Source organism: Anas acuta, chromosome 3, assembly GCF_963932015.1.
Source record: "Anas acuta chromosome 3, bAnaAcu1.1, whole genome shotgun sequence".
Taxonomy (NCBI): Eukaryota; Metazoa; Chordata; class Aves; order Anseriformes; family Anatidae; genus Anas; species Anas acuta.
Window position 1 is genome coordinate 105010508 of NC_088981.1, and position 288358 is coordinate 105298865.

A 288358-nucleotide genomic window follows, 5' to 3' on the forward strand; every position below is an offset into this window, starting at 1 on the left:
CCATGCACATGACAAGAAGGCAATCAGGAACAGTCACTACAGATTTACAAAGGCAAATCATACCTGACCAACCTGATTGCCTTCTGTGAAGAAATGACTGACTGTGAAGATAAGGGATAACTGTTCCTGTAACTTTCACTTCAGTAAGGCATTTGTCAGTGTCTTCCACATTATCACTCAGAGCCTGAGAATGTGTGGTGGGATAAATAGTTTTCTTAACTGGACTGAAAAGTAGCTGTTAGAGTGAGCTCCAAGGACATATTAAATAGTTTGAAGTCTGAAGGTCGGTAATGAATGAGGTACCTCAGGGTTTGATATCAGTGTCAGTGCAGTTCAGTATCTTCTCCTGGAGCATTAGGCACAACACTCTTTCGGAAAATTTGTGGAGGAAGTTTTCAATACATCAGATTATATGGATTCAGACCTGGGACCTTGAGAAACATGATGACTATGCCAACAGAAGCTTTGCAAAGCTCAGGAAAGAAGAAATTCTGCATGTGAGATGGAATGAAATCGTTGACAAGTGGCATTCTTCAAGGGTTGGTATAGGTACAGTGTTGTTTAATATCTTTGCTGGTGACGTGAGCAGTGGGATTGAGCATACCCTCAGAAAGTCTGTTGATGACACCAAGCTGTGTGGTGCAATCAATGCGCTGGAGGGAAGAGATGCCATCCAGAGGGACTTTGACAGGCTTGAGGGGGGGCCTGTGTGAACCTCATGAAGTTCAACAAGTGCTAAATCCTGCACCTGGGTTGGGGCAATCCCAAGCACAACTAAAGGCTTTGTGGAAAATGGATTGAGAGTTGTCCTGAGGAGAAGGACTTGGGAAGGTTATTTGATTAGAAGCTCATCTTGAAAAGCGAGCAATGTGCACTTGCAGACCAGAAAACCAAACATATTCTGAGCTGCATGAAAAGAAGCATGACCAGTATGTCAAGGGAGGTGGTTCTCCCCCTCTAATCTGCTCTTGTGCTACCCCACCTGGAGCACTGTTCAGCTCTGGGACCGCCAGGACAACAGAGACATGGACATCTTAGAGTGAGTCCAGAGGAGGGCCTCAAAGATGATCAAGGGTCTGGAGCACCTCTCTTATGAAGGCAGGCTGAGAGAATTGGGGTTGTTCATCCTGGAGAAGAGAAGGCTCCAATGAGACCATATAACAGCCTTCCAGTACCTAAAGGGGGCCTACAAAAAGAGATGAGGAAGTACTCTTTGTCAGGGAGTGCAGTGATAGGACAAGGAGTAATGGCTTTAAACTAAAAGATGGTAGATTTAAATTAGATTTTCCCAATAAAGTATTTGTGGTGAGGAACAGGTATCCCAGAGAAATTATGGATGTCCCATCCTTGGAAGTGCTTAAAGCCAAGATGAGTCTCTGAGCAACCTGGTCTAGTGGGAAGTGTCCCTGCCCATGGCAGGGGGGGTGAAACTAGTTGATCTTTAAGGCTTCTTCCAACCCAAAGCATTCTATAATTCTATGACTCTGCTTACATCTTATTCAAATGATTTGTGTGCTCTTCTCTTCTGGGTCTTTCAGTGTAAACAGATGAACTGCTCTGTGAACAAGAGATTTAGTGATATTGAGTTCTTTAGAGAGGAAAAAACTTGTGGGTGTAGTCACAAGAGCAAGAAGCAAGTTGTAGTGATTTACAAGAATTTCACAGATTCCAAAATTTTAAGGTCAGAAATAGGAATTTAGGGAAAAAAAAAAATCATTGAAAAAAAAGATCTAGTTGGATCACAATGTAAATGTGAATCAACAGTTCCGCACCTTTGTAAGAAGTTATACAACATACTGAAAGGTAAGACACCATATTGAAATATATAGACAGCTTGCAAAAAAATCTTGTGCTCTGTTAAAGCCTCAGCTGGATTTCTTTTTTCAATTTCAAGCACTGTAGTTTATGAAGGATGAAAAATTAAAGAGAGCTCAGTAGAATAATAAGAACAACTGGGATTCTAGAAAACAAAACTGGAAAGAAAAGACTGAATGAAGATTCTTTAACCTTAAAAAAAAAAAAAAAAGAGTTTCTTCAGGTATAAGTTTCTTCAGGTACATGAAACACTGCAAGAACAAGAGAAGGAGCAACTTATTCTCCATGTTCTACTAAATAGAAGAACTGATGGATTTAAAATGCAACAAAGGTTGAGATTAGGATTAGAATATAAGAAAATGGTAACATAAGTATTGGTAGTATGGTAAGAATAGTGAAATAGCTAAAATAGATTTTCTGGGAGATTGTGGATTCTCCAAATATAGAAATCTTCCAAAATCTTCTGAGAGCTATCAGTACTCAGAGATTTTGCTCAGAAGGAGAAGATTAGGCAATTAAATTTTTAAGTGTTTCATTTTATTTTTTCCTTTGACTATATAGAAACCAATGTTATTTGACTGTACTCTACAATATACCCTATTTAAAATATTACATAGTGCAAGCATTGTATTATTCTCTGAACTCTTTTCTAATAGCTAATTATTTTGTTAGTAAAACTATAGCGTTTTATTTCTCCTTTCAGTTTGTCTGGGTTATCATTCTTCCAGCCATATTGTACTGAACGCACGTTCTGAAAGTAACTTTATCCTGGAACCATGAAAATTCCCACTATTTCACTTGCACAGAAAACCGTACAAATGATTTTGAGTCATGTGCACCAAAACCTGTATTTTGACAAGCTCATGAACGAAGGTCAATCAATCAATCAAGCCATTTAGTATGGAAGTATGAAACAAGAGGCAATTTCAGTTCATGGAAAGTATTCACTGCAGTTCCACTTCTGTCAGGATGGTTTCCTAGAACAGCTACATCTTTTTTCTTTGGCAAATACTCTGTGTACTATATATATATATATATAAATATATATATATATAACTCGCTCACCTTTTTTTTTTTTTCAAATTCAAGTTAAATTCAGTGAAAACTTTCAGTCCAAAAAATATTCAGCATTTTTGAAGTTTTTAAATATACTGTTTTGACATTAGCATTAACATCTATTCTATTATTATTATTTGAAAAAGATTAATTGTTTTCTTTCAAAGGGAAATTTCACTTCCCACTTATACAAAAAAAGTGCATGATTAATACTCCCCACTCTTTCAGGTCATAAATATTTCACTTAATATAAAATTACTTTTTTTCATAGGTTAATTTTTTTTGTTTGGGTTGTGTTTTTGTTTGTTTGTTTGTTTGTTTGTTTGTTTTGTTTAATGCCTGGTAAATTTTTGGATGTAGCACAGCTCATAAACAACAGTTCTTGACTGAGTGATTCTTGAAAGAAGTACTGGCCACATCAGGGCTTTATAGCTGCAAGCTTCATCACATCATAGACATTGGGCTATGATCTTAGCCTCAGGTGAATACCTCTGTGTTAAATGGCACAGCAATCACTGAAAGTTTATCCAGGGTTCCAGAGGGTTCAAAGGCTTATTATTTTTAGGAGTTCTCTTGTACACTACAACACAGGAGCTGCTATGGGCTGTGTTTTCACACCTGGAATTTCATCCATATTGTGCATTATTGACCACCTGAACTTGATGATGTAAAAAATAACATAATTCTTATAGCACTGTATGTGAAATGTCAGTGATGGTCTAGGGAACATGTAAGTAAAATGAAATGAATATGCAATTATATTGCTCAAATTCATTTCTGACAGTATCTCCATATCTCATGTTTGTTACATTTCACTTATGTGTTCCCTGCAGAGATGTATTAACATCACTATGTTTCATTTTAACAGTGTTACAAACCTTCCCTGAGATTGTAGCACTATTGTCTTCCGTGTCCTAAATTACCATCTCATATTGCCACCAATTTATTTATTTATTTATTTTTATTTCCTAGCAAGAAATAACAATCCCTGTATTATTTAGCACCTTGAACCCAACTCTTATTGCAAATTTGTGTCCTAGTAAGGGTCTGAAGAGTCCGCAAAAGAAAACAACTTGTAAGAATTACTGCAAACAAATAGACATGTCCTATATAACTGATATCGGGAAATATAGAAGATAAAGGGGATGAAGGAAGTATGAATATTCCCATTTACATGGGGAAGGTAAGCAGTGCAGAGATTGAGAGAGCCAATAATGGATTTAAACATCTAAAGCAGGATTTGGAGAAAATGGAGATGCTTGGGTGAAAAATTGTGATCTGAGCAGCAAAGCAACATCTGTTTCCTAAACTTGAAGGCACTTCCAGCCAAGAGAGACATATGAGTATGCCTGAAGTTTCCTGAACAGCAAAGCAACACAGCAGTATCAAGAGTGGCTCCATGTGATCCCATGCTAAATTCTGGGAAGCTCCATGGAGTAATGTGCTGTGCTCTGTAGTGCTGACCATCCAACACAGGGTGCAGCTCACAACCACACTGTTTTAAAACATTGCTGTTAAAAAAGGTGATGTTCTCAACCATCCATTTTGTAATCAGGGGTCAAATCAGAAAACATTTATCAGGAAAATAGAATCCAGAGTTTTTTTCTGTTCCATAAGAGAAAAAAAAAAAAAAAAAAAAAAAAAAAAAAAAAAAAAAGCACCTATTTTTGGGGGAAAGTTCTCATCTCTAGGCTATTTCCATTTTTATATTAAGTAGTCTTTGAACTATAGGAACAGAAATAGGAACCCAAATTTCTTTGCCTTAAGGTGAGTACTCTAATCAATTAGTTATAAGCTTCATTCATGCTTCCTTGAATTATTTTCTTAATGTCGAGGTTACAACATGATGATTGGAAAATAGCCAGATAACGTCTAGTGTGTCTAATGAGTAGATAGTCTTAAAGTAAATGACATAGATTTAAACCATTGTGGCTACATAAGGAACTGAACCCAGATTTTGCACATCTAAGATGAGTAACAGTAAGATATGATATAACGTTTGCCTCTTTGTTGTCAAAACAGAAGACTGCTTCCTGTTCTGTTGCTTTAAATAATGATTGAAAACACCAACCTAACCCTCACCGACATGGCCAGAGAAACTTAGAGAGACTTTGTAGCACAGATAAGAATAAAACAAGGAGGTACAAAAACAGTCCTGTTTCAAATCAGAAGGCTTTTTTTTTTTTTTTCTCTTCTTTACAGTATTTTTTTTCTTTAACAAAATTACATTTATTTCAGATTTCTAAAAATGAAAATAAAAATGTTTTGGTAAAGTACTTTCATACTTTGTGCAACCCATCATAAGTATATTCAAGTCATGATGCATCTTCTAAACACAAGGAAAACATTAACTCTGTATGGTTTCTGTTCCTGCTGAAGAAACAATGTGTCTAACTACAATGAGCTTTAGTCTATGCTCATCTATGCATTATAGATAAAGTAGTTGTTTAAAGTTCAGTACACTACATCTCTAAAAACTTTTGAAAATAATAGGTTTATATAGACATAATCTCAAAAATTATAAAGGTAATGGGGTTAACATGTGAATCTAATTAGGTCAGTCAGGCTTGTAGCTGTAAAAATTAGTTATATGAAGAGACACTACTTGCATTTTAGATACAAGGATAAGTATAGAGGCTGGCATTTGTACGATTCAAAATGTTTGCAAATTTTTACTGGGAATGCTTACAAGCTCAAACTTACTCAAATTCATTTTCTGTTGAGCAGAAACTTATTTTCAAAAGTATCATTGTACAGTCTCAATGGTTTTATTCAATACACCTTCACAAACAGAATGAATTCTAATTGTATAAATTTGCCATTTCTAAGCATTTATGTCTGAGTTCTTTGAATGTACATAGAGATCTCATTGATTTCAAAGGAAATAGTGTGCATGCACCTGGTAACAGACTTCTCTGTATTATAGTCAGGAGGAGGTTGGCCTGGCAGTATAATTGATATGAGTTTTGAATGACTTAGTTCTTCAAGATTGGGCTCTGTACTTGAAAAATGAAAATAGAGGCTAACTCCAAAATATATTTATATATAGCTAGCAACAATTCCCATACTAAATCTAGTTTCGTAACTCAGTCATGAGGGTTCAGCTAACATCATAAACCATGAGAGTGAAGCTCAAACAGTTTATGAATAGCAACTGTCACACAGATTGAATCTCTTCTTTGCTATTCAGTCAAGAGGTATTTGTTATTGCTTATAATGTTTAGAAAGTCATTTTTGGAATTGAGGTATTGAAAATCTCACAGATAAAAATATTTTATAAAATATTAACCAGCATAATAGAAAGACACATTGGGTGCTCATTTTATTTAAACATTTAATTTTCAGAGGAGTCCTTCAGGGCAGCAGCAGGAATATCATACATATTATTAAAAATGAGAAGAATTATAATAGAATGGACTCAGAGAACAATGACGTGATAAAGGATCCCAAAGCATATGCAGAAAATGAAAGGGCCAAGCAAACAAGCAGCCCTGTTTTAACACATACAGTCAAATTTTGAATTGCCAACAGCTTTTCAACTAGGTATATATTTATACATGTATGTATATGTATATGTATGTATATTTGTGTATATATGCACAAATGTGTGTATACTTTGTAATGTAAATTACGTTAATTTGTGTACATTTACATTAATGTAAATTACATTAATTTGTAAATGTGTGTATACTTTGTATGTAAAGTACATACACTTTGTGTATGTATACTCATGTATGTATAATAGACATCTTCATTAGTTTTACATGGGAACTGCATGAAAACTTCATGTCTTATGCTGGAGAAAACATTCTGCCTTTTCTCTTTCTAGAGCTTAGCTAACAGTTAACAAGCAAGCTGGCAAGGTTAATAGTTAATAAGGTTAACAATATGATAATTGAGTAAACAATAGGTTCTTAGATACTCCATATTTATTATGGATGTCTCATTAGGTCATTTAGGAACAGAGTTAACATCATTAATGAAGACTCATACACTGAAAAAGTCATCTGTTGTGAAGAACTACTACATTACTCCTTATGGCCAGATATTTGCCAAAAAAAAAATCAGTCTACAAAACTGATTAGGAAAGAAGTTACTGAAGTTTCTGAAGTTACAAAATGTTAGTTGAAGAAAGACATTAAAAGTTGATTTTCCACCTGACAGTGGCCCTTTCTCTTAATAGGATTGCATTAGAAGATGGTTACAAATACTTTTCTTTTTTTCTTTTTTTTTTTTCCTTTTTTTTTTTTCCCTAACAGCTTCTTTTTTGAAGCTGCACTAGTTTCTGGAGCCATTTTTCCTGCACAAAAGTTATGATGTCATTTTTATGTTAGATTTACTTTTAGGTAGAACTAGAGGAGACTATGGGAATTTTCCTTCTAAATTGCCACTACCATTATCTTATCATAGGAACAATGTAACCACCTCTAACAAAAGCCATGTCAAAAGCATATATTCATAAGGGACCAATACCTGTGACTGTTTCAGTTTAAGAGCACCAGATACAAAGCACCAACACCTTTAAAAAAAAAAAAAAAAAAAAAAAAAGATGTTTTTCATCTGGCACATATTCAACATTTCCTTCAGCAGTGCTGTAAATTTAAACTCGCCCTGTAACTACATGATTACAAGATCAGCTGTAAAAGAAGTTGAAGAAGTATGTAGCTGGGGTTAAAGCTTGCTGTCAGTTGGTGCACCTCTTATTCATGATTAAATGTAATGTGAAACTGCACTTCTATTGAAAAAAAATATATATATGTATATATATATAAATTCTCATATAATATTGAACCTACTCATACCAATATGTGATTGAATTAGCAAATTGAAGACCAATGTTACTTAACAAAAATCTTTCGAATACAGTCACCAGAAAAACAGATTTCATGGCTACAATCATTTGGTTAGGCTCACCACAAGGCTAGGCTATATTTTATTTCCTAACAGAGATAAAAAGTAAAACTCAAGATGTATCATTTATGTAAATGATACAAACTTTTAGACTGTGCTCATGAATGAAACAACAGAGTGCATATAGGTAATTTTTCTGATATGAATAAGATTTTCCCTATTTCAATGTGGTCATGTCAACTTAGAGGGTTTTCTTGTTTTATTTTATTTTTCTGTCTTTATATGAAAATGGTGGCAAATCCAAGGATTTTGGAACATTTAAAATAACATCAATAAAGAGATAAGCCTGGAAATACAAAGGTCTAGAAATGAGATTTACTGTTAATTGATCTAACTTTATGCTTGTCAATACATGATTCTAAAAAAGTTCATAAAACACATTGTCTAAAATATTATAATCCCAGGGAAGTTTTCTCTGCATATCATATTAACCAATTTAAGAGTAGCCTCTCCAACCCCAACTCCCAACAGCCTATGTATTCAGTTTCATTTTAGTGTAGAGAGACAGACATCTAAATGAAAATCTAGTCCTCCAGCTAGATTTTTCATACTCCACTGAATGAACATGATGTTACCATGAGGGCCCTCAGTGCACTGGAAACATCTACAAGCTCTTCCCCGACTTCTGAAGGCTTTGCTGCTTACATTCAAGATAGCTCTGATAAGGTGAACCTCAGATCAGATGTCTGGGAGAAATGGGAAGTTACTGATGAAACACTGAGGAGGCTCATCTGAGGCTTCAGCCCCTGACTTGGGAATTTAAGCACTAGTCTGTGCCTGGATGGGCGTGAGCTGACCTGGACCCCCACCTTGCTCTGCTCAGCAGATCACTGGTGGTGAGGACACTCTTGTCTCCCCACACTCTGCCCCCTGTTTTGTGGTTTCTTTTGACAGGCAGCTCAGCAACACAAAACCATTTGCTCAATCCCTCCTAATCCCACAAGTGGGATGGGGAAAATAAATGGAAAAGAAGGTTAAAAAATCATGGGTTGAAATAAAGACAGCTTAATAGGGAAAAAAAAAATAAAAAATAAAATATAACAATAATGATAACAATGTTAAAAGAATATACAAAGCAAGTGATGCACAATGCTCACCACTGGCTGACCAATGCCCAAATGGTCCATGAGCAGTGCCTCTGCCCCCAGCCAACTCTCTACAGTTTTACTGTTCAACATGACACCAAATGGTATAGGATATCCTTTGGCCATTTTCTCAGTTGTCCTAGCTGTGTCCCCATCAGCTCGTTGTGCACACCCAACCTCCTTGTTGTCAGGGCAGCATCAGAAGCTGAAAAGGCCTTCGCTTTGAGTAAGCACTGCTCTGCAACTAAACCATCAGTGTTGTATCAGCATTATTTTCATCCTAAATCCAAATCACAGCATCATTCCAGCTACTAGGAGGAAATTTAACTGTCACAGCTGAGACCAGGACACCCTGGAAGCAGAAGAGGACAAGGCTTCCCTGTGTGGAATCCTGTCCACAGCATCCTGTCTTCCAGAGATAAGTACATTTTAGAAAACAGTCTCCCTACCTTTCCACAAAATCTTTCCTAGAATATCCTTTACGGTTGTGTCAATTGATCCGGAAGCAGAAATTAATTTGGAGGTCTTTACAGGTTATACTTGACAAAAAAATACAATTGGCTGTGCCTTCAGAAGATGAATTAAGTGCAAATAGTTGGCTACAAAGGGCCAGGTCACAGGGCCAACGATTGGCACAATATTACTCATACTATTAAATTGGTAGCGTGGCCTCTTCAAAGGCTTTGGCAGAGGCCAGCTACTATTCTTCCATACAGTGCAGGGATTAAAATGGGTTCAGAATAATTCTTAATAGGCTTGGATTCAGCTACCCAGTTTCGGAGTTTATAGAGTTCAGCTGAGCAGATATACGGTTATAATATCCTTCATGGCCAGAGAACAGCCCCTAGCCAATTTTACTTATAAAAAAGTGGCTTTGTGAATGAAAAAATAAAAATAAAAAAAAAAATCACAAAGCTAGCAAAGTCCATAAAAGAGCAGAAAAGAGGCAAAGGGAAAATCTGTGGCCGTAGTTTTCTTCAGTAAATTTTGACATTTTATATTTCACCATTTTTGGACAAAAAATATAGAAGCTCTCCAAAATCAGGATCATAATCTCTGTAGATTTCTAAACTAGATAGCTGTAGAAAAAGTGTCATTCCTGTTATAGGACTGGAAGGACACACTTTTACCTAATTGTCCCAAAACTGAGTACTTTGGCCTTGCCTTGGTATGTGGGCAATTTGTGTGCAAAGCTATTTGCAAAAAGAGCTACTCTACCATCTACACCAGTTATGGTCCAGATCCCAGGTTTCTCAAAGTACTAACTTCTTATGTCTCTGATGCCTTAGGTATACCAAGATTGTAAAGAAGGTATAATGGGGGAAAATAATTTGAATGTATAGTTGATCTACAGCTGGAGTACATCGTTTTAGAGAGTTTCAGGTGAATAAGATCCTTCCTAGTACCTGTTATGTCAAAGTGGCTATGTACAGACCAGATGGCAATCTGAAATAGAGATGAGTTTCTGGACATCTGAGATTCAATATTACCAGAACTGCAATGGACATATTTCTGTGATCTAGAAAAATTTTATAATATATAGGCAAGTTCCCACCCTTGTCATGAATTTTTTTATCTCTGGTTATTTACAGAAACATGCATTTCCAAATTTTTTCTGTACAAATGTTCTCATTCAAATTAAGAGAGGTTTCAGCTCCATTTTTAGCAACAGAGGCCCAAGGCTCCAAAGCTTAGCTCAAGGCAAGATGATGAGAACATTTAAAAAACAAGTTTTGAAAAATAAGCTACTGGGCAGCTATTTTGTTAGATATTTGAAAAGAGTTTTCACTGTATTAAATTAAATATAAATGCAAAACTGACAAAATACCGAGGATGGAAAAAGGCACAAAAGGAAAAAATAGCAATTAAAAATGTAAGTTCATTGCTTTGGAGTAGACAAAGATAAAGCCAGTGCTGATGATATCAGGTTTCTTTGCTATGTCTAGTCTAAGGGAAAAAAAAAATAAAAATAGCTTTAATAACAATGGACTAATGGCAAGTTCCCATGTCCTAGTGCAAGATGAAGTTATGACCCTGGTTAATGAGACTGAAGCTGGTGAACACAAGTGTGAGCAGCATAACACTGCACTGCTAGTGCCATAGTCTGAGAGCAGCGAACCCTACACTAACTGCCATGCTAAATAAGCGTCCATGAACTCCCCAAACTAAAATGCCTAAAGGGGATGATAAATATATTAATCAAAATAACTCAAGCATTCCCAGTAGGCTATGACAATTCACTTCTGTGGACACTGTGTACTCCTGTTGTAACATCATTTAACATTAACAGAAGCCTTCAAACTGAGAGAATTATTTCAAGCTGTTGGTTTACATATTTTCTGTGATTTTTCTGTAGTGCCCTTTAATGACAATTTTATATAACTATGTTTATACTGGTTTTTGTTTTGTTTTATAGCATATTCTTAACACTTTGCATAATTTAAAATTGGGATTGGAGAGAAACTGAGAAAAAAAAAAATCCTTCTTGAGGGACAGAGGAAGAGCATGAAGCACTGATGAGACAGATTATACAGACGGAATTGAAATGTAATGAGAAAATGGGTGTTGAAGGTGTGCTGAATAGAGGTCATGGAGAGATGTGGATTGTACTGGATTGCAAGTGCTTCCACAAGAGATGGGATACACTCATTGAGCAGATTTGCAAAGGCATGGGAAACACAGAAAATGGTTAAAATTTGGCAGGAGCTATTCCACCTGGTTAGAAGTGCAGATCCTTCCTTAGACCCAGACTCCTTCTTTCTGCACTATGCAGGTTAATGAAGCAATCTGTTCTCCACTATTTTGCATGGAAAAGATGAAATAATGTATTGTTTGTTTAGAACTGTCTAAAAATTACTCCACATAGCCTTGATGATTGGCAAATGTGGGAAGTGTGAATTGTGTGAGCACAACCTAAGAAGATGCAGACTTTCAACAGGAAAAAAAATATATATAAACTGTTTAGAAAACAGAAACTGCTGATAAAAGATGTAACTGTGGAAAATGCCTTCAGCTTAGACTAGATTTAACAATGAAGCACATTGACTATTATAAATATATATATATATATATATAAATATCTGCTTTACAGCCTAAACTGTAAACCTATTAGAGTGTTTTCATAACTTAAAAGTTGCAATTGATGAAGGTCATGCCATAAAAGAACATATAATTTCTGACAATCATTAGAAAAGCTTCAGTTTCAGAGATTTTTAACATCTATCTGTTATGTTTAGCCCCGTGAAACTTTCAAATGCATATTTTCAGGTAGAATTCTTTTCTTCTATGTACGTTTTTCTTTCAAATTCACTTTGTAGTTCTACAGACCCCTGAATGCTGCATCTTTAACTGCTGTAAACCAGAAGTTTACAGACTCCAATGAGTCTGAGGCTGTAGCCCCAGCATTTATGAGACATGGGAAATCTTTAACCATCAACAGAATCGTGTAATTGCCACAGTGAAAAATTCATACAGTTGTGTCAGTCTTAGAATGTCATACTACAGAACAGACCTTTATTTCTTTTCCACGTGTGTTCTGATGTCTTTGCATATGTTAAAAAAAAACAATAATGAGAAAAAAAAATGTTCTTGAAAGATAGTCACATAAACGTTTGAATGATGTTTGAATGGAAAAGAAATGGCTCATTCAAAGTAAACACATGTTTAAGAAAACCAGCATTTGACCTATACAAACTTAACTATGCAAGCTGTACCATGAAAAACAGGAAATCACTATATTTATTTAAAGGTGTATGCCTCTCTATCATGAGAATAAACTGTTGGCATTACTGTTCTCAGTTAATCGAGGCCAAAGACTGGACTGCAAGTCTAAGACAGGGAGTCAGAAGTGAAGATGGATAGTATTGAGAAGCACTGTTAGCAGAAATACTTATCTCTGTATGACAAACCTATTTCCACTGTGAAGAAAGTGGTAAATCTACTTCTAGATAAAAATGGTGCTTTAATATGATTCGCATATGAATCTAATAATTACATTCGATTTTTTTTTCATGGAGCACTTTAAAATATTTAGGTTCTTATTTCTGAGAAGTTTTCATGATTAGAGCACTTGGAAGAACTAGGCTACAATCCCATCACTAACACAACCCTACAGGCAAACTGTGGTCAAATCAACTAATCATTCTCGAGCTTTGTTTACATAATGTGCAACTTTACGTGTAAAAGTGAGTATTGGCATTAACCACTATAGACAGATTTTGGATTTCATATATTTTAGGAAGGGATGGACTGCTACCTTCAGGCAGTCTGATATTTTACGTAAGGCATGCCACAGCACGTCTTCTAGTCAGTTCTGAGGACAACCCACTACTGCTGCTGCAGCCAGGTGCACAAAGACAACCACAGGTGGAGTCACCTTACCTAACACCGTCTCAGCATTTCAATATCCCGTCTAGGCGATGGCGAGACACCTCCTTAGGGCAATTCACCCCTTCCTAAACAGGCTGAGAAATAAGCGTGAGGAACAGCCCTTTGGAAACGCCAGCCTCCCTTGAGCAGGGGGGACTTAAATTACACAGGTACGACTTGAGGTGTCTAAAGTTGGGTGAGAGGAATCTGATCTCCTCCCTTGAGGGATGCGGTAAGTCTTGGACACGCGCGACCCTCCAGCAAAGCCATCTTCCTTATTATAGAAATAGATATATGTATATTTCTCCTTTGCAGCGGCGGTGGGGCACTCTCTCTGAACCCCTTCCCCTCCAACAAGGCCCTCCTCCCCCCGGTACCGAGCCTCCTCTCGGTGCCGCAGCCCCAGGGCCGGCGGCGCCCGGCCGGGCAGCGCCTCCACCGATCCCCGGTACCGGTGGTACCGGTACCGCCGCCACCGGGCGCGGCGCGGCCGCGGCCAATGAGCGGGGCCGGGGCGGGCTCGGGAGCGGCGCCGCCGGTACTTAGGCTCGCCGGAGGGGCCGGGCAGCCCATAGCCGAGCGGGGAGGAGCGGGCGGAGGAGTCGGGCGCTCAGCGGGGAGGACGGAGCTCACCTCCTCTGCGGCGCCCATGGGGACAGGACGACTTTAGAGGAGTTTTTTTTTTTTTTTTTTTCTTCGGGGGGGTGTTCTGGAGCTGGGAGACCACGGGTACGGAGGGGAGAGAGAGAGGCTCTTTGGGGGCGGGAGGTCTTATTCTTTATCTGATTATTCTTTATTTTTTTCTCGGAGAGCCAGACGCCTGCTCTTGTGCAGTACTGCTCAGCTGCGAGCAGGCTCGGGACCCTCGGGGCAGCCCCTTCCCTTGCGGAAGATCCCGGGGCAGCTCCGTTTCCCGGGCTGAGCTGGGGGGAGGCGAGGAGCTGCCTGCTACTCTCGGCAGCAGCGGGACCCGGGCCCGGTAGCTCCGGGACCGCGGGGCTCGGGCAGCACCGCCCGGAGAGCGCCGCGGAGCCGGGGCTGTGCCCTGCACCCCTAGGGCAAGAGGGAAGAATCCACACCGGGAGTTCTCCCACCCCCCCTCTGCACAGAGGGGAGGGATGGAGCGGGGGAGGGATAAGGAATCGCTGAGATCTTTTGTGTTTGTCTTGATATTTTTTTTTCTCCTTTTCCTTCCCTCCGTTTGCGCCCTCCTTCCCCTCTCTTGTTCTCTCTGTCCCTGCCCACTCCACCCTTCCTCCAGATCCGGCAATTCCTGCCCTCGCCTCGCCCTGTCATTGATGGGAAATCAACTGGATCGCATCACCCACCTGAATTACAGCGAGCTGCCGACCGGGGACCCCTCGGGGATCGAGAAAGACGAGCTGCGCGTCGGGGTGGCTTACTTCTTTTCGGATGAGGAGGAGGACCTGGACGAGCGAGGCCAGCCAGACAAGTACAGCGTGAAGGGCTCCGGCAGCCCTGGCCAGGAGACGCCTACCCACCACCTCCACCACCAGCTGGTGCTGAACGAGACCCAGTTCTCCGCTTTCCGCGGCCAGGAATGCATCTTCTCCAAGGTCAGCAGCGGCCCCCAGGCTGGGGACCTCAGCGTCTACTCGGTGTCAGCGCTGCCTGCCCTCTGCAAACCGGGGGACCTGCTGGAGCTGCTGTACCTGGGGCCGTCGGAGCATCCCCCGCCGCACTGGGCAGTGTACGTGGGCAGCGGGCAGATCATCCACCTGCACCAGGGGCAGATCCGCCAGGACAGCTTGTACGAGGCGGCCGCGGGCAACGTGGGCCGGGTGGTGAATAGCTGGTACCGTTTTCGCCCGCTGGTGGCTGAGCTGGTGGTGCAAAACGCCTGCGGGCACCTGGGCTTAAAAAGCGACGAGATCTGCTGGACTAACTCCGAGAGCTTCGCCGCCTGGTGCCGCTTCGGGAAAAGGGAGTTCAAAGCCGGGGGGGAGCTGCAGGCTGCTGCCGGCACCCAGCACCAGCAGCAATACTATCTGAAGATTCACTTGGCAGAGAACAAGGTGCACACAGTGAGGTTCCACAGCCTGGAGGATCTAATACGCGAGAAGCGCAGGATCGATGCCAGTGGCAAACTGAGGGTGATCAAAGACCTGGCTATAGTGGATGAGAAAGAATAGTGAGCAGCAGGGGGTACATGGCTATCTCTTCCTTCTCTCCTGTCCGGGGAGACCAGCCTGCCACTGAGACAGGAGGCTGCACCCTCTTTCCACGGGATGCGACTGGAAGCAAGATCCATGGCGACATTCCAAAAAACCAGCATTCTTTACACCCATAGCCAGTATTTTGTTTGGCTTTTAGTAGCATTAATGCTGAAAGAGTGCAAGAGGGAGAGGAAGAAGAGGGGGGGGAGGTGCACGAAAGCTGTTTGCAGAGTATGTGGACAAAGTCTCTACTGTCGATCGATGTTGACCATTCTAGCAACATACTAATAAAATTTCAAATTGAAATTTTTTTAATTTTTATTTCATGGCTTTAATCCATGATGAGTTTTAAACATTGGGGGCCATGGATGTGGATTTAGCTAAACAAAATTTTAGCTAACATTTGCCTTGCAGTCAACTGAAAGCATCAGTCATACTTTGCTAGCTGAAGGGGGTGGAGGGTGGGGGGCTGTAAATGCCTATTTGTTTTGTTTCTTGACACTGTTGTTTCAGCCCATAGTTGCAACCCAGATTTTGTCCCAGACAACTCTAGCAAGATCCTAATGAGGGAAAATGTTTTCATATTTCTGGTTGAAATTGATTACATTTAAAATACTTGTCGTCTTTTCTCTGCTAAATGTCATCATGATACATAAGCAAGCTGTTTAAAACTCTTCCCCTCTCCTTTATTCAGGTAAAAGTTGGTTAGCAGTTGTTTTCTTGAAATTACCTTCATTGGTTGGTGTATTTTGGAGGACAGTATACTCAGTGTTTCTCCTCAGAGATTCAGCCTCTAGGATCTCATGTTTAAGCTGTGGATTTGTATCACTGTAGTGATTCTTATTGCACCACTGCCTCGATACCTCTTCATGCACAGGTCAGCCGGATCCTACAAGAAACAAATAGGCTTGAATTCTGCATGTTGCCTCTTTCAAACAGAAACTTATCACATATTTACAATTCCACTTAAAGAAAATAGATGTAACATGGCCAAGTTCATTTTGCATTTCAAATTCCAAGCAACTAAAAATCCTATTCAGTCTAAGTTTAGAAATCCACAGCTGCATTTAAAAGATGCCTTTTAATGCGATGTGAGCAATGCGTTGATTGTATTTCAGATCCTATTCTCCCACTGTTTACTTCTTCAGTTCTGAAGTAAAAGATCAAAATATTAAATATACATAAAATCTAAAGTATACTAGGGCATTTCTAAATCTGTCCATTCTATTTTTATTACTCTTACTCTGTAAAAGTTATAATAAGCAATTTGTCTTTGCATGTTTCAGTACTGGGGGAAAAAAAAGGTTTTTTTTCCCCTTCTTCCCGTGTCAATGTCAGATGGCATAATAGAAGTAACATCCCTCTTCTGTGTATAAAATACACGCTACCCCCTATCAGTGTACTGTGTCCTGGCTCCTTTTTGTATTAAACAATGTAATTGTTGCAACAGTAATTTATTTTCTACAAAGGTTTTACCTCCCATAGTTGAAGCTGTGAAGGTGGAGTGTAGTTCACCTTAATAAAAGTGCAAGCATAAATATATGTATATATGCCTCCTTAGTGAAGGTCATCTAACAGACTATGTTTTGCTGATACATAACTCGGCAAAGTTATGCTGTAATATGCAGTGTAACTTTTATTTCCCTTCTTACTGTAAAGTATCATGGTTACTACAATACGGACTAAACATTTTATCAGAAGTGTATTGCCATCAATGTTAACCTACTGCTGAAATAACCTCAAATCACAACATACCCTTTATTAAATGTGTAATATTTTAGCTTTATATTGGTGATAATTATTGTCATAATGGTATCTCTTTTCCATAACATTAACAGTCATCATCATAATATTTATGTATTTTAATAATTTTACTGCATTACATCTACCAAATTATCTGTTACAAGTGAGTTCTCAACAGCACTTGGTGGGAGCATTGTGAGATTTCAGGAAGACACTGATGTTACAACCAAGGCACTTACAAAAAATCAAAACATAAATGGTAGGAGAAGGAAGAGTGGGCAAAAGTAACTTGTTTTAATTCCCCCTTATAAAATATATTGAAAAACTGTGGTAGGAAGAGGCAGGAAGAGGGAATAAATAACAGGATGTTCATGAAGACAGGAAGGATGAAGTGGAATCATGTTGTAAATTTTGAATTCTGAAATGCATTTTCTTGAAATAGCTCTCCAATTAATAATACAGTACTAGACAGAGGATTCTTGCAAGAATAGCATTGTATGTTCTCACTACTAGTGAGGATTTAAAACATACTGGCTTTAAACTTTTCTCTGTGCTTTCCAAATAGTCCATCTTTATTTATGTATTTTAATGATTTACTAACCTGGTTCATGAACATGGCAATTTTCCTTAGTTTACCTTGCTAGATGTGTATTTATTCAAGCTCTGTCAGAAGTCGTTGGCAATGCTCCAAATTTGTACAGATAAAGGTAACAACAAAATTAGGGCCTTAATCCTTTGCATAAGGCCTGGAAATATGTACAGTACTGGAGATATTCACAAAATATATTAACCTAAAACATACTATTGCTCTGGCTATGTTCAAGTATCAATCTGCTATTAACAGCAGAGGTGCCCATACAGATCCTTTTGGTTTTTCTTTCACTAGATTTTAGTCCTGAGTTATTGACAGCAATCTGGTCCTGATTCATAGTCCATTGAAGTTAATGGATGGTCTCTCACTGACTTCAGTGAGTTTGGATCATTTTTTATTGTTTCGGAGATGGTTAAAATTTGTGGACCTTGAGGAGAAATGAGATTTAAGAAGGTGTTTCAGAGACCAGAAGGGACAACTTTCTAAGATGGGAAACAGGAAATACTGTGGAAATAAAGGAAGAGAACAGATGAGTTCTGAAACAAGCAGCATTAATCTGAAGTAGGAGAACAGTGAAAAAGAGAGAGAAAAAAGTGTATTGAAAAAGTTGTTTGGTGCCTTGAAACAAGAAATGAAAGATGGGGGGCAGTCAGCTGCAAGCAATGCAATGATGTAAATGACTGACAGATAGAAAAGGTAATTGATTATACTCATCTTTCAGGATCAGTGACCTGAGTTAACATTTCCATTTCTATCAGTAAAGATATTGACAAATTACGTTATATCTGTGGAATCTGTTTACATTCTTCAATCTAGCTACTTCGGGTAAATATTTGCATCTAAGTAATTCATTGCTCTTGAAGTACTGTCTTTTAATGTGACTGCAGTGTTAGGTTACTTGGAAAATCCTGCTTTTGTGTGATGTTTCCAGTTTTCTGTTAGCTATTTAGGGAGCAGCTTTATAGAAAGTTTTTTGCTTGGATACTATTTTCCATGTCATTTCAAAATGCAATCTTTTGAATTGCTTTGAGGCTAACATTTTATTAAAAATTCAATTCATGTTCTCTTGAAGCATAGAGAGCCTTTGTGAAATGTTTTATTGGCATGACCAAAGTTTGCTGGATCTTGGCTGTGCATAGAGGAAGAAGACTATAATGATGGATGGCAAAATAGATTTTGCCTCCATCAGCCTTATGTTTCCAAGTTACTTTGTTTTCATTTGTTAGGTTTTTTCTTTGTGTGTGTGTGTGTTTTTGTTTTTCTCCTCTTTTGGGGAAAACATGGTATGGCAGTATAAAATTAAAAAAAAAAAAAAAAAAGGAAAACCCTTGTACTGTATTTTAGGATAATATTATGCTATTGATCCATATGATCCATATGTGGTTTTCAGATTGAAATCAGGCTGTAACAAGAAATGGCCTTCAGTCTGTGCTATAGCATACACAGTCTTAATTATCCTGCCTCATTTAATTTTAGTATCTTTCATATTCAGGTAAGTGATGTGCAAAAATCTGTCAGAGTTTATAGACCTATTTATGTGATGTGTAGAACATCTGTAACTCTAACCAACATTGGAGTTGAGAGAACACTGGATCCCACTGGAGACATGCAGCATCTTGTAAGATCAGGTACCTCAGCCACCCCACCTTTCCCCTACATCCCTGTTCCCAAACCTCGGTTTCCAGCTACAGAAGAAATAGGGGCCTATGATAGCTACAGCTACTTTTATATTATTTTCTGTGAAAGGTTTCTACTAGAGTAGAAAGAATATTCTGTCCATAATTATACTTGGCTGTGACTAAAATACTGTATGTGTTGCTACTTATATCATGTAAACGGTGTATTTTCTGCTTTATAATCCAGGAGAAAGATGAAGGTCCCAGTCTCAAAAGATTAATCCAGGAACATGTAAGGAGGTATGGTTGGGCTACCAAAATGAGGGGAGTCTCATTGCAGAATTAGGGTGTAAAGGATAATAATATATGATTAGAGTTTGATCAAAAGCTGTTGTTAATTCATGAACGTCAGTGTTTCCATGGCAAATCTGGAATTTATTTGCTTACTTTATCATTATGGAATATGAAACTTCTCTGTACTTTGAGTTCAAATATGACATGTAAAACTGCCCTATGCTCGTGGATCCTCTGACAAAATGCTAGTTTAATCTGTCAGATTTTTTTTTCAGTTTTATTGTAAAGAAAATTAATGAATAATGGGACCAGATACCTCACTGAACTGCTTGTAAATCAAAAAGAGGATGTTAGTTTAGGAAAAAGACAGTGAACTAAGAATCTTCTGTTACTTGGTGTATCAGTGGATTTACTCCCATTTTATACAGGTATAAACTACTAGTGCTATAATATTTTTTAGGAAACAAGTTGTGGTATTCTGCATTCTCTCATTGCAATGTAGTATTAACATATAAATAATAATATATATTGAATGTATTATTTTTCCATATGTTTTAATGCCACCATGCCATTGAAATTAACAGTTATTTTAACCATATTTTGCTCTGAGAAAGAACTAGAATGTGTCTGATAGTATTTATAATTGAGCAGCTAGTAATATACACTTTTATTTCTTAATTTTAAATATTTTGCATTAAGAATAAGTGTTCTCATGTGAATATATCCAGAGGAATCACAATATCCATCATATCCTTTTATACGGTGACTTTTGTTTGTTTTTTTTTGGGTCTTCTGAGAGTTTCTGATCCCGTAGATGATCCATGTATGTGAAACTGCTTACCTCCTCAAGTGTTTACAGTATCAGGATCTTTCAAGTAAAAGAAGGTCTGCCCCATTCATCTAGCACTTACTTTAGGCTAAAATTGAGGAGTAGGGCTAGCCAGCATCAGGACCTCAGCATCAACCTCACAGAGAATTCAGTTGAAAGCTTATGTACATGATCTTTACCAGAAGGGCCTTAATTTCATATTCTTACTTGTACATAGAATAATCATCTATGCAATTTGGCATTTTCCTAGATAAAGTGGGTTAATGCTTTTCAGACATTATTTTGATTTTTGCTTGTGTAACTGTGTGGGTACAAGTGTTGGACATTGATACAAGACGGAAACTTAAAGTATGGGCTTGAACCTCTGAAGTGTCAATATCTCCAGATTTTTTGACAGGAACTCAGAATTTGAAACTAATGTAGGTATAACAGAGAAGTGTGGGAGAGTTTGCAGTTAAACTTCAGACTTTTCAGGCGAGGTATGCAGAGCTAAGTTTGAAATTCTATTCTTCCTTTTTCTTCTCCAAGGTGCATTAGGGTGAATGACTGCGCACCCCTCATGCATAAAATCATTCACACTTTGGAGATCCATGTTACTGGATCTCAACAGGGTGAGTAAAATATGCAGTGTCACATCAGCCTTATGTAGCAAATATTTTGTTCTAAGTTTAAGCACTATTTGTATACAGAGTGGCGTTGGCAATCTATTTTGAAAAGTCATATTTAAGCTCATAAACGAAACAGCATAAGATACTTGTAAATGGAAAACCTCAAAGATCTTTCTTCCTAATTCCTACGCAGTAGAGGTTAGTGCTTGTTCCCAGTCTGTGTAAATCAAAGAGTAACCCTAGTTCTGGAAAATAAACATGTGGTGGACTTTGCAACTACATGAATCAATCAAGTCCCAGATTTAGTTCTAACATAACATTATCACTGCTGCGAGTAAAGAAATGGCAAACCTAAATCCAACAGCATGAGTAAATACAAAATGTTGCATTGTGACCTTCCTTCACTTTATACCAGTACTTTATACCACGGAAGGAATACTTCTCATATCTTATTCAACACAAGTAAAAATATTTGGTCTTAAAACAGATATTTTATTTCCATATGTTCCCATTGTTTCCATATGCCCTTTCAGTCAGATGAAAGCAATATAAAGAATGAGTCTAAAGCATATGCTAATTGTTTGTAAATATTTAAGCAGACATTTATATGCATATTGATATACAACTAATATATATATATACTTGTATACGCATATACATATGTAAACAGTGTGTGACTATATTATGCATACACACAAGTCTTGATTATTTTGTTAGCATTAGTAATAAATGGCAGTCGTTTTTGTATGTATATTATCTGTACAACAGGTGGATACCCAAGGCTCACTGACAGGATTTTAAGACTATTCAAATATTTGTTCTTTAGGGTATGCCATGGTCTTTTGACAGAAAGAGAAGCAAATTAAATATGTGGGTTTTGACATATTGCTACTTAATGCAGGAAAAATATCAAGGAGCTCTACATTTTACAATAATGAAGTACCCTTTTAGAATGAACTATGCTGCTACTGGCTTTGTGTGTTTATAAATAATAATAATAAAAAAAATGCTCCAGTAAAGTATCCATCCATCTTTCCATTTGGCATATTTTAATGGATAGTGCCACAAAGATTTTTTCATAATTTAAATGTTTTTTCCCTTACTGTAATATTTTGGAAGCATAACAATGAAATTAGCTGTGTTCTATTGTTCAGCCATGCTTAACTATTGTTTTATAGTTGTTCTTAAGTAAAGAGACAGCTGGCATTGATATTTCTCGACTTTTCTCATTTTATCTTACTTTGGATTGGTACATTTTATTTGAAAAGCTAAATGATGGGACTTTGAAAAGCACTAACAATTGATTTGATTCCTTCCCCATTGAACTCATGGGTGAATGTTCACCAAAGTTATTGGGGCCACAGGCAGGCTAGAGCTGACTGCTTTTAGAAACCTTACCTAATGAACACAGGGTGAAAATCAGATCTGCCAAGAACAGTTAATGCTTTGTGTGAACAAGTTTGTAGAGAATTATACTTGTGACTGCTTGAGAGATTCAATTTCATTACAAGAACTAGAATACCTCAGTTATCCCATGTCCTCACGCATTAAGTTTTTGTATGGATTTTTTTTTTTTACCTATCTGAAATTATTCCTTCTCATCAAATCACCTGTGAATGATATAAGACCCTCTTCCATGAACAAGCCCATCACTGGAAATCACTGTTCCACAGGCTGCCAGCACTGAATTCTTCTCCAGAGAATACTGTCATTTCCAGAGGCAGTGGAAGAAAAAGGATACACTCACCTACCTTGCTAAAGTATTTTAATAAAACATGTCTATTGAAAATAAATAAATAAATAAATAAATAAATACAACTATTGATGCTGAAAACAGAGCCAGTTTAACAGAACATGGAGCACCATAACATTGTTAGTAATTAAAATATCTGAATGAGCATCAACACGGTCACTTTTAAGAAACTTAAGTAGAGATGCAATCAACAGATAGCTTAATTGAATGTTGACTTGTTACTGTTTATCACAGAACTATGTAACACAACTCTGTTTATTTGCCAATATGACACAGCATTACTATATCTTTAAATTCAAACCTTGTTGCATGATATGTCTGTCTACCTGAAAGGGTTTTTGGATTAGTATTTCTAACCTGTCCTGACTTTATATCATTGATTCTTCAGCTAGATATAATCAAAGGTCATTAATATTGAAAAGTTCACTTTAATAGACCCATTGACTTATTTTAATTATGGCAATATAAAAGAGTGTCAATTGCCAGAGCCCTACAAAAAAAAGTCAGTTAATATGTGGATTCATCCTGGTAGAAATATTGCCTCAGTCCTTTTAGCTCTAGCAAAGGGCTGTAAAAGAGTTTCCTACTTTTTCATCTCTCTTTCAAGTTGAAGGAATATGGGAAAATAGATTGGCAGAAGAAAAAGGTTCTAAAAAAGTCATGCTCAGCAGAAATCTCAGGCTGTTTTTGTTTGTTTCATACAAACTATAGAGATAAACTCAAAAACACACAGATAAAACTTTCAGTTATGTTAGGAGCACCAATTATAGAAATAAGAGCCTTTAAATTTTGGCATACTAGAATCTTGCATGTATATGCTGAATATAGAGGATAATCTTTTGTTTTTCTATTTCACAGCTTGCTAGCAACTTTTTTTTTAATTCATAGGCACCCAAAGTTGAGTTCTCTGTGTGCTGATAATGTACCCCAAGAGCAATAGGAATGTCAAGTGTTTGCATAATGCAAATCACTACTGAAAGACTGTCTTTAATTTCATTCTAAAATCATTCATCTCATACATACCTTTGAGCTTTTAATGACTTTCCTAAGAATAAAGTCCCAGATAACATGAATGGAAATAAAGCTGAAACAAAAAATGTCAAAGGAAGAATTTGTTTCATATTAAGCTATGGACTGTCATATTTTTCTTATTTCCTTGAAGCAGGAATAAAATTTGTATTGATATTTAAGGAGCAGTTCTCTTTGTACGATCCATAGACCTCTTTTTCTAAATACAGTAGTGTTTTACAGAAACAAACAATGCTAAGGAAGAGGAAAATGTACTATTTTGAATTTGATAGAATTTTCGTATTGGCAGGAAAATTCTAGTCATATTCATTAACTATCTCAAATCTTAGTAGAACTAGTTTCAGTCTGAATGATTCAGAAGTACAAGATGTTTAGTTTTATGTCAGTCTTGTTCATAATTGTCAATGTTTTACAAATATTTTCATTTGTGGTGCCTCACCCTCTCCACACTTTTCTGAACACCTCCTAAACTGTTTTGTGTGGGGCTTTTGTTTGTTTGTTTGATTTAAATTAAATAAATATGTCAAACACCTGCCACCTGAGAATGAAAACCCCAGGGAGACCCCAATCAGAAACTGAATATTGAAGACAGCTTAAATGAAGCTTGGAAAATATTACTCACATATTCTAATGAGCTTACACAACTATAAAATAAATCTTGCAAAACACAATTCAATATTGTATATCGTTAAACATTTATTATGCTAGGATTATTAAACATAAAAATGTATTACATGTAAAAATGTTGCTGCTAAGCAGTTTATCTTAAAAATGAACCCACTATATGGGTTGCAAGGTAGAAGGGAATGCAAGGTACAGAGGTCAGAAAAGTACTCCTTAAATCTGATTTATGAACTAATCTACCCCTTTTTGGTGAGGTTTCCATTATCATTCAAATAAATGTCTCCATGTACATAAATGCTTGTTGAATCTCTGTTATTACTTCTCTTTCTGAGTGTGTATAAGAATGGCTGTATAATCTCAGCCAATCACAACAAAGATACTGGCATCCTTATTATCTGTTCATTGAGTGTGATCATTAACTGTTAACCAGGAAGAAGGCAGTAGATGAAACTTCATTCAGAGGAAAAATAGACCAGGGTTTCAAGTAGAAGAAATGATCTTTCTGCAAATGACATTTCATCCAGTGTACAAATGCATAAATGAAAGATGCAAATACGTGAAGGAATAGAGTTGGAATAAAGAATAATCAATTCTAGTACTTACCAGACATACAAAGTACTGTGTTGGAGATGGCACAATGGAACATGCAATCATAGAATTGTCTAGATCAGGAAAGATCTTCAAGATCATCAAGCCCAGCCATCACCCAGACCTAGAGAGTCCTTTAGTATCACATCCAGGTCTTTTAAATGCCTCTAGAGACGGGGACTCCACTAACTCCCTGGGCAGACCCTTCCAACACTTAGTTACCTTCTTTGTGAAGATAATTCTTCCTGATATACAATCTAAACCTCTCCTGGTGCAACTTGAGATTGTTTCCTCATGTCCTATCACTCACAGTGATATAATAATGGTCTTCCCAACAGGGCCTGAAGTATCATATGAGCTTTACAGAGGGTCACCAATGAAATTCTGTTTAGAAATGTCCTTGTAATTCCCATTACGTAAGTGTCATCAGGAACTGTAGGTATAAAATGTGCAATATAGTCAATCAGTCCAGCTTCTTTCTCATTCCAGCCAGTAAGTCAGCTTCATCAGGGGCCCAAATTAAACATCTCTGTGCTAATGCATGTAGCATGGGGAATAAAGATGAATAAGAGATGTGTGCACACCTGCAGAGCTGTGACCTCATTGGCATTACAGAGATATTGTGGGATGTCTCCCATGGCTGGAGAGTTGGAATGGAAGGATACATGCTCTTTAGGAAGGACAGGCATGAGGGATGAGGAGGGGTCATCGTCCTCTATGTCAATGAGCACCTGGAGTGCATGGAGCTCTACCAGGAGATGGATGAGAAGCTGACAGAGAGCTTGTGGTTAAGGATTAAAGGGAGGACAGGGACATTATAGTGAGGGTCTGCCTGTAGGCCCTCTGATCAGGAAGACCAAGCAGATGAGGCCCCCTATAGACAGACAGAAACAGCCTCATATTCCCCCTTGACATCACTGGGGACTTCAACCACCCTGATATCTGTTGGAAGGACAGCACAGAAGAGCATAGGCAATCCAGGAGGTTCCTGGAATGCACTGATGATAGCTTCCTCCTCCAAGTGAAAGAGAAGCCAATGAGGAAAGGTGCAATGCTGTTCTCACCAACAAGGAGGGGCTGGTGGGAATGTGAAGCTCAAGGGCAGCCTTGGCTGCAAAGAAATTGTGGAGTTTGGAATCCCGGAGGCAGAAAGGAAGGAGCACAGCAAGCTTGCTACTCTGGACTTCAGGAGAGCAGACTTTGGCCTCCTCAGGGATCTGCTTGGTAGAGTACCATAGGACAAAGCCCTGCGGGGAAGAGGGGCCCAAGAAGACTGCTTAATGTTCAAGGATCACCTCCTTCAAACTCAGGAGCAATGCAAACCAATGAAAAGGAAGCCAGGCATGAATTAGGAGATGGCCAAAATCGAACACAAAAAAGGAGGCCTACAGAAGGTGGAAGCAAGGACAGATATCCTGCGAGGAATACAGAGAAACTGTCCGAGCAGCTAGGGATAAAGTTAAGAAAACTAAAGCCCTATTAGAACTAAATTTGACCAGGGATTTAAAAGGCAACAAGAAAGGCTTCTATAGATAATTCAGTGATAAAAGTTTGATTAGGGAAATTGTGGGCCCCCTCCAGAAGGAAGTGAGAGATCTGGTCACCCAGGAAATAGAGAAGGCTGCAGTACTTAATGACTTTTCTGCCTCAGTTTTCATCAGCAAGAGCTCTAGCTGCATAGCCCAAGTCCCAGAAGGCAAAAGCGGGGACTGGCAGAATGAAGAAACACCCACGGTAGACGAAGATCAGCTTCAGGACCAGCTAAGGAACATAAAGGTTCATAAGTCCATGGGGCCTGATGAGATGTATCTGTTGGTCCTGAAGGAACTGGCAGCTGAAGGTGCTAAGCCTTCATCTTGGCATCTATGATGGACAGTGGCGTCACTGTCCATCATATTTGAGAAGTCGTGTCAGTCCAGTGAAATTCCCACTGACTAGAAGAGAGGAAACATAACCCACATTTTTAAAAGGGGAAAAAAGTAGGACCCAATTACAGTCTCACATCTGTGCCTTGCAATTGGCCAAGGTTTCATAGTAAATGTCTATGATTCTTATCTCTCTTAGCTAACCAAAAGAGATAAGAATCATACAATCATGGCAAGATCATGAAACAGATCCTCCTGAAAACTCTGCTAAGGCACATGAAAAATAAGGAGGTGATTGGTGACAACCAACATGGCTTCACTAAGGACAGATAGTGCCTGACAAATCAGGTGGCCTTTACAATGGAGTTACAGCATTGGTGGATAGGGGAAGACAGTTGATATCATCAACCTGGACTTGTGCAAAGCATTTGACACTGCCCCAAATTATATCCTTGTCTGTAAATTGGAGAACATGAATTTGATGGATGGATGGATTTGATGGATGACCATACGGTGGGTAAGGAATTGGCTGATGGTCACGCTCACAGAGTTCCAGTCAGAGGCTTGATATCCAAGTGGAGGTCACTAATGAGTGGTGTTCCTCAGGTGTTGGTATTGGGACTGTCATTTAAAATCTTAGTTGGTGACCTGTACAGTGAGATTGAGTGCACCCTTAGCAAGTTTGCCAATGATACCAGGCTGTGTGGTGTGGTCAACATTCTGTAGGGAAAGGATGCTATCCAAAGGGACCTGGACAGACTTGAGATGTGGGTCTTTGTGAAACCTCATGAAATTCAACAAGGCCTGCATTCAACAATGTCTTGCACATGGGTCAAGGCAATCCCAAGCACAATCTCAGTCTGGGTGGAGAGCAGCCCTGAGGAGAAGGACTTGGGGAGGTTAATTGATGAGAAGCTCATCTTGAAGAACTGGCAATGTGTGCCAGCACAAAGCCAAACGTATCCTGGGCTGCATGAAAAGAGGCATGATAGCATGTCAGGGGAGGTGATTCTCCCCCTCTACTCTGTTCTTGTGAGACCTCACCTGGAGTACTGCATTCAGCTCTGGGCCCCCCAGCACAAAGAAGACATGGAAGTATTAGAACAAGTCCAGAGGAGTGCCACAAGGATGAAGGGCTGGAGCATCTCTCTCCTGAAGACAAGCTGAGGGAGTTGGGGTTGTTCAGCCTGGAGAAGAGAAGTCTCCAGCAAGACCTTGTGGTGGCCTTCCAGTACCGAAGGAGGGTACTTCATTACCTAAAGATGCCTGTGTCTCCACTGGCTGTAGGAGGTGCCCAGAGTAGCAATGCTCTTAAGCTTCATACTATGGTTAAGTGGAGCAAAAACAGACTGAAAGGCTCTGATTCCCTCACCCATTACTTTTTTAAAAAGTTGTGCATATAGTCCAAGTTACTCATCTAAACAGTGGAAAGAGAGCCATGCTTTCAGAGGGCAGCTCATCCTATTTCAACAAATAAAATCACACATTTCAAATACCTTTATCTCCCTTTCTGTTTAGTGATTACATAGCTAGGACTAACTGAATGCTGGAGTAGCTAACAAAGGTGAGATTAACTGAGAAAAAATGTCCTGAAATAATATACTTTCTTCTCTTCCAAGAACAGCTTCATTGTTTTGTCAAAATTCGGACTAATAAAGCTCAGTTTACTGAGTTGGAGAATGCTTTGTGATCTCAAAACAATAACAGTGTTAGATAGATTGAGGATAATTGATAGACCATATCATTCAACAAATAGGCAATTACACAGAAAAGATTTCATAACTGTAAACAACGTATTAACTGGGAAAAAAAAATATTTTGGAATACGTCTGCTGAATCATTTGCCCACTTCTAATCACATACAGTGGAAAACCCGCTGCCCTCTAGTAAGTTTACAGAACTCAGTCAATTATTTTAAGAATATATCAGGAACGGATTGCCTGAGCATCTGGACATCTTACAATAAATTAAAAACAAATATTAATTACACAACTATCCATTCAGATGGCTCAGTGCACTTTAGCTGCCTTTTATTTGTCTCACAAAGGACCAGCACACTGACATGTTAGTTAATTGAATGCTTGATTGAGCAAGTAAACCTTACATTACATTTTGCAGCCTGCCAAATTTAAATTCTGGTGGCCTGCCAGAGGAATAGACTTCCAGTGTGAGAAACGCCACTGATATCTTAGAAAATGTGAATCTGATGACTCATTTTAGGAGATCTGCACCTGATTTTAACTTTTATGAGGAGAAATAGTGTGAGAGGTGATCTAATGTGAAGCTGATATCTATACCACTCAAGGTTTTGAATAGTATTAATAACATGTTAAATTTGTCTGAAAAAAAATAATAAATTATTCATAAAACTAACATTTTTTATGTCAGTTATGGTAGATTCTGCTAAAAAAAAAAATTATTTGTTGAAAATTCTCAGGTGATTGCCAAGGGTAGCCTTATAGGTATTGTACCTGCATAAAGGCAGAAAAGAATTGGATAGCTAACAGAGATTATGTTTGAAAAGATGTCTTATGTTAGTGAGGAAAATAATGAATCCTCACATAGTAATATTTATCAGCTGCATAACAGTACTAGTAAGGGCTTTAGCACTTATTGTACTCAATATTTCTATAGACGACATGACAACCTGTCAACCAGGAACTTATTCACTTGTCACCATCAAAACTCATTTAACAAGTGTTAGTTATAGTCAATACAGCAGCAAGACAGCAGGCTTTGCATTTTAGGAGAATGAAGTCTAAAAAGCCGAATGAAACCTTTTGAGACTGAGTTAGCATATTTTAAGATGGACAGCTCAGCTTATTTATTCAAAACAATAAGAAAGAAGAAAAACAAACAAACAAACAAAAAAACAAACAAACAAAAAACAAAGATTATTTGAAACTGATGCCAGAAATTGTAACAAAGCTCTGAGTAATCTCAAAATATATTCTAATGGTTCAAGCCATGATATTAAACTAATGTAAACTGAAGAAAGCTAGAGTTATGTTAGCGCTAAAGGCAAGTAGAAGGCCCAGAGATTTGATACCTTTGATAACACTGTACTTTCTCAGGTGTCTAATTGCCCTATTTTGTACATATGTTCAAAGACTTTTCTACTAACAAGATTCATGTTCAGTCTTCACAAGCAAAGGAAAAAATTAGCTGCTCTGTGGCATAATCTGTTTTCTAAAATCACCTGCAAAGTTTTAATTAAAAGAACTTCTTAAATTCACACAATCTCCTCTGCTTTTTTATTGTGAGATGTCTCTTTCACTGCAAGTCTGAAATTCATGTGATTATTGGAGCACAGTCTATGTCTTATGAGAGTACAGTGACACATGGAACAGATGTTCTGTGAAATCTGTTTACGTATGGCAGAAAAGCTTGCATTTATGGAGGATTGGACATGGTTATTCAAGTGACTCCATTCTTATGGTCCAAAATCAGTTCCCTCTACCCAGGGATTTGGCACTGAAAAGCGTAGTAAGAAGCCCATCTTTCAGGGTTTGAAACTGCCAGTTTCTATTAATGGTGACACTGAATTCATTTCTCCATTTGTGTCTCGTACTTTTGAACTAATTGCCTTCCTGTCCTCTAACTTCAAAGTTAGTGTAGCTGTTGCTTTTCTTCAAAGGAGGGATAATCTTATATGTTTTGATGGTAATGCCATTTCATATTCTGTCAGTGCAAATCTCTTTGACAAGACTGGTGACCTGCGGGTGAGTGCTCAATTCAGGCAGCAGGTGGTAGACCATTTTTTGCCTTGTTGTATACTTAGATCAGCACATTCCACTCACAGAAGTGGAGATAAAGGCCACAAACTTTCAAAGACTTAGTCTCTCTTTCAAAAATTACAAGAACTTAGCCACTTCTCTTCAGCTTCTTTCTGAAGCAGGAAAGCTGTTATTTCCTATGTACCTTGCTCTTGGTCTGACAGCTCCTATAATACTTGCAGTCCTGCATTTTCAGGCAGTTTTGGACTCCAGTGAAATGCAATGAAAACTGGTTTTGGCTACAACTTCATATATGCAACTTTATCACAGGCATGAATGGTTACAGGAATCACTTTGATGTGGATAGTAATTCCTTTCTTCATTTGTCCATGAACATTCTACTTTACCTCATCTGTCCAGTTAACCCTGCGTTAATTGTTTAGTGACAAAAGCTATCCCTAATGCAGAAACAATATAAAACTATTACAATGTCTTCAAAGGAGGGCTACAAATATAGTGAGGAGTCTAGAGGGAAAGACGAACGAAAAGTAGCTGAGGTCACTTCATTTGTTCATCCTAGATATGAGAAGACTGAGGGGAGACATCACTGCCATCTACAGATTTCTCAGTGAGTGAGAGTGCTGGGGGAAGCAATGATCTCTTCCCTCTGGTGACCAGCAGTAGGACCCAAGGGAATGGCATGAAGCTGCATTAGGGAGGGTTCAAATTACATATTAGGAAAAGGTTCTTCACCAAGAGGTTAGCCAGGCACTGGAACAAGCTCCCTAGGGAAGTGGTCATGGCACCAATTCTGCAAGAGTTCAAGAAGCATTTGGGCAATGTTCTTAGACATATGGTCTGATTTTTGGGTAGTCCTGTGTGGAGCCAGGAGTTGGATTTGGTGATCTTTGTGGGTCCTTTCCGACTCAGGATATTCTATTATTCTATGAAAATTTGTGTCACTGTGCAAGAAATCACAGAAAATTCAGAGGCATCAAATATAAGTATATTTTGCCTTCATTGTTAAAGCACCATTCTTGTAGGTTAAAGTCGTGTATTCTTGGACCTATTCCAAGTGCAATTCAATGTATATAACGAAGCAGCCATTGAGTAAAATACATGAACATCATCTGGAGCCAGGATCAGAACCCAAAACTGCCTGTAGAAGCTGGAAGAGCTTAAGCCAAAGTCCATCAAAATCAAAAGACCTCCCTTCATTCATTTCAAAGGGTTTTGAATGAGGGCCAGGTTTGCATCTGAATCTCTCTCTAGACTCAATTTGTCCATGAGTATAGTCTGTCTGCAGCTGCCAAGGCACAGAATTTGAAAGAAACTATTTAAAACAAGGAAGACATTGAAGTGGTAATGTTACACAGTTCTCTAGTACTAAAGGTGAATTTATGTAATAAAAAATTCTAGCTATCTTTTTGGAGGCTCTTTTCTTTACCTCGTTCTTTCCTTCAAATTTTAGGTCCTGGATGACAAATTTTACAATGTAACACAACAACAGGAAGCACTTGTATATCCCCATTTCACTGCTCATGTCTACTCTTACAAATTTGCTATGCTGGTATAGGCTCTGACTGACCAGATCATAAATCTCTCTATCACATACCTTTAAGTAATGTCATTTGCTATCTAGAAAGACAGATGAATAAAGGGTACCCAGATTAAAAAATTGAGATACACAACTCTTAAATGCTCTCTTTGTGAATTTCACACTTGACTGAAAATTAACTATTGAAAATAGCTGTCTCCAGCATTCCAAATCCACTTTGGTTCCTGCTTGAGGCATCCCTTATGAAATATAAAAAGCAGATGAGAGATAAAGCAGAGAATGAAATTGAAGTATCATTTACAGTAATACAATGAGCACCAGATCTTTATCTTAAGGACTGACCTCTACTCTTTTAATATTATTATTACTGGAAGAATTTACATGTATATTTATATAATATCATCTTGAAGTAAAAAGTGATAATATCTATTCTTGGAAAGATATGATAAGCTAAAATCCATTTCCTTCCTTCCTTCCTTCCTTCCTTCCTTCCTTCCTTCCTTCCTTCCTTCCTTCCTTCCTTCCTTCCTTCCTTCCTTCCTTCCTTCCTTCCTTCCTTTATTCTATTGAACTTTGTGTTGTGTTTGTTATTGTTGTTGTTGTTTTAATTGAAAAAGAGAGTTTATGTCCAATGGGAGGGGGGACAGGCAACTCAGGGAGAGTATAAGGAAGTTGCCAGCATATGAAGGCAAAACAGAAAAGCTAAAGCCTAGCTCAACCTGGGCACTATGGTAAAAGATAACAACAACAACAACAACAAAATGTTTTTGCAAATATACTGACAGTAAGAGGAGGGCCAAGGAGAATCTCAATACTTTACTGGATGCGGTGGAAAACATGAAATATGGAAATATGAAATATGGAAAAGGCTGATTCTCAATGCCTTCTTTAAATTTGTATTTAATAGTCAGACCAGTTGTCCCTGGGGTACTCAGCTTCCTGACCTAGAAGAGTGGGATGGGGAGCAGAATAAACTCCCCATGATTCAGATGGAAACATTTAGAGACCTGCTGCTCCACCTGGACTGTCACAAGTCTGTGGGGCCAGATGTGATCCATGCAGAGGGAGCTGGCAGATGTGATTGCCAAGCCACTTTCCATCAATTATCAGTGGTCATGGTCACTTGGAGAGGTCCCAGATGACTGGAGACCTGCAAATGTGACACCCATTTAGAAGAAGGGTCTTAAGGAAGATCTGGGGAACTACAGGCCTGTCAGCCTGGCTACAGTGACAGGGAATGTTATGGAACAGGTCATCTTGAATGCAGTCACACAACATGTGCAGGACAACCAGGGGATTAGGCTCAGTCAACATCATCCAAAAATGGTCCAAATCATCAATAGAGATATTAAAGAGAATGGGCCCCAAATCACTGATAAAGATATTAAAGAGGATAGGCCTCAACACCAACCCCTGGAGAACACTGCTTATACCACTCACCAGCTGGATTCCACTCCATTTGCTACAATTCTCTGGGCTTGGCCATCCAGCCAGTTTTTAACCCAGAAGTGTTTACTTGTACAAGCCATGGGCTTCCAGCTTCTCCAGGAGAATACTATGGGAGACCGTGTCAAAGTTTTTTTCCAAACTTAATGTTTCTGTGATTCTATGAACTCATTATTAATTCATTACTTATAGTGAATGCATTTTTTAGAATAAGTTTTGAATATATATATGAGAATCCAAATGCTTTAAAAATCCTCTGCACTTTGGTGAAAACACATTTTCAGTTGTAAGGAGTAGATATAAATAGTTTTATTTTCTTCTTGAACATTTTAATTTTAAAAACATTTATCATTTTTCTCTTTTTTTTTTTTTTCAGCCACACTAAACTTCTAGTGACCAAATCATTCTCTATTCATAACATCTTCTAAAAATACAATAACCTTTAAAGCTGTAAAAAGTAATGGTTTTATTTTCCTGGTGACTCTGATCACGGTATCCAAAACTAAACTAGGCCAAGTGAATGTGAAATATTATCTTCAGATGGTTCCAGATTTGTCCCATTTTCTCCATTAAATGTAAGTAAAACCAATGCCAGTTAATTGTATTTTCATTTTAGGGTAGGTAGATTTTTATACCACAACAGTAATTTACATTGGAAAGGATTGTAAAAATCCAAATAAAAATTGCTCTAGGAGTGCTAATTCCTGGACTTTCCATAAGTAAATAGAAGTTCTCATATAAAACCCTGTCTGTTGAGTTGGCTATCACAGTTAACACTGAATAGCCTCCTACTTACACCATAACAGTTTCCTTAAGATTTTGAAGACCAAATGGTAGCCATACCATCTGTTCTTTGATTCACCAGAAAACACCAAAGCAGAAGGCATCTTCGGATGTATTGTAAGTCAACTTGATCTATTCAGAGGGCCGTGAGATCTAACTGGTAAGTTTACTAGGTTTCTCAAGTTTTAAAATGCTGCAGTTATCATCTCAGCAGTCAGATTTACAACCCATGATCTAGAAAAACCTTCATCAAGACATTGTTTAGTTGCAGAAAGCTGAATTAGAACTTAATTTTTCTGAATTAGAACTTAATTTTTCAGTCCTCACACCCCGCTGTCCAAGTTCCTACCATTAGACACCTCACAATCTCTCCCCTTGGAGGTGAGAGTAACAGTACCTTTTATGCTACAACAACTTTCTTGAGGTTTTGTGATAGAAGTGGAGAAATATCTATACCAGTTCTCATGAAGAGACCAAAATTGCTGAAAGAAATAATTTAATCTGTGTGGAGCTTTCAGGACCTAAAGAACATCAGTAGAATGACCATCAGACACTATTTCCTGCCATCTTTTTACTTATTTATTTGCTTTGTGTGTGTGTGTGTGCAACTACTTAAGTTTTAGAAGGCTCTTGAGGAAAAAAATGATGATAATACGTGAGGTTGAAGTTTATCTTGACTCTTGGGTAGATTGTTCCAGACTGTATTTGAGTGTAGAACTACTGAACTTAACAATGAATGGGGGAATGTGGGAGTGAGGGGAAGACATGAATAATTACATATTTTTTGTGTGTTCCTAGGGTCCACTGCTTTTCCAGATAAATTTCAATAGATCAGAGAGTCATCTAGTGGCCAAAAAAAGGAATTTTGAATAAGTTTTCTACTCATGAGTATGACTGCCATCAACTCTCCTGTGGTTCATCTCAGACACTGCTGGAAATCAGGCATCAGTGGATGGAATTCTCATGAGGATAAAATAAGAAGGGAGATATGAAGGGCTACAAAGATGAGTAGAGGACTGAAGCACCTGTTGCATGAGAATAGGCTGAGAGAACTGGGCCTGCTTAGCCTGGAAAAGACTGAGGGGAATCTTTTATTTATATAACTCATCAATGTATATAAATATCTGAAGGGAGGGTGTGGAGAGGATGGAGCCAGTCTCTTTTCAGTTGTGTCCAGTGACAGTACCAGAGGCAATGGGCACAAACTGAAGCACAGGAGGTTCTGGCTGAATATGAGAGGGCAATTCTTTACTGTGAGGGTAACAGAGCACTAGAACATGTTGCCCAGAGAGGTTGTAGAGTCTTCTTCTCTGGAAATATTCAAAACCTGCCTGGATGCCATCGTGTGCAATGTGCTCTAGGTGATCCTGCCCTGCAGGGAGGTTGGACTAGATTGTCTTCAGAGGTCCCTTCTAACCTCAGCCATTCTGTGACTCTGTGATATAAAACCCATCCTCTGCTCCAGAAAAAAAAAAAAAAAAGCAGTGCACTCACTTATGCCAGTTTTATCAGACAGATGAAATGTGAATTTGAGCATTACTACTTCAGAAGCTTTAGAGTATTAAGAGTTAGAGTCTCAGTCTGACCACAAAGACTATGTTTTGGTAGCACCATGTGGTGGTTTTACCGTACTGGGCAGCTAAACCCCACAACCGCTCTCTCACTCCCCCTCCTTTAGATGAGGAGGGGAAGAAGTAAAGCAAAGAACAACTCACGGGTTGAGATAAGGATAATTTAATTAAAGGGAAATAATAATAACAATTAAATTAAGACTACCATGAACTAAACAATTTAACTAAGGGGAAATAAAAAGGGAAAGGGGACAGGGAGGGGAAAAAAGGAAAATAAAAAGAAGGGAGGAAAACAAACAAACAAAATAAATGAAGGCTATATGGAAGTGCAGAGGAAAGAAATTACTCTCTACTTCCCACAAATGAGCGATGATTGACCACGTCCTTGAAGCAAGGCCTCAACGCACGCAGCCGGTGTTCGAGAGGAGGACCGACATCTTCCAAACGAGAGCCCACCCCTCCCCTCTTCTTCCTGTTTCCACCTTTTATTGCTGAGTGTGACATCACATGGTATGGAATATCCCTTTGGTTGGTTTAGGTCAGCTGCCCTGGTGATGTTTCTCTCCTCATCTTTTGCCCACCCCCTAGGAGGGTTAGAGAAAGGCCTAATACTGTGCCACTGCTGCTCAGCAGTAGACAACACTGGTGTGATAACACTGCTGTTCCAGCTACAAGTACAGAGTACAGCACTGTATGGGCTGCTGCCGGGAAAGTTAACATTCCAGCCAGACCCAGTACACACCAGTAGCTTAAGCTAAATTTTATCTATCCACATAACTAAAAGATAGATAGTATTCACAGTGGAAAAGTCCCCCCAGATTTATCTTTTAAGGTTGCCTCTGTAAGTACACAAAGTAAATCAACAACAACAAAAACAGTAGGAAATGCCCTAGGTTATTAGTTTTCATGATTTATCCTACTTTATCCTCTTCCATTGATCAATGAATTGTTGAGTCTTTAAATTAAGCTTATAATTCCAAACAGCCAGATTTAATATTATTTACATTTCAATTTTGAAGTATTTTTGTCTTACTAAATCAATTCAGGTGTTCCTCTGACTCACTAATCCATCTTTTTAGAGTGACCAACACCAGAGACTATAAGAGAATACAGAGATATTTATCTTTATCTTCTCTCTAATTTTACAAAAGACACAATATTCTTTCCACAGCATTCATTATAATTAATTATAATTCTCAATAGTCTAGAGAACTTACAAATGTCCACTCCCACTTTGTTTCCCATTAAGTTCTTGTTGCAGAATTTTCCATGGTTTGATATCCTACTTCTATTGTTCATGTAAAAACATGTTTTATACTGTGACATGGCAAGAAATTCCGAATCCACTTTCAAAATATTACCAATCGTTTTCTATCCTTAGTTTTATTCACCATGCAAAGAAAGGGAAACATAGTGTAACTTTATTGTGAGGTTTTCTCTGGCTCTTTTTTGTGACTATCTTCTGAACCTTTTCATTTTAGCTGTGCTTTTCTTTGTACTTTTATATACCTGAGACAAGCTTCAAATATTCTATACTAATTTTCACCATTGTTTTGTATAGACATTATAAATGTGTCCATGCACATTATATTTTTTTACACATCTTAACATCTTTCTTGCTTTAAGAATCTTAAGTTATTAAGCAGTTCTTAAATTCTTAAGATTCTCCACTGGTTTTATTTTTCTACAGATTATGAAGAGTGCTGGCAGTCCTTCCATATTATCTGACACAAATTTCAGGCCATTTAAGGCAGATTAACTGGTATGGAGAGATAATTTATACAGTTGCTCTAAGCAAATAGTTTCAGAGTCCGATTGTCAGATGTTATTATAAAATATTGAACTCAAGAACTTGGCAAAATACAGATGAAATTCCAAATTAGATTAAAGAAAAAAAAAAATAAAAAAAATTCCTACCACGGCAATTTAAAATATTTTAGAGTAATATTTTCAGAGGAAAACAACAATTGAATGCAGGCTTTCAATTATTAAAGCTTTAAAGAAGTTGTTAGGCCTCAATCCAAATTGGATATACTATATATACTATTTTAGTGTCTGTTCTGATTTCCTCCCACATCTCTCTTCCTTCCAAAAGTCCAATCAAATGTTTGGATCACTGCTTCATTTCATAGAATCATAGAATCATTAGGGTTAGAAAAGACCTTCAAGATCAGCTGGTCTAATCATCACCCACTGTCACCAGTGGCTGACCAATGTCACCCACTAAACACCAAGCGTCCCTAAACACCAAGTCCAACTTTTTCTTAAACACCCCCAGGGACAGTGAAGCCACCACTTCCCTGGGCAACCTGTTCCAATGCCTGATTACTCTTTCTGAGAAGAAATGCCTCCTAATTTTCAACCTAAACCTCCCCTGAGTTTCAGTGGATTCACACTGGTCAACAGGCTTTTGCTTTCTTCTCTCAAAGTACTCATCCAGCGCCTAAGAGACAAAAGCAGGTTAGGCTTTGGTGCTCTGAGAGAACAAGCTGATTATGAGAAAAGTGCAGCTATCTTTTGTGCTACCATTGGGCAGGTTTTCTAAGAATGATGGAGTAAAATGCTACTTCCCTGCTCCTCTAAGTGACAAATGGTATGACTGGTGTAAAGAGGCATTCATAATGTTGCAAAGGCATTGGCAACTTTGGTGCAACCTTGGCCAAATGTGACCAAAAGAAAAAAAAAAAAAAAGAAAAAAAAAAAAGAAAATAAAAAAGAATGTTGGTGTTTTCTTTCTTTCCTTTTTTTTTTTTCTGTCATCTTGCCTTTTTTTCCCCAATAAAGTGTCATGTGGTCACATCTTTAGACACCCATGCAGGGTAACCTTCAGCAATTCCACCACCAGCAATGGATGCACAGCTCTAATTAAGTTCATTTTGCTTCATCAGACATTGGTAGAGATGTGATATCAAATAAAGAGTGGATAAGATCTCCTACTTGCTTGATTCAGCCTAGATATTGAGAAGTAGTTATGATCCACAGTGCCCTGTTTAGAGCTATGCAACAACTTTTTTATTATTTGTGGAACACCAGAAAGCCACAAGCTTTCCATGGCAGATTTCTTGAGCTCTTAGGCTTGACACACATGGGACAAATCTTGAAAATATTCCAGAAATTATACTCCACATTGTACAATGCTGGACTACTCAAAAGTCCTAGATAAATAACACATTATCCTCTTTATGGAGCATGCTGACAAAACATGTCATTTAATTTAACCTTCAAAACATCTTCGCTGTCTCTCCCTTAGATACAATTTGTGAGTTCAGCAGGGAATATCATTACTGAACAATGAGTGTTTCTCAGGAAAAGAAAAAAAAAAAAAAAAAAGCAACCTTTTCAGTTTTCTCTCACTAAAGTACCCTTGTAAATTTACTTGAACTCTGATAAGAAAAAGATAGCTGCATTCAAGAGGAGTAAGGCAATGTGAGTCACAAGGAGCATTTATTCCCTGAAAGAAAGACAGGAAAAAAAGAAAAAAAAAGAAAAAAAGAAAAAAAGAAAAAAAGAAAAAAAAAGGCACAGTTCTTTCACTCTATCATCAATAAGGGTCCAAAATATTGGTGGTGCTAGCAAGAACCTAACTTAACTAAAAAGTGCCCTAGCAAGGAAAATCTAGTCTTGCCTTAGACATGAAAATATTAACAGTTCAGAAGCAGAATCACTGTGTGATTTCACTCTAAAAATTATTTCAAAGAGAGTGCTAGTGTCAAACAGCTGGTTTGGAAAGACAAGTGGCTTACAAGTGTTTGTACAGCCTGCTCTTTTTTATTCTTTCTCCTCTTCTTCTGGATTCTCAGGGAAATAAATGCTTTGTATCCATTTGTAGCATCTAACATGTAATTACCCCTGAACTGTGAGTGGCAATTGAGTCAGGTTCTCTTAAGCACATACACAAATTATTAAATAAATAAAGAAAAGCTTATTTTTCTAAAGAGCAAACTGACAGTAGAAAAATGATGTGAAATTCAGTAATTAAGGAAGTAAATAGATGTGGAGCTACGTATTCTAAAGATTTGATGTGATCAGCAGTATCCACAATTACAGAGTTTTTCAAAAAGTACTAATGGCAGTATAAACAGTTACAGAACTGAAAGAGCTTAGTCTACAATATGCAAAATATGAAAACCTTCTCTTGTACTTTAGTAGGAGTAATGCTGTCATAAATAGGGTCTAAAAAGCTTTTAAATGAGCACTTTAGCTTCTTTACACAGCCTATACTGAACACCATTAAAATAAGACATTCCCATCTCATCATTGAATATGGTGTACAGCTCATAAAGGGAGGAGTTTCCACAGGTTTTTAAGCCATGAAATAAGAATTAGGCAGAAATATTATCAAGTGCAGAATGTTATTATTCAGCCTATGATAATATATCAGCTTCATGAATCTGGAGGAACTGGAAAATCCAGATCTTCTGCAAAGCTGTATGGCAACAGTAAGACAGCAATGACCATAGCTTCAGTATTACCAGTAATATAGCAAACACTATAACATCATAACTTTTTCCCTCATTGTCCCTCTTGACCTGCTGGAGAAGGCAGATCAAGGAGTGAGAGCCACAAATGCCTAGATCCTCAGACAGTAGCTTATACTTGCCATCGCAATGTATCTAAGTATACAGATTGCTCATTGGAAGCTCCTCAAATCCTTGTTTCAGACACGTTGAGTCTTCATTTTAGTTTCCAAGAGGATTTCTGCTTCTCATGAGACAATAACTGAACAGACATCAAGAGTCAATTTAAATATTCCAAGAATTTGAAATATCTTGAGTGAAAACTTCAGGTGGGGAATGACATCTTATTTTTTTCCTTCCGTGCATGAATTATGTCTCCAGGATTGACTCTCAATTCTATGGAGAGATGTCTGATCAACATTTCACATTAGTGTCTGTCTGGAGACTGTCACTTTGCTTTTTATTAATGTTCTGTTTCTTTTTCTATGCATTTATGAAGATTTAGTATTATTAGTGCGTGTTCAGAAAGAGTCTTTTTCTACATAGCTTACATGACAAAAATATTCAAAATTCAGTGGAAAGGAAAAGATAAAGATACAATATTTTTAAAGCGTTTGAATATATCATCATAAAATCAACAGTTTCCAGTGACAGGCAAAGCAATATGCACATTGTCTGTTTAAATTAAATGCTTGAAAGCTCTAAGGTTCCTCTGCAAACCCGTTATTTTTCTGTATGAATTGGTTCATAATTTTGGATTCCACTAATTCTGTATTTCCATGAAATGGCATATTAATCTGTGTGGAAGACTACAATATTTTGTTTGTTTGTTTGTTTGTAAAACCTGTTTAACTTGGATCTATGTCTTTTGTTTTCATTAGAAGAAGGGACAGAAATCTATCTGCAATACTTTGGAGAAGTGATGTTTATAATTGTACGTGATTCGTATTTACAGAAAAAATTTTCAAGGAATTCAATTTCTTTTTTTTGTTGTTGTTGTTTTTCAATCTTCTTCTAGAAGTGTGTAAATGACTATGTCTTGCTCTATTGATGTAACTCAGATAGGATGCTTCAGTCAGTCTTTAGCCTCAAAAGGGCTTATGGTGATGTTTTTAGAGTAAGAAAATCTGGAATATTTTAAGCAGTTAAAATGCTTTCATACTTTTTTTGCAAACACAAAACTTTTGGTCTTTGCTATACTGTGTACATTACATACATGCATTTTTCTTTCATTAGCTTTGAAGTACTTTTTGTATCAAGGGTAGTTCAGTAACTTAAAGAGAGTGATATTGCTGAGAATGTAAAAAATAAAAAATCCAGAAACCTGTGTAGACATGGTCTCTTCTCAAAGAGACTTAAAATCAAAAGTAAAGGACACCTCTGAGATTTCTTTCCCTCCAGTATTTGTGAGACTCCTTTTCATTTTATTCAAACCAGACACTAAGCAGTTACTTAATAGACAAAGAAACCAACTTTCCATAACAAAACTGTGGAGGAATAGATTCTGTGACTGTATAATGTAATCATGTACATTTCTTTTTAAAACTACGTGCTTTTGTTCTGTTGATTAGAAATAAAGATATTCCTAGCAGTGAAATTCAAACTGAAAAATTGCACAACTTACTATTCACTCAAGCTCTGAGTCAATTATTTGTCTTGTTTCTTTTTCTTCCTTTTTTTTTTTTTTTTTTTTTTTGGGGGGGGGGGGGTGGGGGTTGTATATAATGCACAAAATGTTCAAGCCCTGCTGGCAAACTTAATTCAAGTCCTTTTTTCTACTGAAAAATAATCATACATAGCTATCTCTGATACTTACCATTTTCCAGCAAAGAATAAAATTATTTGCAAACACTCTCTGCTATCTACCTCAGCTGTATACTCGTGTAGCTTTTATTAATTTGAAGCCCGTGAGATGTAATGGTCTTCACCTGCACAACTGAAATTAAATCAATTTTGATAATTATTTCCAAAAATAAGTAGGATTTAAAATGTATTTCATTCCCTTGCTGCTCTCCATTGCCTAGTCAGGAGAATAATTCAGGTATCGGAGCGTAGTTGTATACTTCTATTTCACATGTTGTAGGCAATCTGAGGCATCAGCCTTAAGCTGGCAAACACAAGAGCTATGCAGACAATCCACTCCATTTTGGAGTAAGGGCTGGAAGCAAAGTGAAAACAGCATCTCAGACAACACTGAACACTCATATTTAGGTATTATTTATTTGTTTGTTTTTATTGTTTGGAAACATAAGTGCTGAGGTACTGAGGCCTACTCCTTTGCTTACCCCTGTCACCAGAGTGGTTCCAAAGAGTGTTTATCAATATGGTGATAGGTACTTTATATATATATAAATATGTACATATATAATCTTTCTCACTCATCACAGGTGGGAAAGATCACAACCAAAAAGGAGGAACTGGTGTTTCCAGAAGTTATTCATTACACCAGAACAGATGAAAAAGATGTTCAGGATGAACAGGTTTCTTTGTTTCTCTCTGTAGAGGGAGCTTAACTGAATATTTTCAGTTAGACGCCTTATTTTACATAGCTGAATTTAAACAATGCATTGTATCCTTAGAATAAGACTTACTGGGAATCAGAGAAAAAAAAAATAATAATTTAAATGTGTCTGCCTTTTTTATCTAAAAAGCTTATCTGCCTTTTACAAAAAGATAAACTCCCATCCAAGATGAGTAAGTTATTTGAGTGTAAATGCATGAACAAAAAGTTTAGTTTGAAATGATGTAAATGAGAGCTGAATAGTCAGAGCAATTGCAACAAACTAGTGAGTTATTCACAGAGGATACAAGTGTAGCTCCCAGCTAGAGAGGGCTGTTTCTTAGCTCAGGCTGTTGCATTTAATGTTCATAGCTCTTGAGGTTGCTCTCAGTCCCTGTCATACTAACCGAGTTCAGCTGTCACAGAGATGCTTGCAAACACAAAGCAGAGAAAGTAAAACTGAGATCCTTGATGGTGCAGGAGGATAAAACTCCTTGTGTTGCTGTCCTCTGCAGTAATTTTCTGCACGAAAGACTACATGGGTTCTATGAACCCCATTTCTGTGAAATTAAAAAGAGCCCAAGGAGGAGTATCAAAGGATTCATATATCACAGCTGACAAATTACAATCCTCTTTCTTATGATGATATTTATCCTCTCTGGTAGAAAGCTACACCACATCCACCAGTGAGTGTACTGACTAGAATTAAACTGTACATAAAGTAAAACATTATTTAGATGTTTGATTTTTAGCTATGTATTTAATTTTATCTTCTGCCAGTAAATCAGAGCGTGATTGAACAGTCAATATCTATCTGTTCCTAGAAAAATAGGATAACAATTTTTTTAGGCTCCTGGGATCTAGCTGAAGGAATTATATATGTTTTGAATGTTTCTCTTAACCTCTTGTTGGAGATGAATGAAAATAATAGAGTATAGATAAAAGTATATATGAAGATAACATGAGTCTTCTGCAAGAAAAACATTGTTTGTTTGTTTATTTATTTATTTATTTATTCTACCCTGAAAGCTGCAGTTCAGGGTTATTTACCTTAGGAATCTTCCCAATAGGTCTGGTTTTTTTAGAATCATTTTGGAAGTTGTTTGTTAGTAGAGAACAAGAATAGAAAATAAATTGTTTTTTGTTTTCTGTTGTTTGTTATTTTCTTTCTTTCTTTTATGACAGAGAAACATGAAAGTGGAAATAACATATGTTTGATGTAGACACCACTCTGAGAAACAGTGTGTCTTGTAAGCCTTTCTTGATCTACTGTGTCTCTACTGTCAGCTAGGTCAGAAACCTGTTTGAGCAAGTAAGAAATGTATGTCTCTTTTGTCTTATCCATTAAGTTGTGGACACAACTGTTGAGAAACAACATCATCATCTTCAGAAAGATGGTGATTTCTCCCCTCTTCTCTTTTATTTATTGCCTCCATTGCACTAGTGTTCACAAATGGTACAAGGCCATTCTGTGATGACACAAAACATGAAGCATGAGGAACCATCCTGAGGAATTCACAGTCTCATTTCAGGCAAGACACAGACAGCTGTGTAGATAGTAGTTTGGTCAGCATTAGCCTGTAGCAGCCCTTGAATGGAGGACTGCAAGTCACTAAGAAAAGGAGGAAGATAATGTACACAGAAATCCAAAAAGGTAGCTGTAAGCGGGAAAAATGACAGTGGCAATATGCTATATTTGTTTACACACATACACACACACAAAATGTCCATGTGTCTATCTTCTGTTGTAGTTAAAAGATACATACTGTCCATACTGTCCCTGGAAATAAATATATTTAGTTTTTATTTCTTATTCTCCTTCAATCCTTTGCTTTCTCCCTCTTTCTTTTTTCCTTCTCTTTCCTTCCCTCTGTCTCCCTGTCTCTTTTATTATTTTATGTTCAGCTGCAGTTGGCTGCTGATAATTTAAATTCATTGCTTTGTGAGTGCCTTCCTATTAGAGATAAATGACACTTCAGAAATTTGTTACTTGTTCATTTAACAGCTGCCACTCCTAAGCCTCTATGTTGTAGGTATCTGGAAAAATGTCATGTTCATACTTTGTACAGTAACAGGTTTGATTTTGTGTTTAAAAAAAAATAATATATATATATATATATATATATATATAAAGAGAATTGCAGTTCTCCGTTTATGGTCATTTACCATTTACTGCCAACTTCTGGCACCAAACACTAAGTCTACTTTTGTTTTTAAGAGATGACATGATAGAAATAGCAAAACAATAAATCACAATTATAATGCTTGAGTAAACATCAGAAATGTTGATTACAACACAACAGCAGCAGCATTCTTCTTTGCAGAGACATGATAGCCATCCAAATCCAAAATTATGTTTTCACTTTTAAAATCATGTATGAACTGCAAATAAGATTATTTGGCACTTTTTAAAGAATGAGTTAAAGGGGATTAAAGAATGTTAAAGGGGATAATAGAAGATCTAGGTTTAGTGATAAATCAAAATTCAATATAAAACAAAATAAAAACATTCTGCACCTGGAGAGTATTGAAATGTCCTGACCTAAGTAAGAAGCAACTAAGCACTATAAAGGTCCTCTGGGAATCCATTTGCCCAGTATAAGGTACATACATTTGGTTACAACTACATTAAAAATCACACATACAATATTTTTAAAGATGCCCTTTTAATTTTTGACTTATGATTGCTCAGTGAGTATAGATTTGTGTTAGCTACTTTGCTTCAAATTTCTTCTCCTTTTTTTTTTGCTTCAATTTTCTTCTCCTTATTTCTCCTTTCTTCTCCTTAAATTAAACAAATTCTATTAAAAAAAAAAAAAAAGATTCAATACTATCATTTCATAGATCAAGGTTATTCTCACTGAGACCTTAAAAACACGTTATAAAATATCATTGAAAGTTTTCTAAAGTGTTTTATTTCCTGTTTCATTTATTAGCTATTCAATAACAACTTTTTATACATTTTTATTGTACACAAAAAAAAAAAGAGAGAGAAAAAAAGAAACAGAAACTGTGCTTTGATTAAATTAAGTATATCTGCAACTGTAGCTGAATCCAATATTAAGTGTCAATAACACTAATGCATAAACCTCTATGCATTCAATAATGTTCTTGAGGAGCTTGAACAAACAGAAAACTACTTTTGCTGGGAAGAACCAAAATGCTTGAACCTACTCCTACTCACACTGAATACTTAAATTACAGATTACAGTTATGCATCCCACTGAAATGCACTGAATTTAGATGCCTAAATCTGGGTCTGGAATTATTTAAAATATATATATATACACATATATAAAATTTGGAAAAATAAATGCAAAATCACAATAAATTAGAGGCACAAAGATTTTGAAATGTAACCTGCCAGTGACTTTGAATTTAATAGCAGATTTCCTCAAAATATTAAGCTTTATATATGTTTAATAAGAATCTTGTCTGTAGCAATATTCAGGGAGCAAAACTATAAAAATCACTCAATAGGCCTTTTCATAAAATAAAATACATAGACATTTTTAGATCAATATGCAGAAATTTGACTGGCTTTTTTTTATTACTAGGGGCAGACTTGAGTCACTGTAAATGAAATCTCAGTGGTAGAGCTGGATTCAGAATCAGTTAAAAAAATGAAGAAAAACAAATTTCTAGGATCATGTGGAATCACTCAAAAGTTATAAAATAGCTTAATTAAGATTAAATACTTCAGTTACCAGAGATAAGTCCTGAGGGAATGGCATGAAGCTGCATTAGGGGAGGTTCAGGCTGGATGTTAGGTAAAGGTCCTTCACCAAGAGGGTGGTCAGGCAGTGAAACAGCCTCCCCAGGGAAGTGGTCACTTCAGCAAGCTTGCTGGAGTTCAGGAAGCATTTGTAAAATGTTCTCAGATGTCTGGTTTGATTTTTGGGTAGTCCTGCATGGAATCAGGAGTGAGACCCAGTGATCCTTGTGGGTCCCTACCAACTAGGGATACTTTGTGATTCTACGGTTTTATGTAAATGTAGTAAGTAATTATTACTTGCTGGTGACTGTATTCAGTAACAAAATAAGAAAGTGACCTTTAAAAAAACGTTTGGGGGTTGATGCAGAAATAGTTGAAATGCATAAAGAGGGACATGGATAAATATGACATACAGTAAAAGAGCTCAACATCAATAACTAAATATCTTTCTTACAAAGGAAAAGTGTGCTGCACAGAGCTGATAGATTTCTGTGAACAGGTGAAATAGCACATATATATGGGTGGTCCACTCAGAGTTGCATACACAAGACTCTCACAAGCTTTTGACAGTACTCTTGTCAGAAGGCTCTTAGAAAACAGTTTCTTACATTGGTAAGAAACAAGTTTCACTTGTGGATTAGTAACTGATTAGGATAAAAACAAGGTTCAAGCCTAAAAAATACCAATAATCACAAAGGAAAGAGGTTACTGAAATCCAGACATGAGCATTGAATCAATAAAAACAATTCAGATAAGGAGAGAATAGTGAGGTGACAGTCTGCTGATGATACAGTTATTCAAGAAAGTCAAAGCTATCACTGATTGCAGAGTTACAGAAGTGAATGGGTAATAAAATATATAAGAGATTCAATGTTGACAAATGCAAAGTAGTAAGCACAGGAAAAACTGCGTATAAAATGATGAGTTCTAAATGAGCTATTATCACTCAGAGGACAGAATTTTGCAGTCATTGTAGATGTTTCTAAGGAAATGCCTACTTAACAGAAGTCGATCAGGAAACATAAAGTTAAGAAATTATTAGCAAAGAAACTGAGATCAAAACAGGAAACAAGTTTTTTTTTCCACTATGTGCAGCTGCATCTTGAACTCTGCCTACTATATTTCTTAAAGCACTAAAAAAATGTGTTTTGTTTTGTTTTCAAAAAATATAAAATAAATATATGTAACTATTTTGAAGTCTATTAAATACAGTGTTTTAGATCCAAACTCCAGTTCAGCAGCTACTTCAGACATTGCTGCTAGGAGCTAGAAAACATAGTGGAGAAGAATCAGATTTATATTCATTCATAGTTGTTTGTTTCTTTGTTTGTTTTAGCTTTGTTTTAGCTTTTGGGTCACCCACAGTGTCAAGGGAGGAAAGAGTGAGATGTTCACACTGGTGCTGATCCAAAGCACAGAAGGTAATCTTTTACAAGGAATTATGTTCATGAGTAAGCCCATTTTTCTTCTGTGACTGTACAGACAAGCTGAGAGAACCCCTGTCCTAACTAAAGTAAATAAATAAAGAATTCCAAAGTCGGGCAGTGCAGTAAAGTCCCTTTACCTTTCTTTGTATCACATCTGAATATTTTTACTTTTATATATATATATGTTATTTTATTTGATAAACCAGATTAGCCTTCTAATTCAAAAATAAATAAAATATATGACCTTATATTTCTCAGATTAGTTCACTTATGTAGTGATGAGATAAATTCCTTACACATTGAAGGGACCAATTCCTGAATTAGGTGGGAGCTACTTTATGTTAATAAGAGTAAAGCAAACTCAACAGGAGCATCTTAACAATAAATGAATTGAAGGGTGAAAACATCAGCTCATTATAACCCAGACCAAAAGGTTACCATGAGAATATTACTTCAGTTCTCCTCTAATTCAATAACTACTTTTGATGGGAATTAGACTTGGTTCCAAACACAGAATATTATTACTGGGGGATTCATTAGTTCAGTGAACTGATAAAAGCCAAGTATTTGTTGAAAGTACTTGAAAATCTTTTTAGTGCAGAAATGAGATAATCATCAGCTGGCTAATATTTATGTGAACAGCTTGCCTGATCTCAGCCAAACCAGATGATCAGGGGTTGCAAGGCACTAAAGTGTGGTCAAAAAACAAACAAACAAACAAACAAAAACAATAATAATTTCTAGCAAGTTCTGACAGAAAAAAAAAAAAATATTCTCTTCTGATAAAAGATTTGAATTAAAATGGCAAGTTTATTGTTGCTGTTCTTTGGTATTCTGTTTTTATCTCTCCATAGCTTTGATCAGTGATTCATTTGAATTCTTCTTGGATACCCTGCAGTTTTTGAGTCCTTTTTTTCTTTCTTTTTTTTTTTTTTTTTTTTTTTTTTTTAACTCTGGTTTTCTACTTAGGACCTTCCAGGACTGTCAATAACCATTTCCTGAATACCAAAGACAGTCATAATGATTTGAAAAAGAAGCTTGCTTATAAAGACCAGCTTGAACTGGAGAACAAGAATATTAGGGTCATAATCTGATAAGAAAAAAAAAAAAATAAAGATTCTGGACTGGCCAGAAAAATGAAAGCCAAACACAGAAGTTTGGTTTATGGTACAGAGGGGCTAAATAATCAGGAGAGCTTGTCACTGGCGTTGTACTGTACAACTTGGTGAGGTAAACAAAATACCCTCATTTGGGAAAATATTGTGAGTATCTAAAGGTTAGAGAAAATATTCTAGGGAATAACTGCCAGACTGTTTGGAGATAAGGTGTTTTATAACACGTGCCATTGTGGATGTGTTTGAGTAGTTGACAAAATAAATAATTATTTCTGACAGTTATTACTGCAATGAAGGGTAAAAAACAAAAGGCTGCTTTGACATTCAATATGGCATAAGGTCACATTGTAATAATTGCACCACTCAATCTGACATGATATATTATGATGAATATTTTGTACAGTCAGGGTCATCAGTGTGATGCTGTACATCTGGTCATACCTCAAAAAAGAGAGAGAGAGAGATTCCAAGGAAAGCTGCAATTAAACAAATGTTTTCCTCTATAAATTATATTTAATTTCAATTAAAAAGGGAATGTAAAATTTTGCAGCAAAGGATGAACCATAAAAATCAGTTATTTCTGTAATGTATTTTCTTCTACAGGCATTAAAATAAAAATAAAAACTTTTTTAAAAAGTGGTGTATAAAACTTTAGCTTATGCAAGGAAACACGGGCATATTGGGAATGAAACCTGGTACTAAGCAGTAGCAAAGTAGGCAACCAAACAAACAAAGCAGCTTGGGCCCGTAAACCACCATGCCCTATAAAACTAGTTCCCCACACATGCATGTGAAAGTGTGGTAGATCAGAAAGCATGCAGGTAACTGAAGAGAGTATTTCTAGTTATTGAGGTGTCTCATTAAAGAACAGCCTGAACCTTTAGGTTTCATAGAATCACCGAATGGTTGAGGTTGGAAGGGACCTCTGGAAGCAATCTGGTCTAACCTCCCTGCTCAAGCAGGGATACCTAGAGCAGGTTGCCCAAGAACATGTCTAGGCAGCTTTCAAATATCTCTCAGGAGGAGACTCCACAATCTGTCTGAGCACCCTGTGCCAGTGCTTGGTCACTTGCACAGTATAGTGCTTCCTGATGTCTAGACAATAATGCCTATTTTCCAGTTTGTGTCAGCTCTTGTCCTGGCATTAAGCTCCGCTGAAATGAGTCTGTTTCATTCCCCTTTGCTCCCTCCCTTCACAATAGATATTATAGATATATTATATTATATATTGGTAATAGATCTTACCAATAGATATTGGTAAGATCCCCTCTGAACCTCCTCTTCTCTGGGTTGAACAGTCCCAGCTCTCTCAGCCTTTCCTCCGAGGACAGATACTCCAGTCACTTAAGAAAATAAAAATAAATAAATAAATAAATAAATAAATAAATAAATAAATAAATATATATAAAATCCCTCCTTGCACCTCTCTGCCCACTGTCAGGACTTTTTATCCCTGTTCAGACTGTTCTTTAACTATAGCAGTTCTTCTCTCTTGATGTGGAAAAATTCAGTTTTACCTACACTGCTTTCAAAACTTGAGGTAGATTTTTTTGAGAAGATGGAGAAGTAGGGCCATTCTCAGGAAATGGAGCACTACTCGACCAACCCATCACTCTGGTATCCTTGGCACCTTGCTGTCATTTCATTGATTTTCACAGTGTGTGGGTTGTGCCTTCTGAGGGCAGCTCTGGCACAGCTTATCCACTTTGCATTTGCTTTGACAGCAGCTAGATGGCCAATGAGTGCAATTACAAATTAACCAATGTTTTGAAGCTAGCCACAGGATATGTTGTCCCTAGTTCAGCAGTTGTTTATCTGGGTAGAAAAGAACGTGGCTATGGCTGACTTGAATACCTTCAGTCATTTAAAAGTTAGACTTCCAGTTTAGGTCACTTAGTTTACCAATATAGCACTGCAGCTACTGACCACCTTGTAAATTCAGATCTCAATCACAATCTCAAAACACCTGTCTGAGGATATTTATTACAACTTTTCTCATAGCTTATCTCAAACTGTAGAGTTTTCCAGTTTAAGTAGTTCTATATTTTGCTGGATGAAAAGTGAATGCTGCTATGTATGTCACAGAGTTCTGTTGATAATAGGTTTGTGATTAATATATAATTTCACCTCTCATGCAAGTTGCTCTCAGATATTGTCTTTCTGTCCCAAATCCAGTAGTTTACAAGTGGTAAGACCATGATAGAGGAGTTCTTTATTAAGCTTCTTTGCAGGAGTCTGTATGCATTTTCACTATAGTTCAGATTACTGTCTGTCTTTACATTGCAAGAAATACATGAACCAAGTCTTTGAGTAAGTAATAAATTCCTTGTTCCTCACATCCAAAGGAAGACCAAAGGTTTTGAGGTTATCTACTTTCAAATGTGGCTCCTCTGTTTTAAATTTTCTTCAAAAGCAGTTCACCAGAGCTTTGGAAGAGAAATGAATAATATAGCCATGTTTAAAATTTCTTTGTATATGTTAAATTATTTTCTCACCTCCAGCTGGTCTCTTCAGGGAAATTAAGTGTTATGGGAAAAAAAAAATAAAATAAAAAAATAAAAACACGATTAATCCATTTCATCCCATTTTATCAGAATTAATCACAGTAAATTAATTTGTGCAGATTCAAAAAAAAAAAAATCAGCTAAAATAACATCAGTTAAATTATATCAATTACTTTTGTTCTGTGTTATATACTCCACATCACTTTGGCAGGAAATCTGAGAAATAGAAGGATTTGAGGAGCTAAATGACTAGAAGCTATGTTTCTACCTATATTTCTAGGTAGGTTTTGTTTCAAAGAAGAAAATCAGATTGATTTAAAAAAAAAATAGATGTGAAATGTTGTTCTGCATTTATTGCAAGTTTTTTTCAAAGAGAAAACATTTAAGAATGAAAACAATAGATGTCAGAATAGATAATACTTACAGCTTTCATACTGGGATTAATAAGTATCTTTCTGAATCTTTAGTTTGTCCAGCTGATTATATAGCTAAACTGTAGAGACATCAGGGCAAATTCTGACATCAACATTCTTCTTCAATGAGCATGGAAATCTGCATGACCTGAAGTATCTAGACTATCTGAAATATTCTGCACCTGAATGTTAGATATTTTATTGCCTAAGCAAGCACAAATATTCAGACTCCATTATAAAATATATAGGGTCAGTCCTATCCTCAGTCTTGGAATTTAAATTTGTTTTTTTGAAGTTTCAGGTGAGATTTTTACCCACGAAATGACTGTGGTGTTTGTTTGTTTTTTTGATGGTGGTGGTGGTGGTGTTTCGGTTTGGTTTGGTTTGTTGCTGTTGTTGTTTTGTGTTGTTTGGTTTTTGTTTGTTTGTTTGTTTGTTTTTCCCTAAAATTGTCACTAGAAATCTTTACTAGACTCTTACAGGTCATGTTTTTTTGTTTCTTTTTCTTTTATTAAATGTTTAAAATGTTAAAATTGGAAATATAGTAGTCAGGAACAGAAAGATGAACAGCATCCTACATCTCTAGGTCAGACTCAATGTGTTGCTAAACTGTGTTGAAAAACTTTGGTCATACCACTACAAAGATAAAATTGGATCAAATCTTCACTAGCTTAAAATAGCTTTTTTTTTCACAGTTATACAGTCTACATTCCCTTGTTTCTTTCCTTCCTAACTTCCTTTCTTTGTTTTGAGAGATTAATTTAAGTATATATATGTAGATTATGATAATGTATAATAAATACAAAAATAATGTACCTTGCAGATTAGATAGTTAATATGCCTGAGGGAAAAGATGTCATTCAGAGCAACCTAGACAGGCTGAGAGAACGGGCCTCCTGAAATTTAGCAAAGAGAAAAATGAAGTCCTGCACTTGGGAAGGAAGGTGCAATGATACAGTTAGAAATGGACTGTCTGGGGAGCAGCTCTTCTGCAAGGTAAACATGACTCAGCAGTGCACCCTAGTATCAATGAAGGTTAACAATATACTGGGCTGTCTTGACAGACCAGTGATCCTTGAATGAGTGGGGGGCTGGCGCACTGCATGAGCCAGGCTGAGAAGATGGGACTTGTTCAGTTTGGAGAAGAAAGGGCTTTGAGTGTAATTAACGACAACATGCCAATATCTATGAGGAGATCATCAAGAAGACAGAGCCACATCCTTCATAGCTGTCTATGGTGGAAGAATAGTAAATAAGGTTATAAGCAGAAACGTTAAAATTATAGTGGGGGAAAAAGATATATAGTATTTAGGAATGCAGTATGTTAGCCACTTGCCCAAATATAGTATCCATCACTTCAAAGGTAAATTTGAAAGGATTAATTTAATCAAATATTCTTGTCTGCATGCAGTGCAGATGGTGACAGATGTCTCCTAAAGATATGAGCAAGTCACCTGGAGCTCCCTTCGTAGTCAATGCAAAAAGATAGGCAATTTTAGTTATAATTCAGTATTTTTTATTTTTTTTTGAAATGAATATACAAAGTGGGCCAAATGAATCAAGTCCTAGAAATGATTATTTCTCTCCACTGATCATAAAGTGGATTTAAGGTGATTAGTTCAGCCATGGAAGTTTACATGTTGCACATCAGAAATCAGGTGTGAAGAAAGCCAGCAATTGTATCTAACTCATTTCCTCCAGAAAATCACACAAACACTCCCAGAGTGAAAAGAAAAAAAAAAAAAAAAAAAAAAAAAAAAAAAAAAAAAAAAAGGCAAAAAAAAGCACAGTCCTGAAGATGTGAACAAGAGAACTCTCCATCCTGAGAACTGAAGAATCCAGTTGTATATAAACTTTTCTTAATCTTCCTAGTAGGATAGATCAGAGTTTACATTCTGCATGGCAATTCAATATTTGATTTTAGAAGGAGGTACAAGCTGAGTAAACAAGGTAGGAAAAATAAATACCTGCTTCTTTTCACTAGGTATTTAAGAAATCAGTAGGAAATGCTAAGCATCTTCCATCCAGCCTTTGAATCTAGGCTGTCTGATCCTTTTCACAGAAAAGATACCTAGTAGAATAAGGTTGACTGTAATAAAATGATGTGTAGAAAATGTGGTCTTACTGTTCTACTGTGTCCTACTGTTTATAACACTTGCCAGGAATGAGTGAACTGCAGTTTCAGAGTATTAGTCTGAGCAGGCTTGAATTTATCACTTCTGCTTCCTAAGAAACTACTTTATTCCTTATGCCTTAGCATTTCTAGATGATACACTTTAACAAACAATATGAAGTTCAGATGTTTCACTTCAAAGGATGCAGTTGTCATAAATTTTATTTTCATCAAATTTCAGAATTGGTATGATTAAAACAAAATGGGTATCTTTAGATATTATATTTAGATATTTAGTATTTTATAATAATTTGTAAACAGGAATAAACTAATAAAAATAAACTGAAACAGTTGGAAGAACAGTAATCAAAATAGTAACTAGGTAACTGCAAACACTGTCATTGTATTCTGATCTCTATGAGTACTTTTTCTGAACTCCATATATCTTGTGCACTTACCTACATATGCTTCAGTGTTCCCACGTGAAAATGCTTATGTGATGGCTATCATATATCTTAACACTAAGAGAAGTCTCCTGGGTTTTAAATTATATAGATTTAATTCCCTCCAGGAAAAAATGTCTCTTTCTTCTTGGTTAAATATGTGATGTGATAAGCTCGTAAGGAATCCATCAGCAGCCTCCCTTTTATCAGTTTTTATCATCATATTCAGGTTCATGATGAAGTTGACAAAAATATAGATTTTCCTAGGCAGACATTTTCTTAGACCTGGACTGCCAAGAAAGGTAAGTTGTCTTTATCTGTCTTTCTGTGTATGCTTTGTGTATTTCTGCATATGCTTTGATGTCTGTAATTAAATGCCAAGGAAAACTATGGACCATTAAGGACAGAAAACATTACATGTTTATCTATATGGACAGTATAGGGAAAATATGTGATTACACTGCTGTGTTGTATGTAAGCAAAACTTGAGTTCTTAGTTATTTTAGGCAGGATTTTAGATAGCATAGTTCAATCAGTTCTTAACATTGCTGTGCCCTAGTTAAAATGCAATTTAGTATAAAATTGTAATAACAATAATCACCCCTCATGACAGTCACATGGTTTGTGTCATGTTTTTGTTCTGTGGGGTTATTTTGATTTTCTTTTTTCCTTTTTTTAAAAAAAAAAAAAAATCTTTATATTAAAGTTCTCCATCCTTGATGTTTACCAAACAAAAAATCTTTCTAGGGTGAAGTTTTAGAGTATGATTGTCCTGGGGGAAGATAAAAGTGAGAAAATACAATTTATTCATTATTGTGCCAAGAAAAGAAAAAAATAGTGACCTTTTTTGAACAGCTGTACAGTAAAGAATCACGCAGTTTGAAATATGCTATTCTGTATAGAATATGTATTGACAATTATCAGTGAATGACCTTTTCCTGACATTTTTTTTTGTCTCTTTTTTTAATAAGGAGCAAACATTGACAAATTTCATCATGAAATACACTACATATTTTTCATTAACTATATAAAGGCCTGATCCAAACCACCTGAGGGTTAACTGAGCATTTACAGCATATCTCAGTAGCCTCTCAGTCCGTCAGCTTGCTGTTACTGATGTATCAACTTGGCACTGCATCATTTTAGGAAAAGGATTTCCCTATACTGGACTGAAGTTTAATTCTACTTTGCTAACCTTCAACTTTGAAATATGAAGCAGGAATAAAATCTTATATTGTTCTAGTTAAACCATTATATTCAAAACAAGCATTAAGGTTCTTTTTGTTTGTTTGCTTGCTTGCTTGCTTTTTGAAAACCTAAAACTCTGTAATTCTTAGTCAAAATTTTGCCATTGTTTTTTGCTTTCTAAGTAAAGACAATCTGCAAAGCACAACATAATTTTATTGAAAACCATTTAATTCATTTAACCATTCAATTCATTTAATTGATGATCTTGAGGTCTCTTCCAACCTAGAAATTCTGTGATTCTCTGATTCTGTGATTCATCATTACATAGGATTTAGGCAAGATTCTCCCCACAGAAAGTATCTATTACAGAAAAAGTTTATATATATTTGTAGAATTTGATGTCAATCACACAGAATCATGGAATCATCTAGGTTGGAAGAGACCTCCAAGATCACCTAGTCCAAGCTCTGACCTAACACTAACCAGTCCTCCACTAAACCAAATCACTAAGCTCTACATCTAAACGTCTTTTAAAGACCTCCAGGGATGGTGACTCAACCACTTCCCTGGGCAGCCCATTCCAATGCCTAACAACCCTTTCAGTAAGGAAGTTTGTCCTAATATCCAACCTAAACCTCCCCTGGTACAACGTTAGCCCATTCCCCCTCATACTGTCACCAGGCACGTGGGAGAACAGACCAACCCCCACCTCGCTACAGCCTCCTTTAAGGTACCTGCAGAGAGCAATGTAATTGCTCACAGGAATATATGTTTTTTTCAGGGTGCTGGAGTTTGCACTATTATGGTCCAAAGTTGCATATAAAAAAAATCAGCCTTGCTCCTGGTTTTATATGTACCTTGTTGTCCTGATTTCAGCTGGGACAGTTAATTCCTTCTTAGTAGTTGGTATGGCGTTCTGGATTTAGGATGAGAATAATGTTGATAACACTCATGTTTTACTTGTTGCTGAGCAGAGATTACATGAAGTCAAGGCCTTTTCAGTTTCTCCTACCAGTAAGGAGGCACAAGGAGCTAGGAGGCTGGGCGTGCACAAAGAGCTGTGAAGGGACACAATGAGGACAGCTGACCCAGACTGACCAAAGGCATATTCCATACCACGTGATGTCATGCTCTGCAATAAAACTGTGAGTTTCACCAGAGGGAGCTGATGCTGCCTGGGGACTGACTGGGTTTTGTTTGGTGGATGGAGAGCAATTACATTGTGCTTGTTTTTTACATTCCTTTGCTATTGTTGTTATTGTTAATGTGTGGGGTTTTTTTTCTTTTTTCTTTTCTTTCCTTTTTCATTTTTCCCCCTTTTTTATTATTAAACTGTCCTTATCTCCACCCATGAGTTCTTTCATTTTTCTGTTCAGTTTTCTCCCCACCTCACTGGTGGAGGGAGTGTTTGAAAGGTTGTGTTTGAAAGGCTGAGCTTCCTGACAGGTTAAACCACAACACGTAACTCTTTGAACTAAGATTTTACCAGCTTTTTTCTCTTCCACCTCCCCTGTTTTTCTCATTGGAATTATCTAAAACACCGATCAAATTTGTACTTGAGATACACATTTTCTTTTCAGGTAGTATAATTTTTGGTTATCAAACACAAGTATAATGTCTCATATTATATATATATATATATATCTTTAGTAATAGTAGTAGGGTGGTTTTTTTTTTCAGATTATTTTTATAGAAGATTCCATATAATTTTCTACTATATGTTTTCTACATAGTTTTCAGTTAGGTTGCAATGGGGTTAAGAAGATGAAGAACACTGTAGAATAATAAGCTTAAAAGTGACGTTCATTTCTTGTCAAGATATGCTGCACATGCTTTCTATAAACATTATTCAATCTATTTCTTTAGCTAAAAAAATCACTTATTTTATATTAATTCAGTTAAAGATTGTAATTAACTTCTGCTGTACTTTAGTCATTACTGATCCCCTGAACTTTGTCCATTTTGTCATTTTAATTTGCAGTGAATACATTTTTCAAATCCTCCTCACACCATACTTTGCTGTGTTGCCATTGATAACTACCTTTTTGCCCTCTTACCTCTTCTATCTGCTAAAAGCAAAGCATGAGCTGAAGCAGAAGTATGTAGTCTTCGCCCTTGACCAGTAAAGTTCAAAACCAAAACGTAATATATTTTGTTTAATCTAATCAAAGAAAATCATTACTTTGAAGACATTTTCATCTTAGCCTATATGAATTGCTCTCATATCCTTATTCCAGTCATTCTTACTTAAAATTGGTAATGGTTGTGTTAATCTGCAGCTATCACATTGAAATATCACAGCAGAAACTGAAAAAATCACAGAGAAAACCGCCTGCCTTGCTGAAAACTGAAATACAGTGTTTGTCTTACTGTTAGGGACAAAATGTCCATACCTAGAATTGTAAGTAGATGGTACAGGCTTTTAGTCTGACTGCTTGTTTAAAGAACAAACTCTTCTGCAGATGATTACAGTCATTATAGGGCAGAGTAGGTGTCCAAGGAACTCAACTGTGGACTTGTGGGAAGTCAAGTTACTCATCTCCACGTGAACTTGCAATTCAAGCCAGTCTCAGTCAGATATCTTTATAACTTTATAGTTTGTCCACTGATATTGTTCCCCCACTGTTTTTTTTGTTGGTGGTGGTGGTGGTTTTCGTTTTTTTGTTTGTTTGTTTGTTTTTTGTTTTGTGTTTTTTTTTGTTTTTTTTTTTTTTTACATGTTGTTATTACTTGCACTTTACACTCTTTACACTCACCTTTCTGTCAGGTTTTCTGACACTTCCTCTGAGAGAAGATTTTTGTTACTTTCTTTTGGAGTTTTCACAATATATGTTCCAGGCTTTAGACATTAGTAGCAGAGAAACTATTACTGCATTGCTACATTTCCATGAGATTCTTGTTTCATTTGTTGTGTGAATTCATGGTGAAGAGGTACAGTCCTGTACTACCTACTAAATAGAATTATATTCACTTTTTCTATTTTTTAAAATTAGCCAATTAAGAAACAACTTTTTTAATGGACTTCTGCAATAGTATTTATGAATATTTATTAATTTATTTAACTTTCTATTCTCACAAGCAGGGGTTATAGACTAAATTAAATAAATATATATTTTTAAAAATAATTATTTAGCCCTGTACTCATCCATTCATCTTTGCTGCAAAATCACTCACATCCCAAAGCTGGCAGTGACTCACCCCCACTCCCTGCCCTTTTTTTTCCCAGCTTCTAAAACTCAATCATGACAAGGGTTTCCAAGCAAAGCTACTTAGACGAGTATTGCTAGCTTCCTTAAAAGGTCATTAACAAAGCAGATGAACAAACTGCAATGATAAACTATGCAAATAATACTTTACTACTAAAAAAAAATGCCAGAAAATGAGAGCTAAATCCTCTCCCCCCACTCTTCACCTACCAAGCATGCAAACAAGGAACAAGGTGCTTAACAGCAGTATCAATTTTATGCAGTGAAATTTTGCTTTCACTCCCACCTAACTGGTAATTTCGGGAAGATGGGAAATCAGAAGGATTATCCAGTTCACAGCACAGTATATCCAACAAATGAAACACCAAAAGATACATTTGCTGGTAACAGATCACACCGTAAAACTTGCAATATACCACTACTCAGTGATTTTGGACCTAAAACTTCATTAATCATTCATGAACCTGTGCACTGCTAAAGGGAATAACACAGTCTATAATCTTCAGGAAGTGTGTGGGGAAAAATCTCTTTTTTACTGGAGTAAATAAAAATGCCTTTAACCCCTAAATTTCATAGCTCTGCAGCTCTTTATGAGTAGTAAAATTATTTAGAGTCACAGCACTATTTGGACATGTAGTCTTAGCTCCTGTGCACTACAGATCCTTCATTTTCAACCAATTTATTTTCAGCTCAGCACAATACTGTGTCTTTGACTCACACAGATTTTCCATAAATATCTTAATCTGGAGATATTAAGAAGTGAAAAACTTATCATTTCTCTTAATGATTTGCTCCGGTGGCTACAAATGTACTCACGTCTTATCTAAATGTATCTTTAGCAATTAGTCATAGGAATATGTGCTGTCTTTTTCTATAGGATTACATGTGAATGGGGCTAGCAGCAATTAGTATATTTTCCCCATATTTAGGCATATATGATTAGACCTACAGGACAACTGAGGCACTCCATCATCCTTTCAGGTACCCAATCCAATGCAAAAATTATTTGAGATGTCTGGAGCTTCTGGCTCCATCCCTTGTCTGTTTTTCTTGCCCTCAGTTGCACACATGCTATTGAATTCTCTTTTCTCCCTGCCAAAAATAAAGCGGATTTATCTGTGTTGCTACCAGAGCCGTGCCCAGCCCATGCAAACCTAAATTAGGTATTTCTTGGGAGAGTGCTCTTTGGCCTGAGCTAAAGCCATTACAAGGAACACAAAAACAATTATTCATTACAGATAGCTGCTGTCCAGAGAGCAAACCTATACCTACTCTTTCTATAGACATAGCCCCCATTTCTATGAATAACTTCTCTAAGTGCTTATATTACATGTGGTAGATGTCCAGGGCTTTATCATTTCCATCATGTTCAAGTCCCAGTAGGACTGAAAGACTAATAGGGCTGTTCAAGATATGTGTGAAGCCTCAGCAGTTAGTCATCCTGGCAAAACAAACAGCTGTTTACATGTCTAACACCATTGTAGCATATAATCATGAAAGGCTTACCTGGAGAGCAGAATTATCTGTGTGAGTACTGAATTGGGTTTGTACCCAAACAAAAATTAGTTCCACATTATATTAAAAAAAAAAAAGTGTCTTCTCTTTCTCTCTCACATGCACAATGCACATATTACACATGCAAAGAAGCAAATTCTGTTTAGATCTCAGGGATGCAGCTATAATAGGCTTAGGGTATTACTATGGTGTGAATGGATGCTGCATACTAAAAAGAGATGAAAATAGCACTTTAAAAATTTCTGCAAGATAAAATGATATTTTCAGGAATACCTTAAATCTGCAAATTCCTCACAGAGATTTGGCTTCTGCACTTCCTTGAAATATCATATGCACCAAATATTCCAATAATAAACAGAAACCTGGTTTATGCTAGCTAGATTGTTAAATAAACCCAGACACCCAGTTTGCCAGTTAAAAAAGTGTGTTGCTGTTGTGATGTTATCCATCTGTAGTATATACCACATTGCTGTTACTACCTACAATGAGTTAGAAAGATAATTAGAGGGGGGGAAAAAACTTCATAATTTACAAGATAATCTCATTAGGTGTGTTTCATGCTTTCTTTTATATTTTTTATTTTGATCCTTTTCAGCTCATACTGATATGAGGTTATATACTGAGTCCATTACGTATGGATACAGTAGAAATGGAGAGAGGTAGAAAAGACTGTAAGAGAAAATAGAATGAGGATGAGGAGTTGGAAGGTGCAGGAAGACCCCATGAAGCCGTGAGAGTGCAAAATGTTGTGCCTGAAGAGGTCTCAGGGTCAGATAGGGGAAGGCAATGACACCAGAACATAGCAGCAGCAGTGCTAGGAGATGCATGAGGAAAGGCCCAGGATCATATCTGTGGTAAGGAGATCTGTATGTCTTGATTGCTGCCTGCCTTCCACTAGGGTCAGGCTGGGGTGTAGATGACACCCAGAGGTGGTGTTTTGCTCAGAGATGCCAGCAGACAAGGAAGCAGAGACAGAACCCAGAGATTTTTAACATCCTGGAAGTATGGGGACTATTGTCTGCAGAGCTCATGAGGAGCTCGTATACCTCACTGGAACCGCAGGTGGGGAGGAAAGCTGGGAAGGTACACGTGAGGAAACAGTACAAAGTGAAAAGCAGACAATATTATTAGAAAAAGAAAATATTTGAGAAACTTTAGCACAGATTGTTATTAATGTATTTCCACAGCATTTAAATCTCTTACTGCTAATAACTACACCTCTTTTTTATGAGACTTCTTTTGCAAAATAAGGTGGCTAGATTTCAAAGCAAATAAATGAGATAGGCTCAAGTCCTTTCCTTTCTCTATCTGCTATTCACACTTTTGAGGCACACATGCTTCCTGCGACTGAAATTTGTAGGCTTAAAAGAGATATTATTTTTTAAAGGAGGCACTGAATGAGACGTTGGATGCAAATGTGCTGACAAAGGTTTTGACACAGAAGCAATAAAGGAGCCCATTAAGTTTCTGCTTAACCTCTCTTGCTGCTCTATTGCATACACCTATGCAAAAATATAATTACCAAAGATTTTTTTCTAAAATCCTTCTAGACAGTAAAAAAATGATCCTTTTGAGAATGTTAACCAAGTGAAAATATTTGCACTTAACACTAATGTTGCAGTTTATTAAAAAGAGAAAGGCAAAATCTGATTATTTTATTTTTAATTTCAGAAGAGGGTTTTGATCTTTGTCACCATTCACATCCATTTCCCTAATTTTTTTATTTTTTTTAATGATAATTTGCATGTACTCTTTCGAGGGATAAAGCTGAAAGGTTTGCCCTCACCTAGTCACTATGTGAAATGTTAAGTTCTAATCAAAATTACAAAAGCTTCAAAACCACAAGTTTCAAAAATCAAAGATCAAGTATAGAGTAGTCATAATAAAAAAAAAAAAAAAACAAACATGATGAATTCATACATTTTATAGGTGTGTACATCTGTTACATATATAATTAATTCATGAATTATTTATGGAGAAATTAAAAACTGTTTGCAGTATTACAACAGAGAGAAAATGTGACTGAATAGGTCAAATAAATTATTAAGTGAGCATTTTTCACTTCGACTAAGTAATTAATGATGTAGGATTTAGTATAAGAAATGGATAGCTATATATTTTAGATGGTCTTGAACACTTCCCACTTCCACAACAATGTTTCTACCATGGAGCACACATTGGGATTTACAGGACTGAAAGAGATATATTTTTGCTATATCCACAGTGGAATGAAACTTGAATGTTACATAGTTGTATAAAACAAATTCAAATCTTGGTGATCTGAAGAGAATTGTCAGTGAACTAACATTCACAATTGTAATTCCAGAAATTTATCTGTATTCCTGTAATCCTGGAATTAGCCATTAACAAGTGCCTACATTTTCTGTCTGATGAATGATGATTTAGTGTCATGCTTTTGGCTGGGATAGAGTTAATTTTCTTTGTAGATGCTCACACAATGGTGTGTTTTGGGTTTTTGAAGAAAACAGCAACAATAACACACCGATGTTTTAGTTGTTGCAGAGCAGTGCTCACACAGAGCCAAGGACTTTTCTTCTCCTTGTGCTGCCCTGTCAGCGAGGGGGCTGGGTGTGCACCAGGAGCTGGGAGGGGGCACAGCCAGGATACGTGGCCCAGGGTGCGTTCAGAGTGATGGTGTTTGTCTTCCCAAGAAACCATTACATGTGAAAGCAGGGGTCACCCTGCTTTCCTGGAAGTGGCTGAACAGCTGCCTGCCAAGGGGAAGCAGCGAATGGACTCCTTGGCTTGCTTTGCTTGTGCACGTAGCTTTAGCTTTCCCTAGTAAACTGTTTTTGTCTCAACCTGTGAGTTTTTTTACCTTTCTGATTCTCTCCCCCATATCACCTGGGGAGAGTGAACGAGCAGCTGGGTGGTGCAGAGCTGCCTGCCAGGGCTTACCCACAACAGTCCTATTTTGGTGCTCAACATGGGGAATGACAGGTTTGAGATGACAACAGATTTGATTGCAGTGTGGAGTGCTAGACTAAATTTACAAAACATCTGTTACAGATGTTTAGCTGCTAATTGGCAGGCTTCATGAGGCTTGCTTGCCTTACTGTATGTTAGAGTTCAGTGCTTGTCAGTGGCTGCTTTTGTTTTCACCATTTGCTCTATGCCTTATCATCTTGCTTTGCTGTTCCTGGGAATGTTTTGACGACAGCTATGGCCATCCACCTGGCTGGCCAATTGCCAGGACATCGCTGCTGTTCCTATGCTGCTGTAATGGATAGTCTGGGACTCCAGACTGGACTCAAGTGAGAGGGACTGTGACCTGCAGATGAGTCTACCTGGGGGCATGTACACCCCAAAACATCTGTGGCCACAGGTAAGTCCATTCTGGAGCAAAGTATCCCTTGAAACATCTATAGCCACAGAGAAGTCCATGCCACAGCAGGTACACCTTGCAAAATGTCTGTGTCTGTGGATAGGTCATTCCACACTACCTCAAAGTGTCTGTGTCCATGGATAAGACCATGACACAGAAGGTGTCTGAAGGGATGGACCTCTGAAGGGTCTGTGGCCAATGGAAAAGTCCATGCCAGAGCAGATACACCTCGAAGCATCTGTGGCCATAGGTAAGTCCATCACATAGCAGGTAGACCTCTGAAGGGACTATGGCTCATGGGTAAAGCCTCACAGGAGCAGGTACACCTCTACAAGACTGTAGTCAATAGACAAGCCCAGGCTGGAGAAGGGGTGAGGGCCCACTGTTAAACCCTCTAAGCTGTTCCAAAAGGACAAGAGGTGAAGAGTGATATGATATGCCTTTAAACTGTTGCAACCCATGCATGATTTGAGTTGCATGTTACTGTAAATACTATAGCAGGAACCCCTTGCCACTAGCCCAGGGGCAAGGGGAGGAGTTCATTGCAATGTTATACCCCGTAGTCTGATCTGAAGGGACCAGGAGGTGGAGATTATACCTTTAAATTGTTGTAACCCATGATCTGAGTTGCAAGTTATAGGAAGTTCTGTAGCAGAAGCCACTCAAACCAACAGAGGATGAGCCTTATAAGAAGCAGTGAAAGTACAGCAGTGACCCAACCTGAGCTGGTTTTACCATCCAATAACTCCATGCAACACACCTCCTCTCCCATCCTGAGCAACCACCATAACAGATAGAAGTTAAGTCATGGAGTAAAAGAACTCTGACATTTTATGAACATTTTGTGGACATTTCACAGAGGTTAAACCACAACAGTTAGACACATGAAACTGTAATTCAGTATTGCTGCTGCAATAAATTATGGGTTGGTAGCCAGTAGGAGTTACTGAAGAGAACAATAGAAGATGATCTGAAATTGATGCCGCCAAGTCCTAGGTTAAACATCAATGACTACATGGTCAGAATATGACACCATACCAGCAGGTCCACACACTTCAAGGGCACAGACAAAAGAAGAGGTTTTTGTTTGCTTGTTTGTTTTTGTTTGTTTGGAGGGGGGAGGTGTTTTTTTGTTTTGTTTTGGGTTTTGTTTTGTTTTGTTTTGTTGTGGGTTTTTTTTTTTGGTCTAAAAGCTGCATAGCTGACACACTCCTACTCCAAAAGTGGGAAATACCTCAGCATGGAAGAACACATTGTATCATCTAGCATATTGTCACTTTTTTTTTTGTGACGGTTTTATCCTTTCAGTTCTGTATGAGGTGTGCCTCTAACATACACAGTAACCTGAGTCCCTCAGAAGTCATACTGCACTTACCAATTTCAGAAGACATACGTAGCCCCTCACTACAAGGACATCCAGGTGCTGGGGTGTGACAAAAGGGCAACAAAACTGGTGAAGGCTTTAGAGAACAAGTCTTATGAGGAACAGCTGAGGGAGCAGCGGTTGCTGAGCTTGGGAGAAGAGAGAAGGCTTAGGGGAAACATTAATGTACTTTACAGTTGCTTTAATGGGATTGTAGTGAGGTGGGGATTGGGCTCTTCTCATTTTCACACTTGGGGCTTGGGAGGGGAGATGGCCTCAAGTTGAACCAGGTTGGATATTAGGAGAAATGTCTTTACTGAGAGAGTTGTGCAGCATTGGAACAGGCTGCCCAGGGAAGTGGTTGAGTCACCAACCCTGGAGAACTTCAAGAAATGTATAGCTGTAGAACTTAGTAGCATGGTTTAGTGGTGGACTTTAGCACTAGGTTAAAGGTTGGACTAGGTGATCTTAGAGGTCTTTTCCAACCTGAATAGTGCTATGCTATGGGAAGCAAAAGGAAAGAAAAAGGGAAGGGAAGGGAAGGGAAGGAAAGAAAAAGGGAAGGGAAGGGAAGGGAAGGGAAGGGAAGGGAAGGGAAGGGAAGGGAAGGGAAGGGAAGGGAAGGGAAGGGAAGGGAAGGGAAGGGAAGGGAAGGGAAGGGAAGGGAAGGGAAGGGAAGGGAAGGGAAGGGAAGGGAAGGGAAGGGAAGGGAAGGGAAGGGAAGGGAAGGGGAGGGGAGGGGAGGGGAGGGGAGGGGGAAGAAACACTTAGGACAGACTATGTAATCTAACTTGGAAACAAATAAAAGTTAACTAAGGGTGAACTGAAAGATGTAGCAGCAACACAAACACACAGTGCTGAGCTATATGTAAACTAGTATACTGTGGGTGGGAGAAGAGTTAAGGTGATGTATGCATGCTGTCAGCATAATCTTCTAATTCTTTTTTCTTTTTTTTTTCTTTTTTTCTTTTTTTTTTCCACCTCCTCTGCCCTAGTCTGGTACCCAGGGTCAGTTCTTGTTCTGTTACCCAGAAGAAAAGACTGAAAAATAGAAGCATGGCAATGCTTCTACACTGCAGATAGTGTCAGACGATATGTATGGAAGAGGAGAGGAAGAATATATTTCTCAGCATGTTCTCAGCATTTTTATCAACCTTTTTCTGCTTCTTCCATGCTCCTAGCTCCCTTGGACTCTCCTTGCTCATTCCTAACACTCACTCCCTAACTAAAAGCTGTGGTCAATGTTCAAGGTCACACACAGTTCTCAATACAAGACTTAAATTTTCTGGCTAAGAATCAGATAAGTAGATGTTTCCTAAGGTTGTAAAGTCAAATAACAATTCTACCCCAATGGATGTCAGCATCTAAGCTAATTGTAATTACTGTTTTCATTATTCATAGAATATTCTTTACAGAAAGAAAAACAAACAAACAAACAAACAAACAAAAAAAAAACTAGCTTTTTCTGATGCTGTTAAGTGTACAGATTTCTGAAAGCATTCCAAGAAAAAAGAAAATAATAATTCCACAAGATGAAGGAAAGGAACTGTTCAGTACCTTGCAAAAATCTCCAATATTACCTAAGTATTTTTTCTACCATTTCTCCACACCCTCCTCTGCATTCCTGAAAAAAATAAAATAAAAATAAGATAAATATTTTAATGTTGATATTTTATTCCATTTTCACTTCTGCATTTTATGCTATTGTAATTACCAAATGTGCTAAGAGCTAGAAGAGTGAACATTCTCTATGTCTAATCCATTCTATTCAAATATGAATAATGTCAAACTGAGAAATGTTTGCTTTAATAATTTTGCAAGCCAAATCATTTTCCCAGTGTTGCCATCTCTTTAAACATCTAAACACAGATTAAATAAAACAAATGTGATACCCTAAATTCTCTTGCAAGGTGAACAAACACACTCAGTGTGCTCCAGCTGATATTTCTGTCTAGCTTATAAAACAACTGCCACCTTTTCACTGAGAAGTGTCCCATTAATTAAAAATGAACATCAGTCTGCTGCATTATGTAGACATATGTGTATTACCTAAACCTGTTCTCTGCACCACTAGCACAATTTTAACTTACTCCAGCATCCATAGAGCATTCTTCTTGCAGCTCATCACTGTGATGTTGTCAAGTAATAATAATAATAACGATTTGTTTTAGGGGGAAAAAAAAAAAAAAGAGGCAAGATAATACAGTTAGTGCATAGTGATAAAAAAGGACAACATTTCAAAGCAAGCCACAAAAGACATAGTCAAAGCAGCAGCTGCACCTCACTGGTGATGAGCCCAAGAAGAGTAAAGCACATCTGTTAGTTGCTGTTCCTTTTTTGGCAGGCTTAATACAAAGCCCTCGGTTGGTAATTTTTAAATACAGCTAAAGCTGTCAGCCTAAAAGATAATTAAATTACTGACAATGTTTTTCACTGCTGTTTTGTTTTGGGGAAAAAAAAAATAAAGCGTGGTTTTATCTGGGCACTTTCATTCTCTTTTCTCCGGAAGAGCAGGAAGAATGTAATACATATTTGCTAAATGATCGCTCAAGTAATCAGCCTGCTGAGAATTAAGACTGCTTGAGTATAAGGCATCCTGTGCTACCCAGAGTGAAGGATTAAAAGAGATGGAAGATTAGGGCCCAAAGAAGAGGGCAAAGTGAGATTGCAACTCCCTTCCCCCTGCAAGAACAATGACTTCAGTATTTGGGATAAGGGTTTGCTCTTCTCACTCTTTGCTTTAGTAGATCCATTTTAACTGTGGAGTAACCACACTTCGTAGTGGATTTTCAGTTTAGATAAATTTCCATATGAAAAACTGAGTCACACTAAGCTGGCCCAGCAGTACCTTCCCTTCTGTATTCATAATTTCAGAAAGGATTTGATTACCGTTCTTTTGAGGGATTATAAGAGAGAACAGCTACATGGGAGACCCTGAAAGCAGTGGACAGATACCCTGAGATTCATAGGTGTGACTCAACTCTACCTGCTCTTTGCTTACCAAGGTGAATGAGTCTTGTCCTTTTGAGTATTCTCAGGTCAGTGAGCATATGGGCCAGACTGCCTAATTCAGGGATTTCCTGCATGTTCAGAGAACACAGAAATGCGTAGTTAGTTCCTAGGCATTCAAAGACTAGGCACTCATGTAAGGATATACTCATACTAACAATTATAAGTAACTACGTAGGCATATTAACTCTGATAGTGCTTCAAGCCAACATGTTATGAGCAATTTAGATTCCCTACTATGTAATGTCATTTAGTCATTGGAGAGAAGTCATGACACCTAATTCATCAAATGTGGTTATATGTAGGTTAAGTAAATTAAACCATCTTGGGTGTGTTCCTGTGCTCCAGCAGCCATCATCTACATTTATAAACAGAGTATTCTTGGCAGGGTTTTAGCCTATGTCCACTAGGACTTCTTTCCAAACTACTTCCAGACACTATTCAGGATCTATCATTGGCCAGACAATGTTTGCAATGTGCAGCACAGTTGTGACCATCACAGTCCACAGTCTGAGACAGTAGAAAGTACCAAAGGGTCATGCCAATTAACATGACCAAGAGCAGGCCATCCACTGCTTAATTTACTGCTATGGATAGGCTTCACCATCAGCAGTCTGCCCAATTTAAACATTGCTTTCTCCACAAAGTATAAAGGAAGCCATTCTCAGGGGGATCTGCCTAGGAGGCAGCTGGAACCTCTCACCGCAGTTAAGCATTAAAATTATAAGAGGCGTCTAAATACATCTTTATAAGAAGAATAAAGTTTGTTTTGGCCCAAATGTTGTTGGGATTTGTTAATTTCTTTTACCTTTTGTTTTGTTTTGTTTTGTTTTTATTTCTTTTTCAGTGGAGGGGCTCATAGAGAGAAAGGATATCTGTAAATTAGAGTTAAGATTGGTTTGAATTATTTGTACGGTGGTGGTCCTGGTGCTACAATTTTATCTTGTATAGGTGAATGTCTTCAATTACATTTATGGAATTGATGTTTTCAGTTGTAGGGTCTTTTCCGTTCTTTTATTTTGGTTGGTTGGGTTGGGTTGAGTTTGGGTTTGGGTTTAATTTTGGCTGGCTGTTTGGGTTTGTTTTGCTTTGGTTTTCTTTTTATAGTTTAATCACTTGCATTTTTAATGCTATCATTTTGTTACGATTCATTAGCTGGTAATTTGACTATTTTTTAAATAATATAAACTAGAAAATAGAAATTCATACCATAGCTTGAAGACAATTTTTTTTCTGCTGCTTGTAGTTACTGTAACTCAATCTGCAATTACTCTCTTTAGGAAAAAAATACAATAAAAAATCTTACTTATTTCAAAATTAAAACCTCTGTGTAGATTATAAAATTCTGGATGACTTCAACTGTCTAATGAAACCAGAGATTAATATTTAGTGCAAATTAAAGTGCAGGATAGACTCATAATGGAGACATTGTATCCGCATATAGATGAAATGACAGGAAAAATGTTTGGGACCTTTTTCTCTTCAGGGAAAAAGCTACAAGCTGTTCACAAAATTACATGTTTTCTAGTTAGTTAAGTCAAAATAAAGTACTGTTGTCAGCTCTGGAAGAAACTAGATCACACCTGAAATTGTTTTCTTATGGATAAGTGATTGTATTTTCTTAAAAAGAGCTTTAAATATTAAACAGTAGTGCTTCAATGCTAAGGAAGTATCAGGGCTTTTTTGTGTTGAAACAGGTTTCTTCAACAAGTGAGTAACCATTCTTCACAGACTGTGATTTAAGTTAGATTTTTAAAGTGAAGCAAGTGGTAGTAACATGAACTATCTACAGAATATGTTAAGTACTCAACCAGGTGTGAATGCAATAGTATTGGAGACTACGGGCTGGCAAAATATTTCCTTATATCACCAAAACAACCTGCTCAGCTTTGGTGCCTAGCAATAAAAAGATGAAGTTTAGTGTTAGGCTTCAGAATCCTGTAGGGAACACAGTATGGAAGAAAAGAGCATGTGGTGAACCATGCATTCATGGGATAGCAGCCAAGAACTGAGACAGTATGAGCAGTTGCTGGTAAGCAGGAAGATTCATGGGGAGCAGTGCAAGCTCATGTTTGGCTTCTTGGTTAAATGATATCCAAGGTAGCATGACGGAGAAGGAGGAGCAGAGAGAAACCAAACGGTTACTGTGGCAGCTGATACAGATGGGGGTTCAGAGGCACTGCCAGAAACTGAGTGGGGCTGCCAGAGTCAGTGCAGCAATCAATGGTGGCAACACATGGCAAGCCATAGTACTCTGCTTGATGTGACCACTGCTAATGCACCAGACCCTTCAGTCTAGACTGAACTACTGTGTCAGAATGCCATCCCTTCTGTACTATGATCTGGTGACCACTTGTTATGACCTACTCTCACGAGTTGTGACCTACTTAGCAAAGTGGGACAGAAGTATCTTTGCCAGCAAGCTTGCTCAGGATCTAGGAAGGCTTTAAGTGAGGTTTATCAGATAATGGAAGCCAAAATCCAAAGCAATAAAAGAGGAAGTAAGGGGGAAGCAAAAATGGGGCATGGCAAAGAAGGAGGTTCTCAGAGTTTTCTAAATAAAGAAATAGAGAACCCAGTGACTGTTAGATGAAGAGGTCACAGATCCTGAAGGCAGTCAACTTGTACAACTTGAACTTCAGGAAAGAAGATTTTTTTTTTTTTCCTTCAGGTATCTGATAGGCAGGATCACATGCAAGACTGACCTGAGGGAGCCCAAGGAGGTGAGATATTTTTCAGTGACATTCTCCTGAAAGAACAAGAACATTCTGTTTTGATTGCAGAAAGTACAATAGGAGTAGAAAGATTCCATTTTTGTTGAGGTGGAACTACACACTGAGCTGAAATATATATATTTTTATAAAAAAAAAAAAGATATGGAAAGTGAAAGTGAGGAGTGTCCTAGAGAATCACCTGGATATGCAAGGATGGAATTAGGAATACCAAAGATTAGCTGTAGTCAAAACTGGAGATGGCTATCGAGTGCAACACAAATATGGACTGCAGTTATGTCAGCAGCAGGAGTTCTTTGCAACATCTAATTCCATTGTTTAGTTTCCAAATATTTAACGTCTACTAAATCCATTAATGATAATGTAAATTTTGTATTTCACTCAACTGATTATTTGGTTGACACTTTCTTTTGCTGGAAGTGCTAAAGACATTTAGGCTTTCAAACGTCACTCTTCAAATCATGACCTAAGTAGTTTCAGCGTTGCCATAGCTACCACAGATTTTGTATGTTCCTTCTGAAGGACTGAATAGCTCAGCCAGCTGATCCATATAGTCGAAGATCCATGTTCCATAGACTTCCCATTTCTGTTAATGCAGTAGAATAAATGGTAAATTTTGGTGACATATAGGTGTTATGGATCATTGACATTATGTTGTGTGCTCTAACTTGTTGTTCATATTGGTTCTTTAGCAGTCCAGGCATTCCATGACTAGTAGGTTATGTGAGTTGGGATTTCATAGTAATCGATTACAATTACTGTACCATGAAATTCTTTTTCATAAAACTGTTTAAGACTTGATGATTCTGTCTAAAGTTAAAAGTTGTACTGAGAGACTTGCAGAAGAAATTGCATTTGAAGAACTAGCCACTTTGAGCCAGCCAGGTCTGCTCTATTGCACCTTCTTACGGCTTTAGAATCTCATACGTTAGCATGAGTAGCTGCTGTGTGGGAGCTTGCTGGAGTGTACTATGTCAGGCTGTGCTGCGCGCTAGTAGGTGTGACACAAATAACAATCCAACCAGTAAGGAAACTATTACCTGAACAGCTTATTAATATAATTTGTAGTTTATAATATATTTGAGAAAGGTAAACTGTATGTGGATTGAGGGGTGGCCTTTCCTATTGAGATCCTAAGAGAACCTTGCACCATCTCTCTCTCTCATACCTCGTCTCCTTCCCCATGCAGAACAATCTGCTTTAAAAATGCAGATTTCCGTCTGATCAAGCATAGAACTAGTTTATAGCGTTATTGTTTCCCACTGTTTGCTCCATAAACTTAGCTTCATAAAAAAAGCCAAGACAGTTATTTAGTTCTTCTTAGGATCTCATATTAAAAAACATGAAATCTAGCATGTTCAGAAACATAGGTGGTCAGTGCTACAAAACAAAACAAACAAACAAAACAAAACAAAAACAAAGAAACAAACAAAAAACAACAACAACAACAAAAAACTCAGTCACCTATAAATATGAAAGAAAAGTTATCTATAGGTCTTTAAAGGTGAATGAAACTTACACCCATTCCAGATACAAATGAGTTGGTTGCACTGCTCCTCTACCACAGGTATAGAACTCCTCAGATTTGAATTGTTGACTTACCCTTCTGATATTGACTCCTCAGATATCTCTCTGTCACTCATTAATGTATGTGTACTGGGTCTGGTTGGAATGTTAACTTTCCCGGCAGCAGCCCATACAGTGCTGTGCTCTGCACTTGTAGCTGGAACAGTAGCGGTATCACACCAGTGTTGTGTCTACTGCTGAGCAGCAGTGGCACAGCATTGGGCCTTTCTCTAACCCTCCTAGGGGGTGGGCAAAAAGTGAGGAGAGAAACATCACCAGGGCAGCTGACCTAAACCAATCAAAGGGATATTCCATACCATGTGATGTCACACTCAGCAATAAAAGGTGGAAACAGGAAGAAGAGGGGAGGGGTGGGCTCTCGTTGGGAAAACATCAGCCCTCCTCCTGAACACCGGCTACGTGTGTTGAGGCCCTGCTGCAAGGATGTGGTCAATCATCGCTCATTTGTGGGAAGTAGCGAGTAATTTCTTTCCTCTGCACTTTCACATAGCCTTCATTTGTTTTGTTTGTTTTCCTCCCTTTTTTAAATTTTCCCTTTCCCCCTCCCTTTTCCCCTTTCCCTTTTTATTTCCCTTTAGTTAAATTGTTTAGTTCATAATAATCTTTCTTTAATTGTTATTATTATTTCCCTTTAATTAAATTATCCTTATCTCAACCCATGAGTTGTTCTTTGCTTTACTTCTCCCCCTTCTCATCTGAAGAGGGGGAGTGAGAGAGCAGTTGTGGGGTTTAGCTGCCCAGTATGGAAACCACCACAGTATGGAAAATGGAAAATAAGTTCTGACAGGCAGTTATAGAAGTCTCCTTTGTCTAACCCATCTCATTATGATTAAAACATACTAGGAATTTTTCTTTCCCCATTCCAAAAGCAGGTCATTCACATAGCAGAGTAACTTCTTACAAAGGGCTACCATTAGAATTGTCAATGATGGGATGAGTTGATTTTTGTTTCAGAGAAGACTCATACACAGGTTACAGAACTATGTGCTCAGACCCATTCTCATCCCAGCTAAGGTTAATCATGAGGTATGTAGGATTCCGTTTCCTCTGGGCAATCAGCACCATCCTTCTTCTTCATCCTTTTTAGAAAAACAATCCCGTCAATCAAGTGTTATATGCAAGTCATGCACAGTCTTTCTCACAGAAAGGGTGTTTCATTCCTTCAGAAATATGTTGTCACAGTGTTAAGATATCCTCTGTCTTTCATAACAATTCATTGCCTGTGTGAAGTATCACATGATGGTGTTTGTGATCATTGCTTAACAACTAGTTGCATGGAGAGTATTTTCAGGAATGTTTGGCTTGTCAATATAATTTCACTACCTTTTATTTCAGAACTTTTTCCCTTATGTTAGTAAAAAGAGCAAACAATTAGAAGTTCAGAACATTGTATGGTTATATACCTAATGGGAATTAAATAAATAAATAAATTATAACAATATAAACTAAAAATATTTAGTTATAAAAAGCTGGATATGCTCATTTTTGTGGTGTGTTAGGAACTTGAGATCAGCCACTGCTGCTTTTGAGCTGCATTTAGCCTCCTGGTTCAGTGTACTACTCTGATATTAGGCAGCTTCATCATTCTTTTTAAATCAACAGTGAAATATCTACCCTTTTTTTTTGTTGTTGTTGTTGTTATTACCTTCAAAATAAAAAGCAGAGATTGTTCAATTTGGATCATGTTCCAACATCATTTACATTAAACATATGCATCACAGCTTACTCAGATTTCATCTCATTCACTCCTCTCTTCAGCAGCCCGTCCAAGAGACTGATGGAAGAGCAGTGCTATTAAGTTTGTCTCCAGTTGGAAGCCTGCCTGGTTGTGTGAGAAAGAACCAGGAGCATCAGATTCCCTCACTGCTCTTCAAACGTCTGATCTCACAGACCTTTCTGCTTCAAGCCCTGGCATTTGGGATGCTTCAGGATGGACCACCACCACTGTCCATGGGACTGACGCCACAGATGTACGAACTGCCCCACAACTGGGGTTAAACTGCCTTTTTGTAGAGTTTTTTGGGATTTGAGGTTTATTATCCAAATAGCAACTAAAATAAATGTTTAATTATTAATATATATATATACATGTATATTAAAAAAGACTTAAGTCTATACTTTCTCTTCTAGGTCTTGCTATAGCACATGTTTTTTAGAGGGTGGAAACTTTGGCTAAAGCCTAAGTTTCATTTAGTATATGACGCTCAGTGCTCTGCTATTTTCCCCTCCCTGATGCATCATTTTCCTCAAGGCTTATTCTTTTTCTTTCCTATTATTTTCTTTCTGTTTCCTGCCTAATAGTCTGTCTCAGACTGCCAAATCAATTCTATTTCTTATATTACTGCCGGGAATGTATGACTAGAAGACCAAACAAAAAGCATTGACTTACACAGATTGTGTATTGGGTTTATGTGAGAAGGGTTTGGTAGCAGGGGGCTGGAGGGGTGGCCTCTGTAAGAAGAATCCAGCAGCTGCCCCATATCAGATCAGAGCCAGCTTCAGTCGGCTCCAAAAGGGACCCGAATGAGTGACACTGGTTGGGCCTCTGGGAAAGCAGAATTATGAACAGGGAAAAGTACCATGCAACAGCAGCTGTGACAGAGTGAGAATATATGCCAGAAGCAGCCCTGCAGCCCCAAAGGTCAGTGCAGAAGGAGGGCAGGAGGTGCTCCAGGCACACAGCAGAAGTTCCCCTGCAGCCTGTGGAGTCCCCAGTGGAGCAGGTGGATGTGGCCTGGAGGAGGCTGAGGCCCATGGAGAGCCCCCGCAGGAGCAGGCCCCAGGCCGGAGCTTCAACCCGTGGAGAGGAGTCCACGCAGGAGCAAGGGGTCTGGGGGGAGCTGCTGCCTGTGAGGAACCCGTGCTGGAGCAGTTTGCTCCTGGGGGATGGACCCCATGGTATGAATGGACCTATATTAGAGCAGTTCTTGAAGAGCTGCTGCCTGTGGAAAGACCCCACAGGATCAGTTCAGGAAGGACGGCATCCCGTGGAGGAGCCCCCAGTAGAGCAGGGGCAGAGAGTGGCCATGAAGTAGCAGCAGAGACAAAGCATTAGGGACTGACCGCAGCCCCCATTCCCTGTTCCCCTTTACTGCTTGGGGGGAGGAGGTAGAGAAGTATGGGTGGGGGGGGGTTGAGGGAGGGAGACTGGGAGGAAGGAGGTCTTTTTAGTTTGCTTTTAGTTCTCACTGTTCTATTCTCTTAGTAATAGGCAAAGAATTATATTAATCTCCCTCTGTTGAGTCTGTTTTGCCTGTGACAGTAACTGTTGAGTGATCTTCCCCCCCTTCCTCTGAAGAGGAGGTGTGGTAGAGAGATTGTGGTGGAGTGGTGGAGTTTAGATGCCCCCAGAATGGTAAAAACACCATAGATGGGCACTGGAAGAGGTTTTCAGGTCTCAAACTAGTTGCTAAGACACTATGCTGTGTCAGTAATATTCATCATTAAGGTTTGAATAAATGAGAAACATTTCTGTTTTCTATGTCTGATACTGTTCTTCCTAGCATTTTACTTAAGATCATCTGGCTGTCTTTTGGAAAGAAATTCTGCAATAGACAGATGCTGGATAAACTTGCTTTGTTTCCATCCCAAGAAAAGAAGGGTCAATAGGAAATGAAAACTGGCAAATAAAAGAAGCACTTTTTCCTGCTATAGGAAAAGTAAATAATTAATATAGTAAAATAAATAAATAAATAAATTACCTATTTCCTTTTCCCCCTCAACACCATATTTAATGAAGGAAGGATTTAAAGAATATGCATTCGCAGCTGATACAGTGAAAGTTTCCACCAGTACCTTAACATGATATCCCAAACTAAATCTCACAATTTAATATGGTAACAGTGAGAAAAGACATTATTAATCTCTTTCTTCAAATTTCCCTTTTGTGAACACAGAAAGCATAAAAGAGTTCTCCAAGTCCTCTGAGCAGGCATGCAAAGAAGACCAGAGTTGAATCATTACAGCAACACTTAACACTGCATCCCGCTCTACTCTGCGCTGGTGTGGCCCCACCTCGAGTACTGTGTGCAGTTCTGGGCACCACAGCATAAAAAGGACATGAAACTGTTGGAGAGTGTCCAGAGGAGGGCTACGAAGACGGTGAAAGGCCTGGAGGGGAAGACGTACGAGGAACGGCTGAGGGCACTGGGCCTGTTCAGCCTGGAGAAGAGGAGGCTGAGGGGAGACCTCATCGCAGTCTACAACTTCCTCGTAAGGGGGTGTCGAGAGGCAGGAGACCTTTTCTCCATTAACACCAGCGACAGGACCCGCGGGAACGGGGTTAAGCTGAGGCAGGGGAAATTTAGGCTTGACATCAGGAGGGGGTTCTTCACAGAGAGGGTGGTTGCACACTGGAACAGGCTCCCCAGGGAAGTGGTCACTGCACCGAGCCTGTCTGAATTTAAGAAGAGATTGGACTGTGCACTTAGTCACATGGTCTGAACTTTTGGGTAGACCTGTGCGGTGTCAAGAGTTGGACTTGATGATCCTTAAGGGTCCCTTCCAACTCAGGATATTCTATGATTCTATGATTCTATGTGTTCACATAGGATGAAAAGTAAGGAATTTAGGTGAAGACACAGAATGGAAGTTGGTTCAATAAGTTCTACAAAATTTATTTTTTTCCATCTCAAATGTTAACAAAACTTAACACTGATTTTAAATGATAATTCACTAAATGTGAAAATGAAGCATCATTAAGAAAAATATAACATCAGGCCTTGATGAGGAACTGTTGCATGTAAATTAATAGTGATAATTAGTAAATGATCAAATTCTAAGATCTCAGACACAGAAATCCTTGTAAGAAGTGATTTTTTTTTTCTACGTAACTAAGAAATTAGATTGACCTTGTCTTAAGCTTTTACAATTTCATGCTATTTCAGTATATAATTAGCTGAGAAAAAACATTAATAAGAGTCATGCTTGTAACTAATATCGGTATGTATGTGTAAAATTCCACTTATAGTCAACGAGCCCTGGGAATAATAAAGTGTTAAAAGTGAATACTTCACAACATAGCAAGATGGAGAGTTATACATCTATGTCATCTCAGAAGATTTACAAACTTTTTTTTTCTATAAATGCCATATTGATAGTTCATGTTTCCTATGGAGTACATGCTTTATTGAGAGCAATTTAAGTGAATTTGCATTGCAACCACAGAACCAACACAGAACTTAATCTCCTTTGCTGGAACTCCAGAGAAGACTTTTAGACATCTTTAATGGCAGCTTATTTCTAAAGCTACACAAGTCAGTGGGATTTAATGATACTTCTAGAAACATGAGAATGGAGATTTAATCAACCAGAACTTTAAACTATTAATATTTTTTCCCATGTAGTGGCTTGTTTTATTTTTATCCATTTTGTTTTACCCTTGTTCATAAAAATCAGGTTGGTCAAGCATGCTTTACTTTTAGTAAATCCATGCTGCCTGTCCTTAGGCACCTTCTCAATGATATGCCCCAAAATGTTTTCCAAGATGTTTTTCTCAATGTTTTTTTGAGAGATTACACTGGTATGTTGAAGCCTGCAGTTTTATGACAAATCATTTTGGTCTTCTGTGAAGATGGCTACAGTGTTTGCATTTTTTTCAGGCAGTGGGGTTCTTCCCCAGTCTTCATAGCCTTTAAAAGATGGTAGACAGTGTCTTTGCAAGGACATGGCCAGCTCTTTTATTTATTTTTGTTGTTGTTTTTGTTGTTGTTTGTTTTGTGTTTTTTTTTAAATACGCCATCAATTCCAGTAAAATTATTGGAGTATGTTTTGAGTAAATAATGTCTCCCCTGATCAGCCTATATCTCATGATTCTCTATTGAAGTTAGAAGTGCAATGGTTCAAAAATACTCTTTGTATAATGTAAAGAAAAAAATCCACAGATCATATCTGCTCTCCTGCAAGTTAAAGGATACTCAGTTTGTAAAGCTACTTTACAGTAATGAACATGCATAATATATGTCAAATTCAGTTTGGCCTAGAGAACTGTAGGTTCACCAAGAAAAAAAATATTACTTTATAAATGAGGTCAGGAAGCCCTCAAAGTTCAAACACTGATTCTTCTGCATTGTTCCTAAAGCTATGCATAGAAGCAGCCTCATAATCCAGTTGGAAATGAAAGACAGGGAGATGCAATACATAATAATTCACAGAATCTTCCTGGCCTTTTGCCATTACAAGAAGAGTTTTGTGTTGCATACAATCTACCAGCTGCCATTTATATAAACAAATATAGTTGCACACACAGATACAATCCAATAACGGCAACAAAACCTAGAATGGAATATATATGCCAATAAACAAGTAAAACTTTATAATAGATTGTTTCTAAGCGCTTTCCAAAGAAATAAGGCATATGACTTTTCCAGGCATCCAAGTAGTTTCATTTCTTTTCTTTCCTTTCCAAGCTGTTTATTAGCAGTATAAAATAACAAATAATTCCAAGGGAAGTTAATTTGATGCCTTATTTAATTCATAAATATAATTTGTATAAATGGGGATCAGAATTCCCCCATAGAAGTTATCACACCCACTGAAAAATGAAATGAAAACAATAATCTTATTAGTAATTTTTTTCAGGTGTTTCACTGTTCTTGGATTTCCCCTCAACTTTTATTATGCTCTAAAATGTCCTGAAAACACTGCATGTCTAGAAGACTTTTTTTTTTTTTTTTTTTTTTAAACACAAGCATTCTTTGCAACATCGCTGAATGTCCATTAAAATTCCTTTCTGAACTAGGGGAGTATACATGTCTAATTCCTTCTTTTCACAGTTTGGCATCTTTTTTTTCTGGAGTTCAATCAAGCTGTTGTGGTGATCAAGGTATTAAATATAGTAAATAAATCAATTTCATACATCAAAAAGCCAGTGTTCGTTTTACTTTAACAGACTTGCACCAAAAGTAAATTTACATCTTTCTTTCCCTCCAAGTTTCTAGCTATTTTGGTATATGTAGTTGTCATTTCTCAGACAGTTGAAAATACTTTTAGGCTGTTTCATGATGATATCATTACTAATATGAATTTCTAAAAGATATGTGATTATCCAGCTTCAGGCATGATCCACTGACAACTGGAGAAGTGTTTTCACCGTATAGATTCAAGTATCTGGGGTACATACAGCAGGAACATAGTCTCTTTGGGATTTTTATATAGTCAGTTGGGAGAAATTCAAAGACTGTATGAGTCTGTTGTACAAAGTAGAAGTAGAGACATTAATGAGAGGTGCAAAGCTATGTAACAGTTGGGTAGTTTTGGATTCTTCCTCTTATTGGTGCCTTTCTCATTGTTCTTGGCATAGCCTTGCACCCTAACGTCATTGTTTATGGCAGGACACAGAAGTATGTTTTCTTCTTACAGTGAAGTAGCAAGAAGAAAAAAAGAAAAGGAAACAAACATACAAACAAAAAAACACAATGCAATGTAAGTGTTAGGAACTAATGAAAGTTTTAAGTCTGATACTTCTCAAGTTAGGAAACGATATGCAGCTCTTCAAAGCTGTGATCCCAAGCATTTAATTGGTGTATACAGGAATAATCTCTAGCTTCAGGGTTCCTTAAGAAGAGCAAAGTGCTGAGAGGAAAGTATCTGATAAATCAGGATAATGTAGTTTTAAGTTCTGGTATCTCATTACCTGTCACGGCTCCTAGATTCAAGCCAAAGCCTGGGGAATTTAAAGATATCAGATCTCAAAACTAATCCTGTTTTCCTGTCTTCATTCTGTGTCAGAAAGTGCTGTTTTTTGCTGTTGCTATTGCAGTAAGAAAATTAAATAGTTTTTTTCCTTCCTGCTGCTGATAAGTTGGGGCCTATGGAGTGTACTAGAGGGTGCACTGGCTCGCAGTCTTTTGTAGAAACTATGGTGAATAGAAAAGTATGTGAATGCAACAAAGTTATTTCTGTATTAGCATATTAACACTATACCTGCAGAGGCAACAGAGCTTTACAGTTTATTTCTGTGGGTCTTCCTGTGGGCCAGACAGTGGAAGCTGAGTGCCTGTGTGCCTCTTGTGCTTCTGAATATCTTTAGCTAAGTTGCTTTCCATTCAAAAGCTATGTATTCCATTTTTGGTCACCTCTGTCAGTATTGCTTGTTTTGTTCAATCACTTATCTTGGGCAATTTTCTGCCACCAAGATGAATGCTGTGTTGATTCATTTCCCTGTCTCAGGCCCTCATGGAGAAGGTACTCAAAGATGTCGACTTGTTTTTCTTTTTGTTATCCTTCCCTTTCCTTCTTTTTCTCTCCCTGTTCACAGTGACATGGTCATCAGCTCTTCTACTATATTTGTTTAATTAGAGTCACAGTATTCTACATTTCTACTGTAGTTGTTTATTAACAAATCTCTCTGTCTACTTCACAGATGAAAAGCATGTATTTAAAGTCTTACTGACTTATATTTTTCTCTCCCTTACATGTTTTTTTCTTATAAGTGTGAAAAATCCTCTCCTTCCAATAAACTCATATGTCTGGCTAAACTCAAATGTCAGACTGATTTAATTCACAATCCCAGTTAAAGCCCTAATTAATTAATGCTAACATTCTTTCATACTTGAGGCTTGCCATATCAAAAACTGCATACGCAGAAGCTAAAGGTTATTACATTAAAATAGTAATAGTAAAGTAAAATTTCTTATGAACATCAAGACCTTGGAAACGAAAATCAAACCACAAACCCATTATTTTTGTCCAGAATGAGTTTTGCAGGAGCAGCGGCTATGTTAGTTTCCCCCACTTCCTACAAACACGATTACATCTGAGTCAGAAGTACCATTCTTCAAGGAAATAAGATGTTTTAAGCTCTCTGCTGAAAACTACATCCGAAGTACAAAATATTAGAAACACATGCACCTTAAAATTATGCTCAGGCTAACAACTGCCTTCTGATTGCCCCTCACCCTGAATTTGAAAAAAAAGTCACATACTTTCCTCAAAGCCCACTGCATTTTTGCAGAATTTTCTCTCATTATTTCACCACTGGAGGTTTCAGTGGCAATGTCATGAGTGACTGGTTTTCTGAATCTGAACTTTGATGTTTTTGATGTCAATGTACTTTCAATCAACCTTGAAGAGCTGGGGAGCTGTGTTACCACTAAATGCAATTACAGAGCTACAGAACATGACAAATTGTTCCATTTGCACTATTATGACTATAACACTACACTTTCCTTTGGAACAAAATATAGATAAAATGTAATCTGAAGTCTTCTATACCTGATTCTCAAAAAGGAGTACCGGAAGGGGCAAAACATGATCTCTTGTTAAGATTTCCTTACAAAAGAAATCATGTTTTCCATGTTCCACATTTGATTTTTATTTTAAATTGCTAAAGTCAAATCTTCTGGCTCGGGTATCTGATGAGAACACAGGCTATAGGATTATGTGCCAGCCCCCATAAGCTTGAAAGAAAGATCTGCCTTCCTCCTAGGATTTACAGTGAGGCATATCTGATGTACTTTAGATGGCTGCAGCTGAGACAGTCCAGTAAAAGGAAAGAGGAAGGCACTTCTATGTCACAGTTCATCAGACTGATATAAAAAGTTTGCTTTAGAATAAAATGATTCACACTGTCACACTCATTTATTTATCATTGACTACAAAGATATGCTTGGATAATATATTCAGATGTACATGCCTGCACTGTAGATATATCTATTTAGAAAGATGGATATGAAACACACTGTCTGATGGACGTATATGTCTAAAACATATTTTCTGTGTGAAAACAAAATAAAAGGAACCTTACTGAGAGAAGGAAGACTTATTAGCTGGGTAGCAGAAGAGATTAGCTCAAGTCTCTGCTACAGTTAATTTTACTTGCTTATGCACAGTGAAAACCTATAGAAAAAGATACTGAAAAAAAAAAAAAAAAAAAAAAAAATCATTGCAGAAAACTTCCCTGTTCACTAGCTAGGACCTTTGAGTATACTTGTGCCAGGGAAAGAACTGTCTTCACATCAGTCATTGCAGGGAAAATGCAAGATGTTTCATAGGCAAATCTCCAGTCCCTTCACCCTGGACTAATGGATGGTTTTTGTAAATACACAATCAGGAAAAGGAGGGCTAAGGAGAATCTCCATCCTTTATTGGATATGGATGGAAACAGTGACAAGAGATGGGGAAAAGACTGAGGTACTTAATGTCTTCTTTGCCTCAGTCTTCAGCAGCAAGACCAGTTGTTCTCTGGGTACTCACCCCCTGAGCTGGTAGATAGGGACAGGGAGCAGAATGAAGCCCTTATAATCCACAAAGAAATGGCTAGCGACCTGCTACTCCACTTAGATGTATGCAAGTCTATGGGGCCAGATGGGATCCATTCGAGGGTACTGAGGGAGCTGGCAGAAGTGTTCTCCAAGTTGCTTTCCATAATATCAGCATTTTCACTTGGCTGTCAGGTTCCTGGCTGTCAGGGGAGGTCCCAGTCAACTAGCAAATGGTGTCTAGCAAATGTGATACCCATCTACAAGGGCCAGAAGGAGGGGAGCAAAGAATCTTGTGTGTGTGTTTTAGCAATCCAAGTTAACCCCTTGAGAACAGATAATCTCATCACCAGTTATTCTCTCTTCACCTTGAAAAATACCAAAATGAATATTTTGAATATCTTATTATTATTATTATTATTAATATTATTTGTTTCTGATGAAACCAGTGTATGCAATCACACAGTCTGTGTGTCTGTCTATACATCCTTCTTGCAACTTTTGGACTTTCTATTTAATTTCAATGAAGACTAGAGCTCCTACAGAGTATCCCCTGAAACCAGTAAACTAGGTAAATGTGAATTCAGGATAGAAAATTCACAAGTTTTAACCAAATTATCATTGATTCTGTTAGTAAAATACAGTATTGAAAGTTAAATTTGGCATCATGTGTTACTTCCAAAATTCTCTATGAGAAAGAACGCTTTTAGATACAAGCACAGATAGCAGAATATATTATCATAATTTGATTTAAGGGTCAATCAAATAAAAGACATGTACGTATAGGAAATTAAGTTATATTCATTTAAAATTGAATGTGATTGCAACTGAATAACGTGAGTGATATTATAATTTCTATGACTGCAAACTTTTATTTAAATAAACTTACAGTTTATAAGTAGGTATACAGGAAAGTTATAGTTTTAGGGAATGCTATTCATTGAATGCATTCAACTGTGGACATCAGAAGTACCTTGCTGAGAATCAGTTCCAGTTTCCATTGATGTACTTACAGACTTTTAAGGTGGACTCCATTTCAGAAGAACTGATTTCCTTAATGTTTTCAAAGGCAGAAGAAATTCACACTTCTCTGAATACCACTTGACTGCAACTAAAAATGTTAACAGCTTGTGAGAGTGCTAATTAGAGCATCATAAACTTTATTGGGCTTCTTTGACACTAACTTAACCAGAAGATGAAGCTCAATCTGTTATGAAAATCTCAGGATTTTACTTCCATCTTGCCTGAGCAAGGAATTTTAAAAATATGAATTCAGTTTTAGTTCATATGATCATATTTTTTGTTACATGTCATTTCATCATATGCTTCTGTAAGTCCAGGTTCCAGAGTCACTTACCACTGGCAGATCTGTTAGGTGTGTACTGGAAAAGAGAGATTCATTATGGCATTTTCCTCATTCAGCTCTTTAACATGGGGCACATATACCTGCAAACATGTACCCCCTTCCAATTAATAAAATTAACACAGGACATACATAATAACAGATATAAATATGCACATAAATGTCTACAGCAAAGGGACACAGTTCTTGACTTTTATAATTTCATATACACATACAAATGGGGACAAAACTTGTTACTGATATTTGAGCAGACACTTATTCAGAGTTGTTTTGGTAGCTGTCTATACATTTACAGTGCCTTGAAGGGAAAGTTAAAATACAGCAACATTGCTTTCTCAGTAAGAAGGGGCTGAAACTTTAATCAGGCAAGTAACTGTGCCTGTATGGTAGGTATCTACTCAAAACTGGATAAGAGTATTTCATATAAAGTTGATAGAAGTAGTTAAGATTCCCAGAAGGTCTCAGCAGAGATGTCTGTCATCTGCCTTCACTTCTGTCACAGGTTGTCCCTCTGGAAGCCTTCAAAGGTGTCTCTTCTCATTGGTCTATATAGACACATATGTGGTACTTTCACATAAAGTCCTATACACATGGAACGGGCACAAATATTCACACAAATATTCACTTCACTGTTAGATGAACTGGGATTCCATGTCCCTGATCCAGACATGGCAGCAAGGGAATCTTTGTGAAATCTACTTGATTGGAAATTATTTTTCATGTTATATTTTAGGAACAGTTTTACATATCAGGCTTGTTGCAACAACTACATGTCACAGCTAACGTAGCAGCTCCCATGGTTTTTTTCCTGTATTTGAGGTTTGAAAATCTTGCTAACTTTTCTTCAAGTTAAGAGTTCAATTTAGGTCATTTTTTCTTAAACGAGACCCAAAATCCTCTGAAAATCTGTCTTCAGTTGCTCAAGGAGAGTTTGAAATCTGAATCTTAGTACTGGAAACTACTAAAAGATCTTGTTCCCTTCTTCTTATGACTTAGCTTATGTAGGAAAAAGAGCTATGCTTGATTTCAGTCTACTCTATGTAATTTTAATTCTTTAATGAAACACCACTCCTGATAGAGATACAAACCTGTCTTTGTATATTCAACAAAGCCAAGTAAGCTCTTTAAAAATTGTTAGTTCTTTATTTAAAGCAAAGTACAAAAGTGTAATGAATAAATAAATAAATAAACAAATAGATAGATAGATAGATAGATAGATAGATAAAAGAAAACTGTGAAAAACTGACATTTTTAACTTAATTTAAAATATTATTAGTTGCATTCTACAATAAAATGTAGATTTGAAATCCAAGTTGTCTGTGACTGGGTGTGAATGGAAATGTCTTTGGAATATTTGGGGGGGGTTCTGCATGAATGTTTATAAGAAATTTTAAACATTTCAATTAATACAGCTAACAATTTGTTTATTTTTAATATACACGCATTAGAAAAGACAATGACAACTGGGGATTGTTTGAAATGTTGAATTGCTTAATTAATTTGTATATCTAATTATTCATGTTTTAATTCCCAAAAGGCATAGTGCATGTGTGGAAAGACTGTTTTCTCAATACAAATACTCCAAGATATCTACAGTTTAATTTTTACCATATAAATCACTGCGCTAACCTGTACAACACACACAAAAATAAAATAAAAATAAAATAAAAATAAATAATAAAAAAAATGCTAACCTTCATTTTGTAAACATTGTTGCTTTCCCTGATATTAGAAATCATAAGTTCTTTTATGAGGAAACATTCAGAAAGAGTGTCATGAAAATGTCAAACAAACTTAATTTTTAATTATGACTGTTACTTGCTCATCACATGAAAAAAGTGGGTACTTTTCCTACAACACTGATTTGATTTCAGATAGTAATTTGGTCTACTTAAAATGCTTTTAGTGACACATCTGAAATAGAAACAAGAAAAATATCTCTAAAAACTTCCCTCACATAAGGAAAAAAAAAAAATGTTTATCCTTCCACAAAAGTATATCTCATCTGCACAGAATCATCTAGGAAAATTTGTCACTTATGAAAATTATAACTCAGGCCCTGAAAATGGAGAGTTGTTTTGTTTTGTTTTGTTTAAAATCAATGTATTTTTTAATTGTCTTCTCGAGTTTTTCCTGTTCTTATTTGAAAGTTTTCTGTAAGATTCAGAAAGGTTAAACATGTATTTATATACATGTATTTATATACATGTATTTATATACATATTTATTTCCTCTTGAATAGAGAAAAAGATTGCAGGAGCTAGGACTTGAAGAACACCAACTGTCCTGAATCTTGAACATAAAGAAATTGCATAAATTGAGCTATAAGAAATGCTTGAATCAGAAGCTACTGGAAAAATAGCATTCAGGAGGTCTAACTAGGGCACATTTCATAATAACTGCATATACAAGAGAAAGTGTGAAATTGGCCAGATGTAAAATGCTTCAAAAACACAAAGCCAACAAAATGAATTCTCTCTGGCTCCTTCAGCTATGACAGTGACACTATCTCTAGAATTAGCTATGATCATAAAATTATTCAGTATGTATTGATTTATTTAAAACGTTTTTACTATATCTATCAATATAATTGGGCTTCTATGCCTATACGTGTTATTATGCATTATATATATTATGACAAACTATATTAAATGACATATATAATATTTATATAATATGTCTACATATATCCAGTCTGAGATGAGAATATACACAAATTAAGAGACGGAAATGATTTCTAAAAACTTTCAACTTTTTTCAATACACTTGTGAGCATTAAAATGCATGCACTATGTTAGAAAATAATGAACACTTATTGTAGAAAGAAACAGGAGCATAAATGCATGTTATTTACACTAGGAAGGTGTTGTACCAGGAGTCATGTGCAAATGGGCTTTTAGCACAAAGACTTGACTAAAAACAATGAAGTAGTGTATTTGGCTTTTTGCTAACAAGTGGCTTTTTGCTAACAAGTAATATTTTTGTCTGGTCTCATAAACATCATTACTCCCTTATATCCAGTTGTTAATGATATCAGAAACACTTTCTATTCAGCAGTGATAATAAATTATTAGGAAAAGATGGGAAACACACCTAAATTTCTTGGTTTATAAACTTATGTACATATTTTATTTTATTTTATTTTATTTTATTTTATTTTATTTTATTACATTACATTACATTACATTACATTACATTACATTACATTACATTATATTACACTGCATCACATTACATTACATTACATTACTGTATTTTTGAAAGTTTTATTCTTTTTCTTTTTCTTTTTTTTTTTGGCAAAACAAATATTTTCCACATCTTTGGAATAAGTATTTCCTACACCATTGCAGACATCCGGTGTGGTCTTGGTCAACATAATGTTCATTTTCACTTAAAAAAAATACGCTTTTCTGTCTACAGAAAACAGTTCTGTTATAGAACAAATTATCTGATTTCCGTCCTACATCAGTTCCTTTTGCTGTACAGAGATTGTCACAGAAATACATTTTATTACAAAGCATGTTATCTGGAATTCTTTTCGTTGCTAATGTAATCTTTTTCATCTTCTAAATATGAGTTTCCCACAGCAGTCCACAAATGTCCCTACTCTAGCCATGTAAATAGCCCTTTGGAATTTACAGTTTTTCTCTATTCCAGTAGCATGAAAGAGTTGTGGTGTTTGTCTTCACATGCATTAAAATGAGGGAGAGCTTTTCTCCAAGTTTCTGCAAACTCTTCAAAAGCAATCCATGATTTATGTAGACATTAAAGCAGTAAAGTTACCATTGTACCTGTGTGTGTGGCTGTCCTGGTTTCAGTTAGGACAGAGTTCCTCCTAGTAGCTGGTAGGGTGCTATGTTTTGGATTAGGATGAGAAGAGTGCTGATAATACCCTGATGTTTTAATTGTTGCAGAGCAGTGCTTACACCAAGCCAAGGACGTTTCAGCTTCTCACTCTGTCCTGCCAACGGGCAGGCTGGGGGTGCAGCAAGAGCTGGGAGGAGACAGACCCAGAACAGCTGACCTAAACTAGCCAAAGGGGTATTCCATACCATCTGATCTCTTGCTGAACAATAAATAGGGGTGGCTAGCCAGGGTGGGGGGCTGGACTGCTTGGGGTTAGGCTGGGCATCGGTCAGCGGGTGGTGAGCAATTGTATTGTGCATTACTTGTTTGTACACATTATTAGTAGTAGTACTATTATCATCATTATTGTTATTATTATTATTGTCATTATTATTCTGTCTTAATAAACTATCTTTATCTCAACTCACAGGCTTCACTTTCCCATTTCTTTCCCCCATCCCAGAGAGGGAGGAGGGAGGGTGAGTGAATGGCTGTGTAGTGTTTAGCTGCCGGCCAGGTTAAACCACAGCAGTGGCCATGAGTACAAAAAGAGTGGTTTGGTATTCAGACTATAATAAAAGTTCAAAGCTGGGTTGTAGACAAAACGACCATCGGAATAATTAATAAAACCAAACAGCAATAGCCATGTTTCCCTTTCTATGATAATAAAATAAGACACATGCAAGCACAGAGAGAGAGAGAGAGAGACATGATGACACAGTAATTAATTCTGCATGCCTTGTTGTGAAGTAGTTGCCAGAGCACCTCTTTGATTTCTTCTGATCTTATGTACAATTGAAATATGTCCCCACCTATGCTTCTAGTCATGTAAAACTGCAACAGGCTTTTACAAAATCCTATGCAAGTTACATCCTAAAAGAAGTTTTATGGATCTGAGAAGGTTGCATTTTTTTAGTGTCCAGTAATCAATGTTTATGAATATGTTTGGATCTTTGGGGGGTTATATGTACACAGCATAAGCACTGATGCACCCTTATCTTCAGGTCATTAAGTATTTCATTATACAGATACACTAGTCCACATAAGCATAGTGTTTTGTTAACTTCTAGTTGTAGTAATCTGTTGGTTATAGTGATATCACACTTAGATTAGCAAAACTCTTACAAAAATAGTCATGTAAAACTGTAAGCAATATCCTTTACAGACTGGGGTACCGTTCACTCTCCTATATTTACAACTGGATGATGTAAAACATTCCTCATTGCTGCTTCTACCTTAGTGCTCCACATGTTCCTTGAGATATGCTTTCTCTTAATATTTTTAATTAATATCATAAGTACCTTGCAACTGTAACAAAGTCAACAGAGTGATGCAATATTCTAGTTCTACAGTAAAAAACAGGTACTGTATGTAACCACAGAGTGGGTATTTAAGAAGACATCAATATTTGTTTTAAAATTAGCACTAATGATTTTTAAGAAGAAAAAATTATATAAGGATTTTTGTTGCTTAAACAAAAAGATTCCTGGAATCTCTTCATAACCATTATCATACAGAATAGGTCTCTAATTTAGCCTATGTATCAGGTAACATTAAGCAAACAAACTTTCTCTTTTTTTTTTTTCTCTTTTTTTTTTCATGCTTGTATGGTAACAATGTGAGGATCAAGCAAGTTGACCCACTATCCTTAAATAAGTGTCCTGCAGAAGCTAATTCACAGGGATGAAAAAAAAAATAATAACAACGACAACAAGAACAAAACAGAGAACATGCTGGGTTACTATCTAGTTATGAAGATATTTCCACTCATGTCTATTAGCTGTATTCTTGCATGTGGCCTTTCCTTTCATCATTGCTCTGAAACACTGAGTGTGCCTCACTGACTATCTTGCTTCATCTCAAACATCTAAGAAAGGCAGTTGGTTCACAGACACTAAAATAAAACTAAAAATTAAAATTAAAGTTACGATAAATAAAAAAAAAAATCATGAAATTTTAGGCTGGATGTTAGGAAGAACTTCTTTACCGAAAGTGTTGTTAGGCATTGGAACAGGCTGCCCAGGGAAGTGGTGGAGTCACCATCCCTGGAAGACTTTAAAAGACGTTTAGATGTAGAGCTTAGGGATATGTTTTAGTGGGGACTGTTAGCTTTAGGTCAGAGGTTGGACTCAGTGATCTTGAGGTTTCTTCCAACCTAGAAATTCTGTGATTCTGTGATTCTGTAAACTGAATGCTTTCATCCCGGGGGGGGGAGAGGGGAGGGGGGGGGGGGGTGTAGGAGGGGAAAAAATTGAAATCTAGAAAATAATTGCATTAAATAAGAATGGACTTTAAATTCCTGTATTATTTCCAACCATGCTACTTTTTGGAATATGTACTAAAACCAGTAAATACCTACTTTTTACTCTCTGCAAATTGTTCAGCTATATTGTTACCTATGAAAGCATTTGAGAAGCTTAACTAAACTAGATTATTCTGTGACCTGTACTCATTCAGAACTGTAACTGTTCAGATATGAAGTTCAACTGAGCTCATACAAATTTGATGGGAATCATAAATACAAACAAGGTCTAGACACCTGATATTTGATATATGATAAAATATTTTATAGAAGGTCAATATAACATTGCTGTTATTACAAGGATCTGTTTAAAAGTAAGCTACCTTTAGTTATTTTTTAAATATTTAAATGTGGTATGTTTTTAGCCTGGAGTTGCACCTTGCACTCACTTAGGGCTTAAACTTTGAAATAATATTACTTGAATGAATCTTATGATAATATAACAGATGTACCACCAGAGTATAGGAAGAAAAAACAATGGCATTACAGTGTAATATCTATGCATTCCAGGTATTCTATATGATGTTTATTATCAAGTAATTTTAATTTTGTCTTCCTTTTTTTTGAAATTCCTATAGTTTAGTCTTTTCAGAAACTAATTTTCTGCTTCCTTCAAATAGATTTTTAAAATGTATGAGTGAATTAAGGAATGAATGAATGTGTTGGGTTTTTTTTATTTTTTGTGCAAAACCACACTCTCTTCATGTAAGGAAAAATAAAATAAGGAAAAATAATGGAGAGAGAGAGAGAGGGAGGAAGAGAGAGAGAGACCAACCCTTACTTTCTGACTCCTGGTTTCCCCTTCTAGCTTTTTGGATCTCCAGATAAATCTTTGGAAACTCTATATGCATTTCCAAAACTTTGTCTATTCATTTTAAGAATATTTTACTTTGAAAGAAGTCTAAAATTAATTGTAAGTAATTAATGTCAGATGCTTCTTTCAATTGCAGAGTCTTTTGGGGTGATATTCAATTCTTTCACTTTAATATATATCATGGGATTCTGAAACAGGAAAGTTGTGAATATTTAAGGTTTAGAATTCTGTTTTGTTTTGTTTTGTTTTGTTTTGTTTGTGTTTCTAATTTAAAATAATTTAAGGAGAATAGACATCCAAATGAGCAGTATAATATTTCCTGTAGGTACTTCAGCTCCCACAGCAGAAAAAAAAAAAAAAAAAAATAAGGAAGCCAGAACAGCCAGGACAATTGCATTGTTATAGATTTCAGCACTCAAATTCTAGTAGCTTATCAAGGTTTAAAAAAATAAATTTGCTAAAATCCCTGGGGTGCAGAAACACTTGCCTGTGCACACATATCAGCTAGAATAAGATCCTTCCAGCCTTTCGCACAATTCAAGAGTGAACTCCATCAAATAGCATGTTTTTTCCCAGTTGTTGATCCCTGACATTTCAGTGATGGGTCATCAGATCATCAGTTTACTTAACTGCAGTTAGTTTTGAATGCTTTGAAAACAGAGTTCAGTTTTTATTGCCATTTGCAGAGAGGTCAGTTTTCTCAAATGTTGATTTTTAACTCATCTAAATAGATGAATGTCTGGCTTCAAGGTAATTGATACTTGATTCATAGTTCTCTACAAAGTCATTCCCTTCAAGAGAACTGCAGGAAACAGGAACATCAAGGATAATTGCTTTGCAGTGGGCTTCAGCTCTCAGCCCCACTCTTTTTCAAGATTAAGCCCCAAGGATATAGAAAGGAAAAGTCCCTGCCCACCAAACAGCAGAAGCCCTCTTCTCTTACCTCCATTTTAAGAGTAACCTCTAACATACATGTGAGTTCTGTACTGTGAGCATGTGGATCAAAAGTGGAGGGTAAAGACTTAATTCATTACAGGAGTTCCTTGATATGGCAAATGGAAGAAGTAAAACCATAAAATTGGAAATACAACAGTTCTTTAATTACTCTAGCAGTAATTACACTTCTTCCAGAAGGATGATCTTGGTCAAGTTATTAATTTAATTATGTATCATAAAGCAACTATAATCAGTAATCTCAATGCATTTTCCTTCCAATTTATCCTATGGGTATGAGGTAGAAAGCCCTGTCATTGGCAAGTTGAAGTGCTCACATTTCATACATAACATGGTAGGACTGCTGTTCTATCCCTTGCATCCTACTTGCATGATAAGAAGAAAAGATTTATCTTTTAGGAGAAAAGATATTTTTCATTAATAACTACCTAGCTCCAGTCCTAAAAGCAGCACAGACTTCAGTTTGCACTGCTTTAACTTGTCAAGGGTACAGGAGAAAACCTTTATTGCAATTAAATCTTAGGGCGAATATATATTAGAAAACCGTATTGTAAAACAGGTCACTGATACATACTAATAATATGGGCCATCTGTTAAATCAGCAGTAATCTTACACCTGTATTGACAGTACCTAATGTTAAGCCTTTGTCCAAGATGTCTCTCATGTTGACTGACAAGAAGAAAAGTGACAACATTTGTAAGCAGTATTTTTTATTTTTTCTTGTGTCCCTAGCAGTTATTCTTACACTCTGTCCATACTCCAAAATCCCAGCCAAATTTAGCTGTGAATAATAATTATAATACAAATAAAATATTTTGCTTTAAAAAAATACTCTAGAACTTTTTTTTTTTTTTTTTGAGGGGGAAAAAGAAAGTATATATATAGTTAGGTTGAAACCATAACTAAGAAAAAAAATATTATATATATATATATATTTATATAAGCCTCTGATGCATTTAGGTTACATTTGCACGACTGAAAAAAGAATTACAGTAAATTTGTTTCAAATGTATCTTCTATGTAATGCATTCATAACTAACAGGGAAATATAGAGAAATCTGCATCTGATTATTAAAATAAGAAGAAAGAAAGTATACTTGCATGCCATTCACTGAGAAGCACTCAGTCTGAACGATTTAACAGAAATATTCTAGTAGGATTATTGTATAGAGGCTTTCCAGTCTAAAAGCCTAAGTAGAAAACAAATAACTTGCATGCTGTGCTTACATTCAGGTAATAGACAGAAACGGTTGCTCGCTCGGGGGTTTCCACTCCGACTGATTGCAGAGCTAGCTGGTGGTCATGACTCTCCTCCACTTGTGCAGCATCTGGTTTGTTCTTTTTCCCTCCTGAAATGATTTAACTGACATGTTCAAATAAACACTGTTTACTCTTTGCCCACTCACTGTCAAGAAGCCCAACCTTATTTTTCCCTCCTGGAAAAGCATATTTGTGCCAGCCATAAAAACTCCTGGGATGCTACTGATATAAGGGCTGACAACATATGGGCTAGCTTCAGAAGACTTCAGAATATCACTGCCTTTCTCATACCTGCTTAAAACTTGAGCAAGATGAAGAGCTAAATGCATTCTTACTAAAAGCATGTTTTAAGAACTGGTTGAAGTATGCATCGGGACATCATACCACACACATATCAATGAACACTGATGTTTTGAAGTGCTGATTGTCAAAAACAGGTTAGAATATCTTTCGTAGCAGAGAGAGGAATAAGAAGAGTCTGAGGATTGCATCCTGAGCACCTCACTTTCTTCTCCAAGACTCTGTGAATGTAATTTATTAATGTTCTAACAATTGCTGCTTTATTTTGTGATATGCCCATATCAAAAGATTATAACATTGAGGGTTAATGAAAATGGTTAAAATATTGGTAGTGTGTTTTCATCCTCAGTGAGCAGATATCAATGATGTTTCATCTAATCAAACTATTATGAGAGAACCACACTTGGAAGAAACTGTGATATAAAATCACTAACAGACTTTAAACACGGAATTGTGACAGCCATCTTGTGTTTTGACATTCAATCTTAAATATTTCCTTCCCTTAGTAAGGGCCACTGTAATTTTCTAATAGGTGCAACACCTACGAAATTGAATGTTAAAGGTACAAAAATGCACTGACAGATTTTGGCCTCAGTGGATATTTTTGTATCTCTGGATATTCTTCAGTTTTATACCCTCAGAAATTAGATTATTAAGCTTTGACCAGCCAGACAGTTGTACTGAGCTGTTGAACTGTACATCTTAAAAAGGGAAACTGCAAGCTCATACTGAACTATGGAGCTGTAGGCCAACAGAGCCACCCTAGTGGGAGAAAGAAAGCAATATTAATTTTGGAAATTACTTTATTTCTACAACAAAACTAATCTCAGGAGAGCTGCCAGAACAATCAAAACTACATTCATGCTGTCAAGGTGTTAGGATGGATTTAAGTAATCCTGAACTTCTCTGCAGTGGTTCGTAGAACGCATTACAAAGACAGAATTCAGAGCATAGCTGCACAATAATAAATGCCATGGAAAATACACAGAGATACAGAAGGAAAAAAAAAAGAGAGAGAGAGAGAGAGAGAGAGAGAGAGAAGCAGAGGTTGTTAAGAGAGAAACATGACTACAAAAGATAAAATATCTTTCTGAAAGCAATTGTACTCATATGCAGAGGGCAGGACTCAATTATTCATATTGATTACAGAAAAAAATAAAGAATAATGAATGCAGCATACAGATAGTTGATTGTAAGTAAAAGAAGAAGAAAATTGTTAAAAATGCACTAAAATTAGCCCTAAAAGAAGATTACAATGATAACTAAAACTATTCTAGGAAGTTTCTTATTAAGAGTGCTCTTTGTGTCATGGGAAGGATACGAAGAGTTAAACCTAGTCCTGCCATTGCAGAAAGAGGCTTGATTGGCCATTACAGTAATTTCCTTCTGACCTAATGAATTGCATGGTAAACTCAGGGTGCAGCTAAAAATATTTGCAAGACCATCAAAAAAAAGGATCTATGATGTAGAAAAAAAAAAAAAAAGTCATTTGATTTGTGAAGCTATTCAGAGTGGAAAAGCTCAAAAGCATATAAGAAAGAAACAGGAGAAGAGTGAAAATGTGTGATTTGGTCTTCTGTAGATAACAATGGAGGACAGATGTAATAAATCTGGCTAAGCAGAATTGAATCTTGTTATCTATTATAACTGAGGAAATTAAGAGTAAGGGAGGAAGGTACATGAAAGTATCCTCTGAGAGATCTCTCAAGCCTGGCTTTCTGCGGGTCTGAGCTAGCTACCTTGTAGGAAGTGTATAAGGTAAGCTGAATAAAATCAACGCCTTCAAATAAACCTGTATCTTTCCATTGGCTACATGAGGCGTAAACTTTTAGTTCATCTGATCTGAATTATTCTGTTCTGGCCTTGTGCCCTTTTTAAATGTTACAATATCTAGAGGTACGTAGAGAAGGCAGTTAGATTATGGTCTATACATCCTTTATTTTCTTTGAGGTAAGTGAACCACTATCATATAGCCATGCTGGCTCAGAGGAAAGATTCATCTCATCTCAATGGTAGAAGTGCTGAGAAAGAAATCATAATCTTCGGTTTCATTAGTCTGCAGCACAAAGTCTTCTTTATGTTGAATAGCTCATGTATTCAGATTTTTTTTTATACTGTCTCTTGGAAATGGCCAAATCTCCTAACTTTTTTCTTGTGCGAGCTCCCTCCCATCAGGACTGATTACAGACACCAAGAACGGTCTTCTTTTTTTTTTTTTTTTTTTTCCTTTTAAAATCCATTATTCCATTGCCATTATTCTGTTGCTGCTTTTTTTTATTTCATAATCACTTTTGCATAAATTCACATAATAAAACATGACCTGGGCTTCATCAAAAGAACCATGGCCAGTAGGTCAAGGAAGGTGATTCTCACTTTCTACTCTGCTCTCATGAGATCCTACCTACAGTAATGCATTCAGCTATGGGTCCCAGAAGAACATGTACATACTAGAATGAGTCTAGAGGAGAGCTGTGAGGATGATCAGATAGCTAGAACACCTCTCCTATGAAAACAGGCAGAGAGAGTTGAGGTTGTTTACACTGGGGATACCTCATAGTGGCCTTCCAGTACCTAAAGAAGGCCTACAGGACAGCAGCAGGGGGACTCTTTGTCAGGGAGTATAGTGACAGGACAATGAATAATGGTTTTAAACTAAAGAAGGGCAGATTTAGACTAGATATAAGGAAGAAATTATTTATTCTGAAGGTAGTGAAGCACTAGAACAGGTTGCCCAGAGAAGCTGTAGATCCCATCCCTGGCAGTGTTTAAGGCCAAGTTGGAGGGGGCTTTGAGCAACCTGGTCTAGTGTAAGGTGTGCCTTCCCATGGGAGGGGAGGTGGAATTATATGGTCCTTCAGGTCCCTTCCAATCCAGACCATTCTATAATTCTATGATAAATTTTCTTCCCCAGTTTCCAATTTTCATCCAGTCACTGGGACTTGGTTAGAATCAAACAGAATCAAACCTAAAACAACTGATCCGAATTACCAGTCCCTGGTATTTTCTTTATTACTTTCACATGCTACAAAAGCTTTGGAAGTGTCTCTTTTTTTTATGATAATAGAATTTGATGTAATGTTTCTCAGAAAACAGTATCCTGTTTCTCAGGAAACATATTGACTATTATTACCAATCCAGACTTTTGATATCCACCCTATATTCAAAGAAAAAAAATAACCTACCTGCTAGTACTAGGATCTGGGATAGACTTCTATTACTATTTTCCATCTCCCTTCCATTTGTATTTCACTCAGCAAATTTTGCCATGTCTCCTCTCATCTCTCTGGAACGCTTTATATACCGTACTTTCTTCTTGACATTTTTCCTGATCAAGTTCTATGTTAAATTTCCAGTCCTGACTTTATCTCACTAAATCTAAGTGATGTCACATGACTTCCTTGTTTGTTTATTTTTAATGTATGCTAACATTGAGGTTTCTTTTCATTTACTTCCTATTGCAATGTATACATAGGTAAGAGTTCAACAAAATATGTTGCTCCGTCCACTTGTACTTTTTGATAATTTTTTCCTTATTCAGGTTTCAAGGTTTCAATCTAAGAGCAAGATTTTCTTCCTATCTTTCTCTCTCTCTCTCTTTATGTCTCTCTTTTTTTCTTTCTCTTTTTCTCTTTTTCTTTCTTTTTTTCTCTTTCTTTCTCTTTTTCTTTCTCTCTTTCTCTTTCTCTCTTTCTCTCTTTCTTCCTTCCTTTCTTTCTTCCTTTCTTTTTGTTTCTTCTTTCTTTCAACATGTGACATTTTGTCATTAGTCCCTTACCCATACTTTAAATTTTAAACTTATGTCAATAACTATCTCCTAACTCAGCAGATATATCATGGTATTTCCTAGCAGTCTTCTGTTATGGAATATCATGCAGTGCAATATAAACAAAACTTGCCAGGGAAAACTGATTTTGGAGGATTCTTAACTTAGCTTTTCATAATAGAAGGTAGAGTCACTCAAAATATTGAATTTTTACTGTTGTGCATATCACAGAATCACAGAATTTCTAGGTTGGAATATGATGACAACCTCACCTTTTCTAGAAATGTACTTGTTAAATGATTACAAAAAGATAAAGTCTCCTATTAATTCTTCATTTTACCTTAGCTGACCTCAAATATGTGTTTTTTAGGAACTGTAACAAGTTTTTTACATGAATTTTGGGAAGGACCCCCAGCTCATTAAAATAAATAAATAAATAAATAAATAAATAAAATAAATAAATGAATATGTTTAAAGACTTCTGCTGGTCATTTCAATAAACAGCAGTATTTATCTTGGGAATTATGAAAGCCTGTACTAAATGTTTCATATAACAGTCTATCATACAGTTATAAATAAGCTAAATAGCTACGAGCTGCTGAAGTTTGGTGGATCTGTGAAAAATTCATACAGTTTCTAGACTTATCTTTGCAGTTCATATGGAATAGCCTATATTAAAAAATAGACACTAGAAAACAGAGGAACCAATAAAACTAGAATGTTTCAAGTATTAATTAACGGAGTAAATAAAGCTGTAGAAGAAGAAGAGAAGACAAGAAGAAAACAAGAAGAATTTTGAAACTGGGAGAAGTAACTTCTGCTGCTGCCACCATCCTAAACAAGACAGAAAAGCAATGCCCTTACACAAAATAAGGTATCAAAAATGTGTAACAAACTCTCAGGGTAGCCCAGAGAACAACTGTAACAAGCTGGTGAGGGGCCTGGAGAACAAGTCCTATGAGGAGTGGCTGAGGGAGCTGGGCTTGTTCAGCCTGGAGAAGAGGAGGCTCAGGGGCGACCTTATCGCTCTCTACAGATACCTTAAAGGAGGCTGTAGTGAGGTGGGGGTTGGCCTGTTCTCCCACGTGCCTGGTGACAGGACGAGGGGGAATGGGCTTAAGTTGTGCCAGGGGAGTTTTAGGTTGGATCTTAGGAAGAACTTCTTTACTGAAAGGGTTGTTAGGCACTGGAACAGGCTGCCCAGGGAAGTGGTGGAGTCACCATCCCTGGAAGTCTTCAAAAGACGTTTAGATGTAGAGCTTAGGGATATGGTTTAGTGGGGACTGTTAGTGTTAGGTTAGAGGTTGGACTCGATGATCTTGAGGTCTCTTCCAACCTAGAAATTCTGTGATTCTGTGATTCTGCACAGTCTACCTATTGCATTCGCTGACAGTTACAGATTATGAAACCTTTTTTTCCCAATTTGGGAAATCAGTAAGATTCTACTAGTGCTTAACCTATCATCTTCACAATGATAATTATGGCAGTTTTACAAATTTATCTATCCAGATCCTCCTCATGTCTTTATGTCCCTAGAGAATTAATACTCAGCAGAAAAATGAGCAATAGACAGAACCTGTACATACATACATACATACATAAAATAGCATTTAAAAATACAAAAAAAAAAAATATTCAAACTGTAAGTAACCCATTTTAAACTTAAATGCAGAGCTTGGTTTCCAGAAGTCCTTTACAACTTTAATTCCATATAAACATGGTGAGGAACTGGATGTTTAATAAATCAGAAAAATAAAACTCATAATCATCTCAAGATTAAGGGTAATGATAATATATTTAGACTCACTTTTTCCCACACTCTTTTGAGAAAGGTTTTTCTAGTCATAATATTAATGGACCAGTTTGGTCAGATGTTCAAAAAATTAACAATGAAAAACGTATTTTTTGCAACTGGTACAAAAGATATTAATTCAATCAATATTTCAAAAGTAGACCAAAGTCATCATCTTCAAAATCTAATAGAATGAAACCTTCAGAGAGCTATAAATTTGATGATACACAGAAATTATTTTAACTTTTCAAGCATTTTTTTCTGGTCTTATTTTTGGAATGATAGTGAACAGAGGAAATTTGAAATTGGATACTATTTTTAGAAGAATAGCCACAATAGAAGTCATGCAACACATATACACAATAGACAAAAAAATGCTATGTGAACTGCTAGACAACTTCAGGGAAGTTGATTATTCTGTGATTCCACTGTAGTCCACATCCAGGATTTCTTACAGAAAGCAAAACACGTAAGGAAAGTTGAAGAGAAAATATTGGTGGATTTTCAGCTACAGTTTCAGTTTCTAGATCTATCTTTGCACTTCACATAGAATAGTTCCATTGTAGGATTGGAAGTGGCCAGAATGCAGACCCAGAAATAAGAACACAGAAGTGCTCCAGACCCACATATTCACAGCACATACCAGGGATCTAAACCTACTATGAAAATGACCCATGATATTTCTGTCCAAATATCTGCACCAAAAAAAATGTTCAAAAGCCAACAGTGTCTTCTAGATCAACTTATTACCTGGAACAAGTGAAGTCTGTTCAGACACTCATACTAAATTCTTGAAAAGAACAAGGCCAGATCCTTTGAACAACCATTGCAAAGCAACGCAAAGAGGATTCAGCACCTAAACTACCCTGACAACCAAGAGCATTTCCCAGCAGCATCCCCCTTTCCATCCATTAGTCATTCCTGTGAAAGGCAATAGATAGTGCAAGATCAAATGAAAGCTCCAATTCTCCTTGTCCAACTCAGTAGCTGAGAAATTGCTGATTCTGGGGCAATGCTGACTAGGATGATGAAATCGTGGCTTCAGCAGACCCAGGAATATGAACTAGTTCTGTGCTTATAAAACAACTGAGTGAAAAAGGGGGAGAGAGATTTGGGGACAGATCCCAAAAAGGGACAGGAGAGAAAATAAATGAAGACAGATTAGCAGCCTGCAAAGCTAGTAGTCATGCACAGACTAACATGACCCGTTGTTTTTTTTTGGACCCATGTCTCCTATTATCAGACACCTAACAGTTCAGCACCACACTCCAAGCATCATGGATACAAGTGCCTTCAGTGGTGATGCTTTCCCTACAACATGATTCTCCACACACAAATTGCAATTCTGGTAAAGACCTATATGTTTTCAAAAGAGTCCTCTATATGACATCTTCAAAATGCCAAATCTATACTGGAGAAACTGCTACAGAAAGGCTTTCTGAATAGGCCTGTAACCCACAGCCATCAAGTTCAGCTGTTTCTGAACAAAGATTCATTTTTTTGAATTACAATTGTGATCCAGTAGATCAGTTTTACAGAGTATGCAACTGAGTTGCAAGAGAGTAGGTAATGTAAGATAAGTAAAAACAGAGAAAGGCCTTTGAGAAACTAATTTTTATCAGCTCAAGGATTCAAAATACTTTAATGAAAAGAGTTAAAATGCTAGCAAAATAAAGAATAATGAATCAGGAAAAAAAAAAAAAAAAAAAAAAAAAAAAAGCAAGATCAAAGATGAGCCTGTCACGAGGAATAATGGAGGTAGACTTTTCCCTGTCTGATGACTACCAGATGACAGGGACTTATCAGCTGTCTCAGTGGGAGTGGGACCATATTAATGATCAGGCTAGTAAAATATAAATCCTAGCTATCTATTATTAACAAAGAGAAACTTAACATGAATTAGCAAGTGGCCCAAATCCTGCTTGTAGAGTCTCTTTTGTATATGGCTCAGGATGCACAAACAAACATCTGGGTGGAGGGAAGTTACATACCCATGCATGAATAAGGAAACTATCACATAGATGACACTCACCTTTATTCTCAGCATGGTTTGGGAAGTAAGTAAAATGAGCTGAAGAGTCTGCTGCTTGTATTCAGTAGTAATTAGAACAGAGAAATCAATTCTTAACTTGAAGTCAGTGCCAAGCCAGCACTTCCTCCTTAACCCAGGGAGGTTCCCTGGATGATCACCAGGTCCATCTAAGTCTCCCAGAATTTCTCCATGAAACTTCCTTTATTGGTATGCACACTCTGTCAATAAAGTTCTGATGGGGACACCATGAAGAGGGAGTATCCAGTACATGGCCAAGAAATGGTTAATTATTTACTTTGGCAATGTGTAGCATTACTGCCATCCCCAAAACAATATTATTGATTTGGCCATCCTCAAACAGAAGGAAGGCAGAGTTCAGAAGAAACTTCTAATGGCTGAGCATTGTAAATGCTGAATAAGCTCTACAGCATCCCACATGCTTGTACAGGCCATCCAGTTGTGCTAAGATTGTTACCATCCCAGGCTCAATTACTACACTACAACAATGACTACTTGTTCTCTACATTCACATCACCTGTGAAACTCAATCTTATCTTGGCCAGCAATGTTATAACAGATGTGTGGTAGGAGATAGATACTGACCATGAAAGTCACAAAGCTAGGAGTTCATAAAAATTATGCTGTATTGCTGGACTGCTTCTTCGTGCATGAATAAGGAAACATGTTCATGTCCTTCAGCATGGCCTTTTCCAGATTCTAACTACTCTGGAAGTTTCAGGACTTCTATGACTCACAGAACCACAGAATTGAAGGGGTTGGAAGGGACCTCAAAAGATCATCAGGTCCAACCCCCCTGCCCAAGCAGGTTCCTTAGAGCAGGCTGCTCAGGTAGGTGTCCAGATGGGCCTTGAATATCTTCAGAGAAGGAGACTCCACAACCTTGGTATACAGGCACTTTAGGGAAGCAGTTAGGGCGCACTTACCCCTGGAGGGATGCATGAAGAAGATTCTGGATGGAGTATTGGGATCATTACCTTCTCTGAGGAGCTCTTGGGCAATCCTATGGGACAACTCAGAGGTTTTACCCTACAATCTTCAACAGTGACAGCAGTGACAACTTCCTCCAACCCTTGTCTGTCACTTTTAGCTCCCCTCCCTTCCCCTGTTTACTCCTGACAGCTGTAGTCAACTTAGCATGTAAGTAGAAGAATGTCCTATATGGACCATAGAGTTCATTTGGGACAAATATAAACTAAACTGAAACAAAATAAAGGTTTCCACTGAGTATTGCTTACTCATTTAACAGACCAGATGATCTATTTGCAAACGGGACCTCTTTGTTCGATCACAAAAACCATTTCATAAACTCAGAATAACAGATTAGCTTTAACGGATTCAGTGAGTTAATTTATAAATTTCTTCATTGAAACTCCTTTCAAAGAAGACTGTCTCATATAGTCTTCATATGCATTTATATGTATATAAAATTAGATAATCCCTTATGAAGAAACCTGAACATATAAATTGTAGAAGTGTTGATCCAGCTATATTTAGTACAAAGGCACGAGGTAGGGTAGCTGGTTTTTGAACACTCATATATACACATTCCATCATGGTTGTTTGTTGTTGTTGTTTTGTTTTGTTTTGTTTTGTTTTGGGTGGGGTTTTTTTTTGTTTTAATATAATTAATATATAATTTTGTTTTGTTTTAATATAATTAATATATAATTTTGCCCAAAATGAAGGCAGTATAACAGATGGAGTGTAAATAAGTAGCTGAAAAAAAATCAGTTGTTAAAATGTACACAGAAAGGTTTTGCTTTCAATTTATCTTGCTTTTGCTGAAGGTGATGTTTTTGAGGCAGTGGGGCAGTGATGAATGACAATGATAACTGAAGAAACTATTGAGTCAGGTGCAGGGAATTAAAGACATGCTGTAATGACAGTCCTACAACAAATGTCTGTCCAAGCCAATCATCCAGGGGCTTGTTCCAATTACAGACTGAAAAGCACTAAGCTTATGGGGACTGTACGCTTTCAGATATTTGTTTGCTATCATTTAGAAATGTGGGGGATCTTTTTAGTTTTCAGCCTCAAATTTTCACTTCACATTTGAGGGGTTTTCATTTTCTCTATGTAACTCTTCCTTTTTTCCTCTTCTGTTCTGATCTGATAATATGCTTTTCACTTGTACACGGTTATCAGAGGTCTCCAAGCACACCTGAATCTTTAGAAAAATTAGGGTTCAGCTCAGAGGACTGCCAGCTTTGCAGGTATTATGTTTGCCTCTCACATTTGGGACCTCACAAAGCTGGGAGTTATCAGCACAGACCACCAGCTGGCACAGCATTCCTGCTAGACATGCCTGTGCATATTATTACCTATATCCTTTGCCTAAGCTATCTATTTTGCATTTTGCTCTTTGGACGAGTTCACTCATGTGCTGCATCACGTCTTAAAATAGAAAGCAAGAAGCAAAAGACACCAAACTTTTGACACTCAAAATATAGTTGCCAGATCTGAAGACAATCACCCTAAGCTCTGTTTACAGTGATTATGAAGATCTGCAGAGGGCAATTCATCTTACGCATCTGAAGTATCTAACTGAGATATCTTGCTTCAACTTTACAAAGTTTTGCATCAAAAGTGACAGCCAAAGACACTTCCAGTGATGATACTACTGACTCTTTTTAATAAAATAGCCCAGTGTCCCCTTTCTCCAAACCTTAGAGTCTTGATTCCAGAAGTAAAATATCTGAGTAATCTATCTGCCCCATTCCAAATCATCTGTGAATACTTCAGTTAAAGGATTCACACCTTCCATTTTATGGATCTAAAGTAGCCAAGGATGTGGAGGAGGGAGACTTTGTATGCTGAAGCTGGGATAAGATGCAGCCAGCAGCACCAGAACATGCAGGTGCAGAAAGAGCAATTTTTAATATGGCTCTTGCTTAGGTGTTAGGCAAACAACCTGTAATTTAACACATAGGATGGGCTGATTTCTAGAAAACTCTGCCATCATCAATTTTCTGATTGGAGACATGGAGACATATTCACAGAAAATGTCGAAAACACAAAGCCCAGGGATTCCCACCATGTTAGGTACCAGCTCTAAATTAGGAGGTACCAATGGTGTTCCTTGCTACATCTCACCCAGAAGTGCTGCATTCAGTTGCAGCTAATCCTGGTATGTCTGCACTGAGTACAGACATTTGCTCTAGTAAAGCACCTTCCCTGAAATTACAGGGTAGGGACTGGTCCAGTTGGCTGGCAAGTGGTCCTGTGAGTGCATAAACAAATGCAAATTGATATTAGTCTTTGAATTTAATGCGTCAGATTGCAGGGGATTTGAAAGACTTGTTTTCATGTTTCTTATTGAGAAATGCCAACATTTAGCATGTTACCTACTTAAAATCCCAATACATAACTGCTAATTAACTCCACATAATATAATGGAGATGGGGTGCCAAAGTCTTCCATTTTCAATGCTGAGGACCTAAACTGCAGAATTCTAGTACTGAACACTATAATGCCTATGTTTTTGTGTGTGTGGTTTTTGTCTGTTTATTATTACTACTATTATTATTATTATATTTTTTTTGTTTTGTTTTAGAACTAGTCTTATAAAATTACTGTTATGAAGTACAGTTTAGGAATTTAGTAAGTCATGGAACCTATGGAACCTCATTAAATCTGAAACCTGTATCATCTGTCTGGCCAATGGTGTTACCAAAACTGCATGTGCACAACAAATTACTGTTCACGAATGTAAAATAATGTCCTTCATTGAAAAAGAGAATTACAGTCAGTTCAGTTAGCTCCATGTCTCACCACACTGCAGTAAAAGCAACTAAGCAACATTTCACAAATACATTTTACAGCAACAGAAACTAGTGCATAAGGAAGTGATTCCTTAAGGTCTCAGGACATATCAGAAGATAGTCAGAGGCAGTCATGACCATTACATTTTGTTCCCATTAGAGCCAAGGACAAAATTGCTGTTGGTTTCAGTGAAGACAGAACTTCAACCTGAAGATCATTACTCCCAAATATCAAAAGCATATATGTTCTGTAAGTACTAAAAAATAATAAAAAAATAACATTTTACAGTCTGCATTTTCTGTTATAGAAATAGAATGAATGAAATTGAATCAATATGAACGACCAAGGAAGCAGTTTTTCTTGTATGTATTTTTAATATATTGGTCAGCAAGTTCTGTCATTAATGCTGAAGAGAGATAAGCTTAGGACTTCATCTTCACATAAAGATAGCATTGTACTCTTCCAATAGCATAAGCAGAAATTTAATCAGAAACTAATAATGTATTTCACTTGTGCTTGCCTTGCTGTAAATTAAATAGTATAATGTAAATGAAAACAGTACCAAAGGTATGGCAGCAAATTTCACATTATTCCATTTAAGAAAGAAAAGGTCAAAGTTCATTGAATTCTTTTTTCTGGATACCAAAAGAAAGACAGTAGAGCTCCAAAATATACAGTTACTAATTCTTCATCATAAAGGAACAGGTCCCACACCATGAGGAGACAGAAAAATAGAGTATGGTGTAGAAAATTGAGCTTGATGAGATAGATGGGGAAAAAAATATTGCACTAATAACTAATCCCTCTTCAGCCAAAAATAATTCTTGTAACTGAAAAAAAAAAATTTACTTAATAATTTAGATGTATTGACGATGTATTTTATTGCAAAATGAATTCATAACAGGTAATAACTTCACAAACTAGAGAGTCTTTAAAACAGAAATAACATTCTGTGACCAGCTTTTCTCCAATATTTTTTTTTTCCAAATATCAGATATATCATGCAACAACACTTCAGTTTAACCAAAACCCGGAAGGAAATAAGTGTGGAAGATGTGTACAGATTTACTGCAGTTATGAACTTGTAGTTCTTACCCACTGTTTTAGGTATTTCACTCCAATGACCAACTGCACAGATGTTAGCACTTTCATGAGTGTTAATAGAGCAAATTAACAGGTAAAATATCTTTTTATATTTATGGAGCGATGAGGACTGTAAAACTATAGGAAATTCACCCTTACAGTTTTGAGTGGACATTCAGTGTTTCATAAAAATGCCTAAGTTCTATCCCCTACCCATAAAATTTTCCACTTGACTGACACTGAGAATATTACACTGAGAAAGGAGGAACATTTTTCTTCCCTGCTTCACATGCAATCTGTAGACCCAGGTATGAGAGCACAGTGAAATGCAGCCTTCAATTATTCCCACATTTCAACATTATTATAAATCAACACTCATATACCATATCTATTTTCAGTCCAATTATTTAGAGAATTATACGGACAATAATAAACATGATAGTGACTTAAAATGCATCAACACTCTTACAACTTGTGCTGAAATAGTAGCAAACAATCATTTTGGATTGCCTGGGCTGATGTAGACTCGGAAAGGTTGCAATCTTTCTGGTAGGAATGTGTGGAACAGTAAAAGTGTAGGGATATATCTCAATAATTTATTCTGCCAAAAACAAGATAGTCAAAATGCACAGGTAATGTATTTTGGTTTTATTCCAACAATTTCTTAAGATATGGGCAAAGAAAAGACTGAGGAAATCTAAGGATCTACACAGAAAGCTGGGATCACATTGAAAAAGAGACAGGGAAATTATTTACAAATGAAATGGAGAAGAAAACAACAAGGAAAGTAAGGTTTCTTAGAACAAATGAAGGGCCATATTGAAGGGCAAATTTCAACCACCTGAATATCTGCTGAGAAAGCTATACAGCAGGATGTAAGCAATCCAGGAGACTCCTAGAGTGTGTTGGAGATAAATTCCTGGTCCAGATATTAGACAAACCAACCAGAGGAGAAGTTTTACTGGACCTGGTGCTCAACAATGCAGATGAATTCATTAAAGAGTTGAGGACTGGAGGCAGTCTGTGCTGCAGTGACTGTATCTTGGTTGAGTTTATGGCCTCAAGGAATATGGGACTGGAAAAGAGCAAAGTCAGGACCCTAAAGTTTACAAGAACAAACTTCCAGCTATTTAAAGACCTAGTGGAGGCTGGTGACAAGTGGTGTCCCTCAGGAGTCTGTCTTAGGACCTGTACTGTTTAATATCTTTACCAGTGACATAGACAGTGGGATTGAGTGCATCCTCAACAAGTTTGCTGACAACACCAAGCCGAGTGGTGCAGTTGATCCAACAGAAGGAAGGGATGCCATCCAAAGGGACCTGGACAAGCTTGCAATGTGGAACCACATGAACTTAATGGGGTTCAGCAAGTCTAAGTGCAAGGTGCTGCTCCTGGGTCAGGGCAATCCCAGACATGAGTTGGACAACTCATTGAGAGCAGCCCTGAAGAGAAGGACTTGGGGGTTCTGAATGAAAAGCTTAACATGAGCCAACAGCATGTGCTTGCAGCCCAGAAATCTAATAGCAAGCTGGGCTGCATCAAAAGAAATGTGACTAGAAGATCAAGGGAGGTGATTCTCCCTCTCAACTCTGCTCTTGTGGGACCTCATCTGGAGTACTGCATGCACGTCTGGAGTCTCCAGCATAAGACAGAATTGTTAGAGTGGGTCCAGAGGGCCATGAAGATGATCAGAGGGCTGAAGCACCTCTCCTATGAAGAAAGGCTGAGAGAATGGGGAACGGTTAGCCTGAAGAAAAAAGTCTATGGCAGGGGGTTGAAACTAGATGATCTTTAAGGTCCATTTCTGACTCAAGCCATTCTATGAGCCTATGATTCTATGAATGAAATTAATTGAAATAAGTGTGTTAATTGTATAGAAGCATCTCATACATATCTGAAAATCTATTCCACTCATACTAAGAATTCTTTATGATGGTGGCACAGGACTTGACATATCATGAATAGATTATGATGGAAATTATTAAAGAAACAGTACTCGCTGTTATTAATGAGCTGCTGCAGACGTACTAGCATCACTTAAGGATCTTCAGTTCAGCTCCAAATTTATGCTTGTTTTGGCTTTATTTTGTCAGTAGTTACTAAGTCTAGAGTAAGAAAATCTTTTTCTTTAATTCATATTAGCAATGTGATAGTCTGGAACCAACATCAAATGCATTGCCAGTAAACCACTGGCTTGTAGGTGATACTTAGACTACCCAGATTGATAGATATTTCCTTTTAGTTTAGTAGTTTCACAATGAAATACTCCATAAAGCACTCTAAGTGGTAGCTTTAACTACTGAAGTTGCAAAATGGTTTACCTTGAACTTAATTTTTAAAAGAAAACCTAGCTGAATGGATAGCAGGTAGCTGTCAAATGATTGAGAAAGTACATGACTGCACATCATGGTAATGTATTTATTTTTTTAGTAAAACATGATGTAATTAACTCTGGGTACTGCATGAAATGACTGATTTTGAAAATTATAAACAGATAAGATTTTGATAGCAACATTAAAAGTGGATTTCTGCTGGCATTTTTGCCACTTGGATATTCTCCAGCAATACTGCTGATTCGTCTGCAATTTTAATCAGAAGTAGAAATACAGATGCCAAAGAAACTAGTTGGGCTTTACAGAAATCTTCATGAAAGGAGAACTAGAACATTTTCCATTTGGCATCTAGAAATTTGTTTCTACATCTACAAAAATATTGGTTTCATAAAAATAAGAACTTCTCTAGCTGTAAAATTTAATGGATGGGTGCTGTAAAAGATGTAAAACGCTTTGGGGAATAAGTCTGGGGTTTAGTAAACACTGCCAAATTATATTAATGTATCTTTAAGACAGCCAAAATGGGAACATCTCAGACTTGATATTAAGACTGTTCCAAAAGACCTATATTTTATTAAAAAAAAAAATGTGGAGTGACAAGAGACAAGTAATGATATTTTGAAATACATGCATAAATTGTGTTTTGTTTTGTTTTGTTTTTTCTTGTTTGCTTGTTGTTGTTTGTTGTTGTTGTTGTTGTTAATTTTTAGGGCAGTACACCCTACCTGAGTGATGTAAGTAGCATATCTCTTCCTTCAACTCTATATTAATGTTATTCAGCCACTGGGGTTTGACACTGACCTTAAATTGACTTGTTTCTAGCAAGGTAAGAAATTCTTTTGGAATCACATACAGCTTATTTCTGCTGCCCTTTAAATCATTGGTAATTTTCTACTCAACATCAGCATAAAGAGCTTTTCCACTGTTGCTATGGCAATGTCATGTTTCTCTCCATTATGCGATCCCCCACATACACTGACTTAACATGCATCCCTCAGCAATGCATTTGTACTTTTTTCGTGTACACAGTCATGACAACATGCGTACTGTAAAGAAAAGCATAAAATACATGCTGCATGTCAAAATGCTAAATCAGTTCAAGCAAGGCAATTGGAACTGTAAAAGATTCACTGAAAAGATTTTTCCTATGTCAAGACAACCAATCCTGCAGTCATGTAGAAATTAAGAAAGAAGAATCTGAAAACAAATCTCTTAAAGTAGTGGAAAATGGTGGAGTGTCACAGAGCCTTCTGACAAAGATCACTTCTTGTCATCCTTCAGAGATCACCAGGTTTTACTCATACTTTTTGGGGGTTTTAATCCCTCTAGATTGTCCTTCAGCTCCTCCTTTTGATCCTCTTAGACTATACAGTAAAAGGAGTCTTTCTACATTGCCAATCAGTCCAAACACATTTTCAGCTAATAAAATTGATATCTTATTGATATAATATTCAGCAAACTTTACAAAAATTATTGATTAACCTTCCAAAAACACCTTGAGACACATTAGAATTTCCCATCAATTTTAGTGTTGGGAAAATCAGTGGTTAAATGTCTCACCCTAGGTCTGGGAGTAGGTCAGTGTCAGGAACATAAGATTACAGCTCCAGTCCTGAGCTCATAATGCTTGGCAATTTTGTTTCATGTATGCCATTAATTGTACCATCTATAAAGGGCTTTGGAGACAAGTGATAAAAATAAGCCACAATACATTGGAGTGCAAAGACTCTAGACACTTACAAATGTAAAGTGTTTTATAGCAGGCAAATCAAACTTAAAAGCTGCCACTTATAGTCACATTCATTTAGGTTTTAAGAATCATCCTTCCCTACTGATGCTGCTTAAAAAGTAACTGTTTCCATTACTCTCCCATGCAGCTATAATCATGTCATTGCTTTGTATGGCTGTCTCACTCCCAGAGGCTTTCCTAACCACCCTTAAATGATTTGGATACAGTTTCTCACACATTAATATTAATACTTAATTGTGAACATCAAACTCTTTAATTGCTTTCATAGTGAATACTTGATGTGTCTGAGTAAGCATTCCTTACTTAAAGTTGTAGCTCCATTAGTAATTGTAATTATTGTATATGCCACAAATAAAAGACTGAATTTAGTGTACTTAAAGAGTGCAAGATATGAGTAATATATTACCTGACACAGAAAGTAAGGAGAAACACAGGGAGAAAATGTGAATATACAGAAATGTACTGGGAAATAGCTGGTCTGTAAAATGCAAGTTCTTTTTAGAGGTCAGAGTACACATTACCTTTTTAAAATTTACATTTTCCTCTTACTTTTCTTTGGTTTCAAATCTCTCTAGCATGATTTTTGGGAAATAGCCAGAATTTTCTCTCAAATGCAAGCCTAACCGAAATCCATTTTTTTTATCATTTTCCATTAGAGTAGTTTTATTTCTGTTATGGCTTTCCAAACTCTGCACTGCAAGCTATACAGGCTTGCAAAACCATTGCACCTTCAGATGATGCCTCCCTTTTAAAGGCACCACCGTCATTTTTTTCTTTTTCAGAAGTAAATTCATAGAGAGGATCCAGGAACAATCTACATCTTTTCTAACTCTACTTTGCACAGTGTATGAATTGCTGTGTCATATGTTGGGGAGTAGAGAAGCATCTCTTCTGGCTCATCCCTACTGTGGCAGCCTTCTACTCCACTGCTTTCTTATTACTGAAATTAATTTATGCAGATTTTCTGTGCACACTTGGTCTAACTGGTCTTATATCCAATAAATCCCAAATCCAAACAGAAAAATTGTGTAGAAACACAACTGTGAAAGAATTGTTTAAGTAGGTAAGAATAGCAGAGATACCAAGATACAGGACGACATGAAAGTAGAAAGTATTGCTAACTGTTCATCTGCCTTCACCACAAATGGTTATAACCACATGGCTATAAAAACATTAATTTCAGTAGCAAGGTAGTGAGATAATAGGGTATGAATTCAGCCTAGTAAAAGGAAGAAATGATTAGAAATTTATTTACCAAACTCTATTTTTCTACAAAACTAGCTAAAAGAACTCTGACTTGATGGCGTACTTTGAGCACTACTAAATGATGTCTGATACTCTGGAAGACTGGAAAAAACAAATATGGTGCCCATCAAAACAGAAATGAAGCATTATAGACCAGTTGGCTTGTGCTTAGAGAAAAATACTGTAAAACGTAATCAAACTATTCATAAATACCTTGAAGATAACACAGATATAAGTAATAATCTTCATAGACTTTCAAGAACAACTTGCAGACCAAAGTTACTGCTGCAAAGTGGTAACTTGTCTTGCGAAGATGGGATAAAAAGAGTGTCTATCATTTATCTTGACTGTGAAATGATGTCTTGCTAGTGTCTCAGATGACCTTCTCGTAAGCAGTTCAACCAAATAAATAAAGCTGAGGAGAAACACTAACATTTGTAAAGAAAGGTGAAGAGAGAGAGAAAAAAAAAACAAAAACAAAAACAAAAAACTTATGCCAAGCACAAAGTTTGATGACAAAATTAGGGTTCAGACTGATCTTGACAAAGTGAAGGTATACTGATGTAGAAATAGGGTGCTATTCAACTGGGTAGGTACAAGATACAGTTTTTTAGGAATAAGCGTGGGCAGAAATGTAGAACAGATAGCTGGTGATTAGAGAGCAGCATCACAGGGTCTTGGAATCACTAGCATCATAAGGTGAACCTGAGTCAGAAAGGTTATAAAGTTGCAAGGAAGAAGATATGCCCACATGAACAAAGACTGCACCGTGTAGAATACGTCTACTCTACTCAGTACTGGTTATGCCTAGATTACACTACCTTGTACAATTTTTGAGAATCAAAATTCAAGAAATATGTCACCTACTGGAACAGACTTTGGAGAGAGTTGAGAGACCATCATAACCCAACAATAATTTTATTAATGTGAAGCATTTAACTGGATATGTTCTATACTGGTTTTGCCATATGTTTATATTTTTTTATTAATTTCACCATTTTTTTCTAAGTCCAATATTCTTTTTATATGATTATATACAGCTCTTTCCACTATTGCACAAAGACAGAACTAGACTGAAGATGATGCAGAAGCATGCAGAGTAGGAGATTTAGTTATACAGCCCTGCATCATTCACTACAGAAGTTGGAAATATGTAGTACTTGGAGAAAGAAAAGCAGCATTTTTTATGAAAAAGGAAGATAAATATTGCTTTGGGGAATTCAGTTCTGTCAATGTAATGGAAAAGTCACTCTATTCAAGCATTTCACAAGTGATCATTAATTGTATGTTCCTCATTTCCAGTATTTTAATTAAAGGCTATGATTTTTCATTTGAATGCTTTCAGCTGCAGTTGAAATCATAGGAGCTGTGCTATATTTAAATACAAAGCACTATATAATGCAGCATATTCTGAGATAAATCAGGTCGAGATATTTAATACTGGCATTCAAAAACGATAGATGTTTCTGTATGTCACATCTCTCTGACCATGTTCCCTCTATGTTAGATAAGAATAACAATTATTCATATCATGAAACTGCAGTATATATATAAGACTAGTGTTTGTGAAGCATTTGCACATCATAGTAAAGACTGCTATAGAAAACCCGTGGGGAACATTATCCCTTTTGTCTCCAGGGTAGTAAAGATAGAATGCAACCACATCAACATCCATTCATTAGCTGTGAAATAAATGGGACTGAGCCCTGGAGGAAGGTTATGCTCTAATGTACACACAAAGGTCCAAAAGTACAAGCAAGCTTCACAATAACATTTCATGACATCATATTCCACAGTCAAAATCTCTCAAGCTTTTAATATGGCTTATTAAATTTAGTAAATATCTATATAAATACGAAGTACCAAGGAGGATTATGGAAATTATAGTATTATGTAAATACTAATGATTCTGTAATGTACATGTATATAAACCAGAAAGATCGTATATTGCATACAAGTGTATTTCTGCCTTTTTGGCATGCCAGTGGGTTATCTGAGAGTAATACTTTGCGTATCTATGAGGTTATTCCTGTCAGTGAAGTAAACACAGCTAAGCTCCAGAGATTTAAATCTAAACCTGAAGAAAACTGAGACTGGGATAAGCTGTGGGCAATTCACAGCACTATTCAGTCTGAACCTGTTGCTCCCAATTTTGGAGAGAATGCCCTAAGGGGAAACAAAATATTCAAGGAAAGTGATCTTGGTTGTCACGCACTAAAGAATGCAAGAATGACATGAGAATAAGAGCAAATGTGGAGGAACTTGATGCTATTGCTTAGTGTTTAAACCCACCAGTAAAAGAGTCCCGAGAATCTAGTTTCTTTTCCACTGACTGCTTAAAAACATCACATTGTAAAACTGTGGTACAGGAATGTTCACAGACTTGGTCAGAAGGACACTTGGATACAATAGCCCAAACAACCGAAACAGATAGGTGCTTACATGTTCAGTCTATCCAGTACAATGGTGGTTCTGGGCATGATTCAAATTGTATTAGGTACTTCAATGTGTTCAGCAGTGGAGAAAAGGGTTTTATAAATCACTTCTTTAGTTTCAGTTATCTAAATCCTGCTGATCAAGTAGCCTCATCTCAGCTACTTGGTCATGCTAGTCTTCTTCAAAGTACTGTCATGGGCATCATGTCTCATTATTTCCTCAGGTACATTTTTTTAAATGTACCTGTATTTATATAAACACAGCTCTGTATTCCAACACCCTGTATTCTAACATGTCCAACATGATCCAGCACTCGTAATTCAACCAGAATACCATTCTATTTTTATCATAGAAAGAAAACATAAAATTTAGCCAAAAGCATTTTTGTGTCATAGACTATGACATCAGAAAATTTGTCAGTCTGCTTTTACTGCTTCCTAAGAATTTAAAATCCTGTTTGCCTAAATGATACAATTTTATGCCTTCAAAATCTTCTGTGTGTATTGGGTCTGTCTAGGAAGGAGTCACTTTTTCCTGCAGCAGCCCACACAGTGCTGTGCTCTACACTTGTAGCTGGAAAAGCACTGATATCACTCCATGTTGTGTCTATTGCTGCATAGTGCTGGCACAGCACCAGGACACCTTCCAAGCCCCTAAGGCTGGGGGTGAGCAAGTGATGGGGAGGGGACATCACCAGGGCAGCTGACCTAAACCAACCATATATTCCATAACACCTGATGTCACACTCAGCAATAAAAAGGGGGGCTTTTGTGGGGGAGGGGGCTGTCCTCCTGAACAACCACTACACGTTTTGAGGCCCTGCTTCCCAGGACATGGCCAAACATCGCTCATTGATGGGAAGCAGAGAATAATATTTTTTTTCCTTCCCTCTGTGTTTCCACACGGCCTTACTGTTTCTTTTGCTTCTTTTTTCTCCCCAGTCCCTTTCCCTTTAATTAAACCATTCTCCTCTCAAACCTCAAGCTCTTTGTGTTGTATTTTCTCCCCCTTCCTCTCTGAGGAGAGGGGGAGTGAAAAAGCGGTTGTGGTGGAGCTTGGCTGCCCACCCGACTAAAACCACCACATCTGTGTCAGCTGATTTAGGTTTTTACTTTATGTATTTTTCTATATTTTATTTTATCTATTTTATATTTATATGACTAATACTGCTATTAATACAATGTTAATAATAATGTGAATAATAATATAATATTGTTTATATTTATTTTTTTTTCTATGGTATAGTTACAATATTTATTTTATTTTATTTTATTTTATTTTATTTTATTTTATTTTATTTTATTTTATTATTTTATAGTCAGTAAAACAAACTGTGTCTAAATGTGAAAGACAGTGTATTTCTGGTTAATATTCATATATATTCATATATCAGACATTATGTCCTAGGCACTTTGAGGTGTTCTGATGTTTTATCTTGAACCTCTTCCACAATGATGCCCTTAATTTAAGTTCAGTGATCATATATACTGTCATACTGAATAAGTATCTTGTTATATGTCTATATGTTTTTTAAGTATTAACTTTATTTCTATATGTTTTTAAAGTATCAAAAAGTTTCTTTTTAATTCATAGAAAAATCCAGTCTTATGTAGACTAAAAGACCAAATAATTAAAGTACCGACTTATTGTAGACACCATTAAGTAAAAATGTTTTTTAAGTCTCACAGTAGTGTAACTTTGAGTTGAAAGAGACGAAAGAATAAAATGAGATCATTAATAAATTGTCAATGTTCTCTTTCTAAAGTGCCCTATTTTCCATTATAGCTTTCTGTTAGTCTCACCCTGTATATGATAAGATATACAATTGATTTCACATTCATTTACATTAATTAAAGCAGTATTATTTGGGTTTGGAACTGACAAGATGCTCAAAATACTTTTGATGCACTTCAGTGATCTATTATTAAAAATTATTTAATAGGATAATTGTAGTTTCTATTGGTTTGTTAGTTTTCTGATTCTCATCATGCATGAAAAATTTACTCTGCCAACAATATGCAATTTTGGCATAGAACAGGAAAATTGTATCCCCTGGTCTTTGAACTCTAGCACCTTGTCTGTCAATCACAGAGATTTCATCTCTCCTCTAAATCAAACACAATGTACTAGCCACAGCCATACACAGGCATGATATCAAAGAGAACTAATTAGCTAAAACCACTCCAAGTTGTTAAGAAGCTTAGCTCAAAATGAACGAACTCATGGTTTCTTATTCAAAATAACATTATCTTAGATTGTTTTTTCTGCATTCACACCACTCTTAACATCTTAGTTTTCCACCAGTTCCCCACTCGGGGGGAGGAGGTAGAAGAGAATGGATGAGGAGAAGCTGTTTTCAGCTTGTTTTTTTTGTTTGTTTTGTTTTGTTTTGTTTATTTCTCACTTCTCTAGCTTGTTAATGATACGCAATAAATTTTACTAATCTCCCTATGCTGACTGGTTTTTGCCTGTCACTATAATTGTTGAGTGATCTCCATGTCCTTATCTCAACTCTGGAGCACTTTTCACCATATTTTCTCCCCCTTTCCCTTTAAGGAGGGGGAGTGAGAGATCAGTTGTGGTGGATCTCAGCTGCCCACCTGAATAAAACCAACTACAACTTAATATTCAATTCGTGTCAGTTAAACAGAATTTGTAGACCAGGAAAATACTTTATTAAGAATATATGGAAATATGAAAATGGCTTAGGAAGTACAGGGCTCTCACAGTACAGGTACTGTAGAGAATTTAGAGAATTTATTTCTACACGTTATACCACAGTAATGTACTCTGAGTAAAACGGGATTTCAAGCTTGGGAAAACAGAGATGGAAGGCTGAGGGATGAAGGTGTGAAACACGTAGCAGGACAACAAAGGGGAAAAAAAGAGAAAAGAGATTAATTTAAGAAGCAGAGGAGTTGAATCTGACCCTCATCTCTCAGTTGAAATTGGACTGTATCTATGTGGTAGAGTTGAATTTCAATTTAAGAAAAATAATATTGATAAATATATTGAATAAAATGTAGGGTATTTCTTCAGTTGCTCATTAACATCTATTGTAATTTAAGTAACAGATGCATCTTGCCTTTGTGTGTAAAGAAGTTTTCATGGACCTAGTATGTAAGATATAAGTGCCATAGGAAGCCTGAATACTTCTGGATCATCAGATAAAAGCCTTACGTAAGATTTTGGTGGTGCACCTTAAATGGTACTAGATGTCTATGGAAGGACAATTAGCTGTATCTTAAATGTTGACTTTAAACTGAGTTCAAGCTTTTAGATTTATGTTGTTCACTACGGAGCCTGAAACATCTGCCAGTTTTGTAAACATTTGCATGTGGACACCTATTACTCAATTCAGTGAACCCTTTGCAATATCACCAGATCCCCAAATAACCCATATGGGTCTGGCAGATACTTGAGAACTGATCTTTCCAATAACAGCAGAACATCAGAAGGCACATCCATCCATATGTCAAACAGCGCTGGACACCTGGTTCAAAAACTGAATCAAGCCCCTGCTATTTAGCAGATTCTCATTTGGTTTCAGTGGGATTACCATGTGACTTTGTTACGCTGTCCTAAAGAAAATTCCATGATCCCATTTGTTGCAGCTATGGTTTAGAGGATTTATAAATACTTCTGTGAGGTTTCATTATTCAGTTTTTCTAGAGAAAAGGATATTGATGAGCAAACAATTTTTGGACAAGTAACCATTAATCTTGAATCTATCAGTCTTTCAGCATTTAAAAAAAAAAAAAAAAAAAAAAAAAAGATCTGTTTATTATCCAAATTATCCAAAAAGGTTTAAAATGAATACCAGGCCATGGCTCAGAGCAAATTATTAAAAAAAAAAAAAAAAAATACACAAAAATCTGTTTTGTTATTGGAGGCTTTGGGATTTTTTCATTCTCTTTGATCAGTTTTCAATTTATAATTAAATGCAAACTTGAAAGCCTGGAAAATTAGAAAAAAAAATGCATTTTAAACATTCAGATGAAATGGGAAAGAGGTGAATCATTGATTAGTGTTATAAAGGACTACCAAAATGTATTATTATAATCAAAAAACAAAACTGATTCACCTACTTCATCTGAATCTCTTGGGTTCAGATAAATGTGAAGCTTTCATCTTTTAATATTGCATTAACAGCAGGACTCCTTTTATTGGGAAAATACCAAAAATGATGTAGTTTCTGATTTCAAATGTCAATTACTGTTGTTACAAAAATAATATTTACAGTATGGAAAATATTGCACCATGTTCAATTTACATGGTTGAAAATGACTCACATTAGCATATTTTAAGAAACTATGATTAATTATAGCATTTCAGTTGAAAAGATAAAAATTTGCATTTGAGAAGCAGTATCATCTATGCAAAGGCTGATAAGTTCTTAAAAGTCACTTTCAGTTGTGTGGAAGTGCCTTAATATTTAAAACATGGACAAATGAGATTGTTGAATGCCTAGTTAGGTAAATGAAAGCAACATTCTAAAAAAATAGCCATTTTAAATAAAAAGTGCAAATATTTTCCCCAAATCTACCATATATGAAAGAAAACTTCCCTAATAAGCAGCTTTTGTTGTTATTGTTTTCCTTAAGATATCTAGCCAAAAAGTAGAAATTCACCCCCTCTGCTGAATGAAAAGGAAAGACACATTGCAGAGTGGGGAGCTGAGTAAGACAGATTTGATCAGCTCTCTGAGTAACAACCAGTACAACTAAGAAAAGGCAACGGGTTATAGCAGCAGAAGACTCTCTTCTGAGAGGTACAGAGGCACTTATTTGCCAACCTGATCCTCTCTTCAGAGAAGTCTGCAGCTTACAAGAGGCTTATATTGAGGATGTCACCCAGAAACTGCCATGCCTCATACAGTTTAACAACTGTTATCCACTGCTGTTGTTTCACGTGGGCACTAGTGATACAGCCAGGAGCAGACTGAGGAGTATGAAGGAGTACAGAGCCCTGGGAGCAGCAGCAAAGGACCCAGAAGTGAAGGTAATTTTTTCATCAGTCCTTCTGGTCAAAGGGAAGGGGATTGAAAGCAACAGTCAAATCAGGCAAACCAACATATGGTTACAGGATGTGTGCCACAGATGGGATCTGCATATCTCCACGCTGCAGCCCATGGAGGAGCCCCCACAGGAGCAGGCCCCAGGCAAGAGCTGCAGCCCATGGAGAGGAGCCCACGCAGAAGCATGGGGCCTGAGGGGAGCTGCCGCCCGTGGGCGACCTGTGCTGGAGCAGTTTGCTCCTGGGGGATGGATGGACCCTCTGGTACGGAGCCATGTGGGAGCAGTTCTTGAAGAGCTGCTGCCTGTGGGCAGTCCCCTCAGGATCAGTTCGTGAAGGCTGTTATCCCGTGGGAGGGACCCCACATGGAGCAGGGGCAGAGAGTGACCATGAAGGTGCAGCAGGGACAAAATGTTAGGGACTAGCCACAGCCCCCACTCCCCATTCCCCTACGCTGCCTGGGGGGGCGGAATTGGAAGAGGGTGGATGGGGGGGGGCAGGGGAGGTGTTTTTAGTTTTTCTTTGTTTCTCGCTCCTCTAGCTGTTAGTAATAGGTAATATTTTTTTTTCTAATCTCCCTATGCTGAGTCTGTTTTGTCTGTGACAATAATTGCTGAGTGATCTCCCTGTTCTTATCTCAACCCTTGAGCCCTTTTCATTGTATTTTCTCCCACTTTCCATTTGAGGGGGTGGAGTGAGAGAGCATTTGTGGTGGAGCTCAGCTGCCCAGCAGGGTAAAACCAAACTTGTTATTGTATGAGTACTTCTGTTTCCACAAACAACTCTGCATTTTCCAGTAAGAAACTAAAATCAAATTTACCAATCCTGGATGTGTTCTGTATTTCAAAGGAAAATGAGAGTAGGTTTATTATTATAATTTATTTTGAGAGTCTGTGAAGGTAAGAGCTACCTAACTCAAAGGTTTTTGTTTTCTAAATGTGATGTTTATTTGTAGTCCTATTAGCATAGCACTTTCCACAAAATTGCACCATGCAGTCATAATCCAAGCTGGTATGTCTACAGAGCCTTGGGCAAATGGGTATGGGGAAAGTATCAGATGGGTTTTGTTTGTGATAAACTATGTTTGAGAATAGTGCAAATAGTGTCATGCACTTCACATAGTTTTCTGTTCAGGATCACGTTATAAATCAGTGTGTGAGTGAGGAATAGATAGCAGGGGGCAGATCTTTTTATTTATGTGGCTTGTAGCTGCTTTATTATGTGAAGACCAGGTTAGGAACTCTGTAGGCTATTGATATACATGTATGATGACAGAAATTCTTAGGTGATTTTTCTGGGTGATATGAAATCCCTTATGCCTCCTGTTGTCCTGATGTTGAGGGATATCTGTGATACAATGATTATAATAAGATTATGACTTTCCTGATTTCTTGTTATCTTTGTATATATATATGTATTTATTATTATTTGGTATGTACTGAACAGGAATAAATGAGGCTTTTTAAATTTTTTCACTTGTTTACATTTTCTTCTGTTTTTTCCCCCAGTAATTATGAACTTTCTGCAGCAACTAAACTGATGTGTAATAGTGCAACAGAGATGTACAAATATATTTTGAGTGATAAATGACTGAAAGGCAATTATAATGCAGGACTGCTGTTATGCTTACTTCACTATGTTTTGATTTTATTTCTTTTTTAATCTAATCGCTCTCAGAATTCTACTTCACAGAGAGGGGGAACATATTACATATTAAAAGATGCCTTTTTTCATTTCATTTTTCACCTCGCATGTTCACAATTGTGTAAATTCATAAGCTGGAAAGGAGATATGTGTTGGTTTTGATGTCCTTGAGCAGTCAGTCATGATTTCTGCTTACAAATCTGCACTGATGTTTACCCCAGCAAATTGACCATGCAGTTTCTCAGTTTCATTAGATTAATATGATGACTCTTCATACCTTAGAGTTTAGGGCATTAGAAATCCCAGAACACTTTTTTTTGTTTGTTTATTTGTTTCAAAATGATATGACCTAATTTTACTTCTTTTTTTTTTTTTTTTCCTTTGTTTACCCAGTGTTTCATTGCTATCTACTGTCATATTCATTACTATCTGCTGCTTCTTTTCTTCTGTGGTGTTACCTAGTGCTTTACTTTGCCAGCACAGACATAAATTCCAGCTTGCCTTTCACCACATACCATATTCCTCTCCTGTCACTCTCATGGCTCATCTATCCAATGAACACAATGAAATGAAGTAAAAGGTGCAAGTTGTCACATCTCTATTCTCTTAATACAGCTATTATTATGAATTATACAGGCACCTAAATATAAATTGTGCTTGGAGGTCATTGATCAATTGATCATCTGCATCCAGACAGAATCAACAATGCCTAAACCTTTCCTATCAGATAGTAGGTCTAGCCTACTTTAATATAATAAAAGAAAAAAAAAAATAAACAATGATCTTGCTAGCTGCTGCACTGGCAATCTACTCCTTGCACACCCCTGAAACAGCTGATCTAAGTCCCTTTTGTTTCAGTTACGCTCACCATTTTGGGAGAATCAATGAAGTGAAATACACATTTAGGTGCAGTTAGTATACATGGGTATTTGAATTGTTTTGAGCCCTTCTAAAATCCAAACAGAAACATACAGTGTGGATCTTTCATGTACAGGAAAATTTACATCATTTTATTCAGTTTATGAATAAAGGAACCATTGATAGGATTGCCCTCTACTTCTGATTCATAACTTAGTAGATATTACAGTTTCTTATCTTCTAAAATTGTCTCTTTTTTTTTTTCCTTTTTTTTTTTTTTTCTTCCCTGTCTTCAGACCTCTGTTTGCTGTTACTGGACTTTCCCAGATTGCATAAAATAGTTCCTCTCTATTCATGGCATATGCATATAACTGAGGAAGTCTCTTGGCCAAAGCATACATATTTAGTCCCTTGTTCTTTAATTCAATTTCCTAAGCAAAGTTGATATTCTCTAAGAACTTCAGCTAACAATAAGTGACAAACTTCAACCTCCAAAAACATTTACTTTTTTTTTTTTAATTTCATGCCATCAATCCAGATTAAGAATTTCAGAAACTGAAGACTACTGATCTGCCAAGAAGTTAATTTGGAGGATAATAGTATATAAAGTCCAAAATTGTATTATATTGTTTTGCACCATCTGAAGGGTTTCTTTACCACTCTAATATATATATCAAGTTTCATGGCTGCTACATACCAGTTGTTGTGAATATTGTTCACTAGGCTATTATTTGTATGAAGTAGTGAGTAGAATAGGAAAAATGTTACAGAAACACTAGATATTGTTTTAGCCACCAAAGTAAGACATCTTGACATCATCATGTTATCTCTACTGCTTTTTAACCCCCCTTTTGAAAAATGGGAGGCTCAATAGCACACTGCACATCCCATTGAGAGCCATCCATTTCTATTAGTCCAACCTTTTGCTAAAAAATTAGTACAGTGTTACAGAGATGAAAGAGTAATTTTTTTCCTAGTATTAGTTTTTGCCCAGAGGCTAAACAGATCCTGTGTGAATTTCAAAACATTTCTCAAACGTGTAAGTTGACATTATTTTTAAAAACTCATTTTTCTTTCTTTTGCCCTTTTTTTTTTTTCAAACTTTTATAGTATAGGCAGAGATGTTAAGGTTGACTGACGTTTTCTATCATAACACTTTGTTTTCAATGGCTTTTAATTTTGACAAAGTATAACCATAGGGACTAAAAATGTACTTGCCGAATGACTGCACAAGGTTGATTTCCTACTTGCTTGCTTCAAACAAATCAATTCATGCATTTCCTAAGAAAGGGACATAGAGAAATATTGTTTCCATATACTAAAAAAAAATATTGAAAATGTTTTTTGAAGAAGGCCTAACACCTTCTTTCTCAGAAGAGGAAATTGAAATTTAGGAAGAGTTGCTTTTCTGTGAAAAAAAAAAAAAAAAAAAGTGATTTATCATTTTTATGAGAAACCTCTAAATGGGATCAAGCCTACAAAACTTAATGAAAGAGTAAACAATTCTTCCTTGTATGCTCAGTAAAGAAGGTTTTAAAAATTTATATCTAAATTTGCTACTCAAATCCATCTAAACCTAACCATCCAGAAGAAAATGTTGAAGCAATGAACTGTGAGTTGGATGAACACTCAGCTATCATAAGTAACTAATGTCTATGCTAAATTCTGCTTCAGAGATCTGGGTATTAGATCACCTAATATCATGAGGAATCATTTAGAAGAATTGTTTCTGAAAATCCAGATAACTGACTAAAACTAAATAAAGACACAGCTTTATATTAATTTATCTTTTTTCCCTCCATTCAGTAAAATAGGTGCTTTAGTGTTAGGGAATTCAGAGTTTCTTAGGGAAACAAAGATCAAAGGGAAACAAAATCAAGTATCTTATCCTTCTAGGAAATATTTTGGAAAAGGATCTGTGAAGCTGTGTTCAGTGAATAACATCTACTAGCCACAGTTGCCTTAAGACTTTTCTTCTACCTGCAATGCAAGAGGTGCTGGAGCTCCCATTTCCTCCACTGAGCATAAAAGAACTCCAGCTCCTGGTTCCTGGTTCCTGAAACTTGTTTTTATATGCTCTGCTGGGGCTGTTTTATAGAGAAAGGGAAGGTAAGAGCAGCAGTGAATTAAAGTTTCATGGTGAGCTTTGTCACTGTCCTATGAATCTATGCTGATGTGGAATTGAATGGAGAATGATCACTTTAGTGAAGTTCACTGACACTAAAAGAATTTCATCTTGATATGGAAGACCAAACCAGAGGGCTACACTTTTAAAGTAAACAGTCAGAGCATCAATTCAGGCATTTTTTTTATAATTATTGTAGCTGATAAATTGTTAACACATCCTCTAGAACTGGTTTTGTCTAAGTTATAAAGCACTCCCTAGAAAATTCCCAAGCATAGGGAATTATCATTAGCCACAGAACTGCCCCAAAGTACAGTATGGATGCAAAGAGAGTTTAACTGTGTGGATGAAAGCTGCACTATGTCATCTTGCCTGAGGGCTAAAAGTGCTCCCCAGAAAATATTGTTTTCTAGTATAGTAATAGCCTTTAAATCACATTTACACAATGTCTTGATCTGAGAGAACAGCAGAGGCCCGGAAATATTTAAATGAATGTGGCATAAGATTATAGCTTTCTATAATCCGAGAATATACACTCCTGGTGTGCATACCCATCTCTCAGAGATTAAGAACATTAAGAACTACCAGGCCTGTAAAACACTGATGGATATGAGCACAGACTTGGCTGTCATCATAGAAAACACCATAGTCAGTGGAAAAGCCACTTAGAAAATTCTTGCCCTCCTTTCATATGCCACTTTTTCTGTCTTTATTCTTCAATTTAGTGTCCCCGCCACCGTGTCTATATGGTTGTCTGTAAAGTCATATTGTAAATCGTTCCATTGAGCCAATCTGGATCAAAAGTGACAGGATTTACTTTAGGGGATTATTTTCATCAGAGTTCCTTCTTTGTCATTCAGTTTTGGACAGATAGTGCTCAGCTCTGACTTTCAGTTGACGTTTTAAACTTCCCTATGTTTTGAGTTAAATGAGGCATTCCTTCACAATGCAGCATGACTGTAGGTTACTGAGGAGTGTCACGGCAGAGATGATTGCATCCCAGTGGCAGATATGATTTGTGACATTGATGTCTTTGGAGAGCTGAATGGTGAATATTAGATGGTTATTAATAGATGTCATCAATAAAGACAGCAATGCAGTTTCTCTTTTTTTCTAAAGAAACGGTGAATAAAATTAAGACATTACATCAAGATAAAAACTCTCAAAGATCAACAGAGAATCAATTTTGTAATTAGTATATGGATGTTATTTCCATGATTATGGTTTATCTTATTCTCTCTTTTAAATTATGTTAAGCTGACATGGAATTCAGAAATCTGAAGATATAGACAGCATATTTACAGGTATTTTGAAAGTTACGCATCTTTGAAAAATAACCCTATATATGGTATATTTGTATTGCTCACTCCTAATGCATAACGAATATGAGACAGTTTACAACTGTTTCATGTATACATTACCTAAAATGTATTATATAGAAAGAACATTGGCTCAGGTCTTATCATAAACTAACAGAAACAGAAACTGGCAATCATAAATATTGAAGTCTAGTAATACTCTAGCTCCTCCAAAGGTAGCTAACAAATGCAACATTAGCCAGCCATCAGTGGTGTATCCAATGCTGTTTTCGGGGGGCAGAAGCCAACCAAACCCTCCGCTGCACTATCTATTAACACTTCCTAAACACATTGTCTGTAGCACTTCACTTTTTACAAGAAAATTTTCCAAACTGTTCTGGGAAAGATTTTTTTATGAGCAGCAGGAGGGAATCAGCTTGCTCCTAGAAACACATCAGCACAACCTGGTGTGAACAGCAGGAGACTGGAAATTCTTATTTACACAACTCCATCCATTCAGCCCTTTTGAGCAAATGGTGATTTGTAGTAAAAGCTTGTGTCACAGGCTCAGCAAGCTCTCTGCTGTGCCTCAACTCATCTGTGGAGCCAGAATAGAAGAATGCAAATATTATAATAATGAAGATAATTATGGTATCTCTTAGAAATAAAATATGGAACAGCTGGACTATGTAGACAGTTTACTGAAAAGGTTGATGTACTTCACCAGTTTCCTCTGGTACACTGGATACAGCCCCTATCCTATGAACTGGCACAGCAAACTACTGCAGCTCTTTGTTTCCTAAGTGGATATCACAATCTGAGACACACAAGTTATTCTGGCATTAGTAGCATTTGTTTTTATGACCCCAAAGCTATACCTTGACAGCTTTGCCAGCATGAATAAAAAAATATTTCAGCACTACATTTTCTTTCTTTGTACACAGACATATCATGTGTAATGATGCTACTGAAATCTCTATGTTCTTTTAAGAACATATTATTAAATGACATTATTAGATAAGCAGCTTGAACATGAGGGGATATGGCCTATAACTTTTTTAGCTGAAATATGACCCTACTGCAACTAGTCACATTACATGTTACTCTGATGTATCATTCTGGTATTTTTTCTAATCAAGATCTCAAAATGTATTTTGGGGTTAACCACTCTAATCATCAGTTTTATCTATCCTCCCTCTCCCTGCTTTACAAAAGGAAGTATACATACTTCCTTTTTACTTTTTACTTTATACATACAGTATAAATAGACACTTCATAAGATATTGTACATGGAATCGCATTTTGGAACAGACTTAGGTAACAGTAAATTATCCTGGTACTCTCTGGATTACTGGATTCATACTCTGGCAGTAAATCAGCTCTCTGACAAAATCTGTGGGGTGACACAGAACTCAGATATGTGGCAGTAAGAAAACACTACTCTGAAGTTCAGCATTAACTTATTTAAAGAAAGAAATGCTTTCTGAGCATAAGCTTTGAGTAAAAAATCCTGTTTATTTTTGTTATTCTCCAGTTTTACAAATATCTTTCAAGGAATTTATATAGTTATTTTCTTCTCTGGTATGAGTGCAGCTTCATGTACACTTCCTGCTTGAACTGGTGGACATTGCAAGGTTAGCACAGGACAAGCAACATGCACCTTTCAACAGAGATGGTCAAGAGTGCTGCTTCACACAATGGACACAGCTGTGTGGGAGGAATATCATTAACCTGGCTTGCTCACTCCTCTCAGGTAGGTCTCTGTTGGGCAAAAGTCTCTTTTCAGAGATCATACACTAGTGCTATTCTGCAAGAAAATTCTTGCCCCTGCATTGAATGTGTGTGTGCTAAGAAATACAGAGACACTGTGTGGTTTTATTCTCTGCTGCTAAAGGTATGAGGGAAATGCCTGATCTGATATCAATATAGAAGAGAAGTAAACACCCATTGATTTCAGGGTTAAAAAAAAAAAAAGGAAAATGCTCATCAGACTGCTGTCTGTTACTTCTGCATGCTTGTTTAAGTAAGGGCCAGCAGTACTAGAAAAGTGATGAGGCCTGCAGATATATTATTAATTTTAAATTTTCAGAATACAGTGAAAGTTGTTCTTCCTTGTCACAGCCTTTCCACTGATGTTTTTGAAAACTGATACTGTGGCAGGCACAATGGCAAGCAGTTTACTTTTGGTCTTTACCCTGACCTGTTAAAACTTATTTGTCATTACAGAGCCCACACAGGGTAGCATCAGATGATCATAATCAAACCTGTTGAAACAGAGTTATACGGTATTGCTGTGATATCTATGTCCAGTTTTATGGCTGAAGAGAGTACTATTCAAGACTGAAGTAGCATGCACTAATATGTGAAGGATATTCAAGGAAAACAGATAAATCCTGAACATTATGGAAGAACTCTATTTACAACAAATCTGTGTGAAAAAATAAATAATTCATTACAATTAGATACTTATAGACATTATTGCCCAATATGTATTGCCCATAGCATTCTAACCCAGGGCCCTACTATTTAAGACACTGTCTTCTGTGCTTTAATTTTAGAGAACTGCAGAATGGTTGAGGATGGTAGGGACTTCTAGGGACTTCTCTAGTCTAACCCCCTGCTCAAAATAGGGTCAGCCAGATCAGGTTGCACAATCAAGTTTTGAATATCACCAGGGATGGGAACTCCACAATCCGTTTGAGAAACCTGTTCCAATGTTTGACCACCTTCACAGTATTTTATTATTATTATCATTAAATGGAATTTCCAGTATTTCTATTTGAGCTCATTGCTTCTTATATTTGCAATGGGCACCACTGAAAAGAGCCTGGTGTTGTCTTCCTTACTCCCCCTATCAACTTGTTTTTCTAATTCCCCCATGGATAAGACCCTTGTTTTCTCTTTGATGAGCAGTCCCATTACTTCATACATGGCATCACAAATTCAGAACTGAGGGGAATTCCTTGACCTTCCTTGACCTGCTGGTACTGTTTCTCCTCACACAGCCCAGGGTGCTTTTGATCTCCTTTGCTTCAAATTTGCATTGCTGTTTCATGGTCAACTTTTGGCAGCCCTCAAACCCAAAACCAGATAATTTTACAGAATTACTTGGAATTAAATATCTACTGAATGTCACTTTTCTTCATCTTTCCTTAGGCAGACATCCTGGATATGTCTCCAGTTAAGAATTATTTATAGAATGTGTTTTATTTATTTATTTATTTATAGTAGCTTCATGAGGATAACTTGAGATTTATTATAGCGTGTAGCTTTTTGATAGTCTGTGATATGGGCATTAGGACCTGCTGAACTATAAGAAAGCAGATTTCTTAACTTTGAAATGAATTTGTTGACTTGAAATCCCATAGAAAATGTTTGTTTGCTTGTTTGTTTTCCCAGCCGGAAAACTCTTGTTTTCAACTATCTTTTTATTGAAGATGTATTCAGATGCTGTGTTTTGATAAAGCCTATCTCTTTGGGAGACAAGTGAAATTAAGATTTTGACAGTTATATACACACCTATAAGCAGGAAATATTTGACATAACTTTTTTCTGAAGGCTAAATATCTAGGGTTTTCAGAAATGTAAAAGATCAAAGAGGCACCATGGGAAGTCTCAGCAACTTTGCATTACCTAAATATGAATTATTTTGTTGTAATACTCTAAAACTGAACAAATAAATAACAATAATAAACACTTGTTAAGGTTTGTGTATGTGTGTATATATATATATATTTGGTCAAATTATTTATAATTTCATAGAATCATTGAATATCCTGAGTTAGAAAGGACCCACAAGAATCATCGAGTCCAGCTCCCAGCTCCACACAGAGCCACATACACACACACAGAGCCACACACACAGAGCCACACACACACACAGACACAGACACACACACAGACACACACACGCACACAGACACACACACACACACACACACACACAGTGTATATATGTTGGAGGAAGAATGGCCGAAAACATGACAGACACTAGTATGGTCAGATCATGCAACCCTTTATTACCCGAATAGCCTGACTTTTATAGTAAACTTAACAGGGGCGGATAGTGTCTCACACAAGATTATTGGTCAAAAGCACTCAGACAAACAACTGCATGTACACAACCCCACCTGCAAGAAAACAACCCCCTTGTGATTAGCAGTCACGTAGATCCCGTCCTTTTAGCCAGCTGCTGGCAACAATATTTTTCTAAATTCCTCAACTGGTGTGATAAATTAGTAGGGGTTTGTTCATTGTCCTTGAGAATTTAAAGAATCTACTGAGGAGATAAGGTTTCACAACTCACGGCATTGTAACATGGGGACAAATGGGGAAGGGGGGTTGGGTAAACATCCTTGTTAAAACAAAGATTCTGTAAGATACCACCCATCCACCGCAAGACATCTTGTTTTGCCCCCACCTGAACACAAGCACAACGTGTGATCACCGGAGGAAGAATAACAACCCCCAACAACAGACTGCGCAGCCTCAGAACAAGTCTTGACAAGTCGACAAGGCGACAGGTCCCGACAAGTCGACAGGTCTCGACAGATCAAAAAGTCTCGACAAGCCGGAACTTCAATGCTATAAAACAGCAACACTGGAAAGGGGAAGTTGTGTGTCGTGGTGGAGCGGAGACTCCCCGGCCGCCCAGCGCTGTTTTGCTTGTGTCTGCTTACTTGATTAATAAAATAATTTCAATAGACCAGTAAATTGTGTGGTCTAACTTATAACAACTGGGCAATGTGGGAACTTTTCATAGCGTCCTGGTAGCTTGGTTTGCTCAGCTGCAGCAAGCCATGGGATCTTTGCTGTTTCAAAAATCCCTCAACATATATCTAAGAGCATTGTCCAAATGCTTCTTGAGCTCCAGCAGGCTCAGTGCCATGACCATTTACCTGGGGAGCTTTTTCAAGTGCCCAGCCACCCTCTCAGTGAAGAACCTTTTCCTAATATCCAACCTGAACTTCCCCTGATGCAGCTTCATGTTGTTCCCTCAGGTCCTGTTTCTGGTCAACAGAGAGAAGATTTAATGCTGCTGGTGTTGATTGCTTCGCTTTAGAACTAGTCTGTGTTTGTAGTGATTCTAAGAAGAAACTGCTCTGTTCAAGTACAGGCAGGCATGTGTTGGTGATTTATTTCATACCGTCTCCGCTCTTTGGATTTGAAATAAGTAACAATGAACTTCTAATTCTACTCTAAGCATAGGTCAGGGCTTTACTGTTCTACAGCCTACTCATCACACATGGTATGGGGTGATTATGTGATATAGCTTGCTGCCCAGAAAGAACAATAGGGACAATATTCACATTTTATTGTTGATTCTCAGGCTAAATTTAAATTGTATACAAGGAAAGTTCCTCCTGGTATGATTCTTAATGATTATAATAGCTTCTGGAATTCATGCCAGAGTACTTAAATGTGGTAAAACTGATTACATTATAAATATCTCCTTAGCATGTTCATTGCTCCTGCTACTTAAATACACTTCTGTTTTCACAGAAAACAATGTTTATGGTTAGTGTTCTGTAATACTCCTGAGGTGTGTTTTGTCATTTTCTTTCAGTGGTGTACTTGCATGGCATGTACAACCCAGAAAAATTAGAAGATGCGGAAAAAGGGATGTTGAAAATCCAAACAAATATGTCAAGGTCCATGGAATGATTTTGTTGTTGTTGTTGCCCATTACTATTTTATTTTAAGAACAGAAGAGTAGAAAGGCATCTGCAATCTTCACATTGTTAAAGCGAGCATCCCTGGAAAGTACCATTCATATGCAAGACTCACAATGAGACTACGCTGTGAATGCTTATGCTGCCCATCTCTTAACTTGCCTCTATGGAAGCCATGTTATATACACAGTGTGTAGAGGTTAGGGGAAGGTTAAGGATGCCAGCCATCTCACGCTTTATGCCTACAGGTTCTTATGTCATTGTTAGATATGTCAGCCTTGTAGCCTGCAGAGGTCTGCGTGTACCAAGGTTCCCCATTGTACTGTCTCAGCAGTTCTATGTTTGATGGCTGAATACATAAGTAGGACCTTGATTTGTCTGTCACTTCCAGAGACTTCCAGCTTTCGTAGTGTCTGTTGTGCCAGCCTCTGTTGCTATGACACTGAACTACATTTAGTCTTGATTGTCAGCTCAGTAGTTTCATTCCTTGCTACTTAAACAACAAAACATTGAGCCACACTTGCTGAAGAATGCTTTTCTGGTTGGCTTGAATGGGAGATTGTTTTTCTCCTGTAGAGTTCTTTGTTCTTTATTTTATTTCTCTATAAGGAAATCAGACTCTGAAGAACACATTCTGAGAAATGGACTTTTTTTAGTCCATGTTCCCTGAGCATTGTTTTCCTTCCACCTAAGGCTATGGAACAACATAGTATTTTAAAAGGGAGAAGTGGCTAGCGTTAAGTTCTCTGTGTTCTTCCCCACCATGTCCTCAGGGACTGTCCAGATACGTATCAAATTGCAAAAGCCTTCTCCCCAAGGCCTTTTCATCCTCTCCAAATCTGTTGCTCACTTTATCTTCCCAACGATTCCACAACTGATTCACACTTTTACTTTTCTTAACATTAGTTTTCATCTAGATAGCCTTTCCTTTAAAGAATATAATGATTTATCCAGGCAGCAGCAGGTGTCCTTCATCATTCAGGAAGCAGAAGGGACTTTGTACTTGCATGTCACTCATTGGAAAGGGTGTATATAAAAGAAAGGCTATGACTAAAATCAAAGGTGCTCCAGAAGTACAGTGAATTATGAGTCATTTTGTCAAATGCTTTTTTTTTTTTTTTTTTTTTTACTAAATTCTCACAAAAGTAGTGGTTTTAAGATATGTGACATATGAGTGGGCCAAAAATAAAGCTCAAAATAATGCTCAGGGCTTTTTTGACCTTATGTTCCTCAAAGATCTCGTGTTTCTATCCAGATTCTTACAGACTCTTTCCCTTGCTTCCAAAAGGTCTTATTTAAACTAGCCTGAGCATTCTTAGTCTGTTTCAGTCAAAAGTGGATGGGCAAGACTTGAAGGGATCTGACAAGGTGATTGTTGAAGACAGTCATATCAAGGAAACCTCTCCAATAAAGAAATGTATTTTTTATGCAAAAACATTTTTTTTCAGTCATTCTAAACATGCTTATCATTATTTCACAACATTTCAAATTTTCTGAGAAGAAAGTAAAATTCACAGTTGTGCAAACACTCCTGTCTGTTTCACTAAAACCAATTTATATTCCAGCTTCTCAATGACATTTTCGTTAGTTGTGAGATTAAGGATCATATTTAGGATATGTGTAAGTGCATATAGATGCATGGAATTTTGGATATTTCTATATCAAACTTACAGCTGGATAGACTGTGAGATGGAATGTGATCAAAACATTTCCCAAGCACCAAGTAATAAGACAAAGGGAAATGCCTCAAGTTGCACCAAGCGAGGTTTAGGTTGGATATTAGGAGAAAATTCTTCTCTGAAAGGGTTGTACAACACTGGTACAGTCTGCCCACGGAAGTGGTTGAGTCACCATCCATGGAGGTCTTCAATAAACGTGTTGATGTAGAACGCAGTAGCATGGTTTAGCAGTGAACTTCAGCATTAAGTTAAAGGTTGAACTTAGATCATCTGTTCTATGATAATCTATGATGATCTTAGATAATCTTAGATGAACCTGAATGATTCTATGATTCTATTTTATATAAAAAGAGACAATACAAAAGTCCTGGTAAGCTACAAAAGCTTGAAGGTAGTTAAAGGTAGTTTCATAAGGAGGTTTCATGAAGATTTGACAGATTAAAAGCTAACAGTACTACTGTCACAGTCTCAATGGAAATCCATCCTGATCTCATTAACAATAAAGAGCAAGAGACACAAGAAGAACAATGAACAGAAATGATTCAGAATGCAATGGAAACTATTATTTAGATTCCAGGTCTTCTCCTATATGCACAGGTCACAGGCAGACACAGAACAGGAGAAAAAGCTGCTAGAATGTAAAAGATGAATGACTTAATGTAAGTCAGAGCTAAGCCTTTCTTGTTTGAAGTGTTAAGAAGCAGACTTCTGCAGTAAATCTGTATCTACAAGGGAGTTTGTGTCATAATAAACTGTATCAAAATCATGAGAATAAAATCACAGAAGACAAGATGATTCAATTTAAAGTGTTTTCAAATTTTAAATCATTTCCACTCCTGTCCATCCAGCTCAGGCTCAAAGTGAATGCATTTTAAACTTATTGGTCAGTATAGGTGAGATAACTTCTTAATAAGCCAATCATTTGAAATAGATATATATTTGAAAAAAGAATATAGTCTTTTAGATAATTATGCATGATGTAAACTGTAAATCTTAACCAGTTAATTTGAAAGCAACTCTGTAACTGTGTGCTGATGCTTCACATTTTAATTTAATAATCATTTTATGCTTTAAGAAGAAAAACTTTACTAAAGAGTGATTCAAATTTCTGATTTTTTTTTTGTCTTGTGTCTGTGTGTGTGTTGTCTAATGTATCTTTGTGTTTTGTTTTGTTGTTTTTGTTTTGTTTTGTTTTGTTTTGTTTTTCCTGAGATCATAATTTTTGTGATTATTAGGTTTTATTTCATTTACCAGTCCTGAATTGAGATTTTATGAGACAAATCAGAATCCAGTATGTGCTAAACATTATTTGAGACATGCAGCTTTAATGATGGCAACTGGTTGTCTCATTTTGTCACCAAGAAACATAAATGCTAAAATAATGATCCTACGTAAAAGAGTTTCATGTAAAAATTAGAGACTGAAAGCTAAACTAGAGATCACAGTGACTTCTAGTATTTTAATGGTAAATAATCTTCCTTTTGTGATGCTTTATGATATCATGTGGATTTTCACCATTGCATTATGAAAATTTATAGTTTAAGTAATAGCAATAGAAGATTTTATTCTGTTCATAAAATGTTTTTTTCTGATTTCATAGAGCAGCTCATTAAGCTTCTTAGCTGATTTTATTATTTTCTGTGATTTTTTTTTAAATCTTCATAGCTGTGCTCTTCCTGATGCAGTAAGATCATTGCCTCTTATCCTGATTAGTCCTGTGATTTTTTTTTACACTAACAAGCGTGTATATATTTTATTACAGTACTTGAATAGAACCTTTTCATCCTTTTTATTTTTTTTTCTCTACTGACTGGGTACTCTTATTACACAAAGAAAAATGATGTGGAAAATGTATAGATAGCTCTTCCTAGCACAACTATATGGCTTTTCCAGTTATATTGCACCAGATTGCTATGGTTCCATTTGTTTGCCTAAACAAAGGTGTGTAGTGTCAACTGGGAATCCATACCAGTGGTCTGGTAGCAATGGCAAGAGACCTATGAATGACCCATTGAGTGGACAGAAAAATGAATGAAGGCATTTGAAACTGTACTAGATGCAAACTTTTTGTCAGCTTGACAGCACTAGGCACCTGAATTCCTAGTACCTTTCATGGAACATGGTATTTCTCGATCTGTTTACACAAGATAGCTGAATTGCTATATTCATTGTTCTAATTCTAATGGATCCTAATTATTTGTTATTAGAATAAGTCATAAAATAAATGGAGTTTTTATTCCCCAATCCAAAAGAAATTATATGTTGTTAAAGATCTCTATTTTAACAGTGAGATTTCAGGTCCAACAAGAGGGACCAATTGTATTCCATACCTGGGATGACAAGCTGTTGCTTCAGGCTTTTTAAATGAAGTTATACATTTTTACCTTACAGCATGTTTTATTGTGGGTGCATACATAAGGTAAGGAGAGGGTTGCCACTGGTGGTTTCACTCTGATGAGCACCTAAATTCCACCAACACTGCTCTCATGCTCTCCCAGCTGCTGTTGTGCAACAGTTTTTTTGTTTGTTGTTGGTGTTTTTTTTGTTTGCTTGTTTTGTTTTGTTATTGTTTATTTTCCCTTTCTTCATTTCTGCACTCCCAGAGGCCCAATCAGTGTTGTTTACTGGCTCAGCTCTGGCCAGCGGCTGGTCCCTTTTGGAGCCAGCCGGCTAGAGCTGGCTCTGATCTGACATGGGGCAGCTGCTGGGCTCTGCTCACAAAGGCCACCCCTGCAGCCCCCCTTCTACCAAACCCTTGCCACATAAACCCAAAACAACGGGATCTTATAATAGGGATTAGTTTTAAATAGTTTAGGAATAGTTTAAAATAGGCAAGTCCTTCATGAAGATCATAGAGATCTACACAGAGGAAATTATCCCAGAGATTTGCACTGCCAATATTTTTGGTTTTCAACGTGCTGCTGCCCAATTTATCTGTGTGGGAGTTATTGATGACCTCATTTAGGTCTCCTGTATTTGCAAATGAAACCTTTCCAATATTTTTGAAACCCCTGTGGGCCAGAGTGGAAGATTCATGGGCTCCACAGTCTGACACAGAAGCGGTTTATATCATTACAGTGGGTGCATGATGCGTTCAACAGAGCATGACATGAAGTCAAGGTGTCATGTATGTATGCAGTCTAATAAACCAGTGTTGAAGAAGCTGGTTAAAAGAAGCTAACTTTAACATTATTTCCTCTATACTATTTGTAGAGGTTAGACCCTAAAGAAATCTATTTCTTCAGATGCTGTTAAGGTTCCTTTATGGAGTGAAATAGTGTCTCCCAAAAGAAACCTGGAAATTGACTCATTGAGTGTAGGTGTAAATGGATTATAAACGAGTACCAGGTAGAGAAACAATTAACAGACCTATGTTTCTTAGCTTATGTAAACAAGCAACAGTGGCTCCCTATTCAGCTTCTGTGACATGTAAAACTAGAGTGAATAAAAGACTAGGAAAGAGGATATCTGTAATAAGAACAATGACATAATGTAGCACTAGATAAGCAAGTATCTGCAAATCTTTACTGAATGTCAAAGCTTTTCAGTACCATCACCAGTAGGACAAAAATCCAAAAAGATAAGTTCTTCATTTCTTTAGCCATAATTTCTGTAATGACTTTAGGTCAACTCTAAAAATAAAATATATCTTCAATCTACCCAGGATTCCATTTTAATTGAGTTCAAACAACATTGGCAGAGATGGAAGAGATCAGATGGCACTGACCTCCTGTGGACCAATCAGGACCACTACAGCAGTTGCTTGAGCTAGTGTCAGCAGTGAGATAAGAGATCAGCTCACTATGAATCTTTAGCTCAAGTTATAAAGAAAATTTTCAAAGTACCTTTTAGTAAGAGCTGTCCTTTGTACACTAACCACAACAATATACACCAACATGCAAGACAATGATGCATTAATTAACCTCCAGTGGTAAGTTTTCTAGAATTAGCAGTGTGTGATAAACACTGAATCATAAACTGTTTCTAATGTTTTTGGTAAGTCTGATGTAATTGCTAGTCCAAATGTGTATTTTCTGAGTTATTTGTGCTGTATTGCAGAAATTTCATTGTGAATAGATATGAAAGGGGAACTGAATTTACAGCATATATTAAGGATTAGCACTCAACTTTACAAGTTTCCCTTATTCTGCATTAGCACTTATACATATGACCATGTTGCAGTTATAATTTAAAATAATATTTTAAGGTACACTGCATTTTTTATTTTCAGTTGCTAAATTAAAATGTTAAGGGTCACCAACCTGCTAGTTTGCCTCTTGCTGCAACACAGTAGAATTTGCAATGCAAATGTGACAGGAAATTTGAAAATGGGAAAATCCTTTCTGTTAATGCAGAACACTGAAAAATGTCCATATCCTCTTTATGGACATATATATATATATTTAAACTTAGAGTATATAGACAGATAGATTGTGAAATATTCATAGATTCACACTGTCTGTGATATATAAAAAGCACCAGTTCTTGTTGGATATTGTTAGATATTGACTTTCCACTACATTTTTGAGAATATATTCCTTTTCAAAATACTTCAAGTCATATTTTCAATTACACCATGGTATTCCTTTATTATTATTGTCATTTTTATTATTTGCTAATCGCAACAGAATATTAAAAGTACTTATTATATGGAAAGACAGCTTATCCCACAAGATTTGGCATGTTTTTTTTCATGTTCTTTAGAGTTTGCATAAGATTTGCCCTTTTGTGAGACCAAACCACCACACATTACTAGGGAAGACTCCACAGGGATTTGTTAGATACAGTCTGTCTTGGGACACTTTAAGTTAAAGCTGAAGTTTAATTGGGATACAAGTAGTCAGTTTCCCAGTCGGCAATACAAAATTTTGGATTCTAATTTCTTAGACCAAATTTTGATTCCAGCCTTCATGAACCATGTATTCATAATTATATGGATGCAGTTTTTCATATACAACTTACAGTACATGTAGGCACAATTTCCCGTCCATTAGGTTTTTGGAAGCCTTTCAGCCCTTGCACATCTGTTAAATCTCAACTACTGGGAAAATTTCACAGCTTTAACCTGAGATCTTAACTTCCATGTATTTCAGTACACAATTCTAGTTCAATTTCTGGATCAAATTTTGACTAGGTTAGAAAAGGCTCAACATATGCTGAAAAAAAAAAAAAAGATACTCCAAAAAAAAAACAGAATTATTGAAACAAACTGCAAGATTATTTCTTTTAGATCAGTTTAAATTAATCAATGAAAGATCCTATAAACATTTCAGGCTATATTGAATTATTAACATAATTCCATACAATTGCTTATAGGCTTGAAGTTGAGCATTCCTTTATGTGCATGCATGATCAAGTACTAAGTGTTCTGAATTCATCCCATAAATTTAAAGGCAAGGCTAGTGTACAGAACTTGAAAAGTCAGTCCACCTAGCAATAATAGAAATGTATGTGCTGTATGCTTGTTTTTCTTCCTTATGTATGTGTGTATAAAACTCTCCCTTGTTACTAGTTACTTCACAGTATGAAATGTTTTTAATTTGTCAAAATAATAAAAAAATATAAATCAGAAGTACTGCAGGTGGTGATGAGCATTTGGGGAGTGGGAAAAGTCAAGAAAATGACAATCAATATTTCATCAACATATCTCAAAAGGTTTCTAAAAACCCATTTACAAAATATGAAATATTTTAAGACAGAAAAATGTTGCATATAAAGGGCTTTAAAAAGTGAGCGTTTGCCAATTTTATTAAGAAAAAATATAGTATATATTTTCTGCTAAATAGCTGTATATTTTAATAATTTATTACACCCTCAGCACACAGAAGTAGTGGCTACTTTCCCTATTTTATCTTTTGCATGGAGATGTAGAAGAAGAAAAAAAAAAAAAAAAAAACCATGAAAAACATCCCTGGAAGACTCGATAGTCTACCAATGTGATACCAATAATCTGACAGCACGTTGTTGCCCATAGAAAAGTCAGAAGACAGAGTCAATATATCTACTTATACCACGGAGCTTGGCTTAACTGCCTTTGGTTATTTTTTTTCTGAAAGATGTAGTAAGTAAATTTCTCAGTGTGGGGTGAAGCTGAGAAGATGATGGATAAACTCTGGTCAACTGATGCTACTCTACCAAGTTTATTTTATACATATCACATAGTTCCTTATGTGCACATGTGAATTTTGGGTAACCTAAGAATGGCTTCTGTGTGTTCAAAGGTGGATGCTGCTTGTGTTGTCCTCTGTGTGGCTGTAGGAGAGTGATGATAATGCAGAAAAATGTTTTCATACAATTAACTAGATAGTTGTAAAATGCTTTTTCACTGGGGGGATCTGTAGCTGACTAATTGTGGTATCTTCTAGCTACATCTTTCAAAACAAAAATTGTGCTGGAGTCTGTTCTCTGCTTTTGATGCCAGCTAGCATAGTTTGGCTGCATCTTTACAAATAAAATATTTTAGAACTCAGGACAGGGTAACCACATCCAAACTGCTTACTGGGAATGGTATCTGTTCTAGACTAGCTATTAAATCATTGCCAGAAATAGTTTGGAAAATCTTGTCTGCGATTCTAAAAACCTAATGATTCAGGTATTTATATTTCTATTATGGCAAGTATACTTGTGTATTGCGTAATTTTCTAGTACATATGCATCCTTAAAAGGGAATTTCCCTCATCTGTTTTAGCAGTGAGATACAGCTTTGTATTAGAATGCCTAAATTAGTATGTTGATATATGAACATCCATGGAGTGCTGGTTGTCTACACTCCAATTATGGAGGGAAAAAATCAACTCAGTAGAGTTACTGGAGCTTATTCATCTTTTAGTGAAGGGTGATTCATAGTCATTGACCACAGAACAGGGACAATCAGTGCATTTTTGAATCATAGCGTACATAAGAAATCCAAATGGGCATGACAGGTATGAAAGGGCCTATATGGTGCTTGTGCCTTTGTGGAACAAGAGCTGGAGACTAGATAGGGTATTTTGAACAACACTAGGTGCCCTTGTTTAGGCAGCTGAACCTGACTTGGTCACTTTGAGAATACAGTTCATGCAAGATGCTTTACATTCCCATTTGAAGATGGGATATATAAGTCCCTGGAAACTCTTAATTCTCTCCATAACTTTAAATAGAATCTGGCATGGTTCTACCATTATTGCCTGCTGGGTGACTGCAGGATCTACAAAAGTAGGTTTGATCAAATATTTGCCCATATATTTGAAGCTCACTACTATATTGAAAAGAAGTATGTAGTTTAACAATATTTTGGTTTTTGTGTTTGTTTTTTTTTTTTTCTAGAAAGAAATGAAAGATTCTCTGTAATGATTCTGCTTTCATTCTAACATATCAGTAGAGGAGATATGCTCTGATATGCAGGAGATGATGGGAAAATCAGGCCTGAACACACACAAAGGTAAGAATTCACTTATGATGTTTAACAATAGTATCAGCTTATACAATGTTCCTTGCAAAGATCTCCTATGTTATCATCAAAGGAAGATCTGAGCTTCTCTTATCACTATTTATGAGAATATGAAAGCAAGACTTCTTAGCAGTATGGGAATGACTGCCTAGCTGATTAAATTCTATTCTCTTTATGTTTTGTGGTTAGTGGTGGTGGTTGTTTTTTGTTTTGTTCTGTTGTTGTTGTTTTTTAATGGATTCACTGCTGAATCCAAATTATAGAGGAACTATTTGAATGCAAATTATAGATTTTTTTTTCCTGTTTCATTTGTCTTCTGTATTGCATGTAGTTAGCAGCTGGAGTGCTGCAGAGTTGGCCTCTGTGAGAATATATCAGGGACTGCCCTGTGACGAACAGAGACATTTCTAGATGGTTCCAGCCAGCTCTGCTGTGGACCCAGCAGTTAGTGTCACCTCTGTAAAAACATAACTTAGAAAAGGCAAAAAGCAATGGACAGGCAGGAGGAAGGAAGCAAAAAGAATGAGAAACAGTTGCAGGAATATCAAGCTGAGAAGAAGAGAAGCAAGAGGAGGAGGAGGAGGAGAAGAAGGCGGTGGAGCACAAGGATGAAGAGGCACTCAGTGGTGCTGGAGCAGATATCCACTGCTGCTCATGCAATCATAGAATCATAGAAACATAGAATAGTTTGGGTTGGAAGGGAACTTAAATATCATCTAGTTCCAACTCCCCTGCAGGGACACGTCCCACTAGATCAAGTTGCTCAAAACCCTGTCCAACCTGGCCTTGAACATTTCCAGGGACTGGGCATCCACAACTTCTCTGGGCAACCTGTTCCAGTGTCTCACCACCTTCTGAGTAAATAATTTCCTCTTTATATCTATTCTAAACCTACCCTCTTTCAGTTTAATGCCATTATACTTTGTTCTATCACTACATTGTCTGACAAAGAGTCCCACCAATTTTCCTGTAAGACACTGGAAGGCCTCTATAAGGTCTCCCTGGGGTCTTCTCCAGGCTGAACAACCTGAATTTCCTTGGTCTGCCCTTGTAGGAAAGGTGCTTCGGTCCCTTGATTGTCTTCATAGCCTTCCTCTGGACTTGTTCTAGTACTTCCACGTCCTTCTTGTGCTGGGAACCCCAGAGCTGAACACAGTACTCCAGACGGGGTCTCATGAGAGCAGAGCAGACAGGAAGAATCACCTTCCTCGACCTGCTGGCCACACTTCTGTTGATACAGCATAGGATGTGGTTGGTTTACTGGGCTGCAAGCATACATTGCCAGAGCATGTTGAGTTTCTTGTCAACCAACACCCCCAGGTACTTCTCATCATGGCTGCTTTCATAGAATCATAGAATATCATGAGTTGGAAGGGACCCGTAAGGATTATCAAGTCCAACTTTCAATCCATTCTCTGCTCAATCTGTGTCTGTGATTAGGATTGCCCCAACCCTGATGCAGGACCTTGCACTTGGCCTTGATGAATCTGATGAGATTCACACAGGCACACCTCTCAAGCCTGTCCAGGTCCCTCTGGATGACATCCCTTCCCTCCAGCAAGTCGACTGCACCACACAGCTTGGTATCATCAGCAAACTTGCTGAGGGTGCACTCAATTTCACTGTCCATGTCACTGACAAAGATGTTAAACAATATCAGCACTGACCCTTGAAGAACACAACTCATTACTGATCTCCACCTGGATATTGAGCCATTGACTGCAACTCCTTGTGTGCAATCATCCAGCCAATTCCTTACCTACCAAGTGGTCTGGCCATCTACCACGGTAGAGCAGGTGAATATTTCCTGAAGGGGCTGTGGCCTATGGAGAGCCCACATTAGAGCAGTTTTACTGAGAGGTCTACAGCCCATGGGAGTACAGTACTGCTGGTAGAGCAGGGGAAAGTGTGAGAGAATAAGTGGGAGAGAGGGACCATTATGCAATGGCCACAATCTTCCAACCCACTTCCCCCCTGCACCATTTGGGACAGAGAGTAGAGGAGCTGGGAGTGAAGGAGTGAAATTGAGCCTGGGAGAGGGGGAAGGAAAGGTGTTGCAAAGGTTGTCGTAAAAAAAAAAAAAAAAAAAAAAATTGTTTTATTTGGCAATAAATTAATTTTCCAAGCGGTTTTTCCTGTGACAGCAACTTGTAAGCAATCTTCCTGTCTTTATCTCACCCGCCAAGCCTTCTCATCCTACTTTTTCCCCCTGCCCCTCTCTCTTGGAGGAATGAATGAGCAGCTGGCTGGGTGTTTGGCTGTTTGCCAAGGCTAAACCAACACAGCTTCAAATACAGTTGAGATTAGCATATAATGCTAATGTAATGCATAGCCTTTACTAATGATTTTTAAGAAAACAACCTTAAAAAAATTAATTAGGAACTGAGTTTCTTTGTGATATTGTAACTAACATGTGTAGCATGCATTTTTAATTAAGTTGCCTAAACTGGGGCTAAAGCAGAGGAGCAGACACTAAGGGCTTGACTCATTTGCCAGTACACAAGAATCTTATGCCATATGAAGTAACCTGGGAGATAGCTGGCACTTCAGGACTTCCTGTAGGTCTTAGGTCTTTTCTGAGGATTGCATGTACATATTTTTCTTATGACATCTGAAGTTACACTAGATGCTAACAGCTAGTTATCTCTTTAGAGATAACCATATGTGTCTTTAGACTCTGCTAACTGAACAGACTACATTTCTTCAGACTAATGTAGCAAATCTGTAAACACCTAAGTATGGATACTTGCATTTAAGTGACAATGTCAAACTGAATTTTACCCTTCATAAACATTTTATTTATTTAATTTTGTTTTATTTTATTTTGTTTTATTTTATTTTTTATGGTTACTATTTGCAGATGTGAGATACGAGGTCTGCTCTTTCTTTAGCTTGACAATTAAATATTTCATCTCCACATTCACATGAGGTGCTTCCATACCAGGTTCCATTTATTGTGGTAACTGAAGAAATATATTTACAATTTGGATGAATCTGTATCTATTGGACAATCCAGAAAAAATAAATAAATACATAAAATTCTACATTAAAATAGATTCTGTCAAATTTGCTCCACCTTAAGCAGAATACTATGTACACAGAGGCCCTTTGTAGTTTTAAAGTTTGAGAAATATGCTATAAGTAAGTTAAAACTAATCATCTTTCATTTAGGCTGTAGGTCTTCTCAGAATGACTCATACCCTCATCATTATCTTACCCTTCCAGCATTACTAAAATGGTACTGTAATTAAGATCAGTATCTTACAAAATTTATCCTGAGGAAGTTTACAACAGAAAAAGAGTATGTTTTAATTTTTGACAGTATGAGACATAACCTCCCTTTATGTTCATAAAATTGACAGTATATGACTCCACTATATGGTAAAGAAATCTTCTATATGATTAATGTATTTAAATACACTGCTTATGATTGCAGAATACCAAATAGGTAAAACTAATCTACCACTCTATTAGGAATAAAGTGACTTCAACAATCAGAATTAAAATGCTTAATAGAGTTGCTCCAATGTTCGGCTCTATTTTCAGTCATTTCAAGTATACATGATAAGCAAGGAACATTACCTGAATCAGTATTTTCAAAGACATAAAATACAGATAGAAGGATAGAGAAGTATGTACAAAGACACAAAAATTAAACAGTCTTTCCCCCAAGTTTTACAGAAATATTTAAGTATTGATATAATATATTAAATAATTCAGGTAAATATATGCATGAAATATTCTCTGTTAAAGACCTTTCTTAAAACAAAAAAATACAAATAAATAAACAAACAAGCATACAAAGTCCACAATCAACTTCAGAGGCAAAAAGCAATCATTTTTATCCAACTTCACGAAAAGTGTTCAGCTTCATTATGTTAAGCAAGTTTTAAATCAACAACTGTGGACAGCTATGTAATCAACAGTGTGACCAGTTTGTTTTAACAGCTCAAGAGCAGAATTTTTACATTAAGATCTTCATTGTGATTGTAGTAGTGTACACATGGTGGGATTAGTGAAGATGATAAGAAAAGTTATGATTAGTTGTTTGTTTTTTTTGTGGTTGTTTTGTGTTTCTTGTCCACACTTAAGAGGTACTTTTATGGACCATGCTAAAGACTCAAGTACCTCAATCATCTCTATTACGCACACAAATAAAAAATATGAATTTAATTTATGATCCCTATTATTATGTCAGTTTATTTTGCAAGTAGACATTTATTAAGTAAATATGATTAGGAGTAACCTAATATAATAATAACTCTAATATTAGGAGTATTACAGTGTAAAAGTTACCCTCTGATGTTTGTGTTTTTATACCTAACCTAGCATGCAGAGAATAAGGCAGACCAGGAACTGCTAGGTGAAAAAAAAAAAATAGACTAAAAATTAATAAAATAAAAGCTAAAAGTCAAGTAGAAATTTCTGGTTTTAGAAAACCTTGTGTGTTTTACAGTTAATATTAAGGATATTCCTGACACTGTCTTCTTACAAATTTGTATGAGAAACATAACATCTTGACATCAACAGTCTAAAATACAGTAACTATCTTTGCTTCCCAGCATTTTATTTTTATATTACTTCATAGATAATTTCATATTACATGAGGGATCTAGAACTAAAAACACGGCTATTTTTATGACAGTTGGCACTTTTTATCCTATCCTGTCAGAAATGTCAAAGCAAGAAAATTTAAGAAATGCGTCTGTCCTGTAAAGATATTTGCAGTGTTTAGTGGACTTTTAATCATTTTTAAATAAGCTAACTTCAGTTCTTGAAGTAACCTAGCAACAGAAATAGAGATTCATATGAGTTTCTTTACTTCAGACTTGCTATCCTGATTTCAAAGAGATCCAAAGGACCAAATAGATGAAATTATATGAATAGATCAATTCAGGAAAAATTATTATTATTGTTGTTGCTGTTTTTATTATTATTATTATTATTATCTTTATTACAGGCCCTGATTTCCCACATAGAAAATTAGAAAAATAGTCCCTTAACATTTCACTTATAGAAAATTAGAGGAGGAGGAATACTCTTAACTCTAGGGATGCATATGAATAAAAGCATCTCATTACCTCTTTGGAAATGTGATTGAAAAATATCTTCATTGAAGACAATGAAATGGAACTGCATGTATCAATTTCACTGACTTTGCTATTCTGTGAAAGGACCTTGCTCTGTTCATCATTTCTTGGGGCCTTCTTAACTGTATGAAACTTTTAAATCATTCAGCTCTGCTGGTCGGTGTGATAGTAGATTACAGAGGCAGCACTTCAAAGCTGCAGGAGCATGATCCATTTTCACTTTCTTTTGAAGAGACATGCCAGAGTTATTCCAGCCAGTTCAAAAGGCAGGGAAACAGGGAAATCAAAGCGATAATAGAAAGTACAAACAAAGCCTAATGTCTGCTGGGCCTGATTCCCATACTTCAGCCCTTCCAAGCACAGAAGGTTGACACTTCTTGTCCTTTACATTTAAAGGCCAGTTCATCCTCCCCTGTAGATAACAGACAAAGGAGTCAGTAGCATACAAGCTTCTTCTCTTTCTTCTTTATTTCTTCTTTCCTGAGTTGGCCCTACCTTTGTGTGCTAATAGATATCATTTACTTTTGTGTTGTCTATCATACTTTTATTTTTTAACTACATATATTATCTGCAGCCCTTTTCTGAAATAGAATCTGACCCCTCTGGCTGCTATTCCTTTTTAACTGGGCTGCAGTCCTCTATGCCAGCTACTGCTAATTGGTCCCTTAGTTGCAGCTAGAGAAATAATTGGTTTATATTGGTTTCTTTGAACCATGATAGTATCTTTATATCTTATTCACAATACTCCTGAATACCCATCATGCTGAAAGATTCAGAAGTTCAGAGCTTTAAAAATTCTAATACATTTAGTATTAAAAACTAGTTCTCAGAGTGTGTCTTTGGATTTAAGTAAAGTTGCCAGTCTTAAACCATATATTCTGGGGTAATTATAGATGGAGATTGTGCACAGAGTCATTCATGGGGGTTCAGCAATCAAAGGATCTGCTGCTGTCTGACCTAGTAGAATACAGTTAACTTGTTTCCCCATAGAAATACATGTACACCCTTCACTGAAATCCTGCCAAATGAGGTAACATACATCTTTATAGTGGGCTGCAACCATACCAAGAGAATACTTAAAGGTCACAGTCAGAGCTCTAAAAGACACTGATAGATTATGATGCAGAGCGGTGACAGGATATATTATTTGCTGAAAAAGGTAACAGTGGCAACATGCCCACTTCCCCAGCTCCTGGAGCACAGCCAGGTACTGGCTATGGTATGGTATTATGACATAAATGAGTTTGTAAAGCACATTTAATGGTGTATCAACTTGTTTCATTTACCTGATAACAGCTTTTTATCATTCTTAAGAGTTTGCAATTTATTCTGTTTGCTTTTCATTTTTCTTTGTAGTGCATAAGCCATCCAATAAATTTTTGGCATGAATTTCAATGCTGTTTACATTATTAGACCAGCAAATGTGAGGTTATTGCACTTTATGGGATCATTTTGATTTGTTGTTTGTTCAGCTTCTCTTTTCATCAGTGTCCAGCAACAGTATTCTCTAATTGTTCCATTTATTTTGTTGAAATAGTAATCAACCATGTATTGGAAGTAATCAGCTTTAGGAAAATGAATACTTTTTGATTATTTTTACCTATATACCCTTGTTGCAACTTCCAAGATGTGACTTTAAAGATGTTTAGTGCAATTTTTGGCATACTTCCACTAAAATTTTGTAACTCCATTTTAAATGAAAAAATATTTTGTTAAAGTGAAAGATTGGAATTCTGGTTAAGTGGTTTATTTCCTGAGTTCTCTTACAGCTCTCTGAGTACTTTGGATTCTGTGATTAGATGGGACAAAGTCACTTTGGACTCACATGTCAGTGTTTCTCATGCACCTTTAAATTTAAACGAGTAAAGCACAAGCACCCAAACAGTAGGTAGCTGGATTATTGAAGGAAGAACTTTATAATGAGATTTGTCTGAGTGCTTCATGAAACAGCATATTAGCTACAACAAACTGTAATGAGCTTTAAAGACTCATCTACCTATTCTTTCACAGCTACTGAAAGATCACGTCCCTGGAGAATTTACTATAAATGCAGGAATGCTACAATCAATTTTATAGTACAAGTGTATGAATAGGGATATGTGCACCTTCTATTAAGGTTTTGTCCACTTCTATTTTTGAAGTATAAAGATTTTAGGATTCACTGGCTTGCTATATATTAATGTTTTAACCTTGCATTGAGGATATTGATCTTAAATGTAAATTGCAGCATCTGCACTCTTCAGGTCCTAAGTTATCAACAAGTCAGATTGACCTGCACATATTATAGAGGTTATTGTGAAGCTTATTTCAATTGATTCATTTTATTCAGCAAATGAGTTAGAAAAGGATAGAATTTTAGATTTCGTGACCTGAAACTATGTGTACTGAATACTAAGGTCTCTGAGGTTGATTGAATATATTTTTAAATTGATTTTGTTTGTTTGCTTTTTATCTGTTGTGTAGAACTTCATTCTGTTAAATTACAAAACAATAATTACTGATACCCTAAAGGAGAAGTTGGAAACATTAGTGCAAGAACACTATTTCAAGATGTCTTTAAATTCAGTGCAGCAGAACAACATAGTCAATAGGCAAAGCAACCACCCTAAGTTGAATTGAAATCTGAGAACTCTCATGCAACAAATTAAATTAACCATTTAACACATAATAGCACAACCATGAATAAAGATGGTTACAAAGAAAAAATGATTGCAAACACTCAGATAGTACCTGTCTTATTGATCTATAATAATAATAATTTATGTCAGATGGAGCCATTATTGGAGAATGAGGTGTTTTAGATGTTAATTCCAAGGAACTTAAAATGAATAAAATAAAAGTTTAACATGCAAAAAATATTTCTAGTGGGAAAATGTTTTATCATTCATGCACACATACTTTCATGCTCTTTGAACAGAATTTCAGAAGGAAGATAATCTGTACCATATCTTTAAAAACACCTGAACAATTTAATTCACTTTCTTCAGTGCTGAGATATATTTAAAACAATTTCTCTTTAACCGACACAAGGGTTGCATGTTTTTCCTTTGTTTCCAACAGTTGAGTTATCTGGGTCATCCTGGGATGTGTCACCAAGTATACCTGCATGGAAGATGGGCATTTTAGGATTGCAATGAATCATGTGCATGTAGGGTGTTCAAATTAAGTGAAGCCTATGGAATTTAGCTAAGTGCAGATTCAGCTCAAACAGATACAATTAGCATTGAAATAACATTTAATTATAATTTATAAGTTTATAAGATTAACATATATAAACAACTTTTTTTTTTTACTTTGTGGTTAATTATTCTCCCATGTGATCTTAGCAATTATATTTTGGAGTGATATTTAACCAAATCCTCTGGTAGAGGACAGTATAATCAATGGTTTATTTAAATACATTTACCTTCAGCCTTTGCATAGTTTTTATAGTTTTAGCAAGATCTCTCTATCTCTGAAAGTAATTACTGCATTACAAGTTCTGTTACTGCATTACATAAACATACCTTTTTTTAGAAAGCAAGGAGGAATTACAGATCTCTGTAATTCAAAACATAAGATGATTAGTTTAAAATTATATCTACCAAAATAATGTATCTCTCAAATCTGTCTTCTCTGTAGGTGTTACAGAATTTGTGGCATATATTAGAGGATTAATTTGAAACATTTTTTCTCCCTGAGGTAAGCTCAGAATATCATCTGCTGATTATTTCTTTTGATGAAACTGTATTTCTAAATTTGTTTCCAGAGTGCGGTGCATTCTCACTTATTGCACTGCTGCAAAATTTAAAAAGAATTTTCAAAAAAAGTATTCTTGAGATGCTCCTTTTCTTCCCCCCTCTCTTTAATTTTTGTGAATTGTTGTAAACAGATTGATTTCATTTAAAAGATAATCAGGGACAAATCTTAGCAGATTCATACTTTTTTTTTTTTTTTTTTTTTTTTTTTTTTTTTTTTTAATATGTGGGCAGAATTAGGAGTTGTTCCTATCACTTTTCCATCACCATAGCCTGAAATAAAAGAAAAACTTTACATACAACTATGCAGATTTTGGGTTAGTACCATATTGGCCATAAATATAAATTTGAGTGAAGCTGTCCTAAATCTTACTCTACTGCTTTCTTATCCTACTGGAAGCTTCAGCTGTGAAACTATACTGACTTGCACCCTTGAAGATGTTGTATCATGGATGTTGACCCATATGTCACCATTCCTGTGTGCAGACAAGGAATACACTCAGTGAAAGCTTGAAGAGGAAAATTCCTTCTTTCAAAATGATGATATGAAAACAAACAAACAACTTGAATGGATTTGAGTTAATGAAATCTCTGATAAAGAGGTAAAGTCTTTACAGATCCTTGAAACTAGTCTGCCTCCCTATGTGTATGTGAGAACAAGAAACAGAGAGATGGTAATGAACCACAGAGAAAGCAGGTGGGAATCCAGTTTCTCCCTTTATTTTGTTACCTGAGCTAAATGGTTTCATAGTTGCTTGGGTATTTCTGCATGATGATGCAACCTATTGTATACCCTTAAGTCACTTTGTGCCTTCTGTATGATTCTATTTTCATAGTACTGGATTCATACGTACTGGATTTTTTTTCTTTATATCATTGAAAGTAACTTTTCTCTAGAGATGAAAATGTACAATTTAATTGATAATTTAATTGCCATGCTTTAAGAATAAGAAACAAAGAGATAAAGTATTATTAAGATCAAATCTTATCAGGAGATCAAATCTTAAAAGCTTTAAACTTACATTAAATTTCTAAGATAAATATTGACTGACTGTATTACTAAAGTTTTTTGTTTGGTGTTTGGTTTTGGGTTGGTTTGGTTTTTAGCACAAACAGCTCACAAACTTCTTGGTACAAATCTTCAGGTATTTTATGAACTGCTGAATTCAATAGCTTAGAGTCGAGTCTGCAAATTACAAGTTCATGCCATCCAGAGGGGACCAAATAATATATCACCAAAGTGGGAGTCAGGTTGATATGCTTGTGTAATTTAGGATGGAACCACATAGCAATGAGAGGAGTTAAAACACACAGACTGTAACAATAAAGGGTAAATCAAGATTTAAAAAGTCACATGCCCATTTAGATCAAAACTGACCCCCAGATCAACAAACTGAATATAATGAAAATCAGGTTGGATTTGGAGACAGGGACAGGCAATATGAAGGACTGGGAGGTAAAGCAGAAACTCATGTAATTCATAGATTCACTACAAACCAGTTTACTAAAATGTACTTGACATTTAAAAATCCTATGGTGAAGTTTCTATTAAGAAAAGCTGTCATTTTTATAATCAACAGAATTATGTTAAAATCTATTATACCTCCATTTTTTCAAATGAAGGAATTAACACTATCTAAATCTAGGAAAAAATCTACAAAGGATATTTTTTACTCATTTTTGTTGGTGGTGATTGCACCTATGAGATTCATTCACCAGATGAAAGGTGTCTACAGGGTAAATCTCTGTCTCATAGAATCATAGAATAGTCCAGGTTGGAAGAGAACTTAAAGACCATCTAGTTCCAAACCCCCTGCCATCGGCAGGGACACCTCCCACTACATCAGATTGCTCAAAGCCTCATCCAACCCAGCCTTGAAGACTTCCAGGGATTGGGCATCCACAGCTTCTCTGGACAACATGTTCGAGTGCCTCACCACCTCCCGAGTGAAGAATTTCCTCTTTAAGCTAAACCCATCCTCTTTGCATTTAAAGCTATTACCTCTTGTCCTATCACTACAGATCTAAGTTTGCCTCTTTAAAGTATTTTTCAATTTATTGAAAACAAAGTAATTCTATTATATGATCATTCTAATACTTCCATGCTCATCTTGTGCTGGGGGCCCCAGAGCTGAACATAGTACTCCAGGTGTTGTCTCATGAGAGCAGAGCAGAGAGGAGAATCACCTACCTCTAACAGGATATGGTTGGCTTTCTGGGCTGCAAACACATTACTGAGTCATGCTGAGCTTCTCATTAACCAACACCCTTCTCATCAGGGATGCTCTCAATCCATTCATCACACAGCCTGTGTTTGTGGCTGGAATTGACCAAACCCAGGTGTAGGACCTTGTACTTGACCTTGTTGAATTTCATGAAGTTCGCGCAGGCCCGCCTTTTAAGCCTGTTCAGTCCCTCTGGATGGCATCCCTTCCCTCCAGTGTGTCCATCCCACTACACAGCTTGGTGCCATCGACAAACTTGCTGAGGGTGCACTTGATCCCAATGTCCATGTCACCAGCAAAGATATCAAACAGCATCAGCTCCAATACCAAAACCTGAGGAACACCACTCGTTACTGATCTCTGCTTGGACACTGAGTCATTGACCACAACTCTTTGAGTGCAACCATCCAGCCAATTTCTAAACCAGAGTAATCCATCTGCCAAATCCATGTCTCTCCAATTTAGAGACAAGAATATCATGAGGGACAGTGTCAAATACTTTGCACAAATCCAGGTAGAGCATATCAGTTGCTCTTCCCCTATCCACCAATGCTGTAACCCCGTTGTAGAAGGCCACCAGAATTTTCAGGTACTATTGGTCCTTAGTGAAGCCAAGCTGACTGTCAATCACCTCGTTATTTTCCACGTGCCTTAGCAGAGTTTTCAAGAGAATCTGTTCCATGATCCTGCCAGACACAAAGGTGAGACTGACTGGCCTGTAGTTCCCAGGTCTACCTTTTTTCACCTTTTTTTAAATGGGGGTTATATTTCCCCTCTTCCAGTCAGTGGGAGCTTCACCAGACTGCCACAACTGCCCATGAGGGGGTGATGCCCCTACCTCATCTCTTCCTAAAGAGCCTGTATCCTTCTATGCCAACTCTCCAGTCATGGGAGCTATCCCACCACAGGTCTATAGTGCTAATGAGGTCTCAGCCTTGTGGGTGTGCAAACATCTCTAACTCCTCTTTTTTATTCCGCATGCTACATGCATCAGCATAGAGACATTTAAGTTGGGCACGTGATGAAGCTGATTTACTGGCTGGAGGGGCTGGAATTCCTTTGTGCTGTTCTTCAGGTTCTCTCCTGCTGACCTGTGACCCTTCTCCAGGCTCATCTTCAGTTCAGATCCTCAAAAGACGTTTAGATATAGAGCTTAGGGATATGGTTTAGTGGGGACTGTTAGCGTTAGGTCAGAGGTTGGACTCGATGATCTTGAGGTCTCTTCCAACCTAGAAATTCTGTGATTCTGTGATTCTGTGATCTATCACTGACACTGGCATCAAACTGGGAGGAGTGGGATGGATTAAGGTTCCTCTCCCATGGCAATTTTAGTTTAAACTTAATGTAAAGCCCTCTTCATCAAATTGGCAAGCATATGGCCAAAGATGATCTTCCCCTTCTCTGATGGATGGACCCCATCAGCTGCCAGTAGACCAGGTTTCTCAGAGTCCCATGGTCTAAGTAGCCCCTCATGGTCTAAGGATCCTTGATCCAAAGTACTGATTAGGCATTTGAGTTTAAATAATAATAATAAAAAAATTAGTTTAAACATCAAACAAAAAGATAGGTGGGGAATGGAATTAACTCCATGGCAATATGAGGATCTGAACTGAATGGTTCAAAACTGATTTTTAAATAGGGAAAAATAGCCAGAATATTATATTCCCAGAAGGAAAAACACCTAAGCATCTGGTGACTGCTTCACATGCTTATACTAATTAAGCACCTCCACAATGAGGTAACTGAGTAGCCAGGAAATTTTGAAGATTGTTGTCAGCAGCCTCATGAAAAAGCCAGTCTATAAAGATTGATTTTATATCAAACTTCCATACCATAATGAAAAGTTTATATCCAGTATTGATAATGGAGTGTGAGACATCTTCATTTCTTTATTCCAGCAAGTGAATCACTTTGTTTCTCTCACTCCATGCCATATGTAAGGAGCCAAATTATAGCCAAAGGTTCTAGTTAAGTGAAACATTGTCTTAATCTTACTGGTACTCTATCATAATACATTTGTTAATAGGAAACTGGCATTTATCTCTGTGAGTGATAATTGATATATTGATCATTTAAGACTTCACCTTACCGCAAGCCATCACACCAAAATCTGTTCATTTGGAAATAACATGTCATACCATGTTACACAGTGTATTCATCCAGTCTTGGCAAGTGAGCAGGTGAAAAGATAAATTATTGACAGCATCGTAGAATTAGTTTGGTTTTCTCAGATAAAACAAAGGGAAAAATCCACATCTGTGTTCTTAACATACATATTTGCTCTCATACATCAAATGTATTTCTATTAACTGATGAGATTAGATGTAGACTGCTTTTAATCTGAAAGAGAAATCTTAGTGGTAAATATGATTCCAATGTGAGTAAAATTAAACACCACTACCTTTATTATCACTGCACATTTTACCTGATTTGGAGGGAATGGGAGGAGTGGGGAGAGCAAGTATTTGTCAAATTTACCAATAGTGGTGAAGAATTATTACGTAATAGGGAAAAAATATGTACGATATGTCCAGTGCCAAAGATGGTAAAAGATTTTATGCAAGAAAAATATGAAACCTGGTGTTTTCTTACTTATTTGATGGCCTTACCTGAAAATGATCATTTATGGTTTGTATCTTATATACTTGTGTGACATTATAGTCCTTCAATGCATTAGAAGTATACAGAGCATAATGTCTGAAACTTTTTGAAAATGTAATACGATTTTACATTTGAGATAATATTAAGCAATATTAAGCAAAAAACTTTTCTAAATTAAAGGGAAAAGTATGGCTTGGGTCAAATACTACACACTCAGGGTATAGTATGTAAATAACGTTATTTTAAAAACTTTTTTTGTCTTTGTTGAAACAATCTGATATAAGTCAGACCACAGAACAGGTTACTCTAACTCATACCAGGTTTCTTTCCTGTGGGAGCAAATTATAGGTATGGGGTTCAGTTAAATAAGAATAAACAATGTTTTCCACTAGACATTGACCAGTTCTCGTACAGCTCCCCACAGAAAATGACAAGAAAGGTTTGAGTGTCATCTACTTCTTCATGCATATCATATAAATCATAAATCTGGACCTTTCTATGTGCACTATAACTAACCATCTCCAGTGTTATCCTTGCATTCACCAGGTCTGGATTTCATTCATATGTTCTTGGAAATAGAGCAATATGTGAAAATAAGTTGTTCCAACTCTGTCATCAGCTGCTGGAAACTAAGCAGCAAATAAAGTTACCAAGCTAGCCTGTGTAATAATAACTCCTCATAAACATCAACAGAATGACATTCATACCTGGTCCTTTTCTTGCAGTCATATACTATACAACGGATCTGGCGTAATGGAATCATAGAATATATTTGTTTTTTCCTTCATGGAGATATACCTACATCATTATTCCTACTGTCTGTCAGTTTTGATGTCACTTCAGAAAATATTTGAAAACAGAGAAACACAGCCCAAGTAAACAGCTGTAGATACACAGGCTTAGTTACCAAATGCCCCTTTCATTCCCTTAACAGCTGTTCCTACAACCTACTCATTTCACTACGGTGACTTAATAGCTTCCTTTCCAGGTGCAGCAGTAACAATGACAAATTTGGCAAGCCAAATTTCCCACAATTAACAAACGTGTCTCACCACCTCTGGCTATGGCTCAGGCCACTGAAGACTCCACCAGTGTACAATAAACAAGCAGAAATAAATGTGCCATTCTGGACCAATGCCTCCCACTTCTCAAATTTGGCTTTTACTGCAATATCTTGAAGACCAAATAGCAACATTTTATACCACATCTGAAATACATTTTATTTCAGCTGATATTAATTTGCTTTAACATTGAGTAGGTGGTGTACCTTGAAGAAAGTACAAAACCAAAGAATAAATAGTTCAATAAATATTTACCAGTACTTTTTTACCAGTACTAAATAAAACCAGTACTTTTTCTGTATAAATTCTTCTAATCAGTCTCTGATTTGTAAGACAAGACCAAAAAAATTTTAAATGCACTTTGTCAGGTCTTAGAGAACCGAGAGATACCTCTGACAAGAATGCAAGAATGCAGAGAATGATGGCCCTATACTATTCCTACAAACCACATGAAAGTGCATTATAGGCACTTTTTTTTTTTCTCACTACAAGCTTATTTCAGGTCACCTTATGCAATAACTTTCTGGCCTGATAGGGTGTCACACTGCTTTTCATACTTGGACAACTTCACTGACTTCAGGGAGTTCATTCTGATTTACACCCGTGTAATGGAGCACAAGATCAGGCAGCTGTTCTTTCCCAGGAGACAAGAATTAACATTCCAATTTCAGGGAAAATCTATTGCAGGCCAAGTAAAGACCTTGCAATGTCTTGATGTTAATGTGCTGTATCCCCTCCATGCTAATCATACCAGAACAGAGTTTCAGATGATGGAAATAGTTGTAGCTTCAAAATTTCACCTGAGTTATACCATTCTCACTAGCTGAAGATCCAGCCAGTCACTGTAGTATACTGTAGTACTACACAGTACTGTACAGTACACAGCACAACAGAAGGTGTCTAATCAATTTTTTACATAACTAAATGGGGAAAAATATATTAATGGAACATTATGGTGGTGGTGTCATGTACACAATAGACAACACACTTAAAATTATAGCCCCCCCCCCCCAAGCAATGTTAATTCAGCTGCTATTAAAGCATTAAAAATAATATAATGTGCTGCAAAACAGAATACAGCATATATGCCAGGGGACTGAGATATCATCACAGAGGGAACTGTAACTTTTAATTTGCTGATTCTGGTGAGCATAAAATCTAACCCTTGGCATTATTTTCCATGTCTTACTGTTTTATCATTTCACCTCTTTAGTTTTGCTGCAGTTAATTATTTGTAATTTAGGATGGAAAACATTATCTGTTGATCCCATACACTTTATCTCCAGCTCTTGAGAGAGAAATTTCTTTGATGTAAAAATAAGTTACACAATATGAACATGAACAAATTTGCAAATCAACAACACCAAACACTAGAATACAGTTCTGAGCAGAAAAGCTAAAGTTATATGGCCCTCCTCAAGTCAAGATCCTACCAGTAAAAAAAATTAATTCTTAGAGGCCAATGATATGATTTTTTTTTTTTCTAAATTGTCATTAGTGACAATTCAAGGTCCAGAAAATTCACTGCCAAAATCAAAGTAATTTAAATTTAACCTTTACAGATTTCAGAAAATATTCATAGTAGACATTAGATTCTATTACTAGTATGTAATAGAATCACACTTCTATACTATTTCATCTAAGTCCCATTTGCACTGAAGATTGTACGAAAATATTTATGACTTAAAATGGTACGTAGTTATGTGGCTACCATTTATGTTGAAGAAAATTTCAATAAAATGTGTTTTTATTGTGGAAAGAAAAACATGGAAACTTATATGGAACATCGTGTGGTTTGCATGCACAAAAAACTCTCAGAGAATCAGCACTCCTTATATCTTTTATCCAAAGCAGCCTTAAGCAAAGATAAACAACCTTTTATAAGTTAAAAAAGAATTGATTCAGTTCAGTGAAGTGATGGATGATATAGGGCTACAAGGTAACTAATTATTAACTGTAACATTAAACAAGTAGTTAACAAAGATTAATCTTCAAGTCAGTTTACAACAAGCACAGATAACTCATTAGATGATTATTTTTTTTCTTTGTGCCAGAATAATAGGAATGATGCACAACTCTCATTAATGAGGATGTTATTTCCTCTCTGCGTGAAGACTTTTGAAATTTTTTTGTTTGAACATCATGTTTGATATGCACAGAAAAGGCTATGAAGCAGATGGATCTTAATTGGACAAGCAACTAGAATTTAGAGTTAAACATGAATTACTAATTAGTTTTCTTTTTTAAGATTAACCTTTTCTATATTGCTCTGCAGGACTGTAATTTCCTATTAAAATCATGATTTTGTCATGTTGATAAGATATTGACTCAATGTTTATTCAATAAAATTTGTTTTAAAATATTAAATATGGAAATCCATGTAATATAGACCCTTTCAAAGTTCTGCTGAAACATATGCTTGGCACGTGGAACAAAATATAGCTTTGAAAAATTATTGTCTTCTGAAATGTTGTATTTGTTTTGAACCATAAAATGGTTTTAAAATATCACTCAAATACTATGTTTACAAAACTTTATTTTCCCAGAGGTTTTCCTTTACTCATTTAATCTAGATATGGAAATTCGTCTTTAAAAAAAAATAAATTAAGAATCTTTCTTTCAAGAGAAATAATCACAACAGTATGATTCCATTAACAGGAAGGATAGATTGCTTTTTTTTCCTGTCTCAAAATGCAAATATAAATACATGACAATAGGTTGTGTCTATGAACATCAAGAAATAACTCCACATCACAGCAACATCTTTCAGTAGTACTCTTCTGTCAAGAGAAGGCATTACAATAAATTTATCCAGTTTTAGATCCTTATTCAGAGTATTTTGCTGTTTTTCTTCTTTGTACATTTTCAAATGAACAGAAGAATCAATGACTCTCATTTTATTCTAAAGACAATTTGTCATGTCTGAATAATAAAAGTTTAGGAAACAGTTCCTATCAGTCCATTCTTTAATTAATTTTAAGTTAAAATAAAACTATAGAAAAATATTCTCTACAGATTTATGACCTAGCCAATTCAGTTTTTCTCTTAGGTATATGGCCCCTCTCCAGATATGCTTCAAATTTATTCTCAGAAGCCACCTTTCATTTAAGATTATCTTGAATTTAGTCTTAACCTTGAGGTCAAGCTGAAAAACACATCAACTGAGAAAAATAAGCATGAATGAGTGATGTGCGTTTCAGTAAATTTGTTGTGTGCTCATCAGGTAGCTAAAATCTAGCAGGTTGAATCTGAAGTCATTCTTTCTACTTCTGAGTCTTCAGTGAGTGATCTAGAAAACTAGAATATTATTATATATCTGAAATGAAAATAAAATCACTCGTTTTCTGAGGTAAATCTGTATCCACAACTTTAACTTCACTTTTCAAAGAACACAGAACATTAAATGGTGTCATTATGTAGATGCAATATCCTTTACCCAACGGAGTGTGACCACTAATATCCTACAGAGTTTCAATCTTATGAGTCAAGAAAGAATTATTTGGGCTTGTCTCAGAGTATTCAAGTAACTATCAACCATCTGTAAGATGTATAAAAGCATATGCATTTTCTTACAAGAAAAAACAAAGGTCTCTAGTTTAGTGTTCTCTGGCCAATAGACAAGGCCAATGGAAAGGAACCAAATTCTAGATATTTTTCCCATCCATCACAAGGATAGATGCTCCATCCCTGGAGGTGTTCAAAACCAGGTTGGAAGAGGCCATGGGCAACCTGATACAGGTGACATCCCTGTCTATGGCATGGGGGCTGGAAATAGATCATCTATAAGGTCCCTTCCAACCCAAGCCATTCTATGATTCTAGCAGGTGAACTTCCCAAACCTGATTTCAAATTTTAACATGATGTTCTTTGTTTTTATTCTATGTCTACCTAACTTAGTTTTACTATCCAAAATATCCTGTGGCAAACCTCTCATTTTGACCACATACCGTGCAAAACAATTACTATTACTTGTTGTTTTGAATAAGGTGAGAACTATTGTTCCTTGTTCACATTTTCCACAATCCTCACAATTCTACAGACTTCTGCTGTACTTCCCTCCCTCATCAGTCTTCTTTTTTCTTGCAGGGGATCCTTCATAAAGAAAAAACATACCATGCCTTTGATCAGCTTGTTAACCTTCTCTCTTTCCATTTTTAATTTTTTACATGGAGGACTCAGGAAGCACATATCATTCAGGAATGTTCACCATTGGTTTACACAGTTATTTTAATTATATTTTGGCTTTCAACTTTGGTTTTTGTCTTAATAATTTATAATATTTTTGTGGTACTGAGCACTAAGCTTATGTTTTACTGTTACAAATCTAGAATCCCATTCATGTATCACAGTAGTGGATGGCCAGTTCAATGTATATCTCTGTTTCTTGTTTCCTTTTTTGCCTCACTTTCTAACCAATTTATCTGCCACTTTGTCTCTCAGTCACTTAGCATCTTGAGGTCCTTCTGCAGTTCTTCACAGTCAGTTATACATTGTCTTTGCTTGCTTCAAGAGAAACCCAGTAGAATGACCTGAAGTATAGCTAGCTCAGTTTCAAGTAATAAGAAGAAAGAAGTGATAGAAAGGATTTTCTTGGAAGTTTCTGACTGCTGGAATTTACTTCAGCAACTCATAGAACCAATCATTCAAGTTCTGTTTTCATTATTTATTTTTAATGTAAAAAGAGGAATAAGTGTTTTGTTTTTCCTTCAGCCCCTTGCACTTTAGGTGGGTCAGAGGGTATGGGCTAATGTGTTTCCAAGTTGAGAAAGGTAAGCATGTCTTTTTGAGGTAACAGCTAGTAGGGTCTTTTAGAGTAAAGCAAGCTATACAGTAATAGATGTCTTTACTGCATGCAGCTTTTCTTCAGGTGACTAATTTTTAGAGCATGCTTATGGATAGGAAGATGATGTTACTTTGTATGTTTGCTTTGTGATTCTAGGTCTCTTATGATTTTTGCAGAATTATGGTGCTTATTGTGAATGTGACTTTATGCCTTCACCTGTATGTCAAGTGTTATCAAAGTTACATCCTTGATGTTAAAGCTATGGAGCAGGGTTTAGGGGAAATGTATCATCCAAGTTTTCTGTGCCAGTGAGTATCTGAAAACAGTAGAAGTAGGCACATAAGGTGTAGTCTCTTTCAGGGTTAGGGACAGTTTCTTATATTTCTGGAGCTTTCTTTTCTGCTGTTTTGCTGGCAGTAGACTCTTTAGACCTTGTAGCCTGCTAGATTTTAAGTGCTTAGAATTCCTTTAATAGAGGGGTATTTAGCAGAGGTTGCTGGCTAACTTGTTGTCAGGATGTGGTGAGGTACACTTCTGTTTTTAGGTTATATTTTAATCTCTACATATATCAAGACATTTGTGTAACTCTCCAGAGGATTCACAAAGAGCTTCAGTATGCACCAGAAGGGGCTTCACCACAAAGGTGCAGTATTGCCAAGAGAGTGAGCAGGGTCACCTTTTTCATCTGTTAAGGATAAGTCTGTGACTACCCCTGCTGGAGCTGCTGTGCATTCATGTCCTGTTGTCATTTGTGGACCTGAGGGTTTTTTTCCATCTCTGGTCTCTGTGCTTGAGTCCTCTGCCAGGAGCTGTACTGTTTGTGTGTCCATTACGGATATGACCTCTTTTCGTTTCTTGTAGAAAGAAAATTAAAAAATATATATATTTTACCCCAAGTGCCACTACAGAGAAGAGTGGTTGGAAAGCTGCCTGGCAGAGAAGGACCTGGGAGTATTGGTTGATAGTTGGCTGAATATGAGCCAACAGTGTGCTCAGGTGGACAAGAAGGCCAACAGCATCCTGGCTTGCATAAGAATGTGTGGTCAGCAGAGCTAGGGAAGTGATTGTCCCCCTGTACTTGGCTCTGGTGAGGCCACAGCATGAGTACTGTGTTCAGTTTTGGGCCCCCACTGCAAGAAGGACATCGAGGTGCTCAAGCGAGTCCAGAGAAGGGCAACAAAGCTGGTGAGGGGTCTAGAGAACAAGTCCTGTGAGGAGCGGCTGAGGGAGCTGGGTTTGTTCAGGCTGGAAAAGAGGATACTCTGGGGTGATTTCATCTCTCTCTACAGGTACCTCAAAGGAGTCTGTAGTGAGGTGGGGGTTGGTCTGTTCTCCCACGTGCCTGGTGACAGGACAAGGGGGAATGGGCTTAAGTTGTGCCAGGGGAGTTTTAGGTTGGATCTTAGGAAGAACATCTTTACTGAAAGGGTTGTTAGGCATTGGAACGGGCTGCCCATGGAAGTGGTGGAGTCACCATCCCTGGAGGTCTTTAAAAGACATTTAGATGTAGAGCTTAGCAATATGGAGCAATAGTGGATGACTGTTAGTGTTAGGTCAGAGGTTGGACTCGATGATCTTGAGGTCTCTTCCAGCCTAGAAATTCTGTGTGATTCTCTGTAATTCTGTGTGTGATTCTGTGTGTGAACAACTTGGAAATCAGAATAATGACCTGTTCTCACCTGCTCTTATAAATTTATGAATCTATTGAACATTGTAGATCCCAAGAAAATGACGGAAGTGCCTTCCCTTCACAGTAGAGGCAAGATATTCCCAGAATTTGCTTCCTATCTTATAAACAGTTATCTATGGGAAGACTGCATTTCTTTTCTCATGACAGCTTTACTAAGATTTTGGTAATGGTGATGCCTCTGTCGTGGCTCCGCTCGAGTGGGCAGCCGAGCTCCACCACAGCTGCTCTCTCACTCCCCCTCCTCAAAGAGGAATGGGGAGAAAATATGTGAAAAGGGCTCAAGGATTGAGATAAGGACAAGAAAATCACGCAATAATTAGTGTAACGGGCAAAACAGACTCAGCATAAGAAGACAGATAGTAAGATTTATTGCTCATTACTAACAAGCTAGAGAAGTGAGAAACAAAGGAAAGAAACCAAAAGCACCTCCCCCCCCATCCACCCTCTTCCACCTCCTCCCCCCGAGCAGCGCAGGATAACGGGGGAATGGGGGTTATTGTCAGTCTACAGCACTTCTTCTCTGCCGCTCCTTCTCGGTCACTCTCGTCCCCTGTGCTGTGGGGTCCCACCCACGGGATGCAGTCCTTGATGAATTGATGCGGCGTGGGCTTCTCACAGGCAGCAGCTCTTCCAGAACTGCTCCAGATATGGGTCTGTACCACGGGGTCCATCCCTCAGGAGAAAACTGCTCCAACCTGGCTCCCCCATGGGCAGCAGCTCCTGCCAGGTCACCTGCTCCTGCATGGTCTCCTTTCCACGGGCTACAGGTCCGGCCCGGAATCTGCTCCGGCAGGGGTCTTCCACAGGCGGCAGCCTCCATCGGTGCAGGGCCACCTGCTCCACTGTGGTCTCCTCCACGGGCTGCAGCGTGGAACCCTGCTCCACCGTGGTACTCCATAGGCTGCAGGGGGACATCCTGCTTCACCATGGTCCTCACCACAGGCCGCAGGGGACTTCTGCTCCGGCGCCTGGAGCACCTGTCCCCCTCCTTCTACACTGACCTTGGCACCTGCAAGGCTGTTTCTCACTCCCTTGACTCTCCCGGCTGCTGTGTGGCGCAGCGTTTTTTCCCTGTCTTACATATGCTCTCACAGAAGCGCAAAACAACATCGCTTATGGGCTCAGATCTGGAAAACAGTGGGGTCCTTCCCAAACATGGGGCGGCTTCTAGATCTTTCTCACAGAAACCACCCCTATGGCCCCCTGCTACCAAAACCTTGCCACGTAAACCCACTACATGCCTCTTATAAACTTCAATGTTAATTTACATATTCCTTATTTATGCACATTCATTCATTCAAATTCAAATTGATTCATAATAGATGACTTCCTTTTACAAAATCTGTATTAATACTTTTCCTTTATCCATGTGCCCCATAATACTGTGATAGCTTTGGCTAATTTATATGACAGCTTTCCCTGTCTACAGTAGTTTGTAGGTAATGTTTTTAGAAATTGCCACCTTCTAAATCTCTGGTGAATTTAAACAAGATTTTACATACAATAGTCATCTAGTTCATAGTTTAGATCCAGTACACCTCTTTTGATCTTTTTAGCTGTTTTCACTTGTTGTATAATTTCTATTACTTATATTTTCATATGATACAAATCTCCAAACTTTTTTTGCATGAAAAACAAAACAAAAACAACAACAAAATACTATCATAGTCTTCTTCCTCTCCTCCTTACTGAACATAGGTGTAAAAATTTTTTTCTACTAGGACTTTATCTTTTCAAAATACAATTTTTATAAATCAATCTCTTTTTTGGATGTAAAGACTCAATGGCTTCCCATGATCCCAATGTGTTTTTAGAAGTATTTTTTATTAGTTTTATGATTTCTCCATGGTTTTCTACAAATGTTTTTTGACTTGCCTTGCTAAGATTTTCATTTCATTTAATCTGTTAATTATTTTGGACTTTCCTTATTCAATACAGCTTCAGTTTCCTGAAATATGCTTTTTAGTTTTAGAAATCTCTCTTGCCTTAGTGTTAGATCATAGCTTTTTTTTTTTTTTTTTTTTTTGGTGTACTGTCGAAGGTTTACCTCACCATTTAACTAGGTTTGATGTATTTCTATCTTCTCTGTTTCCAAGACATATTTCCTTTCATTTGTGTCAATTTTCAATCTGTTGAAAAATACAGATAGGGTATTATCACATAGCAGTCTACATGTGACTTCTGGCCGTGCCTTCTAATTCTTGTTTAACATGCTTTCCCATTTTATGCATCTGTCCTTAAAATTAGGCATTGTCACTGTGGATGGATAACCTCTGTTCTGCTTTCTAGAACATACTCAAATTTTTATGCTCAGTAATTTGACTTTATACATGCTGTATTGTGTCCAGGACAGCTCTTCATCTCCCTCAGTTTTTCCAGCAGAATCTATCTCCTTTCCTGCCCTCTGTGACTAGCACTCACGTTAATCATGAGCAATTATCATGAACTTATGAAAACCAAGTTAATGCCATAACACATTTTTCCCCTCTGTAGCACTGGAGTTTCTATCCCAGAGATGGAAATGATCAGTGATACCTTGAAGTTATCTTTGATCTTGCTGTTGCTCAGATCTTCCCATTAGCTTTCAGAGTTCAGCTTGTGTTTTGTTAGAGTAATTTATCTCTGAACACTTTGAGATGTCTTCTGTGAACCAACATATACTTTCCCTGTGTCATTTGACATACACAGGAATTCCACTTCCATACATGCCAGTTCTGTTCATGGGTGGAAAAGAACTGGATGCTCAGCATTGAGCATGGCATCATGTCAGGGGCTGAGAGGAGACATGAAAATGCATTGAACTATTGTACTTAAAAACTGTGACATTGCTGTGTCTACTGTGCATCTTAAGCATTATCTTGGATTTTTTCCTATATGAAAACTTATTGTCTTCTACTGTGTGTTCAGTCTAAAACAAACTCTTCACAACTTGAGGGAGAAAATTTAATTCATGCTGCAATTAGTTATGCATTTTGTCATATTAAGGCATAGTGTGACTGTCTCAGTTCACATGGCTCTGTAGGAATTTAGTATATCCAGACGGATTACCCTGTAAAGATCCTGATAATGACTGTCATAAGGACAAAATGGAATCATAGAAAAAGTGCACTGGAAATGCTGTCACACAACTTTTAAATATGGTATAGAAATAAGTATACTGACTACCTAAGGTTAGTCCTAATTTGTCTTTAAGGAGGATACAATGCTACGAATCATTTCTGAGACTAGGCCAGTTTTCAGAAAGGATGAGTTTCAGGAAATGCAAACAAGTTTCTGCAAAGTAATTTCCATTCCAATCCCTATGTCAGTCAAGCTCATCACAGATGAAATGAGACTATGATTTTGCTTTTTGACTATTTGAAGATCAGATTCCCCTACAATTTCCAGTTTTCCACTCATATTTTGCTTGTGATTGTTTATGGTTCTGGTTTGTTTCTTTGTTTTCTGCCATTTTTCCTAGAACTAGTTTTTTTGTTGTTGTTGTTTGTTTGTTTGTTGTTTTTTTGTTTTGGTTTGGTTTGGTTTTTTTGTTTGTTTGTTTGTTTGTTTGTTTGTTTGTTTGTTTTGTTTCGTTTTGTTTTGTTTTTCTGAAGGATGCTTTAGGAATCATTTGAGTTCTGCTTTATTATCTTTTATGCAGGGTCTTCCATGTTTCCATGACTTTTTAATGATAGCTGTAGGAAGTCTCCATGTACTAGCATTTTAAGTAGGATTTGCCAAAAACTTGCACTTTCTTCTATTATGTTTTTGAAAAACATTATCTTGAATTGAGACAAAAACAAAGAGTTTAAATTTTTCACTGAAAGACAAATATAGGAAAATACAATTGGGGAATTAAATGTTTTCTGTTCTTCTTCAGCCTGTTCCACACTGTTGACAGTTGTCTCAAAAGCTGTCCAGTCCCTCAGGCAATTAACTATCTGGAAAATCAGGCTTTATGAGGGATCAAATACCTGCAGAGTTAGTCCTCTTGCTGTGGTTTTACTAAAAGTGACAGTATCTGGGAGCTGAACAACTGTGGAAGTCAATAGCTCAGGATAGAGAAGCTCTGACAGACTTAACACGTTATCATGAAACAGATCCTAAAATATCAGGAGGATTTTTTGATAAAGGAGTATGTACATTAATGGCTGAGTTTAAATCATATCTTCTGAAGTTGAATGTCATTTGATTACATTCAGCTGTCTTTTTTTCCAAATAATAAAATGTTTTTGTTTGTTTTGTCTGTTTGTCTTTTATGGTCAGAATTTGCAAAGGCTTTCACTTCAGTTGTTTCCATTTTCCATCATTTTATGTGAATTGAAGAGAATAGCTTGAGACAAATTTCTTAACTTGTACATATGAGAAGTAATTGTTCTAAGATGAAATTGCTTGAAAGCATTAGGAACTACTTCTAATACTGCTTTATTGTGACATTTGATCAGTTTGTGTGTGCACAGTTGAAATCATTCATTATTACTGCTCTATTAGTTTTAATTCTTTTAAATGTCTCAACACTGTTCTCCATTTGCTTTGATTATGAGGTCAACATACAAATCTATCACATTTTTAATGCACTTAAGGTTTAGTTCTACATGTCCATCTTTATTACCCACATTGTTTCTTTTAGGAATAGTTTACAGATAGATTACAATGTATCACTGGTTCTTTTTTCAGCTATGTTTCTGTGACACATACATTCCACATGGTAAGACTGCTCATTCAGCCAACCTTCCTTTTAAAAATTTCCCTATGTTCGTACATACAATACATGCTGCACTAAATTTGGCTCCCATTACTGAAGATCACCCACTTGACAGTTTAAATCTCATTGGTTTTATATCCACCTATTAACGATAGCCTATTCCTTTTTCTTTCTCCACGGTGGACGTAAAAAAAGATGCTGTATATCCTGATTAATTGTTTTCAGAATGGAATTAATCAACGTCAGAAACTCTTGCAGATCTGCTTTATAGTTCTGTACCAAGCTAGAATCACTGTAGAATTTAGCAGAACATGAACTAATGCTTAAAACAGCAACTATATATCTAAATAACAAATTAGTTTGCTTCACTAGTCTTAGAACAGCACTTCTGCTTTTCAGTGTCTATTTCCAGGTGTAAAAGGAGCTATGACATTTTTGAGGAAATTAATCTCCAAAAATTCCAAAAATTCAATTTGAATTTCTAGTTATCTCTAAGTCCGAAATTTCTACCACAATGAGAAGGAAAAAAAAAAAAAAAAAAAAAAAAAAAAAGATACAGGCGATAATTTGCTGGCAGATTCAAAGCACATCTTAGAACACTTAAAGCAAGGACTATTCAACCACCCCTGTATAATAATGCCAAGTATTATTACGACTAATTAGGTTCCTAAAAACTTACTGATCATACTTCCACAGAGTCTGATCTCCCTTCTTTCTCTCTGTGCTGATTACACATTTATTTCTATTCATTTTCTATTTTTTAAAGCTACAAACTATTATCACCACTACCTGAATTTAGTGTTCTCATTTCACTTTACAATCATTGCTTTATTCTGGTATCTGGCTTATTTTCTTCATTATTTTTCACCTTCTGTGAATGCAGTTTGTGTGCTCAGCAGGAGGAATATGTTTATGGCATTTTAGTGCTCAGGAAGGTGGCAGATTGACAGCCTTGGATGCAGAAGTCTTATTTGTATGGTTACAATATATGAGCAACCTGGACCAGTAAAAGATTTCATCAAGGTACCTCAGCTTTCCTGGAAAGGTCACTGATATGGTATTTAGTCCAAGTTCTCACTTCTAAATCTTCTCAGAAGCTTGCAAGTTGTAAAGGGATTTTTGTTTGTTTGTTTGTTTGTTTGTTTTTTAATGGATCGCTGCCTACTGAACTTGGATAAATTGGCAATTTCTGCCTTACGAACACACAAGTTCTCTCATAGGCCAGAAGACATCTATCAATTGCCTGGTTACAACTCTTGCATTCCATTATCAGTTCACAGTACCTGCTCACCCTCCACAGAAATAATCAAGAACATCATAGTATTTGTTCTAATCTAGCTCTTGTGAGCTGGATAAATAATTCCATTCCCATTTAAGTGACAGGAACATAGGGTAAACGAGATTAAAAATGATATTCTGTGTAGTATTTAGCCACCCGAGTTTGTACAGCTAAATACATTTATTTGATTTGTGTTTACATGATTTGCCTAAGTCTACATGGACAGTCCATCTAAAAGCACAAGGTGTTTTAAGCCAGCTAAACCCACCACTCTAATGACTTAAGCATTTATTTTTCTTTATTGAGATCCAAACCACTGAATATAGAGATAGATTTTGTACCTTCAAGTAAAGATGGAAACATAGAAACAATCTACCTCTGGAGCCATTTTATCAAACCATTGTTTTGTTTGAATTATAAGAGTTTGAAATATTTGGTGAAGTGCACTGAAGTTGTCACAACTTAAGACGTTCTTAGTTACCATAGTTTCCCTCCTTAGAAAATCACTACTGGCACTATTTTGCATCTTTTATACTTGAATGATGGAGGAATAATGTTCATCTTAACACTAGCACCATGCTATTCCATGTCCAGTGACTTAGCAGAGAGACTGTGATTTTTAAAAATGCATAAGAACCATACAGTCCATTCACAAAGAGGGTCTGATATCAACTTAACATTATATTGTCAAAGCACAGATCATTCATCTACAAATAAATTGTCAACTGTTCAGATGACTGGATTAATATATCAGTGTCCTGGGCACTTTAAATTGACAGAAAGGATCAAAACATAGTGATCAAAACACAGATGAGAAAACAAATTCTAAAAGGAATTTGTTCCTTTCCTCTACTCTGATGCAAAGTTTAAACTGAGAGCTAAACTGCTTCTAGCTGGTCAGGATAGTACATTGGTACTTGTATCTTGTTCTCAAGCTTGCTCTGCATGGAAAACAGTGAAAGAATAACAGTACATCTGTAGATGAATCACATAACATCGCTGCTTCAGATCTAAAATTACATGGGTGGGGGCACTTCTGAATCACCACCTTAAGACTCGTCTCCATTACCATAACATAAGGTTATAGACCACAGCCACTTATCAGTTTTGTTTAGAATGCCTATAATCAACCTTCTCATTAGGAACTAATAGCCCTTGTTTAAATTAAAAGACAGGTAGTCAACCAGCTCAGATCATGCTAATTAACAGACCACCCTTCAGTTTGGGAAGGTAAGTCTTCTTGCTGATGTATTATGGTACAGAACAAGTTCTGAGATTCACATTAATATGTGAAATGTTTCTTTCTTAGTTAATAGGAAAGTGTTTTGATTGTTTTACCTGTTCTAATATTTAAACTATTTGAAAACTGCAAATTTCATAGAGTATACTTGTAGTAGAAGAGATGAAGTTCATTTTATCTACATCCATATTCACTGTCTTGTTACTGTAATGCCTAAAGGCTCATAAACGTCATCACTTTGGTGTGAATATTTGTAACTATTTGCACAAAGTATGGTGTGCTACTTTCTGACATGTTACAGGATCTAAGCATCTACAAACGTTGACATTTCTAAGTCAAAATCCCAGACAATGTATTCGGAAAAATATATATATATATAAATTATTCCTGAAGATGGAGTCATTCACTGTTTTCTTTTGAATTGGCTATTCACTTTTCATTAAAATTTCAGCTAAACTTCATTGTCCACTGTATAGAAGTTTACATTTGAACTGATTGTCTAGATTCCTTTCATAGTAAATGGAGAGAGGCACATTTAGTAGCAATTCATTTGCAATATTTTCTAATTTCTGTCTGAGAATTAGATGAATTGTTGCTTGAGTATTTTTTTGTCCATATTTGTTTATGTTAATCCTCTGCTTTACATATAAAAATATCAATAGGTTCCACCCAAGGGCTTGCGGAGGGTATAAGGGGGACAAAGAGTTCCGGAATTTGGCTTTAAGGACACGCTTTAAAAGTGGTAAAAAGCTGGTCATAGCAACTGTCCATAGCAGGAACTTCTATGTGAAACATGTTGGCACATTTATCATTGATCACAGTGATCATTGACACATTTTAAAGACAGAGTTCCTCACACTTGTGCCTACCAAAGAACAACCCCTTCCTATAACAGATTCAGAACTTCATTTGACAAGAGAATGCAGACAAAAGGAGAAATTCAAATCCTTAGCCAAATACGTACAGCAGTCTTTCATCAGCTTGCACAACTTCAGGGACTAACAAAAAGAATTGCAAGCAATACAAGGAAGAATACTCCTTATATTCACTTTTTCTTTGGGATGCCACTAACATACCAGTAAATGCTGATTATGGCCATATTTGAAACAAGTTTCTTCAGTGATACTACTTCAACACTTGCAAATGCATTGTTTTTTACTGAACCAAATTACACTTTTAAACCTGTTATTATAGAACAATTTGCTTTTAGATTTCCAGACAAAAATTCCCTCTCACTGGAACATTAACACTGAAATATTAGTCTTTTCTTCTTTTTTTAATTGAAAAGATGAAAAGATGGAATTCCTCAAATTAATTCAGTATGAGTTCTGTGTCCAGCTTATTCTAAAACATTTATTTTAATGACTAACAAAAACTTCAAGGTGTTTAGGTCATTTTAAAAGAACATATCCCTATTAACAAATGTTGAAAAAAAAAATGACAATGAACCTGCTATCCCTTTCCATAATAAAACATGATTGCAGTCTGCCTTTGTTGAAAGCACTGAGACCATAAGGTCCTCCTTCACAGTCCTCCTGCTGTGGAAGTAATGTCAAAGTGCTACTAGCAGTACAGTACTGTACTAAAAGTACAACAGACTAGCAGTCAACAGTTTAGCTCCTTATTTTTATTATAATTTGTGGAAAGTAAAAAGATAGCATAACATCTGTGACTGAATTAGAGATACATTCAATGGTGGGAAAACAAAGTTAATGTGGCAGAATGGTTTGCAGGAAGATATTTCTTGCTATATGAAGCTGTATTTTGGCAACTTATTCTAGCACTTTCTGTCATGCAAAATTAGTCCCAAGTGAAAAAGGAAACACAAATATATGAAACTTAAAAGCATAACACATTATGAGGTGCCGTGCTTTCAAATGACTGGCTCTGAAAACATATAACACTGACACTACAAGGGTTTTAGTGCAGTATCTACTCAGAAGGGTTTGCTATTTGAGCAGGCATTTTAAAAAGCCATAAGACAGAAATTATAGAAGACACAAATTACAACCAAAAGAAAGAAGATACGAGATCAAATTTAGAACTTCAAGTCATTTGTTTACTCAAGAAAGTAATTTGAAATGACATTAAATGTTGCATTAGTTTTCAGAGAAAAAAAGTAATTTAAATATATTGGTCATGTTTAATAATAATTAATATAAGTCTTCCAGAAGGATACTACACATTTTTATACTATCTAAAGTAAGCATATTTCAACCAGTTTATAGTACAAGCTCAAAGCTAGAAGAGTTAGTATAGCTGTTTCCGTGTAAGTATCTAGTAGAAAAATTAAGAAGTCATCTGTCCTAACCAGGCCCATTTTCATAATTGTGTTGCGTATCCAAAGCACCACATGTGATATTTGTTCCTTGATCTTGCATTTGTCATAAATTTCAATATACATGATATTCATGGAGACTTTCAAGGGGTGCAAAAGAGATCCAGGATTAAAAGATGTGTCTGTGCATTCATAGATGAGATATAATAGAATGTGATTATAGAGAATTCTCCTGAAGACTAGAAATTGCTTTCCTAGGAAGGAGGAGCATCATCGTCATTTCAAATTTGCTCTGGGTTTCTCACCTCAAGATTCTGTCCCCTTCGAAGCAATTTTGCAAGCCTACAGCAGACAGATAATGGTTCAAATTCTACTTTCTAGCAACTCCACAAGACTGAACCTTAACCAAGATAACAGACAGAATTGATAGCATGCCATGACCCAGATGGTTGTACCTGGAGAGGGTACATCTATGTGCCAAATTATTTAAATCCCCAGTTTTCTTTTGTATCCTGGTCCCTCTCAAATGAAACTAGAATACTGAGATAGTTTACTCCATGCACCACTGTCTCAAGTCACCATTGACAAGAGCAGAAGTATACATGTTTTCATTCTACATTGTCAACAACACAACACACAATTCACATTACCCCAAAAACACTTGCCATGCCTTTCCAGGTAACTCAACATCAAAGAGTATAAAAATACTGTTTTGAAGAATTGTGGCACATCTTTGTGTTATTATACTAAACTGAACAGGAAACACTTTTTTCCCTGTCTGAAGAGAAACACCATTTTCCCTTTTTTTCACTGTCTGAAGTCCGAAGTAGCAATCACAGCAACCTAATTGCTATGCTAAGTGGGCAAAGCCTTTCTGCCTAGATAAGGCTGACTCTGAGCAATGTGGTAACAAGCCACTTTGTACCTAGAGGTACAAAGATGCTATCTAGGGATAATTTCTGAGGGCAAAAATTCCTTTAGCCATGGAGACATAACCAGTGAGTGATGTGAGAATGAGATTTTAGATAGGTAGGGGCTTTATCTAACAAATCTTGTTTTTATTAAGACACACCGTGGATAGAGCTGCAATAATCAAAGCATTCAACAAAAGCCTAAGTGGGTTTTGTTCATGTTATTGAGTATACTGACTCCTTTTCCCTTTTGGCTGCATTTGCTATTCCTTCAAAAAACACTTACTTGTTTTTCTCTATCTCTGAGGACTCCTGAAGGCTTGCAAGTAAGAACCACTTTAAACTAAAGACTTCTTATGCTGATAAGTTGAGCTAGAAGGAAGAGAATACCTGTGAATTTGAGGAAGAAGTAAAAGGCTGCAGTTAGGCTGCAGTTTTATTCACTTCAGAAAAATACTCTTGCTGCACCCTCTCCTTATTGATGCCACTAAGAAGAAGGTGGGGAGGGAAAGGGGGAACTGTGGTTTTGATCCATCTTTGCAAATTTTTTTGCTGAGGTATTTTTGGTTTTCTTCAATAACTGTTCCCTGTAAGTGCAGTGACTGTGATGCCAGGATCCAGACTCTCAGCATTGCTCTAGGGCACTTGTCTGCTCATCATGCTCTTTTTATTGTTACTCCTTCTTTCTATTGCTTCTCCTTGTCTGTTCATTATGCTCTTTTTATTGTTTCTCCTTCATTTGTTGCAAGGTGGTGCAGACTCAGTAGGAAGTGCTGCAATAAAAGGGCCTATGGTTCTAACATGGTCCTAAGAAATAAAAACTCAGGGATCAGTCTCTCCCTGGGTGCATTTCCCAAGTAAGAGTACCCTGCAGCATAGCTCTCCTTGGGCGAGCTCTCCACCAACTAGGCTAAGGCTAAAAAAAATAGATAACACCTTCAGCACTTGCTGTCATGGAAAAGAGAATCAAACTAATTTGATACCTATTCCCAGAAAGAGAGCTTTCCTCTCTTGTTCTTGAGTGAACAGCAGCATTATTTTTTCAGTGTTATTGAGAGTGGAGCCAGACCTGTGACAGAGTCCTGGAAAGGTAATAGTTTTCTCTAGTAATACTCCTGCACAGCATGCTGGCTTTCTAAATAACCTTCAGAAAGCACATCTCACTATCAACTGAACAAAGAGTTTTCCTATCTATCTCAGTAGGTATAGATTGCCCTGCCAATGTGACTATTGTTTGTCTTAACAGGCAACCTGAATCTTGTCTTAGAAATAAAAGTTTACAGAATGTCCATATTAATTCAAACATGGTTAAAATTACACTATCTGAATATCAAGAAAAACTAACGGGGATCTGACTAGAATATTCATTAGTCAACTTTTCCCTCACAGTTCTCTATGCCAGGGCCTGGAGCACCCAAGGGTTTGACTGCGTGGACTCAGGGTCAGTTTCAATAGTAAAGCTGTGCAACCTTGAATGAGAGCTGTGTTGAAAGGGCTCTGTGAAAAAAAAAAAAAAATGCTCTGAGAAGCAGGGACCTGTCCACTTCAGCAAGAGCTGCACTGAAGTCCAAGCTCTTGCCTTTGTTTCTGCTATCATGACCATGTCTGGCTGTGCACTTCACTGATCTGGACCAGACCCTGACCCTTTGCTTCCTGGCTTGACCTCAGGAATGCCTTATCAATATGGATGGACTTGCCCCACTTGCTTCACCACAGCTTTTGTCTGCTGGTTGATCTTCCCTTACCGAGGAGCTGTTGCACACTGACACTTTATTCTCCATTCATAACAGTACAAGCCAGGTCATGCTGTTAAAACTGCTGTCAGTCACACAGTTTTGTGCCGCACATTGGACCTGAAGCTAATAATGGAGCTCAAGAAAAGTCTTTAGCACATTACCAACCTTCTTAGCACAGTGAACCATAACAACATTGCTCCCTCTAATCTCCTTCTATCACCACCTGAATACTTCAGTCTGGTTTTCAACAGTCTGTGTTTGGAAATTCCAGGTATCTCAGCAACCATATTCTCATCTTTCTATGACACAGTAAGAACTTTTTGCTTTGGAATATAGCAGATGCCCAAACAATGAACCAAAGATTCATTTTAGTGGAGGAATTGAAACATGAACAATCTGAGGCAAGTCTGCTGTCCCCAAAAAGTCAGTTGGACTATTGACATGGTTCAAAGTTATGCATAAGGCTTAAGCACCTTTTAAATCATGAACAAAATAGGGAAGATTTAGTGTTCATACTTGAGTTTGCTCAGCTGTGGAATGAGCTGACAATCTAAAATCTGACAGCTCTTAGAGTGCTCTACCTCCTTTTTTAAGGTTCTGTTACATCACTCAAGTGGCAACAGAAGGGCAAATTTTCAGAAGCAAAGAAGGGAAAAGGACAAAATTTCTTAAACATACCTAGTTGTTAAATAGCTACTACAACAGCAGAAATTTTAAAATAGAAAACTGATAAAAAATAAGAAGAAAGAAAAATCTCGATTGACTGATATCACTTTCAACAACTAACACTTTGTAGAAGCAGACAGACTAGGCCTGCATTTCATGGGGTCCTTGTAGAATGAGTAGGTGTACTGCATCCCACCAAGAGGTCAGTTTGTCAGGTGAGCAAGTTGCAAGAATGCAGCAAATAAAAACATGACATGCAGTTCCTAAATTTAAAACTTTTTTTTTTTTTTTTGTTAAAATGTTTTCTTTCGATGCAGGAAATAATAGCTTCTCATTTATTTTACACATTACCCTGTAGAAAATAAGTAAAGCATATCACTCAGGTAAATTTGTGTTTGTGTTAGTACTTAGGATAAGACTCTTATTACAGTAAATCTGCATTAGAATTTCATTAATACTAAAAACAAGACCATAAATGGGAACAGTAAAAATTGGTTACAGGCCCTATAAGAAATTAAACACTTTAATTCTTCTGGACTTCTGGACACTTAGGCATATAAACAACATGCATAATGCTGGACTTCCCCAGTCAGCCCAGTCATATCCTTAGGAACCTGCAATATTTTGCAAGGGAACAATGCTGTCTCTGACCTCTCTCAAGACAACTGTTGATTGTCACTGTTGATTTCCTTTCTGGAACATTAAAGTACTCTTTGCACAACTACACAGATTTATCAAGTCTTGCGTAAAGAAAGGGTTGTGAGGCATTGGAATGGGCTGCCCAGGGAAGTGGTTGAGTCACCATCCCTGGAGGTCTTTAAAAGATGTTTAGATGTAGAGTTTAGTGATATGGTTTAGTGGAGGACTTGTTAGTGTTAGGTCAGAGGTTGGACTAGGTGATCTTGGAGGTCTTTTCCAACCTAGATGATTCTGTGATCTTTAGACAGCTGATGTATTGTGTGTCCCTGACTTGTAGGCCTGCAGTGCTGAGCTATGACAGCTCAGCTCTGTATGTGCTCCTGCGAGGTCAAAACCAGTGGGTTGAGACAAGGACAGAAAGAAAAATAAATAAATTATTACAAGTGCTGTGCTCTGCACTTGTAGCTGGAACAGCAGTGTTATCACACCAGTGTTGTGTCTGCTGCTGAGCAGTGCTGGCACAGCATCAGGACTCTCTCTAACCCTCCTATGGGGTGGGCAAAAAGTGAGAAGAGAAATATCACCAGGGCAGCTGACCTAAACCAATCAAAGGGATATTCCATACCATGTGATGTCACACTCAGCAATTAAAGGTGGAAACATGAAGAAGAAGGGAGGGGTAGGCTCTTGTTGTGAAAACATCGGTCCTCCTCCCGAACACCGGCTGCGTGCGTTGAGTCCCTGCTTCAAGGACGTGGTCAAGCATCGCTCATTTGTGGGAAGTAGAGAGCAATTTCTTTCCTCTGCACTTTCACATAGCCTTCATTTGTTTTGTTTGTTTTCCTCCCTTTTTTTTTTCCTTTTCCCCTCCCTTTTCCCCTTTCCATTTTTTTTTCCCTTTAGTTAAATTGTTTAGTTCATAATAATCTTTCTTTAATTATTATTATTATTATTATTATTTCCTTTTAATTAAATTATCCTTATCTCAACCTATGAGTTGTTCTTTGCTTTACTTCTTCCCCTCCTCATCTGAGGAAGGGGGAGTGAGAGAGCAGTTGTGGTGTTTAGCTGCCCAGCACAGTAAAACCACCACACTGTCCTCACTCTGCCCCCTCCCAACTTCTCATGACATCCCCAGCCTCCTTGCTGGCAGGGCAGAAAAAGGAGCAGAAAAGGCCTTGGCTCTGTGTAAGCACTGCTCTGCAGCAACTAAATATAGGTGTGTTATCAGCATTATTCTCATCCTAAATCCAAAGCACAGCACCTTACCAGCTACTAGGAAGAAAATTAACTCTGTCCCAGTTGAAAACAGGACACGCTTTAAGAGCTAAGCTGCTTTGCCATTTCACTCTGTTGACTGTAGTCAGCTCATTCTAATAAAGGGCAGTATTAGATCCGTTAGCTTCTTGTCATTTGGGCACTATAAGGCAAATTATTAATCATATCCCCAACACTGAGGGCACTAAATCTGTAGGTAAAAGGAAAGCTATGTAGGACAGTCTTTAAATATCACAAAAGAAAAGTGAAACTGAAAATATTTTCCATTTTGATTTTAAGAGATCCAGTTTCACACAGGTGAAATATTGGGGGGGGGGGGGGAGCAGAAAACATCTTGGAGGGGATTTGGGAATAGATTGGCAAGTGAACATGTCTGTATTACCCACAGAGCTGAAGTAGATCTGTCTGAAACTAAGAGTATGTCGCTTAGGAGTCAGAACACAGTGGGACCAAAAGTACTGACACACTTCAGAGAATGCTTAATAGACATATTAATTAGAATAATAGGCTCATTAAGGCAGGAAAAGACCTTAAAGATCATCTGGTCCAACTGTCCCCCTATCACCACTATCACCAACTAAACCGTATCCTTAAGTACAACATCCAACATTTCTGTAAACACCCAAAAGGGACAGTGACTCCACCACCTCCCTGGGCAACCCATCCCAATGTCTGACTACTCTTTCTGAGAAGAAATGTCTCCTCATTTCCAACCTAACCCCTCACCCCACCCCCGGTACAATTTGAGGCCATTCCCTCTAGTCCTATCACTAGTTACCTGTGAGAAGAGGCTGACGCCCAGCTCCCCACACCTTCCTTTCAGGTATTTGCAGAGAGCAATAAGGTTTCCTCCGAGCCTCCTCTTCTCCAGGCTAAACAACCGCAGTTCCCTCAGCTGCTCATCACAGGACTTGTGTTCACCAGCTTCATAGCCCTTCTCTGGACACACTCCAGGTCCTCAATGTCCTTCTTGCACTGGGAGGCCCAAAACTGAACACAGTCACAATTAAGGATTCCTTTTTTAAAGGATTCAAATATCACCATGCATACTCTGTACACCACAGCAGAAATCTGGGAATAGGAGTTAGTGCCAATACCCCAGACTGGACAGACCTGGAGAGCTAACCCTATTTCTTCAATAATACAAGCATATCATCAGGCTCTGTAGCTTATCATTGTACCATGTACTGTATCATGGTCCATAATATTTTGTTAGAATAGCCTTACACACTAGAACAGCAGTACCATTCAAGTAGGAAGAGCAGGACTGTGAGGTTAGACTATAGGGTAATCCTAAACAAGGGATTAACAGAGATCTTCCTCCTTCCAGCTGCATCTTTTTAAGGGAGGTACCTCCCACAAGTTGGCCTTTCTCACACCCTTCAGTGGATTTCTGGATTTTTATAAACTACAGAAAACTCCCACTAGTTTCTTAGGAATTCTTTGTATTTCAGTCATTTACAAGGCATTCTGTAGCTCTGCTTTCTTGATGCCAACCCTTTTCCCCTGCAAGGTATTTGCCAGTTTCTAGCAGTGCTGACAGTTCACTATTTCCTGTCCCTCTCCTACTTCTTGCCCATATTCTCCAGCTTTCTTTGTCCAGTTACTTTGCAGGAAAGCACAGTTTCCAGCTTCCTCCATCTGGCATTACCTGGCCCTCATCACAGGACAGGCAAAGCAGCAGCCTTCCATCCTACTGGGTGCGATATATAGAATTTACATAGTCACCTGTGAAATCAAATCATATGGTTCAGCCACTCACTACAGCTTGCCAAAGGCTGGAAGGTGTCACAAAGCCAACAGGCTTGTAGAAAGTCTCACCAACAATGATTAGAAAGGAAAAGCTCTGTCAAAGGACAACCTCTGTCAAAGGACAATCTCTGTTAAATATGTTGTACAGCACATGCATTGTCGTCTTCCATGAATACAGTCACAGCATCAGTACAGTGAAAAATAACTAAGCAGAATCTGAACACACATGACAGACTCTTAATTAAAACTGATGTAGTTAAAACTATATTACTGGAGTTACCCCAAGCATTCATCTACAACACTGCTATCATTCAGATTCCTAGGATAAGTGGGATCAGTTTCATTGTAGCCACTAGTTTTAACACAACTACATTAAGTTTCACCCTGCCTTTATCTGGCCTAGATATCTCACTGGCCATTCTTTGACCACAGGATTTGTTCAGTGACTCCCCACCTCTCCAGTTTGGAGATGGTGTCTCACATTTTAGGCCACAGCGTGATCTTTCTCCCACACCACAGGATCCCAAGTGACACCTAGTGTGTCAGGGAGATGACAGAAAACCATACTGCACTTAGGAAACGTGACACTCTGACAGTCCAGCACTAAAAGGAAATACTTGAGAATCCCAGTTCTCCAACTACCACATTTAAAGAACATGCTCATGTGTCTTAGTAAGCTATTCCTTATCACATGGACCAGCATATAAAAGCAGATGGGCCTTTAGATCATGGAGAAATCTACTGATTTTTTTTTTGTCAGCAGCAGCCTTTAAAATAAACTGTGAATGGGTAGATTAGACTCTACAGAGAGCCTGCATAGCTCTATGAATTCTATACCAGAAATGACTGTAGCCAAATAAATGTTAATGGCTATTTATACTACCTATTCACAGAGGAAATACATTTTTTCTGACTAGTCTGGAATACTTTTGGTGATGCAAAGCTTAAAAGTAATAGATTTTATTTTATATATATATGTGTGTTAACAAAATGAAGAAATTAATGGTCAGGCAGGAAAGTTTATCCTTCTTCAATAGCCTTTTAATACATTCACAGTGTTAAACTTATAGTTAACTTCATGAACACAGATCTTGATCAAATGGTGACAATTCATATTGAATACTGAGGATTTACATAAAATGTTAAATTATATTTTCCTACTTTCTATTATGGACTATACTATCCTTTTCCTTGAAATACTTTTCTAAATAAAGCAGACACAAAATTAAACAAACTATTACTTGCATACATTTAAGGCATCACCCCCAGCTTCATCACTGTTCAGAACTCTGAACTTCAAACTAAGTCCCCAGTGCTGTAGCTTCAATAACTGCTCCTCTTCAGTGCCATAATCTGTGATAGCAAATGGGCTTTTTTAATGAATGAAATCATGCAGGTCATTGGTTTATAATTTCAATAAAGAATATTAAAGTTTAATTAAAGATTAATGTGGCAAAAGAAGCCTTTTTGTTGTAGCAGCGAATGCGTGATTTCAATGAATAGCACAGTCATGTAGCATATTCATCTCTTAGCAACATTCCCATTTTATCTTTCCTGGAGCTGTTTTTATACCTTTTACTCTGAGGGCATTTTTTGCCCTCACATCTCTTAACGCCGTTTCAAATCTATGGATTCTTCCTGCATAACTTTCACTGGATGATAATACTGGTTTTATTTGCTTGTGGGTTTTGTTGTTGTTGTTTTGTTTTGTTTTCAGAATATTTGGCAACAATTTCAAAGTAAAAGAAAAATTATCTAATGTACACATTCAGGTCATACCTATTTTGGATTAAAATCTTATGATATAAATAATATAATTTATTATTTTTTTTAGAAATGCACTGTCAGTCTTGTCATTTGTCAACAACTTTATACTGCTGTTTTAAGGTTACAGACTAGAATTCATAAAGCTGGAAGTTTTGCTTTAAGTATTTCTCTCAATACAGGTTGTCAGAAATGATTTAAGAACGGAGTTTACCTCTGAATGCTTATCAAGAATCAGGCTCATTTTTCCATTGCCCTTTCTCTCTGTGATCCATGTGGTGTGTTCCTCAAACTCCTCTGGTGCTTCTCAACCCCTTATGTGATGTAACCTCACTTATGAAGCACGGGGCAGGGAAAAGAGCTAAAAAAAAATAAGATAATTTGCTACTTTCAGTGCAAATGAATAACTAAAATGGAAGAGATACTTGGGTGAAGGAAGAAGTAAGAAGTGGTATCTTGGTCTTTCAATTTCAGACTATCAAACTGCCTCAGTCATTTGTGATCTCATGTAAAAGACTCCTTTCTTTCCTTTCCTCTTTCCCACCATGAGAGTACTTAGGGTATGTGTAGGTCTGTGAACACCAATTGTTATACCAGCATAATATCTGCGGTACACAACTGTATTAGAGAACTCTTCTGCACAAGTGAAATCTGAACATATTCTATTAACATGTCATCAGCACTCTCTATTCTCTTCAAGGATTCCATTTTTCTAAGTGTCCTGGGATGTGCTTACTAAAGTGAAAACACTTATTTATTTATTTATTTATTTTTCCCCAAAGCTTTCAATTTTTGAAAGAATAGTTATTCTGACTTCAGCAGCAAAACAACTTCAAGAAATTTCCACCCCCTTCACTTGCCTATCTTATCATTCCTGTACCACTGCTGTGATTTACCACCTCCTCAGGTCTGCCACCACCTTAGTAGTTTGTGTGCTGCAGTAGTGAGCTAGAAGACTGTGACAATCTAGATAAAAAGTAGACCTCTGAAAGAAACGGTCATTTTTAATTCAGGGCATTTCTGTCATCTGCTACTACAGACTCATAAACTATTGTCTCAGCATAACAGGGGAGACAGAGGACTGTGGCACTGGAGAATTTCTTATGGATGATTTCACCCCCAAAGTCAACACATTATATACACCCCAGGGGTAGATATAATCTAAAAGACTTTCCTAAAGTAGGGCTGAGATTAAAATCTCTGAAAGTAGATATCTTCATGTGTATATTTACATGGATACTAGGTGTATAAGCTCTAAAACAGTTAATAGAGGGAAAGTTGATACGTGCACACATTGATTTAGATGGCTTAGTAGCTCACATCCAGGGCACTATGAGATATGGCAGATATGCCACAGGATCATACTGGAAAAATGGTGGCCTCTGAACAAGCACCTGAAAAACAGAAGAAACACCCTAAGAAGCTTCAAATGGTGCGAGGTACCTACATTTAAGCAACTGAAGTGGGCTCTAGGAGCCAACATTAGTGTGAACTACATTGGTGTCCAGCTCCACTGTGTCACTAGCTCTCTGTTGGCTAAATAGGTACTTAGACAGCTACCGTATATGTGGAGACATATATTACAGCCATACATGAAAGTTTCTTAAACTCAAACTGAATCCCAATTCTAAAATTTTATGTCCACACAGTAGATGTTAGATTCCCACATATTGATATCTCATATTATTTGAGACATCCTATGATGTATAATCTACCTGGTACTGGCAGACATGAGATATGGCCTGTGGCAGACTGATGCCTTCCAGAGATGCCAGACATGATATTCAAATTTATACGTCATTATATATATTTATATATAATTTATACGGCATTATACGTCAATATTCAGAAGCAAGGCCTAAGCCCTGAATGGGTAGACATTGCTCATATGTTCATAGACATTTCTCTTACAGCATTGCTAGTGTATGCAATCTTCCACCCCGTGTCACCTTTTAGTTCTGTCAGAAGCATATATCATAGACTTCCTTGCTGATACGGACCTTTAGGCAAGATATGATCTTTCTCTGAACTGGTTCCTTCATAACTTTAAAATCAATTATATTGAAATAAGTGATGTGATGATACAAGGAGGCACTCAGTAACTGGATGAGGAAGAGAAACAAACAGACACAGCAGAAACTTAAGCCACTATTACACTAGGGGAAAAAAAAAAATGGAAACAAGCAATTTCAGAGAAACATAGAATGGTTTTGGTTGGAACGAACCTTAAAGATCATCTAATTCCAACTCCCCTGCCATAGGCAGGGACACCTCCCACCAGACCAGATTGCTCAAACCCCGTCTAATCTGGCTTTGAACACTTCCAGGGATGGGACATCCACAGCTTCTCTGGGCAACATCTTCCAGTGTGTCAATACCCTCTGAGTAAAGAATTTCTTCCTAACATCTAACCTAAATCTACACTTTTTTAATTTAAAACCATTACTCTTTGTCCTATTGCTACATTTCCTGACAGAGTCCCTCCCCAGGTTTCCTGTAGGCCCCCTTTATGCATTGAAAGGCCAAAAGGCTCCCTGGAGCCTTCTCTTCTCCAGGCTGGACAACCCCTGCTCTCTCAGCCTGTCCTCATAGGAGAGGTGCTGCAGCCCTCTGACCATCTTCACAACCCTCCTCTAATCCATTCTAATATGAAGGGAGAGGTTGGTCACACACTGGAACAGGCTCCCCAGTGAAGTAGTCACTGCACCGAGCCTGTCTGAATTTAAAAAGCAATCACAGAATCACAGAACTGTAGGGGTTGGCAGGGACCTCGAAAGATCATTGGGTCCAACCCCCCTGCCAAAGCAGGTTCCTCAGAGCAGGCTGCCCAGGTAGGCATCCAGACAGGCCTTGAATATCTCCAGAGGAGACTCCACAACCTCCCTAAGCAGCCTGTTCCAATGCTCCGAGTCCAATTGGACTGTGCACTTAGTCACATGGTCTAAAATTTTGGGTAGACCTGTGTAGTGCCAGGAGTTGGACTTGATGATCCTTATGTGTCCCTTCCAACTCGGGATATTCTATGATTCTGTGATTCTAACATGTCCATGTCCTTCTTGTGCTGGGAACCCCAGAGCTGAACACAGTACTTCAAATGGTGTCTTAAGAGAGCAGAGAGAGAGGAAGTAAATTTGGAAGGGAATATGGATGGGAGGTCTCACTCAACAAGATTTCTGAAGAAGCATGAATGTGGCTGCCTCTCTTTGGAACTTCTTCCTGGACATTAATCATTCTCTTCCTTCCCAGTTCTTTAGGGAAGAACGTCTTCATATCAGTCTCTCATGTCCTGGGTGCTTACAGGTCATGACTCTCCACTTCTTCCTACTCTTCCTTTTCCTGTCCCTCCTACTATTTTCTTTGAATTTATTATAGGATTGAATTCTTGCACCAAAGAACTAAAAATAAAATCATTTGGTTATGGATGTCCTGGTATCTCTTGGGTCCAGGTATCCCTGTAAATTGAATGGATGAGATCAGATGTGTATGTACTGTGCAGTGGAGCATGACAGATCTGTTCAAGATGGAATTATGAGCATTGTATGGACAGTAGTTTGGGTCTAAAAAACAGTCTGAATTAAAAATTACAGTTCTGCACCCAATATAATGGCTTCATATTTCAGGTTTATTTAAAGGTAACCTGGAAATGCTGTCCTGCAGTGCCGAGTTGTCCATAAATTCCTAGGAGCGTGGCACACATAAAAACAGCATAATCAGAGCTTTGTCTCACAAAATAACTGAAACACTTGAAATTTTAATGCATCAGCACCTCAAAACATCATTGACCTCAACATAGCTATGACTGTTTTCCTCCATCTCTTTCCTCCAGAGCTTTTACTGCTGAAGATACACCATTTGTCTTCATGAACAGGTATGTTTTTCACAATGCTTCTACCTTCCTCACCTGAAGCCACTTTGGTAAAGCCTGAAAAGTGGGAAATAAAACCAAAGTGTACTTAGTCCTACCCAACCCTAAGTGCAAAACACTTGCTATTTCTCTGTAGCCACATCTTATCTTTTCTATCAAACTTCATTTGTGTTTTTAAATCTTGAGGAAATGGTTTGAGCGGGCTTTGAAACAGTTCTCAAGGGAACAGGGAGGAAAGGGTGTCTTTGGACAGAAAAGAAACTATTGAAGAAACTTGCACAAATAATAGACAAAAAAGCCAGCAGTTCTTTGGACAAAAGTACTCATCACACATTTATGTTATAAATCAATGTTCTCTCTGACACTGCCCGCTACCACTTCCCACTGACATGAACAGTCTCTACTGTGTACACAGTCTGACAAGTTCCTAATCCTTTTGCTTGAGAAACATCTTTGCATACTTATTACTCCAAGAAGTTAAGTGTTGTCTTTGCTGGTTCTTAGAGATATTTATTAGAGCGCACTGTGTAATAAGACTCCTAGGAAGAAACCTGGTGTGCATATCACACTTGAAAGTCTACTGCTATACACAGAATTTGTTTTTATGTACTTTGTAAGAAAGTATGCTATAAAGTCTTGCATTACTTGAGGCAGTACAGGCAAAATACGAGGGAGAACCAACTGGTGAATTCTTTTTGATGATAACTACATTGTCATGCACTAGTAGAGGGGTGTCAGGGATTTCTTTCAGATTCCAGGACAATCAAGAAATCACTCATGGGAAAAGTAAAACAAGTAGAAACAGGGAAGGGGTAAAAAGGGGGAAAATATTAAAAATGAAAGTGATAAGAAGTTTACTTACGTATTCTCCAGAAAACACAGGTGCACAATTTAGTGTTTTCACCCATATCCTGTGTCTGGTATGGGTTTTCCATGTAACGTCCTTACCACACTCGAGCTGTGATGGGTTTAATATCATCTTCCCTGGCAGTTGGCATCAGGGGCATTCCCACTGATGGGTGAGTTGTCAGTCCAAAGGCCAGCCGACAGTGATTTTGAGTCCATACAATGAGTAGGTGATTCCTTCATTTAGAACTTTTCTTATGCCCAGCTGGGGCATAAGGACTAATGCTCAGGTGAATATGATGTTGGTGATGAGCTCCTGCTCAGCTCATGCTCCAGGCTGTGTCTAATACCTAGCTGTCCTTCAGTTTATTCAATTTACATTACTTTCTTCCCTTTATCACTGTTTGTGTGAGTCTGTGATGTCAGTAGTGGTTCATGATGGTGTGGAAATCCACCAGGCCTCGGCCTGTCACTTTGCTCAACCGACACAGTGCAGTGACTCAAGTCATAACATACCCAAGAATTCTTTGAGGACATCCCAAAGGTAGCTCCTTCCTGATGGACTATGCCATCCCAAATCCTGCCCTTGCTTGTGCAATGCTTGCCACACGTTCACTGGATTTTGGGATAAACATTAAGAGAAGGACTCATTTGGATAAATGACACTATAAATCGCCAACATCTGGGCTAGCCATGCTACACTCCCTTGACAGCCAGTGATGAATAGCGGTCATTTCCAGAACACAATCCATTGCATTGTAAAGTAGATATTTGAGATGTCTACTACAATTCAGATAAATTACATCCTGAAATTCTAAGAGTTAATGATATATTAGACTTGGCTTTGGTTACAAGGAAAGAAATTTCAGAAGAACTAGTTAGAAAAAATAGCCTTGGAAGCAGTAATCACAAATTTAAATTAAATAGTCTGTAATTAAGGCACTGTTTCAAGAGGGATGACTTTGAGCTATTAAGAAAGCTAGTTATTACATTCAGTGTGACAGGAAAATAAAGGATTAGAACACAGTGAAAGTCTGTAACTTCTTTTATGTGCTGTGGAACTTCTACAATTACAAGGAGAAACACTGTACAAAAGGATTTCAAACTGTCCACCCAATATTTCAGAAAAATATGGGGAATAAAAAAAAAAGAAATTAAAGAACTGGGGATTCAACAGGAGCAAAATATGTATTTCTAAAAATAGAAAATAGAAAAAGAGTAAAATAGGTGTCAGAACTCAATTCATTTCTTACAAACTAAGTCAAAACAAACACTAAAATGTTTTCCACTGGAAAGTGCAAAAGCAAGGCAAGTAAAAGCAGATATTAAGACAAGAATGATTTAAAATAATGTAAGTATGATTTACGGAACAGGTGACTGATAATGTGTTTCAGTTTTCAGTTTGATAATATTGGTTATGGAGACGATAGAATAGACTAGTGAGAGTTAGTAACTTAAACTAAGGAAGTGTGAAATTTGATAATTAAAGAATTATAAGAACATTGTGGAAGAGTGATTAAGACTGAAGCATAGATACTAGCATTTTCCAACTGTTTAGGAAAGACAGGAACAAAAGTACAAAGGAAATGCAAACAGTAGACATAGAAGCAAATTTTATTTTAAAAGAATAACTTTAACAGAGTACAAGTAGGAAAACAGTAATGGTAGGAATATACCTGTGAGACTCTCAACTGTAGTTACATACATGTAATATGGTGCCCAGATTTTGGGTATGTGCCCAGACTGTATACCCACTCTCATGTTTCAGCTAATCTCCTTTTTTACCTTCTTCTGTTTCTCTTAATTTCTCCCAGCTACTCTTCTAGTCAGCAACATCAAGTGATTAGATTTTAAGTACAACTTTGTCCATGTTAGTGGTCTGATGATAGCCACGAAATAAAATCTATCAAACAAAAGGTGAATTGAACTTGATATCTTCATGCACTGAGAGTTTCAACCCCTGGGTTCCACTGTGCAGTTAAAGTATTTGAAAAACAAGTTCCTCTGCTGAGCTGTTTAGCCACCAAGTCCTACCTAATCTACCCTCAACTATTTACACTCGACATCTGTACTTAGCACAGCATTAAACATCTTTGCCACTGCAGGTATTTAACCTTGAACTGACATGTTTCTCAGAAGTATAGTGTTTACAGAGAATCCTGCAATCCTCTTGACACAAAGTGCTGATTATCTTCCATTCCTTTATTTTCCAAAGAAACTGTGGCAATTTGGCAAGAATTTTTAAGGAATGAGTGTTTGGTCCACTCTTACTCCTATTAAAGTCAACAACCAAACAATCCATTGTTTTGGTTTTAAAAACCTTTTTGACAATTTATCTGTAAATCTGCAATCAACTTTATAAATTCTTTATGACCTTTATATTTTTATTTAAATGTTTAATTATTATTTTTTTTTATTTTATAACAGTTTATTTAAAAGTTTTTAGAAATAAGTTCTGTTTGTTAGAAGAAATTGTTTATGATTATGAAAGGTGGCAGAACTGGGGACTACTTCCTCAAAGCTGTTCAAAGTAACTATTTCTTTTTCGCATTCTTCTAAAAGCATTAAGAAGTTCGCTGGTGCAGATTAGCCACTAAGTGGCTAACAGGGAGGTTTTTATTTTAATGTGCAATCAAGCAGATAAATGAAATAAGTTACTTAGCAGGTAATTTAAGAATTCTTTTAATACACTAAGCAATTCCATTTAGGAGGAGTCAAGGCATTATTATTAGCCATCAGCAGGTATGGATCAAAATATTATCATAAAGACAAGAACTAGAATTCTCTTCTCAAACTAGTATATGTGTTTGCAGTGTACCAGTACATTCCTTGAAGTTGTTTTAACTTAAGCTCTCAAGGAATGCAGATGACCTGACAATGGTCATGATTTATTCATATTTTCTTAGATATTTCTCTGAGTCATAAAAACAGAGTATAACATAGTTTATCTGTGATATGAGATCATTAAGACTAGAACGTAACAAATGATCTCTCTCCTGGGCAGAGTTCTTTAAAATGCTATTCCTAAAAATTTAGTGGCCTCAAAAAGTTCACCACTTTGTCATATCTACCACTTGTATCATATTAAAGCTATTAATGCACGTATTTTGCAGTCTGATAAATGGCTATGTACAGTATTGTAATGTGATATGTCAGATTGAAGCACAGATCATTGTAAACTTGTATTTTTACTTGGAATAATCCTAGATAAGGGAACTGATGTTTAACAAATGTTTCCATAACAAATATTTCCAGTTTACACAGATTGAAATGTTTTGGCATCACTGCAATCAGTAAAATGTCTGAAAAGGATGGATCATGTATTATTCTTTCACCCAATGAGTACTGCTACAGAGACAGAAAAGAAGCTGAACTGAATGACTAGAGGAGTTAGTTGTCCTTTTATCAGCAAGGCATTTTCTTTAATATTGTGTTTATTTAAAGTGCAAATTAGCCAGATGTTCAAAATAGTTTTATCGATTTTTCTGGGGGAGGTGCTGGTTCTGTTCAATTTTTAAGGAAAAGTTCAAGCCCTGGATCTACTCAGACTTTGTCAGTCTGATAAATAGACTGAGAGGTGACTGATAGGCAATTGATAAAAGGATGCAAGGAATGCGTTGTTCCAGAAACAGTGTTCTTGGTGGCAATCAGCACATCATGAATAAGTGAGGTTTGTGCCCTTTAGGACCTGTATCAGTTACTGGAGTACAGTATTGACCTGTCAAGCCAGTCAATGGGACTCATCTTTAACTCCAACAACCTGAAAGTTTACCTTGAAACAAATTCTCTGGGTTACATATGTAGTCAATGAAGAGAGCAAGAGAAGACCACCTACAAAAGGTAATTAGACAATATGTTTTAGATACATATTTAAGATAGGTTTCCATTTCTCCACTGATAGTAAAGTGTAGGGATGAAATTAATCTCATTTAAATTTTGCTGTGAAAAACTTCAGGCTTATTTTTTTCTATTGGCAGCAAAGACATCTAGGGTGACTAGCTTTAACTGAGATACCTGCAATGAAGACATGTGAGTTTAGGTGAGTTGAAAGCCACCCTGATAGCACTATATCATGAAATTGTTCGCACGTATAGCACTTAAAGCAGTGAAGTGTTCCCTCCTACCTGGCCTTGAAAAACTTCACAATTTTGAAGACACTTGCTGATACTAAACCCATCATAAAACAAAATTATCAAGATATCCCAAAGCAAGGATTGAATTTACCTATAGGAAATATATACCTATATATATCCTATATATATATATGTATGTATATATATATATACATGTATATATATATATACGCACATCTACCTATATGTGACTTGCAGTTCCCCGTAAGGCATGTAATAAAATAAGTGTATCATCTTTGTATTATTATGAGCAATTTGAGAGAATTTTTCTTTGGAGACAGTTTTCTTTTAGACAGCTTGCACAACTATTTAAGACTGGTTCACTAGACAGGGACTCCATCTTGTCTATTATTAGCTGTTTAAAAGTTAGTTACTTTAAGGGTTGTTTTTTTTGTTTTGGCTTGTTTTTTTTTTTAGTCAGTGGAGAGAGATAGACTCCTAAAGGTTGGGTCACACAGTAGTTATTTTATCATTTCACCAGTGAAACAATTCCTAATTTAGATATTTAAATTTCAGATTCAAGTTAACTGAACTTGAGAGTCTTTCTCTGAATATCCTGGGTCTTTCATTACCTAATGTTAATGCTTCAACAGAGCAATGACATTCGTTTCTCCTTCCATGGAGAGCAATGTTTTACCTGTCTGCCTAAAGATATGAATCTAGCCCAAATGGCTTCAGTAAACTGGAATTATAGAGTTTACACACAAAATTACACAAAACAGAAACTTTGTCTAAATTTTAATTGAATGAGGGTGTTAATTTATTTATAAACCAGATGTAATTTATTTTTTTGAGGAAGTTGCTTAGATTTTTGCCTATAGAATTAAATTACACAAATTATTTATCAAATTTGTATCTGTGGAAAATGAGCTAACATAGTTTTCACCCATGTATTTTATTCTGTCCAAGTAAGCTATCCTTGATTTAAGCAAATATTTATGACTGAACTTGGCTTTTTTGAGTCTTAGATGTGACTTCCACATGACTTCCACAATAACCCCTGTAATAAATTAAATATATATATATATTAAATGATGTTTCCATACCAGGGAACCAACTTTATACTTACAATAAAAAATAATTTCCATGGAAAACTACATGTGGAAACTCAGTATGACCTGCCTGAAGTAACAAGGTTCCTAGGAACCTATAAATTCAACCATGAGCAATAATAGCCTCCACAGCTGTAAGAGAGTTCAGTCAGGAATGGAAGTTCATCTTTCCCCAAACAATGTAGTATCGGCAGGAAGGTCTTCCTGCCAAGTGTCAGGAAGGTATTCAGTACTGCAACCTGATAGCTGTCAATAGAGCTGCATGCATTTCTGAAAAAAGCAGTTTCTGCATCTTAATGGGATAGTCTCTCGTCCTTAACCTAGCAGAATTGTAGAGGCCCCCAAAAGCATTATGCACAGATACTTATGCCTGCCAGAGATGAACTGAGAACTGAGGTTGAGCCCTCTTTTATTCTCTAGAACTTAGTGCTGTGTACTTAGCCTTAGCTTTTTTTATCCTCAGTGAATAAAATAAATATAAGGGAATAAAATAAAATGAAATAAATAAAATAAATAAAATTAAATATAAAATATAAAATAAATAAAACGAAATGAAATGAAATGAAATGAAATTAAATTAAATTAAATTAAATTAAAATAAAATAAAGTTTTACAGCTTTTTTGCTTGTTTTCATTCAAGGTTTCTTGTTCTAGCAATGGGAGTACATATGAGGGCTAACTACGTTTGAGGGGGTTGTAATTGAGAGTTACAGCAGAGCTGACTTGATGGGACCTTTTTCCTGTATTTTTTTGCTGACCTTTTTACTGTATAGGATTTTCCTGACTGGAAAATCTAGCTTAGACAGAAAAATATACCTGGGAAGAACTGGTGAGTTAGGCAAGGAAAAAAAGTCACATACACCTTATCAGAACCATATTTGCACAGTATGTCATCCTTCTAAGCTTTCCAAAGGAGGTAGAAAAATAATCACAGAATCATCTAGGTTGGAAGAGACCTCCAAGATCACCTAGTCCAGCCTCTGACTTAACACTAACACTAACAATCAGATATTATTCCCATTAAACATTGACTATCCTGTAACTTAAGTGAGAACCACTACAAAGAATGAGTCCTAACAAAGAATGTTAAAGATAAAGGAAACAGAGAATTTGGGTCATTTCTGTAATGAATATGCTCATTTCAAATAGACTGTTGTACATGTATGACCAAGTTTTGCTGTTAGCTACCATTGTATGAACTTCCTTGTAAACAAGATAAACGATGCACAATAAACATAAATACCTCACACAAACCTTCTCAAAACTCATCTCCAACAACCTTACCCTTTAGCAGATATTTAGTACTTGCTAACTGAAATGTATTTTGTCAATAAATCTGTAGTGCCAATTTTTAATTTACACTGAATATATAACACTCTCAAGTTGGCAGTCCTCATCAGTGAGAGATGTTTCATACAGACTAAATCTAATCTAAATGACATAATGCTATTCATTTAATTTCAATTATTATAAAAGCTTGCTTAGCTAATTTACCTGCTAAGTCCTTTATGCACTGTGTTAGATAATCACAGAATCACAGAATTTCTAGGTTGGAAGAGACCTCAAGATCATCGAGTCCAACCTCTGATCTAACACTAACAGTCCCCACTAAACCATATCCCTAAGCTCTACATCTAAATGTCTTTTAAAGACTTCCAGGGATGGTGACTCCACCACTTCCCTGGGCAGCCCCTTCCAATGTCTAACAACCCTTTTGGTAAAGAAGTTCTTCCTAACATCCAACCTAAAACTCCCCTGGCGCAACTTTAGCCTATTCGCCCTCGTCCTGTCACCAGGCACGTGGGAGAACAGACCAACCCCCACCTCGCCACAGCCTCCTTTAAGGTACCTGTAGAGAGCAATAAGGTCGCCCCTGAGCCTCCTTTTCTGCAGGCTGAACAAGCCCAGCTCCCTCAGCCGCACCTTGTAGGACTTCTTCTCCAGGCCCATCACCAGCTTCGTCGCCCTTCTTTGGACCCGCTCAAGCACCTCGATGTCCTTCTTGTAGTGAGGGGCCCAAAACTGAACACAGTACTCAAGGTGCGGCCTCACCAGAGCCGAGTACAGGGGGACGATCACCTCCCTAGCCCTGCTGGCCACACTGTTTCTTATGCAAGCCAGGATGCTGTTGGCCTTCTTGGCCACCTGAGCACACTGCTGGCTCATATTCAGCCGACTATCAACCATCACTCCCAGGTCCTTCTCTGCCTGGCAGCTCTCCAACTACTCATCTCCCAGCCTGTAGCTCTGCTTGGGGTTATTGCGCCCCAGGTGCAGGACCCGGCACTTGGCCTTGTTGTACTTCATACAGTTGACCTCATCAGTGCAGCCTATCCAGATCCTCCTGCAGAGCTTTCCTACCCTCGAGCAGATCGACACACGCACCTAACTTGGTGTCATCTGCGAACTTACTGAGGGTGCACTCAATGCCCTCATCCAGATCATTGATGAAGATATTAAAGAGGACCGGCCCCAGCACCAAGCCCTGGTGACCGAACCACTAGTGACCGGCCTCCAACTGGACTTGACTCCATTTACCACGATTCTTTGGGCCCAGCTATCCAGCCAGTTTCTAACCCAATGAAGCGTGTGCCAGTCCAAGCCAATAAATTCATTCAGAAATGTCTGTATGAAGTGGTCTAAGTAGACAATGAATCAGAAAAGAAATCTTGTCCTATACCTCCAAGTCTCTCAAACTGTCAAACTGGCTAAAGCATGCAATGAGTCATTAACAGCAAATGGAAGATATTTTCTCACTACCATACCTTTGGGTAGACTTAGTAGATATTCAAGAAATTGTAATCTCTAACTTTTGCAAAAATGAAAATTTCTAGGAAATCATGATTTTTTGCAAGGAAATAATCTAGAATGTTTGAACTGCAGTTCATTTAAACACCTTAGGTGTTTAAATCTCTTGTAAGAATAACTTCAATACAGCAAAATTCAAAACAAAACAAAACAAAAACCACTATATTCAACCCCTCAAACAAAAAGATATGGATTAGAAGATCCCACTGTCATTACAGTATTAATATCTCCTGCCAATAGATAGTGCTATTAAATCCACAATAGTCCAGAGGTTAAATGCATTTAGCACCACCAAGGATCTTGCTAAAAATTATTCTTCATATTCAGAAGAATTCTTCATTCTTCTGAAGGGATATAAGTTTCAATGTGCATTCATTAATTTTCATGCTTGGCAAATTATATGTTAAAACGTTTTAAAATAAAAAGAGGGAAAAAAAGGGATTTTGACTGCATAATTTTCTCCTCAATTTATATAATCTCAGTTTAAAACCTAGTAAACTGTTTATTTGAATTTAACTCTACCAGTAGGATAAGATGAAAATTCACTTTCCTACCTACAAATGCCATTTTGCAATCAGCTCCTTGGTATTTTCTTTCATTATTTAAAAATAATAATTCCTAGGCTAGTTACAGTTTAATTGAATTCATCGATCTGCAGCATTGCTCTGTTTTATTAGAATGAGATTTTTTAATTTTTTATTTTTTTTTAACTTTCTGAGGTCAGAAACTTCACCACTTCACAGTGATTACATAGATAGTGTTAAAATATGCTAATAGTCTCACTCTAAACTTAATTCACAAAGAATCTAAGTTTGTTACTGCCCAAGACCATGAAACCCAGCATGTTTTTTTACAGGTTAAGGTCCTCACTATTAAGGAGAACATCACAATCAGTTCTTCAAATATTTTAAATTTCTAAGCAATGAACTTCAGACCCTTTCCACTCTTTGTGTAATACTGCTCGCTGGTCTGGGAATTTGCTCCAATATTCATACCCATTTCTTGCTCTGCTGTAGTGCTTAGAGTCATGATGAAAGATAAGTACTGGGAAACTGGACAGAAGCACTGTTTTTTTGGTAGGCAGATCTTTTAACAGCTCAGAACCTGCTGCAACTATCAGGTCACAGGCTAGAAAGGTCACAGAAAACTATCTATCTTCCCAAAGTATAATGATCACTACTATGACACACCTGGTGCATGATCACGATAAGGGGCATTCCTCATGAGTGTGAGCAGAGAGGGAGCCATTGATCTCTTTTCTCTGGTGACCAGTGACAGGGCCTGAGGTAATGGCATGGAGCTGCATCAGGGAAGGTTCAGGCTGGATGTTAGGAAATAGTTCTTCACTGAGGGGGTGGTCAGGTACTGTAACAGCCTGACAGAGTACAAGAAGTGTTTGGACAGTGCTTTCAGAAACATGACTTTTGGGTAGCCCTGTGCAGACCCAGGAGCTGGACTCAATGATCCCTGTAGATTCCTTTCTACTCAGGATATTCTATGACTCTATGATGGATAAAAATGCTTACACCAGAAGCAGTTGAGAAAGCACAGAGCACTGATGTATGCAAATGCTGTTTTTTAAAAATAGTCAGGAAAAGCTTAGTTTTGAAAGGTTAAAACAACCATCAGAGAGATTTCTTCAAAGTAAAATATAAATGTGTTAACTGTACTCAATAAATATTAATTACTCCATTAGTAATTGCTGATTTGTTTTATGGTAGTTCCAAACCATTAAAAAAATCACTCCATTACGAGGTATTGTGGTAATGCAGTGTACTGGTTTTTGCTGAGATAGCCTACATTTTCTTCATCTATGCATCTATGGTACTGCACTTTAGATCTGTCACCAAAATGGTGCTAATAACACACTGATGTTTTAGTTGCTGCTGAGCAGTGCTTACACAGAGACAAGGATTTTTCTGCTTCTCATGCTGCCCTACCAGTGAGAAGGTTGGGGGTGCACAAAAAGTGGGTAGGGGACACAGCCAGGACAGCTAACCCAGATATCCAAAGGGATGTCCCATACCATGTGGCTTCATGCTCAGCAGTAAAAGTTGGGGTGAAGAAGGAGGAAGGGGTAGACATTTGGAATGATGGCATTTGTCTTACAAAGACGCCATGGCACACAATGAGTTGTGCTTTCCTGGGAGTGGCTGAACACCTGCCTGATGATGGGAAATAACAAATGAATTCCTTGGTTTGCTTTGAGTGCACACATGGATTTTGTTTTCCCTAGTAAACTGGCTAACTCAGTCCATGAGTTCTCACACTTTTACCTATCTAATTCTCTCCCCCATCCCACCTAGGGTAGACTGAGTGAGCAGGTGGGTGGTGCTGAGTAGCCTGCGGGCTTAAATCACAACAGAGGCTATATAAAACATTGTCATGTAGTAAGCTGATATATCCTAACTTACATATTTGGGAGTTATATTCCACAGATTACAAATTCCCCTAATTCATTATAAATAATAAATATTAATGTAGTTGAATTTAAAAAAATGGTGCTAGGATTTAATTTTTGTTTATAAAATGTTTTACTGTTTAGAAGATTATATGACACATTGCTCCCATGAAACACAGAATGGCTAAGGTTAGGATCAAAGGATATTGGATAAAAGATATTGGATATTGGATATAAAGGATTGTTTATAGAATTGTTTGCGTCAGACCCTAAGGACCATCTAGTTCCAACTCCCCTGCCATGGCTAGGGATAACTTCCACTAGACCAGGTTGCTCAAAGCCCCATCCAACCTGGCCTTGAACACTTCCAGGGATGGGACATCCATAGCTTCTCTGGTCAACATCTTCCTCAATATCCTCTGAGTAAAGAATTTCTTCCTAACATTTAGTTTAAATCTAACTTCTTTTAGTTTAAAACCACTGCCACTTGTATTATCACTACACTTCCTGACAAAGAGACCATTCCCATCTTTTCTTTAAACCTCCTCTAAGTACTAGAAGGCCACTACAAGGTCTCCCCAGAGCCTTCCCTTCTCCAGGCTGAACAACCCCAACTCCCTCAGCCAGTCTTCATAGGAAAAGGGCTCTGACCCTTGCTGCCTTACTCTTCATAATAGTTCCATGTCCTTCTTGTGCTGCCAGCCCCAGCACTGAATGCAGAACTCCAGGTGGGGTCTCAGAAGGGCAGAGCTGAGTGGGGAGAATCTCCTCTCTTGACCTGCTGACTACTTTTCTTTTGATGCATCCCAGGTTACTATTGGCCTTCTGGGCTGCAAGTGCACTTTGCTTGCTCATGTTCAGCTTTTCATCCATCAACAGACACAAGTCCTCTAGAAGGGACTAGAGGTCATCTAGTCCTACCCTCCTTCTCAAGCAGGGACACCTAGAGCATGTTGCACAACACCATGTGCAGATGGCTTTTGAAGATCTCCGTGAAGTGAGACTCCACAACCTCTCTGGGCAACCTGTGCCAGTGCTCAGTCACCTTGTACAGACGTAAGTGCTTCCTGACATTCAGACAGAACCTCCCATGTTTCAGTTCGTGCCCATTGCCTCTTGCCCTTACACTGAGCACCAATAAGCCTGGCTCTGAAAGTATTCTAGATATTCTTAAAGCTGAAATAATACAATTAGCCTCCAGGAATAAAATCACAATCGAGACAAAATCAGAGCCTTTCTACATGGAAAAGAGCTTTTCACAGATGCTTCATATGATATGTATCATCTAAAAAGAAAAATGTTATAGCAGTGCTTCAGGCCATGTCAGAGTCGAGTTGGAGGAGGAGTCACTCTTCTATTAACTCTGCAATAAAGTGGTTATTATCAAGAATCATGGGGTTTTAGTCTTTGTTAAATTAGCTTGAAATTTATGTCAAGTGCTAGAAATGAGTAAGAATGGAGAAATAACATTTTAATTATTATAGACCAAAAATACAACACGGAACTGTAACAATACCGTTATCCACTTTGTTTCTCTAGGATGACTCATTCTAATATTGGAGAAATTTATTTTAGGGCCTGAAATGTAGTTCTTATGTATCTGTCCATGCAGTTCTACCTTAGAATATTCATACTCATTATTGTAATGTTTGAGAACTTTTCTTTTATGTACACCAGAAAGATTGTTAACGGTAATGGCAATGTGATGTTGTGAACACCTGCACTTCTGACATGGACAAAACCCAATTTATTTCTCAGAGATCATCATCAAAATGGTCTGTTAATAACACCTTACAGTCTCATAACAATGGGGATAGCGGAATTATTTTTAAAGTTGAAGATACAGAAATAATACAGTAGGATTAAAAACTAATTTTTGAAAAGCTAACATTTCTCACTACTCAGAAAAGAACAGCTGATATGCGATAAAACAGTAAAACTCTATTCATCGTGCCTTATGATTAGGTATGGTTTGATGATAAAATTAGTATTACTGTCTGTTGCTTTTACATGTCGTACCCACTAATTTTCATAGAATTTCATAAAGCAACTATGATGTTACAGATGAGTATGATTTATAATAATGATTTTATGATGAAGCCCTAATTAATTTTCAGTAAATAGAATAAAGTATGTTCCATAAAGAACACTGTTCAGAGTTTCCAATCTAGGCAATATAAGGAGTTATTTTTCTGCTGTATATTGTTGAGTCTGGAATCATTGTTTAGGCTTGAATGCCTTCGTAAATGTAAATGCAAACTGCATGTATGTTAAAAAATCCTGAGGATAATGAGTCTGCTAGAGAAAATACTTTTGGTATGATACAAAGTAAGACTTCAACCAATATACTATATTTTCCTGGTTTGGGTTGGGATAGAGCTATTTTCCTCTATGTAACTGCTATTTTATTTAGGATGAGAATAATGCTGATAACACAAGAATGTTTTAGTTGTTGCAAAGCAGTGGTTATGCCAAGTCAAGGACTTTTCAGCTTCTCATATCATCCTGCCAGCAAGGAGGCTGGGGGAGCACAAGAAGCTAGGAGGGGACTTAACCAGGACAGCTGACCCAAACTGTCCAAAGTGATATCCCATATCATATGACATCATACTCAGCTATAAAACTGGAGGAGTTGACTGCTGTTGTTTAGGGACTGGCTGGGCATCATTTGGCTAGTGGTGAGCATCTGAGTTGTGCAAAAATTGTTTTGTGTATTCTTTTATTTTTTTCCTCTTTCCCTATCAAATTGCTCTTATCTCAACCCATGAGTCTCACTTTTTTTTTTTTTTTTTTCCCTCAATTCTCTCCCCCATCCCTTGGGCAAATGTAGTGAGCAAACATCTCATGCACAGTTGCACACTGGGTTAAACCACAACATTTATGAAAAGTTAGCTTTCACAATGACTTAGAAAATAGAATCATGGCAAAAAAAAAAAAAAAAATGAGGGGGGGGATATTTAGTCCTTCCCAAACTGAGCCTGCAGGGGCTGCTTACAGGTGCTTACAGGCAGCATCTATTCAAGAACTGCTCCCACACGGCTCTGTACCACAGAGTCCATCCAGGAGCAAACTGCTCCAGCACGGGTCCCCCACAGGAGGGCGGCAGCTCCCCCCAGACCCCCTGCTCCTGCGTGGGCTCCTCTCCACGGGCTGCAACTCCAGCCCGGGGCCTGCTCCTGCGGGGGCTCTCCATGGGTTGCAGCCTCCTCCAGGCCACATCCACCTGCTCCACCAGGGCTGCAGCGTGGAGATCTGCTACATGTGGGACCCATGGGCTGCAGGGGGACAGCCTGCAACACCAGGGGCTTCTCCACAGGCTGCAGAGGAACTTGTGCTGCCTGCCTGGAACACCTCCTGCCCTCCTGCTGCACTAACTTTGGGGGCTGCAGGGCTGCTTCTCGCTCCTCACTCTCCTGGCTGCTGTTTTGCAGCAGGTTTTTTGTTTGTTTGTTTTCCCCCTTTCTTTAAACTGCACTCACAGAGGCACAAAAAATATTGCTTATTAGCTTGGCTCACGGCAGTGGCGGGTCTCTTTGGAGCCAGCTGAAACTGGCAGCTTCTCTATGCTTCTCAAAGAGGCAGGTCAAAAAAAAAAGAGGTAGGTCTCAAAGAAAACCAGTTGAGTATCCATGCAGAAGATTATTAGTTGTTCTGCAATTCCTAAATATATATATAAGATGCCTCCATGAACACGCTTCTGTGTTTATTAGAGAAGTTGAAATATCACAACCTTCCAAATAAAACCTTTATTATATATCTTATATATAATTTATGATTATCATATTGTATTATATTATATTATATAAATTATATTCATGAAGCATTCGGACAATGCTCTCAGACACAGTCAGATTTTTTGGGTGGTCCTTTGCGGACCCAGCAGTTGGACTTGATCCTTATGGTTCCCTTACAACTTGAGATATTCTATGATTCTATTATTATATTTGAATGATCATTTTACTGCCAGTTTTCTTGTAGATATTGACTATATGAATGAATTATTGTTCGTTTCTAACAGGTCAGAAGCAGAAATAAACACAGGAGAACAAAGAAAATAATTACAGGGAGAGGTTTAATTTGCTGGTATATTTAGAAACAATGTATTGGTCACAATTCTCTACTGCAGCAAGCTGGTAGAAATACATCAAAAAACAGTGCTTCAGTTTGAGCTAGCCACAGATAAGTGGGGCTCTTGCAGAAAAATGTCTGTTTCAAGTCCTTAAGGATATATGTAGATGATATCATTCAGTGCCAAACAGTTATCACATACCCTGAAATCACACAGTGTTGCACTCATTATCCTTGTGTATTAAAATGTATGCTAAAACAGTTAGTTCTCCACATCAATTGGATGATACAGTGCTAAGAATAGATAGCTAAAATACCTTTAAAAATCTGAGCTCTGCGTGATTTTGAAAACTCAACTCCACTTCTAATTAGCCAGGTATAATCAAAGTTCAGTTTCAATTCTCATGCATTCTACCTTTTTTTTTTTCCTCTAACCAACAGTGAAATATTTGAGTTTCAAAATTTATCATAGTTAGGAATCCCTAAGGATTGTCAGAGAAGGTAATGATGCGTAATTCCCAGCAAAGACTTATGCTTTCCACATCTCAGATATGTGGAGAGACATTTCCAAGCCGTATAGCTACATATGAATACAGACATGATAGAATCAAAAATAATCATTTGTTTCCTTATGATTGATGGAAGAGGGCAGACAACAGAGAGTACCACTTTCACTGACGATGAATTGCCTTTTCTTTCACAAGCATTTAGGTTTTGGATCTATTGTGATATTAAAATGTAATATCCTTCATCTGAATGGGCTCATTTAAAATAAGGTGCATGTAATCTATTCTGGGAATAAACAAGCTATTTAGTCTGAAAGGCCAGGTAGATATAAATGCAGGTATTGGAAAACTGTATTCTCTTCAACTGACAATTTATTTCTAATTCTGTTTTTTTTTATTGTTATCCACAGCAAAAAGAGACTTAAAGACACTTTTTCACTTCACTGCCTAGTGTTTTGTTTATTTGTATTTTTTGTTTGTTTGTTTTGTGTATTTTGTTATTGTTGTATGTATGTTATAAATAAGACTTAGGGCTGTTACAGAATTTTATATATATATATATATATATATAGTACGTATTACCCTGAAAAAAAAAAAAAAAGTCATTTTGAAGTTCGTAAAGCAAGATCAAATGAATCTTTAAATGATCTGCCCAATCATATTGCTGAAGCTAGGCACTCTCTACTGATAAAATCATAAAAATAACAGGCCCAGAAGCAGCAATGGACATAATACCTAACTTGCTTGTTAAATCTGAAGACCTATGTTATTCAGGTCAGACTACTGGCTTTCAAAAGTGTACCAAATTAAAGTTAGAAACCAAATCCAGGGCATCTGTATTTTCTGTATTTGTTACTCTCTGTACAGTGCAGAAGCTTTTAACAATAGTTAAGAAAAAGGAAACCTAAGAAATTTTCTTGACCAAGAAACAGTCATTCTTTGGAATTCCACTTCACTTGCCAGAAAAGAAATTAGAATTAAATATTTAAAACCTGGAGACTGAAACAGCAACTGTCTTTTGAAATTGGCTGTTTTAAGTATATGCAGATACAACAATAAGCAGAGTTGAACATCTTGATTCAAAACTACTACTTAGAAATAATTGAAATTCCACAATACCTCACTTCAAACCTGGAATGTTCCCATAGGGGAGAAAAAAAAGAAGTAAGGAAACATCCCACCTCCCATCAAAGCTTTTTTAATATTTTTTCTTATATAAAGAAATATACGTTTGTGTTTAGAAAATAGGAAATTAAATATTTTCCTATTATTCCCTATATGTTTTGATATAACAATACAGACTGTGTTCTAGAGTAACTAATTTAAGCATCTAAAATATAAGTGACTTACCTAAGCAAAAAGTCAATATGAAGGCAAAGCAAGGCAAGGCAAGGAATACTAAACTAAAAGATCATTTTTTGCTAGGAATTGCTGTAATCAGTAAGGAAAGAATAAGAAAGGATATAAGGTAAACAACTTATAAAATGTAACGTTCCCTTTATTTACATAAAGGATTTGTGTGTTGTAATGCAGAGCTGCTAGCTTGCACCCTCGTAGTCCACTGAGTCACAGCTATGCTGTCTGGAGCAGATGGTCAGATCCAAAGCTGCAAGGTTTAAACACTAATGTTGACCCAACCCTGCCTAAGGGTGAGTCAGACAAGAGCTGTTAGTACTATAGGTTAAAAATAAGGGGTTGATCAGCAGTCAATCTCAAATGCATCAAATCTCAAATGAATCAACTGGACACTCTCCCATGCCAGCTCAGGGAGTGCAGTGCCTATGACAGGCATGGGATGGAAATGCATCCCAGCACCTAGCAAGAGAGCTATCATCAGCTAGCTGTTAGAGAACTAACAGCAGCTAGCTGTTGATGATACTGCTTTGGTTGGGATTTCCAAAATAATGGCTCCCTGGGTCCTCCCTTGTTCTGCCAAGAGAAGAGCCATCTACCTACTCTGATAAAAATAAAAAATAAAATAAAATAAAATAAAATAAAATAAAATAAAATAAAATAAAATAAAATAAAATAAAATAAAATAAAATAAAATAAATAAAATAATAAAATAAAATAAAATAAAATAAAATAAAATAAAATAAAATAAAATAAAATAAAATAAAATAAAATAAAATAAAATAAAATAAATAAATAAATAAATAAAAGTTATGCTCTGTTAGTACTTCTCCAAAAAGAGTTATTAAGTTGAGACCCTTACTTTGATTCTTCTTTTTTCCCCTCTTGTAATGTTTTTGGGATGATTGCTGCAGTGCTTAGTGTTTAATTCAGCAACTAAACCATCTGTTTTTAAGCTTGATGGCTGAAGATCTCTTATCCAGCAAAAATAAACAAAGCTGAAAAAGATTCATGTTCCTGAAGGAAGCAGCAAAACCTTTGAAGTAAATGCACCTTGGAGTAGAATTTTCTGTTACAAGACCTTATTCAAGTCCTTTTGAAGACATCTTTGCTGAGTTGACAAGTTTAGATAATTTTCTTTAGCCTAATATGCCATTAATATTACTTGAACTTAGGCAGTAAGGAGTTGTCCTCCTACATGTAATGTAAAGTATTTTAAATTGATTAATTTTGGACTAAGTGAAATGTTCTAGCCTAGATACCTAATATGCTTTACATCTGTGCATTTATATTGGCATATTGACAAAGTGAGACCAATATGACTGAATTACAATCAGATCATATTGTGTTGAAATATGATTTGGAGGTGAAATCCACTGGTATTAGAAATAATAATAGGAATCTGTAGAGGTGTCATATTCAGCACATTTCAGATGTGCAGTGGAGCTAATCTCCAAGAATCCTCTCAATTGCAAACCGACATTCCACTTTCTTTATCTCACCACTTAAAAGCTCTCCTTTTGATTACACATGGAGATATTTTTCAATTTATTTGGAACGTCATTTTACTTATCCTTGTCTGACTTTCGTGGGAAAGCATAATATAGTTCTAAATTATTTGCTGAAGAGTGTTTGACTCCCAATTGACTCAGAGTTTGGAGGAAAGAGGGAAAGACAAGTTAATAGCTCTGTCTTTCTCTCTGCCTAATAAATCTTATTCAGTCTAGAAAAGGAGTTGGAGGTTGTTTGCTTACACAAGGCCTTTGAAAAACCTGCCTAATTTGAAGGCAGGGACAACAGAAGAAAGCAAATGAAGTTACACAACCAAAAGTAATTGACTTTAAATATTAAAAAGTCAATACTTTGAGAAGAGTTTATATACAAAAGCCACTTTAAGGAAGGTATAAAAGAGACAGAATACCTATAATTAACATGTAGCATGTAATCATATGTCCTATATAAATATATCAAATATGTAAAACAATATTTAGCAACCTAAATCAGATTAATCTAACCTGGGAGTTACCCCTTTTGTCTCAAGTCATCATCTATGATAAAGTCAGGCACTTCCAAAGGCCACTTCATTCAACATATATTAAGTATCTATGCTACACTGCTTACTAATCTGTTTTGTCTGTATTCCTCCACAATGTTGAACCATATTCACCTCCTTCCACAGACTAGAAAGTTGTGTTAAATGTATCAGGTGTGTTAGAATAAATTCTAAGGATTAAATGTTGAGAGTGGTGAGATGATTATCCAAATCCTTGGTGATCATGTAACGTGAAACGTTCACAACATTAACTGTTAAGAACAGATGGCACTCAAAAGGAGGATAATGAATATATTCAACTATTTAAATATTGCATTTGGAAAGTTTCACTCAAGTGCAAATATGCTTTTGTTCTGGTTTCTCATACACTGCTGTTCTATACTAAAAATTGCTTCCGTAAAAAAAAAGACATAATTTAGTGCCAACAATCACAGTGATTTCCATATCAAGCAAGCAACAGTTAATAATCAAGTGTGTTATTTCTTAATCACAAGGCCTTCAGAGGAAATATGAAGCCTGAAAACCTAAAGGATTTTTATAGCTAACAGACCACTAAGAATAGGGGTTCAGCAATTCAGATTTACTATTTTCAATTCTGTTCAAGTAGGAAGCCAGCTAAAACTTCTCTATCTCGTATTTTATTTCATCTATAAATGGAACGTGTAAACAAAGTTGAGAGTGCATGATTTATCAGTCCAAACAAAAACAAAAAAGTAATTGTCAATAGCTTTTTCAGCTTTAGCCACGTATTTGTGCTGTATTAGTTCTTTCCGTCCCCCAGAAAAAAAAAAATATATATATACTATATTATTATATTATTATTATATAATATATATATTATTATTATTATTATATTATATATATATATATATATATATATAATAAAAGCTTTACTCACCTTATCTAGATCTTATTGAAGAATTATAAAAAGGAGAAAATACAGGGAAAAAAAATGTAACTTCTAGAGCTTAAATGTAAAGACTGATGATTTTACCATCTGAAAATATTTATCTTATAACCACTGGGTCTGCTGAATAGATATCAGAAGTTAGAACTCATAGATAGTCACTCACTAGGAAATACTTCACAGTGGGTAATAATCTGTGATATAGTTTCAGTTTAACACAAATAAAATATACTCACTACCAGTAGCATAAATCAGTTTCTTGAAGGTCATAATATCATGGCTGTCCCATCTGCACAAATCCATATAATCCATATTAAATTGTGGCTTTAATAATATGTCAAATACACACCATATTTTTCATCTGAAAAAAAAAAAAATATATATATATATATATGTATTCTCAATAGGTCTGGTTTTGTATGAGTACATCTCATGCCATGAGATGCTGAATTTCTTTGGAGAGAAATCTTCCATTTATAGATGCAGCAGCAACTCCCACAAGCAAACTGATTCCCTTACAAAATTCATCAGATCAAGCTTTTAAACAATGTTTCCAGTGGCAGTCTAAATTTATACCCATATAAAGATAAAGAGATAGCTGAATTTTTATTTTATTTTATTTTATTTTATTTTATTTTATTTTATTTTATTTTATTTTATTTTATTTTATTTTAAGGAGAGGCCTTAAAAGAAAGAGGATATGGACATAGAGAAAATAATTTAAGAAACAGTGGTGTGTGATATAAGATCTTTCAAAATAATAACAACACTCTACAGGCCATTGGTTGTCTGGTATTCTAAAGACCCTTGCAGTGCTCTAAAACTATAAAAAGTGTTACAAATGAGTATACTCATTAAATTTGATCCTAGCCTAATTTGATCCTTAGCCTAATCCGCTAAGCGCATTTACTTTATTGTTAACATAAAGCTCCCATAATTTTCCCATTTTAAGGTTAGCCACAGGAGTGTGCACAGGAAAATACATCAATCTCACTTGTCATAACTTGAAGCTGCTGGGGGGATTCAACATCTTAAATGGCTCCATTTTACATTTCAAGTAAAATCTTAAGAAGTGAGGCCATCTGCTTTTTAGCAAAGGTTTGTGGCTTTGCTATCGTTCTTGATATCATTTTAACATTTTCTATCACAATCTGTGGGAAATGTTGATTGTTAGATATTCCACAAATCTCACTTCTGAGCATATCACAAGACTATTCTAACTCAGTAGGATTTCTTGAGAAGCAGTAGAGCAGGGAAAGATTGGGAATACTTGTAAACCTGGAAAGATTTTTTCGTCTTGCTGCAGTGCTCTACTTTTCTTGCATCTCCAGTTCCAGTTTTCCAATGATCTGGGGGGGGGGGGGGGGGGGGGGGGGGGCGGGGCGGGGGGGAGATACGTGTAGTCTGTTCTTGTTAATTCTGCAACTGTGGAAGAACAGCTTGAAAAGTAAAGTTAAGTTTCTGATCATCAATTTTGTTCTGCTAACATTGCAATTAAACTGTCAAATTAAACAATAGTCAAGTAAAGAAGAGTGAGGAGAATGATTTCTGTACAACTAAAACTTTCCAAGGAAAATAATGTCTCCCTCCACACATACTATTTTTGAAATAAGATTAAAAAATATATTCTGAAGTTCAAAGAGAGTGAACAGTCATAGAGAATAAAGAATCAGGCACAAGAATATAAAAACAAAGACCTAGGAGGATCTGCAGGAGATTATATACCACAGTTATCTTCATTGAATCAGGACTGAATATAGTTAGATCATTTCTTCATCTAGACAGACTGATGGTCATCTAGTAGGAAGCATTTCCAGTAAGGGGACCACAGTGTCCTTGCACTGTTGTAGTGTTTGACTACCTGTGCAGTTAGAAACCTTTTAACAGAATTCATACTGAATCTTCTCTGAGGCTAATTAAACTTTCTTCATTACTGTGCACCAGACAAAGTGTACAGCCTTTTATGTAAGATATTTATCTTTCTCTATCCAGGACTAAGCAAGTCCTAGTCCTTCATTGCTTTCTCATGGGTCACATTTTCTCAATTTGTCATTTTTGTCTTGTACTCTTTTCATTCTTTTCATTTGCATTTTGTTTTAATGTGTTATGCAAAAATGGCAATATAGCTTCTATTGGGACTGCTGGAAAACAACTTAATTTTCAAGGATGTTAATTCCACGTAATTGTTGTTGAGAATGATTGAAAAGAGAATGATGAATTTCTAGGGTCTAACTTACATTCTAGGATTGGTTTTGGTTATTTCCTGAAGGAGAAAATAGAAAAAATATATATATATTTAACTGAACTAGAATTCTGCAAAACGATCACTGTTATTTCATTAACATTATAATGCAATGCAAACAAAAGCATGTAACCTTTTATTATAGTTCAGAGCAATGAATGTTTGTCAATACCACACAGTGAGGATATTAACAAAAGTTTTTCATTATGTGTATACTCAAGGATGGTCTTTTACTGTAATTCATCTCCCAGAACCTACTTGTTTAATATTTAAAGATGTTGGTCATCTTTTTTTTTTGGTTAGAATTTCTCCTGCAGTATCTAAGTACACACTAATGTGAACAGAAACAGCCTGCTCCTACAAGCTTCTTTCTTTCAGAGATTTTTATTTTTTTATTTTTGTCATGGGCACCTTATTAGTATATTTTGTGGCTATTAAATGGTTAACTGGGCAATTAGTAATTCCTATTGCTCATTTACAAAGGAAAAACAAAATAAAACAAATTAAAAACAATAAAACAGCAGCAATAACAAAGCCCTGACTGTAACTGTAGCTATGACTTTCATTTGTCTGGACAGAGACTGTGAAGCTGTCATTAATCTGTTTAATTCAATTAAATCAGAGTGAACCTTCTTGGTTCATTCATTTCTCTTGTTGGCTGCTGACAAGGACTGTATGGTTGGCTGCCATGTCCATCTGCAGGTACGGTGGTCTGTCTGCCTGCCTGTCTTCTGCTCTGTCAGCCTTTTTTCCCAGCCACCCATTGCAATTTTTGAACCTACTGGCTAATTTTAGTCAAACCTGAGAGATGTCTGGAGGCCTCAGCGATAACAACTGCCTGAATGGGCAACTGATCCCCCCCCCCCAAAAAAAAAAAAAAAAAAAGAGAGAGAGAGAAAAAAAATCCAAATTATCTTTCTCCATCCTCCCTGTGGCTAAGGCTGAAATGTAAAAGTGGTTATCTAATTATGCACAGGAGAAATCAAATAGCAGAGAACTACAGGAAACTAAGCTGTAAGTGGTGGGGCAAGTGAAAGCACAGCCCTAGGTATGATTAGAGGAATATTTTGAAATCAGTAGGGTAAAAAAAAGTAAATTTCTGAAATAGTCTTTTTCCAGATATGGCTGGCTGAACATGAAGGGCATGCTGAACTTAGATGACTGAATCTTCTTTTAGGTATGCAAAAGCTTTTATGGCTCTGGTACTTTCTTCACCCTCTGTTCAGCTAACTGTCATTTCCAGTTCTTTCCTCTTTACTGAAGCAAAGTCACAGTGAAGGACTCACAAATCTCTATCAAAAATTACTATTTGGCACAAAAAGACCATTGAATTATTCTCATCATTGGCATTTAAGCACTGTTTAAACTGTACTTACTTACTGGCTTGAAGAAAAAATGTTACACTGACTCAATCTAAAACTTCAGAAAGCTGGTGAATGAAGTTCACACTGGGTTCATATCAATAAGTGGCTCAAAAGTTGCAAGCACCAAAGACTTAGGTAGTGCTTAGGTAGTGGTAGAATAGTGAGGGGAAAGTGGTGGTAAGATATTGGTAAAATATTCACCTTTCTCTCTCTTTTTTTTTTTTTTTTTTTTTTAATTGGCCAGTTGCTGATGTCTAATAGCAAGGGAAACACAAATTTCTCAGAACTCTCACAGATTTCTTCTGAACCTGATTGAAAATGTCACTTAAAGTACACACTCAATTATGTGTTTGTCCATGCATTGTCATTGAAGCGAGTTAACTGTCTTTGAAAACTCATGAAATCACAACCCTTCCTCACCTGTATATGGAGAATAAGCAAATTAACATGCCTGGACATTGAACAGGGAGCATCCCAGATTCATTCTGTATGTACCATGTCATGTCTGACTTGATGCTTCACAGTAATCATTTCCTACAACCTGCAATTGTAAAATGCAGAGTTCTCAATTTGGTTTTGCAACTCACTCACTTTCTGAGTGTAGTATCTACTCATGTTCACGCATCCTATCTCCCATCATTAGCTTTCTGGGGAAGTCACACACTCTGCAATAAATGCTTCTGGGCTGTGCTCAGTCATGGATGGAATTTAAGATCCAAAATGATGCATTCTATTTCTGTCTTTAAGGTGCCTCCAGAAGTGTTATCACTTAAGAACACTAAGATATATGTACATAGAATCTTAATTTATAAGACATGAATTTTCCAATAAAAGTCACATTTTGATCATTTATAAAATCTTGTTCAGATCTTGTACTGTAACAACATATTTCATCAGACTGGGAAATCCAGGATAAACAAAGTAGAACTTTGATTTTTATTTTTATTTTCCAGTTTTCTGAAAAGGAAGTGTGTCAAAAGTCAGAGGAAATGGTATATAGTGTCTAATAACTACTTATTGCTTCAGGAAGTAAATGCAAAACAATCTGTACCAAAGAAAAGACAAATGCTTTGACCCCAATAAATACAGCCAATGAACAAGCTTCTAGAAACATACTCACCCTAACAATAAAAAGATGTCAAAATCTATTAATTTAGCTTTTAATTCTGTAATTACCATTTTCCCAAAAGTCTTGTATTATAACTTTCTCTACAAATCCTGAGAAGAATTTAAAAAACAAACAAAACAAACAAACAAAAACAGAAAAATAAATTAATCTGTTTCAACTCTGGAGAGTGATTCAATTTGCTCAAGAGTATGTGCTTGCAATCATGCATATTTGAATATGTATGCTCATGGTGCCTGGTAACACAACCTGATTCTGTTATAACTTAACAGAAACTTGATACATGCACTCACACTGCATTGCTATGCAGCTGGGACAAAAAAATAAGAGACATGTATTTTTCACAGAAAAAAAAAATATATATATACAGGAAAAACAAAACAAAACAAAACTCTTTCCAGGTGGATAAATAACTCAGTGGCTGAGGAAGTTGGAAGGCATATATCCAATTCCCTTATCTCTGTCATCCAGGCTGGAACAGTAAATCTCATACAAGAGTTGTCAGGTCAAGGCTGCCTGTTTGTTGTGTTTTCTCAGACTTCACACTGGAACTGAGTGGTGCAGTTCCCTGGAGAAAGTTTCAATGAAACTGGTGGGTTCCCATGGAAAATTTCACTTTTTTGACACAGCACCAAAAAGTATTTTTTAACCAAAGCTCTGAGCACACCGTTAGAGTGTTTCTTACATGCTAAAATACTTCAATTTTCCTATGCGTGCAGAAATGATCCATCATCAGAAACTTTTGTACACACTTTGCACTACTCTGTATGTGACTAATAAACACTAAATAGTTTACCTGAATAGAAGAGAGAAGCAACTGGATTTCATTTCTATTCTGCAGCCAATATAATGAATCTTGATTGGAATCCTAGGTTATCATGCCTCCAAAATTTTGGTCTCTTCTTTTTCATACCTCTTTTCTACTTCAGGATATTGATTGATGGCTGAAATTCCTTTGTCTAGCAGACATAAACAGAGCTCAGAAAGAAATATGACAAGATGAGCATTCCTAAATGAAGCAGCAAAACTTACGAAGTGCCATGCATGTAGCACCCTACTCGGTTGCACACAGTACCACTACAATTTTTCTTTCCTGAAAGCATGAAAATTTCTTTCCATATCTCTTAGAGAGGTTTATAATAAAATGATTTCTCTATTCAATACAGCCACTGCTGCTCTCCAGAAATATATCATAAAAGAGGAACTATTAATTTCTTCCTACACAAGGTGGCATATGCTTATTACTAATTATAGAATTAAAAAATATATCAAGTTACAACAAAAGGACTCGGAATGTTGTTCCTATCTTGCAGTAAAGAGCAAATATCACTGCTAAAGTGGTGGTTAAAAAATCAACTACCAATTAGTAGTTGGTCAGAGACATAAATTTCCTGTCAGTGGAGACACTCACTAGCTATAGAAGCTCATACAGATGGGTTGAAAGGTGCATGTAGCACAGGCAATTGAGACATCTGATTTTCAAGGCATAATAAAAGGCTCATAAACACTTTCATGAAGGAGCAGATCCTAGAATCTGTGGATCTAGCCTGCAAAATTTAATGAAGTTACTGGAGCATATACAAAGCAACTGTAGAAGAAGAGACCAGGAACTCAATCTTTTTCTGCTATATAGACCTATAACTGAGTAACCCCTTCACAGAATCATAGAATGAATCATAGAATCACAGAATGGCTTGGATTGGAAGGGACCTTAAAGATCATCTAGCTCTTGCCACCCATGAGATCAAGTTTCTCAGGGCCTCATCTAACCTGGCCTTGAACACTTCGAAGGATAGGACATCCACAACCTCTCTGGGCAAACCGTTCCAGTGTCTCACCACCCTCTGAGTCAATAATTTCCTCCTAACCTCTAATCTAAATCTCCCCTCTGTTAGTTCAAAACCATTCCCCCTCAATCTGTCAATATCCGACTGAGCGAAGAGTTGCTCTCCTTTATTTTATAAGTCCCTTTTAAGTATTGAAAAGCCACAATGAAGTCACCCTGGAATCTTCTCTTCTCTAGGCTGAACAGCCCCAGCTCTCTCACCCTTTCTTCACAGGATATGTACTGCAGATCCTTGATCATCTTTGTGGTGCTCCTCTGGACCTGCTCTAACAGATCAACATCCTTCTTGTGCTGGGGGCCCCAGACCTGGATGCAGCACTCCAAGTGGGGCCTCACAAGGGCAGAGCAGAGGACAGCAATCACCTCTCTCCACCTGCTGACCACTCCTCTGTTGATGCAGCCCATGATGCAGTTGGTCTTCTGGGCTTCAAGCACACATGGCTGGCTCATGACAACCTTTTTTCCACCAGAACCCCCAAGTCCTTCTCTGAAGGCTGCTCTCAATCAACTATTCATCCATCAACTATTGCTGCTGTCCTGTTTTCAGCAAGGATAGAGTTAAATTTCCTCCTAGTAGCTTGTATGGTGCTGTGTTTGGGATTTAGGATGAGAATAATGATGATATCACCCTGATGTTTTAATTGTTGCAGAGCAGTGCTTACACTAAGCCAAAGACTTTTCAGCTTCTTGCTCTGTCCTGCCAGCAGGCAGGCTGTGGATGCAGCAGGAGCTGGGAGGTGACAGCTGACCCAAACTGGCCAAAGGGGTGTGCCATAGCATATGGCATCATGATGAACAATATGTAGGGGTGGCTGGCCGGGATGGGGGGTACCTGGGGGCTGGGCATTGGTCAGAGGGTGGTGAACAATTGCATTGTGCATAACTTGTTTGTACACATTATTATTAGTAGTACTATTATCATTATTATTTTCCTTTCTTTTCTGTCCTAATAAACTGTCTTTATCTCAACCCACAGGCTTAATTTTCCTGATTCTCTCCCCCATCCCAAAGAGGGAGGGGGGAGGGTGAGCAAACACTGTGTGGTGCTTAGCTGCTGGTCATGTTAAACCACAACAGCTGCAAACCACTGCCTTTGAGCAGGGTCACTACACAGAGGGATTTTCAGAGAAAGTCATTGAGAATTTTAAGAATCTGAGTCTTCTTCTCTCTTTTCCTCTTCTTGAAGAAATAGTCACAGGAGGATATGGCTATTGGTGTTTGATGTGGGATATGTTGCTTTCCTGTTCCTGCTGTGCTCTGTCAGACAATAATCCTCTGGACACCATCTGACCTCTCAATATATTTCTGAATTATATCATACAGACAAGTTAAAACAGGAAGCATGGCATTGGTTCCCTTCCTTCTCCCCTGGAAGACTACCTACACTAAGCTAAACATTGACACAAGTTTTCGAAGGCTGTTCATAACATCTTCTAGTGATGGAGATCCTACAGTCTGCCTCAGCATTCCGTTTCATTGCTTATCTATTCCTGCAACTAGAAAAATATTTTTTTTAATCTCTAATTCTCTCTGAGATATGATCTCATTTTTTTTTTGTATTTATTTTATTTTATTTTATTTTATTTTATTTTATTTTATTTTATTTTATTTTATTTTATTTTATTTTATTTTATTTTATTTTATTTTATTTCTATTCTTTTATTTTTCTTTTATTATTTCTTTTCGCTGTAATTATGAAGACCATTTCAATCACTTTCTTTCTGCAGCCAGCTTTTATGCACTTGAAGTCCATAATCACTATTCACTCCTGCTATATTTTTTGGGTAACACAGTTATAATAGGTCACATCTCCCAGACCTGTAGATATTTTTATTATTCTCTGGTTTCTCTCCAAGAGGTCTGCAGTCCTAAAAACTGCAGAAAACTTAGGAAGTTCCTAAGTTTCAAATTATCCTCTAAATTTTATTCTCATCAGACATTAAACAACAACACTCAGAAGCCTGAACTGTTATTCCCAAGGCCTGATTAGTGTAGCTGTGATTAATCTATGGTAAAACATATTTTTTATTTATATCCAGAAGCTTTCCCTCCTACTGTAACAAGCAAATAATAAACTTTTGGGGTTATTAATCCTTAAGAAAGTATTCCTAAGAGCGTTATTCTATGGACACAGTATCTGAATTTTTTAAGTCCCTCATGATAATGGATTCTGGGATTCTAGAATAAATATTTCCTCATTCTGAAGAAAAGCAAAATAGCTGTGCTGTCTACATATTTGCAGCCATCTAGCTGAAGCTCCCCAGATTATTTTATCTTGTGTTTATTTAAATATTTACATCTTTTTTTTCATGAATAATATATTTTCATAATTGTTCAGCATTCACATTTCTTTCTGCATTCCTAAAATTTTAGACTAATGTTAAAAAGTGGAGAACCACACATGATATAAAGCTTGTCAGTCACCCATATGGATAGCATTAAATGATATAGCATCCCAATCAGCTGAAGATCATTCTGCATTTAGAAACATAAAGCTTCATTAAATTATAATGATTTCATTATTGAATCAAACCATGACTAAATTATTTTAGGAATAATTTATGAAAATATGCAGTTAGATTGGAAGCTACAATAAAGTAATTGATTGGGATAATAACTTAAACAGTATATAATTTTACTTGTTTTAATAGAGATGCTATTGTTCAATAATTAAACATTAATTATTGTTTAAGAAAATTAATTTTGCTATATGCAAATAAAGGATAATTGAGTTTCCTGTGTGATTTAGCAATAGTTATATATGAAATAGGGAATTATAATCTAATTTATGGAAGTATCATGAAACTTTTTGGACTGTGCAACTGCTAATTTGCAGAAGTTCTAAGAGTGTCTATGTCTAAGAGTGTCTATTATTAATCATCTATTAGAATAAAACTACTTCAAACACAAGGTTGTAGCAGTATGTCCAGGACTTTTAAAGACCAGAGGCAAGGTCAATATCGTGGGCTTTAATCCATCTACAATGAAAACAAGGACCAAAGATTTGGCAGATGAAAAATATAGCTGCATGCGTCTTTTATGAGTTTTAACAGTTCTCCAAAAAATTAAAATGCACACATTTAAAAATAAGCTGACCCAGTACTATTTTGTTCAGATCGAATAAACTAATCATGCTTCTGTTGTGCTGAACTGCCTCTGAAGTTATTCTTCTACCACTGGCTACTGGACTTTTTGATACAAGATTACCAATGGGAACATACAGTTGTCTGAGAATTTGCTATTATTTACATAATCAATGCAGAATTATTTCAAAACATTTCCACAAGGACTCTTCTTTAAGTCCAAGACAAAGGAATTAGTTGAGTTATACTTTTTCTAAAAATAAAATAAATGATGCTGGTAATTTAAACACAAGACAATAACATTTAAATAACCAGATACTTTTAGTATTTTTCTTCCAGAAGGTGATATAAATATAAATATTTATTTGCTTGAACACTTTTTTTTTTCCCCTCAGCTTGGGCTACATATGAAAAAAGATGCTTTAATTAAGATAAAATTTCATGTATTATTTTCTGATGCATTTGTACTATTTCTTGCAGATGCTACAGCATCAAGACTTCCTTTGTCCAGTAGATGTTAATACAATGCAAAATAATAAGTGACCAAATGCTTCAGCTTTTATTCAGGTGGATTTGTGTGAAAGATGGCTGACAGTGGAATATCTTGGAAAAGTTACACTATTCAACAGAGCAATAAGGTATTGTTGTAATATTTGTACTATTTGACTATGTATATTATGATTTTCTGAGGATGAGCTACAGGTGGGGACACTTTGTAAAACTATGGCTGTCAAAGCATTTTCTTTTTTTTTTTTTTTTTTTTTATAGCTTACAAAAACTATAGGGGGTTGTGTAAATTGGGGGTTGTGTAAAGGGATTTTTATTAGAATTAGAATTGGAGCATTTAAAGAACTCTGCAGAGAGCAGACTGTATCATAATTCCTACTGAAAATTGTGAAAAATGAGCAGTGTGTTACAGAACTGGTGCTCTCTGTGTTATGTTAAGATACCTCCCAATTTCCAGTGACCAGGTCACTGAGGGATGGCTTAGCACAACATCTAAAGTGGCCATTCTCCAGCTTCGTCCACAGAGAAGCAGCCTGTTATGGGAGTCGGGAAAGAAGTCTTGAACATCATAAAAATGCTACACCATGCTTCCGTTTCTGACACGCACTGTGGATTTTCAGTGCATCTGTCACAAGACAATTATATTCCTTATTTATTGGAAGGGGGCAAGCTTCTTGTCTAACCACAGAAACAAATAGCTCTGTTGTCCCCTCTGATAAGATCCAAGCATGTATGGTGAGAGGATGTGTAACTGGCAAGCAAATAGGACTACTTCCTCACAATATACTCGCAGACACCAGGGAACTGGGAAACAATCACCTCTTGAATGGGAGTTAGAGACTCCATGTCTAATTGCCTCTGATGGATTTTTCTTTTTTTGTACTCCTTTGGGTATTAAAAAGTGTTAAAAAGGCTAGGCACTTCAAAAAACATAAATAATTTAGATCATTTGAAAGACTACTTCTTTTTAACATGGATAAGGCTTTGGCTTGCTGCTCCTTTTATATCTTTGGGAGGAAATTTCTCTAATGTATTTTCTTAATTAATTTAAAAGTCTTTCAGTGTCTTTGATAAGTGTTTGTTACTTGTGTCTTTTCCCTGGAGACTTCATGCCAAAAGGAAAATCTAGTTGAAGAACTGGGTGAGGGAAATAGAAAGAAAATAATCTTTTTTCATAATCTTTTCATCTTATTCATGAATAGCTGTCATTAAATGTAATAGGGAGTTATTCTCCCCACCCCAAAATCTCTGTGTCTGTGAACTTGTACTGTGTGAATCATTTTCATTGTTATCAAACACACCATGTGGCACAAAAAAAAGTATCCAGAGATTTTACCCAGGACAAACAAGTCAACGTAAGGCAGTCAGACTTCATTAGCATCATTTTCAAGCTACAGCCACACAGTACTGACTTTTTAAATGGAGGCTTTGCTGAATGCTAAGCCTAAACAGAGTATGAACAGAGCATCATGCTGTCAAGATGAGTCCTTTGCCTTTTGGAGCAGCATTCTAGTATCACAAAGCACATTTTTCAACTCTTTTTCCAAATCAAACAGTGGATCAGAACAATAAGACAAACCATAAACCTTTCTACCCTTTTTCCAGTTGTAGTAGGAGCAGTGCTAGCTGTCACTGCTCTGTATTAATGGTTTGTTGTTTTTTTTTTTTTTCAATTTTTAGTGGCTTTCCTAGGTAAAAGCTTTGTATATTAAAGGTAGGCTAGTCAGACAGTCCAAAGGGAAGTTAGCTACATCTCAGCTGTCTTTAATTTAGCTAGCTCAGGTACTGATCACAGTGCAACAACAGCAATACAGAGGTTAGATTTCTCAGCCCTTGAATCAATATCAGGACTGTTATTGACATGTGGGATTCTGAATGTAGATACGCCTATGTGCACTGCGGTCCCTGAGCTGTACTGCAGAGGACAATGTGGGTGGGAATGATTAAGATTAATTGTTTTAACCTATGTATATTTTAAAAGCTGTCATTTTTCCAGTATATAGTATCATGAGGTCTGTCATGTTTTTTAATCTCCTTACATTTATGTTTACACCTACAGACCTTAATCTAGCAAACATGTTATTTTAAAGTGAAGATAACCCCAATGCACAAGATTATCATGAGTCCTCATTCTCCTCTCAAAAGTATAGCTGAAAGGACTGAGTGTCTGACTTTTTCTCAGCTCAGGAAACCTGACATGGATACTAAACAAATGCACACAGATAGGGCTGGGCACAAAATGAAACAAACAAGGTTCTGTCTGAATAGCAGAAAACACTGTGAAGGTGACGAGGCACTACAACGGGTTGCCGGAGGAGTGGTGGAGACTCCCCCACGGTGATCTTCAAAAGTTGCCCGGATGTGGTCATGGGCAACCAGCTTGGTCAGGGTGTTAGATCAAATGGCCTCCAGAGGTCCCTTCAAACCTAAGCCATGTAATTCTATGACTGGAAAAGTCTTCATTTTCCATTACAAGCAAATTTTAATCTGATGATTTCTACTTCAGCCAGCTCAATCTGTGCTTCCTCAGAAGCTGAGCTGTACTTCAGCTGTCATTTAGCAATCAGAAACATAACAAGAGTGTTGTGGTTTAACCCAGCAGGCAGCTGGGTTAACACCACACAGACATTCACTCACTCCCCCACCACCACAGTGTGATAGAGGAGAGAACTGGGAAAAAAAAAAAAAAAAAAGTAAAATCTCATGGACTGAGATCGAGACAGTTTAATATGACAGAAAAGGAAGGGATAATAATAGTAATAATAATAATGGCAAAAGAAAATACAAAGTAAGTTACGTACAATGGAATTTCTCACCACCTGCTGACTGATGCCCAATCAGACCCCAAACAACAACCCCCAATCCCCAGCCAAATCTGCCTTTTTTAGCATGATACATGTCATGGTTTCGGCTAGGATAGAGTTAATTTTCTTCTAGTAGCTGGTATGTTTCTGTGTTTTAGGTTTAAGATGGGAATAATGTTGATACCATGCCGATGTTTTAATTGTTGTAGAGCAATGATTAGATTAAGTCAAGGACTGTTCTGCTTCTCATGCTGCCCTGCCAGAGAGGAGGCTGGGGCTGCACAAGGAGCTGTGAAGGGACACAGCCAGAACAGCTGGCCCAGACTGCCCAAAGGGATATCCCATACCATATGCTGAGCAATTATATGGGGTGGTTGGCTGGAGTGGACAGGGGAACTGCTGCTAAGGGACAGGATGGGCATCGGTCAGCAGGTGGTGAGCAATTGCATTGTGCATCACTTGTTTGTACATATTAATAATAATAACTTTATTATTATTAATAACTTTTTATAATAAATTTATTATTATTATTATTATTTTCTGTTCTATTAAATAATCTTTGTCTCAACCCACAAACTTTTACTTTTTTTTAGACCAATTCTCTCCCTCATCCAACTGGGGGGTGGGGGAATAAGAAAATGGCTGTGTGGTGCTGAACTGCTTGCCAGGTTAAACCACATCATATGGTATGGAATATCATACTTAGGTAAGTTTGGATCAGCTGTCCTGGTTCTGTGCCCTCCCAGCTCCTTGTGCACCCCCAGCCTCCTCACTGGCAGAGTGGTATGAGAAGCCGAAAAGTCCTTGACTTAATGTAAGCACTGCTCTGCAGCAACTAAAACATAGGTGTGTTATCAGCAAAATTCATATCCTAAAATAAAGAAACAGAACCATACAAGCTACTGGGAAGAAAATTACCTCTATCCCAGATGAAACCTGGACAAAGTATCACTATATGTGCACTTCAGCATAGGTTGCTGAGGAAACTTTGTGTGAAAGCTCACCCCAGCATCATCCCTTAACAGGACCTTGAAAACAGCACTTGTCCTGGGAAAGACACAAACAGGAAGACCACTTGTCCCATCATTATGTGGTATCAGTACAATCCATTTAGTAGACCACAGGTTGGTATGAAGTTTGTGTCTTTTCATTTTTGTATAAGAACTGGAAGTTTACAAGCTGCTGATAGGAAATGGGACCTGCCCAGTTAGCCATAGAGAAAAATGACATACTCCATTCATGATTCAATATTTTGTTCATGCTGTGAGTTACTACTTATATCATTGAGGATCCCAGGTTTGGTATGTATCATATTATTCACTAAAACACACAATCAAAGACTGTGAATGAATTACTGTACTCTTTATTTTTTTCCCCTCAGGCTTATGTTGTTGCCATATGGAGTAAGGAATATTAGAGGATATTGGATATTCAAAGCCAATTTTCATTTGCGCCATAAAAAGGCTGTTATGATAAATCAAATTTTCTATTGAAAAAAAAAAAAATCTCCAAGGAGATGTCCCTTGGATAACAGTACATGCCCTCTTATTAAAATGTTTCTGAAGCAGATTGTTTAGGTTGTGGGGTGTTTTTTGTATTTTTGTTTGTTTGTTTGTTTGTTTGTTTTAGTCATTTCTATAGCCATTAATGTAGTACTAACTGTGCCACACATCCATACAGATAACACTATAATTTATTGAGGTACATTATATTCTGAATCTTGATAAGCAATCTAAATAACCATGAATCAATATGTACTATGAAGGATCTCCTTTCCTAAGCAAACAAAACGGTACTAGATGGAATCCATTCCTCTGCCCCAGCACTCAGAAGTTTGTTACCATTGCTGAGGAAGTACATGAGCCTAAATGGAGAGCAAATAAATGACATTTTAAATCCTATACATGTGGAGGTGCATGTGATGATATCAATGATTTCTATTCATAGCAGTGCCTCATCTCATCTTTATGAAATACAGCTGTGAGAACTGGACCAGTACTGTGCTTCTCAACTGCAACACTATTTATCTTCATTGCTTGCACATTACGGGGATCCACTGGGCTAATCTCAGACATAGAGCCATTGTGGCTAATCCTGATCTACCCCATAACTCTGAATGAAAGCCATGACATTTTTCATCATATATTTCCTGTACCATGTCTCAAAAAATCTGATGTCAACCATCTCCAATCATAACATGAATAAAACCACAAACTTTCTGTGAGGTTAAGAATAACAAACTTCTCACTATCAAGTCAGTGTAATCCTTAGTAGAATTCCAGAACTTCACCTGCAACATCTAGAAACGTGCTTCAAAGCAGCACAGACATATTCAGTTCCTATTCCTATTCACCCTCTTTGGTTGTTCAGAGCAGAGAACTGTAGGACTTCAAGATAAAAAAACACTTCAGTTCTCCGGGGCTTGTTAGCATGCCTGAAAGGGTATAGTTTATTGCTATAAAAGGCATCAAAATTGGGTTATCTTTTAAAAATAAAAGCTTAAATACCAAGCATTAGTGAAGGGATATAGTAAAGGTCAACAATAGAATGCTGAATGCAGTCACTGACAAGATATTCTTCAGAGTGCATGGCCAGCTATGCAGCATAATGTTATTGGAATTTGGTGTGTTTTCTTCAGGCATCCCTAGAAAAAAAGAAGAGCATGGAGTACAAAATCCCTAAAGCAATATTTGTCTCTTTTATTATGATGGTAATAGACCTCTGCAATATTGTAATGTTCTTCATTTCCTTTCATCTCAATTAAGGAAGCCACACAAAACTCTTATGAGACTGGCTGACTATTTTAGGGCCCAGAAAGGGCCAAGTGAGATGCCTCAAGTAACACAGTAAGTGGAGAATCAAGAACTGAACCAAAGAGCTGCGACTCAAAGTGCCAGTCGCCTGCTGTAACCCAAAATACTAAAGAAAGTCATCAAACAATTATCTTACTTTTCAGTGAAGCTAACCAACTGAAATGAGCCTTGTAGAAAAGCAAAATATGTTAGATATTTTTTTTTGGTCAAAACAAAAATGGAAAGTCTTTAGCACTATTAGACAACTTCACATGGTAACAGGGCTTAAGACAAAAAAAGATCGGAAAACTCTGGATTTGCTGTGTAGAAGTGTAAGCTTCCACTGGGGAGAAAAAAAAAAATAGAAAAATGTTCTCCTACACAAATTTAAATTTTAATGAGAGATCTCAAGCAACTAAGCAAAATATCTGGCCTTTTCATACTGCTTCAATACCAAAGCATATCTAAATTTATCTGATCAACATATCTGTTCTCTAAAGATTCAGGATATTTTCTTTTATCATTCAGCAGAAGCAATATCCTAATATCATTTATGTATCTTTGATTCTTTCAAATCATACATTATATTTTCATTAATTCAGAAACATGATCAAAATGTACTTCCCAAATTTATTTACACTTACTATAATTCAGGGAAGTCATTAAATAAATAAATAAATAAATACCTTAAGAAGATAATCATCTGAGATTTTCTACTGAATCTATTCTTGAACATCCTTAGAAGTGCAAATACAAATGTTGGTAATCCTTTTCACTCATCACTCAGGCATAAATTATACCTTGCTAAAGTGAAAATAAACATGAAATATAATATAGAGTTATCAGCACTGTTTTTTTCACCTTTGTTTTTAAACTTCAAATTTTTATTTTTGTTCCAATTTCTGTCTGAATTAATTGCCTTGTAGAAGAAAGTTATAAGAACTGTCAGGTATGAGAAAGGTATCTTAGTTATTAAATCTTATCTAACTAGAATACCAAGGAGGGAAGAAGATAAAATGTTTCAGTACGATGTATCTGTCATCATCATGAATATGTAATTATTGTGCTTCAGTACTGAAACAACTGTGAGTCATTTTGTACATCTTGCCTTGTGACATTTCACAAGTGCATATATTTCATTTCTTTATATAATATCCGCATTAAGGCTTCTGAGAGTCTTGTGTTGACATAATACCTATGGGAACTTCACCATGTAGAGTACTCTAACATGGATCTCAGAAGACTAGTTTAATTTGCTGTCTAACACAGTTCTGAATTATTCTGTGTTCTTCAATTCACCATTTACCTCCTATAGCTCTAGCTGTAGCCCACCTCTAGCTATCTTTCAGCATGCTAGTCTGGCTTTTAGGTACAACTGATATCAGCTGAGATTCATCTCATCTATGTTAGGAATCTAAAGCTAAAGTGAGTGCTCTAGAGATGAAGTACTTGCAAAGCAGCATTCCACTTGGGTTTTGAATGCACACTCTACAGGGAAGTCTGTGCCAGGGCTTGACCACCCTAAGAGTACAAAAAACTTATTTGTTTTCCTATCTTACCTGCTTCTAAAATGAGTCACTTGAAGTCACTCTTCAGGTACTTTAAAAAAAAAAAAAAATGTTGCCTACATTTTAAATTTATAAAGCTAAATGAGGGGAAATCTGCCCAAAGTTGCCACATGCAGTCAAATAGGTTAGCAGTCGGATAAATAACCTCCTGAGGTTATAAGTAACATAATTCAATCCCTTATTCTGGATAAGAAATTTGAATTTGCATTTCCATATTAGAATCATCTAGCCACTGGACTAATAGACTATTCTAAAGCAGTGAAGCAGTGGTGCTTTCTTTCTCTCACACACACAATTAGAAATTACCTGATATTAGCATTAGGTGCAGGTTCACATTTAGGATACCCATTGAAAGGGAGAGAAAGTAATAACTGTTCTGTTAGGCTAATATCTAGGCATCACATGAAACTCTTCTTGCATTGTTCCCTTCTGGATGGCTATGGTAATTCTCATCCAAACTGGCTACTGAAAATATGCATCTGTAGTGATCCATTCTCTCTCCGTGTATTATAATAAAACTGGGCATCTATGAAGGTTTCTTCGTCTTCATGGAGAAGCATGTCACTTAAGAAGTACGAATAATATTTCAGACCTCAGTTCTAAACCTATGTGTATACTAGACACAGTGTTGTGACAATAAATACACTGAAAACTAGTTTTGGCCACAGATAATCTACAATGACATGTACATCCTTGCCCATCCCTTGCATTTTTTTAATGCAAAGTGTAGCGTGTTCAATTTTGCCTTTTCTACTACTTCAAAGCAATGTGTCATATCTGATAGATATGGCTTACTTGTCCTCATACTATCTTCCCAATGGAGAAAAAATGACTGTGTAACATGTTCTTTTGGTTTCTTTAATTTGCCTTTTTTTTTTTTTTTTTTTAATAACAAATGCATGCAGAGTCCCATGCCACTGTATTAGAAATGATAAGGTCAAAGAGATGTGGCGCATTCTTGAAACAGAAAACAATGAAGTCTGAGAATATGTCCCCTCAGTCCCTGGGGGACATATTCTATAGTTTTGAACTAAAGGCAGTTGGATAGTTAGAAGATTTTGCCATAACTGCCTTATCCATGAGGCATAAGCCATTTTCTGACACAAGCAGCAAAGTCACTGTTTAATTAGTTAAAGATAAAGAGCCTTACAAGACTACAAAGCTTTTTTGTGTACCCAGTGGTGTAAACATAGAATTTCCCTTAGAGTTATTAGAATGGACATGTTGTTTCTGCTCTGGGAATTATTAGAGATGCTATAAGCTCAAGTAATTAATGTGATCCATTTATAAAACTCAGGGAACTGTTTTCATTACTGTTGAGACTTCTGCTGAGTCCTCTCTTAATTATACAGTGGTCAGTATCAAGAAGCCAATATGGGCTAAAATTTGTTATGGGTAAATATTTGAATACAATACTGTTGTTCCCTCTGCTAAATGCTGCTCCAGTTTAAGAGGATGTTTATTCATGTGCTTAACTTGAGAGCACATGATTAAATCAGCTACTTCTGGGTGTTACTGAGAAAAAAGAAAAAAGAAAAGAAAAGAAAAGAAAAGAAAAGAAAAGAAAAGAAAAGAAAAGAAAAGAAAAGAAAAGAAAAGAAAAGAAAAGAAAAGAAAAGAAAAGAAAAGAAAAGAAAAGAAAAGAAAAGAAAAGAAAAGAAAAGAAAAGAAAAGAAAAGAAAAGAAAAGGCAATAGCTAAAAACTAAATCTTTCCACCAAAAAGGAAATGTATACAACTCCAAGCAAAGGTGTCAATGGACTGCCTTTGTGTTATTGCTTGATACTAGTTTCTTGATTCCTTAAAGACAACCACTGTACCACCTTCTGAGGGTGGTAAGGCTAGTGGGACCACCTATGCTCCTCTAGGGAGTACTGTGGGTTCAGAGCACATCTGAAATGCTTGTATACCAGTGCATGCAGTATGAGGAACTAATGGAATGAAGTGTAAACTTTGGTCCTTTCCCAGAGTTATGATATCATTGGTATTAGTGAGACTGGTTGGGATGGAGAGCTCTCAGTTCTTCAGGAGGGATAGGCGGGGCAGGTGAGGTGGTTTTGCTGTATGTACAGCCTGTTCCATTATCAATGACACAGTAGAGAGTCTCTGGGTGAGAATTAAGGGGACAAAGAGCAAAGAAAATATCATCAGGGATGTCTACTATTTACTGCCCACATAGGATGATGTCATGGATGAGCTGCAGGCAATTAGGGGAAATCTGTAGATTAGTTATTCCTGTCCTTATGGGAGACTCCAACTTCCTATAAGCTGGGAATATCATACTACTATGACAAATAAGTTTGGGAAATTCCTAAAAGATGTTGAAGATAACCTCCTATCGCAAGTACTAAGTGATCCAACTAGGAAAGGTGCCCTTCTAGATATGTTGTTTGAGAACAGGAAAGACCTTGTGGATGATGTGATGTGATGGTAGAACAAGTCTGTTAATCTAACCTCAGCCCTTGGAAGAGCTATGGAGATTTTCCTGGGTGATATTGAAAAGCACTTAAAGAACAAAGGTATTATCAGGCATAGTCAAAATGGGTTCTTCAAGAAAAAATCCTGCCTTAGTAATTTAATGTCTTTCTATGATAAGGTCACCCACTTGGTGGGTGAAGGGAAGGAAGTTAACATAATATTTCTGGATTCCAGTAAGGCCTTTGAGAAATCCTTCTGGACAAAATTGTTCCACTGCGAGATAAAGAGGTTCATGCTATGCTGAGTGACAAACTGGCTCAATGGTAGATCTCAAAGTGTTGTAGTGAATGGAGCTATGTCTGGCTGGTGCCCAGTCATTAGTGGTGATCCTCCTCAGGACTCAATTCTAGGACCAGTTCTGTTCAACATTTTTATCAATGATTGGTGGAATGCATCCTCAGTAAGTTTGCTTATGATACTAAACTGGGATGTGGTGTTTACTCTGGAGGTGTACACTGAAGCATTGTGTAATCATCAACAGCATGAAGTTCAGCAAAGGTAAATGATGAGTCCTGCACTTGGGACAATGCAGATTACACACTGGGACAGATTGAACATGGGTACAGATTGGGAGATGAGTGGCTAGAAAGGGATCAGGGGATGCCGGTCAACAGGAGGCTCAATATGAGTCAGCTACGCCCTGGCAGCCAGGAGGACAAACTTCATTTTAGAGTACATTAAAACCAGTGCATCATCAGCCGTTCCAAAGAGATGATTACTGACCTGTACTTAGCACTGGTGTGGCCTCACCTTGAATATTATGTACAGTTCTGGGCTCCACAATATAACAAGGGTCTTAGGCATCCTTGAAAGCATCCAGAAGAAGGAAAAAACAAACAAACAAACAAACAAAAAAAACTGATAAAAGGGCTGGAAGGCATGTTCTATCAGGAGCAGCTGAGGACAGTTGGGTTGTCTAGTCTGGAGAAAAGAAGACTCAGATGTGATCTCATTGCTCTCTACAACTTCTTGAGGAGGAGAAGCACAGAAGGAAGTAAGGAAGTTCAGGTTTCTTCTCCATGGTAACCATTGATAGAACATCAGGGAATGGCACAAAGCTGTGCCAGGAGAAGTTTGGGCTGAACATTAGGAAAAATGTCTTTACCATGAGGGTGGTCAAACACTGGAACAGGCTTTCTAGAGAGGTGGCTGTTGTCCCATGCCTTTCAGTGTCATTTGGACAATGCCCCCTAAACACTTACATTTTTCGTTAGCCCTGAAGAGGTCAGGCAATTGGACTAGATGATCTTTGAAGGTTCCTTCCAACTGAACTATTCTATTCTAAACAGTCAAATAATGGAGAAGTACCTGCCACTAACATTCTTGAAAAGGTTATGATATGCCAGTGATTAAATGCAATTTGTCAAGATGATGTGTATTAAAGATGACCCATTATGTAGCATGAAGATGCAGTTTCATACTGCATACTTTGTAATCTTTCAATACAATTACATGGAGAAAAAGAGAAAACAAATGATAGAGCCTAAGAAGGGTGGCATTTTCAATTTACGTTATGTTTCTACTATTGGCAAATGCATGCTAGAAGTTATTGTACCCCTTGATAATTTTCTCTGATAAGAGAAAACTTTCAAAGAGCTGTGGTAGAAAACATTTTCTATATCTATGGGGAATCAAGCTGACTGAGTTTCCATACGCCCCTTCAGATATATGACAATTCAGCACCATTAGGAAACTGCTGACGTTCATGGTTCTGTTTTAAGAATTAACTTTCCCACTTTTGTTAAAATGATGGACAAAAACAATTGCATTGAGGCCAAATGGTCTGTACAAAAAGTACTGGAGGAATCAAGTAAATCAATGTTCTGCTAACCCATAAAGGACAACAGTACAAATAGTCTGTTCTCCACCTGGGAGTGTTCACACTCTGAATGACTCAGAAGCAGGGTTAAGCCTTAACTGCAAACTTGTCAGTCTCTATTTCCTTCCCTCACATTCACTCTAAGTCTTACCCTTTAAAATCCTTTTCAAATTAAATCAAAGCTAACAAAACATTATCTGTGTAGCTAGTCAGTGTCTTCTGTATTGCTCCCCTGTAGACACATAGAACAATAAATAGCACAAATCCAAACAATTGGATGATATACAACTGAAGACACCAGCCTCTACAACATGCTGGTTATAGTAACAGGAAAACAGTTGAACTGTACTAGATGCAGATAGAACTGAGTGAGTCCACTCTAAACTCAAGGACTCTGGAGCAAAAAGCCTAAACTCCACTAGGGATTCTCATTAAAGGAGTAGGAAAGGAAAACTAAAGATGAGGCTGCTAAGCACAAGTCAGAATTTCTATTTCAACAGAAATTCTATTTCAATATTTCTTAGTGTTTCAAGATTCTTCTCCTCTTTGTAAAGAAAAAAGAAACCACACTTCTAAGGCATTAAAAAAAAAAAAAAAAAAAAGCAGAAAGAACCCCAGTGAAATAGAAAAATAGCAGCAACACCAGATATTTAGAACCTGTTTGATCAGATCAATAGCTTGGGGTAGGTGATTCACAGTCCTATACACATTTCTGGAAACCTTTCTCAGCTTTCTTGCCATGTATTGTCTTTTTTTTTTTTTTCTTCCAGAAACTTTCCCTGTAAGGAGACTTTTTATTTAAGTGCTCAAAGGCTTGGAGAACTCTAAGTAGAACAGAAAGAGGGAGTGTGAAAACCAGCTAAAACATTTTCTAAGTAATTTTATCCCAAAATTGCTTGGTTTGGCCCAAGTTCTTAGCCATCTATTTTCATCCTGAAAGCAGCTCATCTTCAATGCTGGTGGCAAAATTGTTACAAAGAGGAATTTGCTTAGTGTGCCTAATGTTGAGAACACCTAATGTTCTGAAAAATGAATTTGGAAAACTTCCCAGATTGCACATCTGCCTCTAAAACTTGCAAATAATGGACTGAATAGGAGAAGGGAGGATTAAGTGAACTCTTGCTCTCCTCTGCTTTCCCTCACCTAAGCCTGTGTGGTACATCTGGGTGACCTTTATCTCAAACACCTTCTTACAGTATCTTGGCCACAAGATGTTTTACTACAAAAGTAAAACACCTACCTCACATGCAGATGTATGGATGTGCTATTGCAATCAGCTGGTTATATGAGTACCATATGTCTGTGGTTAGAAAGAAGGGGCCATTGGAAGAAAACCCACACTATGATTAATTAGCAGTATGAGAAGATTTTTTCTTGCTGCTGCTCTTTTTTTCCCTTGAGCTAGTACCTCTCATCCTGCCTTTATAGTGCAGAATTAGCACGATCACAGAATTTACAGATGAACAGGATTTTCAGATCATCACCCCCTTTTCCTGCTTTTCAGGGATGATTCAGAGAATATATTTTCTTGACCTTCATCTACTTGACAGCATGACCAAGAAGTTAGGCCTCTGTTATTTGCCTTCTGGGACAATCCTGAAGCATAACGCATTTCAGTGTCCAAAGATGTATTTCTGATAACCAAACTACACATTCCAGGTTTTATATTTCTCTCATTAGCCTTTACAGAAGACATCAGATGAAATTATGTACTTCATCTTTTGTGTTCAAATCTAGGCATAGAAAAATAATGAATTTAAAACAGATCTCTAGAGGACTATACCCAGTACTAATACTATCTCTATCTAACTGCCAAAGCTATTGAAACTATAGCTGGTTACCCCTCGTTTCCAATTGCAAGTCATTGTTTCTGCCTGCTGTTCTCCTTTGCTAATACAACTTTTAACCAGTAAAGGTGCAAGCAAGTACTTACGAATTCATTTAACATTAAAACTGGAACAATTAGACAGAGGGATGAAAGAGAATTACAAGTTTTTAAAGAAATGTTGGTACCTCTGATTTAGAGAACTGAAAATTTGTGAGTTGATTGAAGGATGTCTGAAACATTCCATTTTAACTTAAACTTTACTCTTTTGAGTTAACTTTGAGTTTACTTTTGAGTTAAGATTAACTCAAAATAAATCTTTCTTGTAAATTTTGCAGCATTCACTTTACAAAAAGGATCTGTCAAAGACAGTATCCTCCCTTAGCCATGTGTTACCACTTTATTGGTTTCCTATTCTGGTGAATAAGTATAATTATAGCATACTATATTTTACACAAAATAAGCCAGGTAGGTACAAACAGACAGTGTGGTACAGCAACTTTAAAGAGCTCAAACAATCCTTTCATGGAAGGGGCCAGTAACCTCAAGCCAGCAAATATTATCTCAGAGCAGTAACCCTTCAGCTATTATACTTAGATCTATAATGCATTGTCTGAATTTCATCTTGACTTCTACATGCTCTGTAGATGCTTCCTGGAGCTTAGTTTCACATATTTTGTCTGTTGTTTATTATCTGTTTCAGATTTTCATGTCCTGAACTGGGTTTTCACTACAGCTATAGGAGCTCTATTGTGTGGAGAGCAGTATTTGTGACTAACATAATGATGCAATGTACTTGCATACAGGCTTGGTATGACAGCAAGTGACTTGAAAAGTCAGGCCACGGGGTGCATTGTAGCAGAGTACAGGCATGAGATGATAAGGAAATGGGACCAGGTTTACAAATGAGACCCCACAGCTATAAACAACTCCCCTGTGGTCAGTTAAAGAAATGCAGAGCTGTGCAAAACTGTTTCAGAAGTAAAAAGCAGAACAAAGAGCAGTGTCTAAGCTACATAAAACACACAATACACAGTAAATTTGGAAGTAACATGGACTTGAATTAGAGCAGGGAGGCATTAGAAGCAGTTGGTTGAAACTTTCTGGAAACACAAGTATTTGGGATAGTAGAAAGAGAACTGAGGCATGGACACACTAGAGGGACTGGGTAGACTGTGCAAAAAGGACTGACTATACAGGATAGAAACATTTCCCACTGAAACCTGCAAAGAAAATTGAGGTATCAGGGCAATTTTATGCAGTTTAAGAGTCTTACTCTGTTCATATGTTATGTTACAACCTTTCATTTACTGATCAGTGCTAAATCAATAATGATACCACATTCTTGTTTGTAGACATGTTATAAATTGATCATTTAATTTCTCTGCTGGACATAGGTGAATGCAGCTGTTGCATCAAAGAGCAAGCAGTTTGGCATACCTAACCCCCCTTGTGTTCCAGTTTGTCCTCAAGATATCAGAGGGACTGGGGGTGTCTGGGTTTGGATTCTGAGTGATGCCCAATTCAGCCATAAAGTCTGGTCACATTCAATATATTGAATTACCACAGTCACGGGAACACAAACAGTGCAATACACCTTCAGTCTAGTAGATTAATGACTGGTGTCATTTACTAAATCAACAGGAGTACATGTTCTTTGGGACTGCCAGTGGTAAATACATTGTCTGCAAAGCATGTGCAAATGCAAAGAATATGACTAGCACAACCAACCACATATGAGTTAATTTATGAAATAGCCCTATGGATAATATTAGGTTTCCTGGAAAAGCACTCAGTATAACCAAGGGTTCAAATCTTACCTAATAGTCATCCTTATGGGGGGGGGAGGGGGGGAGGAAGGGAGGTTCAGCCCATTGACTGACTGATCTCAGAAGTCATCAATGCCCTCCAGAGTTGTCTGCGATGGCATCTTCCCTAACATTTTTCCTCTCTTGAGCCATTTTTATAGCATTTTCTTTCTTTTAGGTGGAGCCTGAGTAACTCTGGTCATACGTATCTTTGAGAAGTTCAGAGTGCATGCTCAAGGGGTGGCCACACCTTGGAGGCAGGTAGCCTTTGGGATGCAGGTGTGTTTCAGAATTATAATGAGATTGTAATGAGCAAAGTTCACCCAGAGGACATGATTTTGTTATCAGTTTGGCTCAGGGCTGGCCAAGCAGACTATCAGTTATATAATATCATCAAGTTTCCAATCCCTGAGGTGATATCACAGAGCCTGGCCAGTGTCTTCACTCCTCTCCATGCTCTCCATGCTATTTCTCTTAAGAGTCAGCACACCAAGCTCCCCTGGTTTTGCCAATATCTAATGCTGCAGTTTATGTTGCCAAGGGGACTATCATCTAACAGATTCTTTGCATATCTGCTGCTTCTCACCCTAGAATTTTCATCAACACAGTACCTTCTCTTAAGATGTGGACATACCTTCAGCCTCAGTAACTCACCTCCAGCAATTATTCCACAGCAATCTATAAAAAACAAAGTACACCATACTCTGATCAGAAAGCTTAATTCCTGCATCAATGTTGACATTGTTCTCATACTCTTAAAACCAAGAAGTAATTCAGTTATGCAACCAAATTTAAGAATGTATCCAAACCTGTTAGTACCTTCATCGTTAATATAATAAAATAAATGCTCAAATAAAAAAAAAAAGGAAATGCTTAACTAAAAAAAAAGGAAAACCTTTCAAAGGAAATGGGTACCTAATTGATCTGTGCAGTTTGTACAAGCTCTCTCTGAACTGTTTATAGGCTGAATATGTTGTTCTATCTATCCACTGTATTCAGGACAATACAGGTGGATGGTCACATTTTTATTTGTACATGCTAAAGTGGATGACATAGTATTACTGATTTTCATTCCTGGAAAAAATAATAATAAAAAAATAATAATAAAAAGATTGAAATATTCTATCCAGCCATGAAGTTCAATTAATGACATGAGTCATTTTGTGTTACATAGAAGGCAAATATAGCAGAAGTAAACAGTGCACCAAAGGGAGGGGTAAGATGGATTTTGGATGCTAGATTGATCTCCATTAAACTGTTTGCAACAACTGACAGTTACTAGCCTCTGAGAGATGAGGTACTACAACCATTACTTTATGAAAGTAAGAAAAATACCTGTTAGCTGATGTAAATTTTGTTAGCTTTTTTTTTTTTTTTTTAAGGGGATCACTATTTACAGTCCTAGTACATTGAAAGTTAAGTGACAACTATTGAAAAATACATTTAGCTTTTAGCAGAAAATATTAAGAAACTAAAAAGTATAAAACGTGGTGGTGTTTTTGTTTTTGTTTTGTTTTGGTGGTGGTGGTGGGTTTTTGTTTGTTTGTTTGTTTGTTTTATAAGGTAAGCAGAATTCACTTGTGAAATATTACTTTACTGCAAGCAAACCTAGTGGCAGAAAAAGTCATGGTAAGATGAACAAATAAAGATGTTTTTCTCTTACATTCTAATTTTCTCTCAGGCCAATTTGCTCTTATGGGATTTTTGATAGCACTGTTCTTAGCAATATCTATCATACCTGAAGGACAAAAAAAATGGCCAGATGTCTGCCTATAGACTTCGCAAATACTTGTGAGCAGTTTTTATCTTAAACTTCTTCTAATAGTTCAGCTGTGTAATTTAATTCACTGCCTAACATTGAATTCTCCATCTTCATGAAACAGCCCCCAGACTGCTCTCTTTTCTCTACTTATAAGAGAGGAGGTGTTTAATATCAGATAAGATAATAAAACAGAATTCAGTTTATATTTGCTAAACACAGGGTTATTACAAAGGAAGGGTATGCCCAATTGTTTTAATAAAACAAAAACATCAATTATAATACTATACAACTATAATAACTGCTGCTACTTTGAAGTTAGAGATATACATTAGCTAATGTGAGACAGAAGCTGTTATGACTAACTACTCAGTCATTATTCTGTACACAGTAATTTTTCCAGAACAATCCCCAGTGTATTAAATAAACTTGAGAGACAGGAAAGTCAGTCAAAGATCTCTGAACTGAGATACTTCTACTTAAATGGAATCTAACCATCTATCTGTATGTATATAATATACATACACAAATATGAATAAATAAAACATTTCATAGATGTATCCGAATATGGAATATTTTTGAACCATTTCCTATGAATGAGGCACTTTTACATGTTCCATTAAGAAATGAGCCACAACAAGATTACAGCCGTAACCAGGGACGAATAATGGACTACCCTGTGCAGTTGCATGAATGCCCATTGTAATACAGATACGGGCACATGCCCTAATGATATTTATATACATAGCACCATTGCATGAATTCTAAGTGTCAAAACAAAAAGCAAAACAAAAGAAATAAACAAAAAAAAAAGGCAGTGTTTGCAGTGAGTTTTCGCATCAGCTGTTTTGTGAGCCACTGATTGTTCATCAGGCAGTTTGACCCTCTCTTAAATGTATGTGTTGAGTCAACCTTGGTTAGCTGACAGGTTCCCACCAAGCCACTCTCTCACTCTTCCTCCTCAAAAAGATGGGAGAGAAAATACAGTGAAAATCTCATGGATCAAGATAAGTACAGGGAGATCACTCACTAGTTACTGTCACAGTCAGAACAGACACAAATTGGGGAAGGCTAATTATTTTATTGCCATTTATGACACAGTGGAATAGGGAGAACTAAAAACTAAAGCCACCTTCCTTTATGTGGTTTTACCAAAATACTCCTCCACTGAAAAAATAAATAAATAAATAAATAAATAAATAAATAAATAAATAAATAAATAAATAAACATACACATAAACATAAACATAACAATAAACATAAATAAAATAGAAATAAATAAAAAATCGTTATTATCTAGAGATTTGACAAAGCTCTCCATGAAAACATTACCTGAATTTCTACTTTTGGTTCGCTGTATTTCCATTCATTTTTCCTCCTCCCCCCTTCCCCCCCCCCAAAAAAGTAATGTTGATCCTTTTTTTTTTCAAAAAATCCTAAAGTGTTCCATAAAAACCTTCAAATGAATCATAAAATACTCCCATTTAAATACCATTTAAATATAAATATTTTAATATAAATTATTTTTTTTTCTAAAACTCTGTAGAAGCTTGTCCAGCTGGAACAATTTAATTTATAAACTTGCTCACCTTTTGGCACTCTTTCTTTATCTTCTCTGGACTTATTTTTCATGATATATTGGCATGCTCAAATAGTTCTCTTTGCCACATGTACAGTTTTCATTCTTGCATGCTTCCAATCTAAGACATGTTGATGGCACTTAACTACTAGATAATAAGATTGGCTCCTAAAACTAGCTGTTATTCAGTCCAACAGTGAAGCAAGGCCATCATTCTGTTCATCAATAACAGACATTTAATCAAACAGAAATAGCACAGAGTTGGGTCAATCACTACCACCTATAATCAGCACTTTTCTGTGCCAAAGCCTTTTTGTTTGACAAGAGTTTCAAATACATGGTACACCTGTTATCGACAGAAATTCCCTAAAGAAAGAGCTCCTGCTTTCATAGTGAGTCAGTAACTGGCTCTAGCAGATTGCCTTATCTGTATATCTTCAAAATCACTATTCTTTTTGCTACCTGTATTAAAGGCAAGTTATATGTTATAAGAAATTATATCTTATAAGAAATATACATTAATGTTAACATGAACAGTGCAGATTCAGTGCTATAATAACGCTACCTCTCCCCAAAGCCATTCCAAGGATTTAAATATGCCTTCAAACCAATCATATAACTGTAGAATAGTGATTTCCTTTTGCAACCATGGTATCCATTATGTTCATCAGGAACTTAATAGTTTGGGAACAAAGGAAGAGTCAGACATTCTATCCTATATCTTTCTTTAATAAATAGGATCTAACGATCCTTAAAGAAAAATGAATCCCATGGGTTAAAAAAAAAAGTTAATGAACTATTAGTTAGTGACAATAGATGTGTTGTGGTGCTAGAGTATTTATATAATACTTGAAAATTACTGATTTGTAATAGTCATATTGTTTCTTGTTCAGCAGCCAACACACCCAGAACATTTTATGTGCAATTATCATGAAATAATGCACCAAAATTGACCAACTGTTTGAAATATACTTAGACACAGATTTACAATTTAAGTTAATTTATTAAATATTTTTTTTCATAAATTGATTTCTAAGCCATGGCTCTATGATTATTTCATAATTATTAATAGAGAATTTATTAGGACAAAATGTGTTTCTTAATTAATTTTTTTTTTAATTTACATTTCCAGTCTCTGGAAATATTTATGTCCAATTTCCACTTCTGGAGCCAATCCTGCTGTGAAATTGCAGCCTTATGAAACATTTGGCAACTCAAAAATATAGCTATGAAATTTTGCTCATCATTACCTTTTCCTCTTTTCCAATTTTACCCTTAATTATAGAGCATTAAATCAGTCCTCAGTAAATGTATAAGACTGTCAGTCTTACAAAGAGCAGTTCTTTATTTACCATCAGTGACAGAATGTTGGAACACTCAGAATGAATTTCTTTATACATTTATTTTTCATACCACTTACTGTAGAAAATGCAGAAATCCCTAAAATAGTTTTACAGTCACAATGCTTGGCAGTAACACTTAATCCAAATTTGCCAAGTCACCCATATTTGATTCATGTTTTCTTCAGTCCTGTACAAAACACTTTTCCTCTCCCTTCTTAGAGTTCTATCACCCTTTCCCAGTTTCCCATCTTTTCAGCATAGAAAGAACTTTGGACTCATTTTAATAAGTTGGTTTTTTTTGTGTGTGTGTTTTTTTGTTTGTTTGTTTGTTTGTTTTTTCCCTCTCAATTCACTGATCTTGGGATGTATGACCCAAGGGTTATAGTTCTACCACAACTACTTACTGTGGTTTCAGTCAAGATGAAAAAGAAATGGATGAAAAACTGAAACATAAGAACAAGAAAGGGAAAAAAATTCCCATTTTCTCTGCTTACTAAAATACAAGGAACTTTAAGATTGTTACTCTGTCTAATGTTCTAATAATTCCCAGGCAAACATTTTATACACTCCTCTCTCTTCTAAACTTCTTTGTAACCTACAGACAATGGCAAGCATACTGGGGGAATACTAAATCACAAATGCAGCACTGAATCTATCAAAAAGCACTGCACTTTGCCACTACCATTCAGAAACAATATAGAGGGTACTTATTTTTATGAGTAATCCATTCATCAGCATAAGGGAATTCAAATCTAAACTCCCATTTTCCAGTGGAACATGGGTCTCTACCAGCAAGCCAGACAGTACTCTGAACAGAAGTGCCTTTCCTCATCCTATTTAAGCAGTACATGGTCCCAGGAACACATGAGCCATGGCATCAGAATATTTCATTAAATTTAGTGATTAGGCTATTCAAATCCAGACCAGGGACTAGGTATTTGAACTGGAGCTCTAGTTACCACATCTTTTTATACTTTTGAAATGAAACATTGATTAGATAAAACACAGAAATAATGGCTATGGGGCAGAAATTTGGTACTGCAATAGTGAACAGCACCTATATTTTCTTTAAGTAAGACACATACTCTTCCAGTATGTCAATCATAAGCCATTTATTTCTACAGGACTATATAGGCAAGATTTGAACCCATGTTCAGGAATGATTCTGAATACATGTTTAATTCACAGCAGAGAAGTAGCGCTGACAACTGTAGTAGTTAAAGCTAACACATAATAAAATGTGGTTATCGCATACGTTATTTGCTTTGGGAATCAGGCTTCCTGAATTTAAGAAAACTAAATCTTATTTCTCTTAACCCCTCCACTGTAGTACACAACAGCGATAGTAAAGATTTTCTTCCACCTTGTCCATAACCAGAGGAACAGACATTGTGCCTAGGTCACTACTGTACAGCCACTACTGTACTATTGTGCAACACCACCTATATTGCTGGAAGTAGGTAGTTGTACAACATATGAATATGATGTGATGATTCACCAGAAGCATCACTGTAGTTACAGGGATTTATTATATACTAATGAGCAAAGATGAAAGACTAGATCAAGCTTCCAGCTGTAACTTCAAATCTTTTTAAATGCATCAGGAAAGAGGAAAAAGGATATATATAAGTATATATATCCTATGTATATATTATTTTTTGATAAATTGAGTATAGTAAAGGCTGTTGAAAGTTTACACAAACCTCATAGAGGACATCTTCCAAATACTTCTATAGAGTAGTGATTCAGTTAATGCTGTAGTATGCATGAAGAAAAAAAAAAATTACACATTGTAATGGCCTTGTAGTGTAATATGATTATATCTCTGTGGTTCAGGGGAGGTAGAATCACCTACCTGAATCACAGTATCCCTCCTCTCCATTTTGCTAAGACAGCACAATAACAACAGTTGAGGAGCACGAGTATTAGGATAACCATGGGAAATAAAAGAAAAAGAGACAAAAAATACAGCCACTGAGTTTTTTCTGTATTTCCCAGTTACCAGACCACTGGACTGGAAAGCAGATCCCACAGTAGTGATGGTCACACTTTTGCTGAGGAGATGGTGCTGCTTATAGTGACTCAAAGTCACTATATCCTAAATTCCCACAAAACATATCCCAACAAACTGAGATTGCTTGAGTTTCAACAACTCAGAGAATGACAGTATTGGATGTTATTGGATAGTGCTGGATCATCGTTTTCGCTAAGTGCTGAGTGGTCCTCCAAACAATTGCTCAGGTAGCATAGTTTCCTCCAGTCCATTCAGTGAGAATAAAAAGTCTTTATTGAACACATGGTGTCAAAAGACAACTGGTTTTCATTGTCTTGTTTTTCAGACATCCATGTTTTTTCATCCTTTTATTTTTAAAAATATATTATTTTGTCATATGGGAAGCAATTTTTCTCTATTTTAAATAACATCTTGAGAGGAGGCTGCTTACATTGTGTTTGCTGCTGTTATTTCTTTTCTTCTTAGGTTCTTGATCCCACAATTGTAGACAGTAGCAGAATTAACTGCCCAACATTTCTGATTAGTTGCTCAGAAGAATACCTATATATCAATGTTCATAAAATTCTCAGACTAAGCTAGTTAGTCCTCTTCAGTGACATTTTAATTCTTACTATATTTTTCTGAAACACAATCTTATTTTACATGTCTTAAATAAAAAAAAAAAAAAAATCCTCATAAAATTAAAAAATGTTCCTTCCATAACTAGAAACTCCCCTAATGTTGCACAATGGAACACAAATCAATAAACTTCAATGTGCAGTATTGCACACATTAAGAAAAATGTGAATCTAAAGATTTCATTCTGATAATTTCCTTTTTATTGTTTTGTTTATTTGTGAGAAAACACAACACCCAACACTTTATTTTCCAATTAAACACTATGATACTATTCTAATGATCATCCAAGAAACATACAGTACAGTTTTGAAAGTGCAGGGATTGATAGCCTTGCATTTAAGGAACTAGACTGAATGATTCTATTCTCAGATGTGCAAGAAGCAGTTCCTGTGATACTGAGCCTGGTTTTTTGCTTTCATATTTCATTTTTCATTTGCGAGATAGAAATTCCTATACCTCTTTTTTTTTTTTCCCTCCATATTCCCCCTTGTCTACATAGTGCTATCTAGTTTGTGCAATAAAAACAATAACTCCATTTACTTTTTGGTGAAGTATCTGTCAGTGATCACAGAGGTAACCTGGCCAATAGGGAAAAGAAATATATTATTCATTCAACATATTTTAATCCTGATTTAATACTAAAAGATCCTGATACAGTGTACCATGTGGATGTAAATTTATATATAATTTATATGCATACTTTATTCATATGTAAATATATATATATAAACCAATTAAAGTAATTTCAGCTCTATCATCAGTGTTTATTAAATACTGAATGTAATAATATTTTCTGAGAATGCCTGATTTTTATGAAAAGAATCATCATCCCTCAAACAGGAGAGTTTTAGACCCCAGCAGGAATCCAGTGCTGTAGCTTCTGCATAAACTCAAAAGAAGTAACAAGCTAAACAAACTCTAATTTTCAATATTCAGAGGGAATAGAGATATAACCCTCAAAAGTGCCTGTGAAGGTCATGAACAGCTCATAGCTGTCAAAACTGGAGCCAGTATTTTAATTTAACAAGGGCCGGTTCTAAAAGTGAGGGAATGTAGCTGATCTGTGAATTACACTTTACTGAGTATCAGGAGCATTGATTAAAATAATCATTAAAAGTAGAAAGATTTCTAAATTAACATAGTATAACAGGCACAACCAGCCTGGTTTCTGAAATGAAAAATCTTGTTTCTTTGATAAATCTTTTTTTTTTTTTTTTTTTTTTTTTTTTTTTAGGTATCAAATATAGGCACAAGGGGAATTGCTTCAACTTTCATTTATTACTTCGAGTGTTCAGTTAATCTTTGGCAATAATCCTCATTGCTAAAGAAAACAAATAGGTTAAGAATTCTTGTAATTAAATGTTTCCAGGACTGAAAGAAAGTATTAGAAAAAAAGTGGTCAAATATTAATGGTGAGGGGAGGAGAAAACAAGGTTCTGTATTAGAATCAATGCCACATTTAACATTTACCTAACAACTAACTTGTCCTCCTTCTTTTCCCCTCGAATTATAATGGTTTACAAATACCTGTGTCCTGAGCCGCAATGCTAAATGATTCTTACAACCTTTTCCAATATACCAGTCAATCAATACATCTCAGGGAAGTTGCAGAGTTGCATTCAATCCATGTAAAAAGCTGTTTGTGATGTGACTAATAGTAGATAAACAAGTTTTTGTTACCTTTGGAAAACAAACCAAGAACAAATCCAAAACCTTACAGACACAACTCCAGGTTTAAAAATAAATAAATAAATAGATAAAACCCTGGAGAAGAAACTAATGGATGAGAAACAAGGCTGACATTCTTTTTCAACCAGATTGATAACCCATGCAAATATAAACACAGTATCTTCAGAAAACAAAAAAAAAAAACAATACAAAAAAAAAAAAAAAAAGTCTCCAGTTTCTATCTAACATGACATAACTCCACATTTTTGTTTTAGTTCAGATCAAAAGTGAGCTTTTACAAGCTAATTTCCAAGTTCTCACTACTTGCTTTATTTTTTTTTGTTAAGGTGTAGACCTGAGCAGGGAAACCTCATTCTTCTCAGATAAATCATAACTGGAAAATGTATTTTCAGGAGTGCTGACCATGCTCCTGTCATTAGGAGGCATATGGTCTCTGGATCAGAAGATAACTAATTTATCACAGAATCGGAGAATTTCTAGGTTGGAAGAGACCTCAAGATCATCGAGTCCAACCTCTGATCTAACACTAACAGTCCCCACTAAACCACATCCCTAAGCTCTACATCTAAACGTCTTTTAAAGACTTCCAGGGATGGTGACTCCACCACTTCCCTGAGCAGCCTGTTCCAGTGTCTAACAACCCTTTCAGTAAAGAAGTTCTTCCTAACATCTAACCTAAAAATCCCCTGGCGCAACTTTACCCCGTTCCCCCTCGTCCTGTCACCAGGCACGTGGGAGAACAGACCAACCCCCACCTCTCTACAGCCTCCTTTAAGGTACCTGTAGAGAGCAATACGGTCGCCCCTGAGCCTCCCCTTCTCCAGGCTGAACAATCCCAGCTCCCTCAGCCGCTCCTTGTAGGACTTCTTCTCCAGGCCCGTCACCAGCTTCGTCGCCCTTCTCTGGACTCGCTCAAGCACCTCGATGTCCTTCTTGTAGTGAGGGGCCCAAAACTGAACACAGTACTCAAGGTGCGGCCTCACCAGAGCCGAGTACAGGGGGACGATCACCTCCCTAGCCCTGCTGGCCACACTGTTTCTTATGCAAGCCAGGATGCTGTTGGCCTTCTTGGCCACCTGAGCACACTGCTGGCTCATATTCAGCTGACTATCAACCATCACTCCCAGGTCCTTCTCTGCCTGGCAGCTCTCCAACCACTCATCTCCCAGCCTGTAGCTCTGCTTGGGGTTATTGCGCCCCAGGTGCAGGACCCGGCACTTGGCCTTGTTGAACTTCATACAGTTGACCTCAGCCCATTGGTGCAGCCTATCCAGATCCTCCTGCAGAGCCTTCCTACCCTCGAGCAGATCGACACACGCACCTAACTTGGTGTCATCTGCGAACTTACTGAGGGTGCACTCAATGCCCTCGTCCAGATCATCGATGAAGATATTAAAGAGGACCGGCCCCAGCACCGAGCCCTGGGGAATGCCACTAGTGACTGGCCTCCAACTGGACTTGACTCCATTTACCACGACTCTTTGGGTCCAGCTATCCAGCCAGTTTCTAACCCAATGAAGCGTACACCAGTCCAAGCCAAGAGCAGCCAGTTTCTTGAGGAGAATGCTGTGGGAAACAGTGTCAAAAGCCTTGCTGAAGTCAAGGTAGACCACATCCACATCCTTTCCCTCATCCACCCAGTGCATCACTTTGTCGTAGAAGGAGATCAGGTTCGTCAAGCAGGACCTGCCTTTCATAAACCCATGCTGACTGGGCCTGATCGCCTGCTTGCCCTGCAAGTGCCGTGTGATGACTCTCAAGAGGATCTGCTCCATGAGCTTCCCTGGCACTGAGGTCAAACTGACAGGCCTGTAGTTTCCTGGGTCTGCCCTCCTGCCCTTCTTGTAGATGGGCATCACATTTGCTAGTCACCAGCCAACTAGGACCTCCCCCTATAGCCAGGACTGTTGATAAATGATGGATAGTGGCTTGGCCAGCTCCTCTGCCAGTTCTTCACGTACCCTTGGGTGGATCCCATCCGGCCCCATCGACTTGTGCACATCCAAGTGCCGTACCAGGTCACCAACCATTTCTTCGTGGATAGTGAGGGCCACATTCTGCTCCCCATCCCCTTCCACCAGCTCAGGGTACTGGGTATGTCCTAAAAGTGCATGGAGCACCTACTATTTCACCCTCTCCAGTACTCACCAGCCAGTCTTCCACCTACTTTACAGTCTATACACCCAAACTATATCTCACCAATGTGGCTGCAGAGATGACTTGAGAGATCACATTAAAAGCACCCTAGGCTGTCAGTTCATCAGAAAACAGATTAGCCAGGTAAATTTGCCCATGGAAAAGACATACTGGCCATTCCCAAACATCCTCTTGGGTCATTGAGGACCTCCTCTGATCATTATAGCATTAAATTAAAGATAAATTAAATTAAATGCATTAAAATGGCAAAATATATCAGTCAGTGAAATTAGATAGATACTAAAAATACAAATTACAGTGCTCAAATATGATGCTCAGAATACATTTGTAGAAACATCTGGAAATACTAGGAGGGAAATTGAACAGGTAAACTGGAAAGGAGTATGAACTTATTCTAGCCAAAGAAAACGTTATCCATATCTTTTGATAGAGAAGACTCATTAGCATTTTTCTAGAAAGCCCTTAATAGGGAAGTCAGCAACAGTAAAACTCCATTGTTAATGGTGTATAATGTCCTTGTCTGAAATGCTGACGTTCTGGTGACAACACATTCTACATAAATAATCTTAGCAAAGTACTAAAGAGCACCAGACAAACAGCTGGAACTCAATTGCAGCTAAGAACCAGGTAGAAAGAGACTGAACAGACAAGCTAAGCGAGATGCTATTATAGGTCAGGATATTTATCCAGGAGGGATTTATAGATAGACGAAGCATCTAAGCACCTGTGGAGAATAGTCAGACTTGCTAGCATCACTGATAAGAACTGGTCTTGGGCAAAGGGGAGTTGAACAGCTTGTTCTTGTTTATCTCTTATACCAACTTTGTGGACGGAGGTCTGCAGGGTTGGTATGAGAGGTTGCTGAAGGAGGGAGTCTTGTGTTAGCAGGACAGACCCACTTTGGCAGCAGAACAGAATCTTGAAGTCCATGATGCCTGGAGTGAAACATTTTGCTTCATTATTTGTAAAATGAATATGAAAGTTAATATATCTGAATATGAGAATGAGCTTATGAGTACATGTTAAACATATATGATTATAGTATTCGACTCTTCACCCAGGTCATGCTAAACATTACCCCAGGGGAGGAACAGATAATGCTAGGATATAAAAGAGTGTTAGGAGTTAGTATAAAAAGTTAGTGTTAAAGAAAGAAAAAAAAAAAAAAGAGAGAGGAAAAAAGAAGAGCAGTGGGAAGAAAGAAGTTGGGAACCTAGAAGAGGCAGTCAATGGGCTGTGCTCCTTCTCCTCCACCAAGACAGGGACACCTTCTTGGTAAGCTCTGTGACTTCACCTTTTGGTGAGGAATACCCAAGATAGCATTTTGCTAGCACCATTATTATAACTTAGCTATCACAATACAATACAAAAATTTTTCAATGGCAATTCCAAATCTGTTATGTCTGTCACCTTATTAAATACCTTCAACTCTGTGAAACTGTCTCAGTAAAAGTCCTTAGCAGGACTCTGAAACAGGCAAATGTTTGACTCTGATAAGTACCCTTTAATGTGACAGCACCTATTATAGTTAAAGAATATTTGGTCAGTACAACCCATGGTGCCTAAAGAGGACTCAGCTGATCAGCTACTGCATATACACTGGAGGATGAGCTGGTGGCTCAGTCCAGGGGTAAAGCAGTCTGTGAGGTTGCAGTGGTGTAATACGGTTGTGTGACTTGTGTTCAGCTTTGCTAAGAAAAAAAAAATTGCTAAGTTGTGGAAGTATGGGAGATGGAACTGTACAAAACAGAATATGTGAAAACACATAGGGTAGTTGCCGAGATGGTAAAAGCTGCTTCAAAGTGGGAAAATACTGATGTGAGGAGGGATGAATTCCTGAGGGAAAGAGGGCAGAGGAGAGGAGGGCAACCAAGCACTGTTCCAAGAAGCAGCACAAGGATGTGTTCTCTGTATTGGCAAATAAATAAATGCTTTGTACTCCTGTGCATGTTCTGATAAGAAAGTGACTCTGGGCACAGTAAAAGACACCCAAACAGTCAGTGAAGGAGCATTACCAGCTCCATGAGTATATCAAGAACTTACATATTCTGTGCACAGAAGGTGGTGAGGCACTGGCACAGGATGCCCATAGAAGCTCTAGATGGCCCATCCCTGAAGGTGTTAAAGACCATGTTGCCCTGGGAAGCCTGATCTGGTGGGTGGCATCCCTGACTATGGCAGGGGGGATGGAACTAGGTGATCTCTATGGTGTTCTCTAAGCTGTTCTATGATTGTATGATTCTGTGATGATTCTGTGATTCTTTCCCAGATAAGTTTGTTACTGTGCTGTCCTTTCCCCTTCTTCCAGTGGAAAGAGGAGCACACAAAGATATGACCCCCTCTCTGTATCTTTGTAAACCAAAAAGACCTCCTTTTCCTCACTTTCCCCTCATGAAAATTTACTTTCTCCTTCCCTGTGCTTCTGCATTGTAATATGATTTTGTAAAGCAGATAGCTGAAGTATTCTCCTCCTTCTTAAGAAACTATTTTGTGTCTTTACTAGCACCAGTCCTGGCCCCTGCCTGCTTAATATAGTCTGCTCAAGATGCAAAGGTTAAATTAGTTTTGAGAGACAGTACATACATTATTTTTAGATTTTTTCCAGCGAGCTTCCATATATTGACCAAATCTGATGCCAAAGAAAATTAAATTAAAGTAAATTCAGTTTCATTTCTCACAGTCTGCAATAGCTTGGTTTTAGGAAACTTATGCCAGAAGATCCAGTCTTGACTCCTCCATGGGATAAACTTGCTGCATTTATCATAAACATTGATTAACAATCCCTGCCACTACCACCTTTTTAGTTTGCACACTTGCTACTCTTTCAGGATAATACACTGTTGTTGCCTGTGAGATGACTGGAAAATGCAATGTGATGAATTACTGTGATGAATTCATCCTTACATCTAGATTTTTATAAATTTTGAAAAATTGAAGGTTACCTAATGTTGAAAATTTACACACATAATTGCAAGCAATTTATTTAAAAACAGAACAAAACAAAACTTTTTCCACATATTTTTATCTAGTGTTCAAATATAAAATTAGAAACATTAAGTATGAGCAAGCATTTTTGAAAAAAATTATCAAAGACTCCTAGTATATCTTCTGGAGTATCTGACATTTTCTGGGAAGGGCAGACTGAGACCAGGAACTGAAAAAGCATTTCTGCTGCTGAGATCTAAGCCAAATAAGTATAGTACTTTTCTAGGTTGGATTAGTTTTCTACTGACAGCTGAAATATTCCTGGCAGCCAAAAAAAAAAAATGATGGTTTCCTTTAAACTGTCTGGCCCTGAAATAGACAAAATTGTTATAATAAAAAGAAAATTAAAGGAATGATCCATTAAAGAAGTTTGGCTCATGAGCAGAGACTTGAGCTAAGTAATTCTGAATTGGCATTTATAGAAATATATTAGCAAATTGATTTGCTTGAGAAGCAAGCAGGAAAATGGGTTGTGAGAATAATACTATAACTATATATAAAATAATTGATGGCAGCATCTAATGTGAAGAAAGGGCAGAATTAGGATGAGCAAGGTTACATTATTCATTGCCAGCATCTAAGTTCGAGCTAACTGCATTTCAGATAAGTTTAAGTCAATGAGAAAGTAGTCAGAGAAATAAGAGTTTCTGCTATGGAACCATTTGAAACAACTTGACCTTAAAAAAACAGATGTGAAGGACTATACTGTTAAAGACTGAATATTTTTTTGAAGTGGAATTTGAGTGGATATGTTACAGGTATTATTGGTTATATGCCTTGCAGAAAGAAACCAGCTTGTTATAAATAAATAAATAAATAAAAAGTTATAGAAAATTGGAAACCCAGTACATTTTGTGTAGGAAACTGACACAAAAAGAATAAATAAAGTAACATCTTAAACACCTAATTTTTGAAATTTTGATGAAATTTTGTCAGCAAGACTCCTGGCAAAATCCTATATCTATTCAGCTCATTTTTCTATCTGTGGCAAAAAAAAAAAAAAAAAGCAGCAAACTGAATATCAAAAGGTTCCTAACCAAGTCAGTCTTTCAGTCTTCAGACGTATCTTTAAATATTTTCTTAGCTTTATACATATCTATAGATTTCATTACATTCAGTGTGGCTTAAGCATGTGGGCTTAAGCAATAGGGATTCCCTTAAATACACGCTGTGTTTGGCTAAATTGGACTGTAAATATATCTGTTGCTTTCCCTGGTGGGAAACAGAGAACTTGGCAAGATTGTTAATTAAGGTCTAAATTAAACTAGTCATAGTTTCCTCATCAATGAGGAAATGATTGCTCTCTAGAGGTGTTTATTTTTTTTTTGACAGAACTGCAGAGTCCAGATGACAAGTTTAGACAGACACGTAACATTTAGATGGCTCCCACGAAGACAGTCCAGAGCCAAGCCTGCTTTAAATGGACCATCTCAAGTTCCAGTAGAATTCTGGTGATCACATCATGGCTAATGTCCCTGCTTCTAATGACTCTCTTTTCCTCCTAGCTAACAAGAGAATATTTTGCATCTCTTTGCATACACAAAAATCTGAGCAGCACACTATTGTTATGCCTTCTGACATACATTCTTAATTGATTTACACATTCTTAATTGAAGACTGGTTCCCTGAAATATTTTTTAAAGAGATGAAGTCAGGCAGCAGTTCCCCACTGGAAAGAACCTGCCAGTACCAATGCCCAAGTCATCTGAATGCAAAAAGGAGCAGGCTTTGGGATTTATTCAGCAGCCCTCTGCAGGATACTGCACATTCTGCCATATTTTGTGGAATGCAGTCTAAAACAGAAATTTTCTTACCACCTGTTGTTCAGGAAGCCAATGTTTTGGTGTTGATTAGGTTTGGATTACAGTGCAAGCAGAAGAAACCTAAGTTGTCATTCATCGTTTTTTTCATACCAAGAAAAAAAAAAAAAAGCAACAGTGCCAGAGCAGAAAACCAGCTAGTGGCAGAATATCTCATGGAAAACACTAGCTCTGTCTATCTCTAGAGAGAAAACTCTATCTTTAGGCTGAATCATGAATTAGATAAATGTCAAAACCTACTTTATAGTTTTCAAAATAGAGGTGCCCTTGGAGAATAATGAATGTTGGGGATAAATACATTTCAAGTTTAGAAAAGTAGGATTTTGTGAGAGTAGAAGCTGTTTTGCATGGATTGGAGCTAGGAGTAGGAAAGCCAAAATCCTCTCTCTTGCATAGTCGGTACATTGAAGAGCTTGGGATTCTTTGGGGATACGAGGAGTGATCTTGGCCATATCTTCACCAGTAAATATAATTCACAATGGTTGTATTTTCATCCTGAGACCAAGCATAACAGTTTAGCTCATCCTATACAGCTCAGCTAACGTCTTCCTAAAATAAGATGTCATAATCCATTTTAGGATGGTCTTTTAGGAATGCTCTATCACTTACATTAACACCAAAAATGGCATTGTTTAGGCTAGTGCTAATCAACAAGAATCAAAAATGTGCCAAGGACGTACAGTAATGATCAAAGTATGAGCCTGCCAATGCTTGGCCATTTTTCTGGCCTTGTTCAGCTTAACAATATAGATGTAGCTTCTATATTTGTAACAATATAAATAAATACATAAAATAGAGCTTTAAATTCACTGCATTAATATTTAGCATTTATTTCCTTAGTAACACCGGTTTTTGGTTCTAAAGGTTCCTGTGATGACCTGGGTTTGACATTTAACCAATATTTCTTTTTATTATATAGGATTGTTGGCTTATTAGTCCATCTTTACTGTTAGGAGCCTCTGATACAATCAAGGATAGTTAGAAAAAAAATATGCTTTTTGTCATTAAGTCATCAGATTCACATGTACAATGCATGTACAATGCAGAAATCCCTTTAGTTTTGTGTTATTTTTATTGATTTTTTCATATATTAAATGTACGGATTTAAAAGTTTTCTAAATTATATTGGGTAGCTACAAATGTTTATTATTTTTTAACATTTATACATTGTATTTAATAGGTCTTATCCTTTAAATCAGGAAAGTATCTCAAATACCAATTAAAAGATTTTACCCTGGAATTTGTATTCAGCTACAAGCTTCTACTGCCATCCTTCCCCCCTCTGCTTTGAGTTATTTCAGTACAAATATTGAATTTTCAAGTATAAAATTTTCAACTATAAAATTTTATCCTATTTGTACAGTCTACATGTCTTTGAAATGAGGGATCCATAGTCCACCATATATAAGACTGGAGTTGAAAGCTGGATTCTCCTCCCAGCACTGGCTTGACAGTTAGTGAAATCTGTGTAGGATTCACTGCAGCTTACTTTCTGCAAGTGTAAAAAGAAGAAAAATAACACCCATTATTTTCTCAAATGCTTCTGAGATTTAGATATGTGAAAATTAAATGTTATTCTGTGACATCCACTATATTCTTGATATTTCTGTAATCTCTGTAGGTAGACTTAATATGAAGTTACTTGTTACCAACAAGTATCAACAGACCAGAAACACCTTCTATTATATGCATATAATATTTTTTTCAGACTGATAAATATTGAAGCCTTTGGAATTGTCTTTAAATTGGGACTAACCAGAAAGTTTAAAGTAATTTAATCACTAATTAAAATGAGAAAAAATATTTCTGTTCTAGATTTTAATCTTCTGTGACATTTTCATTCTGGCATGGACTTCATGGTTACAAACCAGACTACTGCAGTCTGGTAGGCTTCATGTCACGTCACCTTGTTTATTATTTGAGATAATTATCTCAAAAACACAAGTCACGTTCCAGACTTGACACATAGGAAAAGAAATATATTATGTCAGCAAAATTCACTCCCCTGTGAATGGGCTCTGTGTAGCTTGAACAGTCCTTCTGATTCTGCTAAGCTAGGAAAGGTTGCATCTAGGTAGATCATGTTTCCACAAGAATATTTCCAAGTTGTCAAAGGGGGAGGTGATTCTTCTCCAAACTGTGAGAAACCCCAAGAAAAATCCATCCAACAAGCACCTCTGTTGTTTTTTGTGTTGTCTCTGTCTCACTTGTTATTCTGTTAACTGAAAGTTCTCTGCCTTGTGACTGTTCCAAGACCTCAATATTTACCTAGAACACCAGGAGAAAAGGATGCAGTTATGGACAAAGCAGCTCTGATTCATCACCAGCACCTCCCTCCAGCCTCTGCCATGGTGAAATGACAAGATATCAGAAAGGCTACTTCTCCTTTGAAGCAAGACTTCAAGTGGCAGCAGGATTCAGGGGAATTGCTGGAAGTGGCGCTGCAGAGGAAGTGCGCGTAAGTGGAAGGAGAATGTTCATCTGCTCTTAACTTTTACTAGACACATCATGGAAAAAGTTTGGGTGGCAAAGCAGTGAACATAATAGTGCACCAGCGGACATAACTCCAAAGTAGACAGGATGGCAGCACAAGTAGTGATAGGTTGCAGCAGCAAATAGTGATGGGTTGCAGCAGCAGTTCCTGGGAGGATCACACAAGTAATAACACAAAAAAGGGTCCCAACATTGAAAACAATAGCTCTTACAGATATTGTTAGAGCTGATGTTACCCTGTCAGAAAGATTAATTAAAATCCACTAAAAATTTTTCATTTAGCTCTGAATTTAATCAGTAACCTTTGCCACATTGTGGATATAATATTTCGATTCATCCATGAAGTCAGATTCTAGTGTGGTCCTAACCAAAGCAGACTGCCACTGGGCAGGAATACCACTGGGCAAATGTTGACAGATATTTTGATACACTTACATATCTTTAATAATTGGTATCCACTAAAATAAGTAAAATTAGAATGGAATGGAATGGAATGGAATGGAATGGAATGGAATGGAATGGAATGGAATGGAATGGAATGGAATAGAATAGAATAGAATAGAATAGAATAGAATAGAATAGAATAGAATAGAATAGAATAGAATAGAATAGAATAGAATAGAATAGAATAGAATAGAATAGAATAGAAGTTCACTTTTGAAAGAGATAAAAGCATCAAATAAAATACTGATTTCATAATCATTCAAATGGTTTGTGAATAGGTTTTCATCTACTTCTTGTCCAAAGTTTGTTGGGTACTAAGACGGCATTTTCAGAATATAAAGCTTCCTCCATCTGTCATATAATCAAATTTGTACCTGCTCCTCCTACTGGCCCTTAATAGGAAGTCATAATTTGTTTGTGACATCATAAAACAATTACATGACACAAATTGCAGCCACTTGTAATGATACTGTTTGTTAGGAAACTAAAGCATTCAAGTATATGTGGAATTTACTTTAATTAATTAAACTTTGTCAAAAGAATAAATTTCCAATACACAAAGCCCACAGCATACAGGACAATGCAGTTGTGCTCTTCTAAACAAAGGCACTTCATGTCAAATTAATTTCCTCTTAAATATATTAATAACTTTCCCTGCTGTACCTCATTATATTTTTCAAACCAAGCCAGGGGGGGGGAAAAAAAAAAAAAAGTGAACAAGGCTGACACCTACTCTCATGAAAATTAATGATTATAAAAACTAAGCAAAACTCCCATTGTGCCACAGAATAGATATAGTATAAGGAGATTAATGGGACATGAAACCTTTCTCTCTGATATAGCTGTTTTCAGAGCTGGACCATCTCATCAGCAACTAACGATCTTTATTAAAAAACTCTGATTCACTTATGTGAATAGAGCTGGAGTCTCAGTTCATTCCCAAATGGACTTTTAAAACATAACAAGTAGAAAATGCATGAAAAAGTCAGGTGGAATTCTCTCTCTCATCCAAAAGCATACCTCATCTTACAAAAATTTTGCTTTTTAAACAGACCCACTTCTCAGATCAGTAGCTTACTGTGTTCAGTTTCATACTTTCACACAGTTATGTGTGACATGTGCCAAACCCTAAGCTAGATCATTTATTAAACTCATAAATATTTATCTTTTGATTCACACAAGGTCCCCATTTTATCCTTTACGTTGTTCTTTTACACTGTATGTAAGACAGAAAAAAAATCAATCCCCAGAGCCACACAACCTAAAGGCAAAGAAATATGAGACACAAGTACAGTAGTTTTCTTTGATAGGAATAGGGTAAATAAACTAAGGAGCAGAAAAGATAAATGTGTTTCACTTTTGGGTCACCAACTCAAGGAGTCCCAGAGAAGTCTACAACAGCCGTCAAAGGTAACCATTAAATCCCTTGTACCTTAATGTCTTCTGCACAGACTCCTTATTGTACACAATTCCTGCTTAGGTTATGAGTAATGAGTAATGTTTGATTACAGACCTAAAATTAATGTCATTGAAAGTCAATATTATCTTGGTTTCCAAGTCAGTAAAAAGCAAATGTTAGATTTGTATCACCCTGCACAATTGCAGTTCTGTGCAAGTCCCTTGCCTTTCTGTTCTTTTCATTGAGTGAGGCAGGAATTCTGTGGGAAATAAATAAATAAATAAACATAAGTGCATATTTAGAGTCAATAGCACCATATATGCCCAAAGTTTCTGAACTGAAAGTGGGAAATGGCCATATAGATATGATTTTATTTTTTTTTCTGATTTTAGACTATTTTTCTTTACAATTTGTATGCTTTTGATCTGTGGCAAGGAGGTTATTAACCTACAGAGAGGATGTGGTTCTGGTTCCACATTTAATTTGTGAAGCCAGATCCAGTTTCAAAGGTGTTCTGCTGTGAAGAAGAACATCACTCCCATGCTACCTCCAGAAGAGAAGCTAGACCCGCACATGAACTTAAGGAACAGATTCAAGAAGGTAAACTGACCTGTCTTGTCCTACCCTTGTCCTTTCCAAACTCAACCCCTTGCCAGCTATTCTGACAAGAATTATGACAGTAATTTTTGCATTTCAAGTTTACTTTTTTTTTTCTTTTTTTTCTTGGTTCACTATTGTTTCATTAGGAAGCTAAAACTTTCCTGGGAAATGTAACTCAGCATGGAAACTGTTTTTTAAAGTGTGTAACCAAAAGCAATGAAAATACATATGACAAAAGTCATTTCTCAAGCTTGAGAGCTTTTTACTTTCTAAATGTCAAAGTTCAAATAATTCTTAACAGATAAAAGGCTCTAGAGAATCATCAAAAGTATATACAGAAAATAGAAATAAGAATGAATACAAAGTTAATATATAAATTGATAAATAAATAAACAGAGCTAAGTACTAAGTTTTCTTGTTGCTGCTCTGAAGATTGAAATTAGATTAAACTTCAAAACACAATTCAATTTCATTATGAAAATCAGGTTGTCTGCCTTGCATAATGACTTGATTGCATTGCCTGTAGTGAGATGCTGAGCAGCTCTATCTTCAACAGACAAAAAATAAATAAATTGGTTCCACATCTAGAAAACCTTTACGGGCAACTGAAGGACAAATAAAAGCACAGAAGAAAACCAGGGCTGAGCCCCTTCATGAAGGCCCCGTGAAAAATAAAACACATACTAAAACCACTCCAGTTATTTTTAACATAAAAAATAAACAAAACAAAACAAAACAACCATCCTGTTGCAACCTATATTAGAAGAGACAAGTAGACAAACTGTCTGTTATGGACATTCTTGATTTCAATAGACATCACCAGTATCCTATACTGGAACAAGGGTCTGTAGCCATGCAGAGGTTTGCCATGAAAGAATTACAAGGATGTGCCTGTGAGCAGATGAACACAGGCAGACGGTTCTATAAAAACCAGCTATAACTCTTTTAACAAATAGATCATTCTTATTCCATTAAATGTCTGCCAGGTATCATTTATTTTATTAATTTTGAGATGTATTTCTTCCATCCTGCATTCTTCATATTTCATTTTATTTAATCCTTGTGCTAGTGAAGCAGTCAAAAGTTTCTTAAGTCAAAAAATACTGAGTAATAGAAACATTTACTTTCTCTGAAGAAAACATTAAGCCATAGGTTATTTCCAGACTACAAGGAGCTGATAAAAAATACCGTATTAGAGAAGATAGCAGGATGTAAGTGATGACACTGGAATTTAAAGTGAGGGAAGAGACTAGTAGCAGGTCAACCACCTGATACCTTGCATGCAACAAATAAGCATTGTCAAAAACCTGTGTGCTATTCAACTATTGGAAATCATTGGCTCGGATTAGGAAACATAAGGGCTTAATTGGAACTGCGTGTGATAGCATCACAATGTGTGTACTTGTAGTGGGTTTATGTGGCAAGGTTTTGGTAGCAGGGGGCCATAGGGGTGGTTTCTGTGAGAAGGATCTAGAAGCTGCCGCGTGTTTGGTAAGGGCCCCACTGTTGACCAGAGCTGAGCCCATAAGCGATGTTGTTTTGCACTTCTGTGAGAGCATATTTAAGACAGGGGAAAAAAACGCTGCAACACACAGCAGCTGGGAGAGCGAGAGGAGTGAGAAACAGCCTTGCAGGTGCTAAGGTCAATGAAGAAGGAGGGGGACAGGTGCTCCAGGCGCCAGAGCAGAAGTCCCCTGCGGCCTGTGGTGAGGACCATGGTGAAGCAGGATGTCCCCCTGCAGCCCGTGTAGTACCACGGTGGAGCAGAGTTCCACGCTGCGGCCCGTGGAGGAGACCACGGTGGAGCAGGTGGCCCTGCACCACCGGAGGCTGTGTGGCCTGTAGAGGAGCCCTGCCAGAGCAGATTCCGGGCTGGACCTGTAGCCCGTGGAGAGGAGACCACGCAGGAGCAGGTGACCTGGCAGGAGCTGCTGCCATGGGGGAGCCAGGTTGGAGCAGTTTGCTCCTGAGGGATGGACCCCGTGGTACGGACCCATATCTGGTGCAGTTCTGGAAGAGCTGCTGCCTGTGGGAAGCCCACGCCGCATCAGTTCATCAAGGACTGTATCCAATGGGTGGGACCCCACAGCACAGGGGACGAGAGTGACCGAGAAGGAGCGGCAGAGAAGAAGTGCTGTAGACTGACCATAATCCACATTCCCCTGTTCCCCTGCGCCACTCGGGGGGAGGAGGTGGAAGAGGGTGGTTGGGGGGGAAGGTGCTTTTGGTTTCTTTCCTTTGTTTCTCACTTCTCTAGCTTGTTAGTAATAAGCAATAAATCTTACTATCTCCCTATGCAGAGTCTGTTTTGCCCGTTACAATAATTACTGTGTGATTTTCTCGCCCTTATCTCAACCTTTGAGCCCTTTTCATCATATTTTCTTCCCATTCCTCTTTGAGGAGGGGGAGTGAGAGAGCGGCTGTGGTGGAGCTTGGCTGCCCACTCGAGCAGAACCACGACAGTTTATGTAATAATAAAAAAGAAAGATTAAATGCTTTTGGAGAAAGAGCATAGCTATTGCTGTCTCGTCTCCTCTGTTTGCAAACACGACGAGAAAGTTGTCCAAAGGTTATTCTGAGTCAGTCATTAAGCCATACAATTCACATGCATATTCGGAAAATATTCAAGTTATGCTTCCCAAAAAGCACAACCCACATCCATTACAGGCTTTAGGAAAACTTGTGCAAACATAGAATCATCATAAAATCGTAGAATTTATTGAGTTGGAAGGAACCTTAAAGATCACCTGCTTCCAACTCCACCCATAGTCAGGGATGCCATCACTAGATCAGGTTGCCCAGAGCTTCATGCAACCTGGCCTTGAACACCTCCAGGGATGGGGCATCCACAGCTTCTCTGAGCAACTGGTTCCAGTGCTTCACCACCTGCTGAGTGAAGAACTGCCTCCTAACATCTAATCTAATTCTCCTTTTAGTTTAACAACGTTCCCCCTTTTCCTCTTATCTCACTGAGCAAAAAGTGACTCTCCATCTTTTTTTTATAAGAAAAAATCTTTTTGGATACTAAAAGGCCACAATGAGGTGTCTCCAGAGCCTTCTCTGGACAGAGCCAAGCTGAACAGCTGCAGGTCTCTCAGCCTTTTTTCACAGGAGAGGTGCTCCAGCCCTCTGATCATCTTCATGGCCCTCCTCTGGACCCATTCTAACAGATCCACAACCTTCTTGTCCTGGGGGCACCAGACCTGGATGCAGCACTCCAAATGGGGCCTCACAAGGGCAAAGCAGAGAGCAACAATTACCTCCCTCCTCTGCTGGCCACTCCTCTGTTGAGGCAGCCCAGGATGAAGTTCTGTTCTTCTGGGCTGCAAGCACACACTGCTGGCTCATGTCAAGCTTTTTGTCCACCAGAACCCCCCAAGTCCTTCTCTGCAGGGCTACTCTCAATGAGTTCTTCTCCCAGTCTGGGAATGTCCTGACCTAGGTGCAGCACCTTGCACTCGGACACATTGAACCTCATATGGTTCACATGGGCCAAATTATCAAGTTCATTTAGGTCCCTTTGGATGGCAAACCTTCCTTCTGTTGTATCAACTGCACAACTCAGCTTGGTGTCATCTGCAAACTTGCTGAGGGTGTACTCAGTCCCATTGGCTGTGTCACTGATAAAGACATTAAACAGTACTAGTCCCAAGATGGACCTATGAGGAACACCACTCATCCCCAACCTCCACCTGGACATAGAGCCATTGGCCAAAACTCTCTGGGTGCAGCCTTCAAGCCCATGCCTTATCCAATGAACGGTCCACCCTCCAAATCCATCTCTCCAATTTGGAGATCGGGATGTCACGTGGGATTGTGTCAAAGACCCTACAGAAGTCCAGGTAGGTGATACTGGTTAGTCTTCCTTTCTCAACTGATTCAGTCACTCAGTCATAGAAGGCAACCAGATTGGTCAGGCATGATTTGCCGGTGGTGATCTGCCTGTCTCAGATCACCTCCTTGTCCTGCATGTGCCTTGACATTGCTTTCAGGAAGACCTGTTCTATGTTATTCCCAGGCACAGAGGTCAGGCTCACTGGTTTGTAACTCCCTGTGTTTTCCTTTCTATGTTTTTTAAAAATGGGAGTGATTTTTTCCTTTTTTCAGTCACCAAGAACTTCATCTGATTGGGTGACTTTTCAAATAAGATGAAGAGAGGCTTGGCCACTACATCACCCAGTTCCCTCAGGGACCTCAGGTTGCAAACATGGACCTCAAAAATTATTTTCAGCTGATAACTCTCAAATATCTTCTCCTATTAATGTTAACCAGTGTTAAAGCCTCTACAGTGTTCCCAGGATATTTATTCCAACACAATATTTTGCTTACAGTTCAAATATTTTTCCAAATATTTCAGCGGATTTTTTTCTTTCCTTTTTTCTTCCCTTTTCTTTCCAAAATAGATTACTTCTTGTCTTGCATACCATTAATCTGCTAGTAAAGCCACCTCTTCTTTACAACAAATTATGTGTAACTGTGATCAGTAATCACGTCTTATTAAATACCCTGTCATTCCACTAAACATTCACCAACTCAATCAATTTTTTATGTCATCTCAAGCATCTTTTATTGGTCTGTATCATTCCTGAAGTTCATTCAGTGCCCAGAAAAACTCAGCATTCCTGTGACAGACCGTCCAGTAGTATACAGTGAAACAGTATCACTTTACAGATCCCATATGAACATTTCATTGTTTCTGCTAATCTACAGGAACTACTCCCTTGTTCCGTGTTGAAGAGCTCTGTATTATTTTCATATTGTATCCCCAATCTGTTATGACATGCTTAATTCTAATCCTTTCTCCAAAATAACTTTCCTGGATCCAGGTAGTCTGAAATATCAATAGCGTGCACTGGTCCATATTTCAAATAATTAATAAAAGTTTTTAACAATACAAGATCAGAATGCTTACACATTTCCATTTTGGAAAAAAAAGTGCTGAAAACTACCATCTGTATATTTGTCTAATCACTTTTGAATCCATATATAGTACTTTACTCAAGAACATGTTTCAGTAACATATGTAAGCTGAGTGAAAAGGTACTAAAAGCCTTTTGATGCTAAGATAACTACAGTTAATCTCTGCAGAAGAATCACTTTCCTTCCAGAATTTTTAAAGAAATTGAAGATAAGCATCTGGTTTATAATCCCCACCTCCTTTTCCCCTTTTTACCTCTTAAAAGATGGACACAATATTTGCCTTTTTCTAACCTTCTGGTATTTTTTATACCTTTCATAACTTATCAATGAGAACATATCAATGAGAACTCTGAAATTGCCTCAGCCAGTGCATTAAAAATCCTAAAATGAAAGAGTTCTATAAAGTCCTAATTGTTATGTTATGGGCAGTATGAGAAATTATAAGAAAGAGGGGAAGGGGAAGGGGAAGGGGAAGGGGAAGGGGAAGGGGAAGGGGAAGGGGAAGGGGAAGGGGAAGGGGAAGGGGAAGGGGAAGGGGAAGGGGAAGGGGAAGGGGAAGGGGAAGGGGAAGGGGAAGGGGAAGGGGAAGGGGAAGGGGAAGGGGAAGGGGACCCTGTGCTTTTTGTTCACAGACTTTGCTACATAAAACAAATTGTTCCACAATCACATGAGCTGATGATGCCAGGTTTCTCTGGATTCACGTCTTTAGTTAACTAATGCTATGATTACGTCTTTTCTCAAAGTTGGAACTACATAAAAGGGTTGTCTCACATGTGAATGCTCTACTGCCCATTGTCAAAGTCCACATTACAGCCCCAGCAGTGGGCAAGATTCTTGGCATTTTATTCCTCCTCCTGCTCACAGTTTTCACAGGATTTTTGTGACCAGAAATTCTTTTCCCACTAAAAAACTAAATCAGACCATTCTCATTAACTAAAAAGAGAGCTAAGAGAGAGTGAATTCTCCAGTAAAGACAGGTGATCCAACCACTAAAATATATTTACAATGGATCAAGATGGTTTGATATTTTTCTGAACAATTCCTAGATTTTCTCCCCTAATCATGAAAGGTATTTTAATAGGAAAAGGCTTTCTGACACAAAACTCAAGGATGGCTATAAAGCAAAAAATCTCACATCTTAGCAGAGATGTTTTTTCCTTGCTTTAGCTTTCACCTTCAGTGTCAGGAAACAGAGAGAAAGAAAAGATGTGGACACCTGAGGACTTGTCAGCTCAAAATCTTCAAACTAAATTCGATCAATTCCTTCTGTGAGTTAATAACATGGTCTGTGGGAAATACCAGGAACAAAGTTGTGCAGACAGAGGCAAAGCTGGGATAACACAGCAATGTGTTAACACAGCAAGACAGGGGATAACACAGCAGTGAGTTAACACAACAAGATAAGACATTCAGCAGATTTTGTTACTGAATATAAGATTTGGAAATGCAAGATAGAGAGTTAGAAAATCAGCCCACATCTCACAAACATTTGCCATCTATCATGCATGGAAGGGAAACACAGATTCAGGTACATGGGATATCAGATCTCCACTTGATTATATCAGAAAGAGCTCTGCAAAAAACTGTAAAAACGGGGAACTGATATGAAATTCACTTTTCACTGAGTTTCAAAGAACGAAACAGAGAAAGAGAGAGAAAGAGAGAGAAAGAGAGAGAAAGAGAGAGAAAGAGAGAAAGAGAGAAAGAGAGAAAGAGAGAGAAGGAAGGAAGGAAGGAAGGAAGGAAGGAAGGAAGGAAGGAAGGAAGGAAGGAAGGAAGGAAGGAAGGAAGGAAGGAAGGAAGGAAGGAAGGAAGGAAGGAAGGAAGGAAGGAAGGAAGGAAGGAAGGAAGGAGAACTCTCAGTGAAGTAGTGAAATATAAAATCTATGCTGCCTGTAAGAACTATTTATAAATGGTAATGGGTTATTACTTATAATGCAATCTTGTCATTAAAACATCCAAATTAAAAAGTGTATCTTGTTCTTTTTAACTGACTGATAAAGTAGCCTTTTTACATTTGAGATGATTCTTTTTCTTTTACCTGTTAAAGTCTTGCCTTTACCTGAAAGTTCTTTTGATGCAATTTGGAACGTGATTTTTACATCGGTCACTATGCAACGTTAGTTCCTCCTGCAAATACAACACTTGAAAGTCGTGTTTTGTGAAATACATCAGGCTACATCTATGCAAGAAAATTTAAAAATTAAGCAAGTGTTCTCATGGTCTAAGGACTGCAGGGTAAAGGTGAGCTCGTTCCCACCCAAATGATGGGTCATGTAAGGACTATCTATAGGAATTGCCCCTCTCCTCTGCAAACCACTAAATTGTGACCAAACATTGGGAAATTTCTGATTGACACCAGACAAAAATATGCTAGGGACAATGATAACAGTTTACCAATATGATCAGATACCAGTGCTCAAGGTCTGTCCCCTATGTTTGGTTTACTGCTATAGAGCAAGGCACAGCCTAATGAGGAATTAATGCAGACCAGCTGGGTACTGTGATTTCATAGCCTCCCTTACTGTATACTAATTCTCTCAATTCTCTCAGTAAACAAGCCTCAGCTAGGGAATGAGGACCAAAATCTGTTTTACAGGAGATAAGTAGCACCAGTGAATTTTCTGATAGAGAATCTATGATAAAATTGACTAATGACAGAGAACAAAACCTGAATGTTACATTCAAAACTGACAACATTTGAAATCAAAACCTATCTTTGACATGTCTTTGTCGTCACTAGGTCTGACAGCTTTAATATTTTACTTATGTAAAATGGCTTTGTTAATATTTAAGCTCAAAGATGGGTAAGCATGTAGAAAATAACATTACAGCTATGTTTTGTATTTTTTTTTCCTTCATTTCCTCTTTAGTTATATTTTCCTGCTGTAAATATAGATAGAGATATATTAAGTTTTGTATTTATAGCTTGTCTGGCATACTGAAGAAAACTTAAATGACTTCATCGACATGCTATATCATATAAAAAGCTGCCTAGGCGGTTACTTTTAAAATGTGATGTATTAAATCCTTGCCCATGCATACAGGCACGAACACGATTGATATTTCCTTATCAGACAGATATTAACTTTTTCTATATGCAATATCAAAATAAATCCTACAAATTCCTCAACATCTGAAATGAGATGTGTTTATTCTTGATCTTAATTATAATCTGGGGATTTTTTTTTCTCAAGAGGTAATTTTAAAAGAAAAGCATTCATATGAGCTAATTAGTGTTTCTTTCCGTGATTTCCATCTCTTTGTTCTGACGCACACACACTAGTCAGTCACAGGCACTCTCTTTGCATCAGCCTCAGCAGGACTGCCTTTCAATCACACAGACAGCTACGTAACAGAGCTAGAGGCTGCTTTTTTTCAAAGCCTAATTCAGGAACATACATATCTGCCCTTTTCCCTGAGAGTATGAAGAAGGGAGTCACACTGAAATTAAATACACCTTTTAACTGAAGTCTCTCTGAAGTGGACTAATTGGCAGAGATAGCTGTTAAGCCAGTAATAGGCAGGCTTGGGGATTTTTGTTTGCGTGTTTTGGTCTGGTTTGGTTTTCTGTAAAATAAAGGGAAGGAAGATAAACTATGCTAAAAAAAAAAAAAAAAAAAAAAAAAAAAAAAAAAAACACTTTTATGTATTTAGTTCTTAGCCTAGGACTGAAGCAATATAGTTTTTATTATGTAACATTTTACATTAAAAGGGAGCATGTGGGGAGAGATGGGTGTGATAAGCCAAACTAGCCACATCTATTCCAGGAAATATAAGGGTGAAGACCCAGGCAAAAAACATTCATGCAGGCTTCTCCATGCTGTCTGGGCATAGTCAGGGGTCAGCACAGCCCCAAAGATTCATTTTATGCATTCATCCTGTTTTGGGGGTGTAAGAGAATTCAGCTGAATGAACTGTGTTGTGCCAGTTGGCCTCAGGCCAGAGAACAGCTCTACTCTCATTTTATTTATCCGTCTGGGTACAACCATTAGTTTTTAGAGCAAAACAGATGGGAATATGTGATGGATAGCAGGATTCCTCCAGAATTTTGGGGGGGGGCACAGAAAAGGCATGATTTCCTCAAACCTACAACAAGACGCAAGAGGAGACTTTCTGGGAAAGTCAGAACAGAAGCAGGACCGTTAAGCTGTATGCTTTATATGTAAGATTACAGCATTCATTTTATGTTTAGACTGTCATGTTGCACGTGCATTATCTCAAGTGCTTTATGTTTACCTAACACTCAGAAAATACCTATAAACTATATTTCATCCTAAATCAGATGAGTGTGACATTGAAAATATGCTCTGACAAATCCAAAACCTGCAGATGTTTGTACCACCACAGACAGCATGGAGGGAAAGGATAAAGCCTTACTCTTCTAAGCCACTGCATTTGCAGCAGCACAAATTAAATTTACTGTATTCTGTAAAGACTACAAGACACTACCACAGAATTAATACTGTAAAACTAATATTAATACCTAAATAAGCAAAAGAACAGCTCACCTGTCCATGAATGAGATACTGAAACAGTTTTCACACTTACAAAGATGGGATTGACATTTGAAGGCAAAAGTGCCACTGGATGCAAGAGCTGTGCACCACACTTGGAGCTGCAGGAACAGCCCCTGGGCCCTCTCAGGAGCCACACGGAGTTGTCCTGCTGCCACCTGCAGATGAGTAGGCAGCATGACAAAGCCTGCGAGAGATGGCAAGAGCTCAGCTGAAACGTGTGGGAACTGCGTGCGTGGGACTGGAGCTTACTGGGAGGCAAATACCCGGTGTGTTCTCAGCAGAGGAAAGCACAGGGGGTTAAAGAACAGACTTGTCAAGAACCAGCTGAATCTGGAGATTCGTGTTCAGCTCTATAAGCTGTTACCTCCGGGTCTCCAGCTCAAACCCGGCTGCCTGCAGGTCATGGGCCCATGGAGGCTCTTGGTTCACATGAGCGGGGAGGCTCCACAGTCCCAAATAGTGAAACACTTGTACTGATATTCCTACAGTGAAAGACACTTGGTCATCCTCATTTAAACTCCGTTGGCTGTAAGGATGGCACAACAAAGTACGTCCTCAAGGATAAATTAATGAGATTGTTTTCCACAGCTGACGTTAGAGGTCTTATATACTCATTTTTCCTTTCTTTTTCCTTAAAAAAAAAAAAAAAAAAGTCCATTCTGGGCAGTGGTAGCATGGAAGCTGAGCTCAGGTAGCTTATACTGTGACAGCAGAATTTTGGATTGAAGTTCACAAGGAAATAGAAGATATGCTAACATAGTGTTGTGTGCACTGTTGCGGAAGATGAGAGTTGCAAGACCTTCATCTCCGTGTGAAATTTCTTGTGAACTGTGGAAGGGCCCTTTTATTAACTTCCACGATGAAATATTTAATAATATTTGTATTTTCTTGCAAATACTTTTGATCCATATGCCAGGCTAGGTCAAATCTTATAGGTGGATAAAGTGTATGCAACTGTAACTAAATCAATGTATGGTAAGCCAGAAGGATGCAGTAAAGCATAGAAGAAAACTGTCTCCAAATTATTTTTTTAATATTAGACTTTAACATTAGATGATTTTTTTTTTTTTTAAGTCTGTTTTGCTTAATAATGTATATACAGTGACAGAATATATATATATCTACTTAAGAAGTCATCTGTATTTTCTGACAACAAATAACACAGCTAAAATTATAAATAGAAATGCTTGTAAAAATTGTGGGAATGGAAAAAATGTATAGTTTATAATTATATTTATATAGTAAAATATATTCATAATTTAAATAAAGACCTTTTATCGAATTTATAGTGAAGAAATACATAGACAGATACTCATAAAATACTCTTAGATTAAAAATTTAGAAAAGATGGCCAAGGAACCAATACCACTAAAAGGCAGCCTCAAAACTCAGAGGTCCAGAAATTCAATTTTTTGCTCTTTCCACTTAGCAGATATTCAACATTCATAAAATGTTACCTGACTAAATAGCTGACTTCACCAGGCAGAGGTGAAGCTACTTCTCTATCATCTTCATCAAAATGATATAAAATTTTAAAGGTCATTTCCTAACTCAGGAACCACTTAACATATTTCACTATAAATAACTATGGAAATCTTCACAATCTGTAAGCAGACTGTGTTTCTATGTGATACAGTCATTATTATTTCTGATATAAATACACTGAAAAATTACATCCTAAAATTAAAGGAAAGTCTAGGGTCTGAATATTCCCACTTTCTACAGAAGAGATTTGTCAGGAAATAATTCAATTAAAGATCCAAAATTATAAAAAGATAGAAATACAATAACTCTCTTCCGAACAAATTATGAGCACCTGTTTTTCATTTTTATAAATTTATGTACTTGTTTTCACATTACACAAAAACATAAATTTGTCAGAATCACAATTTCAAAGTTACATATTTAAAGTGCACCAATGCTACATTCTTTGTATTTGTATTTAAAACTTTTCTGACTGTATTTGAAAGCACCTCTTATTTATTATAGAATGTGCTACAAAAACTGAAACTATCTATTTATGAAATCAAGTATATATATATATATATGTTTTATGGTTCTATATGACAAGACCGAAGTACTAAACCTTGTGATTATTTTTCTCTTTTTAATCTTCTTTCTGGCATTTCTCCCCAGCTCACTTTCTCCTTCTCCTCACATTCTCCCGTCTTCAGCTTTTATAACTGCAACGTTCAAGTCAGTGTATGCTGTGGCTGCTTAGCCATCCATGCTTCACTTTTCATCTTCTCATTTGATTATAAATCTGGGAACTCATTCCAAAACAACAGACAGCTTGATCACTTTCCTTAGTGATATGGCTCTATCTCTTCCTCTCTGCTTTGTGTTTCATTGGAGGAGAAGGACAGGACCTAACTAGAAGACTTAATTTAGTGGAGGAGAGGGCAAAGAAGGGATTGGTAGATATAACTGGGCTGAAGCTAAAAAATACCCTTTGACAAATGCAGTCAAACTGTGTATTAGAATAAACTATAGTTCAGTTTTGAGGTAAATTTACAGTCCAATAACATTTTAAAACCCTAACCCCAGGCTACAGTTCCTCACAGTCTAGATTATGTAATTCCTGTATAACACTGGTTGTTTATAAAATCAGTCTTAAAAACAAGAAATGGATAATGCAGAGTATTTTTCATTATTTTATACATATGTTTCTGTATATAACATGCAAATTCTCTGAAATTAGATTCAGAAAAATATGATTATTTTCAACTCCTTGAGCAACAGAAAATTAAAAGGCTATGAGCACTGTATATGACATGGGCAAGCATTACTTCTTTACAGTTTAGTATTGATCTTCCAGGCAAATATTAATCCTCCTGGGAAAAACTAGCCTGGTGGATTATTTCTCAGCAAGCAGCAAAAAGCTCACAGAGAAAAGAAATATTAGATCCTCTTAAATAGTAATGAATGACATTGTTTATGGGATGATTGCCTGCTTCACTGACATTAGAGTCTTTGAGAGGAGAGAACATAAGCATCCTGAGCTAACAAATCAGGCTGTACATGAAGAAGATGTAAAAGATTTATATCCTCTGTGATGGGAAGAGGACAGACTTATTTCATATATACTAACTTGTGAATTACACCCAGTCCTTGACACTATTGTGGTAATTGGTTCAACCCCTATCAACATATCTGTGACCAGCAGGAAATCTACATATGCTAATAGAAATAAAACAGATGCTTGCCAGAAAAAGCAGATTATGTTCTAGAAGCAACATTAAGTTAGACCATAACAGACTTTAAATTCCTTTCTGATTTCACTATAGCCTGTACAGAGGAATACTCTTAAACTGAATTTAGTTCTGCCAAGTTTTGTGGGAGTAGGAATTACATTGTCCTTTAGCCAAATTCTTTGACTATCAAATGTTTTTAGTAGCAGACATTTTGTTTTATTTCATTTTTTATCATCAACAACAGCAAAGGATTTGAATCTGGATGCCCTAGTTTCGTGTGGGAAATACTTCTTTGACTTTGCAAAGAAAAAAATAATACTAAAGGGAGTCTTGTTCCACTCAGGGAGGGTAGGTGTGGAAGGTGTTTTTTTAGGAAAACATTGTTTTCCTTTTCTGCTGTCTGAATTCACTCCTTGATATTTTCAGCAGAGGCATATTTTTCTGTTCTTTTACTCAAATTGCTTTGCCTTGATAATTCTATAGCAAAGGTGCCTTTGAAAGGTGCAAAACTAATGAGGATATACAATTTAGCAGCAGCTTCCATTTAAAGTTTTGCATTTTCGTTTTTGGTTGTTTTTTTCTTTTTTCAGAATTTCTCTGACAGACTTCAAGTTCAGTTAACATCTCTGGCAGCTTCTGAAGAAAAAGCAGGAAGTTGATCAAATCATCTTGTTAGAATAATATGAAAATAGGGTTCTGATCTGCACTCAGAAAAAAAAAAAAAAAAAAAAAAAAAAAAAAGACTATGCAAATCATTTATTGGTATTACCAATGGCTTTCTGATCTCTTTTGAACTAATATTTGAGATTTGGCTATGGCAATTCTGTCTATGGACAAAGAAAGGATAAAATGTAACTGTTCTATAGCATTTCTGAGTTGTCTTTGGCTAATTTTTTTTTCATTGAATATTATTTTCTGTTCAAAGCAATAGCAAAGATGAGTATGTGTGTATACATATCCCATCCACAAAAGAAATAACTTGCTCTTGAAGACCAAAACTTCCCAAATCACACAGAAGTGAAGACAGTAAAATGATATTTATTCTAATAAAATTACATGCAATGACCACAGCTACTAAATAATTACTGTAAGTGGATGATAACCGAGAGAATAAGCAAGCATTCCAATTATCCTAGCATGTCATAGGAGAAATAACTATCTCAGAAGTAATATAGAGTATGCTAGATGAAAAATTATGTTGCCTGCCTGCCATTATTATCAAGAATTTGCAAGGCGTACATCATTTCCCAACAGCCAGAGGTTATTATGAGCATGTTAAATTACAGAAACTGTACAGAATTCATACCTTCTCCCTCTGCCTTAAAGAAAACTCATACCATGACTTCCAGGGCAAGTGATAAGGCTGGTCTTCTTACACTTAGGGGTGCTAGGAAGGAAGCTGAGAATGTGCCAGATTGAATAGAGCAGGAGAAAGTTCATTTTGTGCATTTTAGGACTTGCACATCTGAAGTATCTGAAATATATTATCTTATAAACATACATTTCAATAATGCACCTGGGTTTGGCATTACCAATACTTCAAAGAACACTGAAAGCAGGACCAGAACCAACCTTGTTGCAATGCCTGAATGAAACAAGCATTTGACATGGAGCCCAGAAAAGGAGTTACCCAGAGCTGAGAGATGTGTTGCGGAAAGTTGTGCCCATGGCTTGGGAAAGATGAGGAAGGATTGCAGCTTGCTGGGACTATGAAGTGTTTCTCTAGTAGTATGGGGCTTGCCTGCAGTGCAGAACTGCTTTGTGCTCACAATTTTCAAAGTTCATATTTTTCATACACAATAAAATTGTGTATTCACAGCTGTGAATGCATTTGTCAACATAAAATCATAGAATGGCTTGAGTTGGAAGGGACCTTAAAGATCATTTAACTCCAACCCCACTGCCACAGGCATGGTTGCCACCCACTAGATCAGGTTGTCCGAGGCCCCATCCTGCCACCCTTGAACACCTTCAGGGATGGGGCATCCCTGGAGGTTCACTGATCACAGGCAGTTTCAGGTCAACTAATGCAATTCATAATTCAGTTTTGTGTGGGAAAACAAAGGCTTACTCTGAGATCACCAAGCCACAAAACCAAGAACAAGGAACTTTAATTTTCAGACAGCTTTGGCAGCCATATATTATTAGTTCTGCCCAATGATCACATTAAAAAAAAAAAAAATCACATGCTTGGGAAGGTACATGAACTGATGGTCAAAGATTGTACCTTGCCCTAAGTCATGGCTTCTCTGCTCCTGTTCCAGTGAAATCTTGGTGTGCTGACAGAGGGAAAACAGATCTGAGCACATGGGGAAGTTCAACAACATTGCTCTAAAGTGTGCTTTTACAGCAGTTGTGTACTCCTCCACTGGTAATCATCCACCCCATTTTATTTGTTTTATGTCTATCCATCTAAGATTAAAGTCAGAAATAAACATACCAAATTATCTCTGAAACAGCTAAGCTTACAATATGACTTCCATTGACCATGTTTCTTTAAACATATCCTCATGTTATTAGTGAGTTCAGTTTTGTTCTTTGACATCATTCTTGCTACAATAAAAACAGAAGGAAAAAAGTATTGAAATGGAGAGACATGGAATAAGAAGATAGTTATTATTGTGTATCATATTGATGTCTTGAGAATTAAATCTCTAATAATATGTGTATAAGCTATAATATAATATATATGCAACATTACCTGGTACAACACAGGTTTCAATCTGTGAAAGTCCCACTGTCAGAGAAAGCTGCCATTATTTACAGTATAAATTGTTTACATATGAAACACTGCATGAAATATTTAAGATTCCTGGATAGTTAACATTTTGGGAAGACAACTCATTATATTTTGTAGTTTTGCTGGCAAGTTTACTTTACATTAGTAATTTATGACAATATTAAGGGGTTAAAGTTTCTAACTTTTCTTCTCCAATGAAGATGTAACTCTGCCTTGTTTTACAGACAAAGTGGAACCCATTCAATTCTAAAAAAAAAGTGCAAAACTTCCCTGGGAGTTTGCAGCATTTCCAGTGGAGTACATTCTGAGAATAAAAATGCACAACAGTATGAAGATTGTGTGCTCAACAGACCAAAATTCAGTTTAGGCAAACAGGAAAATGGAAACTGCAGTTATAACACTCTCTTTGAATACTGGCTCCAATTAAAAAGAAAAGTAAACTATTGTCTTAACTTTTATAACCCTACATCATTGGTATTGATTTGATATTCTAACCTTTCTAATATCTGTACTGTAAACAAGTTTATAGGAAGGCAACATTGGAGAAAGCAATTAAAAAATAATAATAATAAAATATCTAGTAAGATTCAAAATATTTGTCAAAGCAAAAAGACTCACCTCTGACTGCAAATTCACTAACAACTGTTTTTCAGAAATGTGCAGATTATGGATTATTAACAGAAATCATTGAATATTTACTTGTTTGTAAATAGATTAAAAATAACTGCAAAGTGGAATTAATTGGCAATAGTATTTCATAAATCTTTTTTCAAGTCTACCCTAAAAACAAGTTTGAAGATGAAACAATTAAATAAAAATATTTAGATCTTATAGTACTTCTCATCTGTGTTTGTTAAAAACACTTGAAAAGATTCTTTTTCACAGCTTCAGTTTACCAAGCAACTTGCTAGAACCAAGACCTTGAATTTAATTCTCTTGAGTCTAAATAATGCCTGCACACTTGTGTTATCACACATTTGATATATAGTATATTGTTTATTATTGATCCACAAAATTGAGTATAGTCATTTTACCAGAGAGCCAATATTATTGTTATTACTTATATAGAACACAACAGAGCTAGACAAGCAAAGGGGAGGAGGAGACCAACTACTTTTCTTTTCAAACTCTCATCTCCTGTGATGCTGCATTTTAAACACTGGTTCCTTTGTTATTTTTCAAATACTGCCAAAAATAACTTTTTAGCATGGAAAGACATTTGCTACAATCCCAATAAAATCATAACAGTGGTGCTGTCTAGCTTTACTGAAGTGTACAGAAAAAGGACATTTTATTTTATTTTCAGGAGCATAAGCATATATGTTAAGCATATATGCAGTGGATAACTTCCTTTCAGCTACAGAATAAGCTTTCAATAGCAAAATCCTCATGTTATTCTTTTTTTTTTTTCCTTTAATATTTAGTTTTTTGTTTTGTTTTGTTTTGTTTTAAGCATTTTAACATTGGTTTTAAAGGTACTTTGAAGAAATTTCTCACTTCAAAAATTAATGAATTGCACACATGTAGCGGGTTTACGTGGCAAGGTTTTGGTAGCAGGGGGCTACAGGTGTGGCTCCTGTGAGAAAAATCTAGAAGCTGCCCCATGTTAGGTAAGGGCCCCTCTGCTGACCAGAGCTGAACCAATAAGCAATGTTGTTTGCACCTCTGTGAGAGCATATTTAAGAAAGGGGGAGAAAAAAAAAAATACTACACCTCTCGGCAGCTGGGAGAGTGAAAGGAGTGAGAAACAGCCTTGCAGGTGCCAAGGTCAGTGAAGAAGGATGGGGAGAGGTGCTCCAGGCACCAGAGCAGAAGTCTCCTGCGGCCTGTGGTGAGGACCATGGTGAAGCAGGATGTCTCCCTGCAGCCCATGGAGTACCATGGTGGAGCAGGGTTCCATGCTGCAGCCCGTGGAGGAGACCACGGTGGAGCAGGTGGCCCTGCACAGCCGGAGGCTGTGTGGCCTGTAGAGGAGCCCTGCTGGAGCAGATTCCAGGCTGAAGTTGCAGCCCGTGGGGGACCCGGGTTGGACCAGTTTTCTCCTGAGGGATGGACCCCGTGGTACAGACCCATATCTGGAGCAGTTCTGGAAGAGCTGCTGCCTGTGGGAAGCCCACACTGGATCAGTTCATCAAGGCCTGCATCCTGTGGGAGGGACCTCACAGCACAGAAGATCAGAGTGATCAAGGAGCGGTGGAGACGAAGTGCTGTAGACTGACCATAACTCCCCTTCCCCTGTTCCCCTGCACTGCTCATGGGGGAGAAGGTGGAAGAGGGTGGATGGGTGGAAGGTGTTTTTGGTTTCTTTCCTTTCTTTCTTCTCTAACTTGTTGGTAATAGGGAGTAAATCTTACTATCTCCGTGTGCTGAGTCTGGTCTGCCCATCACCATAATTGTTGAGCGATCTCCCTTTTCTTTATCTCTTCCTATCTCATCCCTTATCATATTTTCTCCCCATTTCTCTTTGAGGATGGGGAGTGAGAGAGCGGTTGTGGTGGAGCTTGGTCTCCCACCTGAGTAAAAGCACCACAACACACAAGTAGCTGATATCGATTATACATCTAGTAACCATTAGAGGTTAAAGTACAGCCCAAGAACAGGGACTTATTTATTCTTGCAGGTCTGTACCCTTGCTCTGCCTGAACTCCAACTCCATCTGCTTCAGGTTAGCAAGGCACAGCACTATGACCAGGTTAAATTGCCCCATTAAGAGTCTGATACATTAACAAAGGAACTGTACCATTCAGAAATGATCGAAGTCCTTACACACCCAATATGCAAGGGAGTCTGGCCAGCCTGGAGTATGAGTTGTCCAGTTCAACATCTATCTGAACCTGGATGAGAGCAGATGTGCCTGTAGGTTGTCATGGTTCCGCTCCAGTGGGCAGCCGAGCTCCACCACAGCTGCTCTCTCACTCCCCCTCCTCAAAGAGGAATGGGGAGAAAATATGTGAAAAGGGCTCAAGGGTTGAGATAAGGACGAGAAAATCACACAATAATTATTGTAACGGGCAAAACAGACTCGGCATAGGGAGATAGTAAGATTTATTGCTCATTACTAACAAGCTAGAGAAGTGAGAAACAAAGGAAAGAAACCAAAAGCACCTTCCCCCCCATCCACCCTCTTCCACCTCCTCCCCCTGAGCGGCGCAGGGGAACGGGTGAATGGGGGTTATTGTCAGTCTACAGCACTTCTCTGCCGTTCCTTCTCGGTCACTCTCGTCCCCTGTGCTGTGGGGTCCCACCCATTGGATACAGTCCTTGATGAACTGATGCGGCGTGGGCTTCCCACAGGCAGCAGCTCTTCCAGAACTGCTCCAGATATGGGTCCGTACCACGGGGTCCACCCCTCAGGAGCAAACTGCTCCAACCTGGCTCCCCCATGGGCAGCAGCTCCTGCCAGATCACCTGCTCCTGCGTGGTCTCCTCTCCACAGGCTACAGGTCCGGCCCGGAATCTGCTCTGGCAGGGCTCCTCTACAGGCCACACAGCCTCCGTCGGTGCAGGGCCACCTGCTCCACCGCGGTCTCCTCCACGGGCTGCAGCGTGGAACCCTGCTCCACCGTGGTACTCCACGGGCTGCAGGGGGACATCCTGCTTCACCATGGTCCTCACCACAGGCCGCAGGAGACTTCTGCTCTGGCGCCTGGAGCACCTCTCCCCATCCTTCTACACTGACCTTGGTGCCGTTCCTCACTCCTCTCGCTCTCCCAGCTGCTGTGTGTTGCAGCGTTTTTTTCCCCTGTCTTAAATATGCTCTCACAGAGGTGCAAAACAACATCGCTTATGGGCTCGGCTCTGGTCAACAGTGGGGCCCTTACCAAACATGGGGCAGCTTCTAGATCCTTCTCACAGAAACCACCCCTATGGCCCCCTGCTACCAAAACTTTGCCACGTAAACCCACTACATAGGTATGGTATCATCCCTGGAGCCTATACAGTAGATGAAAGGCATCATGAGGAGGGCAAATGAATATATATATCTATGTCTCATCACAGAATTACAGAAGGTGAGAATGGCCCTCTGGAGGCCATCTGGTACAACCCCCTGCTCAAGTAGGGACACACAGAGCAGGCTGCCCAGCACCACGTCCTGGTGGCTTTTGAAGATCTCCAAGGAGGGAGACTCCGCAACCTCTCTGGGAAAGATCTGTCACCTGTACAATGACGAAGTGATTCCTGATGTTTAGACAGAACTCCTTGTGTTCTAGTTTGTGCCCATTGTCTCTTATTCTGGCACTGGAAAGAGCCTGGCTCCATCTTCACTGTACTCTCCCTTCAGGTATTTATAAACTGAATGCCATGAAAAAAAAAAAAAAAGAGAAAAGGAGATAAAGGAAAAGAAAAAGACTTTAAAAAGAAAAAAAAAAAAAAAAAAAAAAAAAACTTTCTAGTTAAATTCTCTTTCTTTTGAAACAATCTTTATCTGTCTTGCTTGTGTGTTCTTCCCTCCAAATCTATCTCTTGCCTTGCAAGGTCAGGCAAATTTGAGTAGACTAGCCGGGTTTTGAAAGCTCTTCCCAACATGTTTATAATTATTACAGTTCTTTCACCTTTACATCCCATATCTTTAACAGAAATGCACACAAATGTGATAAAACAGACATTGAAATCAAACTGGTCATATCTTCTCACTCCCATTGAGGTGCCAGTGTACTGCTTATGACCCCCATGCCTCTGCCCTTACAGAAGTCCTGGGGGCAGGGGAGAGGCAGCACTCCTTCCACCAGGTTTCTGAGCAGGTGAATCATTCAATCTCATCTTTCTTCTCATTTCTCATCTTCTTAACCTCTGGATCAATGATTACCTTTTGTAACTTTCAAGATTGCATGTTACACAATATGTCTGGACCTCAAATATATGAAAGGAAAGGAGCCAGGGCTTTCGTTATTCCTCCTCATTCAGTTTCTCAGGGATGACTTATGATGCTTAGAACACTGCTCCCCTGTGACAGTCAAACTTTTTCCTCCAGGACAGTCTTACTATGTGACCCAGGGTCACAGCTGTAAAGAACAAAATAGAAATCAGCCTCAAGGGACACAAAAGCCTTTCCTAAATAGCCCAGCAATATGCAGGGGTTCTCCATGCTCAGACATAAGAGCATTAGTCTAACACTACAGAGTTGCTACAGTGTCAAAGAAAAAGGCTATTTCTACTAAATATCAACAAACACATTTTTTGAAATTATGGTGTTATTGAAATTATGGTGGTAATAGTCTTTTTCTGTGTCACATTCCAAAATGAATTTTTTATTTTGAACCTCCCTCAGTTGTAAAACTGTAATAATACATCCTGATTTTAGTGAGCAATGAAATCTCTAAATGGAAACAAGTATGTAAATAAATTATATGAGTTCAGGTAATATAATCTGAAAGTGTCATGATTTTTATTTCAGCTGATAAAATCATAGAAAGCAGACAAAATAATTTTAAATAGATTTGGAACTGTCCATAAGATAGAAGAGAGATGGTGCTTGAAGGATGATCAATTTTTTGACTGTACACATGGGTAACAGTACAGGGTATGGAATCATAGAATGGTTTGGGTTGGGAAGGACCTTAAAGATCATCTAGTTCCAAACCACCTGCCATTGGCAGGGACACCTCCCACTAGACCAGGTTGCTCAAAGCCCCATTCAGTCTGGCCTTAAACACTTGCAGTGATGGGGCATCCACAGATTCTCTGGGAACAACCTGTCCCAGTACTTCACCACCCTCAGAGTAAAGAATTTCTTCCTTATATCTAATCTAAATCTACATATTTTTTTTTAGTTTTAAAATGTTACCTCTTGTCCTATTGCTACACTTCCTGAGATAGAGTCCTTCCTCATCATTTTTGTAGGCCCCATTTAGATACTGGGAGGCCTCTAGAAGGTCTCCCTGGAGCCATCTCTTCTCCAGGGTGAACCCCAACTCCCTCAGCCTGTCTTCACAGGAGAGGTGCTCCAGCCCCTTAATCATCTTTGTGGCCCTCCTCTGGACTTTTCTAATACTTCCATGATCTTCTTGTGCTGGAGGCCCCAGAGCTGAGCACAGTGCTCCAGGTGGGGTCTCTTGAAAGCAGAGCATAGGGGGAGAATTACCTCCCTCGCCCTGCTGGCCATGGTTTGTTTTTTTTTTTTTGATGCAGCCCAGGATGCTGTTGGCTTTCTGGGCTCCAAGTACACATTTCCAGCTCACATTGAGCTTCTTGTCAACCAAAACCCCCACGTCCTTCTCATCAGGGCTGCTTTCAGTCCATTCTCCACACAGCCTGTGAAGAACTTTACACTTGCCATGTTGAACTTCATGAGGTTTGCATAGGCCCACCTCTCAAGCCTGTCCAGGTCCCTCTGGATGACATCCCTTCCCTCCAGCATGTCGACTGCACCACACAGCTTGGTGTTGTTGGTAAACTTGCTGAGAACGCATTAAATTTTTGCTGTCCATGTCACCAACAAAGATGTTAAACAGTGCCAGTCCCAAACCGAACCCTGAGGAACACCAATTGTTACTCTTCACCCAGACATTAAGCCATTGACCAACTCTTTGCGTGCAACCATCTAGCACCCAATATTTTCTCCAGTTATTAATCAGTTCTACATTCTCCAAAATTTTATTGTAGGTATGAAAAGCTAAGTGACACTTCATTGACTCAGCAATGCTAGATGCAGAGACAAAAATTGCCTCCTTATCCTCTTTGCTACTTCCCTTATCCAGTTCCCAAGGATTAATTTAGCCTTTCCACCAGCACAATGAATGATAAGCTCCCATCACTATGCTAGTCAACTGCTGTCACTTCATCATTACTGATTTCTGAGATCATCTTTTAGTTTGACCTTATTCATTCAGCTCTAAATTGGGACACCTAAACATTTCTCTTTACATAGAGATTAATATATGCAAGCTAGAATCAGGATTCAGTTAAAGACTAAGATAGCTGTGTTCAGATGCTAGCACATAGATATGCACAACAGCACTAAGAAGTTAGTTGATTCAGCCAGTATTATATTTACTGAGATAATATATTTACCGACTTCCAAAAGCCTGTTAAAATTTGGGTCAATGTTTTCAAATACTTTTGTGTAGAAAGAGAAATGCAATAGTGGATTTACCTCCCCAAATCCTTCCAAATAACTGATGATGTAAATGACTTCGATCCTGCCCCCACTTCTTTCAAAGATATTATTCAAACGTATTTGTGGTAAAACATTTTTCACAATCTAGAAAGACAAAGGCACTGGCCCGCCACTCCTCCAGTGAGAGCAGTTACCACTCCACTATTGTATGAAGCTGGGGAGAAGCTCTGTTTTGTGAATCAAGCCTTTCATTTCAATTGTTGCTCTTAAAAGTGTCTGAGGAGAAAACATTTCATCTAGTGAAAAATTGAACATTTCATGTGACAAAACATGTCGTTAGAAACTTTAAAAATGAAGACTTCTACATCTATTTCAGAGCTGCTATATCCATAGCAAATATATATTCTAACTATGTATAAGAAAACACTGCTGCCTTGCTTGATTTTATTGCATGTTATCAACTCCTGAGCCCCAGAAAAGGGAATTTCCAGCCAAACGATTCTTTGTTCAATTTATTTATGGAAGACTAAATTGGTCTACTACTTACGTTGTGTCTTTTTATTCTGCTATTTTAAGCCACTTGTGGCTGTCCCAGATAGTTGCTGGCTGACAGGATTAGTCCCCTTGAGGGAAGATGAACAATTCCAATTTTACAACCACTTTTGGCTGAAGCAGCAGACCAGGGCATTGCTTTCTTCAGAAATGAGACTTTTAGTTTTAAATCATTTGCATAGCTACTGGCTTGGCTCCAGGATTTTCTTTTCTTCTCTTTCCCTGATCTGTGGGAAAGAACAGATCACGAAGAGGATCCCTTGGATATTATGTTTGCAGATCCCTGAAGTCATGTAATCAGTTCCAGCACAAGAGTTTCTTCCTACTACAGATGGCAACTCCACTTTACAAAGGTCCATTGCACAATTTCAGTTGCACTACACTCAAGACAAATGTGCTGTACAACAGTAAACCAGATTTAAGCTGCATACTTTTCCACTGTGTTCTTTTTATAGGGAACAGACTTTCTCTTCTTGCTCTTCCAGGAGAATCTTTAGTTAGATACCTTGTCCATCTTATAGAAATACAAGGGATGGTTTTTCAGGCACATACAGCAGAAATTTGAGGTCCAGAAGTCACTGAACAATATTACATGTAAAATGGCCACATTCCCTCCCTGAGTGTCCTATCAAAAGGGTGCATCCTTGCTCCTTCTGTCATCTTTTATCACCCAAGCACTCTGGGCACCATCACCGGTAAATACACATAAAGAGTAAATGGTACATGTGCATCACACATCACTGACTGCATTTTGTTTTCTCCTGCAAAAGGATCCTTGGGACTTACTTACCTTCTCTGTCTATCCTGCCTACCTTGAATAATTCCTTATGGTGCACACAGCAGCAGATGATGTCTTTGTACATAAAGGCAGGAAAATGGACCTGCAGGCTCCACTGGGACATCCTACCACAGCCACAGTCAGATAATTAATAAAAAGTCCCTGTAAGCCTGTTTTATGGTAGAACTAAAGGGGAGCTTCTGGGCAGCACAGCCTCATTTACATGTAGGTTATGCTTTATTTTAAAAGAAGTATCCAGAATCACTGAAACTTTTCTGAAGTGGTAAATTTAAACTCCTACTGACAGCAAAAGTAATTGCTGTATGCAGATTAAACCCAACTGTTTGGAAAGTTCAACTCCATTTCCCAGCTCCATTTTCCACAGTGTAAGCATTCCTGTAGAACTACATTTCGTTGCACAGATGGTCTATGCAAAAAACACAACAACAACTACTCATTGTTATACATTTCTGGTGCCAAAACATACAGAAGGTTTATATGCCACTATGGAAAGGTAAGACTGAAGTAAGGCTATTTCTCAGGTAATAAAATCATCTTTTATTTCATCTTCTCTTTCATAAGGGTAGTTGTTGCCCTGAATGTCTCTATGCATTCGATGGACAATAAAAAGCTTTTTTTTTCCATAAGCATCAGCACTTCTAACTACTTCATTAAATTAAACATGTTTCTCACAACCCTTCTTTACTTCCCTAACAACCTGTCCAAAGTCATGTAAATCAAGGCCACAGCAATCTGATAAGAAAAATAGCTGCTACTTCAGAAGAACTGAGGCAGGTTATTCCCTGCATGGGACACATCTCTGGATGTGAGGACATGAGGGCTCTGGCATCAGATTTTAAAAGCTCTGGTTTTAAAAGCCATCCTGCCAAGACAGCACATACTTGAATAAAACTAACACTCATCCAAGTCTGAAATCAAGGTAAGTGTCTCCTGCTTAATACAGCCCTCCTATCTACTGAGATAAATGAGTTGTGACAGTAAGTCTGAATAGTTCTCATGGATGTTCATGAACTTATGTTAAAAACAAGGCTGGGGAAAGGTTTAAGAGAACACACACAGTGTTTCCATAGCTAACTTATACAAACCTCTTGTTTCTACCAGGAAAACCTCTCTGAGTGTGGACACTCACTACATAGCCATACTATCCATTAACATTCTCACCTTGGCTTGGAATTTTCTTCTGTGCTAACCATCAAAGAGGTGCAAAGTTGCACTAGCTGTTGTGCTGAGGTGCCCAGCTGAATGGGGAGAAAACCTGGAGAGTGTCATGTCAGGGAGACAGATAGACATCTGAGGCCGCTACCTCCTTACCCCCAGATGTGAACACACCACTCGCAGCCATTCAGTACAATCTGCTATGCTACTCAGCATTTTCTTCCTATTCCACCAAACCAATTAACTAGTAACTGCTTTTGTTCATCTCGCATCACACATATGGTTCTACAACTATTCCAAAATACCCAGTGAGTCCCCAGGGTTTTCTTTTTCGCTATTTTTTTTTTTTTTAATTATTTTGATTGTAAGGCTCTGTCACAGCCTGACTGTGATGAGACCCAGCAGCACGTCAGACATACGATCTCTCCATGTTGTATGAAGCGTGCACACCGTATGCAGAGCATCATTCCCCCCGTGGCAGAGTATTTCCTTCCAATGATCTGTACACACAGCAAGTGGCACTTATTTCAGCATAATTTAAAAAAAAAAAAAAAAGTAACCACAGGTAACTTGGTAGTATACATGAGTTCAAAGTGCAGGCAGAGGTGTTTGTATCCAGTAGTCACAAAGATACCCAAAGATGCCTGTGACCTTTTTAGGTGATTTCATCTCTGACATAGTCAGGACCAAAGTCCTGCTTGCCACATTTTTATGTTTCTGATCATGTTGAAAAAAAATGTAGAAACATGTTCATAATGTTCCATGACTCACTTAATTTGTCATCCTAAAACTATAATTTCTCTAATTTCCAGCAGAAGGCCTGGATTCTGCAAGCACTGCCAATAGGATCCTTTTTCAATCAAAATTCACCTGTAAGAAGACAAAAGCTGAACTGTAATTTCTTGGCCACACAAATTCTAATTGCTCCTTCTTGGAAGATGCAATTTATTCACCAATAAATTCACCTGGCTGAAGTTGCAGGGGGTATTGAATAGACGTACTGTTTTCTCTCGCAAGTGCTGAACTTTTGAATCCCATATTTTCCACATTACATGAAGTTGCTCAGATAATAAATCATCATAATTGACATAGGAATATATATATACATACAAATCATGACTGTCCAAAATTAGTAAGGGCTTCAGTCTGGCTTCAAAATGCTATGTTTAAATTAACTATAAGATTTTCAATGCACTTCAACTATATTCTTCTATACAGGGGCAGAAATAGAGACAATATGCTAAAACTTACAGAGCTCCACATAAGTAGAGCGAGAGTAGAATTAAAGGAAACTGTGTCCAGGTCCTATATTCCCTCTACTTCATAATCCCCTAAGGGAGGAAAAAAAAAAAAAAAAAAAAAAAAAAAAAAGTTGGCAAATTAAGCTATTGCTGGAGGGAAGCAAAACTCACACTACATCTTTCTGAAAGCAAAACTAATTTCAGTGAATAAACATTGATTCAAAAAGCAGACAGACAGATCTATCTCATCAGAATAGCAAACGACTCCACTCCAACTTTCCAATCAAAATGGAGGTCAGAGGAATAGTAAGGAAATCCCCCAAAATACAGCAGCATGTATCTGTGCCAGGTTTCTGTGATCACTCTGCCTTGGGTAACAATCACACATCACTAGCTGCAGAGTTCTTTGCACTCCTTAGGCTAAGCCATACTTGCATCCTCTATCTTGGTTACTTACAGCCACACAACCTGACATAAGTTTTCAGTTTACTTCAAACCTGGAAAACTCCTAAATTGGTCACCTTTTTTTAGGCAGTTTTCAGGTTTTCTCCTTTAAACTCCTCTCCACAGAGAAGCTTATACAAATTGTTTAGCTAGACTTGTTCACAACAATTGGTTTTCTGTTGCGTTACACAGATATATCTGAGGATTCCCTCAAAGAGCCTGTGACTACAAAACTCTGGGTTGGAAACACACGACTAAAACCATAATAGCACACAGATTTGTACAATTGAGTTGCTGAATCTTTTTATAGGTCACTGGGTAACATGAGAGGACAATCAAGTTTGACTTGTGGATGGATACAAGGCTGGTTTTGTTGTTGGTGGTGGTTTTTGCTGTTGTTTTGGTTTTTTTTGTTTGTTTGTTTGCTTAGAGGAGAGCAGTAACATTTTTTTTCTCTTTGCTTAATGAAATTTCTGAATTGAATACTGAAGAGATACCTGCCCTCATGCACTTTTATAGCATCTTAAAAAAATTGAATGATGCTAAAGCTGTTAACACTACCTATGCTTCAGCCACTTCCAGTCTTTCATTTCAGTGCTTGCACAAATACAGAAATGTACCTTATTATAAATAGTAACATATTGAATGTTCACAAATGCCAAGCTTATCTCCAGAGAAGGCAAATGAATTAAAGGGTGCTGGTTTTGTCTTTTTGTTGGTGCTGTTTTATTTTATTTATGTTTTTAATAATATTTAATATTTTATGTTTTATTTTATTTTATTTTATTTTATTTTGTGTGTGTGTGTGTTGTCTTTTTTTCTAATTTTTTCCTAAGGAAAGCCCAAGGCATGATGACTAATCAATGAAATGCGTGGACAACATTAAAGACCAATTTTTAATGGTCTTATCTGACCTAATAAAAATCAATTTACCAGTCATCAAAAATCTCAGTAAAAAGTGAAGAGAAAAATTCTTAATTCAAAATCATGGCCTCATTCCAACAGGTGGAGAAAAGCAAACTGGAAAACATTCACTAAATGTCACTTTCATATTAAAGTGATCAAAATTGATCCTTCAGTCTCACACACTTTCTTTTAAAGTACACCGACTCTCGTTTCTTAATGTACAACACAAATAAATTCAGTATATTTACAGTTTATAAGAGAAAAAAATATCTACAAATTTATAAGGTTGCTCTGTCCCAGATAGTTTTGTGAAGCTAAACAGGAGGCCAATTCTAAACAAAAGAAAACAAAAGTTTTTATAAAACTGTTTGATAATATTTCATATTTGATAATATAATGATAATATTTCATTTGGGGAATTCTTACAGTTTAATGTTGTTGTAAATATAATCAACATAATTCATTTTGGAAAGTAATTTTTAAGTAAAGCTTATATTCTTTTTAAAGGATTATAATGATTAAAATCATCCAAACAACCCTTTTCAATGAAAAGTTTTCAGTTTCAATTAATTCATATTTCGTGATAGGTTGAAAATATGGTTCAGTTAGCTTTATCTGGATTCTGCTTAGATTTCAAAAATCTCCTACTAAGACATTTTAAAATTCCCGGTTTCCCGTGGAGTTTGTCTCTATGGCTTTCTCTTATAACTTGAGTCTTCATATTCTGACACCAGGTTTTATGGTATTTTTTTTGTTGTTTGGTTGTGTTGTATTTTTTCCTTTTTGTTTGACTGACAAAAATGTTCCATGTAGCTAAAATCTACTTCTGATGTTATTGGGGATACAAATCGTGTGTGCATTTATGTTTCTTTAGTCACATAATTTTATATATTTCATTTTTTGAGATTACAAAACTAGTTACAAATAAAATGTAAAATAGGTTACTTATATTTTAATACTGCCAGCTTTTATTTTGTATTTTGTCTGTGAAAAATAATGAAACAAATACATATAAACAAGCTGATGCCGTGGTCATCAATCTCCTTATATGTCCTTAAATGGTTTTGTTGGCAACAATATAATGGGCATTAATCCACTGGATTTTTACTTCTAGAAATGAAGAGACCTAAGTAGAAGATTTATTTTCTCCTTGAATTCTTACTGATTATTTCTCTTCATTAGACATTCAGATTCCTCTGTGATGAGAGGCATAAAACTAAGACAGATGAGCAGACAAAGATAACTGTATAATTCAATAAAATCTCTGCTCAAAACCCCATCTCAAAGTAATAAGGACTTTACTTTCAGGGAAATAATGGAAGTATTTTAATGAAAGTAGTTAAGAGGTTTAACAGACCACCCTCTATTTGTCTACTGTTAGTTATTTAAACTTTTTATTTACAGAAATACAGTTATTTATCAAGTTTCCTGAAAGCCAGAGGAAGAACCAGAGAAATGTGAATGTGCTTAGATCATAAGAAATAATTGGATTATGTATGAGCTATCAACTAAAGCCTGTAATTGCAAAAATAACAGCAAAGCACAACTAATGAAATGGGATTACTAAATAGTCATAGTTGACTTCTGTTTTCTTCCCAGGCAAAGGGACTGGACTTGCAACCAGACAAGCACTTTCAAAGCAATTAAATGCTTGTGATATCAGCTGCAAGGTCGCCTCCCCAAACCAGCAGCACTTTTACCAGCATCCAGCAAACTGCTAATAAGAATCAGGAATGAAACAGCTGGGGGCTGCAGAATCATGTTGCCATGGAAACCACTGCAGGTGTGTGGTTCAAGGAATAATAAACCCTAGATTTTCAGGGTTTATAAAAAAAAAAAAAAAATGAAGAAAGGAAAAGAAGACACAAACTGAAATAAATATCACTAACCAAGGGCATTGCAAGCATTTTTGAAAGGAGGACAGAATAGCATTGTTAAATGTGATCTGTCAGGAAGAACATTACAGGAGACAAAGGGATTTAGCTAAAAGATACCTTGGTGTACAAAGTATGCCAGAAAAAGGAAGAAGAGAACAGAACTAAACAAAAGAAGAATACAAACACCAGAGGTCAATGAAAGAGAAGTAAAATCTATTACAGGTCACTGAGTTTAGAAGAAACAACAGAAGGAAAAGACCAGTTCAAAAATTGATATGGGAATCAGGACCTCTTGGATTTCATAATCTAGTTCTAGTTCTCTTGTGCCAAAAATCACTTGAACATCAAGTCTCTCCCTCGTATAACACATAGAGTATCCTTTCCCAGAATTAGCGCTCATTCATCTCCACATCTCAACATGTGTTGAGATCCATTCATCTCAACATGTGTTGATGAATCCAATTTTCAAAGTTTTTAAAATTTTTAAAGTCCTGAAACTCATTGAATTTGCTCAGCTTCTAAGCAGGATGAGCACTTAGTTCACATTCATATCAGTGGAACCAAGGCACCTCATATTCATCTTGCCTGTCTGAGGAATACTGGCACCCTAAATTTTCTTTACAGTCTAGTGAAGGGGACTTGTAATTCTAAGACTGAGCCAACCAAGATTTGAATTGGTTTCTGTCTCTCAAGTGGCTCTATAGGATGCAATATCAATGCCATTTTTAGTAAGACTGTTTATACATGTAGTTTCCTATTTGTAGATTTTATGAATACAAAGAAAAATGCCGTCCAGAGATGTAGAGCAATACCACTCCAGGCTCACAATACTCATGCAAAGGAAGAGGAGAATTCTCCGAAGATTGTGACATTTGCAAAGGAGGTCTAATATCATGCATGGTGATGGCCTCTCTACTAGATACCCACATACTGCTTTGTGATAAATTGACCTCCACAGAGCAGGGAGAGATTAGGGTTGGTTGCAAGAGTAAAAAAGAGTATGGACAGAGAGATCTAGAGATCTGGCTGATATGGATAATTCAGATTCCCTAAAAGCATTTAGCAAGATTATCAGTTCTTAAAAAAACAAACAAAAAACAAACAAACAAAAAAAATTTTCTCATTGATTAGCTTCTCAACATAGGGGCTCATCTTTGCAGTTTAGGAACTTATGATAGGATGTTTATTTTTCCCTGAATGATTTAAGTGAGATCATAATAATTATAATTCTGATAATTATAATCAAATAATCTGATTCAGAGTACTAACATTAAGAATGTTAAATGCTGCATAAGATCGTCATTATATTGAGCAGTTGCTGATATAATGGCATGTAAAAATGAGTTATGAGAAATGTAAAGCAATTTGTCCACTCATAATGATGGAATTTAAGTTAGATATTACTAAACAGGAAAAAAGATTCCATTAGGAAGCAACAGAACTGGTAATATGAAAAGAAGAGGAAAGGAAAAAAAAAAAGAGAGAGAGAGAGAAAGAAAAAAGAGAAAAAATGAGAAAAGAAAAAAAAAAGAAAAAAAAAAAGAAAAGATAGGAAAAAGAAAAGTAAAAAAGAAAAAAGACAATCAGAGATAACCCAAGGGCAGAGCTGTGGATTACTTGCGTGACACAGGGAAAAAAAAAAAAAAAAAAAAAAAAAAAAGATCAGTAAGAAAGTGAAAAGGAAAGTGGGGAGGAAAAAAAGCAAGAGAAGTAATTTTGTGAGACCAAAGGAAAATAAAATAAAATAAAATAAAATAAAATAAAATAAAATAAAATAAAATAAAATAAAATAAAATAATTAAAAAGGGAAGAAAACAGAGATAACATTCATTACCAAAGGACAGAAAATCACAGATGATGAAAAGAACTGAAATATTTAGTGTCTTTTTGCTCCAATTTTCCTAAGATTAAACATGACTAGATACTCAACACAATTAACATTTCTAAGTGACAACAGTAAAACAGGCCAAAACAATGAAAGACTTCATTAAAGACAGAGAGTGAGATACAATCAAGACAGTTAAGCCTCGTGAAAATTTATATTAGGTATTTAAGAAACAAGCTAAAGCAAACTCCAAATTCAAGAGCCCAAGAAAGATAAGAGATTTTCCAGAGAAAAAGTTATCATAGTAACTAGCTTTAAAAGTAAAGAAATAAAAATAAATAAAAAAAAATCCAGGAATCACCAGGGAAGTGAAGATTAAACTCTGGTATCTGAAAGAAAGTTGAAAAAATATTAAATTATTTTGTAAGCTATTTGATATTAACATGGCAAGAAATATAAAAATGGATTGTCCAAAACAGATGGCATTGCACTAATCAAATTTACTTCCCTGTCAGGGCTATTGGACTTTGCATTGTGAAGTACTTTAACATATATGCCTTGCCTTTAAGAATGCTTCTGACACTTAACATTTACATAGAAAAACTAGGGAAATATCATTTAGGTGAAGTTAAATTGGTGCTTGCACAACCAATTGAAAATAATAAGAAAAGAACATATTCGGAGAATAGTTATCAGTTAGCCTGGAAAGGCAGGAGAAGAAATGGAAAATCTGTCATAGGTTCTGACTTTCCAGTAGCGATATGGTTGATAGACCAGAAACAATTTGTGGATGCTACAATGCTGCAAATGCCATAAAGATTTTCTTAAGGCCTCTTATTGAAGAAGTGCCCTGAAATGTTTAAAAAAAAAAAAAAAAAAAAGTACATTTGAGGAAAAAAGTACAAATACAAAAATTAGAATAACTGTTTACATAATACTACTGCAGAAATGTAGCTGGGGTTACAATAAACCACAAACAAGATGAGTTGAGAACATGAGATGGTTGTCAAAAGAGCAAAAGTAATTCTGGAATGAAGATAGAGGAACACTAAATGAAGGCCATGATAAATAACCATTCCATTCTGCAAAGTACTGACAAGGCCTTAACTATGATACAAATTCAAATGAAAATTGACAAAATCCAAAAAGGGTATTCCAAAATTGAAAAAAAAAAAAAAAGGATAAAAGAACTAAGAAAAAAAATATTTTCTTAAGATGGAGATCTTTTTAAATCATTTTCAAAATGTAAAAGATTATAAGGAAACAATATTGTGATATTCTCCAAGATGCTAAGAGTTAATTTGAGAGAAGGATATTTTTCTACTACATTTTTAGGTAAATTACATAAAACAAAACTTTTCAATAAAATGACAGTGAACTAGTAGGACTGATTTTCTGTGGAGGGTGTCACTTCTAAGAACAGATTAAAAACTCTGACAGATACCCCTGTCTGGGTATAAATAATGCTGCTTCAACTCTAGATATAGACAAAATGATTATATTTGGCTTTATTTTGTGCTTTACATATTCTTAAAATATGTACAGGATTCCATGGATGCTTAGTCATTGAAATTGTCTACAAAATAAATAGGAATTATGTGATCAATAGCATGACATTGCAGCATCTCCACATGCAAAAAGATGTTCCTTGCAACACTTTCTCATATTCCATGCCAGCTACTCATGTTTTCCAGTGCTGGTGTCACTGGAAAAAGGCTAAAGTAAAGAAGATACGACTGTCAGTCTAACACAAATATAGCTTTTGGTATTAACTTGCTGATGGCTGCATCTTAGAACCTGCTACAGCTTATAATTTGGCCACCACTATTATTGTCAAATCACTACTAGAAACAGAATGGCAAGGTAAATATCCTATAATGCAGAGACTGTTTTCTGTCTGTTGTCACTGGTTTGACTTTCTTGCTAATGAAGATGTTTGACCTTGCTTCTGCTTCAGGTAACTATTGAGATAAACATGGATTAATTTCTGCAGGGAATCTATTTATTCAATATATTTGCAATTGCTTGCTTGCAAGAGGCTGATAGATATTTTTAAAATAATGATCTTTAAAAGTAAGAATTGGCTATTTGCTAAATGCATCAGACTTTGAGTTCTTCCCACATTAACTCTGAAAATAGCACAGCAGAAGGGTGGCAACAGATACTGTGCATCACTTCTTTTGGAGATAAAAAGGGCATTGTTTATTCCAAAGTTTTCATTTTAGATAGCAGTTTTTGTTATTTCAACTAAGCATTCTGTGTTGTTATGTTGAATAAGCATACCAAGATATCCATGAAAACTTGGATTCAAAGTCACAGAAAATAATGTCTCAAAGTCCAGGAGCAGCTATGAAGAAAAGGCTGAATTAGCAGAGACAGATGAATCTTAGAGTTCAGGATGCATAAGCATAAACTGATACTTGACAAAACTTGTACTGATTAAAATTTGTAAAAAACAAGTAGCAACAGATTTTTTTCTCACATTTTGTAAAAGCAACCAAAACAAATAGAGGAAACTTTGCACTGGAAATGTGGCTACAGTGTTTCTAGCAAGACAATGATGAAGAATATGCAGGGAATGTAGGATACCTAATAAGATTACAAAAATGCAAATGTATGCATTTGGACCAGGACAAAAATGCAGTGAATGCTCTGCCTTCATATCAAGGGGGCTTTACATTCTACATTGTAGAAATGTGACAGAGCTAGAACATGGGCTTTTATATTCAGTGTCAAGGTTTTTTAATCATTTCTCCTACGTAAATTAATTCCTTCTTAGGGATATGCTTTTCGCTGTTTAAAACAAACAAACAAACAGAAACAGATATCTGGCTAAAAATAAAATATATGTAAATACAAATAAAATGTAAGTAAAAATAAAAAATATAAAAAACGTAAAAAATAAAAATAAAAATCAAGCATGTTAGTTTATGTCAGTTTTGGCTTTCATACAGTACATGACTTTACGACATTTCTTTTTTGGAAAGAATTAACAATTGAAGAGATGGAAGACACACAAAATTGTTTTTATATCAATTGTAGTTAAAGTGAGATTAATGCATTGCTTTGCTGAGTAACAACCTGGACATAAGCAACATTATCTCTAGCCCACTACTGCCATTTCTAGTAACAGCCCTCACGTTTTGTACTGACTTTTCAAGGCTTCAGGACTGAGACTTTTTCATTTCCTTTGTTTGAACTTACCTTGACCTGCATGGAACTTTGTTTAAATGTTCTTAGCCGTATCAGCATTTTTGTAACAAACAGCATTCCCATATCTAATTTTGTTGTTTTGTTTTGCTTTGCTTATCTCTGTACTGTATAACCATAGTTTTAAATAGATCATAGAAATAAGCAGTTGTTCTGTATGAAGTAGTACAGTTATGACTAAGACAAGGAAGTAGTGTGGAGGAATACAGGCCTAGTGTGACAGAAGGGGCCTTGAAAAGTAGGTACATGTGTTGTGGTGAAGAAAACTGGCATGGGATAGTCAAAAGATGTGGCACAAGCTGATGGTGGATATGCTTTCTGCCTAATTTTTAGAATACCAACCAGGTAAGAGACTGCCTAATCACAATACTGCAGAGTTAAGCAGGAAGAAACTTTAACCAATAACCCACAACAGTGGCCCCACAAAAAATCCTATACCAAAGCATGGACATCAAAGAATCCAGAGGAAGGTCCAAGGTCAAAAAATTGTCAGAGGAGGACTCCTTTTGGAGCCCACCCCTTCCTTTGGGAGAACCCTCCAGCCCCACACTAGCCGCAGCTGTAGGCTTTGTCTCTCTCCGAGCCTGAACCCAAACCTTAACCCCTACATAGGGATTCTCTGTCCAAAGAATCTGTTTTCCCAGCTGAAAATTCTCAGTGGAGAAATCTCCCAGCCATCAGCATGTTCCTTCGAAAGCTCCCTGAAGTCTCACTGTCACCAAGCTCCAGGCTTTGTCTCTCTCCTAACCATACTCTTGACCACCAGCATACCCAAGGGCTGGGCTGAGCCTCAATTGTGGATCCTCTGGTGGTCCAAATGGAGGAGGCCATGCTGAGGTCCCACTCTCTGCATAGGACCATTCAGACCTGTGAAAGAGAAACTCAAAGAACTCATCAGATCTTGGTGGGAAAGAACAAGTCAGGACATTTTGTTAACTTCTACCTGCTCACAGGAACAGTGAACACTATGCCCACCTGTGGTGGCATCACACCACCCAACACACCACCCTTTTAAGAGAATGAGCCTTGCCTCGTCTTTTTTAACATTGGCAACCTACGTAAACAAGGCTGAGGCCCCATCACTTCAAATGGGTCAAGGAAAATCACTGTAAGGAGTTAGTTCCAGGACAGAAAGAAATCATTGCCAAATCAAAACACAGACCTAATGAAACCATGTAACATCATCTACTTATTGGCAGATTATTTCACAGCATTCTCTCAGGCTGATTCATAAAGCATTCACAAGCACCCATTAGAATACAAGCCGTGAATTCATGGCAGTGGGTTTTGAAGCTCTTTTCAGTAATTTTATTCTAAACATCTGTACGTGGCATTTTTTGCTGCTGTTCGCAGGGATATCTACTTCTGTATCCCAGATTCTGATGTTTTTCTATCACTGTTTTGTCTTCATCTTAAAAAAAAAAAAAACCTTTAGATTAATTAAAAAATAAAACAAAACACAACAACAACAAATCTGGCAGCCTAAAAATGTAACAGGATTTGATAAGCAGTCTGGAATGGAATGAGGAGAATAAAACTCATGTGTAAAAATAGTCACTGAAATATTCCAAATTGGCAAAATCAATAAAAATCTGAACATCTGATACATGGAATTATCTCAAACAGGAAATCCAAGCTACATTCATCCATTTAATTTTTCATTACAAATGTCTGGAATAGCTCTAACAAGGGCACTTTATTTAATTTTTTCAGTCACACAATATTTGAAGCCCTCAGCCAGTTTACGTGGAAGCTATGGTTAGAAGACAAAGCAGAACTAGGGTAGGCAGCCAAAAAACAAAGTAACCACACAACTATTCTGAAATTAAAGGCAATTTTTACACAAAAATAACTTAATTATCTCTAAGCATCATACAGCATCTTCTCTATGCTTTATGCACTAAATTCTTTAAAAGAGGTAGAAAGACCAGCCAAAGGGGCTATTGTTCTCTTCTAGCACATCTCTGAAGGGAGCAGCTACAACCTGGCTGAAGGCACATTTCCTAGTGGCTGCTCTAAAAGAGAGCTGCAGGCTGGCCCAGCATCAAAGTCCCTGAACATCTCTGGACAGCCACCTTCTTTTTACTTATAAACTCCACAAATAGGAAGATGCATGCATAAATACAGTCTTAGAAAAAAAAAAAAAAAAAAAGATATTGCATCTTCCAGAGTCCTTGGAGAAAAAGAATATGATTCATATCTTGTTTAGTTCTGCTATTTTTGTTAAAGCTACATATCCCCTTCATTGGAGTGTAGGATTAAGTCCTTTCTCAGATGATATTTCAAAAAGTGACTAGCAATAATGCATCAATAAATTTACAGTTACAGTTTTGAGACATTGACTCTAGTTTACTACCAAAAATTAAGCAATCTGAAATGTCAGAAATTGTGACCGTCCATCTCTGTGGACAGAGGAGTGGTAACAAGTGTTAACATTCTTCAACCCAGTAAGGAAAAATTACACTGAAAGAGAACAAGCAACCATAATGTCCTCCTTCATTTGCCCCACAGTTTGTTTTTTAAAGCTCACCACACAATCCACTAACTGCGAAGAACACACAAGTGAAATTTCATCCCATAAGGTCAAAATCTCAAAGTTACAAATGTATTGAGCAATGCAAACTGATTTGCAGCTTTTAAGAACTAGAAAAGCTGCCAGCTCCGAGAACTGAAAGCTAAAACTCTTAGCATCAAACACCCCCAAAATGTTATTTCCCACAACAATGCTAGTCTCTGGTAGAAGGAAGAGCTCTCAGTTTAAACCAATCTCAACAGTAAAGCAGAGCTTTGAGATGCTGGCTGCCCACCACCACCTTCCGTGCAAGGTCAGGCAACTCTTCTCAGTAATCTTCAGTGGCAGCTCTGTAAGCACCAGAGGATGTGTTGTTCAGACTTATCCTAAGGATGCCAGAAATTATACTACTCTTTTCACTGTTTTATCAAGACATATTTCTCTGGTTAAGCCTTTGTAGATCTGAAATTCTGTAGAGCTAGAGAAATAGCAGAGAGGTGTTTAGGATTAAAAAATCCAGTTTACTGATTTTTGTTCTTCTGCAGATTTAACCCTTAATTATTGAATCATGATTAAAACCAGAAGCTACAATAGCTACAACCAGAAGCTACAACTAGTAGCTACAATAACTAACATAGTAATGAAAGGAAGCCTTCTCAAATATGATGTTGGTACGAATTGGTATTCTCTATGATCTATAGGACAATAGATCAGAGTGCTATTGGGAGCGAGGAAGAATTTACTCCATGCTGTCAAAGGCCTCTCCCAACTGCATAGAACAGCATTTAAACCCTTGCTAAAAATCATATGCCATAAAATGGCATGAAAAAGTGACAAGAAAGATGCAGAACATTGTCAGTGTTTTAGGTCACAGCAATAGAAGAGGATTTAACAGTGGGAGTTGATTCTGTTTGCTGTTTCATTCCACTGTTAATAATCCTCCGGACCTTGAGCCTTTTCCAAAAGGTATTGGATACACTGAGATCAGCGAACACCTGAATGAACTTTGGAAAGTGATCCTTGTACTTCAGGTCTGAAATTTAACAGGTTGAGCTACAGCTCTGGGTATATAAGAGCCTTTCAGTCTTCAGAGGCATTACTCTACAATAAAACCAAAACTGTGCCAAAACATTAGCACAAGCAAGATCTGTAATCTCTTTCCTTATATCTGTAACATTTTTACTTAAGAGTACAGAAAAAAAAAAAAAAACAACCAACTTTCTAAGTGAATAATGCTCATCACATTTAAAGCAGGATCTTGCAGTATGAAGAAGTTATCACAAACACCAGTTATTTTTAGAGGCCTTGTGTGGGCAACTAAATTGTATTTTATTAGCCTTTCATGGAATTAGATGTAAACATGTTGTCTTTAAAAGTTCCTGCAGTTAGAAAAGTGCTAAATGCAAAAGTTATTTTACTTTAGCCTTCTTTTATCCAATGCTACCAATTTTACGTATAAATATGATTACAGAATGTTAAGAAGAATAAAAAAATAAAAATGGAACTACTCTTTCTGGCTTCAGACAGGACTGATGGCTTTAATGGACCTCTGCGAACTACTCTCATGATTCGGAGATAAGTCTCTCCCTGTTTTTGTTTGTTTGTTTGTTTGTTTTTGTTTGTGTTATGTTTTGTTGTTGTTGTTGTTGTTTCTTCCCTACTCTTTTGATCAGATCAGGAGAGCAGAGTGAAACACTAAAATACCAAAGGTAAAAATCAGTGCCAAATAAAACATTGATTGACATTTACCAAAATCTTAAGAAATACCATGTTTTCCACATCCCCTTCAGGAAGATATTGAGAAAGCCAAAGCTAAATATCTATTTATAGATACTTGCTTAAGGCTAACAGTGATAAACCTCCATTTCCTTTGGATGAAAGAGTCAGATTGCTCAGATTCAGGACATAAGGAGAACACTGACATTTAATCAGATGTGGTCTGCCCTCCCTAGCCTGTAGTATTTTCCCCTGCTAATTGGCACATAATACCAATCTTTTGTCTGAGCAAAGAATCATTGGCTAAAAGTAGTGAAAGAAAGAAATCCAATTTGACAAACAAAATTAAAAGGACATCTTCAAATTGGTATGGTACACATTGGTAAGGCCAGGCAAACGCTGGGCAGAATTTATGCAAATATGATGCATACGTTACTGTGATGTGCTAATTACTTTCTCTGAACACATTGTCTTTAATACATAGTG

At 37.1% G+C, this 288358-nt stretch overlaps 1 protein-coding gene and 3 long non-coding RNA genes across 7 annotated transcripts; 3 read left to right on the plus strand and 1 right to left on the minus strand.

Moving 5' to 3' along the window:
- The first annotated feature begins 13798 nt into the window (after positions 1-13798).
- Positions 13799-16812, plus strand: LRATD1 (LRAT domain containing 1). Its single transcript, XM_068678620.1, has 2 exons — positions 13799-13964; positions 14497-16812. The coding sequence occupies exon 2, from the start codon at positions 14534-14536 to the stop codon at positions 15386-15388; it is 855 nt and encodes a 284-aa protein (XP_068534721.1). The 5' UTR covers positions 13799-13964; positions 14497-14533; the 3' UTR covers positions 15389-16812.
- Positions 16813-68332: 51520 nt separating this feature from the next.
- Positions 68333-72676, minus strand: LOC137853091 (uncharacterized). Its single transcript, XR_011094233.1, has 3 exons — positions 72593-72676; positions 71047-71090; positions 68333-68412 (listed from the first exon to the last, which is right to left on the minus strand). It is a non-coding gene; the product is annotated as an uncharacterized lncRNA (long non-coding RNA).
- A 20-nt stretch (positions 72677-72696) lies between these two features.
- Positions 72697-76826, plus strand: LOC137853092 (uncharacterized). Its single transcript, XR_011094234.1, has 3 exons — positions 72697-73120; positions 74419-74630; positions 76557-76826. It is a non-coding gene; the product is annotated as an uncharacterized lncRNA (long non-coding RNA).
- Positions 76827-126267: 49441 nt separating this feature from the next.
- Positions 126268-218981, plus strand: LOC137854778 (uncharacterized). 4 transcript variants are annotated; one of them, XR_011095391.1, is made up of 6 exons: positions 139166-139402; positions 139514-139628; positions 148349-148408; positions 148865-149066; positions 213185-213342; positions 218781-218981. It is a non-coding gene; the product is annotated as an uncharacterized lncRNA (long non-coding RNA). The 4 variants fall into 4 exon arrangements; XR_011095392.1 differs by lacking the exon at positions 218781-218981 and adding an exon at positions 217397-218757; XR_011095393.1 differs by lacking the exons at positions 139166-139402; positions 213185-213342; positions 218781-218981 and adding exons at positions 126268-126610; positions 129858-129981 and having other exon boundaries at positions 139518-139628; positions 148865-157135.
- The last annotated feature ends 69377 nt before the right edge of the window (positions 218982-288358 follow it).

Excerpts from the sequence above, each read along its gene's own strand:
- LRATD1 (XM_068678620.1), top strand. The coding sequence starts at position 14,534 with ATGGGAAATCAACTGGATCGCATCACCCACCTGAATTACAGCGAGCTG.